At 41.1% G+C, this 288,358-nt stretch overlaps 1 protein-coding gene and 2 long non-coding RNA genes across 4 annotated transcripts in view; 2 read left to right on the forward strand and 1 right to left on the reverse strand.

The window, feature by feature from the left end:
* The first annotated feature begins 24,942 nt into the window (after positions 1-24,942).
* On the forward strand, positions 24,943-175,478 carry LOC145515355 (uncharacterized). 2 transcript variants are annotated; one of them, XR_014060856.1, is made up of 9 exons: positions 24,943-26,681; positions 27,082-27,199; positions 42,299-42,442; positions 143,141-143,230; positions 162,876-163,007; positions 167,124-167,197; positions 168,995-169,454; positions 170,464-170,568; positions 175,081-175,478. It is a non-coding gene; the product is annotated as an uncharacterized LOC145515355 (long non-coding RNA). The 2 variants fall into 2 exon arrangements; XR_014060858.1 differs by lacking the exons at positions 24,943-26,681; positions 27,082-27,199; positions 42,299-42,442; positions 170,464-170,568; positions 175,081-175,478 and adding exons at positions 77,395-78,546; positions 99,640-99,732 and having other exon boundaries at positions 168,995-170,116.
* On the reverse strand, positions 63,810-78,673 carry STC1 (stanniocalcin 1). Its single transcript, XM_081515559.1, has 4 exons — positions 78,318-78,673; positions 75,895-76,037; positions 74,691-74,902; positions 63,810-66,937 (listed from the first exon to the last, which is right to left on the reverse strand). The coding sequence occupies exons 1-4, from the start codon at positions 78,433-78,435 to the stop codon at positions 66,667-66,669; spliced, it is 744 nt and encodes a 247-aa protein (XP_081371685.1). The 5' UTR covers positions 78,436-78,673; the 3' UTR covers positions 63,810-66,666.
* A 9,962-nt stretch (positions 175,479-185,440) lies between the features above and the next one.
* Positions 185,441-288,358, forward strand: part of LOC145515365 (uncharacterized) — a 148,760-nt gene continuing 45,842 nt past the window's right edge. The window contains exons 1-2 of the long non-coding RNA XR_014060859.1: positions 185,441-185,466; positions 186,241-186,304. This is a non-coding gene — a long non-coding RNA (uncharacterized LOC145515365). The remainder of the gene's footprint in view (positions 185,467-186,240; positions 186,305-288,358) is intronic.

A 288,358-nucleotide genomic window follows, 5' to 3' on the forward strand; every position in this document is an offset into this window, starting at 1 on the left:
TCAGCCAGGTCCTCTGTAGAGTGATGAAATTAGAAGTTTGTTTCAGTGAACAAGCTGTGACTGTACCATTTGGAGGTTGTTAGCTTTATACCAACTTTCTGGGGTTCTAAGAGAAAGCTAAGGATTCATTCTTGTCCTTTTGATGTAACTGAGAAGAAATCAACATGCATGAAATGAGAGAAAAATAATACAAAGCTGTGTAAGTTAATATTGTGCTGGCTGAAAAATTCCTTTGGATTTTTCCATAAGATGTTCTGGAAAAACCCAAACGAACTTTTCAGCCAACCCAATATTATTCAAACTGTAGATGCTGTAGGAGCTCAAAGAAGAGAGCATCCAGGGAGCACAGGAGTGGCAGGACAAAACTTTTTGGAGAAGATGGACAGGAACTTCACCTTGAAGGATTTGGGAAGACACGGCAGACCCCAGAAGAATGTGCGTGTGCGTGCTAAGTTGCTTCAGTCATGTCTGACTGCTTGTGACCCCATGGACTGTAGCCCCCAGGCTCCTCTGTCCATGGGGATTGTCCAGGCAAGAATACTGGAGTGGGTTGCCTCATGCTTCTCCAGGGGATTTTCCCAACCCAGGGATCGAACCTGTGTCTTTTATGTCTCCTGCATTGGCAGATGAGTTCTTTACCACTCGAGCCACCTGGGAAGCCTGGAAGGACATGAAGAAGGCTCAGAGATGGGAACATGGGGCCCTGTGTGGGAATTAGTGGGGGCTCAGTCTGGGACCTTCGGGGAACAGGCTGAGGAATGCCCTGAGCGGCAAACAGAGAAGCTAAAAACAAAACAAAACAAACAGGAAATCAGGGCTAGTCGAATGTTTCTGAATAGGGGAAGTGACATGTTTGAAGAAAAGCTTTTGTGGTTTTATGGAAATGACTGTATGACCCAGGGTTTCATGACAGTACAAGAATTTAGCCACCACCTTGCTAGGCTCTGAGAAAGGAGCTGCGATTTGGCTCAGAGATGCTGCTGCTTCTTCTTAGGTTTCATCTTTCTAGTATATAAAGTGATGATGATGATGATGGTGGTGGTAGTGTGGTGATGATTTTTTGTTGCCCCTTCCATGTCCAGGCATTACCAATCAGAAAGAAAATGACCTTGTGTTGGAGCAGGTTCCTGAGTCCACCCTTAGGTCCAGGTGCTAACCCTTTACTTGCTGGACCATGGGAAGTGTGGGTGACTCTAGGGGAAAGTCAGAGAAGTGTTTTGTTTTTTTTCCCATTGACTTTCTGTTTTTCAATAGCTAGTACAGCTATGCTAGAGAGCACTGAATGGATATTGCTTCCCAAGAGATTTAGTTCTTGGTGATAAGTTTAACCTCATTTCATAACTAAAAGTAGGCAATATAAAGACTAAATGGTATGTTATTATTATTTTTTAAATTATTTATTTGTTTGGCTGTGCCACTTGAGGTACGCAGAACCTTTAGTTGTGGCAGGCAAACTCTTATTTGCAGCATGTGGGATCTAGTTCCTTGACCAGGGATTGAATCCTGGTCCCCTGTTTTGGGAGCTTGGAGTCTTAGCCATTGAACCATCAGGGAAGTCCCTAAAAGTATGTTCTATATCATACAGCAACAGGAAATAAAAGAAACAGTTCTGTATTAGATTTATCCCTTGGTCCATAGCTCCATTTTTTTTTTTAATTCAAGTGTTATTGATTTACTATATTGTGTTAGTTTCAGATGCACAGCATAGTGATTCAGTATTTTTGGAGACTATATTCCATTGGAGGTTATGACAAGATGTTGAACATAGTTCCCTGAGTTGTACAGTAAATCCTTGTTGCTTATCTGCTGTATGTATAATAGTTTATATCTGTTTATCCCATACTCCTAATTTGTCCCACCCCCTTAGTTAACCATAAGTTTGTTTTCTGTGTCTGTGAATCTGTTTCTGTTTTGTATATATGTTCATTTGTATTATTTTTTAGATTTCATGTATAAGTGATATCACATAATATTTGTCTTTCTCTGCCTGACTTATTTCACAAGTATAATATTCTTTAAGTCTATTCATGTTGCTGCAAATGGCAACATTTCATTCTCTTTATGACTGAGTAATATTCTGTTGTATATAAAAATATATATTAATATCACATCTTCTTAATCCAATTGCCTGTTGATGGGTACTTGGTTTGCTTCTTGACTGTTGTAAATAATGCTGCTATGAACACTGGGTACATGTATCTTTTTGAGTTAGTGTTTTCATTTTTTCTGGATATATACATATCCAGGAGTGGCATTATTGAATTATATGATAACTGTTTTTAGTTTTTGAGGAACCTCCATACCATTCTCCATAGTGACTGCACCAATTTACAGTCCCACCAACAGTGTAAGAGGGTTTCCTTTCTTCCACACCCTTCTCTAACATTTATTAGTTGTAGACTTTTGATAACAGCCATTCTGACAGATGTGAGGTCATACCTCATTGTGGTTTTGATGTGCATTTTCTAATAATTAGCAATACTGAGCACATTTTCATGTGCCTGTTGGCCATCTGTATGTCTGCTTTGGAAAAATATCTACTCAGGTCTTCTGCCCATTTTTGGATTTGGTTATTTGTTTTTTTTAATATTGAGTTGTATGAGCTGTTTGTATATTTTGGATATTAACTCCTAGTTGGTCAGATCATTTGCAAATATTTTTTCCTAGTCCATAAGTTGTCTTTTTGTTTTGTTACTGGTTTCCTTTGCTGTACAAATGCTTTTCATCTTAGTTAGGTCTCATTTAAAAATTTTTGCTTTTATTTCTTTTGCCTCATAGCTTCTGCTTTTATCATGGTAAAAGATTTTCTGAATTTGAAATCTTTTTCAGAAAAAATGGTTGAATGGAACAGGGGAGGGGAACAGAGCTGGATAAAAGAAAAGACTATTCTAGAGCAGTAGAGTATTCCCAATCCACAACTAATTGCAAAGTGGACAACTTCAGTCTGCCTGAAAGCCAGTCCCTTGGGAGATATTTGTGCTGGTGAAGAACTCTTTGACGGGTCTTGAGTCTAATCCTTGAGTGGATAGATGAATGATGAATGAGTGAGAAAAGCACAGGGAGCCTGAAGGGAGACTCAAAAGTTATAGCTGTAGTTCTACCATGTGGACCCCAGGGCAAATCTGCCTTTTTGGAACTAATTTCCTTGCTTCTAAAATGAGGATAAGGAGAACTTCCCTGGTGGTCCAGTGTTTGGGACTCCATGCTTCCAGTGCAGGCGGCATGGGTTTGATCCCTGGTCAGAGAACCAAGATCCCACATGCTGCATGATGTGGCCAAAGAAAGTAAAAAACCCCAAAACAAACCTGCTGAAAATAAAATGGAGATAAGTATTCCTTATCTCCAGGAAGGTTGTGAGATCTAATGAGGGGGTGCCTGTGTATGCGTCTTTATGAGTATTAAAACTTTGTGCAAAAGAAGCTTCTTGAGTCTTTCCACTCTAGCTTCCTTTGTAACTTTCTGTGTGGTTTCCAGGTAACCAATTAACTTTAACTCAGTGGAGTTGTCTGCTTTTCCTCCAGTGGGTCTTTCCCCAATGGCAGAGCAGTTGAAGTAGGTGTCTGTGCTCCTCTGCCAGCCCTGGGACTGTTTCCTAGTGGACCTATGTTGGGGAGGGGAGCTCCCATGCCTGTGGGGGCTTTTTGGACAGTTGTCAACAGTCAAATCCTGGTATCTGATGTCCCCTGGGGTCTCAGTGGCATGAACACCTAAGAAAACAGATTTGACCATGATAATCCTGTCACATCTGACCACTGACAAAGAGGCCTGAGTTTCTCCTGGTTAAGTGGTCCCCCAAACCTGGATGATCCAGGAGATGAGCTGGAAATTAGCTGGACCTCCCTCCCACCAGCACTGAGTCATGAGCAGCCAGAACATCCTCTTGTCCCAGGGTTAGATGTGACCTGGGGTCAGGATTTTCTTACTTCAGTTTCCTTTCCTCTCTTAATCATTTCCAGGCAGCCCTCTCCCTGACATGAGGAATATGGCCTCTGTTTATGGAACTTGTGGACAGGCTTAGATTTTCGGATCCCAGGCCACTCGTCATCAGGTTGATGACACCCAATCAAGGATCTACGTAAATGCCAAGCAAATTGCAGAGGAACTTGCATTTGCAGCTAGAATGTTGCAGTTCAAGTTGTTGCTGTCAGAGTACCTGTGAGTTCCTGTGGACATGGGGCAAGCCTGGCTGGCCACTCAGAACTTTGTGAGCTGCATGTTCTGGTCTTAGAATGAGGACAACAATCTTTGTCCACCTCCGCCCAGGGTTTGTCGGTAAAGATCAAATGAGATACTGGATGGTGTGAGGAAGCACTTTTAAAATGTCAAGAGTGATACAGAGCATGAGCTGAGCGCTCTGTGCTGTACAGCAAGTTCTCATTAGCTCTATATTTTACCTACGGTAGTATATTTATGGGGCTTCCCAGGTGGCTCAAGTGGTAAAGAACCTGCCTGCCAATGTAGGAGATATAAGAGATGTGGGTTCAATCCCTGGGTTGGGAAGCTAGCCTGGAGAAGCAAATGGCTACCCACTCCAGTATTCTTGCTTGGAGAATCCCATGGACAGAGGAACCTAGAGCGCTACAGTCCACGGGGTTGCAAACAGTCGGACATGACTGAAGCAATTTAGCAGTGTACAAATGTCAATCCCAATCTTCCAATTCATTTCACCCATCCCTTCTCGTCTGTGTCCACACGTCTGTTATCTATATCTGCATCTCGGTTCCTGCCCCGCAAATAGGTTCATCTGTATCATTTTTCTAGATTTCACATATATTCAATAATATATGATATTTGTTTTTCTCTTTCTGACTTACATATAGCTGACTCACTTCGTTGTACAGCAGAAACTAACACAATATTGTAAAGCAATTATATTCCAATAGAAACATACTCAAATGCTTAGAAAAACATCATATGGTTAACAGGGAAAAAGCTGGGGGGCTGGGAAGAAGCCATAAATTAGGACACTGGGATGCACATCTATACGCTCATAAATATAAAACAGATTATCAACAGGGGAATACTATATGGCATAGGGAACACTACTCAGCACACTGTAATAATTTACATGGGAAAATAATCCAATAAAGAATAAATACATGTATCTGTACAAATAAATAATGTTGCTATACACCTAAAACAAGCACAACATTGTAAATCAACTATGTCAACAACAGCTTTGTGCTCAGTTATGTCTGACTCTTTGCGACCCTTTAGACTGTAGCCAGCCAGGCTCCTCTGTCCATGAAATTTTCCAGGCAAGAATACTAGAGTGGGTAGCCATCCCCTTCTCTAGGGGACCTTCCCTGTCCAGGGATCGAACCCATGTCTTCTGCTTCTCCTGCATTGACAGGCAGATTCTTTACCACCGAGCCACCTGGGAAGCCCCATAACTATACTTCAGTATAAAATAAAAGTTTAATTAAAAAAAAGAGTGGTACAATGTAAAGTCTTTCCCTTCCTGCACCGTAAGAGGGATACTTGGGAAAAGAGAAGCATTGACACTCCTCAGATTCTACTGTTGTGAAATTTGGTGGATATTGTCAGGTTCCTAGGGTACATCTGGGTCACCTTGGCTGTCCCCCAAACCTCTGGGAGCTATACTCAACTTGATGGCAAGCAGCTAGTTGGGGAGACATAGAAGGAAGTGGCTTAAGCAACTTGGCTTTTAAACACACCTGGAAGTTATTCCTGTTGCTGGGCCAGGGGTGGGATTCCTGCTGCTTTTTTCTTTTCCTTTCCGGGCTGGTCTTTGGGTATACAAACGTTTCTTTAGGGGCCTGGAGGATGGGATGGTAAGAACCCAGCATGGAGGCAGCCCTGTGTCTGAGTTATTCATGTCCTAGTCTAGAGAGAACTGATAGCTTTTAAGGAAGGGGAGCTGGTTTGTGTGTTACCGGCCACTCCACATACCTGCCCTTAATCCTGTTTCCAGAAAAGGGATGATTTCTCTGCTTCCAGAAAGTGCCAGAGAGGCACCATCCCCTGGGTTGGCTCAGGGGTGTGTCTCAAAATAATGTCTTGGCATTATTTTATGTGCTGGGTTGGGCCAAAATCTACCAAGTTGCCTTTCCTTCATGTATTCAAAAGGATATGAAATCCATGTTTGAGGTTTATTAACACTCATTCATCATGGACCATTTGGCAAGAGTTTTTATCCAAGAATGATTTCCTGCCTGGGGATGAGGCCTATCCAAGGCAGTGGATTTTATCCCTTGTTCTGCTCATCTTGCTGGGTGACCTGAGCTAAACTACTTATTCTTTCTGTACCCATAACTTCAGCCTTGAAAGAGGATGTCCTTTTAATTTTAAAAACAAAAATGAAACAAAACCCCAAACTCTCTAATCTTCCAAAACAGAAAAAAAAAAGTGCCTTTTGAAAAGAGGAAATTACTTTTTATTAGGTGTAAAAACCAACAAAAAAGCTCCTAACATCCCCAAAGTCCTGGGAGTTGCCATGAACCGCTGACCCCATTCCGTTAGGTTGGCAAACAGTCTCCCCCGAGCCCGCCATCCAAGCAAAACGTTGAGCTTGTGCCATGAAACAGCCTCGCCTCCTGTCACATCCAGAGATGTTTCTATATCCTCCTCAGGGTGCTGGCATAGTCTTGTTTAAGGGACATTGTAGTCTTGTGTAAGAGACATTCATTGGCACATTGATAAAATATGCTGAAGTGGACTTTGAGGGACAATCATGTAATCATATCATTTGAGAAACGAGGAAACTACAGTTCAGAAAGGGAGTCATTTGCCAGTTCTTTGTGGGTTTGTTGGAAGATCTGAGGCTGGAACCTCATCCTTCAGAGCAGTATGGACTCTTCCCATGGAGTCCCTAGAGACTTAAGAAGGATATTCCCAGTGGCAGCTGTAGCCATTGCTTACCTAATATTAGGTGTGTTTCCCTATATCCCCCAGTAGTCAGCTTGGGGATTTGTGGATAGATCTGGCCAATGGGCTCTCGGCAGACCTCCACAAAATTTGACAAGAAGCAAACTTTTGTTGTGTTAAGCCACTGAGATTTCTGAGTCATCTTTGTTATCGCAGCAAAACCTAACTTATCCTGACCTACACACCTATCAACTTGGGAAAGTTGTCCCAGGAAAACTGACACTTTGAAAGCAGTATAATGTCTCATCCAAAGGGTGATGTCTTTTGTCACCTGGGAGGTGGTAGAGTAGACCAGTTTTGAGACAAACATTGCTTTTACAGGCTTGGGAATCTGGCTGCTAGAGTGTGTCTCTCAGATCCATCACTTGTTAGCTGTTTGACTTTTGAGCCATTTACCTAACCGTTGTTCCTCGGTTCCTCCTCTGTAAAGTGGAAATATTAACAATGACTCTATCATTGACTTGTTGGGAAGATTAGATGAGGTAGCATACGGGAAGCCCTTATCATAGTGCCTACCACTGAGTGAGCTTTCAATATGTTAGCTCATGTTATTTACTGAACATATGTACTCTGTAAAAATTACTGTACTGGAATTTTCATGCTATAGGAGTGAATTGACTGTCTTCAAGGTACTTGTCATGTATCCCAAGATAGTCAGTAAACAGCAGCTAGATGTGTATCTACATAAGACAAATCTTAGTTGAAAAGCATGGAAAATACAGGTTCTCTGGGTCTCATTCTTTTTTTAAAAAGATTAATTTAAATGGACTAATTGCTCTTTTAAAAATAATTTTATTTATTTATTTATTTTTGGCTGTGCTGGGTCTTCATTGCTCCCTGGGCTTTTCTCTAGTTGCAGGGAGTCGGGGGCTACTCTCTAGTTGCAGTTCGGGGGCTTCTCTTGTGGAGCACAAGCTCTAAGGTGCACGGTTTTCAGTAGTTATGGCTCCCCAGCTCGGTGGTTGCAGTTCCCGGGCTCTAGAGCAAGCACAGGCTCAATAGTTGTGGTGCCTGGGCTTAGTTGCTCCGTGGCATGTGGGATCTTCCCATATCAGGGATCCAACCTGTGTCTCCTGCATTGGCAGGCAGTTTCTTCACCACTGAGTCACCAGGGAAGCCCTGGGTCCCATTTTTGGGAGATCTGCACTAGGGGGTCCAAATAGCAACTTCTTTCGGTGACATCGTCACTCAGTATCTGAGGTCTCCAGGATGGTGCTGGAGGATCCGTCATAGTGTCAATTCCATGTCAGTGTTCACCAACCTTTGCTTTTACCAAAAGAATGGTATTTAAACTTGGGTTATGTGACAGCCAATATGAGAAGAAAATTTCAAAATACCTAAGGGCTGTGGTTGAAATTAATGAGTACTCTTCTCTGGGGGAAAAAAATTCTTACAAGGGAAAAATAATAAAACACTACATAAAACTTTGGTTCCAAATAAATGGATCACATACCCTGGCTCTACTAAATGCCTCCAGAAATATTTATTTATTAAAAAACATCAACTACTCTACTGCTGTGAGGCAGGGGTTTGTCTGGGAGCCAGGGCAGGAATGCAGGGGTTAGGACCGCCAGTTCAGTGTACCTTGCATGTTATTTGGGACAGCATGTGCTCTATTTTCTAGCACTCCCCCTGGCCAACATGCCCATCAGAATGACTCTTAGGAATCCTTACTCTTGGTTTTAGTTATTTTCTACAGAATGAAAAGGAAGGAAAAAACAAAACAACATCAGAAATACCCTGGGTCTTAGTTTCTGGAGTGGAGATTGCGACCTGCGGAAGATTTTCCTTTGTTTCTGTCATGTTCTGTCACAAACTTGAAATCACTCCGAAAGGAGAAATGGGTTTTCAGTTCCTCTTGTATGTAGGGTAATTTTTTTTTAAATAGGGAAAGCCCAGTTGTGACTAATGACCCACATGGGATTATTCCTCCCTACACTCCCCAGCAATATCCTCTGTCTTGTGAGCCAACTTGTCAGAAGTAGTCACAACCTGGGCGTTTCCATCAGATTAAAAACAGTCTTTATGAGATGGGCTTTGCATGTGTCTTCCTGCCTCAGTTTCTTTCTGAAAGGTTATTTTCTAACTACGTATGAAAAATGGCTACCCTTTGGGGGAGGTTGTTAGAAGATATATCTGAAATGGGAAAAGTGTCATAAAAATGAGAAAATAGTGCTTTCTGCATTCTAGAACATTTTCAATTTCATGGTATCATTTGATTTTGATAGCCTCTCTGTGAATTGAGGGGAATAGACATTTTATTCATTAATTTTTTTGAAATAGACATTTTAATTCTGATCTTTTGGACAAAAAAAGTGAAGCAGGGAGCACCTCAGGAACATAGGAAATCAATTGCAAAGAACCAAAACCTAATGCAATGTTCCCGAGTGATAATAGGGAACACATAGCTCTTTCTAGAATCTCAAGAGACTCGTGCTTAGTTCCTGATCTGCCACTAAATGCGAGTGTGACTTTTAACAGATCACTTAAAATTCTTGACCTGCCATTCTTTTCGTTTATGCAATGATAGGGTAGATGAATGCCCTGTAGAGTCCCAACCCTCCGTGTTTCTTTCCACCCTATAAAGTGGTTTTGAGAGGGTGTACATGTGGGGATTGAAGGCATTACTGGGGAGTAACACACAGCAACTCCCAGAAGAATGGAAAATCCAGTTATCATGCCTGGAAGAGGCTGGGATCTGCATTTTCTATCTTTCCAAGATGCTTGGCCTCTGAGAGATGCCCATCATGCTAGGTGTGGACAAGATGGTGTTGACCAAAAGCAGAAAGAGGAGTAATGCTTTTGTATCTTACCCATTTCCAATGGATGTACCAGAGCTGGAGAATGAAAGGTGCCATTAGAAGTAGGGATTGTTTATTTATTTGTTTTCATGTGTGTGGCATGAGCATTTATTACAATAGGAATTGACAAATCAAGAGTTCTAATAACAACTGTGTAAATAAACCAAATTGTTTGTTTGAGCCTAATTCCCCCAAAGTTATACTTGTAGGAGAAAGGGATTAACAGGTACAAACTATTATGTATACAGTAAGTTGCAAGGATATATTGTACAACATGAGGAATACAGCCAATATTTTATAATGACTGTAAATGGAGTATAACCTTTAAAAATTTTGAAACACTATATTGTACACGTGTAGCATATAATACTGTACATCAACTACACTTTAATAAAAAAAAGTTATACTTTTCAGAGGTAAGGTAAGGGTTTTGTTAAGCAATATGTACATGACTGTTTCTTCCATTTTAATGCAAATTAGTGACTATTTCAAAAGAGTGTATTGGCTTGGCTGGGAGACCAGAAAGGACCCTGCGTTTGGCAGGAGGAAATTCAGACTGCAAACAAGGGTTACTTCCATTGTGGGAACAGAATGGAAGCACTAAGGGACTTCATTTTCTTTCCCCCCTTGATAAATGCTAATATTTATCTTGTTGGCAGATGTTTATCTTCCCCTGGATCTCCTTGAGCCTTTGGGAAATACTGAAATGATATAACAAAGGACATGTCCTCCAAAGATAAGTGCCTGCTTTTTAATAAAGAACTGCTGTCAAGTAAAATGGTGGAATGAAAATAGCATGAAAGGGTCCAAAGAAAAATTTCTCTTTTGTTTTGGTTGGCACTATGAAGTTGGTGCTGAAGGATGGGGATCTTCTGTGTCCAGGGTGGGGCAGATGAGAGGCCAGAGAGCAGAGTCAAGGCTAGCTGGGCACTTGTCTTCATCTACTGTTTATGGCCTGATGGCTGTGTGAGCTTGGATAAGTCATTCTTCACACTAAGCCTCAGCACACTTAACCGTACAATGAAGAATCGGAGAAACGGTGTTCAATTTCCTACGAAGAAATATTGAATCCCCGTGTAGCTCATTGAAATTGCTGTGTTTTTTTTTTTTTTTTTTTTTTTTTTACCAAATACTCCTTTCTATCATCCCTCAATGATTCCCCTCCTGGGATAAGCTCATAACCTCTCAGAAAGGCTTCCCCAGGGGGGCTGGGTAATGCTGCCTGGACAGCTTTGAAAATGGGGTACATTTTCCTTCACCTCTGGCCTTTGAGTAGGTTCTGTTTTTAAAAAGTTATATTTCAAAATAATGTTTTTCTTTCTTTTTTGTTTTTTATTTTTATTTTTTGGCTGTGCCCCAGGGCATGCGAGACTGAGTGACTGGACTTTGCTTTTACTTCTAACCAGGGATGAAATTGTGCCCCCTGCAGTGGAAGCTTGGAGCCCTAACCAGTGAATCAGTGAGCCTCAGGGAATTCCCCATTGAGTAGGTTCTTGCTTGGAGCAGGGAGTGGTTGAAATCTCTGGTTGCGGATATCCAAGAGGGCTCAGAAGCATTTGAATGATCTCAGTCATTGGTTAACAAATTAAAACCAAAGAAAACTGACGCCCTGGTCCTCACCCTAGTTCCAGGGAATCCCTGGGAGTGGTGCTTGAAATCTGTATATTTAAAGAAGTTCTGCAGGTGGGGGCCAACTGCCATCTTAAATCATCTCTTAGGTTCTCTTCTGAGATACAAAATGTTTTTAACAGAGCTCCTGATGTTGAGGTGAAGAGGGACTAGCCAAAAAGTTGACCACCACCCCATCTTGCCAACTTACCTCACACTTTAAGCTGATTTCTCAGAGCCCCTCACCACACCAGCACTCACTCACCTGGACTCTGTGATCATGCCCCACATCAAATGTCATTTGCCCTCCTTTTGGACTTTTCAAGTTCACCCACTTTTTGTTGTTGTTTATATCAGCTCAAGACCTCTTCCTGCATAATACCATCTTAGTTCACCCAGCCCAAATTTAGTATCCTATTTTATACCCCCTCTGAAATCCATTCTCTGTTCCACTAACCAATATGGTAGCCAGAAGCCATATGTGGTTGTGGCTGAGCACATAAGATGTGCTTTGGTACATTCACACACTGTCTTTCACTGTATATGCTTTGGTGAGCTCAGTGAGGCTTGTAAGCCTGCCTTCTGGAGCGAGAGCTCATAGAGGACAAGTGTCCGGGGCAGATCTTTTTTCTGGCATCTTCCTTGGTGTTAAGCACAATACTATCACAAAGAGGAGCATCCTGTGGTCCTTTCTCCTGGGACCAGCTGACCCGTCTACAGGACCAGAAGTCAAAGTTGTAAGAAGGCTGTTGGTGGGTGAATGGAGACAGGCGTGACAGGTGGAGAGAGCTAGGGAGGTGAGACACTTGCTTTTATCGTGTCCAAAGACACATATGTTTAGTGCCTGAATGACGGCACAGGGCATGCCTCATTCTCTTCCTTGCAACTGCAACCCTTGCCCTTACCCTATACAGGCACATGACGACCCGCTTCCCCTGCAAGGATGATGTTGATGTTTGTTGTAATTTGGCTTCCCATGACTTAAAAGAAGGTGAAGGTCGATCCTAAATATTGTGATTTAGCACATGGTTAATTAAGTACGTCGGTTCTGATCTGCATTGTCTAGTATGGCAGCTGCTAGCAACAGGTGGCTATTGAAATTTAGGTGAATTAAAATGAAACAAAAATTTAAAATTTAGTCATCCAGGTGCACCAAGTACATCTCACATATGGCTTGTGGCTACCATATTGGATAGTGGAACACAGAACACTTCAAACATTGCAGAAATTTCTATTGGACAGTGCTGGTATAGACTGTCTGGGTTCAAACCTCCGCTCATATGCTATGTGATTTTGAATAAACTACCTAGTCGTTTGGTGTCTCAGTTCACTCATTTATAGGGTGGAGAAAATAATAGTACCAACGTCACACAATTGTTGAGGTTCAAATAAGATAATCCATATAAATGGTGTGGCAGAAACATAACACTCAAGATTAGCTGTTAAACAACAACATGGCTTCTCATGCTGGCTCTATTGTTTCTGAGGCTTCTCTCCCCACCACAAAGGATGACTTTGGTGCCAAACATTGGGAGCTTCTCAACACGTACTCATTATATGTACGAAGTGTTAACTCCTGTGAGAACAAAGGGCTCCGTGGACAGAGAGTTAGGAGGTTACTTGGCACAGCAAGTCCTGTTGAGTCAAGACTGAGTTTTCTCTGCCTACGTGCAGTAACTTGGATCTGCCTTTGAACCAGAGGACATTTGATGCTTTCACCTTTTCTGAAAGGACAGAAATTTCCCTGATTGTGGGCGTTCAGCCAAGGGTGAACATGTCTTGACCCTCTCCAGGTTCTTTCTCTCTCTTTTCCCCCCACACTGAAAGCATATTCCTTCTGAAGAGGAAGTTTGTTTTCTGTGTCCTGGAAATGTCAGGCTCCCCAGAGGGCTAAAGGGTGGACCTGTCTCAGTGAAATGTCTCTTCCTCTGATGCAGTGGGTGACCCCCTGCTTTCTTGAATGACATCAGCCGAGCGGTAATCAAAGTACTCACGCCTGACTCACCACGGACTGTGGAGAATTGACTTCCAGCATAGCGGGGTGGGGGTGCGGTGGAGGAAATGGCCCTTGGCATGTGAATGACTTCTTGACTTTTGACTCAGACATTTCAATTGTGCTCAGGCCTCGGCAGTCCCCTGCTTTCCCTGAGCATCTGTTTATTGCCTTGAAGCTTCTTGACTTAATTCTTTGCCTGGTTTACAGTAAGCCTACCCTGGGTTTAACAGGTCACCGAAGAAGAGCTGAGCAGTTTGCATCAGCGGGGAGCCAGAATGCCAGGGCGCTTTGCCCTGAGGCTGGTCTTTGCATTGTAAGTTCCCATCAATAAACAGGAGCTGGAGTCCATCAGCTGATGCATTTTGGCATTTGGTCATGACTTACGTGAGGGAGAAAAGGCAGTGTTTGAGACTTCAGGGGCTGATCTAGCATGAGGGAGCTAACCTTGACTTACTTTCAGAAGCACAGAGATATCAGCTATTTCCCAGCCTCTGAGCCGTCTAGTCTCCCTCGTAATTATAACTCATTGTTCCTCTGACTTTCTTTTCCATAGGACAGTGTCTGGGGTGGACTTGTCCCAGGGCAGGGCTTCCAGAAGCAGTCCTAGAGAGGGCTCAGACATGTGCCCTAAGATTTTCTCAGAGCTCCTTGAAGTCTGACTGATGAATTGTCTGAGAGCCAAACCGAGATGAGCAAAAGTGAAAATTCATTTACCGTTGGGCCTTTTTCTCTGCTGAAACCATGGAGTGCTCACCACCTCATCCATCATTGTAACGCAGCGCTCAAAATAATTTTCCTCTTGCTTTCTAGAGCGTAGCAAGATAGGCCTTTTCACTCTTGGGTACACTTCCTTCTAGATATTGTTTTTTTAGGGAAATTTGTCAAAGTTCTAGCAAAGTTGCAAGAATACACACCTTTTCTTACTGATTCATTCACTGTTGATAATTTCCCCCATTTTCTATTTTGCTCTATCATGTCTGCCTCTCTCCCCCTCTCTTTCCATCTTTATATTTCTGGGTTTTTTTTTTTCCCCTGAACTTTTGAAAGTAAATTAGAAACATTGTGCCTTTTTCCTCCTAAATACTTGTGTGTATTTTCTAAAAAAAAAAAGGATATTCTCTTACATAAGTATAGTGTAGTTACTAGAAAAGGCATGAAGTTTTAAAAGACAACAAATGTTCTCCATCCCTTTCTTAAAGAGTGTGTGCTTAGTTGCTCAGTCATGTCTGACTCTCTGCGACCCTATGGACTGTAGCCCGACAGGCTCCTTCATCCATGGGATTCTCCAGGCAAGGATACTGGAGTCGGTTGCCATGCCCTTCTCCAGGGCATCTTCCCAACTCGGGGATCGAACCCAAGTCTCTTGCATTGCAGGCAGATTGTTTACTGTCTGAGCCACCAGGGAAGCCCATACTTAAAGAGTGTATTACTGTAAACAAAACAAAACAAAGCTACCCACCTTCCCCGAATCTCCAGACACACGTGTATTAAGGCCATTCTGTGTATATGCCATGATGTTGGAAGTTGTAAATGGTATAAGGAAAGATTAGAAATAGTCCCTGTCTTAGCTGAGGAAATCGGAGAAGGCAATGGCAACCCACTCCAGTACTCTTGCCTGGAAAATCCCATGGACGGAGGAGCCTGGTAGGCTGCAGTCCATGGGGTCGCGAAGAGTCGGACACGACTGAGCGACTTTACTTTCACTTTTCACTTTCATGCATTGGAGAAGGAAATGGAAACCCACTCCAGTGTTCTTGCCTGGAGAATCCCAGGGACGGTGGAGCCTGGTGGGCTGCCATCTATGGGGTCGCACAGAATCGGACACGACTGAAGCGACTTAGCAGCAGCAGCAACAGTAGCTGAGGAAATAAGATGGATGAAAAGTTAAAAAATCAGTGAAAGATTTAAACAGAGCCTATTAATTGGCTAAATCCAATTTTTTTTGGGGGGGGGGATAATTCAAAATACCCTTGAAATCACCATGAAAAAATGGTAAGTGCAACATTAAAATCATTGTTTAAACTTTATTTTTAGGTGGTATAAATTCCTTAGCTAATAGCAAAATTGGAGAAGGATTTTGAGATAATTGACAGTAAAATTTTGATTGGATTGAATTTTCTCATACTTCAATCAAATTAGGGTATTGAGCAAAAAATTATTGTTTTAGTAGACAAAGTCTTCAATTGCAAAAGCAGAGGAAATCTGTACTAAAACTCATTTGTAATCTTTAAGTATTAAAGGATTATAGAAAGCTTGACTATGTCCTGTTTATTTTTGCAACACTTCTTAGCTCTGTACCAGGCACATGCAAGATAACTGATAGACTTTGTTTGATGAAAAGCAGTGGGGCAGGAGACATAGAACATGAATGCATATCCCAGGGGCAAGAGTCTTGGATTATTCATTTTTATCTCCAGAAGAGAAGATGCTGCCATAAGATTAGAATTCAGTGGAACTGTATATATCTTTTAGTTAAATTTTTCAACACATCTCCCTTGTTCGGTGAGAATGTGAACAGAAGATGTCCGGGACAGGTTTTGTACTCACTGAGACTCATATGCTGAGTGTCCTGACCCACCTGTAGGCCTGGGATAGGCAGTAGGAATGAATTATTATTATTATTTTTTGGCTGTGCCATGTGGGATCTTAGTTCCCTGACCAGGAATTGAACCCATGCTCCCTGCATTGGGAGTGTGGCGTTTTAACCACTGGACTCCCAGGGAAGTCCAGGAACGTGTTATATGAAGCTGAGACAGTTTCAGCCTCATAGACTGTAGCCCACCAGGCTCTTCTGTCTGTGGGATTTTCCAGGCAAAAATACTGGAGTGGGTTGCCATTTCCTCCTCCAGGGGATCTTCCTGACATGCCACAACAAAGATCAAAGATCCCACATGCCACAGGCACAGTGAAAATAAGTAAATATCTAAAGAAATGTAGATGGAGGAAAACATATAATTACACCGGATAGTCTCACTTTAAAACCATGACCTTGAATCTAAAGTGGACTTATGCCAAGAAGCAGTCTTATTCTTCACCCCTGGTTATCTCATTCCTCTCCCTTTTCCAGAATTTCTTCACAATCTGTCACAGTCTCATCCCACACACTCCCTCCCGTGCAACTTAATTTTTAATTGAATTTTATCAAAGTAAATCATGTACATAGTTTAAAAGTCAATAAATAATATTAGACATATAATGAAAACAACAGTTCTTTGCCAAAGTCGTGTTCTTATTCTCATATTCTTGAGGTGATACTTTCTTTTTTGTGGGGAGGCGGGCTGCACTTTGAGGCAGATGGAACTTCCCTGACCAGAGATGGAGCCCGTGCCCCCTGCAGTGGAAGTGCCAGGTCTTAACCACTGGACCACCAGTTCTTGTTTGTGTTCTTTCTTTCTCCCAGTGAAAGTCCATGATTATATTAGTATTTTTTGTTTTATCAATGACATATTGACTTTACACACATGCACACACATACACTTGTACATGCACACACATGTTTCTTCTCCCATCACTCCCTCTTTTCTCTAATATTGTTTTCTTAAAAGTTTTGGTTAAATCATTCCCCAGTGGTTACATTATTATTGCTGTGTAACTAGTATTCACAGCTGAGCTTCAACTATGCCAGGACACCGTTTCTTCTTTTTCAAAAAAAATGAATTTTTCTCTGAATTAATTCCAGGCTTTCTATTATTTTAATTTTTTCTCAACAGCCTGCTTCAGGGAACCTCCCTCCCCTGTTCCAGTCCAGCTGGTTTCTCTCTGGCCTCCTGCAGAATTGCCATCTGGGGCCACTCTTCATTACCATTTTGTGGGGTCCTTCATCTCTCTTATGTTAAAGCCCTGTTACTAAGTTCCCACATTTTCCTTTCTGGCCTAAGTCTTTTCTGTGAGGTAGTTTCCTAAGAAAGGTACCTGGGAAGACAATTTTGGGGGCAGACTGAAAACAAAAAGTATCTTTATTTTACCCACACACTTGATTGATAGTTTGGTTGAATTGTTGTTTAGTTGTTAAGTTGTGTCCGACTGTTTGCAACACTATGGACTATAGCCTGCCACCCTTCTCTGGGATTTCCCAGGCAGGAATACTGGAATGGGTTGCCGTTTCCTTCTCCAGGGGATCTTCCTGACCAAGGGATCCAACCCAAGTCTCCTGCCTTAGCAAATGGATTCTTTACCACTGAGTCACCAGGGAAGCCCATTGGCTGGATACTTAATTCTAAATTAGAATCAATTTTCTCTCCCATTTTGATGATACTGCTACACTGTTTTCTAGCTACTAGTGTTGCTAATGAGAATTTTAATGATGTTGATAGATGTCTTGTAAATGAACCTATTATATTACTCTCCACATAATTTTAGGTTCTTATTCTTGGTATTCAGAAAAGTGACATGATGAACATTTTCAGTCCTGGAAATTATTATTATTACAGTTGTTGTTGTTGTTCAGTCACTCAGTCGTGTCTGACTCTTTTTGACTCTTTGTTATTATTGTATAATTGCTGCTCTTTTCCTACTTTCTCTTTCTAGAACCCCTACTAGTTGGCCATTGTATGTCTGGATTGATCTCTGTTTTTCCTTATCTCACCAATTTTCTCTCTCTTTTTCTATTTGTTCTACTTCTTGGGATTATTTCCCTACATTTTTGCTGAATTAAATTTTCTTTTTTTTTTTTTTTGTTATTGTGCTTTTACTTCTCAAGAGTTCTTTCTTATATTTTGAATATTCTCCTTTTTACAGTATAATGTTCTTGTATCAGGGACCTAGGATTTCTTATTTTGTGGATGGTACCAGTCATAAAATACTCTCTCTTAGTCTTGAGTATGGCATGCAGAGAAATAAAAACAAATTTGCTGAAGAATACATGACTGCCCTTGTCCCTGGGGCTTTGATGTTCAGCACTGGGCATGAGGCGTAACTTAAACATTTGTTTTCATGACTAACTCCAGGGAAATATTTATTCATGTCTCCTGCCCGAAGTCTCAGGATTGAAGGGAATTGTCTTCAAATGCTGGGTGGTGTCATGAAGGATTTAGAGAAGGACATGGCTTAGGTGAACGAGGAGGATGTGAGTGATGGGAGCACTTACGTAAATGTAAAAACAATTTGTCAAATCCTTTTCTCAGATAGCATGAGTTCAATAGATTTTTGCCTGGTAAAGTATCATTTTCCAATAGCACCCAGTATTCATTTCTTGCTCGTCTTCAGGTTTAAATTGTGGTTTCAGAGTTATTCAAGGATTAGCATAATATTTGCCAACAGTTGTTCATAGCAGCTGAAGAACATTTTGCAATTTTAAACAAAAATACTCTGAAAGTTGTGTATATGTGGGTATAGACGTAACATTGTGAAATGCGATACCAATCATTCATTGGCAACTGGATGGATGTTGAATTGGAAATAGGTTTACTTTTATGAAATATGTCAGAGTTAGATATAATCATACTTTCAAAAAATAAATAAAACCTAGTTTACATAAACCAGTTTGATTTAAACTTTGGTATTTTTAAACTATAATAATTTGATTTTTTTGTCTTTAAATTGTATATATTTTTTCTTTTGTTCTTTTATTTCTTTTTGTCTTTAAATTTTAATAGATCATTTTGAGAGCTTTAGAAGAAATAACTTTTAAAATGCATTATGAACACAAAAGGGCTTCTCTGGTGGCTCAGACAATAAAGAATCCACCTGCATTGTGGGAGACAGGGGTTCGATCCCTGAGTCGAACATCGCTGGGTTGAAAGGTGCTTCCCAGGTGGTGCTAGTAGTAACGATGCCAATGCAGGAGATGTAAGAGACATAGGTTCAATCCCTGAGTCAGGAAGATCCCATGAAGGAGGACATGGCAACCCACTCCAGTATTCTTGCCTGGAGAATCCCATAAACAGAGGAGTCTGGCAGGCTACAGTCCTTGGGTTGCAAAGAGTCAAATGTGACTGAAGCAACTTCCCATGCATGCACGCATGAGCACAATAGCTTTTGACATTTACTTTATACTTTTATTGAGAATATACTAGAATTTTAGTTTTTGGTATAATTACTGTCAAGAGAATCTAAAACATGTAAAAATCGCAACTGGAAGAACAGTGGTTTTACTGACATGAAGGCAAGGAAAATAAATTTGTGGAATAAATAAGTAATAATTATGAATCATGTGTATATATATATATTTTACTGTTAATGGCTAGCCCAACAATAGAACACCACACAAGGACAGTAATTCAATCATTGTTGCTATTTTTCTGATTTTCAGTCATTTAAAGTCCTAGCTTTATACAGAGGTTTTTTTGGTTGTTGTTGTTATGAAGATATATTCATCAAGATAAGAGGAGAGAACATTTTATTTAGCCATTTGTTAGCTTGGTTAAAATTTTAAAATATTTAAACACATGATGCATGGGACTTCCTCTGTACTTCAGCCCCAGCCTTTTCATTTGAAGAGACTTAGAAAACAGGCATCACTTTGCCAACAGAGGTCCGTATAGTCAAAGCTATAGTTTTTCCAGTAGTCCTGCACAGATATGATTTGGACCATCGAGAAGGCTGAGCACTGAATAATTTATACTTTTGAATTGTGGTGCTGGAGAAGACTCTTGAGAGTCGCTTGGACAGCAAGGAGATGAAATCTCCTTTAAGTCAATCTTAAAGGAGATAAACTCTGAATATTCACTAGAAGAACCGATGCTGAAGCTGAAGCTTTGCTCACCTAATTTGAAGAACTGACACATTGGAAAAGACTCTGATGCTGGGGAAGATTGAAGGCAAAAGGAGAAGAGAGCAGCAGAGAATGAGATGGTTAGGTAGCATCACTGACTTAATGTACATGCGTTTGGGCAAACTCCAGGAGATAGTGAAGGACAGGGAAGTCTGGCGTGCTTCAGTTCATGGGGTCAGAGAGTCGGACACGACGTGGTGACTGAACAGCAACAGAGTTCTCATCTATTCTTGCCTGGAGAATCCCATGAACAGATGAGCCTGGCGGGGTCCCAAGGAATTCAACCCAACAGATGCGACTTGGCATGCACTCAGATTTCTCATTATTGTTGGGTTTAGGCTTAGAATTGAAGGCTATTGAGATTGTTACCTGGGCTCTTAGGTTCCCATCTTCCTTCCCCTGTTATATACTCCTCTCTTTTAAACTAGGATAGGAAGACAAAGACTATGAAAGTGTAAGATATGTTATGTTTTTTTTTTTTTTTTAAGAAGAAGAGTCCTTCCTAGGGCTATTTTTAAAAAAACTGTTTTATTTATTTATTTATTTTATTTGGCCACAGTGTACAGCATGTGGAATCTTAGTTGTCTGACCAGGGATTGAACCCGCATCCCCCATAACCACTGTCAGCCACTGGACCACCAGGAAAGTCCCTATAATCTATAACAATCTCTTGTTGAGGTAGAGAATATACACAAGACATTGTATATATATTCAGTTGCTTTTGGTGAGATGAAATGCTCTAGTATTTTGAGATGAGATCAATGAAAATGATTAGCTCCTTGGCAATAGAGGTTACATAGAACTAATCTTTCTCTTTGGGTACTGTGCAAATTATGGAGTGATTTTGGAAAAGATGAAATACTTGCAAGGCCTGGAGGATGGATAGGATTTCATCCACAGAATATTGGAGGTGTCTAGGATGGGAATGCCATTGTGAACAAGATACAAGGGTGTGTGTATGTGTACCTGTGTGTTATGTGTGTGTGTGTATGAGTGTGATGGAGTGGGGGTGGGAGAAAGACTGAGAAAGATTTTAGCTTGGGTGAACTGGATAGTGTGCTAGAGAAGAGTGGAGAATAAGATGGAGTAAAAGAGGGGCTCAGCTGATGCAAGACTTTGGGGAAAAAAACATCATTCTCAGGTTACATTATGAGCATGTGAAACAGGGAGGATGGTGGTGTCGTTAGAAAATGGTGATTTATGGATCACTGTGAATTATTGTAACTACTTTCAATCAAGCAAAACAAAAGAGAATGATTAAGACAGTGTCTATTTGCATGAAATTTGGTTTTAACATCTGGAAATCTCTAGAGAAAGCAGGAAGGAGTTACCCACTTCACAACCAGGCTCATTTTCTAAAGACAATTTTAAGAGCCAATTTTTTTGAGTGTCTTAGCTTAACTATAAAGAAAGCAAAGAGAAGCAGGAAGGGTGAGGGCCAGGAAAATTTGAGATGATTTTTCCCGTGTTATATAATGACATACAAAAAAAGTAGATAAGGGCATCAGTCAATCAATTTCTCTGATTTGAGGCCAAGTTGAAACCTCCTCTATTCTATTTGTTCATTTTAAAGAGCTTAATGTTAACAAACTCAAATCCATTCAGTTCTTCTTTTATGCTCATAAGAAAGTGCAACACCTATCAAAGAAGACCTTGTGATCAATTTTTGTTAAAATGAATACAGAAAGGAACTGGGGCAAATTAATCTCCAGCACTGCTTCCTAGCCCTTAGAAGGGTGTTGGGGAATGCTTAGGGGGAAGAATTAGTTCACAGCTCTCCTGTTTTTACAAAGCAACAAATATTACCCTCATAGTTTGGGAATTATCCTGTATGTGAATATCAGTGGAGTAACACAAGGCATTCCAGGACTGACCTTAATATTAATTGGCTGTATGACTTTACAAAACTCATTTTTTGAGGGACCCCATTTTCTTATCCAAAACAAGAAGGTGTCCTTTAGGAGAAAGAAATGGAAAGTCAGAGGAAAGTAGGAAAGTGTCATCAAAAGAGAGTCTGGATGCTAGGTGTGCTCATTACTACTGAGGTGTTGCTGCTTCTAAGACAAGTATATGTGGAATCTAGAAAAATAGTACAGATGAACTTATTTCCTGGGCAGGAATAGGGACGCAGACACAGAGAACAGACATGTGGACACAGTGTGGTTAGGGTTAGGGTGAGATGAATTGGGAGATTGGGATTGACATTCATACACTACCATGGGCAAAATTGATAACTAGTGGAACTTGCTGTTTAGCACAGGGAGCTCAGCTTGGTGCTCTGTGATGACCTAGAGGGGTGAGATGGGCGGTGGGAAGGAGATTCAGCTATATACGTATACATGTAGCTGAACACCACATATACATAGGGCCAATTCAATTCTTTTTACAGCAGAAACTAACACAGCACTGTAAAGCAACTATACTCCAACAAAAAGATGTCAGCTGACAAAGCAAGAAAATATATGTGTGTATACTAACCTGTTACTCACACGTATCTATGAATATAAACATTTGCATCTATATTAAGCTAAGGGTAAATTCACACTGATTTCTCCAACTCTAATCTATTTCCAGGTAGATCATTCTAGTTTCCTCCCCTTGATCATCTGTACCTTCCCACTCCGACAGTGAGAACCTGGTTCCCACCGTTTGTCTCCATTAATTTAATTGTTCAGTCCTAGTACACATTTATAGTGGTATCGAAATGGTTAATCTGCACCCCATGAAACAAGTTTATCACTCGGGTACAGTGCTTATATACAGTTTCTTTTGCCTTTGATCTTAGAGGCTGAATCTTCAAAGTCTGTAGTGTCAGCATCTTTTACCCCATCCCCTTCAATGAAATTGTTTCATATGTTTGTGATACAGTTACGTTGTTTTCATTATCTTATGTGTTCTATTCTGGTATCCCCAAAACTCCTAGATGATTTTTCAAGTTTGCATGCATCAATGTCCACCAGTATTTAAAGTTCTGTGAGTTTTCACAAATGCATGGTATCATGTATTCACCATTAAAATATCATACAGAATAATTTCACCACCCTAAAAAAATTCCCTGTGCTTCACCATTCAACCCTGTCTTCTTCCCTCTGTACCCTGGAAAACACTGGTATATTTACCATCTCCATAGTTTTACCTTTTCCAGATTATCAAATAATTGGGTCTTAACACACTGGCTTATTATACTTAGAAGTATCTATTTGAGATTTCTCTATATCTTTTTGCAACTTGATTGTTTCTTAAGTATTCCGTGTGTGGATATAGCGGGGTTTGTTTAACCTCTCATTTATTGAAGGAAATCTTAGTTGTTTGTTTACATTTTTGGGCAATTATGAATAAAGTTGCTATCAACATTCACTTGCAGGTTTGTGTCAACACTAAGTTTTCACATCAGCTTGGTGAAGACCTAGGAGCCCAATGGCTGTAACTCAGGGTAAAAAGTTGCCAAACTGTCTTTCAAAGTGGCTCTATCATTTTGCATTCCCATAACAATAAATTCAATAAATATATTACTTTTTCATTGATTGAAGAGAATTAAAAATGAAAAATTTTGACTTTACTTGAAAGTTAGTTCTTACGAGGGATAAAAGCCCAGTTCCAAGGAGTGTGTTCAATGTTTTGGACACTATGATAATGCTAAAAACACAAAGATGGTGCAGGCTTCAAACAACAGAGTGTCAATGGAAAACAGGAAGATGAAGAATGAATAAAACAGGATACCCAGCTGACTTTTAACAATATGGTTTGAACAGTGTGGGCCAATGGGTCCAATTATACTCAGATTTTTTTGATACATATGTAGTTGGTCTGTGAAATCTGCACCTGTTTAGGGCCAACTATAGGAAATGAGCATCAGCAGATTTTGATGTCTGTTGTGAGTCAGGGAACCAATCTCCCTCAGATGCCAAGGGAGGGACAGCATCAGTTTGTATTTTCTAGAGTTTTATATAAATGGAATTATAGATTATATATTCCTTTTTTGTCTACCTCCTTTCACTCAGAATAGTTATTTTGAGATTTTCCATGTTGTGAGATCAATAGTTCACTCATTTTGATAGCTGAGTAGTATTTCATTGCAGGAGTATACCATACTTTTTATTAGGGCTTCTCACTGCTTACCCTATCACCTGTCTGTTCTTGTGTAATATCTACTATATCCATTGAAACCCTTTGTTGTTGTTCAGTCACTAAGTCGTGTCTGACTCTTTGCAACTCCATGACTGCAGCATGCCAGGCTTCCCTGTCCTTCACCATCTGCTAGAGCTTGCTCAAATTCATGTCCTGTGAGTCAGTGATGCCATCCAACCATCTCATCCTCTGTCATCCCCTTCTCTCGCCTTCAATCTTTCCCAGCATCAGCGTCTTTTCTAATGAGTTGGCTCTTTGCATCAGGTGGCCAAAGTATTGGAACTTCAGCTTCAGCATCAGTCCTTCCAACGAATATTCAGGATTGATTTCCTTTAGGATTGACTGGTTTGATCTCCTTGCAATCCAAGGGACTCTCAGGAGTCTCTTCTCCAACACCACAGTTCAAAAGCATAAATTCTTCGGCACTCAGCCGAAGTAATGTTTACTTTATCCTTTGAAACCCTTAGCATATATTAATTATATTTGGTTTACATTCCAAGTCTGATATTCTAATATCCCTATCATTCTGGTCCTAATTCTTTCTCTGTCTTTTCAAGTTGTGTTTTATTTTTTTTGTCTTTTGTTATGGCTTTTTAATTTTTCTTGATAGTTGGACATGATGCATCAGGAAAATGGGACAAGTGTAAATAGGTCTTTGGTAATGTGCTGAGGTATTGGGGGAGGGGAAGCGTCCTATAGTCTTATGATCAGGTCTCAGTCTTTTAATGAGCCTATGCTTGTGACTGTGAACTTCACGTGTGTTTCTCAGTATTTTTCTCACCCTTAGACAGGAAGAGATGGCTTTAGTAGGTTGCAACTGGGTATTTCCCTTCTCCCACCTGGAAAGCTAGAGGTGACTGTGTTGGGTATTTCACTTCTCCCAGGTCAGTTAGGCTCTAATAATAAGCTAAAGAATCTGCCTACCAATGCAGGAGACATGGGTTCTATCCTTGGGTAGGGAAGGTTCCCTGGAGAAGAAAATAGCATCTCACTCCAGTATTCTTGCTTGGAAAATCCCATGGGACAGAGGAACGTGGTGGGCTATAGTCCTCAGCATCGCAAAGAGTTGGACACAACTGAGTGACTGGGTGCACACCCACAATAATCCAGCAGGTTAGGTTCTGATAACTAATTTCTCTGAGAACAGGCCTTATTAAGAAGAATGCTCTGGCATATTTAAAAATATTTCCTTCTCCCCTCACCTGCTGGAAGCTTGAGGAAATTTTTTTTCTGACACTCTGAGAACCCAGTAGAGCTTGGTATGGCCAGTATTAATTTTAGCGATTCTAGTGGGTGTTTAGTGGTATCTTACTGTGGTTTTAATTTGCATTTCCCTAATCATTAATTGCATTGGGCATGTTTTCATGTGATCATTTGTCTTCCATATATCTTCTTTGGTGAAGTGTCTATTTAAATCCTTTGCCCATTACTTTTTTTGATGATTCTTTTATTATTGAGTTAGGAGAGTTTTTAAGAATCTGTATTTATATTCTAAGTGCAAGTCCTTTGAGGGATGTTGCTGTTCAGTTGCTAAGTCATTTCCAACTCTTTTGCAACCCCATGGACTGTAGCCAGCAAGGCTCCTTTGTCCATGGAATTCTACAAGCAGGAATACTGGAGTGGGTCGCTATTTTCTTTTACAGGGGATCTTCCCAACCTAGGGATTGAACCCACGTCTCATGTATTGGCTGTATTGGCAGGCAGGTTCTTTACCACTAGTGCCATGAGGGAAGCCCTTCCTAGAAATATTCCATGTTAAATTGTATGGGAAACATTGTCAAGTGATAAAAGTTCCTAGGTATATTGTATGGGTAAATGTTACTAATATAAGTGTTCTAGAAAATTTCTGGAATTCGTAAAAATTTGGTATGCCCTGGTAAAATCAGTCGTAATTGTAGTTATTATTTTAAAATGTTGTGTGTCACAGCAGTAATCAGCTGCATTGTGATCAGGCCTTTAACCATGCCCTTTAAGTCTTGACATTCATAGATAGTTACCGTGTCACTCTGATGCCTTTACAAAAATGCTTCATTTTCAAGAAGTCTTATGGAAGCATCTTTTTTTACAAGTACAGGTTTGTTTGTTTGGTTTTTTTTTTGATAAACTTTAGATCATTCTGCTGACCTGGGTAAGAAACTGAGGAATATTAATGGAAAACCTGATGGTTTCATAAAATTGTTAACAAAAAAGATTAGTTACATAGGAATGAGTGAGCTGGTAAATATAGTTATAATTTTAAGTGTTTTTTTGGTTTGAAATATTATTGTCTTTTAATCTATATTCTCCAGATAGAAGAAAATCTTTCACCTTAATCTAATGGTGTCTATAGCATATTGGTAAATTATATCTTTGCAAGCAGAATTGAAACATTTAAACATTTATCTTTCTACTTGATCCCACCAGAAATCGAAAACTTAGGTTACCAGAAGTCTTATCAGATGAATAAGGAAGGTTACCACCTGACAGGTGCAGAAATCTCAAGATACATTGGGGACCTCGAGAAGAGAGAAATTCAGTCAAATTTCTGATATTGTGGGCAGAATCTGTGGTAAACCCTTGGGATGGCTTTCTGGGCCTTTAAGAAACCTTTTAAAAGTTTACTCTGAGATTCCTTACAAAAATTTACAGCAAAATCAATTTAAAAAAAGCCTGTATGATCAATTACACTTATGTAAGTAATCAGACCAGGTTTATTGAAACCAGACTGATTCTTTGAACAAATTAGTTATAATTTAACTGTATTTGATAGAAATGAGGGCAATTTTAGAGAGAAAAAATTATATTTTGATGGATATTAAGTTCTATTATAATTAATTATCTTTGAGGTTTGATATTTACTGCCTGAAACTCACTTCCCAGATAGCTCCTTGTTGCTATTTTACATTATTGTAAATTTTAATTGAATTATTAAAAGAACGCTCTAAGCTTGTTTCTGAAACTTATCACAGCAATCTATCTTTGGATGAAGATCAGATACTCCACCACCTGCAACCAGTAGATTATGTATACTGAAAAGAACATTATTTAAAGAACTGCCTCCAGCCTAGATGGAAAGACCTTTATCAGGTACTCTTAACTAGCTCATGAAAAGTGAAACTGAAAGGATTTGACTCTTAGATTCATATTTCCCACTTAGAAAAGGCCCCTACAATGGACTGGTTTACAGACAGGACTGCTGATTTCAAAGTCACCTTAAAATGACACTCAAACTGAGGAGAAAACCACACCCACACCAGATCAAGAAGATGTCCTCAGAAGTAGACAGCTACACCAAGATGCGGACGTGACCTGTGTGATTATTTATAGTGTTTTCTTAATTTCTTGGACTTTTGCATATGAATCAGTTATTTTTTATATCATAAGTGCAATCTAATGCAGAGTTTTAAAAGTCATTTAATTTGGGTTTGTGGTTAACTACCTATATCCAGTCTACTTCTCAGTTACTTCAGTGGCTTTCTCCTCTCTAAGGTTCTAACTGGATAGCCCTTAGGAAATTAATCTAGAAGAAAGAAGTTATAGTTGCCGTTGGGCCACTATTGATAATACTAGATGGGACTCTCCCACTTGGCCAATCAGGCATTCTTGCTCTAACCATGGCCATAAATTTGAATTTTCTTTTCAAGGTACTCAAGCTCAATCAGGGTAATAAACTAACTTTTAGTGAAAGACTTCCTCAGTTATGGATTTATGTAGATAATACCAGGTCATGATGGTTTAAATTTAAGGCTTCCCCATCATGTTGGGAACAATTAAAATATATTAAGGATAATCAGCCTAATAACACTAAGAAATTGAGCTGAGTGCCTTATGAACAATGCCAATATATCATTTCCCTTGAAGATAGAAATTGGTATGGAACAGACTAGGTCAGATGACCTGGAGATATATGGTGCTATACCTAATGGAAGCTCTTACTTTAAATTCTTACTTATGACCTTACTAATCCTACTTGGTATATTACTTGCATTCTGCCCATTTTGCAAGGTTGTTCTCCTTGTATTACCAAAATGTGTGACTGAGCCTATGACAAAATGAAGATTAGATGACTTGAAATAATTGACCAAATATGTAGTTCTACATGACTTCCAGGATAGTTAAGTTGGTAAAGAATCCGCCCACAATGCAGGAGACCCAGTTCGATTCCTGGGTTGGGAAGATCCGCTGGAGAAGGGATACGCTGCCCACTCCATTATTCTTGGGCTTCCGTTATGGCTCAGCTGGTAAAGAATCTGCTTACAATGTGGGAGACTTGGGTTCAATCCCTGGGTTGGGAAGATCCTACATGATAACAATGATAATAATGTACCTTTAGATATGTGAAGAAGCAACAAGAGAGAATCTTTTTCTGGACCATCACAGACTAGTCAGACAGGTGATCCAGAGACTTTTGGCTGTTAACAGGGCCTCGTCCAGTAATAACACATTGAATGGCTTATCAGTGAAATCCTGGTCTGACCTAGGAGTGAGCATTTGTAGGACTGTAGGACCAAGTAGTCATGAAATGACTCTCAAACCATGGTCAGTTTTATTATTATGATCACAGTCGTGTCTGACTCTTTGCGACCCTATAGACTGTAGCTCGCCGGGCTCCTCTGTCCATGGGATTCTCCAGGCAAGAATACCGGAGTGGGAGAAGTGGTTGCCATGGAGTGGAGAGAAGTGGAGAAGGGTTGCCATGCCCTTCTCAAGGGGATCTTCCCCAACCAGGGATCGAACTTGCGTCTCCTATCTTGGTAGGCGGGTTCTTTACCACTAGTGCCACCTGGGAAGGCCCTATGATCATGAGGGGACACTCATCTCTCGTTCTACAAGAATTAAATCATTAGCCACTATTGTTGTTGACCTTTAACACATCCTGAAAGGATTTCAGGGCAGAAATCAGGAATGAAGCATAGTGTACTCTGGGAAAACTTATAGAACAAGCCTTCAGATACTTAGATATTTTCAGAAGAAAAATTTATAAATCAAATTTCTTGCATTGTTTCATACTTACAAAAGCACTAAAAACATTAATTAAGACATCTGTTCCTTGCAGCTAGTGGCAGCTTTCTACTGATATGTGTACTTGGTTGCACGTCCCCTTTCACCAAAATCACATATCCGCTGGCCTCCCCCTTATCTCTTCAGAGAAGTTTCTTAGAGTTATCTGAGAAACCTTTCCTGGGATATAGTCCTCAGCAAGTTCCCAAATAAAACTGAAATTCATAGCTCTCACATGTATTTTTATTTCAGCCAACACTATCAGAGAACCAGCTTTTAGTGAAGTCAGTTTGGTGTAATGTTCTGTTTCACTGTCTTTGTCTTTGATCTTTATTAATTCTTTTGATTTCCCTGTTTTGCATTTATTTTGCTCTTCTGTTTCTAGTTCTTCTTGTGGAAACAGAGGCCATTGATTTGAGACTTTAAAAAACATATATATGTGTGTGGGTGTTTAGTGATAGGAATTTCCGTTTAAGAGTAATGTCATAGAAGATGAAGCAGGAAGCACTGGGAACCTTTGTCTCTGCCTGGACAACAATAATACTGGCAGAAACTGTCTGAAATAAATATTTTGAAATACAGAAGACACAAATAACCAAAATAAGAACTGAAACTGATAACATTACTACTGACCTGATAAAGATAAAAAGATTGTAAGAGTATACTATGAATAACTATATGCCAGCAAAATTAGATAGTCTAGAAGAAATGGACAATTCCTTAAGACACACAAATTAACTAAGCTGACTCAAGAAGAAACAACAAATCTTATCATATATATAAAATGCTAAAAAGATTGAATCAGTATCCATAAACCTCCCGAGAAAGAAAAGTCCTGGACTGGATGGCTTCACTACTGCATTCAAAAACCATTTAAAGGATTAATACCAATCTTTATCTAACTCTTCCAAAAAAAATTTGAGGAGGTGAGAACATTTCCCAACTCATTCTATGAGACTAGCATAACTCTGATTGCAAAGCCAGAAGACATCACAAGAAAAGAAAGTTACGGTTCCATATGCTTTATGAATATTGAAGTAAAAATCCTGAAAAAAATATTAGCAAATTGAATCCAAGAGCACATCAAAATGATTATTCACCATGACCAAATAGAGTTTATCCCAGGAATGCAAGTGTCACTCAATATAATTAAGAAAACACAGTTAATAGAATAAAGCAAAAAGTCTACATGATTATCTCGACTGATGTAGAAAAAACATTTGAGAAAGTGCAACATACCTTTAATGATAAAAGCTCTCAGGAAAGTAAGAATAGAAGAAAAATTCCTCAACACAGTAAACGGTATTAAAAAAGTTTAATGAAGTATTTGCGTTTAAAAAAACAAAGTTTGTGTTAGTTTCAGGTGTACAGCAAAGTGATTCAGTTAGACATATATTCGTTTCTTTTCAGATTTTTCTCATATAGGTTATTACAGTATATTGAGTAGTGTTGCCTGTGCTATGCAGTATGTCTATAAACAGTATTTATGAATAACCCAAATCTAACACAGATGAAGGTGCTTGCTTTCCCTGTTGTTATTCAATGTTGTACTGGAAATTCTAGCCAGAGTTTCTTATTGTTCACGTTAACTTTGATTATCTGATTGAGGTGGCCTCTGTCAGGTTCTCCAGTGGAAAGTGAAGGGACTCCTTTTAATAATGTGTGCTTTGAAAGAAAGTCATTATGTACAGTACACATTTTCGGAATGGGTAGTTACGTTCCATCCCCTTGAAAGCAGAGTGTTTGCATAAATTATTTAGAATTCTTCTGTGATTTGTCTATCGTGTGTGTGTGTTGCTCAGTCCTGTCCAGCTCTTTGCGACCCTATGGGCTGCATCTCGCAGGCTCCTCTGTCCACGGAATTCTCCAGGCAAGAATATGGGAATGGGTTGCCATTTCCTTCTCCAGGGGATCTTCCCAAACCCAAGTCTCCTGCATTGCAGGCAGATTTTTTTTTACCATCTGAGCCACCATTCTCTCCCATTTATTGATTGATCAATTGATTGTCATCCATGTGGCCCCATGGATATATTATACTTTGGATTATAACTCAGTGTTACTTTATTTTGTTGCTCAAAATAGCAGAAAAACAGTTTTGGTATTTTTTCAAAAATTTTGGTATTTTTTTCCAAAAACCAGCCATTACTTTTTCAGATATTTTTTTCTCCCTTTTCCTTCATTGAAGGAACAATATGCTTATTGAAGGTGAAAGTGAAGTCACTTGGTCATGTCTGACTCTTTTCGACCCCATGGACTGTAGTCTACCAGGCTCCTCTGTCCATGGGATTTTCCACGCAAGAGTACTAGAGTGGGTTGCCATTTCCTTCTCTAGGGAATCTTCCTGACCCAGGGATTGAACCCGGGTCTCCCACATTGCAGGCAGATCCTTTACTGTCTGAGCCACCAGGGAAGCCTAATATGCTTATTAGTCCAGTTTAATTTGTCCAGCTGATACTCTTTTCCCCTTTTTTTCTGCTCTCTGTGTTTCTTTTAGTATAGTTTTCATTGCTATGTCTTTTAAGTTCTATACTGTTTTATTCTGCCATATCTAATCTTCCATTAATTATATACAACATATTTTATAATCTCTGACATTGTACCTTTAATCTCTAAGCATTACACTTAGGTACTTCTTGTAGCTTCCATATCTCCACTTAACTGTTTGAATGTGTGGAATACTATTACCACCTTCATGGATCCTTGTCTATTCATTCTAACATCTGTGTTAGTTCTGGGTTGGTTTTTGTTGATTGGTTTTTTTCCTCATAAGGCATCATATTTTGGGTTCTTTGCATGCCTGGTAATTTTTTATTGGATTTCAGACATTATGAATTTTACCTTGTTGGATATTGGGTATCTTTTTATTCTTACATATGTTCTTTTTTTTTAAATTATTATTATATTCTTAACCTTTGTTCCAGGACACAGTTGATACACTTGAAAATATTTTGATTCACTTGTGTCCTACTTTTAAGATTTGCTAAGTGGTATAAGCGGAGAAGGCAATGGCACCCCACTCCAGTACTCTTGCCTGGAAAATCCCATGGACAGAGGAGACTGGTAGGCTGCAGTCCATGGGGTCGCTAAGAGTCGGACACGACTGAGCCTGGTGGGCTGCCGTCTATGGGGTCGCACAGAGTCGGACACGACTGAAGCGACTTAGCAGCAGCAGCAGCAAGTGGTATAAGAACAAAGTTTGTTCTAAGGCTAATTATTTCACACTACTGAGGTAAGGTCCTTTTGAGTATTCTACCCAGAACCCTGTGAATTATGAGGTTTTCCAGTTGGCTGTTGGAAATTGGCAGTATTCCTGGCCTTAATTGAGTCCTGGGCACATTTTCCCTCAATTTTTTAAGTTCCTTCCTTAGCCTCAGGTGGTCTTATCACAAGTATCAGTATTCTGTTGAATACTTAGGGTGGACTGTCTGCAGATATCTGAGGTTCTCTCCTTGTGCAACTCTCTGGTTTTTGATATTCTGTCCTGTGAATTATAACCAACTTATATCAATTTCCTAAATTCTAGGAGTCCTTTGGGCTCTGCTTAGGCTTCCCTCCCTCCATGTCATGACCTGGAAACTCTCTCAAGATGATATACTGGGGCGATGGTAGGGTTCACTTCATTTCCCTCTATCTTTCAGGATCATTGTCCTTTATTACATGATGTTCAGCTTTTTGAAAGGGGTTTTTCTTTCTTTTTCATGTGCTCTGTCTTTTTGTTTTGTTTGGTTTGATTGTTTCAGGCAGGATGTTGAATCTTTGCTACTTTATCTTGGATAGGAGTTGAATATAATTTTCTCATTTGTTAAATATTTGCACATAACAGAGAACTTAAAAAGACATGCTGCAAGCAAAAGAGAACATCTAAGCTTTCAGTTAGCCCTTAGGTCATCAGTTCATGATCTCTGAGGGAGAAGATCACAAGGACAGGCCAAAATCTCGTTATGAGAAAAATGAGAAACTTCCTTCACATGAAGCAAGTCGGTATGAGCTGGTTTAGCTGAGAATAAAAAGATATTCTATGTTTTCAAGAAGAATGGAATTGGTAGCTGATGTCACCATTTATGTTGCAAGGTTGGCCAAGATTATTATTGAATTAAAAATTTTTCTGTTTAGACGGAGACCAGAGGTTGTATGTGTATAAAATAGGGTTGCCAGGTTCAGCAAATAGAAATACAGAGCATGTCTATCTATGGAGAACAGTATGGAGTTTCCTTAAAAAAACTAAAAACAAAGCTACCATATAACTTTGCAACCCCACTCCAGGTGGGCATATGTCTGGAGAAAAACATGTTCCAAAAAGAATACATGCACCCCAATGTTCATTCAGCATTGTTTAAAATAGCCAAGACATGGAAGCAATCTAAATGTCCATCAATAGAGGGGTGTATAAAGAAGATGTGGCATATATACAATGGAATATTACTCAACCATTTAAAAGAATGAAATTATGCCATTTGCAGCAACATGGTGGACCTATAGATGTCATACTGAATGAAGTCAGACAGAAAGATAAATATCATATGGTAGCTCTTTTTTTTAAAATTAATTTATTTATTTTAGTTGGAGGCTAATCACTTTACAATATTGTAGTGGTTTTTGCCATACATTGATATGAATCAGCCATGGGTTTACATGTGTTCCCCATCCTGAACCCCCTTCCCACCTCCCTCCCCATCACATCCCTCTGGGTCATCCCAGTGCACCAGCCCTGAGCACTTGTTTCATGCATCAAACCTGAACTGATGATCTGATAATGATATGATAATATACATGTTTCAATGCTATTCTCTCATATGGTATCTCTTATATGTGCAATCTAAAAAGAAATGATACAAAGGAACTTATTTACAAAACAAAACAGACTTAGAAAAACAAAATTATTGTTACCAGGAGGGAAGGGATCAGTTTAGTTCAGTTCAGTCGCTCAGTCATGTCCGACTCTTTGCGACCCCATGAATCGTAGCACCCCAGGCCTCCCTGTCCATCACTAACTCTCGGAGTTTACCCAAACCCTTGTCCATCGAGTTAGTGATGCCATCCAACCATCTCATCCTCTGTCGTCCCCTTCTCCTCCTGCCCCCAATCCTTCCCAGCATCAGGGTCTTTTCCAATGAGTCAACTCTTCTCATGAGGTGGCCAAAGTATTGGAGTTTCAGCTTCAACATCAGTCCTTCCAATGAACACCCAGGACTGATCTCCTTTAGGATGGACTGGTTGGATCTCCTTGCAGTCCAAGGGACTCTCAAGAGTCTTCTCCAACACCACAGTTCAAAAGCATCAATTCTTCGGTGCTCAGCTTTCTTCATTGTCCAGCTCTCACATCCATACATGACCACTGGAAAACCCATAGCCTTGACTAGGCGGACCTTTGTTGGCAAAGTAATATCTCTGCTTTTAAATAAGCTATCTAGGTTGGTCATAACCTTCCTTCCAAGGAGTAAGTGTCTTTTAATTTCATGGCTGCAATCACCATCAGCAGTGATTTTGGAGCCCCCAAAAATGAAGTCTGACACTGTTTCCACTGTTTCCCCATCTATTTCCCATGAAGTGATGGGACCAGATGCCATGATCTTAGTTTTCTGAATGTTGAGCTTTAAGCCAACTTTTTCACTCTCCTCTTTCACTTTCATCAAGAGGCTCTTTAGTTCTTCTTCACTTTCTGCCATAAGGGTGGTGTCATCTGCATATCTGGGGTTATTGATATTTCTCCCAGCAATCTGGATTCCAGCTTGTGCTTCTTCCAGCCCAGAGTTTCTCATGATGTACTCTGCATATAAGTTAAATAAACAGGGTGACAATATACAGCCTTGACATACCCCTTTTCCTGTTTGGAACCAGTCTGTTGTTCCATGTCCAGTTCTAACTGTTGCTTCCTGACCTGCATACAGGTTTCTCAAGAGACAGATCAGATGGTCTAGTATTCCCATCTCTTTCAGAATTTTCCACAGTTTATTGTGATCCACACAGTCAAAGGCTTTGGCGTAGTCAATAAAGCAGAAATAGATGTTTTTCTGGCACTCTCTTGCTTTTTTGATGATCCAGCAGATGTTAGCAATTTGATCTCTGGTTCCTCTGCCTTTTCTAAAACCAGCTTGAACATCTGGAAGTTCACGGTTCACGTATTGCTGAAGCCTGGCTTGGAGAATTTTGAGCATTACTTTACTAGCATGTGAGATGAGTGGAAGGGATAGTTAAGGAATTTAAGGTGGACATGACACACTGCTATATTTAAAATTGATAATCAACAAGGACCTATTGTATAGCAGGCAACTCTGTTCAATATTATGTTGCAGCCCGGATGAAAGGGAAGTTTAGAGGAGAAGGGATACATGTGAATGTATGGCTGAGTCACTTTGCTATGCACCTGAAACTGTCATGATATTGTTAATTGGCTATACTCCAATATAAAATACAAAGTTTAAAAAATAAAAAATAAAATTGAGAGTTCAAAAAATGCAGAGCATGTTTAAATTTGAATTTAAAGTAACAAGAGATAAATCTTTACTAAGTATGTCCTATGTGTAATTTGGAACATAAACTAAAAAGTTATTAGATGTTTATCTTAAATTCAAATTTGACTGTATGCTCTGCATTTTTCCTGCCAACTCTAGATAAAACTACTCAGTGAAATTGGGAGAAGAACCCAAAGTAAGTCAGGGTGAGCTGAGTTAGGAATCAAAAATCCTGCTGTGACTATAATCATAAATGGGTTGTCATTGGCTTAGGTCTTGAGATTAGTCTGGTTTTGAAAGGAAGAACTGAAAACTAAGTAGCCCACAAAGCTCTCTTAATAATATGATCCCTTACATTTATATAACACATATACTTTTCCAAAGTACTCTCACAATGCATTCTCTCACTTTATCCTCCAAACCACCAGAAGTTCAGCTCATACTATCCATAGTTTGCAACCCAAAAACCCAAGGGCTAGAGAAAAGACTCAGTGGACATGAGTTTGAGCAAACTCTGGGAGACAGTGGAGGACAGGGAGGCCTGGTGTGGTGCGGTCCATGGGATCGCAAAGATTCATGACTGAACAACTGAGCAACAACAAGAGAACAGAGACTTTTCTGAAGTCCCCAAATGAGTTAGTATTAAATCAAGATCTAGGGTCTTTTTTTTTTTTTATGCTTGTAAAGGAGTTGACAGTCTTAAAGTAGAGGTGCCAAGGTTCAGACTCTGTGTGTGTGTGTGTGTGTGTGTGTGTGTTTGTGTGGATGTACATGGACAAATAGTTGTGACTGTGTGCCATTCCTAGCAAGGGAGGAAGAGGTTAATCTGCTTAATAGGTTCCTAATTCTGTGAGTTTAAGCCAAGCAACTCTTCCCATTCCCCATTTCATAGCTGAAATTTAATCAAAATCAGTGCTGGCCATCAGAGCTCAAGTGAGGCAGTTCTTTGGGTCATACTTGCTTGTATTTTGTTCTTGCTTCTCCTTCTGTTACTGCCTCTCTTTGCCTCTTAGCTTTTGGAGTTATCTCCCATATCTGGATCCACAAAGACAAATTTCAGGTTCTTGGGTTTCATTGCTTTCATCCTTAAGATACAATTTTCCTTGCTCTCATCCACTACAGCCATGGAATTAAAAGACACTCTTTGGAAGAAAAGCTATGACAAACCTAGACAGCATTTTCAAAAGCAGAGCCATCACTTTGCTGACAAAAGTCCATATAGTCAAAGCTATGATTTTTCCAGTAGTCTCGTGCAGATGTGAGAGTTGGACCATAAAGAAGGCTGAGAGCTAAAGAATTGATGCTTTCAAATTGTGGTGCTGAAGAAAATTCTTGAGTCCCTTGGACTGCACGGAAATCAAACCAGTCAGTCCTAAAGGAAATCAACTCAATATTCATTGGAAAGACTGATGCTAAAGCTTAAGCTCCAATACTTTGGCCACCTGATGTGAAGAGCTGACTAAAAGACCCTGATGATGGGAAAGACTGAGGGCATAAGGAGGAGGGGATGATAGAGGATAAGATGGTTGGATGGCATCACTGATTCAATGGATATGAGTTGGACCAGATTCCAAGAGTCTGGTAGGACTGAAGGACAGAGAAGTCTGGTGTGCTGCAATTCATGAGGTTGCCAAGAGTCGGACATGACTTAGTGATTAACAGCACCACCCTCTATTACTTCCTGGTCCTGCCATCTTGACTGAACTCCAGGTCTCTGAGACCTCAGCCTGCTGTTGACTTGATGAGCTGATATTTTAGCCAGGGTGGGGCTTTTGGAAGGAGAAGGTGAGAAGGAATCTTGAGTTGTGAGGGGGTGCTTTGGCAGTAGTCAATTAGCTAGAGATCTTCAGCAAACTCGTCTGTTGGTTGTTTCTGAGACGTGTGCTGTGCTGTTATATATTTACTTTTCAGCCTGGAGTGCTATGACACAGTCCATAGCTCTGGCAGAAACCCTCATGGTGACCGGCTGTAAGTGTTGACTTAACCCATGAACATAGGGCCTCGAAAGATCATTTACCTCTTAAGCTGCCAGCAAATGTTTATTTAACACTTTAATTAATCTGATTTCCATCTCTTTCTCTCTTGTTCTGCTTTTTGCCCTCTCTCCCACTGCTTTCTCCCTCTGCCTTCCACCCCCGCCTTTCTCTTTCCAATCTAGAACTATTTGAATTGAAGTAAGGAACATATTGCAATACAGAAGGCACAGATCATCCAGTAATATGTTTTACTCTTTTCCAGTTCATATCACTTGCGTCAAAAACCCATGACTAAGCCATACCTGAAACTATCCCCACTAACAAAGCCTTTTCATCAACTGCTTTGAGCTAAGGATGGAATAAACTGGCTTCTTGCATTGGAAATTTTCTATTGACCCTGATACTAAGAAAACATACAGCAATTAGGGGTCATGAAGTGATCATTTGCATATTAGTCAAAGAAGCCCTCTTTGTTGATCTCCAAACCTAAAAATTTTAGGAGAAAATGATACAAGAGAGCTCCAACTTTGTGTCTTAATATCATGCACTTTGTTTTTTTAAAAATAATTTTATTTATTTTTGGCTATGCTGGATCTTCATTGCTGTGTGGGCTTTTCTCTATGAAGTTGATGTTAGTGACTTCATCTTACAGATGGGGAAACTGAAGATTAGAGAGTTTAAAATACCTTGTTCAAGTTCAAACAGCATGGCAGAGCTGGGACTCGATGTGATTCTCAGGTGGCCTCAGCCTGCAATGGGTTGGAGCAGGGCTGGGTTCCCAGCCAGAGGCTGAGGCTGGGTTGTGGTTGTGAAAGCACTGGATCTGAGGCACTAGACCAGTGGTCAGTGAAAGGGCCCTGGCCTTCAGTTTTGCAGAAAAGAATTTCCACCAAGATGGAAAGTAGTAAGGTAAGTAAAGTATTTATTAGGAGGAAAAAAGTACAGTACTTGTGGATAAATACACAGGCAGACTCAAAGGGAGAGTCCCTGAGTTGTACCCATGTGGCAGTGTAAATTACTTACATGGGGCATTTCTTCTGGTTTTCCTTTGGCCAATCATTCTGATTTGCCTGGCTCACAGTCTGTATTTGGTATATCTCAGGATCCTCCCATGTGTGTACATGCATCTCTTAGTCAAGATGGATTCTACTGAAAAGCTGTCTGGGTAGAACATCCCGTATCATAACTCTCCTTTGGCCTCCAAGGAACCTTTCTGTACATGTGTGGTCAGGGAGTTCTCCTGACTTTGATAATAAGAAATATGGGGTCTGGGTGGGCCCAGCCTCTCGCCTTAATTGTCCTGCTGTTCTCATCTCGGAGTTTCGGTCAATAGCGAATGAATTTCCAATTGCTTTAATATGGGAGTGCCCATCTGCCTCCTGCCTCAAACTGTTTTGATTGCAAAGCCTATCTGTGGTGTTTCCCCTGCCCTAATACCATGGAGGCAGAATCCTGTCTGTTGTCTGGTCTGGGGTAACAGGAAGGGACTGGAAATGAAAGAGAAAAGTAAAAGCGTTAGATGTTAAGCAGTCAATGGAATGAAGCAGCCAGGAAAAAACTCAGCAAGGGCAAGGATAGAATTAGAAAGTAAGACAATCACAATGAGTGAAGCTGGAAAGCCTGATGCTTCTTATATTTTGACTTTGGGTCCTGTGGTTGATGGAGAGTGGTCTGGTGAGGGAGGCCACAGATTGGGGTGGGTCTTCCCAGTCACGCTTTGACTCTCACTCCTGGATCTGTTCTGCTGATAATGGCCACTTCACACATGACTTGGCTCCAGACCCCAGGACAACTCGCCAGCCTTGGTCAGCAGCTCCACAGGGCTCACCCCAGCCTGTATAGCAAGACCAGGCCAAGTGGAATAAAAGACTGCAAGCCTATGAACAGAGGTGACAGCCTGGGATTTTAGTTAGGCATTAGCAGGTTTGCGGAAAAGGCATCTTTTTCATTCAAGGAGTCCTTTTCACTATTTCGAACAACCTGCCCTGGTAGGCAGCTGTCTAGTTTGCATAAGCTTGAGTCTGGCCTCAGATAAAATTGTGCAGGTGATGTTAGCCCCACGGATGGATGCTCGTATTTAGGTTTTCTGACTTCCTCTGCAGTTCCTTTCTCAGGAGAAGGATATGCCTCTTCTTTCTCCCTCTCCCCCCATCGTATACTTCCTGGCTGAGACGTGAAATGGAGTCCACAGATGGCTTGGAGGAGCCCCAGTGGTCTTGAACTTGGCTCTCGAAGCTGGAACGGGAGGATTCCGGCTCTGCCCTGAATGGCTGACAAATCTCAGCTCTGCTTGTAGGGCTCAGGGTTGCGTTGTTCTCTGCTTCTGGGCTTTAGGCAGTGTCTTGAGAACCGTGTGGCTGCAAGAGAGGAAACAGGTGGACACCACGTGGGCTGGAGGAAGCGCAGGGTCACCAACTCCCTCTGGGGCCCTGGAGGCAATTGCTCCCTTTGGAGAATGGTGTGTTAAATCATCAAAATCACTGAAATGTCAGGCTGCAGAGAGGAAAGTTAGACTGGGGATAGCTAGGTTTGTGATGAGGAACCAATTTAGCACCGGTTAGGGTCACTTTTCAGTTCTCAGTGATAAGTTAGATGTTGGAAGAAAAGCACTGTAATTGAACACTGCAATTGACACCAGGCAGATTACACTGCCCTCTCTGTCTTAGTAGTGCTTTTCTAGAGCCATGTTACTGGATAGCTGGAAAAGACCACCTGGTTTCTTGTCTGGTGCTGAAGGGGCTCTCTGTCAGTGTTTATTGAATCTCACTGGATTTTATGGGCAGAGTCCTGGATGGCTCAGTGGTAAGGTATCCGCCTACAATGCAGGAGACACAGGAGATGTGGGTTCAATCCCTGGGTCAGGAAGATCCCCTGGAGAAGGATTGTATGGAGGAGGGTAGTCACCTGCCCGAGCTTGTGCTGTATATTAGTACTGGAGGAGGTGGGTCCTAAGCAAGGATGCCTTCCCTATGGAGGAATGTTGAATTCTGCATCTACCTGGAAATCTGAATCTGTCATAAATATAATTGCCAGAATGAGCTGAGTGGATCAGTCAATTCAGTTCAGTCACTCAGCAGTGGACTGCAGTATGCTAGGCTTCCCTGTCCATCACCATCTCCCAGACTTTGCTCAAACTCATGTCCACTGAGTTGGTGATGCCATCCAACCATCTCATCCTCTGTCGTCCCCTTCTCCTCCTGCCTTCAGTCTTGCCCACCATCAGGGTCTTTCCCAATGAGTCAATTCTTCACATCAGGTGGCCAAAGTATTGGAGCTTCAGCTTCAGCATCAGTCCTTCCAATGAATATTCAGGACTGATTTCCTTTAGGACTGAAGGGTTTGATCTCCTTGCTGTCCAAGGAACTTGCAATAGTCTTCTCCAGCACCACAGTTCACAAGCATCAATCCTTTGTGCTCATCTTTCTTTATGGTCTAACTCTCACATCCATACATGACTACTGGAAAAGCCATAGCTTTGACTAGAGGAACATTTGTCAGCAAAGTAATCTCTTTGCTTTTTAATATGCTGTCTAGGTTGGTCATTGCTTTTCTTCCCAGGAGCAAGCATCTGTAAATAAGAATTTCACACATCACAAGTTATTTTCCTATGGATTTTTTATTTAGAGATAATCTATCTTATTTAAAACATCCTTCACAGTAATAAGCATGTGGATCTCTAAGCCCTTCTCCCTTAGCTTCTCTGCCAGGTTTTGGTTTTTGGTGTTTATTACTCTACAAACATTGCATATTCTATGGGATCTACGTATTTGTTGGGGAGGCAGGGTAGTTTAATAGAAAGAGAAAAGGATGAGGAACTGAGCAGTCCTGGGCTTCAAATCTTGTCTCCACTACTGATTAAAGATAACCTCTGGCTGGTTACTTAATTTCTCAGAATTTCTGTTTTCCTATCTGTGAAATGAGAGATAGTAAGGACAGTTTCCATGGGTAACTGTGAGGATTAAATGGGATAATACATGCTTAGCTTGGCATCTAGTGCCTAGCAAGTCCTCAATAAAGGTTTTGTGTGAGTGTGTGTTTGTGCTTAGTCTGTCTGACTCTTTACAACCCTATGGACTGTAGCCTGCCAAATGGACAAGCCCCTCTGTCCATGGGATTTGTCAGGCAAGAATACTGGAGTGGGTTGCCATTTCCTCCTCCAGGAGATCTTCCCAACCCGGAGATCAAACCTGTGTCTCCTGCATTGGAGGGCGGATTCTTTACCACTGAGCCACCTAGAAATCCAATAAATGTTATTGATATTTAAATCTTAATTTGAACAATGCTAGCATTAGTTTTCTTTCACTTGTTGGATATTCTGTTTTCAAAGTGAAACCTCCCTGCCCATTCCCCTCTACCGCTTTTAAAATAAATAACCAAATAGCCATTGCTTTGTAAAGTTGAATGTTCTTATATTGGCTGACATATGTGGAAATACACATCTGTATTTTAAATTAGATCACCTGGTGTTTATAGCCTCTCTGGGGTATACAGAGGACTTTTACATCAGTTTAGTTTTTTTTTTATAAGCTCATTAGTTTTCACAGCATTCTTATGAGACAGGGATTAGACATATTGTTCATGCATTAATGAAAGTACAGAGAGGTTTCGGCACTGGTCCAACATCACAGAAAAAACCCTGACAGCCAGGAACAGCGTGGCCATGTCCATGCTGGAAGCTCAGCACCATCTTGCTCTCAGCTGACTACATGCTCTGTGTTTATGCCTTTTCTCCTCTGCTTGTGTTGTGTGTATTTTAGGTCCTCTGTGGTACACATGGAATATGAAGGATGCACAGGGAGGCCCTACCAGACATGGACCACTGACCATTCCCACCACCCCTCCCTCATGCCACTTCCAACTAGATGAGAAGGAAGGGACCTGCTGGAGGAGCACTGCCAAAGGTAAATGATGTCTGTGAAACACCCAGCTTTCTTTGCTTGCACTTTCCATGCCCTTTTGCCTTCCATGATGTCTTTTTTTTTTTTTTTAACCCTTCTGAAGCCAAGTTCTTTTCTTCCTTTCACACTTGGTTTCTAGGAAAGGTGTTCTCTATTCCTTCCTCTCTGTTATAGCACCTTACATCTCATTCTGAACAAAAGACATTAAGTTCTATTCCATAACCAAAGGTATTTCGGCATTGATATGATGTGGTACATATTCTGGGGCCGGTGTGCCATTCCCTGTGTTTCTAAAATCAAGTTATAAAGGTGGGGACCTTTCCACCTCTGGGTGAGGAGTGCTGGTTGGAATCAGGGTGTCAGATTTAGGCTCCAGTTGCCTTGCTCAGGTGGACATAAGCCCCCACTGTGGCAGAAGAGGTCTGGTGTTCTTAGGCAGCCTTGACCTTAACTCTGGAATGACCACGTGACCAGCTGCTCCCATGTTTGGGCTCCCTGATCATGCTGGCCATCTCAGACCCTGGGGTTGGCTCACGAACTCTTCCTCCTCAATGTTTTCTGCAAAGATTTCCTGTCTTTTGTTGCCATGCCTGCTAACTGAGGACCTGGGAACAATCCTAAATCTCTTTTGGCGGCTTTCACTATGTTTTGTTTTCCTTCTTCCAGATTCTTGGCAGCCTAGCCTTGCACCAGTTCTGATTTGGGGCTTAAACACTTCCCTTGGTGTTGACTGTTTAGATTTTTTTAATTTTTAAAATTTTTATTTATTTATTGAATAAATTTTGGCTGTACTAGGTCTTTGTTCCTGTACGGGGGCTTTCTCTAGTTGCAGCGAATGAGAGCTACTTTTCATTATGGTGCACTGGTTTCTCATGGCAGTGGCTTCTCTTATTGTGGATCACAGGCTCTAGGGCACATGGGCTCAGTTTGAGTGACATTCTGAGAAGTAGAGAGAGCTAGGGAGGGGGCCTCAAGCAGGAGGAGCAAGAGTGAAACAGTGCAGCATGTGTCATATAAGAAAGCATGGCTTGGTGTTGGACAGAATTGGGTTCAAAGTGTTAGTGGGTGCTGGTACTTATGGAACATCTATGTGGGCTTTATGTATGTTTTAATTCAGTTCAGTTCAGTTCAGTCGCTCAGTCACGTCCAACTCTTTGCGACCCCGTGAATTGCAGCACGCTAGGCCTCTCTGTCCATCACCAACTCCTGGAGTCTACCCAAACCCATGTCCATCGAGTCAGTGATGCCATCCAACCATCTTATCCTCCGTCGTCTACTTCTCCTCCTGCCCCCAATCCTACCCAGCATTAGGGTCTTTTCCAATGAGTCAACTCTTCGCATGAGGTAGCCAAAGTATTGGAGTTTTAGCTTCAACATTAGTCCTTCCAATGAACACCCAGGATTGATCTCCTTTAGGATGGATTGATTGGATCTGCTTGCAGTCCAAGGGACCCTCAAGAGTCTTCTCCAACACCACAGTTCAAAAGCATCAATTCTGCGGCGCTCAGCTTTCTTCACCGTCCAACTCTCACATCCATACATGACCACTGGAAAAACCATAGCCTTGACTAGGCGGACTTTTGTTGGCAAAGTAACGTCTCTGCTTTTAAATATGCTATCCAGATTGGCCATAACCTTCCTTCCAAGGAGTAAGCGTCTTTTAATTTCATGGCTGCAATCACCATCAGCAGTGATTTTGGAGCCCAAAAAAATAAAGTCTGACACTGTTTCCACTGTTTCTCCATCTATTTCCCATGAAGTGATGGGACCAGATGCCATGATCTTAGTTTTCTGAACGTTGAGCTTTAAGCCAACTTTTTCACTCTCCTCTTTCACCTTCATCAAGAGGCTCTTTAGTTCTTCTTCACTTTCTGCCTTAAGGGTGGTGTCATCTGCATATCTGAGGTTCTTGATATTTCTCCTGGCAATCTGGATTCCAGCTTGTGTTTCTTCCAGCCCAGCGTTTCTCATGATGTACTCTGCATATAAGTTAAATAAGCAGGGTGACAATATACAGCCTTGACGTACTCCTTTTCCTATTTGGAACCAGTCTGTTGTTCCATGTCCAGTTCTAACTGTTGCTTCCTGACCTGCATACAGGTTTCGCAAGAGGCAGGTCTGGTGGTCTGGTATTCCCATCTCTTTCAGAATTTTCCACAGTTTATTGTGATCCACACAGTCAAAGGCTTTGGCATAGTTAATAAAGCAGAAATAGATGTTTTTCTGGAACTCTCTTGCTTTTTCGATGATCCAGCGGATATTGGCAATTTGATCTCTGGTTCCTCTGCCTTTTCTAAAACCAGCTTGAATATCTGGAAGTTCATGGTTCATGTATTGCTGAAGCCTGGCTTGGAGAATTTTGAGCATTACTTTACTAGCATGTGAGATGAGTGCAATTGTGCAGTAGTTTGAGCATTCAATTACAATGATTTTATTGCAGAGTTTTAGGGCTTCCCAGGTGGTACAGTAGTAAAGACTCTGTCTGCCAGTGTAGCAGACAAAGGAAACTCAAGTTTGATCACTGGGTTGTGAAGATCTCCTGGAGCAGGAAATGGCAACCTACTCCAGTATTCTTGCCTGGAAAATTCCATGGACAGAGGAGCCTGGCGAGTTACAGTCCATGGGGTTGCAAAGAGTCAGACACGACTGAAAACTGACACACACACACACACACACACACACACACACACACACACACACACACACACACACACACACACACACACACACACACACACACACACAAAGAATCCACAGGATGGGACTTTCCTAGTGGCCTAGTGGTTAGTACTCTGCCCTTCCAGTGCAAGGGGTGCGAGTTTGATCCCTAGTGTGGGAACTAAGATCTCACATGCTGTACAGCCAAAAATAAATTAAAATTAGCAAAAAAATAATCCACAGGAAACTCTTTTCTCTTCCCTCAAACTACATACAAAATTGATGGTGTGGTTGTGTATGCATGTATATGTGTGCACATATTGAGCTTCGAAAGCACCCTTTTTAATCATAAACATAGCAAAGTCTCCATAGAAGTTGTTTTCTAATATAAAAGAGGCAGCTTCTGAAAAATGTGACTAGTGCTCTGAGAGTGAGAAATTGTCAGAAAGTTTCTTGGGCAGATCCCTTAAATTCTCTGAACCTTGCTTTCTTATCTGTAACATGGGGATAATGTGACTTACTTATCAGTGTTGTTGGTACTATTAATAAATGAAAGTGAAAGTGATAGTTGCTCAATCGTGTCCGACTCTTTGTGATCCCATGGACTGTAGCCTGCCTGGCTCCTCTGTCCATGGAATTATCTAGGCAAGAATCCTGGAGTAGGTTGCCATTTGCTTCTCCATGGGATCTTTCTGACCCAGGGTTCAAACCTGGATCTCCTGCATTGCAGGCAGACATTTTACCATCTGAGCCACTAGGAAATAGTACGTATGAGAGCGACCTACAGAACCCACTGTAGGTTCTCAAAAATGTGGATTTTTCTGTCATTCCATGCCTTTTATGTCATCATGCTGCCTGAAATGTGGGTTTACTTAGGTAGGTTGGAGGAAGCCAGAGAGAGACCAAAGCTCCCATTTCTGCTCCAACCTCTTCCCTGGTCAATTGCACAACGCTGAACTCTGCTTCCTCTACAGATATGTGCCTGTCCCCCCTGGGCTCAGGGTTGAGTGTCTCAAGTGCTAGAACTTGCACACCAGGCTAATGACGAGTTTTCTTGCCCCTGATAAAACAGCCTGGGGATGTAAAGTGATGTCAGCCCCTTCCTCTCCAAGTGCCCTGTGTCCCTCCTCCTTTTTCCTTGTGATGATGAATTCCAATCATTGGTGGCCTTGTGCATTTAACATGAAGCATTGTTATGGAAACTCTTGATTTATACTGAGTATAAGGAGACCTGATGTTGGGTGTAGTTTGAGCTCTTAAGTAGTACTCATCCACTCTTGTTAATCAGATATGCTTGTGTGCTTATGAGGCTGTATCTTGTTCCAGCTCAAGAACCATGGTTCCTGTCCAAAGATCTTTGTTTTAGGATTTCCATCTTAGGACTTGAACCTCTGCTAACAAGATGCAATCATTGTCCCTGATCTTTGATTCCTATTTTCCCCCTTATGTTTGATGTAGATGCTTCATGAGGCTCCATCATTTTTCTTTAGTAACTCAAAGTGCTCCTGATCATTGTCCAGGTACCAATCCTGTGACCCTTTATATTGGATGGCCAGGATTCTTCAATTCTGTCTTTAGCTGAGTCCCTGGATCTAAGCCTTTTATAGGTCAAAATCTACCTAATCACTTGCCAGAAATGCCTGGGCCTGGAAGTATCTCCTGACTCCAAACTCTATAATTCTGACTCAGCAGAGACTTTGATTTAGAAGGTTGGCTAGAGAACTGTGATGCTGGAGAAGACTCAAGAGTCTCTTGCACAGCAAGGAGATCAAACCAGTCAATCCTAAAGGAAATCAACCCTGAATATTCATTAGAAGGACTGATGCTGAAGGGGAAGCTCTGATACTTTGGCCATGTGATGTGAAGAGTCTACTGATTAGAACAGACCCTGATGCTGGAAAGGGTTGAGGGCAAGAGGAGGAGGGAGCGACAGAGCATGAGATAGTTGGATGGCATCACTGACTCCATGGACATGAGTTTGAGCAAACTCTGGGAGATAGTGAAGGACAGGGAAACCTGACATGCTGCAGTCCATGGGATCGCAAACAGTCAGACATGACTGAGTGACTGAGCAAGAAGGGGCTGGGCTGATGGAGAGCTAAGGGGAAGTGAAGCCTAGACCTGCTGAAAATTCCAGGTGCTTCTGATACAGACGGTTGGTTCATGGATCATTTACTCTGAGAAACAGTGACTAACATTGAAGACATCTGATTTTCATATAAAGGGGAATGTTGTCGTGTTGGCTAACAGAGCTTTAAGCCGCAGGTAAGAAGGACTTGTTTTAGATCAGAGATTCTTTGGGGGACTGAAAACAGTTTAATTTCCTAAGTAAGCTAAACTTTCTTCCCATAAGTTTGTCTATCATAAGCATATTTCTTCAGAGGAGACTCAGAGGTGAATTTCAGGCCATGCTTTGTAAAATAACTTTAAAATTTGAATTTGTTCAGGGCTGTGTTTATGACCTGTGCCTGAGCTTACAAAGTATAAAGTGTATTCTCATTAGGTACCATTGTCCACTTTCCCCACCCCCTCCAATCCTTGCCCTTAATCTGCCCCATTCTCCTGCCAGCTCCCAGTAAACGTTAGTAATGTCTTTCCAGTAAGTGCTTCATGGGTGATCTTTCTCTAAGCCATATTTTTAGCAGAAGAGATGAAAGGAGACTGAAAAATTAAAATCAAGATAAGCAGTCTCTCTCTTGGAATGTTATTAAGAGGATATGGCCATTTAAAAGTACTTTCCCTTCTTCTTCTCTGGGTTTGACATCAGAAGTCATGGAAGATACTATCACACCTTGCTTTATTAACATTAACAGAGTCACCTGTTTCGAAAGGTCCAGAACATTAACCTTAAATGAAAAGAAATGGAACAAAAGGGAAGATAAAGGGAGACTGGGTTTTGGCAGCAATTGATGCAGGCTCTCAGCCAGGCCCCTTCAGCTACTCTGTTAAATGGCCCCATGAATTTATTTTACAGGGAGATCATTTCCACTATCTGAGTATACTGAGTCTGCTGTTGTTCAGACAAGATTCAGAAATCCCGTTAAGTTATATAATGTGTTGATCTTCCAGGAGAACAAGGGAGGGACATAGCAAGTTAGGGAATAGATAGTAAAGATGATCAGGAGTGGCTGTTGGAGCCCAACAGGACTTGTGGAGAAGGATCAGAGGGTTCAAGAGAAGTTGGACTGAGGATTAGACACACTGAAGGCCACCGAGCCTGAGGCCACCGGTGTGTGCTGGCAGAGCCCAGTTCTTGCAGGAAAGGCAAGGTGAAGCAGATCGGGGAAAGGTGGGTCTCACAGCAATTGGCAGAAGGCTTAGGGCAAGGCACTGTCGCTAATTCCATTTCTTTGCACTGAGTCCTGGGTTTATCAGATACAGCTTCCTTGGTGGCTCAGACAGTAAAGAATCTGCCTGCAATACGGGAGACCAAGGTTTGATCCCTGGGTTGGGAAGATCCCATGGAGAAGGAAGTGGTGACCTATTCCAGTAGTTTTGCCTGGGAAATCCCATAGACAGAGGAGCCTGGTGGGTTATAGTCCATGGGGTTTCAAAGAGTTGGACACGACTGAATGACTAACACTCACTCACTACTGGGCTTATCATCTTATTTCTTGTTGTTACAGGTTGAATGTTCCTGAAGGATGGTTGGTGTGGGGGAGAAGATAGGATGGTGATAAACTTATAGCCCAGATTTTGTAAGATATGCAGGTTCCTAGTGTCCTTCCCTGACTTCATAACCTGCTTGTCAAACCATGTGTCCTGATGTGAGGGGTAGAAGACCCTCATGCTTTAATTCTCTGATAGAAACCAAGAGGGGCTTTGGGTTTCTGTAAAACTTCACTTCCAGGTCTGTTTCATGCCCTGTGGAGTCTAATGAGACAAGTGGTTTAGTTCACTAGAATGTTAGAATAGCTTGTTCTTCTGTGGAATAACAAGGACTTGAAGAATGGGTTTGATCGAAAGTGCAACACGTGTTTTTGCTCTGATTTCTGAGCACAGACGGGCTTTGCTGATAGCTCAGTTGGTAAAGGGAGAAGGCAATGGCGCCCCACTCCAGTACTCTTGCCTGGAAAATCCCATGGACGGAGGAGCCTGGTGGGCTACAGTCCATGGGGTCGCACAGAGTCGGACACGACTGAAGCGACTTAGCAGCAGCAGCAGCAGCAGCAGTTGGTAAAGAATCTGCCTGCCATGTAGGAGACCCTGATTCGATTCCTGGGTTGGGAAGATACCCTGGAGAAGAGAAAGGCTACCCACTCCAGTATTCTGGCCTCCAATATTCTTGGGCTTCCCTTGTGGCTCAGCTGCTAAAGAATCCGCCTGCCATGCGGGAGACCTGGGTTTGATCCCTGGGTTGGGAAGATCCCCTGGAGAAGGGAAAGGCTACCATTCCAGTATTCTGGCCTGGAGAGGTCCATGGGGTCCCAAAGAGTCGGACATGACTGAGTGACTTTCACTTTCACTTTCTGAGCATAGAACTCCCCTACAGCAAGCTGTAAATGGTTCACCTCTGGTCACTGAACCAGAGAGTTAGGAGGGGACAAAGATCAAGTGTGAATCCATTTTCCCATTTGGGAAAACAGTTCAAAGTATGTGCCATCCTGATGGCTTCATCATTGGATGAAAGGGACAGCAAATTTTTACCCCAGTAGGAAGTGTTTTTCATTCATTTAAAACATAAGGAAAACAAAACAAAAGAAAAAACCCCTACTAACTTATTTTGTAGACGTGAAAGGTGTTGTAAGTCCTGGACTGTAATGAATACAGAGCCTGGCACTTAGTAGGAGCTGGATGATGATGTTGTGTGATGTATGAATTGCCTTGACTTTGAATTGCATGATTCAGCAGTTTTCTTGGAAAAGACAGCTATCTCTTAAATTAAAATTATTAGATGTATTTATGGGGAGCTAGTAATCACATGTGACAAGGGAGTTTTCTACTTAAAAGAGGACTTCTGTATAAATATCTATGGTGAGATATTGTATAAATATCTATGGTGAGAACGTGGTATCAATATATTAGACCTTTTAAATTTCACAGTAATAAGTGATTGTATAAGCTTAATTTTTTATTCTGGCTCCTTAAAAGTTTATTCTTATCCTACAGTAAAGATGTGTGTGCTCAGTCACTCAGTCATGTCTGACTCTTTATGAGCCCCCTGGACTGTAGTCAGCCAGGCTCCTCTGTATATGGAATTTTCCAGGCAAGAATACTGGGGTGGGTTGCCATTTCCTTCTCCAGGGGATCTTCCCAGACCTAGGGATTGAATATGTGTCTCTTGTGTCTCCTTCACTGGCAGGCACATTCTTTACCATTGCGCCCATTGAAAAAATACTAAAAATATAGAAAAACCTCCAAAAAACAAAGTCAAAATGGCAGTACTCTAAGAAACAAAAAAAAATCACAGTTAATATCTTATTATGTAAACTTCTAGTCTGATATATGCATATTTATGGCTACATACACACGTCTGTACATATTTTTATAAAAATAAGATCATATTGTACATGAATTTTTATAAGTTTTTTTCCTCTTATATATTTTGAGTCTTTTCCTATGTCTATAAATATGCTTTGTATCCTTTTTAACGACACTATTGTTTCATCACAATTTCTTTAATCAGTGTATTATTGTGTATATAAGTTATCTTTGTTTATTTGGTAACAGAAAAGATTTTGTGATAAATATCTACATAGTAAAATGTTGTATGTAGATATTTTCTTATAGTACATTTCCATACGTGGAATTTCTAGTTTAAAGCTTTTGTAAAACTTTAAGATCCTGGACAGTGATAGAATAGTCACCAAAAAGTCATTCTATCTTGCATTATTATCAGTGGTGTTTGAGAGTTTCACTTTCTTTGAACACTGATAAACATTGGGAATTATTATTTACAAAATCTTTGCAGTTTAGATAGGTGCAGACATACATATCTTGAACCTGTTTTACCTGAAATGGTCAATTATATTTGTTCTTTTGGAATTTGCATTCATTTCCTTTACCACTTTTCCTCCCAGAGTGTTTATGCTTACAGATGCTAAGAGCAATTTGTGTCTCACATTTGTCTAGCTGTTGCCCCAGAGCAAAACCTCCTGGAAAAAGAATGACCACCTTTTAATTAATTTAACTCTGCCACGTTCTTATTCAGTTAAAGTCAAGAAGCCTTTATTGAGTAGCTATAATGTGCCAAGCACTCTGCTTGACAATAGGCACACAATTTTGAAAAATGACACTGATTTGGTTCTCAAACAATGTCTAATCTAGTAAGGGAAGAAAAACAAGTAGATAGGCAATTTAAATTCTTTAGTAGAGAAACAGGGCTTCCCTGGTGGCACAGTGGTAAAGAATCTGCCTTCCAGTGCTGGAGATGCAGGTTCAGTCCCTGGGTTGGGAAGATCCCCTAGAGAAGAAAATGGCAACCCACTCCAGTATTCTTGCCTGGAGAATCCATGGTAAAGAATCTGCCTTCCAGTGCTGGAGATGCAGGTTCAGTCCCTGGGTTGGGAAGATCCCCTAGAGAAGAAAATGGCAACCCACTCCAGTATTCTTGCCTGGAGAATCCCATGGACAGAGGAGACTGGCAGGCTACAGTTCATGGAGTCACAAAGAGTCGGACACAACTGAGTAACTCAACAAAAACAATAGAGAAATAAGCACTAGAAGCTTTGGAAGCAGTAGAAAATCATAGAAGGCTTCTTGAAGGAAGGGATAGTTTCACTGAATCATAAACGATGAATAGCAATTATCCAGACACAGAAATGTGTGTGTTTCTGTGTGGGTGTGAGAGAGAATAATGCTAACGAAGTATTGTTATATTGTTTATTACTTGCTTGCTCAGTTGCTTCAATTGTGTCTAACTCTTTGAAACCCTATGGACTGTAGCCCACCAGGCTCTTCTGTCCATGGGATTCTCCAGGCTAGAATACTGGAGTAGTATGCCATGCCTCCCTTCAGGGGATCTTCCTAACCCAGGGATCAAACCCATTTATCCTGCATTGTGTGCAGATTCTTACCCACTGAGTCACCTGGGAAGCCCCAGAAATGTGTGTGTGTGTGTGTGTGTGTGTGTGTGTGTGAGAGAGAGAGAGAGACAGAGACAGAGACAGAGACAGAGAGACAGAGAGAGACAGAGAGAGAATAATACTAACAAAGTATTATTATATTGTTCATACCATACTGAATGGACATAAGTTTGAGCAAGCTCCGGGAGTTGGTGATGGACAGGGAGCCTGGCATGCTGCAGTCCATGGAGTCGCAAAGAGTCGGACATGGCTGAGCAACTGAATTGACCTGACTGATCATAGTATTAACAAAGGTCAAGGAGATCAAGGTAAATGTATGGAATTTCATATACAATATACTTGTTTGGAGCTCACAATGAGAGAAGAAGCAGAGGGGTTGAATTAGTTAGCAAGAGATGAGGTTGAAAAGCAAGACATGTCCAGGTTATATAGCATCTTACTCTGTGTGTGAAGCAGCATGCAACTTTTTCTGATATTTCAGAGTTACCATTGACAATTTTCAAGCCATGGAGTCATGGAGTCAGGTTTATTCTCTGGAGAGAGTCTTCTGGCTCTAAAATAGGAAGTGGATTTGGGGGTAAAGGCAGGGCATTACTGGGGTCTCCGAGAGAATTTAGGAGGCTTAAATTAAGATGGTAGCAATGTGAACATGGATAAGTGGACAAATTAGAGAGGTAATTGGGGAGAAAATCAGTGGTTAATATTTGCTGAGAAGGATGAGGAGAGAGGAGACAAAGATGGTACCTATATTTTGGGTGATTGAAATGCCATTCAATGAGTTTGGGGACACAGAAGCGGCACAAGTCTCTTTGAGGATGAAGGCGTTTGGAGAGTGCAGTTTTGGATCTGTTATCTTGTTGGTGGCTACCATACATCAAAGTAGAAGTATCTTTGGATATATGGATTTTAAGCTCAATAAAGTTTTCAAGGGAAATACAGAGTTTTGGAGTTATCAACAGATAAACAGGAACTGAATACGGGAATAGACAAAAGTTTCAAAACAAAAGCATATAGAAAGACCAGACAAGTGGGGTCAGGACAGAAAGCTGAGGAATTCCAATATTTAAGGAATGAAAAGGAGAGATGGAGCACTAAGAGAAGAAAAAGTGTCATGGAAGACATTTAAGGAGGATGGAACATTTGTCCATTTATCAGTGCCAAATGATGTTGATTAATCACATAAAACTTTTGGACTTAGCAGCAAGAGGTATTTTGACCTAGTTTAGAGTCATTTCAATCAGAGTAGTAGATACCAGATTCCAAAGAGTTTAAGAGTAATTGGGAGAGTTCCCTTTCCTCCACACCCTCTCCAGCATTCACTGTTTGTAGATTTTTTGATGATGGCCATTCTGACCTTGTGAGGTGATACTTCATTGTAGTCTTCATCTGTATTTCTCTAATAATTAGTGATGTTGAGCTTTTTTTCACGCGTCTCGGCCGTCTGTATGTCTTTTTTGCAGTAATGTCTATTTAGGTCTTCTGGCTGTTTTTTGGTTGGATTGTTTGTGTTTTGGTTTGGATGTGTGGACAGAGCTGGAGAGAGGGGGGAGGTGGGTGGGATGAATTGGGAAATTGGTACTGGCATATATACACTACTGTGTATAAAATAGAAGGCTAGTGGGAAGCTGCTGTATAGCGAAGGGAGCTCAGCCCGTTGCTCTGTGGTGACCCAGAGGGATGAGATTGGGCTGGGATGGAAGGGAGTCCCAAGAGGGAGGGGATACATGTATACCTATGGCTGATTCATTTAGTCATATAGCAGAAGCTAACACAACATTATAAGGCAACTATACCCCAATTTTACAAAAGGGTAAATGGGAGATGAGAAAATGAGGAAAATAAATGAAGATACCTCTTTTTAAGAGATTGATTGTAAAGGGATGAGAGAGCTGACAGATGCGATGGCTCTGAGAGGAAGCAGAGAGGGAGAGGCTGCTGTTGTAGAAGAGAGGGAGATTTGGAATGAGGGGATAACGGTTAGGATCTAGAACTCAGGACAATTCCTTTTTCTGAGACAGGAAGAGAGATTCTGCACCTTTTGTGATAGGAAAAGTAAATAAAGATAGGTATAGAAGGGTCAGGAGGAGAATAGGGAGAGGTTGGATGGCAACCAACCTCCTGACAGAGGACAAGATGGTTGGATGGCATCACCGACTCAATGCACATGAGTTTGAGCAAACTCAGGGAGATAGTGAAGGACAGGGAAGCCTGGTGTGCTGCCATTCATGGGATCGAAAAGAGTTGGACATGACTGAGTGACTGAACAATAACAACAACAATGGAAGAGTCTGGTGGTGGAAAATTGAGGGGTTTTCTATGTGATGGTTTCTATTTTGTCTGTGCAGTAGGAGGTACTAGATGTTAGAAGAGTTGTGTCTGGGTGGGAGGTTTGAAAAATTGGATGTTTTAATCATTGTTACGGAGAATAGAAAGGGATGCTGAACAGGGATGGATAGGAAGATGCCTAGGCAGTACTGAGGGTCCTGTTGAGCTTGAAACTGACAATTTTAAGTGACATCGTATCAGTGTACAGCTTTATAATTTTTTTCTCTTTTGCTGATAAGGCATACTTCAAGGTTAGGCTTTTTTCCAGTTGAGTGTGACAGAAGATTGATGAGGCAAGCTATTTGAGGGCAATGCAATTGCATGGTTGAAGTGAAATTAACCATGGGTTTAAGGCTGGGCAGAAAGAGGACCTTGATAGGAGGAAGGTTGAAAGATCAGGAGACTGTAGATGGATCAAGGTCCTGGAGTTTGGGGTAAAGTTAAAGAACTGGTATAGTACAAATAAATGAGTGGAGAGCTATAAGGGAACTGTTGCAGTCAGAAGGGGAGATTTTGGAATTTAGTTTTCAAAATTGTACCATTTTCAAAAAAGGGTAGTATTCAACATATTTTTAATCGGAGAATAAATGCTTTACAATGTTATGTTAATTTCTGCCATACAACAAAGTGAATTAGCTATATGTGTACATACATCCTGTCTCTCTTGAGCCTCCCTCCCACCCCACCCTAATGCCTCTCCTCTAGGTCATTGCAGCACAGAGCTGAGCTCCCTGTTCTATACAGCAGCTTCCCACTAGCTAGCTGTTTTACACGTGTTAGTGTATATATGTCAATGGTATTCTTTCAATTTGTCCCACACTCTCCTTCCCGCATTGTGTCCACAAATCCGTTCTCTTTGTCTGCATCTCTATTCCTGCCCCTAAGTAGGTTCATCTGTACCATTTTTCTAGATTCAATATATATATATATATAAATATATATTTGTTTTTCTCTTTCTGACTTACTTTACTCTGTATGACAGACTCTAGGTTCATCCACATCACTACAAATGAACTTTGTTCCTTCTTATGGCCAAGTAATATTTCATTGTGCATATGTATCACATCTTCTTTACCATTCACCTGTTGATGGACATTTAGGTTAGGTTAGTGTTCTTACATGGACAATGACCAATCAGAGTAAACCATACAGTCATACTGGTGTGTACTTTTGGATTCCAGAGTGTGGGTATGGGATGGAGTTGAGGAAGGATGATGAAGAGTGTGAGCTCTGGATGAAGAATTCCCATGAATATTGATTTTTCCAGACTGACAAAGTGACTTGAGGATGGAAAGGAAAATCATGACTCTGTTACCAATATTATCGAAAAATGAAGGAGGCAATTCTTGTCAGTATTATGCCAAGGTAATTTTGGGCTGGATAACCATGATAAAGAGAGGAGGAAAGTGACAGAGTCAGCTGGGGCTGCTGTAACAGAATACCATACACTTAGAAACAACAGAGAAGAAAACAAGAGAAGACTCTTGAGAGTCCCTTGGACAGCAATGAGATCAAACCCCTGGACAGCAGGGAGATCAAACATGTCAATCTTAAAGGAAATTAACCCTGAATATTCACTGGAGGGACTGATGCTGAAACTCCAATAACTTTGGCCACCTGATGCAAAGAGCCAACTCATTGAAAAATACCCTGATGGTGGGAAAGACTGAAGGCAAGAGGAGAAGGGGATGACAGAGGATGAGATGGCTGGATAGCATCACTGACTCAATGGGCATGAGTTTGAACAAACTCTGGGAGATGGTGAATGACAGGGAAGCCTGATGAGCTGCAGTCCATATGGTCAGAGTCGGACACAACTTAGCCGTTGAACAATGAACATGAACAACAGAAATTTACATCTCACAGTTTTGGAAGTTGGAAATCCAAGATAAGGCATTGGAGGATCTGATATCTGGTGAGAGTTGCTTCATAGTTCATAGATAAGCATCTTCTTACTGTGTTCTCACTTTTTGGAGGGGGAAAGAAGCTCTTTGAGGTCTCTTAAAGGGCATTACACTAATTCCATTCATGAAGGCTCCACCCTCATGACCTAAGCGTCTCTCAAAGATAGACCTCCTAATACCATTACCTTAGGGGTTAGGATTTCAGTGCATGGATTTTTTTTTTTGCAAGGGTGAGTGGGTGACATAAATGTTCACACCATGGCCGCCCAATCACCTGTTGGTCAGAAGTTTTAGAGGACAGTGACAGAGTTATTTCTTGAAGCAGTGTTGGAAGAAAGGCATATGGACCTCACTGTCCCACCTTGGGAATTTGGAAGAATAAGCAACCATTTGGGAAGCACACAGGGAACAGTGTTCTTTGAGGAACCAGGTTTCAGTACGACGAGAAACAGGAAAGTGTGAAAGTGTTGGTCGCTCAGTCATGTCTGACACTTTGCAACCCCATGGACCTTAGCCCACTAGGTTCCTCTGTCCATGGCATTCTCCAGGCAAGAATATTGATATGGGTAGCCATTCCCTGCTCCAGGGGATCTTTCCAACCCAGAGATCGACCCAAGTCTTTCATATTGAAGGCAGATTCTTTACTGTCTGAGTCACCAGGGAACCCCCAAGAAATAGGAGGGGATAAAAGAGAGGGTGAATATAAGTAGACTTTGTTTACCCTGGAACAGACAGAGTTTGGAAGGAGGAGAGCCATGGAAGTGGACTGAGGAAAGAAAGACATAAAACAATATGACACTATGAAGATAGAAGGATGCTAGATGTCAGGCTTAGATCTTGAGTACGGTCTTTGGATGACCAGGATATGAGGCATGAGGTGATTAGCAAGCTGCAAGCTTTCCGTATAATTAGTCCTAGCGGTCTCCTGATAGATGGAGACTGGGGAGGATAGGAGCTCAGGTCAGTGTGGAGTGAGGCCTGGCCTAGAATGACTGTGCTTCCAAGAAGTCCCAAGACAGGTGAACAGGCTGTCACCGGGATTGGTTCCAAGATTTTGACCAAATGTTGGAAACACTGACAGTCTCTTGTGGGACATATACTGTATCTGGTTTTCCTACAGCAGAGTACACCTGCAGTGTGACTTAATTGTGCTAGAGTTGAGAATAGCATTCTATCCTCAACTGGAAGCCACAAATCCCCGAGTGCAGAAGAGGGAGCAGAGATGCATTTAATTGGCAAGGAAGGATCTGAATTAGTGAGGACTCAGCTTAGCTTGCTGCATGCTGCCTCCAGGTACAGTATCAAATAGCATATAGGTCCTCAGATGGTACTTATTCAAGAATATGGCTTCAATTAGATATTTGCAAAATGAAGTGGTGTTCATTGCTCTGCAGATTTTATAATAGAGTGGTGGGGTGGGCTTGGTCAACATTACATTCTGGTCCTCAAGTTCTTCCTTGGGGTAAAAAATCAAAGGACCATGGGGGATACAGTTTATGGTAGAGCTTGAGGATAGATAAGAATTAGTGAACCAAGTTCAGTTCAATTCAGTCGCTCAGTTGTGTCCGATTCTTTGCGGCCCCATGGACTGCAGCACACCAGGCTTCTTTGTCCATCGCCAACTCCCAGAGCTTACTCAAACAAATGTCCATTGAATCAGTGATGCCATCTAACCATCTCATCCTCTGCCATCCCCTTCTCCTCCTGCCTTCAATCTTTCCCAGCATCAGGGTCTTTTCCAAGGAGTCAGTTCTTCGCATCAGGTGGCCAAAGTATTGGAGTTTCAGCTTTAGCATCAGTCTTTCCAATGCATGTTCAAGACTGATTTCCTTTAGGATTGACTGGTTGGATCTCCCTGCAGTCCAAGGGACTCTCAAGAGTCTTCTCCAACACCACAGTTCAAAAGTATCAATTCTTCAGTGCTCAGCTTTCTTTATAGTGCAACTCTCACATCCATACATGACTACTGGAAAAACCATAGCTTTGACTAGATGGACCTTTGCTGGCAAAGTAATGCCTCTGCTTTTTAATATGCTGCCTAGGTTGGTCATAGCTTTTCTTCCAAGGAGCAAGCATCTTTTAATTTCATGGCTGTGGTCACCATCTGCAGTGATTTTGGAGCCCCCCAAAATAAAGTCTCTCACTGTTTCCACTGTTTCCTCATCTATTTCCCATGAAGTGATGGGACCAGATGCCATAATCTTAGTTTTCTGAATGTTGAGCTTTAAGCCAACTTTTTCACTCTCCTCTTTCACTTTCATCAAGAGGCTCTTTAGTTCTTCTTTACTTTCTGCCATAAGGGTGGTGTCATCTGCATATCTGAGGTAATTGATATTCCTCCTGGCAATCTTGATTCCAGCTTGTGCTTCATCCAGCCTGGCATTTCACATGATGTGCTCTGCATAGAAGTTAAATAAGCAGGATGACAACTTACATACAGCCTTGAATTACTCCTTTCCCGATTTGGAACTAGTCTGTTGCTCCATGTCCAGTTCTAACTGTTGCTTCTTGACCTGCATACAGATTTCTCAGGAGGCAGGTCAGGTGGGCTGGTATTCCCATCTCTTTCAGAATTTTCCACAGTTTATTGTGATCCACACAGTCAAAGGCTTTGGCGTAGTCAATAAAGCAGAAGTAGATGTTTTTCTGGAACTCTCTTGCTTTTTTCAAGAGATGCTTTTTCAACATCTGACAGATGTTGGAAATTTGATCTCTGGTTCCTCTGCCTTTTCTAAAGCCAGCAAAGGGTATTATAAAAATAAGTACATGACAAAATAAGGATACAAGAAAACATAATGTAGCTTCACTTGCAGATAGTCTTATTCCTTCTGCGTTACAGCTCTCCAGTATGATGACTTGCATAGACTTAGTGAATATCTAAACATGCTTGCTGATGAATCTTTTGTTGCTCATGTTACTAGGAGAAAGTAACAGCAAATGTATACTTATATCAAGATCAGTGCTGGAAGGAAATATAGCTATGTGCTGTTGTTTCAAGCTGGCAGACTTAAGAATACCCAACTGGCACCTGGAATTAGTTTTTCACCATGGCAACACACTCTCCACTCCCAGCATACTCTGCTATTACTGCTAAGGTCCCCCACATCCTAGTGGAGAAAGAGTCATGGATTAGTTGATGGTGGTCAAAAGACTTCCTTCCTTCCTTCCTTTCTCCACTCACAAATGCTTCATGCATGCCAGCTTTGTGTTAAGCACCGGGAATACAAAGATGACGAAATACTCTCTCCTTGTAAGCAGGCTTGAGTGCGATTTGTTTCAAGTTTGGGTATGCTGGGAATGTTTCCCAGGTGATAAGGGCTTTGGAGAATGAAAAGGAGTTTGGGGAGAAGAATATTCATTAGCAGGAATAATAGGTGTGAAGGTAATCTGTAAAAGTAATAAGGCAGAAAAGGTCTTGGTGTCTTTGGGGCAAGAATGAGAAATTAGCATGAACAAAATCTGAGATGCATACTGGTAAGAAGGGCCCAGATATGAGGAACTTAAATTTGAAGTCAAGATACATGATTTTTGTCCTCTAAGCAGTGGGGAGCTACTAGAGCGAGGAAGTGAAATGATTGTACTTGCTCTTTAGCAAGGTCCTTGTAGTGGCTGTTTCTGGGGAGGTTTCTAGGATTGAGGAACCAGTTCAGTTAAGTCAGAGCAGTTGGGATCTTGCCACTCGAATTATGCTCTGTGGAGTATCAGCTTCCCTGTCAGCATCACCTGGAAGCATGCTAGAGATGCAGGTTCTTGGGCCTCACCCAGAGGTACTGAGTCATTTTAACAAGATTCCAAGGTAATATGTGTGTACAGTAAATCAGACGCTACGTTGATAGATAGCTCTTATGGCATTCATGTATGATCCCTGGGAGAGATGTCCCGAACTTTTTCCTTCCCTTATACCACAGATTCACAAACCATTCCATGATCTTTTTTATCTCCATTTTTAAAAGACTGATAGAAATTTCAAGAGTATATTTCAAAGAACAAAATAATGCCATTTTCAGCAACATGGGTGCAAGTAGAAATTATCATACTAAATGAAGTAAGTCAGATAAAGAAAGAAAAATGCCATGTGATATCACTTATAGGTAAAATCTAAAATGTGACACAAATGAACCAATCTACAAAATAGAAACAGACTCACAGACATAGACATCAGACTTGTGGTTGCCAAGGAAAAGCTGGGGAGGGAGAGGGATGGCCTGGGAGTTTGGGGTTGGTAGGGGCAAACTATTACCATTTAGAATGGATAAACATCAAGATCCTACTGTGTAGCATGGAAACTATCTTTGCTCTCCTGTGATAAACCATAATGGAAACGAATATAACAAAGAATGTATATATGTATATAACTGAGTCACTTTTCTGTATAGCAGATTGGTAAAATATTGTAAATGAAGTATATTTCAATTTTTAAAAAGTATATTTCAATAATCTGAGAAACTCAATTTTTTTAAGCTTTGGGTTTTTGAAACATTTTTGTCACAGGCTGTTAATGTATGAGTGGGTTCAGGGAGTCATGCAGAAAAGACTATTATATCTGTGCTATTTTAATTTCTTAAGCTTGGTGATGGAATGCAGGTATTCATATATTACAATTTGCCATTTTGGGTAAGTTGCAATATTTTATCATTCAGATTCATAAAATCTTGATTAAACAGTAATGTTTAGTGATCTACAAAGGGGAAAAGAGCAAGAAACCTCATCCAAAATGGTACCCCAAGACTCATGTTTGAGGTAGGAGAACATAAATGATATCAATAATATTTATGTAAATGGTAATAGTTACATTTGTCCAGTGCTTAATAGGTACTATTTTGGGGATACTCGTTATGTGCTAGACATTAAGTACTTTATGTATAACTCATTGAGTGTCATAACCACTCTAAATGGTAGGACCTATTATTTGTTTTGATTTCATAGGGAGTTAAAAAAGTTTACTGACACCTAGTTGACTTACAATGTTGTATTAATTTCTTCTGCACAGCAAAGTGATTCAGTTGTACCTATGTATATATTCTTTTTCAAGTTCTTTTTCACTGTGGTTTATCATAGGATATTGAATATAGTTCCCCGTGCTATACAGTAGAACCTTATTATATATCTGTTCTGTATATGATAGTTTGCATTGTTTAATCCCAAACTCCCAGTCCATCCCTCTCCAAGCCCCCATTCCCCCTGGCAACTCATGTTTATTCTCTATGTCTTTATGTGTGTTTCGTAGATAAGTTCATTTATGTTGTATTTTAGATTCCACATATAAGTGGTAATACTTTGGCCACCTGATGTGAAGAACTGACTCATTGGAAAAGACCCTGATGCTGGGAAAGATTGAAGGCAGGAGGAGAAGGGGATGACAGAGGATAAGATGGTTGGATGGCATTGCTGACTTGATGGACATGAGTTTGAGCAAGCTCTGGGAGTTGGTGATGGACAGGGAAGCCTGGCATGCTGCAGTCCATGAGGCTGCAAAGAGTTGGACACTACTGAGCGACTGAACTGAACTGATAAGTGGTACTATATGATATTTGCCTTTCTCTGACTTACTTCACTTAGTATGATAATCTCTAGGTCCACCCATGTTGCTGCAAATGGCATTATTTCATTTTTTTATGGCTGAGTAGTATTCCATTGCATATATGTACCACATCTTATTTATCCATTCATCTGTCGATGGACATTTAGGTTGTTTCCATGTCTTGGCTGTTGTAAAAAGTGCTGCTATGAACATAGGGGTGCATGTATCTTTTTGAATTATAGTTTTGTCTGGATATATGCACAGGAGTGGGGTTGCTGGATCATATGGCCACTCTATTTTTAGTTTTTTGAGGAACCTCCAGACTGCTTTCCACAATAGCTGCACCAATTTACATTCCCACTAACAGTGTAGAAGGGTTCTCACAGGGATATTTTCATAGATGAAAAAAAAGAAGATGTTAAGATGTCAGACATTTGGCCCAAGGCCACAAATGAGAATTTGAAATCAGTTCCTGGAAATCCCAGGTACAAGTTCTTAATCACTACACCACAGGATAGTATGCAAACGGACATAATGAAATAAATGTACTGTTTTTCTTTTGTCAGGCTAGAGAAAAGCGAATGCAAAACATATTTTGGCTTTGGAGAGACAATTCTTACGGTATTTGTTAGCTGTCTTTTGTATATCTGATCTTGGGAAAATGCAGTTTGGAGCTAGAAATGAGTGATATTGAGAAACATCCCATTTGAATTTCAGATATGGAGAAAATCCGCTAATTAAAAAAAATTAACTATATAAGACCACTCCTTAAAACAACTATACTATGCAAGTTCCGAGTTTCTGTGACTGAATTCTATGACTGAGCTTATAACTGTCCTTCAAGACTCAGGTAAATGTCATTCTGCTGGGAATCATTTCTGTTTGTTTGAGATGGGGTGCCTCCTCCTTTTGTTCACATCTCCTCTACTTGTGATGATAATAGCTGACCCTTACGACATCACAGTGCATTGAACATGTAAACACTTTACTTATCTTGTAACAGCTCTTTGGAAAATTATCACTATCCTCATATTATGGAGAAAGGAACTGATGCGTTTGGAGATTAAATAGTTTACCTGACATTGTGATCAGCCACTAAGTTGTGTCTGACTCTTTCATGACCCCATGGATAGCCCACCGGGATCCTTGGTCCGTGGGATTTCTCAGGCAAGAGTACTGGAGTGGGTTGCCATTTTCATCTCCAAGGAATCTTCCCGACCCAGGGATTGAACTCATGTCTCTCGTGTTAGCAGGCAGATTCTTTACCACTGAGCTACCAGGGAAGCCCTATCTGACGCCATGCAGTTAACAAATGGCAGAGCCAGAATTCAGATTTCAGAAGTCTGGTCTTGGAGCTGGATTCCTATCACCCTCGAGCTATCTGCCTCCCTTGCCCCACTGATTCAAGTGCCTTTTCCCCTCTTCTGATTTGTTCCAAATCATTCATTGAAAGTGTTGAGGGTATCCTATGAACTGAATGCTTTTCCAGTGCTGGGAACACACTGGAGAAGCAAAGGTGCTGCCTATCTAGGCAAAGGATGGAGGGAAACATCTAGAAAGTGAGAACAGCATAAATAAAGGCATGGAAAGGAGAGAGAACCCAGCCCATTCCCAAACCCGGTCATGGAGGGAGAATAGACTCCATTGAACAGAAGGTATATCTTGAGGCCGGAGAGCGAAGCAGCACCAGACTATAAAGCTTCCTCTAGGGTGGTGAGGAGTTTGGGTTGCAATTTTACTGTGCAGGTAATGGGAGCAACAAAATGGTTTTAAGGACGTTTGGAAAATGTTGATTTTAAACTATGTTCATTTACATATTGGCACTTCATCAGCAACTGTAAAGAAACTAATCAGCCATTCACCTCATGTTCAGAAAGTCTCATTCAAGAAATTTTTAAAGAATAACAATGAAAGACATAGGGGAAAAAAACCCAATAAAACGGAACACTTTATTATTATTATTTTTTATCTTAGAAGGAATTCACCAAAGGCTTCATATTATGCTATGGTATCTTTAATTATAAAAATAAGCAAATAAAATAACTTGTATCTGTCATTACCATGATATGTTTCATAACCTTTATATGCACATGGAGCTTAAAAATGTAATTTAACAATAAATAATGACATATACCAGATATGCTCACTGTTTATTCCAGTACTCAGCCAAAAACCTAAATATCATTTAAATTATAAATACATAATGCAAATATAATGGCACAAAAATGTCTAAAGTGCAACCAAATCACAAGAGAAGAATCATGCAAACTGGTCTAGGTCAGCCCCCCAAATCACTCTGTGCAGCAAACACAAGACAAAGCTTTGGAAATTGAAGGGGGAATTGGAGGGAGTAAGATGGAGGGAGAAGAGATGCAAAAAACTAGCAATATTGTGAGAACTGCTTCTTTCCTTATGTGTAGATATATGTATTATAGATACATATATAAATATTATTGTGGGGAGAAAAGGAGGGGGTACCACGGTTTGAAGAGGTCACAGCAAATCAAAGAGAATCCACTGGACTGAATAAGAGAGAATTTCGCTAGGAATACTCATAAACTATTTGTTGCATTGGGATCCTGGCTTAGTGCGAAATGGACATAACACACAAAACTCGAATAGCTTTTCTGGTTTGGAGAAGCCAGCCTTGCCTGGGGGCAGGGTTTGGGGTGGGGAGGAATGGAGTGGGGAGGGTGAGGGAGAATCAACTTAGAATATGATCTACCTGATTTCCAAGAGGCTAAGGCAGTGTCCATATGTTTGGGGACCTGGGGATGGGGCAGTTCTGGGTATAAAAATGCTCTTAACAATCTGATGTCAGCACGCTGAGAGGCTGTGTGGGGACAAAAGCAGCCACGCTTGTGCAGCTGCTAGGTCTGCTGCATCCACTCTTGGTCCTTGAGCAGCACGTTACTGGTTTTAAAGGCTTTGTGGTAAAGTTGTATTGCTTTTCGTTTTTCTGGAGATGTGCCCTCCCTCCTCCCACCAGGATCCCTACCACTCTGATTCGGACAGATAGGAAGTGCATCTGAGTGAGAGTCAAGCACCAGTGGTTTCTACCTAAGCGAGTTTGGAGTGGCCCTTACAGTCCTACCCCTCCTCCCTCTTCCTCTCTCGACATTGACCTTTGGTGGGCAGTGACGCTCCTAAGGGACTGTTGGGTTCAAGGACAGTGACCCTGAGAAACTACTGTTGTTCATAGCTAGGTTAATCATTTGGCTTTGGTGGTCGCCATCTTGTAAACATCATGGCAGAAAGGATCAAACCGCCAGCTCTGTTTTTCCCTCTTTTTTTTTTTCTTTTTTTTTTTTTTTTTTCTGTTTTTTTGCAATCCTATACAGAGATGGCCTGGCTGCCAGGACTACTTCGGCAAGGCAGCGTGCTACAGGACAAAAATGTCATAAGAGGAGTTTATTAAGGCTGGACAACCCAGGGTTACTTATACCCCCTCAGCCCCAAGTCCCCCGAACTAAAGACCCAAAGGCTGATTGACTCATTCCTGATGGAGTTCATGGAAAGCCTCCTACCCCATCATCATGTTGCCAGAGAATCAGGCACTGATGAAAGGTGACAAGTTAAGAACTGCCACTTCCCAAGGCATAGCAGGCCTTAGCACACTCTTAAGTGGCCCAAGCTCAAGGGGTTGCTCTTTCTGGCTCCTGTAATTCTCAGTTGGATGTGACAGAGCTGTTTCAGGATAGGTCTAAGTCAAGAGTAGCCTCTGGGTTGAGGTGGGCTGGGAGATTAACATCTTGCCTGGGGTCCTTCAGATAAACCTGTTGTTTTTTGTTTTTGTTTCTATCTCATACAGGCCCATCTTAAGTTTTGATGTTGAGTAAAACTACTTCTACCCCCTTAGTTATAAAAAAGGCCACAAGGAGCATTTATGTGGATATCTGGAAGTGAGATAGTTATTCCATTCCCAGGAAAAGAAAAATAAAGCTAAGTTACAAAACTAAATCTATATGCAATAAAGTTATTATATACTGCTTTGTTTAAGCAGAGTCCTCTGGAATTTATGTACAGTACATTAGTTTTCACCTATTTATATTCCACAGTTAGACCTTAAGATTCTCTGGTTTTAAGACAATTGTTAAAGATACTTTTAAAGCTCTGAGCAGTTACAGTACTTAGAGATGTTAGCTTTTTGTTTTTCATTCGATGCAAGAAGATGCAGGCTCCAAGTCTGGTTGGAGAGCCAGGCTCGAGCAATTTGGTAAATGTGTTGGGAAGGAAATTAGACACTGAGGATCAAGACCATAAGACACTAGCTCATGAGAGATCAAGAACTCAAATATGACATTCATATTCGTCCATGGCCAGCACAGATTCATAACACGAATTCCACTGAGCATCTTTATGAGCGTTTGTTTAAGACATGCATTTCAATTAAGTTTCTTCTTATTAGCTAACTCTACTGGGGCAACCATTCTAAGGGGCTCCGCATCTTCAAATGACAATGTCTGGGGAGTTATGTGAATGTTTTGTGTTTGAGAGTTGTTGGAGGGGAGCTGGGAAAAGACCGAGTGGAGGGAAGTGATAAAAGAGGCCACTTTCTCCCAAGGAGAGGCATAGAGATCACATATGTTCTATTGGTGGGAATGCCGCCATTGCAAAATGTTGAGAAATTGATTACAGAAGCCTAGTTTCATGCAATTTTTCTTTAAGGGGAGGGGGATAGAAAATAGGAACTACTTAAAAAAAAATCAAACCAGGCACAGTACACTCAAAGTTGGTGCATGAACACCCTTAAAACGATCGTAGTTTGCTGAGGCTGTGATTGCCTCTCCCCGGCTAGGCACTCTCCTGGGAGGTGCGTTTGATGTGGGAGGGAGAGGCCACCTCACCTCGGAGGTTCCTGAGGAGGACTTTCAGCTTCTGTGGCTCATTGGCACGCCTCCTGTTGAAGTCAGCTCGCTGGTGTGTATGGGCACAGTGATCCGTCTGCAGGATGTGGAAGAGGCTGGCCATGTTGGGGCCGATTTTCTCCATCAGGCTGTCTCTAATGGTGCTGACTGTGTCTTCGTCACATTCCAGTAGGCTTCGGACAAGTCTGTTATAGTATCTGCATTGGGAAAGAAGGGTCATTCGGTGAGAGCAAGGCAAGACCCTGGCTTTCATCTGGGCTGCAGCCAACACCCAGCCCAAATGGCCAGACCAAACACCCATGGGTAGTAGTGCATCAGTTGAAGGCGACTTTTGCCTCTAACCTTCATGCAGCATCTTCTTAGTGTGAGTGTATGCACTGCCTTGAGTTACCACCCAGAGTAAAGATGGTTCTTTGTTCATGTTTAGTGCTTAGGAGATTGAGATTGTACTTTGAATAGTGGGCTCATGGCAAGGTCTAAAATCTTTAGAAATAGAATCATGGAGCTAGATGGGGATTGTGAAGGTAATTTAACAATTATTTCATCATCTCTTTTTATGGAGAAGAAATTAAGGTAGGAGAGCTGAAGTGACTGTCCGAGGTCATCCAATGGGCTAATGTGTGATCAGTTAGTTGCTCAGTCATGTCAGACTCTTTGTGACCCCACAGACTGGAGCTCACCAGGCTTCTCTGTCCACGGAATTTTCTAGGCAAGAATACTGGAGTGGGTTGCCATTTCCTCCTCCAGAGGATCTTCCTGACCCTGGGATCAAACCTGCATCTCCTGCATTGGCAGGCAGATTCTTTACCACTGAACTACCAGAGAAGCCCTCCAGTGGGCTAGACGTAGAAGCAAAGGCTTGATCAAATGGATGATGTAACCCAGCACTCACACTTAGATTTTAATAGTCACTGCACACATATGAAATCATTTGTGGTTATTTTGGTGACTCTGCAATTTTTCTTTTTCTTGATGGTATGTGTGCATATTCTGACTAAATTTCTATTTTTTTTTTTTTCTGGTCACATTGAGTGGCATGTGGGATTTTAGTTCCCCAATCAGGAATGGAACCCATGTTCCTCAGTGGAAACATGGGACCCTAACCACTGGATTGCCAAGGAAATCCCTAAATTTCAATTTTTAAAGGAGAGCTCTGTCTTCAGTTATCTCATGCATTTTTCTACTCAGTCTGAGTTCCCTATCATCCCTTGGCTAGCCTCTCTGAAGGTTATTGTCTCAATCATTTTCAGTCTTCCTGCACAGGTATAGTGCAGTGAGAGGACCAAATGCCAGGCAATGAGTATATTTACATAGAAATGTTGGAAGTCCTTAATGGTTCTTGCTTCTATCATTTCAAGAAGTTTCTCACACCACTCAAGCTTTTGCTGGTCTCTTCTTTTTTGGGGGTGATGTTTTTATAGATATTTGGTGACCATCACGTGTTTACTGATGGTTCTGTTTTCCTGACTAGACTGTAAGCTTTACTGAAGACAGGATATGTGTCCTTATTCTCTGTGTTCCTCATGTGCCCAAGTCCTAGGGCTATATTGCCTTCTCACTGTCTATTTGTTGATTTATTTTGTGGCCATTGAGGAAATGAAGCTTTCAAAATAGAGTTCTCTCCAAAGTCATGGTTCCCTAAAGAAAAAATTATCTGTATGCCTTCTGGTAAGTTTCACAAAAAAATTGGTGTTTGTTATAAATTTCCTTCATCTTTGATGTGAATTCTTGAAGCGTCTGAAATACAGTGGCTAATTATTGTGGTTCAGAAAGGATTAAACTAACATATATATATATATATATATATATGTATATATACACATACATATATATTATATATATATTTTTTTTCATGAAGAATATGGTTTGATCATTTTAGTCATAGGACATTTTTCCATGAATAACATGGTAGTGCAGAAGATGTGAAAACAACTGTGTAAATGTTACACAGCAAATATTCTTAGGTAATATTCCCTTTGATGCAGGTTTTTGAAAAATCAGTACTGTGAGTTAGACAGCATGGAAACTACCAAAAAAGGAGTCTTTGATGACATCAAGAACACACTTGAACCTTGTCATTGACCTTTTGTCAGTAAACTGTCTAATATTTAATGCATATAAATTACTGGTCCTATTCTTTGGGAAGATAGTTTTGGTATTTTCCAATTTGAATTGGGATGCATCTGCTCCATTTTGAGGAGGCAGTTGTCAAACCCATCAGTTCTGTGCTCACTAATTAAGGACTCTCCTGATGATGGTGAGTACTAAGTTGCTTCAGTTGTGTCCAACTCTTTGCCACCCTATGGACTGTAGTCCACCATGTTCCTCTGTCCATGGGATTTCCCAGTCAAGAATACTGGAGTGGGTTGCTGTTTCTTTCTCCAGGGGATCTTCCCAACCCAGATATCGAACCCACATCTCTTGCGTCTCCTGCATTTGCATGCGGGTTCTTTACCACTAGCACCACCTGGGAAGCCTCCTGATGATAGTGGTCTGCAGTATTTACGTAGAGCGACCCTTTCCTCAGAGGAGCCTGAAGACTGCCGGGCCACAAGATCTTCCGTGAAAAGAAACCTGTTTATTTTTAACTCACCTCACAGAACACAGGATCAAACATCTTTCCAGAATAACAACCCTCCCCCCACCTCCAGAGGTCCTTTCAAGGATGTACAGTAAATAGAGTGGAATGTGGGCACTGAAGCAAAGCCATCACCCTTCTGTGAGGGAGCAGAATGAAGCTGGGGACACAGGGAGTAAAGTGTCTGGGTCTTGGATACAGTCCTGGCTCCACCTCTCCCATGAAGGAGGATTATATCCAGCTGTTGTTAAAATTGGGACTCCCTGGCACAGAGACACATTTTCCAACCCTTCGGAATTATAAAGCACATGAGTCAAAGCAGATCTCGCTTGGATGGGGAAATGGGGAGAGAAGTGGTTTTGGAAAAAGCGAGAATAGACTGCTTTGTATGAACAAAGTAGACATCTACACACCCACATAGATCCCCAGGCATCTCTTGGCCTCTGCTGGGATGTGGTTCCCTGGATCTCTTTGTCTATGTCACAGGGTGTTTTAGAGCCTAGAGAAGAAGGTTTTTGACCCTTCATCTTCCTGCCCACCTCTCCCTCCCTCACCCCCGCTCCCTGCAACATGGACTTTATAACTTAGAAGTTAATCTTTCCATTTCTAGAAAGAACTGTCCAGACTTAATGGTCTTCCAAATGGGCTGGAAAAGATAATCTTCCCTTAGGTCAACACTGAAGACTCTAGTCTGGATGAAAAGTCTAACACCAGTAAAGGAACTAAGCTTCTGTAACTAGCCTCACCTCTTTAAGGCCATACGTGTTCCTCTCGCCCCGTTTTTTCCAAACACCTGCTCTCCAACTCTGAAAACACCTACTTTTACTGTTGCTTTCTCTGCTAACCCCAATAGGCCACCTGTTCTTGGTGCTTCTTGAGGATGACCCTGGCCAGCCTGACTGCTCTTAGCAACTCCCCCTAAATCTACCCTTAGCCTCTCCCATGAGCTTGTTAACTAAACAAGGGTAGGCTAAGAGAGCTCCTTGGAATAGAAAATGTCCACGGCTCCAGCAGCAGCTTCTGCAAGTGTGGGAAACCTATGAGGCTGCCTTGATGTCGACACCATTTGCCTGAGGAAGCAAAAGGTTAACCCTCCACCTCTTCATTAAGGGCTGGAATATGGCATTGACCTCTGGGGTTGTGTGGGTGATTGAGACAGATCTTTCCTATCTCTAAGCCACCTCAGTGAGGTTACTGAAGAAATCGTGTCTCCAGAAAAGGTTGATTAGCAATTGTCATGTATTTCTGGATCACCATCTTGTATCAAATCTTGATGTTACTATAGCTATTGGTGAGATGTGCCTTCTCTTTGAGGAGAGAATGTACACAATTTTAATTGTTGATCACCAGGGGCTACATTTATTGTATTCTGTTTGGTATTCCATTTTCAGATTGTGGCTATCTCCTACAAGTTTTACCTGCTGCCATTTTTGAAGTGGAAATCAAAGAGCTTGGCTCGGGGCCATGTGAATTTTAGGCTCAACACTGTCATTCACTAGCTGTGTGACCTTCAGCAAGTCACCCCTTCTTTCGGTCTCTGTTCTTTAATTAGTAAAACGAGACAGTTAGCCTAGATAACCTTTATGGCCATTTCTAGCCATGACATTTTATGTTTCTGGGATTTGATATATACGTTCCTTCTCAATTTAACAAAAGCAACAAAAAAATAGTGCAGATCTGCTTAAGGACCATCCTTTGCAGGAAGAGTTAAAACAATTTAAGAAGATTCCTTTCGTCATCTTTATGGGGTGAGGCGGTGGGAGGTACTCCCAAGATTTGGTGGGTTAAATTCTGATCACCCAACCTGATGGGTGTGTGCTCAGTCGCTCAGTTGTATCCAGTGTTTTGCGACACCATGGACTGTAGCCTGCCAGGCTTCTTTGTCCCTGGGATTCTCCAGGCAAGAATACTGGAATGAGCTTCCATTTCCTCCTCCAGGGGATCTCCCTCATCCGGGGATCGAACCTGCGTCTCCGGTGGCTCCTGCATTGCCTGGGGGATTCTTTACCACTAAGCTACCTGGGAAGACCTCCCCCTTTCCCCCCAGCCTGGAAGTACCCTTTAAAGCATGTTTCTTGCTTCCGCTTTGAAAATTCCATCAGTGACTTTATTTTCTCGGTAAAGAATAAGATCAGATATTCTCCATAGCTACTGTTTCAGCCATGCTTACCCAAATACACACATACTGCCTAGGAACACTCTGTGTGAAGGTTTATAAATAGTCCTTTGTTTCCCTTGATCAATATTATTCTTCTGTTTCCTGTTCCCTATCCATGCCCTAGAGAGTTGGAAGCTTTGTCAGTTTTCCCACTCTGGATCTGGAATGGTCCAATTTCTTCTCAAGCCTCACAGCTGCCCAACCTGCCTGATCAATTTTGCTCACTTCCCTCCTTGTTGAAAATATAGTTTGCAATTCCAGGCAGGGGGACACTTCAGCTATTCTTTCTCTTCTAAGCGCATTTCTCTCATGGAAAAGTTCCCTGTTCTGGCTCCTGGTCCAGTCACAGGCTTTTGGATTCTCCCAGGCCCAAATCTCATGCTAGATAAGTCACAGGAAGGTGGAATGAACCTGTAACTACTTCCTTTCACAATTCTGTGCCAGTTGGCACAACTAACTGTGTATCTGTGCTGGGACAGAGGCTGGGAAAGCAGGATGTGTCAGGAGAGTGAGGAGCTTAAATAGAGCAAACCAAAGCCCAGCATGGAACCGGAAATCTCTAGTTCTGAGCAGGAATAATACTAGCCAGTTGAAGTCAAATAATTGGGGAAAGGTACAGTTGCATGGAAGATTCTAGTCTTCAAGAGACTGACTGTTTTCCCTAATAAAGGTGATTCTTCTAAGATAAGAGAGGATGATAACCAGATTCTGTGTGACCACTTTCTAAAAGTGAAAACAAGACATCTGTTGAAAAGAATAATGGCCTGCTTAAACATTCTTATTACTAGACTTCCCTGGTGGTCCTGTGGTTAAGACTCAGCTTCCACTGTAGCGATCGTGGGTTCCATCCCTGGTCAGGGAACTAAAATCCCACACATTGCACAGTGCGGCCAAAAAAGAAAAGAAACTAAATTAAAAAATTCCTATTTTGAGTTTCTTTTTAGATTCTTAGTATCACCAGTCCACAATCTGTATTCTCCTTTCTCTAAGAGCTCTGCCTTCATAATGGAAGACGCTACCTCAGTTGAATCAGAGACATGAGTAGTGTCTCAAAATTGGCCACGTGCCATATTATAGATTATGAACTGTCATTGGACTCTTTAAAGATTAAAACTGATAATGGCTGTGCTAACATATTCCTGACCCACAGTTACCACACAAACACATACTTGGTCCATAATGTTGTTATTGAGTCACTAAGTTGTGCCTGACTCTTTATGACCCCATGGACTGCAGCATGCCAGACTTCCGTGTCCTCCACTATCTCTTGGAGTTTGCTCAAGTTCATGTCCATTAGCCCCTTGGTCCCTAGCCCCTGTCAAACCTAGGAATCTTTATTTCTTTTCCTTAGCGTGAAGAATCTCCAAGTATCAGACTGCTTTTTTTTTTTTCTCCCTATCCAAATGTAATAAGAATCTTCCTAGGAGAATATTAAGACTAAGGTCAACATAAAGAGACAGGTCACTTGAGATAAATGATGAATTTGACTTTCCTGTTCTCAGAACATCAGTTAGGACCATAACAGGGTCACTTCCAAAGACTGAACACATGACTTTTACAAATTGACATGAGGTTCTGAAGTGCAGTGATCTGTAGTCAGGGTGAATCAGAAATTTACAAAGTTCAATGTCAGAGGCCTCAGCCTTTCCCTAAGGAGGAGCTACTTTTCCATTTTCCAGCATGTGTGGATGCTAAATCACTTCAGTCATATCTGACTCTGTGTGACCCTATGGAGAGTAGCCCACCAGGCTCCTCTGTACATGGGATTCTCTGGGCAAGAATACTGCAGTGGATTGTCATGCCCTCCTCCAGGGGATCTTCCTGACCCAGGAATCGAACTCATGTCTCTTACATCTCCTGCACTGGCAGGCAGGTTCTTTACCACTAGGGCTACCATGTATAAATGACTAACTTAATGATAAGCCCCAGAAGGACTAGGTTATTAAGGACTCTCTGAAGAAGGGAGGCAGCCTCTGGCTAGGAAATCAACCTGGTAAGGCTGTGTTAGCTGTCCTGTGGTCAGAGTAACCCATAAGGTCTGATCTTTGTGAATATGTGCAGATTTGACTGGAGAATTAGAGAATAATAGCCGTTCAGGGCTTCCCTGGTGGCTCAGACAGTAAAGCGTCTGCCTACAACACGGGAGACCTGGGTTCAATCCCTGGGTCGGGAAGATCCTCTGGAGAAGGAAATGGCAACCCACTCCAGTATTCTTGCCTGGAAAATCCCATGGATGGAGGAGCCTGGTAGGCTACAGTCCATGGGGTTGCAAAGAGTTGGACACGACTGAGCAACTAAACATAAACAAGCTGTTCAGGACTAGGAGTCAAATTTTAGGCTATGTGGTATCACAGGAGGCTGAACTTGACTGGTCTGCATTGTCCCTGCCATACTTCCATGCTGGCCCCATTAGCACCTCTCTGAACTTGATCACAGATGATGAAGCCCAGGTCTTGCCAGAAAGCTTTCTAGCCCATGGAATGAGCATGTCTGCCATCTCATGTCTTAGGTGTTCACTCCTGGCTGGTAAAGACAGTGAGTCAAGGATGCAGAAGGGCGTGATGCTCAGATATTACTAGCTCAGTGGCTTGGGCTCACTCTTAAATACTAAGATGAATGTGGGATCCAGGGAATCAGCAGAAAACCATTCCAGGAAAGCTTGGACTGAAGGAATGGGATGACAGACCTGGAAGGGGACATGGGAATCCTCTAGTCCAGCCATTTCACTTTTCCCAAAGGAAATTTGATTCCCGCCGAAGTGAGATGGCTTGCTCTGGGATACCCAGTGAAATATCTGAGTGGGCTTCGGACTGACTCAAAATACATGCAGTTTTAGAAGTCTGTTGATGACATTTGACCATTGTACTTTGCCTAGTCATGATTTCAGCCCAACTGGATGTCTCACAAGCTTGTTCCCATAAACTTCATAATTCCCTTCAGGCTTGTGGAAGGAAAGGGACAATGCACCCAGGGATGCTGTGGATGAAGTTTTCTATTAGATGCATGGAAGGACTTTCCTACAACAGTGAAAAAAAACCCAGGCTGCCTAAGCTGTCACAGACAATCACAAACATATTTTTTCCTGCAAAAGCTTGGAAGACTGCAAGCTAAAATAAGAGCACGACTGTGGCAATTTAACCCCTTCTGTATCTGGCTCTGCCAGTCAACCACTCCCTCCTTCCCTACAACTGCCAAAAAGTGGATTCATCTGTACCTGTTGGAGAAATGATTAGGGAGCTGGACGACTTCCGTGATGGCTTCCGGGTTCCGCTTGGCGACACTGCACACATTCAGCTTGCTGTAGCACTCCTCCTGGACCTCAGCAATCATCCTCTGGAAAGTGGAGCACCTCCGAATGGCCAGGAAGACCTTGGAGGTGACCCCATTGGCGATGCACTTTAAGCTCTCTTTGACAAATGCTTTTCCCTGCCAAGGAAGGAGTGGAGCAAGAGGACAAACTTTAGCTTGAGCTGAACAGAGAGGACAGTGCCTACAGTATGTGGAACTTAAGGGGGCATGCCTTGGCACTGTCTCTAACCCTAACCCTAACCCTAACCCTTAACCCCTAACTCTAACCCCAGACTGGATGGTAGATGGCCCTCTGTGTGCATGCATGCTCAGTCACTTCAGTCGTGTCCAACTCTTATGATTCCATGGACTGAAGCCTGCCAGGCTCCTCTGTCCATGAGATTCTCCAGGCAAGAATACTGGAGTGGGTTGCCATGCCCTCCTCCAGGGGATCTTCCTGACCCAGGGATTGAACCCACATCTCTTGCATCTTCTGCATCGCAGGCACATTCTTTACCACTGAGCCACCAGGGAAGCCGGCCCTCTACATGTCCTTGTAATAAGAGAATTGTAGGCTGCAGTCAAAATTAAAAAAAAAATCCCTATTCCCTTAGACAACCTTGAGAATTGAGCTCCATAGAAATGAAATGAGATGATAAAAAGAGATGAACCATACCAACCACTCTGCAGCCTAAAAATAGCCAGAGTATGGCTTTGTATTCTCTGGATTGAGATTTGATCACTCAAATCACAAGCTAGTAAACAAACAAACAAACAAGCTAGTATGCTGGCTTATACAGTGAGAAGAACTTCATTAGAAGAACATTTTTATTTCCTATTGAAGAAGCAAAGACTTTCTGCTCATCACCCCTCCCTTATAATACAGCTTCTGTCAGCGTGTTACAATTGTGCATTAGAGTGGGTGGAGAGTGGCTTATATAGAACCTATTTCTTGGCCCACAGTGTGTGTGTGTGTGTGTGTGTGTGTGTGTGTACACACGTTAGAGATGAGAATTTAGAGTAGGGAGGCTGAAGAGCTGGTTCCCTACAAGACTGGGTCCGAAGAACAATAGTGTTATACACTGTTAATGACACATAGCCAGTGGGAGCAGGGGTCAAGGTCTTATTACCTGAGTGTCAAATTTAGCAGCGCTGTACAAGAAGGATTTACAGATGTCGTACATCCCATCTGTGTCACAGGTGGAGTTTTCCAGGCATGCAAAAGCTCCACAGCCAACCTGCAGCGCGCTGTTGAGGCAGCGAACCACTTCAGCTGAAAGAGACAAATCCATCCAATCTGGGTCAAACGGTGAGGATGCTCTGGATGGATCACAGTGATGTGGTGGCAAAATTCAAAGACAAAGGGTGAGAAGAACTTCTCCTAGGAGTCTGTGATGGGGCCAGCAGAAAGACCCATTCAGAGCAGTGTAGGGGGTGAAGAAGAGAGGGGACAAGCTAAGAACCAGAGCACATGGAGGAGTGGGAATGAGTTTTCCCTTGGAGGCATACTCTTGATTTCACCATCCCATATAGTTTTGGTGGTTGGAGAAGTAAGGTTGGAAGATGAGGCATGCACAGTTCTTGAAGGAGCTCTGCAGAATCCAAGGTCATGTCCTAAAGGCTGAAAGCCTGGGAAGGCAGTGGTGGATGGGCAAGTTTAGGAGGAGGAAGGGCCAGGGAGTCCATCTGGCTTCCAAAAAAATACACTCCAGGGTAATAAGGATGGACATGCGTGTGTGTGTGTGTGTGCTCAATCGGGTCTGACTCTTTGTGACCCTCTGACTGTAGCCTGTCAGGCTGCTCTGTCCATGGGATTTTCCAGGCAAGAATACTGGAGTGGGTTGTCATTTACTCCTCCAGGGGATCTTCCCGAACCAGGGATTGAACCTGCGTTTCCTGCATTGGCAGGCAGATTCTTTACCATCTGTGCTACCAGGAAAACCCCAATAAGCATGGACGTTTGGTCTAAATGGCAGAGAAGAACTTGCTAGGAGTCCACTTGGAGACCCTTCTGATTTAGGGCTTTTAACTTACCTTCCTATTGGCAGAAAGAAATCTGATCCTTTCATGTTTCATCCCAACCCCCCACCATAGGACAGTGCTTAGAGGTATGTATAATCTCTCTCATATTAAAAGCCATTTTTTTTTTTAAGAGAGAAACACAGGTGTAGAATAACAAGGCCAAGGCACCCCCTTGTGCAAGACGGAAAGAAAACCGCAAAGAACTTGCATGAGGCTTTCTACATTGTGGATAAGATCTCTCATAAAAGTAATTTCTCTCCTACAGAAGGGGGGGTGTTCTGGCAGGCAGCTCAGCGAGAAATGATCTGCAGCCTTCATACCATTGGAGTCTCCTCTGAGATCAAAAGCACGATTCGGTTAGGCGGCCCCTCCCCCTCCCCCCGCCCCCCCCTCCGCCCCCCGCAGCCTCTGGGATGTTACAAGTCATTTCCCTAATTATATATTTCCACGGGTTCAAATTATAACTTTGCTTAAAGCAGTTTTAATATGCATTAGGGTTGCTATTGTTTTAGGCAAGCTGGAATTGTGAATCACGGCATCTCTATAGCAACTAAGTACAAAAGGAAGTGAACCAAAGCCCTCCTCTCGGCAGGGACCTGTGCTCTTTCGAAGGGAGCGGCGTCCAACACCTGCGAGCCCATCTTTGCTGACAGTCGGGGCGGCGCGGGGGGGCGCGCAGAGAGAGCGAGCGAGCCGGCATGGAAGGCAAGCAAGATGGACAAGCCAAGTCCAAAGGCAGAGGTGTCAAGGCCGGGTTCCTGAGGACTCTTCTTTAGAGGCTAAGATAACACACAATTGACTGCTCCGGGAGTCAAGACCAGAGCGAGACCCCCGCCCCCTTGGAGAAATAGCTGCTACCTTTCACAGATACTTTTTTTTACGGGGGGGCTCCCTGGCCACGGGGCTGCGTGAGGACTGAATGGAGCTCTGAGAGAGCAGGGACGGACAGAAGGAGCAGTGTCGGGCGGGGGGGGGGGGGATGTGTAGGGTTTTCTATAAATCTGCCCTGGATTTGTCAGACTGGAGGGCTATGGCTCGGTAAATCGCTCTGCAGAGGGAGCTTTCTGTATGTTCCCTGAAGGGCCAGGGAAGTCAAGTTATGGGGTCTTTAGGGTGAAGGAAGAAGGGCAGCATCAGACAAGTCACGTCTCACCTCAAGATCAGCTTCGGCTTCTGGAAAGTATAGAGAGCGCTTTGAAGCATGCCAACATTCAAGCCTCTCCCCCGCCCCCTCCCCCCGCCCCCCGCCCCCCCTACCAAGAGGGTACGTGCCAGATTTCAGGCAATCAGGCTAAGCTTATGCAATGAAATACCCTCAGCAGAGCGCCCCGCTTCTTCGTTAGTTGCATGCAATTTATTAAACAAAGGAGCCCCACTTCCTAAGGCTATTGGATTACACTGGCAGTTTATTGCCCTCAGGCATGCAGCACATTTATTATCAAGATCAGCCGTCACAGACACAGTTGCAAAAGCGAGAGGCAAATGAGGACAGCTCCTTGCGGGAGAAACCGGTCCTGGGTTTGCCGCTTACCTGAGTTCTGAGCTGCCACCCGGGATTTCCTGGGGCTCACAGAATCATTCTGCTCCGCCTCATGGGTTGCAGAAGCACTGATCACCAGCACCAGAAGCACTGCTGAGTTTTGGAGCATTCTCTGAGAAGTTTCCGCTAAGTTGTTGGGTTTTTTTTTTCCTCCCCCCCTTTCCTCTTTCCCTCTCCCGGCTTGAGTGAAGATGTGGATCTGGATACACTGAGAACCTAGGTGAGGATTTGATGAGGATTTTTCTGTTGTTGCTGCTGCTGATGTGGCTTCCGCTGGCGCTTTTTGCTGCTGCTGCTGTTGTTGCTGCTGCAGTCGCTGCTTCTTGCACCTCTGGCTTTTGCAAACTGGGGGCCCAAGAGCTGCACCCAGGGATTTTATAGCCGTTCTTATCGGTCCTCAGGATCAGGGACCAATCAGGTCCCTCAGCTGGTCTGGCCAGCCAATCGGAGGGCGTGCTCATTGGGCTAGAGCTGTTTGACTTCTTAGAAATATTTTCCAGCAAATTAAAAGTACCTGCTGCCAATGTTTTATATGTGTGTGTGACTGTGTGTGCAGAGATGTGTGAAAAAGCTATTTCACAGAATTCAGGCATGATTTTGTGTTGGTCGAATTAAAGGGAAATCGTATGATGAACTCAACCAGGTGCTTTGGGAAATCTAGCCATCTTTTAAAACTGTGCTATGGGGAGAAATGCAATCCAGGCAGGATGAATAGTGGGGTCTCTTTGGATTCTAATTTAAACTCATTATAGCAGTTTTACTATAATTTTCACGGTCTCAGTGTTGTAAGTTACGTAGATGGTACCTCCCCATCTTCTCAGTGTAAATGTGTTCACAGGTCTGTGAGGCATTTTGGCTGTATGTGGACATCCATCCTGAGTTTTCACATATATGAGCTCTTGGGAAGGGACATGTAGGAGGATAAGGGCCCTGATGGACTGGAACATGAGAGCTCTCAGCTGTCACCCCAGTTCCTCTATTGATCAGCTCTATGACCCTGGTCAAATCCTTTTACCCTGTTCTACCTATTTTCCAACCTGTCAAATGCCAAAGTTGGAGTCTAGCATTCCTGATATCTCTAAAACAATGTCTAGTAACACAAATTAACCTTGACTCCATCTTTTTTGTTACCAGCAAGACTGCAAACTCCAACAGTGTTAGTTACCATAGCTAGACACATGAACACCTACATATATTCTGCTCAACAGGGAGACATCGTGAATGCCTGGAAATTAATAAACTGTGTATTCAAGCCCAGCAACTTCATAATCACATTGAAACAATAAGCTGGCCAAAGCAAGAACAAACCTGTTGGGTAAACCAGTTCATTTCTTGTTGGGTGGGGGAAGAGGGATTAGGGGGTGGGCAAGACAGGGAAGAAGGGGTAAGAGACCAGCATGTGTTGGAGAAAGGACTAATAAGCTTGATATGTAATAAGAAAATTACTGTGGCATCACAACCATGCCTAGGATAGAAGTTCATATTTTCTTATAAGTGGGCTGTAGGCAATACTGAGGCTTGTCCCTAACTTGTGAAGGAGGCTAATGATCTTGCGGAGGACTTAGGATTGAAGGTGGTCATTAAGGGTTGGGTTGGAGTGAAAGGATTAAGCAAGACAACCTTTAAACATTTGGAGGAGGTAAATGAGAAAGGGCCATCAGGGATTCGTCCAGACGGGCAAGATGATCTTGTAAGGAAACAGAGCCAAAGACTTCCATGTAAATCGTCAAATCTTCAAACAAAGATTGAAGAAAGAGCTCTGACTGTTAACCACAAACCAAGAATCAACTCTACATGAGTGTGGGGAATGATTATAGGTTCCCTGGCAAGAAAAAAAAAAAAAAAAAAAAGGTTGTTTGGAAAGCGTGAAGTTTGCTAGAAGAAGGAATAGAGGAAATTAAGGGTAGAGGGAATATCTAGAGAAAAGAAAGGGAATTTTCAAATTTCTATTTACATTTTCAATTTAAATTAACTGACACTATTAGTATTTCTCAAGTACCTTCTAGGCTGGGAACTTAGGGGATACGTGGGGGAAGGTAAATGAGAAGAGAGAAGGAGGAAAAGTAATGATTCTCGTCACTGAGAAGCTTATAGTCAAGTTGGGAAGAAGGTCAACCCCAGTCATATTTCCTAAAGGTTCAGCGTGTCAGGAACTTACATGGTAAGAGAAGGCCATGGTCAACATTGGCTACAGATGTGGGCAAAGCTTCATGGAAGGGTCAGTGCAGGAAAGATGTGAATTGTTGTTGTTGCTTTTGAAGAATTTATGAAAAAGCCATGATATTTCATTATTTTTTAAATGTTTTTGTTCTGGAAATCTCAGAGGTTGTTTTTATTGCTTCAGGAAGGAGTGATAGGTGTCTGGCGTGACGGCACTGCAACACAGTATTAATAGTTGTGTGTTTTCTTCTAGAAGGAGAACAAGAAGACAGATGCATATTCTTCCTGAGGATTTGGATTTCTCCTCCTCTACATTCTCTACTTCCTTAGCCGTTTTTTTCTTGTTAAAGGCAGTGCTATTTCTCTTGTCAGACTTTCCTTGTTTCAGCCTATTGGCTTTGAAGGGTGATGACTTACTTTTCACCATTGACATTCTTTTCCCCACACTCTGGTGTTTCCACCAGAACAGATTGTTCCACCCTTATCAGGGTGTGTTTTGCATCTTTTGATGTTGGTTCATTGTTTCTCTGGATTTCACTAATTTACCGTCATCTGTCTGGAGGTTCCTAGCTGGGTGTGTGAAGTGTCTCACAGTGACTGGTAACATGAAGCAATCCAATGGTGGGCAGCCATATTGGTTTACATATAACTAGTGCGTCTGTGCATTTGAGAACATCAAAGGCAGAAGCTGAAGCCTACCTAGAAATCCCTAATGTAAACAGCATCTCTTCCCCAGAGTTCAAGGACATCTGAATGTCCCCAATCCTTGTGCTTGCATTGGACTTTGATATAAGAATGATAGAAGAGTTTGGGGAGCACTAGAGGTGATGTCCAGTTTCTTTGTAACTTCTCCTGGGATGGGGGAGTAAGGAAGAATATAAAAGAGCTTGAATATCAGATTTCAGACTTTGAATTTCATTGTGCAAGCAACAAGGAATCAAGGGTTCTTGAGTAGGAATTGCTAAATGTGTTGAAATTAGCATTGGGGGAAGGTTGTTTGATTGTACTTAGGATGACTTGGAGGAAGAAAAGAATGGAGGTTGTAAAGCTAGTTAGTAAGATCAATTTGTGTTGATGAAGTCCTGGACAACCAGGATAGCAGTAGGAAAGAAAGGGGGGAAATTAGGAGAGATGTTTGAAATAAGATGGAAATTATCAATTAATCTAAGAACTGTATTGGAAAAAAATCTTTCTCCTAGTTTAATGATAGTACATCAGGGTTTTTCCCTTCCGCATTCACTGGTTATGAATTTTAGTTGACAAGACTAGCATCTCTGGGGTTCTGTTAAGGTAGTAACTTAGCTAACAAAAAGATGTGATGTGCTTAAGGGAGATGAGGAATCTTCCCAAGCCCTGCTGCTGCTGTGCAAGTTGGAGGCACCCCCAGGTGCAGTAGGTGGGAGGGGAGGGGAGCCTTTGCCATGCCCCCAAGCTGGGAAAGTGCAAAGGAGTGGGTGGGAGAATCTGCCAACACCTAAGGCTGGGTGATGGTGCCCTGACTGCCCGTGCGAGGCTGGCATGAGTTCAGTGAGAAGATTACATCAAAGATCTCTGGGGCTGTGTTGGATTTGGCTAGCTTAAAACTGAGCGGTGAATGGCTCTGGGCTTTTTGGTGAGAGCAGCCCAGGAGTATGGTTTCTTGGTAAATGTTTCTTTTGTGGTTAACCGACTGCAAGACACATCAAGGTTGGTGTGACATGGTGACTAATGTTGGAGTGTCATTGCCATTCTTCTCTGGGAATCTTGAGGCCTGACTGCACTGTAGGACCATTCAGTCATGCCTTCCTAACCTCAAGAAAAAGAAGGAGAGGAAAAGAAGGAAGATGAGGGGCGGGTGTGTGGAAATCATTCTCTTCCTTCTATAAAGATACGTTTTCTGTGCAGACAGTCGCAAATTGTTTGCCTTGTAAATTGCCTCTGACTGCCTTAAACTCTGCTAAAGAAAGAAAAGGGGAACTATATTAAGAGGGCAAACTCCCCCTACCCCCACTGGCTTAGGGAGGGTTACTGAGTTCTTGGTATTAAGTCAAGTGTTGAGGGAAATGCCGAGAAATGTTTGACCTTTTCTTGTGCACCACGAACTCCCAAGCTACTTCTTAATGCACGTAGGTTGTATTTGATGAGGAAGAATATCTGTTTTCTGGAAATCTAATACGGCAAGTGGGTTGGAATAGAGTTTACAGGTTTAGATTCAATTAACATTTGCAGGGTGCCTATCTGCTCTACACCAGGCATTGGTGCTGCTGCTGCTGCTTCTTATCTGTGAGAAAAAAACCTCACTCTCTCCTCCCACAGAAAGAGCCTGAGACCAGAGAGGAATGACTTATGCATGGTCATAGGGTAGATGGTGGAGCTAGGTCACCTGAGATTTGCTTGTTCTCAAAGGAGTTCAGGTTTCTTCAGTCACGTGACCCCCGCAGTGGAGGAGGACCATGCATCCTTAGTGCACTGCCCCTTGGGATGGGGCAGGAAGAGGAAAAAGAATATACAAGATGATCTAACACGTTTAAACCAGGACAAGCAAGTTGAAATTAGCCTCTACTCTTGTGAACACTAGTGTCTCATCCCTTCAGGTCTAAGTTACAATGTCACTTTATATCCGGGAAGACAAGTTCACAGTCCCTGGGCAGTCTGTCAATCTTCTGTTTCACAGGAGCATACTGAAACAAGTACAAAGAAATGTGTGTCATTGAATCTGTCAGTATCACGCCCTTTGGAGACAGGAAGGGACAGTACTCTGTTGAGACACACGAGGGCGCCCGAACCAACAGCAAGGAGACGTGCCTTTTACATTGAAAAAAAAAAAGTGTGAATCCTGGCTAAGTTAGATTGACCATTGATTGTTTCAGGTCATCAGGATGCTTTTTTTTTTAAGGGGAGGACTCATATTTGTGGTCTAGGTCACACACCTGTGACTTAGCCTGTGAGCTTGCCGACGACTGGGACGGTTCTACATATTTTAGGAATTCTGTGGTAAAACCATTCTGTTTACCATCCTATTATTACCTAGCAGAGAACTATCAAGGGGTTGTAGGTTTATTAACTATTAACCACTCTGCCCTAGTGCTAAGCAGAGGATCTATTTACTAACTATTCTGTTTATTAACTAGTTAGGGTTTATTAACTACTTTATTTATTAACTAGTCTGCCCCAGTGCTAAGGGGAAGGCTCACATCCCTACCTAACCGTTCAGGGCAGATGAAGGGCTACATCAGATAACACAGGTGTTATTTTGAGCTCCTTGGTTTAAAAAAGCAATTCTATTTCAAAGTGATAGTGAACATTGCACCTTGCTAGTAAAGAAAATGACACTTCTTTGACCCATTTTTTTTCTTCTTGGCGTTCTTTCTTCCAGTGGTCTGCAGACAGAGGTCAAAGCTAAATAACTTTCTACTCAATTTGTGACACTTTTTTGCATCTATCCTATGGCTTGGAAATCTTCCAGAGGAGTGTTGGGAGGTCAGTGTGGAGGCAAATCTGAGCCTGAATGTTTTCCCTTGCTTCTTGGTCCTCCTCTCAGACACCTTTGTGATGAATCCATTTGTACTCCAAGTAGAGGCAGGAATGACTGAGGGATGGGGCCAACCTGTCATTCTGCCCATGACTGAGAAAGTCTTCCACCCAGTGCTCCATGCAAACCCTTCCTATTAGAGACCAAGGCTTAGTACTTGCAGTAGACCACTCCATCCATCCAGCTTCCTAGGTGGCTCAGTGGTAACGAACCTGCCTGCCATGCAGGAGATGCGAGTTCTATCCCTGGGTGGGGAAGATCCTCTGGAAAAGGAAATGGCAACCCACTCCAGTATTCTTGCTTGGGAAATCCCATGGACAGAGGAGCATGGCAGGCTACAGTCCATGGGGGTCACAAAGAATTGGACACGACTGAGTGCCTAAACAACAACAACACAACTCCGTTCATCCATAGTCCTTAAGCTTTCTGTACCTGGGATGGTGAAAATACATGCAGTGAAAATACAGACAGTGCAGTGTGGGGCAAGACACGGAGGCGTGGACCTGAATCCAAGGCATCAGATCCACAAGGTTCAGCTCTGAGCTATAATGAGTGAGACTGATGGGTGATGCCAATGAGTTTGTGAAATAGAAATTAAAAAAAAAAAAAAAGACAACTCAGGCTGAAGCATCATTCTGACATATGTAGCCTAAAGCCAGCTTGGCATTTGTGAAATGCTGTCCAAGTATAAAGAAGTGTCTTGCAGCCATTCCCGGGGTGCTAGACAAATCTATTATTCCGAATTTATTGGCTGAGAAAGGGGGATGTGGAGAGGGAGAAGCCTTTGTACAAAGTTACCCTGCAAGTCAGCAGAGGGGCCAGCCTAGGAGGTTATAGATTTCTTTACTTGAGGTTGGGAAAGCTTGCCAAGAAATTTATTAGGGCAATTCAAATGCATTTTATAATCAAGTTGCATTTAATATGCTTTAGGCTAAAGTGCAATTAAGATAAACCGGCTCCTTGTTCTGAATGGGTGTCATGGGAGTCTCAACATACTCTGATTACTATATCGTAGTAATAAAGTACAGAATTCAGTGTCAGAATTCATACTGTAAGGGTTTTATAATGGTAGCAAAAATGGTCACCGAGCACCATTCTCTTTGCTTTCACAGAACATGTTTTTTTGTCAGCTGTTTGAGAAATGGACTCTCTCAGCCCTTTAAAAAATTAATTGTAAGGAAATTTAGTGGAATAAATGGAAATCCAAGTGCAAAAGGAAACACACTCTGGCCTCAAGGCAAGCATTTTCTTGAACATGTCATCCTGCACTCTCCAGTGACAATAATAGGAAGGGGGAGGAAGAGAGAGAGAGAAAAAAAGTTACAGCTTTGGAGGAAGTGGTGAAGTCCTTAAGGACAAAAAACATCAGGGAGTCGCTGTGTGAAGACAGGGAAATTTAACTCGAGAAAGCATGGAGCAGAGGAATATTACTCTTTTCGTATAGCAAATTTTAATTATATTTTCAGTGCTCCTCATATTTGTACTTATAATATTTTCTTCACATAGTTGTGATTGATCGTCTTTACTGTTTTTCTTGCAATAACAAAGGAAGTGCAGTTTCCTCTGTGTGTGTGTGTGTGTGTGTGTGTGTTGGGGGGAGGTTACCCTTCACTTGTCATTTAAATCACTCACACCAGACTTTGGAATACGGAAAATAATGAGAAATGAACCACGCTGTTAAAGTCAAACATTAGAAGTGAGAAAAAGTATTTCCTAACATGATATTAAACAGACCTTCATTGGTATGAAGGGTGGGTCAGTGTTTGGAGCTTTTAAAGTCATAGCTTCTCTATTTTTTTCTCCAAAGAAGTAGATACACCAACGGATAGTTTTGCGTAATTCCATGAGTCCAGCTGTCTTTTTGATCAAGGGGAAAGGTGCAAGGATAAGGAGTCATCTCTCTTAGGACGTCAGGCATTGCCCACACATACAAGCATCTCATCTCAGTTGGGGCTGACCTTTAGCAGGACTCGAGGGAGCAGGATACATCCACAGTAACAAGACTGAGAATCTGTACCTTTCCTTATGTACCTTTCCTTTTCCATAAAATGAAAAATTTTAAAGCCTTAGAAACAGTGAGATTTCATTCAGCCCCGTTCAAAGCCCTTCCCCCACTCCCTCCTTAAAATGTTGCCTTATGCCATGAATTGGAAAGAACCACTGAAAGCCCAGAGCTGCATTCAGAAGCAATGAATGCAAAGCCATCAGCTGTAAAGTAGGTGCTGTGAATGGCTGTGCACAGGGAGGGGGAAGAAAGCTTTGCCTCACTGCAGCCTCTGTGCCTATTGCCAAAAAGGATTTGCTACATGGTTGAGAATTGAAACCTTGCTGAGTCCTTGGGTATGGCGGGCTTGAGGAAGGTGGGGAGGGGGAACTGACCTCACTATTAAGTGATTGAATTTGACTGCTGCTCTCTTGCCAGGGGCTTGGTTTATAATCTCGGTTCTTAATTGGTTAGAACTTCTCCAGCTCTGTGAATGTGTGTATGCGTGCCTTCTTTTACATGTTCATTCTTGTACATTACATGATTTAAAGGTATGGCCCTTATCAAGGTAACCAATGGCCTTTCTAAACTCTAGGCTCTTATTCTAATGGAGTTCTTGAATAGGGGGTGTGTTATGATCCTCGTATATTCCAAGGAAAGTACATTTTTATACAATTATATATGATGTGTTGAACAGCAGTTGACATAATGACATGATGCTACATTTTGTAGACATTTACTTAAGTATCTATTTCAAATTTTTGAAGTTTTCTTACTGTATTTTTTTCCTTTGGAACCAGCAAAATTTTCCCCAGTTCTTCATCATCTTTAAGCCCTTAAAGGACTTATAGACGATGGGTACCATCCTGTAATGTCTAAGAGATAAGTTGGTTCTGAACTTTAAAGAGTTATCAGATAACTCAGGGGCTCATTCATTCGTTCACTTATTTATTTTATATTTCTTATTTTTACTTTTTATTGAAGTATAACTTGCATTAAGAAAAATGCAAAGATCATAAAAAGTAGAGCTTGATAAATTTTCACAAAGTGAACATACTAGTGAAAACATCGTCTCTCCAGTCAGGGCTTCTTATGGGCCTAGCCCAACTAAAAGCCAGAGAGCAAAGAAATCCTATACAGATAATCCTCCCAGGGCAGGAGGTTTAATGGAGAAGGCTAGAGTATTGATTTAAAGGAACAAATAAAAGAAAGATGACAAAGAGTCTATTGGACTTGCAATGAGAAATTCAGTGGAGACTTCCATGTCTAGAAGGATGGAGGATTGAATAAGGTGAATTGTCCTCTAACTTAAAACAACAATATATGTTGACTAGAGAATTATTTCAACTTTTTAAATGCATCATTGATCTCTCAAGAAATTTCAGAATGCAGACGCCAACAACAAAGTAAAATTCAGAATCCCACGATTTGATTTGCCATATTTGTAGGCTTCACAGGGAGCTGAGGGAAAAAATCTAAGGCCAAGTCAAGGTAAGCAATTTTAACAACAGACCTACCTATAAAGAGGGTGGAAGACAGATCCTAGGGAAATATTGTTGGCAAAAGTCTTCTTTGGAAATCTGTAATTGGCAAATCTGTGTTACAGGCTATGAAGATGACGAAACTTAGTAACTTGGTAGCTAGTGTTTTCTCAAAGAGGATCTGCTAGATTCGTAATTCTCTGAGACTAGTTTGATTATCTTAGGGAAGTTTATTGTTGTGGGAGAGTCACTACTTCTAACTAAAGCTGATCTGTCGTCTTTTTAATCATAGAACAGGACATTCTTCTGCACAGGAATTCACAAGAATCATGCCTCTTTTTGGGGGAGTGAGTACCAAGGGAACAGAAATGTATATGTATATATTCTCCAGGCTTCATAACTATATGAAAGGATGCACGTAAAAGCTGAATCGTGGAAATACCAAGGATTATCCTTTTTTTTTTCTTTCACACTATTTTTAAACCAAGGACATCAATAAGGATAGGGAGAAAATATGTATTGTTAAATATTACTTAGGCATTTGACATGTTATGGGGGCAAAGTCCAACTGCATTCTTACATTCAATCTTTCATTAATATCGTTAGTTTGGCTAAGTGGAAGTTACAGGCTAACACAAACAGTCATCAATGTGCTGAGTGTTACAATTCAAAAATTCAAGACAATAATCAGATGAGGTGGTCAGAGAAAGTTTCCTAGAGGAGGAGGTATTTAAGCTGAAATAACAATAACCATGATGTAGTTCAGCAGCTGTAGGGGCAGGGCAGTTGGTTTGTACAATTCTAGGGATCACCGATCATAGCCTCTTAGTCTAGGTGTATGGTAACCTCTAGTTATTCAACTCTGATGTGGAAATGTATGCAGTGGCGGCAGGGGCTGAGGGGGAGGTTTCCAGTGAGAAGGACCAGCATGCATGGCATGGCCATCCTGAGATGCAGTATGGTGGATCTGAGGGACTGAAAGTGTGCAGCAGGTGAAATTTAGAAAGAGAAAGAGTGATATTAGATGAAACAAAAGGGTTTGAATCTAGCTAGACCAGACATGATTTTATAATCCATGTTAAGATTTCTCAACTCTTTCCTACAGGGGAATGAGAGATCATTAAAGAGGTTTAAGCTAGCAAGTACAGTTGGTAAGGTTTGTATTTAAAAATGTGTATTTCATAGGATGCATATATGTGGAATCTAGAAAAGTGGTATGAATTAACCTATTTGCAGGGCAGGAATAGAGACTCAAACATAGAGAATGGATGTGTGTACATGGGGGTGGGGTGGAAACTGGGATGAATTGGGAAAATAGGATTGACATATATACACTCCAGCTGTAAAATAGATAGCTAGTGGGAACATGCTCTATAGCACAGGGGACTAAGCATGGTGCTTTGTGATGACCTATAGGGGTGGGATGGGGAAGCGGGGTGGGAGGGAGATCCAAGGTGGGGGGTATGATATATGTATGCATATAATAGATTCACTTTGTTATACAGCAGAAACTAACACAACATTCTAAAGTGATTATACTCTAATAAAAATGTTTACTTCATGCTACAGTGTGAAGGAGGGATTGGTTGAGAACTAAGGTAGTGTAGGCACACTAATAAGAGATGAATGATAATGAATGATGCTTGGACTACAGTGTTAGTGGGGTTGGAGAAAGAAATGTATGGATCCAAGAGACATTTAGGGAATTATATCAATGGGATCAGGTGATTGGTATTTTGGAGTGGGATACAGTATGGACAGAGAGAAAGTATATTCAAAGATAATTTCTGGGTTTCTGTGTTGACCTGGATGGATGGGGTGACATTCACTAACACGTAAAACACTAGTGGGAGAGATTTTTTGTGTGTGTGAGTGCAAAGTCATGTCTTGGTTTTGGACTGAATTAAGATGCTAAGTTGTCTAATGGGAGATTTTGAAAGGTAGCTGGATATATGGATCTGGGGGTCAAGAGGGGGATCTGAGCTGTAATTACACAGTTACTGGTTGTCAGGGGTTTTGAAATCCTGGAAGTGTTTGAGATTATTTAGATAAAAGTGTAGGGTTAGAATCAAAGAAGGCCCCCCCCTCCCCTCTACCCCCCACCAAAAGAGGTTTCTGGAAGTCACATATTAAATGGCTGGATAGAGGAAAAGGAGGTTACAAAGGAGATGTACAAAGAGAGTTCAAAGAGATGAGAGCATGCAGTTATCAAAAGCAAGGGAAGAGGATATTTCATGAAGAAGGAAGTATTTACCTGTTCAATGCTGTTGAGGGATCAAGGGTGTAAGGTAGGACATCTTTAGCTGCAAGCAACAGGGAATCTGATTCAAACTTACATTAACAACCAGAATATGTATCAAATCTTCTAACTGGAATTTTAAAAAGATACAGTACAAGGCTTCAGCTTCACCTTATTCTAATGGCTCTGCTTTCACGACCCTAGATTCGGTTGGTTTTATCTTTAGATAATGATGATGACTGCTGTTATAAATTATGGTTGCTTCTGGCTTCATATCAATATGTCCTGGTGTCCAGAAGTGAGACCAGCAAGTCTCTTTCAACTTGCTCACCACTGAGAATGAGAAAATTTATTTTACAGCAGCCTTCGGCACACTCTTCTGACTTATAATTCATCTGTACTGAGTCATATGCTCATCCTGTGCCAAATCCTGACCAGAAGAATACTTTGCATTTAACAAGTTAAATGTGATTCCTGAAAATATTACTGCTATGGGTTGGGGTGGGGAAGGGGAGAGAGGCAAAAATAGACCAACAAGGCTAATCCCAGGAAATTGAAATAGAGTTATTTTCTCTTGAGCCACAAACGTGAAGTCCTTTTGGGAATGATGGGACAGAGTATGGATGAGTTGGGCAATCAACGATGTCCAGTATATTAACATAAGAAAGGGCTGAGGATTGTATTTTGGAATTTAAAAAATTTTATATGTATCTACTGAGGTATAATTGACATATGTAACACTCACATTTATAAAACTGTGCCATGAAACTGTGATCACAATCATGATAAAGAAGATATCCATAATCACGAAAGTTTCCTCATGACCCTTTGTAATAATTTTTTCCCCTTTCTCGCTGTCATACCCTTCCCTTCTTGTCCAGTCCTCAGGCAGTCATTGATTGTTTGTGTCTTCAAAGGAATTTATCTCTTTCATCAAAATTGTCTAATTTATTACTGTAAAGTTGTCTACAATATTCCCTATTCCTTTTAATATCTGTGGAATCTGTAATGATGTCATCTTTCTCACTGCTGTTATTAGTTACTTACCAGTACCAAAAGATAATTATTGCTTACTTACCAATTACCAAAAGGTAATTTCTGGGTTTCTGTCTTGAACTGGATGTTTTCTCTTTTGTTTTGCATCATTCTGGAGAAAAATTGTCCATTGGATTTCCTTTCTTGTCCTCCTCCTCCTGCCCTCCCCTTTCTTTTTCCTGTATGTTGTTAGAGAATGGAAATTAAAAACTGTATCAAGTTAAGACTCACTTAAAGCAAGTACCTCTCCATCACAGCCAGGTTTTAAAAATTCTTTTTAAAGTGTTAAGTTACTTTATGTAAGATAATTATTTTCACATTGTGAAAATTTGCAGTATGCAAGATCAGAAAATAAAACTGAAAAGTCCCATTTTGTTTCTCACCTGTCTCACCACACACTTTGACCTCCAGATGTGGTTATTCTTAACAGCTTGATGAATATTCTCCTAGATGCAATGTTATCATTGTTTTAAAATATAAATGGACTTACATTGTACATATTGCTCCATAATTTATTCTGTTTCCTTTAAGAACATTTTGTAGACACTTTCAGTTAAATAGACACAGATAGACAGTATTTTAAGAACTGTTTTGTTTTTTTTGGACATGCAGCATGTGATATCTTAATTCCTTGACCAGGAAAGGAAGCCGCATCCCCTGCATTGGAAGGTCAGTGTCTTAATCACTGGACAACCAGGGAAGTCCCTAAAATCGTCCTATAGAAAAAATGTGCAAAATACATAGTCAACCCCTTAGTAGGCATAGAGTGAAAACACAAAATTTTATAGAGGTTGAAAAAGCATCCTCTTTTGTACCATTTCTTTGAATAGTCCATAAGAATGACAATTTCGTCTAGACACTCACCAATGCTGAATAGCAACAATTAGAGAATATTAGGTGAAATTAAATTGTCATTTAGATTTTATTTGCTCGATTACTATTATGTCTTTCAAAGTGAATCCTTTCCTCTACTTTAAATTTATTTTCATTTTTTTTGCTTTATTTGAATTTTCTACTCTTTTTTTTGTGTATATATTCGCAAATTATGTTTTTTAAAGAAAAAAGTCATTCATCAATATTTTCATTATTTGGCATAAATTTCTTCATGGTATTCGCTTTGAATTTGTAAAATATTCTCTGTACCTGTAGTTAAGACCATTTGTTGGCTTTAAGATTTGTTTGTAGCTTCTTTCCATTTTTTGGTTAATCGGACTTAGTAAAGATTTGTTCATTATATTGTTTTCAAAGCATCATTTAAAAAAAGTCTTTTAGTTTCTTTTTCTAGATTATTAATTTCTATTTTATCTTTATTAATTTATTCTTTTTACTTAATTTATTTTTTGCTTACTTATTTTGCTTTAAGTTTCAAAGCCTTTTGGAGTAGGAGTTTAGTTACTTGAAGGAGGAGTTTTATTTTATGTGAAAAATTTCTTACTATGCAATGCTCTAAGTATGCATATTTCCCTGAAAGCTACTTGGTAACGCTGTAAAAATTTTATCATGTTTTTCTCAATAATTTATAATTTCATATTGAATTCTCTTTAAATATAAGTAATCATTTAGATAAATTTTAGTTTTCTGTTGGCACCACTAATATTTTAAAACATATTTGGAATCGTGTTTTTTCTAGTAATGACAAGTATTATATTTCCTCAAGAATATTGGCATGCAACTACTTTTGCTTTTTCCACTGTTACCAATTGCTATTGTCTATGATTTTAGATCCAGATTCATATTAATATTTCAAAGTTATGGTCAATACTTATTTAGCTTTAACTGCCATCTATGGGGTCGCACAGAGTTGGACACGACTGAAGCGACTTAGCAGCAGCAGCAGCAGTAGGCTTTATTGGGGGTTCCCTGGTGGCTCAGGTGGTTAAAAAAAACTCCTGCGAGGCAGGAGACTGGGGTCCAGCTCTGGGTCTGGAAGATCCCCTGGAGAAGGGAATGGCTACCCACTCCAATATTCTTGCCTGGAGAATTCCTTGGACAGGGGAGCCTGGTGCACTATAGTCTGTGGGGTCGCAAAGAGTTGGACACAACTGAACAATTAACACTGTACTGCACTGTGTAGGCTTTTTTGGGCTTCCCAGGTGGCTGAGTGGAATAGAATTCGCCTCATTGCAGGAGACATGGGGTATGATCCCTGGGTTGGGAAGTTCCCCTGGAGAAGGAAATGGCAACCCATTCCAGTAGTCTTGACTGGAAATTTTCATGGACAGAGGAGTCTGGCGAGCTGTAGTCCATGGAGTTGCAAAGAGTCGGACACGACTGAGCACACACGCAAACATTTAGGCTTTATTTGGTTCTCTAGTGGGACTTTCCTGGTGGCTCAGATGGTAAAGAATCTGTCTGCAATGCAGGAGACTCAGGTTCGAATCTTGGGTCAGGAAGAGCCCCTGGAGAAGGGAATAACTACCCACTCCAGTATTCTTGCCTGGTGAATTCCATGGACAGAGGAGCCTGGCAGGCTACAGTCCATGGGGTTCTCTAGTAAACACTGCTGCTGCTGCTGCTAAGTTGCTTCAGTTGTGTCCGACTCTGTGCGACCCCATAGATGGCAGCCCACCAGGCTCCCTTGTCCCTGGAATCCTCCAGGCAAGAGTACTGGAGTGGGTTGCCATTGCCTTCTCCAATGCATGAAAGTGAAAAGTGAAAGTGAAGTTGCTCAGTCGTGTCTGACTCTTTGAGACCCCAAGAACTGCAGCCTACCAGGCTCCTCTGTCCATGGGATTTTCCAGGCAAAGAGTACTGGAGTGGGGTGCCATCACCTTCTCCGCTAGTAAACACTATATATCCTGTATTTTCCCTTTTTAAGGCACATTTATTTTGTTTGTTTGTTTGTTTTGATGGAAGATTTCTTTAAATCAGAGGGGGGTGGTCTCTGATAAACTTTCTGAGTTCTTACACGTTAAGAATATCTTTATTTCTCCTTCTCACTTAATTATAGTTTGGTCAGATAGAGAACTACATTCAAAGTAACTTTCTCTTAGATCATGGAACTGTTTCTCCACTACTTTTTAACATTTTTTGCTGCAGGGAGAATTTTGATGCCTATTTGATTTTCATTTCACTGATGATAAGCTACTTTCTATTTTCTGAATGATTTTGGTTTATGTTTTATTTGGGTGGATATTTTCCAAGAGCCAATTAAGTCTTGGCAGTCACCTATAAGATGATGGATCTCAACTACCAAACTCTCTTCCGTAAAGATCTTGTCAAGGCTTGGTTTTAGGCATTGTTGGTACTAGGAAGGTCTAGAGTAGGTCTTACATGGGAGCTTTATCTTTACTCCTAAGGAAAGCTTTTTTGTGGTAATTCAGCCTGACATTTGGGTATTAATGAGGACTTTCCATTCTGGCAGGGTCAGAACTTCCTGGTACAGCTTTTAACTCAGGACAGCTCAACTTCCAGAACCTTGATTCCATTTGCAACTTTGAGCACTTTCTCTCTAGGAAGCCTTGAGTGGAGTTGTCTTGTGCAAATTTAGCCTAGCCTTCGTCATGGTGGTAACTCAACACAGATTTTTGGAAGCCCACCCCCCCCAGCTCTGCATATCTTCTTCCCTCTCTTGTGCCTTTCACTGAAGGATTCATCATTTCAGCTTCTCTGAACTCTAACTTCTGCCTCCTTAGCTCAGCAGAACTGCTAAGTTCTGTTCAGCTCCAGAGTTTCCCTTCTTCTAGAAATGGCAGACTCATCCTCCCTGTTTCTAAGTCCTTAAAAGAATTACTTCATATATGTCATCAGGCTTTATAGTTGTTTATGTTACAGTCAAATGCAGTACCAGTTATTCCACTATGGTCATGAGTATAGGTGAGTTGTATTTTTTTTTGTGACTTGTTTTAATGAAACATCTTTTTATTTTTTTTAAAAGTTATTTATTTATTTATTTTGGCCACACAGCATATGGGATCTTACTTCCCTGACCAAGGTTCGAGCCTGTGCCCTCTGCATTGGAAGTGCAAGCATCTTAACCACTGAATTGCCATTCAAGTCCCAAGACCTAAGGTTTTACCAATCTTATTTATGACCTCTCAGTTTTATGCTATATTTAGAAAAACTGTCTCCATTCTGAAATTACAGTACTCCTCCCATAGATTTTTTTCTAGTATTACTTATGGTTTAATCTTCAAAGATTTTAATCTCTGATAGAAGACTTATTTTGATAATGTATGCTACGAAATATGGAGCAAATTTAATTTTGCCCTCAAGAAGGTAGTTCCCAAACCATTTATTTAAAAAAAAAAACCAACTTTCAACCACTTAAGTGAAATGCCTCATATACTTTACTATATTTTCATCCTTATTTCAGTATAATTCTTGACTTTCCAGTCTGTTACGTTGGATATATTCACAAACTAGTACATCACGATTTAATTATAAACTTATGTAATTGTAACTTTATGATGCATTTTAATATATGATAAAGTTATTTTCTCATTAATCTTTTTCATAATTGTAATAGTTCTTCTTGCTTATCTATTTTTCCATGTCAACTTTAGAATAAACATGTATAGTTGAAAAAGTCCCATTGTTATTTATTTAGTTTATAAATTGATTTACTGAGAATTGTTATCTTTGTGATGTCATTTTAGTCAGGAATTCATGTTGCCATTTTATTTAGTCAAGTACTCTTTTGCATCCCCCAGTAGCACATTTCTTGTTAAATTCACTTCTAGGTGCATCTTTGATGATATTTTTCATCATCAAAGCATCTTTGGTGATATTTTTCACATAGGTTATTTTTCCACTGCACCTTCTAGTTATTTGTTGCTTGTGTATATGAAAGCCTTTGGCTGAATAATATTCCATTGCACGTGCATGTATGCCTGCTCAGTCACTCAGTCGTGTCCGGCTGTTTGCGACCCCATGGACTGTAGCCCACCAAACTCCTCTGGCCATGGAATTTTCCAGGCAAGCATCCTGGAGTGAGTTACCATGTCCTAACCTTCAGGGGATCTTCCTGACCCAGGGATCGAATCTGCATCTCCTATGTCTGCTGCATTGGCCGGCGATTCTTAACCAATGGACCACCAGGGAAGTCCTGAGACATTCTTGGAGAATGGGTTGGGAAGGTTTCCCAGAACGAGTGACAACTTGACAAATAAAGGAAGCTTTCTGAAAAGGAAGATCCAGAGTACCATAGAAAAGGACATGGCACTTTCATGGCATTTCAAATTTAGCCTGGTCTGAGTATGGATGGACGTGGTGACCAGGAAGTAGTGACTGATCAATTTGGGCAAATGTGAGCATGAAAGGGTTGCCTTCCAACCCTAACCTAGTTAGAGATTTCATTATTAATATGTATTTTTCTTCCTTATACTCCCTCTGAGATATTTATCAAGGTTATTCTTTTTCATATGATGTCATCTAAACTCATTGCATTCTCTTTTCCACTAACAGTAGGGCTTTTTTAGCTACTAAAGTTAAAACCAGTGGAATTCTGCCCTCAGTTTTTTCCACTGATAGTCTAAATTCTATTACTAGATTTCTAGATAATGTCATTCCTGAGCTTTTGAAATAAAACTTGCTTTACTAAAAAAGTGTTTTTCTGACAATTGGTGAATTCATTTATTACTACTCTATTACAGAGTTTTGTTTGTTTATTTTGTCAAAGAGATTGTTTTGAAGGTGTGTTTTTCAGTGGTCAGATATCAGAGGGGATAAGTATAACTTGATAAAATGAATCATCAAGTAACTTTCCATTGTTTTCTATGGTCTAGTGCATTTTAAACACTGTGTGTGCTTGAAAGTTGTTTCAGGCATGTCCGGCTCTGTGTGACCCCATGGATTGTAGCCCGCCAGGCTCCTCTGTCCATGGGATTCTCCAGGCAAGAACACTGGAGTGGGTTGCCATGCCCTCCTCAAGGGGATCTTTCCGACCCAGGGATTGAACCCATGTCTCTTATGTCTCCTGCATTGATAGGTGGGTTCTTTACCACTAGTACCATGGAATCAGTTCAGTTCAGTTCAGTTCAGTCCAGTCACTCAGTTGTGTCCGACTCTTTGCGACCCCATGAACCACAGCACGCCAGGCCTCCCTGTCCATCACTAACTCCCCAAGTCCACCCAAACCCATGTCCATTGAGTCGGTGATGCCATCCAGCCATCTCATCCTCTGTCGTCCCCTATCTTTCCCAAATTTCAAAAGCTTTATTATTTAGTAAGGAAATCTAATGAAATCTTTATGATTTTCAATATGTGAAATTATGTCATCTGCAAATAGAGATAATTTTACTTCTTCCTTTCAAATTGTGATATCTTTTATTTCTTTTTCTTACTGGATTACTCTGGCTAGGATTTCCAGTATTATGTTGAATAGGAGTGGTGAGAGTGGGCACCCTTGTCTTGTTTACTAATCTTAGAGGTAAAGATTTCATCCTTTTAACATTGAACGTGATGTTAATTTTGGGCTTATCATATACGGCCTTTATTATACTTAGCTATAGTTCTATACCTAATATGTTGAGAGTTTTTTTTTTTTTTTTTCATCATGGGCAGATGTTGCTGCTGCTACTGCTGCTAAGTCGCTTCAGTCGTGTCCGACTCTGTGCGACCCCATAGACGGCAGCCCACCAGGCTCCGCTGTCCCTGGGATTCTCCAGGCAAGAATACTGGAGTGGGCTGCCATTTCCTTCTCCAGTGCATGAAAAGGAAAAGGAAAAGTGAAGTCGCTCAGTTGTGTCCGACTCTTAGCGACCCCATGGACTGTAGCCTACCAGGCTCCTCCATCCATGGGATTTTCCAGGCAAGAGTACTGGAGTGGGGTGCCATTGCCTTCTCCGGGGCAGATGTTAAATGTTTTCAATTTCTTTGTTTGCATTTATTGAGAAGATCATATGATTTTCCCTTTCATTCTATTAATGGGATGTGTCATATTTATCAATTTGTGTATGTGTTGTTGTTTTTCAGTCACTAAGTCGTGTCCTACTCTTTGCAACCCCGTGTACTGCAGCATGCCAGGCTTCCCTGTCCTTCACAATCTCCTGGAATTTGCTCAGACTCATGTCCATTGAGTTGGCAATGCGATCTAACCATCTCATTCTCTATTTCCCCTTTCTTCTCCTGCCTTCAACCTTTCCTAGCATCAGGATCTTTTCCAGTGAGTCAACTCCACATCAGGTGGTCAAATATTGGAGCTTCAACTTAAGCATCAGTCCTTCCAATGAATATTCAGGGTTAACTTCCTTTAGGATTGACTGGTTTGATCGCCTTGCAGTCCAAAGGACTCTCAAGAATCTTCTTCAGCACCACAAATTGAAAACATCAGTTCTTCAGTGCTCAGCCTTCTTTGTGGTCCATACATGACTACCGCAAAAACCATAGCATTGATTATATGGACCTTTGTTGGCAAACTGATGTCTCTGTTTTTTCATGGGCTATCTAGGTTTGTCATAACTTTTCTTCCAAGGAGCAAGCATCTTTTAATTTCATGGCTGCAGTCACTGTTTTCAGTGATTTTGGAGCTGAAGAAAATAAAGTCTGTCACTGTTTCCATTTTTTCCCCATCTATTTGCCAAAATGAATTGTATCCTGCTACTAAATGATCAGAAACACTGAGGTTTTCTCAGCATCAGGGTAGAATTTTTTTTTAAGGAAATGGACATTTATGCACCTAGTAGGCCTTATTATTAGTGTAAAGGCAAGAAGTTAAAATATTTCACTGTTCAGCTTAATACCAAACATCTAGCAATTTATTTGCATATTCATTGTGAATACTACCCTTTAGCACTGTATTATTATCCTCTTTGGAATGTTCAATGCTTATGACTATAAATCCTAGTTTGTCTACCATCAATATAGCTATCTTTAGCTTAAAATGTGTTGCCTCTTACCTAGAAAAATCTTTGCTTGTTGTTTTGTTTTACAACTTTCTGGATCACTGTATTTTAGGTTCGTACACAGAACTGATAGAGGATAGGAAGCATGGCATTTCCCAGCATGCCCTGCTTGTAGGGTTTCTCTTGTCTCTCTTCAGCATACAGTGCTGTAAGCTCATTCCTGGGAGTCAGTGAACTGCTGCCTGCCTTCTTTCAGCCCACTTACTTCTGTAAGACCTCTTTTTCTATTTGTTTTGAAGAGTGAAGCCTGGTTTTGCCTGCCTTGAGAAGTCTTGATTGGGTCCACCTCTTTTCAGTGGAAATGACTAATAGAGCCTGATATGACACTGTTTCTCTCCAAGTCTTTTATGTTTTGGTGTAGTAAGATTTGTGTGTGTGTGTGTGTGTGTGTGTGTGTGTGTGTGTGTGTGTGTGTTTTAAAAAACAATATTGTTTTATTACTAACAGGAGTGGCCTGCCTGGGGTGGTGGGTGTGCCAGGCTCAGGGTATGTGGGGGCTGTGAAGAGTAGATGGTAACTGAGAGGCTGGAGGGAAAGGGAGTGGGTCTGGATGCCAGGCCCAAAGGCTCCTCCAATTTACTTCTGGCAAGAGGCAGACTTAACAAAGGATTCATGGCAAGCTATGGCCAGGCCACCAATAAGATTAAGAAATTCTTGGAAATCTAGCTGCCCATCAAAGTTGAGGTCCAATTTCTTCATCATGTGGTCAAGGATACCAGGGTCCTTTGGGTTCTTTGTGAAGGCACCCAGCTCTGTATTTATGAAGATTAGGGACTCGGCCTTGGAGAGTTTGCTGTTGTTACCATCCCTTACAGCATGCTTTTGGAAAACAGCAATCAGAGACTTGATGCACCGGTGGCTCAGATGGTAAAAGCATCTGCCTACAATGCGGGAGACCTGGGTTTGATCCCTGGGTCGGGAAGATCCTCTGGAGAAGGAAATGGCAACCCACTCCAGTACTCTTGCCTGGAAAATGCCATGGATGGAGGAGAGTGGTAGGCTACAGTCCATGGGGTCGCAAAGAGTTGGATACGACTGAGTGACTTCACTTCACTTCAGTCTCTGTAGGGTTGGATACTTTGCCATGTCGGAGAGGAGCAAGGTGCGTGGATGTGAGCGGGGAGCGGCATGGTGGGCACTGGTCCTGGTGTGGTAAGTTTTCATTCTTCTCTGTACCCTCAGTTTTAGTGTAAATTTGGTAGAGATGGGTACTATTTTACCCAAGAAGGTCTAAGAGTTGTTTTTCATTACTAATCCTTTCCCAGCAAGAAGGTGAGTTACCAGCTGCGGGTTAGTGCTTCTGACTTCAATCTTTTTTTTTGTTTGTTTGTTTTGTTCAGCCTGAATAATTTGAGTGAAAACAATTTTTTTGCTTAGTATTTTACTTTCTAGAAACATCAAGTACCTTATGACCATTACTTAGAAACAGTGTATAGTTTGTTTGGGTCTTGTGTGTTTGGTGTGTGTGTGTTTCCAAACAGATGTTGAGTAAAATCTTCAGGTCACGTGTGAGGCAAAATAATGTTTCCGAGACCAACCAACTTAAAACAGCTTGTTAAATCCATTGTTTATTAAAGTGAAACAATGGAAAAGAGGAAGTGGTGGAAAGCTGCTTGGTTAATATTAAATGAAAGTCATCCTTCTCTTCCACATAAGTTATGTCAAACCATAGTGAATTAGAAGCTGAATGAAGTTTTGAGATCTGATTCAGAAATCTCTGAAACAAACTAAAACAAAACATGGCTCTAATGGTGTGAGTTTCACGTCAAATGTTTTGCTAGGTTGTTCTATAGACCAGCAGTGAGACAAAAGGTCAGCCTTGGGACTACTCTGCCAAACTGCAGAAGAGATGTGACTGGTAGAAGCCTAAAGAAGAGTGGGTTTAGGAAATCAGAGAAGGTATTCTTGCTAAGACAGAAGATCTGGCTCCACGTTAGGTTGACTGAATGCTTGTTCTCAAATATTTCTTCAAGTAAGATCGAACATCCACTCCCAGCAGGCTGGGAACTCCTCAGGGAGCTGAGCCACCTAGCAGAGGAGAGAGGGTTGGAGGGATCAGAATAACCCCTAGTTTCCTCACTGTAATGGTTCATTTAATATGTCAACTTCACTACAGCCACAGTACCCAGATATTTCGTCAAACACCAGTCTAAGTGTCATTATGAAGGTATTTTTTTTAGAAGAGATTCATATTTAAATCAGTAGACCTTGAGTAAATTGAAAGCCTGAAAAAGGGTTGAGGGCTCCTGAACCAGAGGGAATTCTGTTCCCAGACTGCTTTTGGACTTGGGCTACAACATTAGCTCTTCTCTGGTTCTCTAGACTGATGTTTCGCCATATAGATTTCAGACTTGCCAACTCCCACAGTATTGATATGAGTCAATGCCTTAAAATAAATCTCTATCTATCTATATATCATCAGCATCTCCGAGCCATCTCTGTCCCATTGGTTGTGATTCTCTTGGAGAATACTGACTAGTATACTTACCAGAGTATAAAGAAGATATAAAAAAGCCTTCAAGACTGTAAGAAATAAATGTCTGTTGTTGCTCACCATGAATGGCTCTATAATTAATACCAGGACTTTTTTCAGTGTAAACTTTGGTGAATGGTGGTAAGAGAATTGGAGTGGAGCATCAAAATTCTGGGTATTTGATGAACTGGGTAAAACAGCACAGAAAAAGAATGCTGGAGGTTCCAATACAGCTTCATTCAGTCATGGTAGGAACTCCATGATGGCACTCTAAGATCACTGTGGGAGACATCTTAATACTCAGTATGCAAGTATGTGTTTACTTGCTTCAGTTACATCAATTTTCCTGCCTTCTCATGTTAAGTATTCAGCCCTCTATGTCTCATTTCCTATATAAATGGGAATTATAACTCAGGAATCAGTTATAGGGACTAGATGAGATTATGGATAGGAAAAATGACACAGCTCTTTGCACATGAAACAGATTAGTGTGTTATTGTGTATTTTTTCTGGTAACTAGTACCTGCCTGGCATATAATGGACGTATTTGTTGCATGTGGCCTACTGTACATATGTAGTGTGCACAACTTGTGGCCATGGTTGGGGTTCCTGCAAACCTGTTTCAGGAGTGCACCAGAAAAAGGGTTTGCAAGCAGAATACCTGAGTCACTTTTTCTTCCTCCCAGTGAGTATTGTATTCTCCACTTCTGAAGACCAGACCCAACCCAGCTGACCTCCTTTTTGCCCTTTCCCATGAGCGCACACATCTTATTTGTTAGAACCCTCTATTGTCACCTGTTGGATCCAGGAAACTTGGCAATTCTTTTGTTAAAGGCTCTGTGTCAGACAATGCAGACTAGAGTGGACTATGGCCAAGAAAGGCTTTTTGGAACACAGTCATCCAGTGAATATTTTCATCTGCCTTTGGGAACCGGTTGTATTGTGGCCTCTTACCCCAAAGGAGATCCCTCTGACTCAAGGATGTGACAGTTCTTATAGTTCCTTTCCCATCAGAAGTTGCTACACTACTCCTGAGCCCATTTATTTTTGAGAAACGGTCTCTCTTTTTCTGGGCTATGGGAAGAGGAAGGAGTTGAATTTAGGGATGAAGGGCTAGTGTTTATGGAAAACAGTGGATCTGAAAGAAGCTCTTTCTACACATGCCCTTTATCACCAAAGAAAAGATCCAACACTGAAGTTAGCTACTCAGTCTTGGAGGAGTGCCATTCTGCCCCACTTTCTGTTGTCTAGTGGTCACTCAGAGCCAGTATCTCCTGAATATGCCTCAGTATGGTAACTAGCAGGTCAACAGACTGTAGCTAGATAGTTATGCTAAGAAAATTTCTTCAAGAAGTTGTTGTTGTTGTTTAGTTGCTAAGTTCTGACTCTTTGCAGTCGCATGAACTTCAGCACACCAGGCTTCCCTGTTCTTCACTATCTCTTGGAGTTTGCTCAAATTCATGTCTGTTGAGTCAGTGATGCTATCCAACCATCTCATCTTCTGTTGCTCCCTTCTCTTCCTGCCCTCTCCTCCTGCCCTCTGTCTTTCCCAGCATCAGGGTCTTTTCCAATGAGTCAGCTCTTCACATCAGGAAGCCAAAGCATTGGAACTTCACTGTTAGCATCAATCCTTCCAATGAATATTCAGGGTTGATTTCCTTTAGGATTGATTGATTTAATCTCCTTGCATCCAAGGGACTCTCAAGAATCTTCTCTAGCACCACAAATCAAAAGCATTAATTCTTCGGTTCTCAGCCTTCTTTGTGGTCCAACATGTTCAACATCTGGAAATGACCACTGGGAAAACCATAGCTTTGACTATACCGACCTTTGTTGTATAGGAGAGGATCTTATAAAACAGAAATAGCACAGTGGCAGGTGTCAGAGTGTTTCGGATTTTGTTCTCTGAAACTGGACAACATATGAATGTGGTTGGTGCTCTGGTGTGATAGTTAATTTTATGTGTTTTTTATGTGTCAACTTCACTGGGCCATGAGGTGCCTAGATATTTGTTCACACATTATTCTGGGTATTCCTGTGAGGGTGTTTTTATGTGAGGTTAGCATTTAAATTGGCTTTCCAGGTGGCAAAAAACTTTACAGTGTTAAAGAACTTGCCTGCCAGTGCATGAGATGCAAGAGACACGGGTTCAATTCCTGGGTCAGGAAGATTCCTTGGAATAGAAATTGGCAACCCATTCCAGTATTCTTGCCTACAAAATTCCATGGACAAAGAAGGCTTGAGGGCTACAGTCCATGAGGTTGCAAAGAGTTGGACACAACTGAGTGACCAAATATACATTTAAATTGGAAATGTCCTGGTGTTCCAGTGGTTAAAACTCTATTCTTCCACTGCAGGGGGTTTGGGTTCAATCCCTGGTTGGAGAACTAGGATCCCACAGGCCACACAGCCAAAAAAAATCTGTTTGGGACTTCCTTTGTGGTCCAGTGGCTAAGACTCTGTGCTCTCAATTCAGGGGGTCCAGGCCTGATCCCTGGTCAGGGAACCAGATCCCACATGCCACAACTAAGACTGGGAGCAGCCAAATATACAAACAAAACAGTTAAATTGATGGTCTAAGTAAAGCAGATTTGTCTCCCTCATGTGGGTGGGCCTAATCCAATTAGTTGAAGGTTGGGCTCAGTATAGATGTGAGAGTTGGACTGTAAAGAAAGCTGAGCACCAAAGAATTGATGCTTTTGAACTGTGGTGTTGGAGAAGACTCTTGAGAGTCCCTTGGACTGCAAGGAGATCCAACCAGTCCATCCTGAAGGAGATCAGTCCTGAGTGTTCATTGGAACAACTGATGTTGAAGCTGAAACTCCAATACTTTGGCCACCTGATGCGAAGAGCTGACTCATTTGAAAAGACCCTGATGCTGGGGAAGATTGAAGGCAGGAGGAGAAGGGGATGACAGAGGATGAGATGGTTGGATGGCATCACCGACTCAATGCAGATGAGTTTGAGTAAACTCTGGGAGTTGGTGATGGGCAGGGAGGCCTGGCGTGGTGTGGTCCATGGGTTGTGAAGAGTCAGCCACGACTGAGTGACTGAACTGACTGACTGACTGGGCTCAGTCACTCAGTCATGTCTGACTCTTTGTGACCCCATGGACTGTAGCCTGCCAGGCTCTTCTGTAGATGGGATTTCCCAGGCAAGAATACTGGAGTGAGTTGCCATTTCTTATTCCAGGGGATCTTCCTGACCCATGGATCAAATCTGTGTCTTCTGCGTTGGCAGACGGATTCTTCACCACTGAGCCACCCGGGAAGCCCCCATACTACACTTGAACGTAGCCAAAAGGCTGAGAAGCAAAGGTTGAAGGTTGGCATCACACAAAAAAGGCTAACCCTTTCCTGACTAAGAGAGAATTCTGTTTGCCTGACTGCTTTCAAACTGGGATATCGGCTTTTTCTTGCCTTTGGACTTGACTGGAACATCAGCTCTCCTGAGGCCTGAACCTGCTGGGTTTCAGACTGAAACTTCACCATCAGCCCTTATTCTTAGGCCTTCCAAGTCATATTAGAACTAACCCATTTGCTCTCCTGGGTCTCCAGCTTACCAACTCACCCTGCAGTTACTGGGACTTACCAGTGTCCACAATGGCATGAGCCAATTCCTTATAATAAATCTCGCTGTATATACACCCATTGGTTCTGTGTCTCTGCAGAACCCTGACTAATATACCTGGTCTCTCTGCACAGACTTCAGCTCTGCTTAAGATCTGGTGACTGGCCAGCATAATTGATAAAGATATAAAGTTCAGAGAGAGGTTATACAGCCAGCTCATGTGGCCCTCTCTGGTGCCTGGTTACTAATTCCTGTCTTGTGTTTCCAGTTGGGCAGGATCAGGATTTCTGGGACTCAAGCATGGCCTGCCCCAGGGTCAGGTTTTGCTCTGTCCATGTCTTCCAGTAGGGGATTGTCTAGACCATGAGGGATTTGGGGCTTCTCTGACAAGCAGGAGACCTGGGTTTGATTCCTGGGTCAGGAAAATCTCCTGGAGAAGAAAATGGCAACCCACTCCAGTATTCTTGCCTGGGAAATCCTATGGACAGAGGAGCCTGGCAGGCAAGTCAGACAGGACTTAGCAACTAAACAACAGCAACGTGTCAGCTACATTTCAATAAACCTGTGGGGTGCGGAGGGCGGGGGAAGAAAATTTAAAAAAATGAATGCAAGAAAATGGTTCTCAAACCAGCAGCCCCCACATCACCTGGAAGCTAGTTAGAAATTTAGAATCTCATGCCCTGCCCCAGACCTACTGAATACAATCTACATCTTAACAAGATTTCCAGATGGTCTATTTACATATTAAAGTTTGACAAGCACTGGCATTTTGGACTGATTTAGAAACTTTTGTTTTCTTGGTCTGGAGAGTCCTATGTGATTTTGCACATGTTACTGAAGAAAATCTCTGAGCCTCAACTTCCCTATTTTAAATTGAGGGATAAAAATATCTGCCTACCAGGACTTCCATGGTGGTACAATGATTATGATTCTGAGCTTCCAGTGCAAGGAGCATGGGTTCAATCCTTGGTCAGAGAATTAAGATCCCACATGCCATGTGGTGTAACCAAAAAGTATGTAAAAAAAATCTACCTACCATGGAGTTGAAATGGTGGGTGAAAATACCATTTTCATGGAGACAAAAATAATTTAAAATGTTACATACATGTATTGAGTGATTTGTCTGTATCTGGGCCTATGCTGACCACTGCAGGGTAAAGAGATGAACTAGACACAACCCTGGTGTCCAGGAAATCCGCCTCTGATGCAATGGGAAAAAATGTATGAAAACACTTTGTCAATGCAAAAGGCTACGTAATGTTAGCTATTATTAGTATTAATGGAGATAATAATACTTGCCCTACTTATGCTGCATGGTTATTATTAAGCTCAAATGAGATAAAGCATGTCAAAGCCATTTGAAAAGCTGAAAAGTACTGACGTAAGAACTTATTATTAGTATGATTATTGCCATCACTGAGTGAATGATAATTGAGTCCGGTAGGGGGAAAAAAAACACCTTGATTTAATTACAGGTACTCAAGCCACAGAGGATCCTGGAGTTTAAATATGAAACTTGGGACTCTTTGTTGAATATGCAAAGGGGATTCTCACTTGTTTTTTGTTCCGTAGGGGAGCAGCATTGAAAATTAAGTCTGTTAATACTTCTGCTATTTCAGACTATCTGATCCTAGAAGCAAGGATTTCTTTTCAGTTTATTGGCAACTCAGTGAAATGCATCCACCTGTGAGGTGGAATGTTCTATCTGATGGGCAGCCTGATAATGGCACTACCCTACTGATTAGGATGTGGTCAGGTGGAAAAAATACAGGAGACCTATGTTCTGTGAGGTCCTCTCTCTGAGCACATGCTCAGGGGCAGTATTCCTGTCTCCAGAGCCCAAGGCATTCTGCTGAAACTCTGGGTGCTTGTGGTGGGCAAAGAAAGAAAGTTAGTCGCTCAGTCGTGTCTGACTGTTTGTGATCCCATGGACTGTAGCCTACCAGGCTCTTCTGTCCATGGAATTCTCCAGGCAAGAGTACTGGAGTGGGTTGCCATTTCCTTCTCCAGGGGATCTTCCCAATCCAGATATTGAACCCAGATCTCCTGCATTGCAGGGAGATTCTTTACCATTTGAGCCACCAGGGAAGCCCCTGGTGGGCAAAGGGATTGGGAATCATCCAGCCTATCGCCCAGGCTCCTTTAGGTGAAGTCACTGGCCTGCAGAGGCGACGTGTCATATGTACCCTGCTTCAGTTGTTGTTTAGTCACTAAGTCGTGTCCGACTCTGCAACCCCATGGACTGTAGCCCACCAGGTTCCTCTGTCTGCCATGCTCCAGACCACACTTCGCATTGATGGAAAAAGAACATGCAAACTCAGTTTTCCTAACTCCTCGTCCAGTGTGCTTATATTTCATCTTAATGCACTGGAACAGCGGTCCCTAACCATTTTGATACCAGAGATCGATTTCATGGAAGACGATATTTCTACAGACTGAGAATGGAGATGGTTTCAGGATGAGTTCAAGTGCATAACATTTATTGTGCACTTTATTTCTATTATTATTACATCAGTTCCACCTCAGATCATCAGGCATTAGATCCAGGAGGTTGGGGACCACTGCACTAGAGGATGTGTGTTTTTCCCTTTTTGCTCTGAATAACAAACATAGCAACAGGGAGATAGTTCTCACTGCAGTTGTTATTGGGATGTCTTGCATGTCTGTTGTTGTTTTTTAGTCACTCAGTTGTGTCTGGCTCTTTGCAACCCCATGACTGTACCCCACCAGGCTCCTCTGTCCATAGGATTCTCCAGGCAAGAATACTGGAATGGGTTACCAATTCCTCCTCCTGTGGATCTTCCCAACCCAGAGATCAAACCTACGTCTCCTGCACTGGCAGGCGCATTCTTTACCACTGAGCCACCTGGGAAGACCTTTCAATCTCCCATAGGATCATTTAACTCTGACAATTGATTCTTTTCCAGGGAGGCTGGGTCTGCTTCTTCAAGGACCCTTCACTATCATTCCTTTTGGTCTTTTGTTGTTGCTTTTCAGCTCTGATGCCTCTTATCCTTTCACTGCCAAACTTGCTTCCATTTTGTTTTGAAGGATGGTGATGATTCGTTTGGGAGGATAGTATCGTCTCTTTACCTATGCATGGAGGAATGCATGCTGAATTGAGAATAATTGGATGCCATTTGACTTGGGTCTCTGACCTGGACCTCAGATTGGTATCCATGGTGCATTTGGAGTCATATTTTCTCATCCTGAAGCTCACAGCGGGAAGTGAGCATCTCAAGGGACAGAATGCATCTCAAGGGCAGGCATGCCTGTACTGCTCGAGCTCTCTCAAAGCATCTTGAGTCTAGTAGGAAGTCAATACAGAGTGGCCTGATTCCTGCTGCTTGAACTTGATGTTCTTCCTTTAATTGGAAGATGTTTCTCTTAGCAGCAGCTATTAGAAGTCCTCTGAGAAAGTCTGAGCTCCTTCCCTAAGAAGGAAAATGCCTTCTTAGTTCACGTAGGGTAGGAATTGAGCCTCCAGGACCTCAATGAGCTGTTGGTGCTGAGGTTTCTGAAACAGAAAGATACTTTGCATTACAAGGGGGAAAATACTTTGGTGGAGAATGGGGAATTCAGGATGAAGGAGGTGAAGAATGGACAGAAAGAGAGAGAGAGAGGAGAGAGAGAAACTCAGTAGACAGGATGAGCATGTTGGAGGAATCCAGTGTCCTTGATGTGACCTCTACCCAGATCCCCCAGTTTGTAGAAGCTTGGAGTGACTGACTCTTCCGTGGACCCTGGTGAAAGGCTGGTTCCACCTGTAGGTAGATAGGAAGGCAGCTCTCACGACTTTGTAGCTCTGTGATTTCACAAAAATCTGTGGAGGAATAGGGATAGGAAACTGGACTCCTCCGGACCTTGGAAACTGACCTATGTTGTATGGTGTGTAGGAATTCAAGTAGTTTAAGTCTAGAATATGAGGGGCAGAAGGCTCTCAGTTGCCTGCTGGCTTATACTCACATTGAGCTGGGCACAAAGTCATGTATTGAAAATGGTATTCTGCCAGGATTTTTTGTTTCTGTAGAAAGGGATATGGCAAAACTTCAAGAGGATACTGTTAATACCACTTTGGGTCACCTCTTCCAGGAGTCTACATAAGTTCCCATGATGCCTGGTCATTAAGCAGACTTTAGGCACTTAAACCCTTGCCTTCCTCCCTCTTGCCCTCTATCTCAATATATACAGGTGTCGCTACCACTGGCTATAAGGCATTTGTGGAATTTTAGTCCTTTTTTTTTAAGTCTTCTACATTTATGCAACAATTTACTATTTCTTTTATTCATTCATTCATTCATTTATTTATTTGGCTGCGTTGAGTCTTAGTTGCATCATGTGGGTCTTGGGCGCACAGACTCGACTTGTGATGCTGACACATGGGCACAGTAGTTGCTGCAAGCTGGCTTAGTTGCTCCTCGGCATGTAGGATCTTGGTTCCCCAACTAGGGATCAAACCCAAGTCCCCTGCCTTGCAAGGTGGATTCTTAACCACTGGACCATCAAGGAAGTCCCTGGGGAACCCTAATCTTGCTGTGTCCTAAGAAACTCATTTGCTCTAAATACTACCACCTCCTCTTCCATTGATAGCTGTGGTGCTTGACTGGCAGTGGATCTTGCAAACCTGTAAAGGGGTCACTAGAGCTTAGGGTCGGAGAAGGCAATGGCACCCCACTCCAGTACTCTTGCCTGGAAAATCCCGTGGACAGAGGAGCCTGGTAGGCTATAGTCCATGGGGTCGCTAAGAGTCGGACACGACTGAGTGACTTCACTTTCACTTTTCCCTTTCATGCACTGGAGAAGGAAATGGCAACCCACTCCAGTATTCTTGCCTGGAGAATCCTAGGGACGGCGGAGCCTGGTGAGCTGCCGTCTGTGGGGTCACACAGAGTCGGACACGACTGAAGTGACTTAGCAGCAGCAGCAGAGCTTAGGGTACAGGCTCAATTTCCTCACCTGCATGATCCGAAAGAGGAGACAGCCAACCAAACCCATGTGCATAATTTAAGAATGAACAGATGAAGGTTTCTGAGTTTCTCAAATTATCTTTTCAAAGAGCACCTCAACAAGCTTTCCTGTGCCCTTGCAGCTGTGCACCTGGCAACAGTTGCTTACAGGGATACAAGAGTGTAAGAAGTGGATCAGTATTTTTTTTCAATGTGCCTTGCCCACAGCTGTTCATATATTTAGTTTCTTCTAATGCGCTTTCTCCCAGACTTAACCAGAGGAGTTTTGTGAACCATAAGGAAGTATACATTAAAATTAACAGTGAAAGTTTTCAATTTAAAAATGACCTTAAATAAATCTTGGATTAACAGAGAAATCAGAACTGCAATAATATACTACTTAGGAATGAACCAACAATGAGAATACTACATATGGAACTTATGCCAATGTTAATCTCAAGGGAAATGTCACTGTATTCAATGCTTTCAGAGATAAACAATACAAATGAAGAAGAATGAAACTGAAAATACATGAATTTAGAAAGTATACACCTGATGAAAGCAAGATGAAAAATTTGAAAGTTGACATTATTAAATTAGAATGCCTAAATGTAATATAACGGATTAATAAATCTAATAGATATTTGGATTAATAAATCTAATAGACATTTCTATAGTAACACAAAACAAACTCTGGCTAATGTAGATTACCAATGTCATGAAAATATAACTGTTTAATATGAGAAATAAGAAAAAAGAATATCCCCTAGAGAAAGAGGTGATTTAAAGAGTAAAAGAAATATTATGGACAATTTTGTTTTGGTAATTCTGAAAAATTTGCATAAATGAATGATTTTTTTATATCTATGAATCACCAAGTTGACTCTTGAAGAAGTACACAACCACAATAGAACAGTAGCCATAAGATAATTTCAAAAAAATGTTTAAAGAATTACTTCTTTAAAAGGTCATGCTTTGTATAGCTCTATTATATCCTTTAAAATATTTAAGGAAACCCATTTTTTAAATCATTAAAAAATGGACAGATTTGATTACATAAACTCTAAAAATTTATTATGGCACAAGATATAAATAAGGTTCAGAGTAAAATGATAAATGAAGAGAAAGGTTATCATCCTTTGTATGATAAGAACTCTTAGTCATTAAGAAGAAAAGTCACCTAATATGGGTAGAGCTTAAGAGCAAATGAAAGAAAAGGAGATACAATTTGTCAGTAATATGCAAAAATAGGTCTTCCCAAGTGGCCCAGTGGTAAAGAATCTGCCTGTTAATGCAGATGTGGGTTCAATCCCTGGGTCAGCAAGATCCTCTGAAGAAGGAAATGGCAACCCATACCAGTATTGCCTGGAAAATCCAATGGACAGAGGAGCCTGGTGGGCTAGAGTCCATGGAGTCATAAAGAGTCGGACATGACTGAGCAATTGAGCACACATACACACGTACAGAAAGAGACGTACTTTTATTAGGGGTTAGGAAAAAAATTAAACCATATTGAAATACTGTATTTTACCCATCAGACTGACAAAGGGAAAGGCATTTAAATAATTAAAATGTCCTTTACTAACAGGAAAGTGGGACATTCACGCATAGTTGGGGTTATAGATAATTATAACTCTTTAGAAAGTAATTGGCCATCTTTCTAAAAAATAGAAAATATGCTTACCTGTTGATCAAAAAGCCTAGTTCTAGGGACCTATTTCTCAGAAATAGTTACTAGTTTTTAAAAATAAATGGATAAGGGCATTTGTTGCCCTAAAATACCAAATGTTCTGGAAGTAATACAAATGCTCAACATAGGGGGATGATTTTATACATCACAAAGGTAGTAATACCCAATTAATTTCTCAAGCTCAAGTCTCTGGAACCATCCTTTATCTCAGTTTTCATGTGTGCCCCATATCCACTCCATCAGCAAATTCTGTTTTGTTTATTCTCTAAGTTGTGTCTGATTCTTTGTAACTCCATGGACTGTAGCCTGCCAGGTTCCTCTCTCCATGGGATTTCCCAGGCAAGAATACAGGAGTGGGTTGCCATTTCTTTCTCCAGGGAATCTTCCCTACCCAGGAATCGAATCCATGTCTCCTACGTTAGCAAGCGGGTTCTCTACTGCTGAGCCACCAGGGAAGCAAATTTCTGTTTGCTTTCCGTTATAAGTGATTCCAAATATGAATATGCCTCTCCTCTTCCATGGCTACTCCATGGTCCAAACTCCTATATTTCTAACCTAAGACTTAAAAGTCTTCCATGTGGTACTCCTGCTTCCACTTTGCCTACCTAGCCATCTTTCGTGTGTGCAGATGCCAGAGTGAGGAATTAAAAATGTAAAATAAGTGCCACCCTCTTGCTCAAAACTCTGTAGCATCTGTCTTCCCATTGCACTTACAAAGATATTTGCAATCTATCCACAGCTTAAAAATGTTCCTCGATCCTGTGCTTGGCCATTATTCAAACTTACCTCCTACTCTTCTTCCCCTTGCTCACTTCTCTGCCAACAATGACTTGTTGCTATTCCTTGAACATGTCTAAGGATCATTAAATTTGATGTTCCATCTGCTTGGAGGTCCTTCACCCTGAAGTTATTGTCATACTCTCTCCTTCATTTCCTTTGCATCTTTGTTTGATTTTGCCATGCCCCGATCATCCTATTAAAAACAGCAGCTCTTGGGATTTCCCAAGAGTTGGTCCTCTGAGCTTCCTCAGAGTTGGTCCTCTGTGCTGGGGGTGCAGATTAGATCCCTGGTTGGGGAACTAAGATCCCATATGCCAGGTAGTGTGGTCAAAAGAAATAAAGCCTGTAACTCTTCTCTGACCCTATTAACATTACATATTTTGAGAAAATACAAGTCCTAAATCACAGAAAGCATTAAAATACAGTATAGTTTATTTTTTATTGAAGTATATTTGATTTATAATATTATATTAGTTTCAAGTGTACAATATAGTGATTCAGTATTTTTACAGATTATACTCCATTCATAGCTATTAGAAGACAATGGCTATAATTTCTTGTGCTATATGATATATCCTTATTGCTTATCAATTTTAACATAATAGTTTGTATCTCTTAATCCCTATACCCCTAACTTGTCCCTCTCTCTTTCCCTCTTCTTACTAGTAACCATTGATTTGTTTTCTGTATCTGCAAGTATTATTTCTTTTTTAATATCTAGATTTGTTTGTTTTATTTTTTAGATTCCACATGTGATATCATACAGTATTTGTCTTTCATTATGTGACTTATTTCGCTAAGCACGATATTCTCTAGTCTCTGTCTGACTTATTTCACTAAATATAACTAAACATAATATTTATATATGTAAAAATCTTTATTCACTTGTCTGTTGATGGGCACTTGGGTTTCTTCCATGTCTTGGCTCTTGTGAATAGTGCTTCTATGAATATTGCAGTGCATGTATCTTTTTGAATTAGTGTCTTCATTTTTTTACAACAGGAGTGGAATGCTGGGTCATATGGGGATTCCCTTGTAGCTCAGTTGGTAAAGAATCTGCCTGCAATGCAGGAGACCTGGGTTCAACTCCTGGGTTGGGAAGATCCCCTGGAGAAAAAAAATGGCAGCCCATTCCCATATTCTTGCTTGGGAAATCCCATGGACAGAGAAGCCTGGCAGGCTACAGTCAATGGGGTCTCAAGAGTTGGTCATGACTCAGCGACTAAACTGCCACTACTGTGGCAGTTCTGTTTTTAGTTTTTTGAGGAACTTCCATGCTGTTTTCCATAGTGGCCACACAAATTTACATTCCCACCAACACATAAAGAGATATAATACTTATCTTTCATAAACTAATCTGAAAAACTTAAGGGATGAAACACTCCCAAATTCACTCTCCGAGACTATTACCCTGATACCAAAACCAAAAAAAAGATACTACAAAAAAAGAAAATTACAGGCCAATATCTTTAATGAATTACTATAGATGCAAAAATACTCAAAAAGTATTAGCAAACTGAAGCCAACCATATATAAAATGGATCATATGCCATGATCAAGGAGTATTTATTCCAGGGATGCAAGGATGGTTTAATATTTGCAATTCAATCAGTGTGATACACCACATTAACAAAAGGAAAGGTAAAAATCACATGATCATCCCAATAGATACAGAAAAAGCATTTGACAAAATTCAACATCCATACATGATAAAAACTCTCATCAAAGTGGGTGTGGAGGAAACATATCTCAACATAATAAAGGCTATTCATGACAGATCAACAGGCAACATCATACTCAATGGTGAAATGTAATTTCGGTCATTGCTAAATCCTCTCAAACAGTTCTCAAAGGGGAGTGACAGATGTATTTCCTACACCAATTTAAGTGCTTGACCATCAAATTCTTTGTACAAATTAGTCATTTAATTTTCACTGTGACTCTTTTTATTCGTATTTCTAATTTCAGTTCAGTTCAGTCGCTCAGTTGTCTCTGACTCTTTGCGACCCCTTGGACTGCAGCACACCAGGCTTCCCAGTCCATCACCATTCCCAGAGCTTACTCAAACTCATGTCCATTGAGTCGGTGATGCCATCCAACCATCTCATCCTCTGTTGTCCTCTTCTCCTGCCTTTAATCTTTACCAACATCAAAGTCTTTTCAAATGAATCAATTCTTCGCATCACGTGGCCAAAGTATTGGAGTTTCAGCTCCAGCATCAGTCCTGCCAATGAATATTCAGGACTGATTTCCTTCAGGATTGACTGGTTTATCTCTTTGAAGTCCAAGGGACTCTCAAGAGTCTTCTCCAACACCACAATTCCCAGGTGGCAAAGAAGTTGCCTGCCAATGCAAGAGGCATGAGATGCGGGTTTGATCTCTGGGTTGGGAAGATTCCCTGAAGCAGGGCATGGCAACTCACTCCAATATTTTTGCCTGGAGAATTCCATGGACAGAGGAGCCTCGTGGGCTACAGTCCATGGAGTCACAAAGAGTTGGACACAACCAAAGTGACTTAGGATGCACACACAATCCAAGGGTTAGTGAAGTTGAAAACTTGCTCCTGATTTCCTTCAGTGTAAGTGGGGGAGCCAGGATTTGAACCCTGGCAGTGGGACTTGTCACCAACAGGCTATACGACCTCATAGGGCACTAGGTGTTTCTTTCTTGCTTGCTTTTTGCACTGTCTCACAAAGCAAAGTCTTTAATCTCAAGTCTCACTCTTTCAAAATTTCACAAAACTTCTTCCCCAAACCCAGCCCACAATGGCTAGTGATGCTCCTACTATCTCCTCCCTTTGTTCTGGGTCTCTTCCTCCTGGCTGTGTTCTGTGTAAAGCTTCCCAAGCTCTGTATCACTAGCCACTTTATTTTCTTTTGCACACACACAAAACATCCCAAAGGGCAGCCTGGGCATGCCACTCCTTCCTACAGTGGGGCAGGATCGGGGGTTGGGGACTGGAGACATGATCTTCATGCCATCTGTTTTCAAGCTCTTAGAAGATGCCTCTGTAGTGCTTTGGTACTGAACATGCACTTGCTGAACCACTTTATGTGGAAATGACTTCATCTCTATTTCTTTCTTTTTTATTATTTAAAAAAAAATTTTTTTGATGGGGGCCATTTTTATAGTCTTTATTGAATTTGTTACAATACTGTTCTGTTTTATGGGTTTTTTTGGCCACAAAGCATGTGGGATCTCAGCTGTCCTACCAGAGATGGACCAGCACTCCCTGCATTGAAAAGTGAAGTCCAAACTACTAGACCTCCAGGGTAGTCCCTTCATCTCTGTTTCCACAGAACGTATTACTGATTCCATTCATTTCACCCCAGTATTTAACAACACAAAGTGATTGGTAGTTTGCTGTCTTGAGCAAGCTACTTTCCCATTGCATCTTAGTTTCTTCCTCTGTTAAATGAGGGAAATAATATATCTATTTTGAGTTCATTACAGGCATCAAATAACAAAATATACCTAGTAATACCTGATACATAAATGATGCTCATTAGACATGAGTTGCTTTTAAATCTGCATCTGATAGCAAAGTATCTATCTTTCCACATACTTGCAATGCCTTGTCGTATGTACTATATTCCTGAGGAAGTCACTGGAATAGAAGTCTAAATTTCACAGCAAAGGAAATGATTTGATCAGATTTCATGGCATATAAAAAACAAAAGAAGCAAACAAAGTATATGTAAGCATGCTTCTAACCCTCCCATGACTTCCAGGCTACATTTCTAAATGTAGTCTGTGGAGCCCTTTGAACACAGGATGCCAATGCATGGCATGAAGGATGTAGAAATGGACCAAGATAGGGGATCTGGGTTCTCATCCCACCTGCCTGTAACTCCTGGAGGGGGAAATGGCAACCCACTCCAGTATTCTTGCCTAGCAAATCCCATAGACAGATGAGCCTGGTGGGCTACAATCCATGGGGTGGCAAAGAATCAGACACAACTGAGCATGCATGCATGCCTCTAACTAGCTGTGTGATCCTACTCAAGACACTTACTCTTCTTAGGACTCAGGGTTTGTTGTTTTTTTTTTTGTCTCATATATGAGAAATACCCATAAAACAACCAATCAAATAACAACAGAAACCTCAGCTTGCTTCATAGGGTGGCTAGGTCAAGAAAGATAACTTATAGGAAAGTATTTTGTCTATCATAAAAGAGTATAAAATATGATAGATTGTTACAATAATTTTACAGTTTTCCTTTCAATTCAAAACAAGTACAACTGTAAGTAACCATTTCTACCAGGGTTGGCTTGACAGCAGCTTCCATGGCTTCTTTTGGGGGGTGCTGCTCTGTAGTAGCTGCATCAGCATCTGGGTTAGGAAGGGCATGGTCAACAACTGTATCTTGAACTCAGCTGACCTCCACTGGTCATTTGATTGCTCCTTCTGCCTCTGATAGGACTCAGCATATGGGCAGGCAGGGGGACAATGCCTGTTGACCATGGAGTGATCTCTGTCTCTCTCTCTTTCTCTCATATCTATCTATATATCTATTTTTTTTTTTTTTACTGTGGTAGAGCTTTTTGATTCAAATTCCTCATTTTGCTGCAAAAGCTAGATTTATTCATTGTCATAGGAATACTCCAGAACGGCCACTTGCCATACAAATAAAGACATAGATCTCTCTATTATATGTTTTCAGATCTTTCTTTCAATCTATCATTCCAATTTTTTGTTTAATCCATTCATTGCATCCTACGTGCTAGAGTTTACCCTTTATGCCTATCTTTGGGCCCAATCTGGCAGGAGAACTATGGCCTGCATCCAAGGAAGTTTCATTCAACTTGTTCTCAGACAAATGATGGTCTAAATTTGGAACCCCACAAGGTTTCGAGAATGTCACTCACCCTTAAGATGATTATCTGAACTAAGTCCAAACCTTCATGCTTGAAGACTCAGCTATTGTTAATTATAGCTCTTCTTCACTGCTGGTCAGTTACCTGGCTCTTTTCCTTTTGCTTGGGGAATGACCTTGTACCAATTTCCTGGATTGTTTAGAGTGAGCTTACATTGCAGACGCTGATGGATGATGGGTGAACCAAAGAAAGTTGATAGCATTCAGCCTGGCTTCCTCTGGCCCAGGGCCCAAAGCTTTGCATGAACTCAAACACAATTCACCTGAAGAACAGCTTTCTCTAATAATTGTTTACGGTACAGTTTAAACCACAAAAGCCGTATGAGAACTCTGGGCCAGAAAGTACAGGAATAGGCGTGGCCAGGAGAGCAGTGGGGATGGGATAGTTGATTATAGGTTACAACCCACCTCCCTCATCACTGATGGAGTTTTCGTCTGGCAGCTTGATTTTATTATCTCTACACTGAATTCTAGTTGGGGACTTGAGAAAGAGCTTTTATTTAATTCTTGGCTTAAAAAAATAATGGCAATATGTTCTTTTAAAAGAGAAAACAACAGAACAGGTTTTGCAAGGGCAGGATTTTCAATTCTGGAGTTTCCCACAGTATCAGGCCTTGGCAAGAGCAGCCCATGGCTATTTAGGGTGAAAAAGGTAAAAATAATATAGCTGAGTGAAGCTTAGAGTTTACATGTCTTTTCGACAATCATTGATTGCATACGTAATCTCCGCTAGGTGATGTGCTAGGTGACCAAAGAAAGCAAGGTCCTTCCTTTCAAGCGGCTTATAGCTTAGAAGAGAGAGACCAACCCCCATGTAAACAGATGTAATGACCCACTGTTTATGCTACATCTCTGCAGGGGAGAGGAGGGAGGAGAGAATTCTGGTGTGTTGAGGGTAGGACGAAAATATTGTAAGATATTCAAGCTTGAAGGGCTTTACATTTTATATAGTCTTACATATTGTTGTTGTTTTACTTACTAAGTTGTGTCCAACTCTTTCGACCCCATAGACTGTAGCCCACCAGGCTCCTCTGTCCGTGGGATTTCCCAAGCAAGAATACTGGAGTGGGTTGCCATTTCCTTCCTGACCCAGGGATTGAACCTGTGTCTCCTGCATCTCCTGCATTGGAAGTGGAATCTTTACCACTGAGCCACTGGGAAGCCGTGTAATCATACATACTCAATTTAGAAGAACTTCATCCCAGATGTGAAGTGACTGACCTGAGGTCCTGCAGCTAGGTGAGCAGTGCAGTGGATCTGGGGTGTTACTCTTTCATTTCTCAAGGCCGTAGTGTTCCTCCCCCCTCCCCCTCCCCCCCAACAGTAACTTGTATCCTCAGGAAGGGACTTAAGCACTCTGATGGGGTGCTGGACTGTGCTGGTGAAGACTCTGCTTCTCCCTTGTCCTGCACGCAGGGCTGTTTTAAGGTCAGCCCTGCCTCCAGCCCTTGCTCTCTGTCTTTGGCACTTTCCTTCAGTGATGACTAGTGCTTTGGTGCTCGGAGTCTCTCCAAGGATCAGATATTCTCACTTACTCTGCGGTGTTAATGATTTCATTTTGTAATCTCCCTCAGAGGGTAGCATCTTAGGAGGAAGTGTTAGAAGGAGCAGTTAAGACTTAACTTTCAGGCATTTAGCACAGATATATTTGGGGCAAGGAGGGGGGGACCCAGCCGTACTCTGCCAAGGACTACTCAGTAGCTATAGTTGTGGGGACAGTGGAATTGCTGGGGGAGACCTCAGCTCTGTTGTCAAAACCATTCCTTAGCTTCTAGAAGTGCACTGGGAGCCTGTACCATGGTTCACAGCTAAAACTAGGTAGAGGAGCTATTGGTGTTTCATAGGAGAAGAACCAGAGAATTGAAGGTCAAAGTCATAATGCTGATATGGGACGTTCATGCTCATATTACCTGATCAAGTCATGGCTTCCTTCTTACCAGCCTCTGGCTCAGGACAGATGCTCACAGGTGCTGTGAGAGGGGTGAGACCTGAGAACCAGAGCTAGAGGCAGAGGCTCTGTGCGACTGTGTATGTTCTTTACTCTCTGGGCTCCTGGTTCTGCCCCATCTTTCTGCCCCTAGTTGGTTTCAAGAAGAAATACAAAGTACTGTCTCTACTCCCGTATTTGACAAACACTTTATGTTGTGGGTCTTCCCCAGTGGCTCAGCGGTAAAGAATCTGCCTGCAATGCAGGAGATGTGGATTCGATCCCTGGGTTGGGAAGATCCTCTGGAGTAGGAAATGGCAACCCACTCCAGCATTTTTGCCTGGGAAATCCCATGGACAGAGAAGCCTGTGGGCTACAGTCCAAAAGGTCACAAAAAGTTGGACATGACTGAAGTGACTTAGCACGCTATTTTGTTACTTAATTCCCGGTTGCTTTTTTGGCTCTATGTGGAGAATATTAGTTCCTGAGACGTGTGTGTGTGTGTGTGTGTGTGTGTGTGTGTGTGAATCTCTATATCACACAGTATACAATAAAGTTCTGCGGTTTGATCCAGGCATCTAAGTTTGGTAGTATTTGAATTATGAAAGCCTGATTCCCAGAGTATTTTAGATTAAACATTTTTCAAGTTATTTAAAGTCATAGAATATTTTTGAAAAATTCTAGAACTGTGGCTGAGAATAATATCACTATGTCTATCTAGCTATCTATTTGTCCATCCATCTTTCTATCTATCTATATATCCATCTATCGATCTATCTATCTATATATCTGTCTACTTATCTATCCATCTAGCTATCTATCTATTGAATTGTCTATCTTTTTATCTATTGAATTATCTAGCTATCATCTGTCATCCTTATTAATATATCTATCTATATCTTTTAAAATATATCTGTATATTTTTTTTTTGCCATGGGTATAACAATTTAATTATTAACAATTAGATTAATAGTTAAATTGTTAATTATTTAATTATATATATTTTTAAATAAATTTATTTATTTTAGTTGGGGGCTAATTACTTTACAATATTGTAATAGTTTTTGCCATACATTGACATGAATCAGCCATGAGTTTACATGTGTTCCCCTTCCTGGACCCCTCACCCACCTCCCTCCCCATCCCATCCCTCTGGGTCATCCCATTGCCCCGGCCCCGAGCCTTTGTCTCATGCATCGAACATGGAATGATGTTCTGTTTCACATATGATAATATACATGTTTCAATGCTATTCTCCCAGAACGTCCCACCCTCACCGTCTCCCTCAGAGTCCATAAAATTGTTCTATGCATCTGTTAATTATTTAATTATAATTTTTATGTGTGTGTGTGTGTGCATGCTTAGTTGTGTCTGACTCTTTGCTATTCCATAGACTATAGTGTGTCAGGCTCCTCTGTCCATGGAATTTTCCAGACAAGAGTACGGGAGTAGGTTGCTATTTCCTTCTCCAGGGGATTTTCCCCACCCAGGGATTGAACTAAGGTCTCTTGCATCTCCTGCATTGGCAAGTGGATTCTTTACCACTGAATCACCTGGGATACCACTTGCCTCTCTATAATGATGGGAACAGTCATGTCAGAACTGGAGGTATTATGGAGTTTAATCTTTTTCTAAAGTTAATTAATTGATTAATTTGGTTCATAGGGTCTTATGTGCAGCACGTGGGATCTGTGTTGTGTCATGTGGGATCTTTCCTTGTGGCGCCCAGACTCTCTAGTTGTGGCACACGGGCTCCAGAGCCAGCTCAATAGCTGCAGCACATGGGCTTAGTTGCCCTGTGGCATGTGGAATCTTAGTTTCCCAACCAAGGATCGAAACTGTGTGTTCTGCGTTGTAAGGTAGATTCTTAATTACTGGATCACCAGGGAAGTTCCCTGGGGTTTAATCATTGTTTCTGATTTGGTTTCTTATTGGGTGATAGCAGGGTTTCCCAACGGGGCAACTTTGTCCCCCAGGGACTATTTGGCAATGTCTGGAGACATTTTTCATTGTCTCCATTTTGATTAGGGTGCAGGGTACTATTAGCAGCTTGTGGCTAGAGATGAGAGGTGCTGTTATAGTGTATGCAACAGCCCTCACACAATGAAAAACGGTGGAAAGCATTCTTAACATATGAATGACAAAACTTACACTGTTTGCCTTTTGCCATGGACTGACTGTTGAGTTTGGAGGTCAACATCTTGCTGCCAAGTACAATATAAACCTAGAAGAGGAAAATACATCCAGTCTCAGAAATGATGGTCCTTGGACACTTAAAGAAATATTAGGACACTGATCAAATCATTTTAAAATAATAGGAGATATCTAAGATAAAATATTTCTCAATCACATTACCTAATTAAATTGTCCCATACATAATTAAAATATTCAGTTATTCAAATTCTAAAGTTACTAATAAATATTTCCTGATTCTAGAAAATGGCTGTGTAACACTAGAGAACTGACAAAACATATTCTAGAACCTTTCTCACAAGCCTGTTATTAAATAGATTATCTGAAACTAAAAAATTGCATCCCTTGGTAGCTGGAGCTGCTATAATCTGATTTAACAGAAACGATAGAAATGGCAAGAAGAATAAATTGATGAAGGGGGTTGATGGTGAAAGAAATTCCCAGGGCATTTGCAGGAATTGCTATTAATTCCCTACCCACTGTAGGTACTGAAACAATCTGGTATCTGATATAAATGATCCTAGGGCTTGTGATTGCTTCAGTTTTCCTGGACAGAGTTACCCTGACTTTGCCAAGTTACCCTGACTTTGCCAAGGCAGGAAAGTAGATCCAGAAAAAAATTGCATCAGAACAAAGGATGGGGGAAGAAATGCTGTAAAAGTGTGTTTGGGGGGATTCCACATTAATTGGCTGGAAAAATTAATACCCCAGTTGCTCTATTAATAGGGTTTTGTTGTACAATGCCCTTGTAACATGAAAGATTGGAGGCTTGACAAGGATGCAATACGTGTACACTCGAGCACATACATTTTGTAGAGGTTAGAGGTTTCTGCATGAAGCTCAGGGAATTCATCCTCAGCAGAGCATCATGGGAGATATTAGACTCGGGGATTTTGGGTAATGTGCTCCTCTCCCAGAGCACATTGATATGGTGGCCAAGAAATTCTTCCTTTTGAAGACAAGGTCCATGAAGGTCATGGAAAGCCCCAAGCAGTAACTTGGTTTCTTTTTTATAAAAAATGTAAATTATTGATTTTTTTAAGAAATAAAAATCCACAGAAAATGAAAAGAAAAACCCTATAATGTTTTGAGAACTGTAATGAACACTATGTACTCATCACATAGGTTTTTCAGCTGCTAAACTCTTGCTAGTTCACCTCCATGTTGCTTTCTCTATATAAATGCACTGCCTGTGTGCCAAACCACTTAAAGGATTCATAGGTAGGCTGCAAACATCATGACACTTCCCTCCTCAGTACTTCAGCTTTCATCTTCCAGGAAAAAGAGAATTCTCATACACACTTCATTTCAGTTCAGTCGCTCAGTAGTGTCTGACTCTTTGCGACCCCATGAACCACAGCATGCCAGGCCTCCCTGTCCATCACTAACTCCCAGAGTCAACCCAAACACATGTCCATCGAGTCGGTGATGCCATCCAACCATCTCATCCTCTGTCGTCCCCTTCTCCTCCAGCCCTCAATCTTTCCCAGCATTAGGGTCTTTTCAAATGAGTCAGCTCTTCGCATGAGGTGGCCAAAGTATTGGAGTTTCAGCTTCAACATCAGTCCTTCCAATGAACACCCAGGACTAATCTCCTTTAGGATGGACTGGTTTTATCTCCTTGCAGTCCAAGGGACTCTCAAGAGTCTTCTCCAACACCACAGTTCAAAAGCTTCAATTCTTCGGTACCCAGCTTTCTTTATAGTCCAACTCTCACATCCATACATTACCACTGGAAAAACCATAGCCTTGACTAGATGGACCTTTGTTGGCAAAGTAATGTCTCTGCTTTTTAATATGCTGTCTAGATTGGTCATAACTTTCCTTCCAAGGAGTAAGCGTCTTTTAATTTCATGGCTGCAGTCACCATCTGCAGTGATTTTGGAGCCCAGAAAAATAAAGTCAGCCACTGTTTCCACGGTTTCCCCGTCTATTTGCATGAAGTGATGGGACCAGATGCCATGATCTTAGTTTTCTGAATGTTGAGCTTTAAGCCAACTTTTTCACTCTCCTCTTCAGATCATATAAATCTCATACACAGCCATACCATTAACACACCTAAGGAAATTAGCATGAATTTGATAAAATCATCCAACAAACAATCCCTACTCAAATATTCCCAATTGTCCCAACAATGACTTCTCTAATTTTTTTCCATGGCATTGCTTAATATGTCTTTTTGCTAAGTCACTTCAGTCATGTCTCTTTGCGACCTCATGGACTGTAGCCTGCTAGGCTCCTCTGTCCATGGGATTCCCCAGGCAAAAATACTGGAGTGGGTTGCCATGCCCTCCTCCATGGGATCTTCCTGACCCAGGGATCGAACCCACAGTTCCTATGTTTCCTGCATTGGCAGGTGGGTTCTTTACCACTAGAGCCACCTGGGAAGCCCCAGTATCTATTTTTAGTTTCTTCTAATTAAAAAAAAATCACCAAATATTTCTCTGTTCTCCACGACACTGAAGTTTTTGAAGGGTCTGAAATTGGTCTGAAAGTTTCCTAGTGATTAGCATCAGGTTGGACAAATAAGGCAAGAGCACCACACAAGTTGCGTGTGTGTACTCACTGGAAGCATAAAGTGTCAGCTGTCCCACTACTGGGGATGCTAAGCTTGATCATTTGGATTAGGACATGACCACCAAACTTCTCCATTGAAAAGAAAATCCCTTTTCTCCCCTGGCGAGCTCTATACCAAGGTTACAGGATAAAAATCTCTGGAACTGATCAAGCCCCATACAACTGTTGCCATGAGCCTCTGGCTCTAAACCAGCCAGTTCCCTGACTCCATATTAGGTAAAATACCTACCCTATTATCCACCCTATGGCATCCTAACCAGTCACCTAATGCCACCATTCCAGTAGAAATTTTCTCTGTCCTGAGGCTATAAAAATTGGCTGCAAGCCTGCGAAAGTTTTCAGCTCTCCTTTGAGCTGGCCCACTGTTCTAACAGTGTCTCCCACTCTGATAAACTTTATTCTCCTCTCACTCTGCCTCATGTCTGAAAATTCTTTTCTAACCCACACGTGGACCATGATGTCCCCCAAATAGTAAGTAATTTGTGGGGTGATACCTTGTTAGAAGGTATTGTTAGAAGTTAGAAGTTTTGTTTTCAACATATATGGATGATCTTTGCCTGAGTCAATTATTGCATTGGAAGGTTTTCTAATTTTACAGTTACTAGCAGGCATCTTTCTATAGAAAAAGATTTCCAATTTGTTCTTATTTCTCTCTACTCCTTTCTTCTCTTCCCCCATCCTATCCCTGCTCACCTTCTCTATTTTGCATGTATCAACTTTAACTTATGAATTTTTTCAATGTTGTAATTTACCACTATTGTTGTTCCACCAAATCTTGGACAAAGAGAGCCCCTCAAGACAGTGCCTGTGTTCTTTTCAACCTATATCCATCTGTCTTAGAGTGCTCGCCCCCTTTTCAGCTCAAGATGTGTTAGGTTCATCTTGTTCTTTCCTTGTCTAAGCCTGGAGTCAGTGTTTCTCAATGAATTCTGGTTCCTATTAGTGAGGTGTGGCATTTAGGCACACACACACACTTCCATATTTAAACATCTAATTCACATAAAACATCAACGAATTTTCCCTCAGCTTCTCTGATTCCATATTTATATCTCCCTCCCCTCACACTGAAAACCCTCTCTCCCTACAACATTAATTTATTTACAGACTTACTCTAGGTTACATAACTAACAAAATAGCTTTAAAATTGATACCGAGCAGGATGTGTTGGACTCCTGGGCACAAAAGCCTTTTTGTGTTCCCCATTTCTTGACTACAGGAAATAGGTTTCATTCAGCCTCCATGACCTTTCTTGAGTCCCAATGAGAAGGTTAAAACAGTTGCTAATTGAAGAAGGGAGGGTATGTGGAGACTTGGGAGGAACAGTCAAAGGAAACAATAATGCAGCCTTGGGTCATGGTCCTGGTTCCCCATCAAGGGATAAACATAGCAATGTCTTTGAATTGTTTTGCAGATACTGAAATCCCCACCAGGTGAGAGAAGTTAACATTTGGTGCCCACAGACCAATATGGGTCTGTGGCCTGGGGATTTGGGAACTCTTAGATTCATGTATAATATGCAAACTGCAAGTTACCTCTCTCCTCCTTTCCCCTGTACTCTCACTTTCGAGAACTATTAGAGCTCCTAGTTGGCTTGAAGCATTGTAAGTGAGCATCTCTGGGTACCAGTTTGGAAGTCCTGTAGGACCTGATCGGAGAAGGCAATGGCATCCCACTCCAGTACTCTTGCCTGGAAAATCCCATGGATGGAGGGGCCTGGTAGGCTGCAGTCCATGGGGTCGCGAAGAGTCGGACACAACTGAGCGACTTCACTTTCACTTTTCACTTTCATGCATTGGAGAAGGAAATGGCAACCCACTCCAGTATTCTTGCCTGGAGAATCCCAGGGACAGGGGAGCCTTGTGGGCTGCCGTCTATGGGGTCGCACAGAGTCAGACACGACTGAAGTGACTTAGCAGCAGCAGCAGCAGCAGCAGCAGTAGGACCTGATCCTCTGCTGTCCTGTGGTGCTTAGCATGTTTTTAGAGTGGTCCAAAGTAGTCCCAAGTTCCTTGTGTCTGCAGTAGTGGTTGCTCTTTCAGAAGCCTAGGTTTGCTATAAGAGGCAGGTTGCTCAATATGAGCAGAGAAAGGGAGGCATGGACCAGGCGGCAGGAAATTATGTATCTTATAAACAGTCGGGGGTCCACATGCAGATGAAGAGCAGGAATCTCTAGACAGATAGGAAACCTCACCTTTTGGGTGGTAAGTGTCCTGGAGGTAGACAAAGGAAAGTGGGGAAAGGTGGGAATCTACTGTGCTCATATGTAACCTGTTGCTCATTTTGCTCTCATTATAATAAAATTTGTTTTTGTTCAGTCACTAAGTCATGTCCAACTCTTTGGGACCCCGTGAACTGCAGCAGGTCAGGCTTTCCTGTTCTTCATTATTTCCTGGAGTTTGCTCAAACTCGTGTCTGTTGTGTCAGAGGATGCCATCTCATCCTCTGCCACCCCCTTCTCCTCTTTCCCAGCATCAGGGTCTTAGCTTTGTAGATAAAAAGTTCCCATCATGCATCAATGCCATGACGCTGCCAAAAGCTAAACAACGACAAAAACCCCTCCTCCACTTGGGAAGGTGGAGCTGGGTTGAAAATCAGCGAATACAACCTTCCAACCCCCTCCTCCCCACTGAAAATTCCACCCCTTCATTGGTATGCTCCTCGTAACTGACTTGTGGAAGAAACCCAGGGCAGCAGCTACTCACTTGTCCAACTGCTCTCACTCTGAGAGTGCATTTTTACTTAAGTAAATCCTCACTTTCCTTTCTTGACCTCCCTCTCTCATCTCTGAATTCTTTCTGTGATGAGATAAGAACCTTAAATTCAGCTGGAAACAGGCTGATCCTTAATTTTGACACAGCTTTCCATTACCTTGCGAATCCAGGACTCTCTTGTCTGGGGTGCTTCATGAGAGAAAGCTTTGGTAACATGAACCTCTCAGTTAAGATATTTTATGTACTGTGCTTTGTAGCATAGTGGTTGGGGAGAATAATATGCAGCATATTTCTCTTTGAACAATGTGTGGCTCCCAAGGGGACTTGTGATGGTTCATTTTATGAGTCAACTTAACTGGGCCAAGTGATGCCTGGATTAAATATTATTTTTGGATGTGTGAGCATGTCTCTGGATAAAACTAGCATTTGAATCGGTGAACTCAGTAGATGGCCTTCTGGATGTGGGTGGGCCTCATCCAATTCAGTGAGGGCATGAGTAGAACAAAATGCAGAGAGAAGAGGAATTTACCCTTTTCTGCTTCCTACCCATCTGATTGACCTGGGATTTTAGTCTTCTGCCCTTTCACTGGGATTTACACCGTTGGCTCCCTGGTTCTCAAGCCTTCAGACTCTTCAGGCTGGAACTATTAATGCATTAACAGCTTTCCTGGGCCTCCAGCCTATGGACAGTAGATTATGGGAATCAGTATCCATAACTGTATGAGCCAATTCCTCATAATCTATCATCTACCTATCTTATCTATCTATCTACCTATCTACATGTATATACTTATTGGTTCTGTTTCTTTGGAGGACCCTGACTAATACAGTACTGAAAGCTTATCTTTGGTTACAAATTTAACAGTTGGCTGAAATCACCACTAGGAATGCCTTGAATGATAGTTCCACTTCTGTTAGGAAGAGGCAGGCTGGGTAGATCCAGTTAGCTGGAAAATCCTTTAGAAATACAGAAAAGCAGATAGACTGAGTATTTTCAAATTTATAATCCTATGAAAAAAGAAAGTGTTAGTCACTCAGTTGTGTCTGACTCTTTGTGATCCAATGAACTGTAACCTGCCAGGCTCCTCTGTCCATGGGATTCTCCAGCAAGAATACTGGAATGGATAGCCATTCCCTTCTCCAGGGGATCTTCCTGACCCAGGGATAGAACCAGTGTTTCCTGCATTGCAGGCAGATTCTTTACCATCTGAGCCACTAGGGAAGCCCTATAACCCTATGTATTGCCTATAAAAGCAGCGTCCCGCTAATTCCTCTTTGCCCCAACTGTGTGAGGTATCTCAAGTTTCACTTGTTTTCTCCAAGCATAGAGAAATTATCAATGAGGCAATAAAACAAAAAGATCCTTTCCAGACCCTGAACACCATCACAGAAGAGGTGCCAGAGCTGGGGCAAGAGTGGCCTCCTCAGAGGAGAGTTCACTAATGCCTTGAAGAGAAGTCCAGGGTGAGAATGGCCCAGGAAGGGGCTGCTTTGTTAAGTTGGAAAACACTGCATGAAAGTATGACCCTTTCCCCCGAGGGGCTCTTGGAAAGAAAATCATAAACACAAAGCTTTGGAGCAGACTCCCCTGGAAAATCATTTATTGCTATAGTTTCTTGGGCTTGAAAATCCTGTCTCCAGCACACCCACTAGTTTGAATTTGTTCTGGCCCGCCCAAGCAATGGGGTCATGTCCCCATCAGGGTATCAGCCACAGATAACTTTTGGAGGCAAAGACAAGAAGGTATGAGTGCAAATCGCTCCTGGCATCCTATGCAGAGAATCCAGGTCCTTTTGCAATGCATCTGTATGTCTTCCTGAATTACCATATGCCTGTCTCAAAAATGTCCCATCTTGTTCAGCAGGGAGCCAGCTTAACTCTGGATCCCAGGCTAGCTGGGTCCTGCAATAAGATTATCAGGATGAAAACCAGAGAGGCTTCTGCCTGTAGCATGAATGTGTAGGCTGAAGCTCTTCTAGGGCTTTACTTTTATCATCTCCTTCTCCTTTAAAAAAAAAAAGCAGAATTATTTGATTAAGAAGAATAACACATAGGGAAAGGGTTTATCTTTTCTCAGGCTCCCTTATACAGAGGCTGGAGACGGTGACAAGAATTATTGTCTTCATTCTAGATTGGGGTGGATTAGTGTTCTCTAGACCAGTGGACATCAACCTTTTTGGCATCAAGGATGGGTTTCATGGAAGACAATTTTTCCGTGGACTGGGGGGATGTGAGTTATGGGGAGCAACTGTAAATATAGATGAAGTTCGCTTGCCCACCTGCTGTTCACCTCCTGCTTTGTGGCCCTATTCCTAACAGGCCACTGACCAGTATTGATTTGTGGCCTGGGGATTCAGGACCCCTGCTCTAGACCACACTCTGACCTTTTCCTAGATTTCTTTGACTTCCTCCATGCCCTGGAAAGTGGGAGTGAAACCGGAGGGAAGGGTGCAGGGCACAACCTTTGAAAGAATGACACCTCCCCAGGACAGGACATAAACTGATTAGAATCAAATGGGTCCAAGATGGCAGACAAGCTGACTAGATCTTGAGTCTCAGTATATTCCCATTGTAACACATCAGCAAGCTAAATGACACATCCACAGGCACCATGACAGTTCCAAGGCTGACCATAAAGGTCAAAAACTGGGTGGTGGACCAGTTTCTGGAAATCCTCACCCTTTCCCCCACAATAGCTGACATACTCCTTCCACTCATTAGCCTGTGAAATTACACAGCCCATAAAACCCGACAACCCTGTACACTGGTGATGCTCTCATCTTCTGAGATGGTCCACAATCTGTGGAGTGTATTTCTTTCTAAATAAATCTACTTCTTACCTATCACTTTGTCTTTCACTGAATTCTTTTGGAGCCATGAGACTGAGCTTCATTAAGCCCTGAGACCAAGTGTGATATCAGTTAAAAAACTCTGAGTTCAAGTCCCGGTCTGGGTTTTGGCTAGGTTGGAGTGTCAACATGTGGGTTCAAACCCCAATCTCAGTTACACGGTTTCAGGAGGGGGATTCAAAAAAGGAAGAGAGTGGGGGAAATAGGGAAAGGAGCTCAAACATGTTGAGTATCTTCTATGTTCCATACTATACTTTCTTTGTGAAAACCTAGCAATAATCCTGCACGTTAATTAATTCTTTCTTTGATGGCTCAGCAGTAAGAATCTGCTTGCAATGCAGGAGATGCAGGAGATGTGGGAGATGTGGGTTTGATCCCTGAGTTGGGAAGATTCCCTGGAGAAGGGCATGGTGGCCACCCACTCCAGTATTCTTGCCAGGAAAAGCCCATGGACAGAGGAGCCTGGTAGGCTACAGTCCATAGGATTGCAAAAGAGCCAGACACGACTGAAACAACGGAGCCTGTATTCTACAGAAGAGGCAACTGAATTTCACTCAAACTGAACCGCTTGCCTAGAGTCACATGAGTAGTGAGGGGTGGGGCCAGGATTTGAATCTAAGCTCACCAGCCCTTTTCAGTAAATCACGCTGTCTCCCTACAATGGAGTCAACTTAAAGGGTCCTGATAGGAGAAAAAACGTTGGGAAGAAATACAGCAATGCCAAGGCTGAGAGCTGGAGCAGTAAAAGATACACTCACCCTCTTCTTCTCTATTCACCTTCCATCACCACAGGATCGGGGGTGGAGAGTGGGTGGCAGAGGGCGGTACTTCTTTGGAGGTAAATGAAGGGAAAGCAAATCAAGGACTGGGAAGAAGGACACTCGAGAATCTGGGAAAGAAGGTCAAAAGGCAGTTATCTTTTTCTGTGTCTTCTGTTTTCTTTCATTGGTAAGACTTCAGGCCAGGGTGCATTCAGCTGAAAAGACACTATTGACTATTGATAGCCAAGAGTACTGGATTTCAAACTTTCTGTTCTCAGGGTCCTCTTACTTCATAAAAATTATTGAGGAATCTTAAGTGGTTTTGTTGATGCAGGTTATATTTATTGACATTTACAGAGGTAGAAATTTAAAATATTTATCAGCTATTCTATAGGAACAATAATATACCTATTATATGTTAACTTAAGAAACACATTTGCATAAAAAGGACTATATTTTCAAAGAATGTAATACATAAAGTGGCTTTTTTTCTTCTTTTTGCAAATCTCCTTCATGTGTGGATCAGACAGTGGCTTTCTCATATCTGTTCTTGGATTCGATGTGTTGCAATATGCTGTACTGGAAGTATATTTGGTAGGAGCTTCATACAGTTATGTTTTTGGAAAAAGGATTATTTTCACAGCTGTTTTGGATAACTGTTAATAATCTTTGATACTTCAACAAAGCTTAGCAAATGGTAGTTTCTTAAAGGTTAGTGCAATGTAGAATGGGAGGCCTTATCTATGCAATGTTCGTGTTTTGTGAAATTGAATTGATTGCTCTATCTTGCACTTTCAATATATCTTTATTCATGCATCATTTGGTAATTTTCCTACATTGGTTATTTGGAAGATAGAAGTTCACTAGTCAAGCAAATCTTCCAAATGTTGATTGATTTCATTTAAAAAATCACATTTATTAATCACTAACCTCATCAAAAATTCTCTAAGTACTGGAAAGCTCTCAGACTCTTAACAGCAGATACAAGTTTTTCAATATTCTTATTGTTTCTTGGAAGTTCCAATTTTACCATAGATGACAAATGCTAATGATTATTTCTCTGTATTTAAAAAAAAATTTTTTTTTAGATTTTTAATATGGACCATTTTTAAAGCCCTGTACTGAATTTGTTACAATATTCCTCCTGTTTTACGCTTTGGTTTTCTGGCTATGAAGCATGTGGGCTCTTAGCACCCCAACCAGTGACTGAACCCACACTCACTGTATTGGAAGGTGAAGTCTTAACCACTGGACTGCCAGGGAAGTCCCTGTTTCTCTTCATGACCCCGTGGACTGTAGCCCGCCAGGCTCCTCTGTCCATAGAATTCTCCAGGCAAGAATCCTGGAGTGGTTACCATTCCCTTCTCTGGGGGAATCTTTCCGACCCAGGGATTGAACCCCAGTTTCCTGCATTGCAGTCAGATTCTTTACCATCTGAACCACCAGGAAGGCCCCATTTTCAAGAAAATGTCTGCCGAACACACAAATATAAAGAATCATAGTATTATGGTTAGTCATTCTTTCAAGTAAAAATGGTGTTCCACAGAACAACCAGATAGTTCAGCTCTGGTTCAAATAATCACCCGGGGGCTTTTCCTTAAAATGACCAATGTCCTTCAGTTTGTACCAGAAGTGCTGTAAGCATATGGCCCATTTTGTCACACTGAATAGTAAAAGGTCTTGTACTCTGAGATCAGAATTTAACACTACTACTACTTCTTTCCTGTCCTTCATCAAGGGCAGTCTAAAGTTTCTCTTTAGTGAGAAATTGGTATCTTTTTTTTTCTCCCCCTGCAAGTATGTGGGGTTGAAGATTATGACTGCCAGGAGAGTTTGGTGCTCTTCCTAGATTTATGTTAGTCATCAGCAGTTTTATCCACCATTGCTACTGCATCCTCACTGCAAATGTCAACATAGTTGGTCTAGGATAAAACATTAGATATTAAAAATTATTTAACACTTCGACTATTTTGGTGTCACTTGTGCTTGCTGCCAAGCGCTCATGTAGAACATCTTTGATCATTAGTTAGTGATAATACCAGACAAATGCAAGCAAAATTACAACTCTAGCTATAGGTTTATCTGTAAGAAAACAAAAGTGCAATTCTGCACATGTGACACTAACTCATTTTTCATGTGTACGGCGAAATAATTTGTCAAGCTACTGTAGTCCTGGAAAGTGGCTGTGTCCTAATTTCTTTAACTTTTCATCCAACAGGTATTCAGCAAATGTCTAACATGGAAACTTTATTAAAGCCTCAATGGAAATTCCCTGATGGTCCAGTAGTTAAGACTTCACAGGCTTCCACTGCAAAGGATGTGGGTTTGATTCCTGGTCAGGGAACTAAGATTCCACAGGCTGGGTGGTGATACCAATAAATAAATAAATGCTATTATGTTCATTTCTCCAGCCAATGCCTGGGACATTAAATCTCAAATGATGCTACCTTTTAACTGACATTAAAGTGCCACTCACCAATGTTATGCTGCATAATACACAATAAGTTAGGTGGTAAATTATTATCATTTCTAAAACTGAATAAAAAATTTGTTGTTGAGTCACTGAGTCACGTTTGACTCTTTTTCAACCCCATGGATCTGTAACCCAGCAAGCTCCTCTGTCCATGGAATTCTCCAGGAAAGAATATTAGAGAGGGTTGCCATTTTCTTCTCCAGGGAATCTTCCTGGCCCAGGGACTGAACCTGCATCTCTGCAGGCATATTCTTTACTATTGAACCACCTGGAAGGCCTGAAGAAAAGATAGCTCCCATTATATTTTTGCTATTTGTTTACATCCCCGCCCCCAGTTTCTTCTCTTCCATGAATCAAAGAACTTTTTGATACGTCAGTTTTGTCTTTTTCAGCATTTTAGGAGTAGACAGTACAGCTGTGTAAGTAAGTCTTACTCCCCCTTTTTAAAGCCAACAATCTATCCAAAAATACATGGAAAACATTTAAAAATATTTTTCTTTGTTGTAGAATAAAATATTAGATTCCAAAATAATGTTTAGATAAAACATGGAGATTAAAAATTAAAATTTTTTTGCAGAAGAAGACAAACATTATGTTCATTTTTTCTTGTATTTCCGCATGCGTGTGAAAAAAAGTTTGAAATTTAAAAATAACAATTTGGACTTCCCTGGTGGCCCATGGTTAAGAATCTGCCTCCCAATACAAGGGACATAGATTTGATTCCTGGTTGGGAAAATAAGACTCCACATGCCATGGTTCACCTAAGCCTGTGCAACACAACTAGAGAAACCCTCACACTGCAATGAAGAGCCCATCTGCCAAAGACCCAGTGCAGCCAAAAAAAACCCCCCAAAACCAGTTTGTTTGAGGATGACAGAGGATGAGATGGATGAGATGGTTAGATAAAATCATGAACTCAATGGACATGAACATGTGCAAACTCCAGGAGATAGTGGAGGACAGAGAAGCCTGGTGTGCTGCCGTCCATGGGGTCAAAAGGGTTGGACATGACTTAGCGACTGTACAACCACAAAGGAGCTAACATGGCTTGTAGCTAGTATAACTGAAGATAACTAGGAAACTATCAGTAGAAGTCTTGAGAACTGAGCTGATCTCACATGCTTATATACTAAACTCAGAACTTACAAACATTCTGAAAACCCCAAGAATAAACAAACTAGCCATCAGAGCAATGGCAGCCTTCCACATCATATAGCTTGAGAAAAGTTTCTGTATGTATTTGTGAAACAATAAGACTGAAAAGGGTGAATAACATCTTAGTGATATGCTGCTGCTGCTGCTGCTGCTAAGTCACTTCAGTCGTGTCGGACTCTGTGCAACCTGACCCCATAGACGGCAGCCCACCAGGCTCCTCTGTCCATGGGATTCTCCAGGCAAGAATACTGGAGTGGCTTGCCATTTCCTTCTCCATTAGTGATATGAGGACAATAATTTTGACATCGGGAATTCCCTCGAAGAACTATTGGCTGTTTGAAAACTGCAAGATAAGAGAGAACTGAACTAATATCACAGGAAAGAAAGAAAAAACTTCACTATTCAGGGCTTTTTTTTTTTTTCCAATCTTTAAATGAGAAGGATAAGGGAGACTTGAGGCTTCTACTTGGTCAGCTGTAGCTTATCTGGGTAGGCAAGCAAAGAGGAATTGGGAGATAACTACTCCAGCCAGTAATAGAGGATAATTCAACTGGAGTGTATCTTGTTCTGTGATTCTAAGTTGACTCTTATAGAAGATGTTTGGCCTGGGTACCAATCTCATGGAGTGCTGTTGTTGTTGTTCAGTCACTAAGTCATGTCCAGTTCTTTGTGACCCCGTGGACTACAGCAAGCCATTATCTGTCTTTCACTATCTACCAGAGTTTGCTCAAACTCATGTCATTGAGTTAGTGATGCCATCCAACCATCTGATCCTCTGTCACCACTTCTCCTGCCCTCAATCTTTCCCAGCATCGGGGTCTTTTCCAGTGTGTCGGCTCTTTGCATCAGGTGGCCAAAGTATTGGAGCTTTAGCTTCAGCATCAGTCCTTCCAATGAATATTCAGGGTTGATTTCCTTTAGGATAGACTGATATCCTTCCAGTCCAAGGGACTCTCAAGAGTTTTTTGCCACACCACACTTTGAATACTTTTTGCCATGAAGAAGTTCATACTCTTGATAGAGAAATAAAGATCTGGGCAACCAGATGGAACAATGCTATAATCCCCCGCCCTCTCCCCACCACCCCCAGCCATGGCTCAGTGGTAAAGAATCTGCCTGCCAATGCAGGAGATACAGGTTCAATCCCTGGGTTGGAAATATCCCCTGGAGGCAGGCAGGACAACCCACTCCAGTATTCTTGCCTGGGAAATCCCATGGACAGAGGCGCCTGGCGGGCTACAGTCCATAGGATCGCAAAGAGTTGGACATGATTGATTGACTGAGCATGCGCATATTAATCTGAATAAAAGATGAAGGTGAAAGTGATTAACTCTGTTTTTTATGGTCACATTCCATTTTTCCAAATATGAATTCACCATTTTTGTAGTGTTTTGTGGGTACAGGTATGTTTGTCAGATAGAGGAAAGGATGACCTCTTAACTAAGAGTTTTACTTCTGGTTCTTGTAATCTGAGCACTATCTCATTACAGCTCATTAACATACTTCCAAACCACCTGCTCTACACTAGCAGCACCCCTGAATACTTGGACAACTTTACTTGCAGCAGCGGATAAACAGTCACTAATCAGTGTTCCTGGTGCATCTATCAGGCAGCCTGCAAACTATTGGGTGCTTTGGAAGATAACAAGTATGTCCTTGTCCTCAAATAGCTTAACATTTGAACAAGAAAAATGCATTTCAAATACTGCCCCCAGTAGAATAGAGTGTACATTAAATATCAGATGAATGGTATAGACATTAAGTACTAGGCCAGTTCAGAGGAGGGAAGGATGTTTTCCAGCTGGTGTGATCCAGCTGTTGTGATTATTCAGCAGGAAGATGCCCTGGGGGATGGTAGCTGGGACTGTTTTCTGGGGCCTTTACTGCTGACTTAGCCATTCCAAGAGGAAGAAAACCGATTCCAGCGAAAAAGCCCCAGTCTGACTTCCTCTTTTCTAGAGAAGTGTTGGCAAGTGGACCATCTATTGTAATTCAGTGACCAATAGCTTGACACAACTGTCACAGATTGTCCTGGGCTTTATTTATTTATTTATTTTTGACTTCTCCTGGATGTGAATGAGATTCTTTCATAAGCTGCAAAAATTCCTTAAGATCACAAAGTACCACGCTGCTGTCTAGCTCTGCACTTTTAGTTATGTACTTGGAAAAAGTTTGGATTCTCATAATTTATTTGTAATTCACGACAATGTGAAGTGAGATCTGCGTTTGAATTCCAGTTTTGTCATTTGCCAGATGTGTAATCTTGGAGAAGTCAATCTCTCTGGTTCTTCGTTTCACCCCTCCTCCCATCCCCTGCCCACCCCTCCATTGCTGCTTTTAATCCTGTGCATGTAAGAGTTAGGGGTCTTCCCTGGTGGCTCAGTGGTAGAGAATCTGCCTGCCAATGCAGGAAACATAAGAGACATGGATTCAATCCCTGGGTCAGAAAGATCACCTGCAGTAGGAAATGGCAACCCGCTCCAGTGTTCTTGCCTGGGAAATCCCATGGACAGAGAAGCCTGGTGGTTTACAGTCCATGGAGTGCCAAAGAGTTGCACATGACTGAGCACTCACACATGTTGTGTTAAATAAGATCACACATGATTGATTTATCCAATAATTACTATTCAGCTTAATAAGATCCAGGATCTCGACCTTTTTTTTTCTTTTTTTTAAAAATCAGATTATTCTTTCTGTTTCTAGTTTCCCTTTGGATACAGGTTTCATACTATTATCTCCAAAATAATTATCTCAAGAAGGGAGACAACCAAACCTTGACTAAGGGCACCTAAAATAAGAGCTGCACTTTTAAATACTCATAGGGAGACACCCTCCCTAAATTTAAAGTCTGTCATGGCTGTGCTACGGTATAGAGATGGCTTTGTGAAAGCTTATCCAATTGAAAATAACCATTTATTCCTTCTTTAACATTCTTCCTTTAATTATACAGATCTCAGTTTTGAATTATTTTCCTTCTTTGTGAAGAATTAAAAGAATACTTTATTTTTTAGAGCAGATTTAAGTCTATAACAAAATTGTGAGAAATGTACACAGATTTCCCATATATCCCCTGACCCTAGACAAGTATAGCATCCCCGTTGCCCACATCTTCCACCAGAGTGGCACATTTGTTACAACTGATGAACCTACACTGACATATCATTATTATACAAAGTCTTTAGTTAACATCAGGGTTTATTCTTGGTTTTGGACATTCTATGGGTTTTGTGCATGTTCAGCTGCTAAGTCGTGTCTGACTCTTTGGGACCCCGTGAACTGTAGCCCGCCAGGTTCTTCTGTCCATGGGATTTCCCAGGCAAGAATACTGGAGTGGGTCTCCATGTCCTTTTTCAGGGGATCTTCCCAACCCAGGGATCGAACCCACGTCTCCTGCGTTGGCAGGTGGATTCTTTACCACTGAGTCACCTGGGAAGTCCAGCTCCACTATGGGCTTTATACATTATACAATCCCATTATCTATGGGTTTAAACAACTGTATAATGACATGTGTCTATTATTATTGTAGTGTCATGCAGAATAGTTTCACTGCCTTAAGAATCCTTTATCCTCCACCTATTGATCCTTTTCCCAGTCTCCAACCCTTGATAACTACTGATCTTTTTACTGTCTCCATAGTCTTGTCTTTTTCAGAATGTTATATAGTTGGAATCATACAATATGTAACCTTTTCAAGTTGGCTTCTTTCACTTAGAAATATGCATTTAAAGTTTCTCCATGCCTTTTCATGGCTTGATAGCTCACTTCTTTTTAGCACTGAATAATATTCCATTGTCTGGATGTACCACACTTCCTCTGTTTACCTACTGAAGGACATCTTGGTTGCTTAGAGTTTTGGCAATCATGAATAAAGCTGCTATAGACATATGTGTGTGGGTTTTTGTGTGAACAAGTTTTCAGCTTCTTTGGATGAAAACCAAGTAGTGCAATTACTGGATTGTATGATAAAAGTATGTTTAATTTTGTAAGATACTGCCAGATTTTCTGTCAAAGAGTCTGTACCATTTTGCATTCCTGCCAGCAATGAATGAGAGTTCCTGTTTTCCACATCCTCACTAGCGTTTGGTGTTGTCAGTGTTCTATATTTTGGCCATTTCTAATAAGTCTGTCCTGGGATCTCATTGTAGTAAGTTGCAATTCTCTAGTGACATATGATGTGGAGAACTTCTTTTAATACTTCTTGCAGGATAGGTCTGCTAGCAATGGGTTTCCTCAGTTTTTGTTTACTAGAGAAAGTCTTTATTTTTCTTTCACTTTTAAAGGATAACTTTTATGGATACAGAATGTTCTTTTTTTTTCAGTCCTTGAATATTTCACCCCACCTTCTTGATTGCATGGTTTTTGATGATAAATCCATTGTAATCCTTATCCTTGTCCTTTTATAGGTAAAGTGTCTCCCCTCATCTTGTTTCTTTAAAGATTTTGTTTTTATCTTTGGCTTACTGTAGTTTGAATATAATATGCCTAGGTGTATATATATATAATATGGGCTTCCCAGGTGGCTCAGTGGGTAAAGAATCTGTTTGCAATGCAGGAAATGGAGTTCAATCCCTGGGTTGGGAAGATTCCCTGGAGAAGGGCATGGTAACCCTCTCCAGTATTCTTGCTGGAGAATCCCATGGACAGAGGAGCCTGGTGGGCTGCATTCCATAGGGTCACAAAAAGTCAGACACGACTGAAGTGACTGAGCACACACGTGTATATAAATAATTGATATTTATCCTGCTTAGTGTTCTCTGAGGATCACATGGGTTAATGTCTCATTGATGTTGGGAAACACTCAACTAACAACTACTTCAAGTATTTCTTCTACTTCAATTTCCCTGTCTTCTGGTATTCCCATTATATATTACATTTTAAAAATTGTCCCCTGATTTTTGGGTGTTCTGTTCTTATGTTTTTTGTTCTTTTTGTCTCTCAGAGAAAGAGTTTGAAAAGTTTCTATCTGACCTATCTTCAAGTTCTCTGACTGTTTCTTTGGCCATATTCAATCTACCAATGAGACTACAGAAAGCATTCTTCATTTCTGTCTAGCTATTTTTGATTTCTACCTTTTCCTTTAGATGCTTTCTTAGGGTTTCCACCTCTGTGTTTACATTATCCATCTATTCTTGTATTTTTTTCACTTTTGCCTTCAATCTTTTGACATATTAACAATAGCTATTTTAAATTCCCTGCCTGGTAACTCCAAAATTGTTGTAATATCTGAGTCTGATACTTATTCTGTGTCTACAAGCTTCTTTCTTGCTTTTTAGCATGACATAATTGTTTTGTTGAAAGCTGAACATGATGTATCAGGTAATAGAATTTGAAGTATATAGATCTTTGGTTTGAGATTCTCTGTTTCTATGTTAATCTGGCTAGGAGTTGGGCTATATTTAATACTGTGGCAGATGTAGGTTCTGGAGGCTTTTAACACCCCTCATTGTCCTTGTTTTCATCTCCCTTGTTGTCTTTGGGCTTTCCTAAGAACTCCTCTTCAGATAGTCTCCACCTGGAATTTTGTACAGCTGGAAAATTCTTAAAGAGATGGGAATACCAGACCACCTGACCTGCCTCTTGAGAAACCTGTATGCAGGTCAGGAAGCAACAGTTAGAACTGGACATGGAACAACAGACTGGTTCCAAATCAGGAAAGGAGTATGGTCAAGGCTGTATATTGTCACCATACTTATTTAACTTATATGCAGAGTACATCATGAGAAATGCTGGGCTGGATGAAGCACAAGCTGGAATCAAGATTGCCAGGAAAAATATCAATAACCTCAGATATGCAGATGACACCACCCTTATGGCTGAAAGCTAAGAAGAACTAAAGAGTCTCTTGATGAAAGTGAAAGAGGAGAGTGAAAAAGTTGGCTTAAAACTCAGCATTCAAAAAACTAAGATCATGGTATCCGGTCTCATCACTTCATGGCAAATAGATGGGGAAACAATGGAAACAGTGACAGACTTTATTTTCTTGGGCTCCAAAATCACTGCAGATGGTGACTGAAGCCATGATATTAAAAGATGCTTGCTCCTTGGAAGAGAAGCAATGAGAAACCTAGACAGCATATTAAAAAGCAGAGACATTACTTTGCCAACAAATGCCCAAATAGTCAAAGCTATGGTTTTTCCAGTAGTCATGTATGGATGTGAGAGTTGGACCATAAAGGAGGCTGCATGCCGAAGAATTGATGCCTTTAATCTGTGGTGTTGGAGAAGACTCTTGAGAGTCCCTTGGACTGCAAGGAGATCAAACCAGTCAATCCTAAAGGAAATCAACCCTGAATATTCATTGGAAGGACTGATGCTGAAGCTGAAGCTCCAATACTTTGGCCACCTGGTGTGATGAGCTGACTCATTAGAAAATTGCTGGATAAGATTGAGGGCAGGAGGAGAAGGGGATAACAGAGGATGAGATGGTTGGATGGCATCACGGACTCGATGGATGGGAGTTTGAGCAAGCTCTGGGAGTTGGTGATGGACAGGAAAGCCTGGCGTGCTGCAATCCATGGAGTCACAAAGAGTTGGACACAACCGAGCAACTGAGCAACTGAACAACAAAAACAACAAGAATCCACTGTTGTTATAGTAGAGTCCTATTAGAGTCCTATTGGTATGATGCTAAGTTTTGAGGGAGGAGAAGCATTCAAAATCTTATGATTAAATCTGAGTCTTTTAGTGGATTTGTGAGCTGTACATTTAGTGGAGTGTGTTTCTGAGCTGTGACCTTTGAAAGTGTTTCTTAGCCCCCACCCCCTGCACTTTTGTTTTTTCTCTTCACTTTTTAGGTGAGACAGAGGGCTGAATTTGAGAAATGCAGTCTCCCCAGGTGGGATAAAGCTCTGAAAAAGATTTTCCTCCAGAGAACAGGCCTTTGTTATAAAGATGGCTCAGGGTACATTTCATAATGGTTACTTTTCCTCTCCTTTTGCTGCAGCCAGAAAGGGGTGTTTCTTGGCTCTTCAGTGTAAGAAACTGGTGGAATCCCTGGAGGTAAAAACTGATGAAAGCATACAGGTCCTTCTAAGACTGTGTTCCCAGGAGTTTATCACTCAAGCTAGTGCACACTCAGCCTTGGGCAATTCATCCAAATTACCATTTAAGTGTTGCTACCAGTTTTGGCTCCAGTAGGTTCAGCTCCAGGATCTTGGCAATGAGGATCTGAATTTCCCTGTTTCTCCAGATTTCAGGCACTGAAGACTTACACTTTGACTTTTGTATTTAAATAGACTCTCCAAGTTAGCTGGATTTTGCATGTGTCCTTCTCACATGCAAATTAACCTTGGCTCTAAAATTACATTTGGTTTTCAAGCTTTTTGTTTAGGTTTCTTTTAGGGAGGCACAGGGTACAGAAGGAAAAATGAGCTTTGCTTTATATTTTGTATCTAATGAATTCTTCAGCTTCTATTTCTTGGGCTTATAGAAACAAGGTTTTTTTTTATCATTACAGAGGAGCACTCTGAAAAATATAATAATAATTCCTTAGTTTAATAAATATAATTCCTTAGTTTATGTAATTCTTAGTCTATGTTTGAGATTGAAAAAAAAAACAGGAAGAAAGCTTTTGTGGCTTCAGACTTTTTTTTCCCCAATAGGAAATCAGAGCATTTGGTGTTAAAAGCTCTCCATTTATTCTGCTATTTTCCTCTCTTTTCTTTCATGGAATGGACTTATTTGAGAGTGTGTAAGTGACTAGAAAGTGAAAAGTGGAAGAGTTATTTGCTCATTTGTGTCTGACTCTTTGCGACCCCATGGACTTTAGCTCACCAGTCTCCTCTGTCCATGGAATTCTCCAGGCAAGAATGCTGGAGGGGATTGCCATATCCTCCTCCAGGGGATCTTTCTGACGCAGGTCTTGAACTCGTGTCTCCAGCACTGCAGGCAGATTCTTTACCTGTCTGAGCCACCAGGGAAGCCCATGTAAGTGACTGGACTTATTACCTAATCTGGATAGAAGGAAGAGAATTGGCCTTCTCTGCTCAGGTCAGTGCTGGCTCATGAGACCTGGAAGATTTCACGTCTCTTCCCTCAGGCCATGAGGACATGTGTGTTGCAGCTGCATTTGTTAACCTGTATGGTCGTCCTTCAGGAAATAGCCACACATCTACCACCATTGTGTATGGTATAGCTTAGAAAGTGAATTGTTTAAGAACACTTTAAAGATATAAATAATATTTTTGCTTCTTTATATTACAAAAACTGGAAAATAGAGATAAATAACAAGTCATTTTATTTCACAATTAATTTCCCCCTTTATGTGTTTCCTTCCTTTTTTTTTTTCTTATACATGTTTTTCATATAACTACAGTCACAGTTAATGTAACTACACAATGTAGTTAATGTGACTATAGAATAGTAAACTTTTAGTCCTTCTGATATGTGGGGTTTTTCCACCCACAACACCAAGAAATTCTTCAACACCAGCTGGGTGGTCAATTCTGACACTGTCTACCCTGAGATAGCATCAGATTCCACAGGTTAAGGGCTCAGTCCCACAAGACTGCCCTCCGCTTTGGATGCCAATCACAAGTTCAGGCTGTTACCTGTGTTTCTGACAGACTGGCTATAGATCAGAGGTTCCCATGACCCCCTCCTTGGGTTCAATTGATTTGCCAGAGCAGCTCACAGAACTCAGGAGGATAGTTTACTCACTGTTAGGGGAAACATATTGACTGAAATCACCCACTCTGGCTAGGCACTATTTGTGTGAGTTATTTTATGACAGGAAGTCCTGGTAAGGAACATGGAACTAAAAAGCTACCAACTGGAGAATTCAGAAAAGGTTAAAAGGAGATGCCACGGGTCCTACCACCTCCCAGTATCCTTGCTGGCATCCATCGTGACTGAGCAATGTGTGGGCCAAGCCAGAAAGGGCCTTGAGTCAGAATGATTGGCCAGAGACCACCTGGAAATGAATCCCATCACCATAAAACCCATGACTGCAAGCCACAGGGCAGAGCAATCCTCCTGGGTTCCCTCTGCTGCTCTCTGCCCAGGCGCCCCTTCCCAATAAAGTCTCTTGCTTTGTCAGCACATGCATCTCCTTGGATAATTCATTTCTAAGTGTTAGACAAAAACCCACACTCAGGCTGTGGAAGGGGTCTCCCTTTCTGCACCACCACTAGATTACCAGTTTATGACAAAAGATATTAAAGGATAAGAATCAACAGCCAGATAAAGAGACACTTATGAAGATCCTGGAACAAAGGAGCTTCTGTCTTTCCCCATGGGGTTTGGGGACGCAACATGGTGGCGTTTGAACATACTCACGTTCACCAACCTGGAAACTCTTTGTACCGTCTTTTTAGGTTTTTAATGGAGGCCTCATTACACAGACTTGATTGATTAAAATCACTGGCGATTGATTCAAACTCCAGCCCCTCTGCCCTGCCTGGAGCTCAGAGGATGGGATTGAAATTCCCAAGCCTGTATTCATGGTTGGTTCCCCTGGCAACCAGTCATCCAAACCCCTTCTTTAGGGGACTTCTTTTTTTCTTTAAATTTTTGATGTGGACCATATTTAAAGTTTTTATTGAATTTGTTACAATATTGCTTCTGTTTTATGATTCTAGATTTTTTTCTTTTGTTGACTCCTCCTCGACCAGGGATTGAACCAGCACCCCCTGCATTGGAAGGGGAAGTTGTAATCACTGGACCACCAGGTAAGTCCCTGAGGGATTTCTAAAAGTCATCTCATTAACATAAGCTCAGCTGTGGTTGAAAAGTACTTGCTATGAATAACAAGACACATTATTTCAGGAAGCCACTTGAACTGAGGACAAAAGACCAAATATTATAATAAAAGATGCCCCTTCACTCTTTCATTTTTAAAATTGAACTGTAGTAGATTTTACAATGTTGTGTTAGTTTCAAGTGTACAGCGAAGTGATTTACTGATACACACACACACACGCACACATATATATATATATATCTCCACTTTTTCCAGATTCTTTCCCCTTACAGATTATCAAAAAATATTGGATATAATTCCAAGTGTTTTAGGAACTGTGAGCTAGGAACCATGTACAAAGACAAAAATATGTATTTATAACTTATATAATATTGTATATCAGCTAAGTTCAGTTCAGTCGCTCAGTCGTGTTCGACTCTTGGTGACCCCATGAACCGCAGCACGCCAGGCCTCCCTGTCCATCACTAACTCCCAGAGTCCACCCAAACCCATGTCCATTGAGTCAGTGATGCCATCCAACCATCTCATCCTCTGTCGTCCCCTTCTCCTCCTGCCCTCAATCTTTCCCAGCATCATGGTCTTTTAAATGAGTCAGCTCTTTGCATCAGGTGGCCAAAGTATTGGGGTTTCAGCTTCAATATCAGTCCTTCCAATGAATACCCAGGACTGATCTCCTTTAGGATGGACTGGTTGCATCTCCTTGCAGTCCAAGGGACTCTCAAGAGTCTTCTCCAACACCACAGTTCAAAAGCTTCAATTCTTTGGTGCTCACCTTTCTTTATAGTCCAACTCTCACATCCATACATGACCACTGGAAAAACCATAGCCTTGACTAGACAGACCTTTGTTGGCAAAGTAATGTCTCTGCTTTTTAATATGCTGTCTAGGTTGGTCATAACTTTCCTTCCAAGGAGTAAGTGTCTTTTAATTTCATGGCTGCAATCACCATCTGCAGTGATTCTGGAGCCCAGAAAAATAAAGTCAGCCACTGTTTCCCCATCTATTTGCCATGAAGTGGTGGGACTGGATGCCATGATCCTAGTTTTCTGAATGTTGAGCTTTAAGCCAACTTTTTCACTCTCCTCTTTCACTTTCATCAAGAGGCTCTTTAGTTCTTTGCTTTCTGCCAAAAGGATGGTGTCATCTGTACATCTAAGGTTATTGATATTTCTGCCGGCAATCTTGATTCCAGCTTGTGCTTCATCCAGCCCAGCATTTCTCATGATGTACTCTGCATATAAGCTAAATAAGCAGGGTGACAATATACAGCCTTGACCATACTCCTTTCCTGATTTGGAACCAGTCTGTTGTTCCATGTCCAGTTCTAACTGTTGCTTTCTGACCTGCATACACGTTTCTCAAGAGGCAGGTCAGGTGATCTGGTATTCCCATCTCTTTCAGAATTTTCCATAGTTTATTGTGATCCATACAGTCAAAGGCTTTGGCATAGTCAATAAAGCAGAAATAGATGTTTTTCTGGAACTCTCTTGCTTTTTCGATGACCCAGCAGATGTTGGCAATTTGATCTCTGGTTCCTCTACCTTTTCTAAAACCAGCTTGAACATCTGGAAGTTCACGGTTCACGTATTGCTGAAGCCTGGCTTGGAGAATTTTGAGCATTACTTTACTAGCATGTGAGATGAGTGCAATTGTTTTAAACTTAGAATTATATTCCTAGTTTATATTTTATAAACTTTTATTTAAAAATTAAATTAAAAAAGTAAAATAGGAACTTTCCTGGAGGTCCAGTGGTTAGGACTTGGCCTTCCGATGCAGGGGTTTCAGTTTCAAACCCTGCTAGGGGAGCTAAGATTCCACATGCCCTGTGGCCAAAAAAACCAAAACATAAAGCAGAAGCAGAATTCAATAAAGACTTCAAAAATGGTCCATATTAAACAATAAAATAAAAAAGTAAATTTACAACCTCTTAAAATATATTTATTATAAATTGCAATATCACATACACACATAGTTAATGTTAAGAAGTTCAGTTCAGTTCAATCACTCAGTTGTGTCTGACTCTTTGCGATCCCATGAACTGCAGCACGCCAGGCCTCCCTGTCCATCACTAACTTCCTAAGTCCACCCAAACCCATGTCCATTGAGTCAGTGATGCCATCCAGCCACCTCATCCTCTGTCGTCCCCTTCTCCTCCTGCCCTCAATCTTTCCCAGCATCAGGGTCTTTTCAAATGAGTCAGCTCTTCACATCAGGTGGCCAAAGTATTGGAGTTTCAGCCTCAACATCAGTCCTTCCAATGAACAACCAGGACTGATCTCCTTTAGGATGGACTGGTTGGATCTCCTTGCAGTCCAAGGGACTCTCAAGAGTCTTCTCCAACACCACAGTTCAAAAGCATCCAGTCTTTTGTGCTCAGCTTTCTTTATAATCCAACTCTCACATCAATACATGACCACTGTTTGAAAAACCATAGCCTTGACTAGATAGACCTTTGTTGGGAAAGTAATGTCTTTGCTTTTTAATATGCTATCTAGGTTGGTCATAACTTTCCTTCCAAGGAGTAAGCGTCTTTTAATTTCATGGCTGCAGTCACCATCTGCAGTGATTTTGGAGCCCAGAAAAATAAAGTCAGCCACTGTTTCCATTGTTTAAGCAGGGTACAATTTGTCATGGCAGGCAAGAAGGTACTGGGCAACTATCTGACCTCCACTCTCAATATGTGTACTCACAGTGGGGCCAGAGGGTTCAGGGGATTTGACTCAAAGGTATTTGTTTGTTTCAAAGTCATATTTTCTGATGGCAGTTAGGGGAGATGAGATTAGAAAGGGTTAACAGATGGTTTGCAGTTAGTGCCTTCAGGAACCTTGCTGACTTTTGTACAGTAAAATAATACAGTTCTAATTTGGGAGAGAATTTTGCTACTGTGACACTAATACAGCCCCAGGCTATTAGAGGATTAGATGAGCCCAAAGTTTTATGAGCCGTCAGCTGTGGCACTGGAGGGTGATTCAGCATGTCGGTTGCTGGGAGCAGAGCTGTTAATTGGAATGGGAGAGAGAGGAGCCCTGGTTTGGCAGATCAGGTTTAAATGGGTGGATTGTATGACAGGAGAGTTTTTCTGTTCTCTTTTGGCTTTGGTTCAGTGCTTATAACCAGACTGTCCTGCTTCCAGCTGGACATTACTTGTCTTGAAATGCCATTTTTTTTTTGGTCAGTTTGTAGCTCCAGATTTCATAAGGGCTTGGGTAAGTGTGAGGGGCAATATAGCTGACTTTCACTATCTGACTCTGATTTCTCTGGAATTGTATTTTACTTTCCAGCTCATTTCATTCTGCTATCAGCATTGTCCTATGCTCCTTCCATCCTAACAATAGAGCAGGCATTGCGGCAAGTTTATTTTCAGTACAGTTCAATTCAGCAAGTGTTTATTCGGTTCCTAATTACGTGATAGGGCTTCCCTGGTGGCTCAGATGGTAAAGAATCTGCCTGCAATGTGGGAGACCTGGGTTCAATCCCTGGGTTGGGAAAATCCTCTGGAGGAGGGCATGTCAACCCATTCCAGTATTCATGCCTGGAGAAACCCCATGGACAAAGGAGCATGGCGAGTTACAGTCCGTAGGGTCACAAAGAGTCAGACATGACTGAGTGACTAATACTAACTAAATAATTAGGTGGTAGGAACAGAGATATGGTGGCCGAAGACCTGAATTTAGGAACTACTTTTACTACTTAGGTAACTTGTAAGTTTGATTAGGTTCTATTTGTTTATTTTTACTTTTATTTCTACAGCCTTGAGAGACTGACCTAAGAAAACATTGCTATGATTTATGTCAGAGAATATTTTACATATGTTCTCTTCTAGGAGTTTTATGGTGTCATTTTTTTTTTTTTTGTCATGTAGCATGTGGGATCTTAGTTGCCCACCTAGGGATAGAACCTGTACTCCCTGCCTTGGAAGCACAGAGTCTTAACCACTGGAATGCCAGGGAAGTCCCAGTATCATGTCTTATGTTTAAGGTTTTAAGCCATTTTAAGTTTATTTTTATGTGTGGTATGAGGGTGTTTTCTAACTTCATTGACTTACATGCAGCTGGCCAGCTTCCCTAACACCACTTGCTTCAGAGACTTTGCATATTCTTGCTTCAGAGACTTTGCATATTCTTGCTTCCTTTGTCAAAGATTAATTGATTGTAGGCATGTAGGTTTATTTCTGGGCTCTCTAGCCTGTTCCATTGATTCATATGTCTGTTTTGTGTCAGTATCATGCTGTTTTGGGCTTCCTTTGTGGCTCAGATGATAAAGAATCTGCCTGTAATGGAGGAGACCTGGGTTCAATCCCTGGGTTGGGAAGATTCCCTGGAGAAAGGAAAGGCTACCCACTCCAGTGTTCTGGCCTAGAGAATCCCATGGACTGTATAGTCTATGGGGTCGCAAAGAGTGGGACACACCTGAGCAAATTTCACATCACATCACATCATCATCTGTTTTGATTACTGTAGCTTTGTAGTATTGTAAAGTCCAGGAGGATTATGCCTCCAGTTTTGCTCTTTTTCCTCATGATTGCTTTATCAATTCTGGATCTTTTGTGGTTCCATATAAATTTCAGCATTATTTTTTCTATTTCTTTGAAAAATGTCATGGGTAAATTGATAGGAATTGCATTAAATCTCTAGATTGCTTTGGGTAGTATGGCCATTTTAGCACATTAATTCTTCCAATCCAAGAACATGGGATATTTTTTCATTTTTTTTTGAGTAATCTTCGATTTCCTTGATCAATGTTCTATAGTTTTCAGCATACAACTCTTTCATCTCCTTGGTCAGGTTTATTTCTGAGTATTTTATTTTTTGATGCAATTTTAAAAGGATTTTTAAAAACTTTCTGATATTTGACTGTTAGTTTTGAGAAATACAACAGATTTCTATATGTAATAACTCATTTTTCTGATGGCTAATTCTTACATTTGTTACTGTTGCTGATTTTTCCATTTTTGACAAAATCTATTGACTTCTTATAAACTTAGGACTTCCCTGGTGACTCAGATGGTAGACAATCTGCCTATAATGCCAGAGGCCTGGGTTCAATCCCTGACTTGGGAAGATCCTCTGGAGAAGGGCATGGCAACCCACTCTAGTGTTCTTGTCTGAAGAGTTCCATGGACAGATGAGCTTGGCAGGCTGTAATCCATGGGCCTGCAAAGAGTCAGACACACACACACACACACACACACACACACACACACACACACACACACACACACACACACACACACATACATACTGCTCCATCAGGACTGAAAACCTGATGCACAGCAGCTACAAGGCACAGGCCTATTTCAGTAGAAAACAATATTACAGGAAGTTTACTAAGTATTTGTCCTACTGCAATGAAGAGGTCTTATGATGTAAGCACTCCCAGGAGCCCCCTTTGGTTCCAGTGTACACACTCATTCAGGACAACACACTGTGGACAGGTCCTCAGCCAATTATGTGCTGCCCATCATGTCCTTCCTGACTTGCTTTTAGGACCCAGATGACCCTCTCATCCCCCATGAAGCCTTCCTGACTTGCAGTTCACATTCCATTTCTCTTTCTGGTTCTAACTAACCAGGGTGCTGATCCCTGGGCTTCCCTGAAATATTCTCTCACCTTTCTGTCTAGTGTGATGTATTCACCGTTTCTATGTTTAGCACTTTTGCCCTACACTAATGGTGGGTACTTTTGGGTGATGGTGGAGCTGAATTCCATTTGTTTATATCCTCTATTCTGTCCAGAGTGTCTTCTTACACATACAGACACACACTCACAAAAACCCTCCCATTACCTCAACCAGCAGTTATCAGATTATGAACAAATAATGACTGAGGGGAATATTAATATCATATGTATATAGTTCTTTGTAAAAAAAAAAAAAGCATTTTCACATGACTTGTGCATCAATTTTCATGACAACTGCGGAGGAGGATGTGTTTTACCTTTCTTTGTTTAAAAAAGATTTTGGTTTTAATAGGGACCGTTTTTAAAGTCTTTGTTGAGTTTGTTACAATATTGCTCATGTTTTTGCTTTTTGGCCGTGAAGCAGGTACGATCTTAGCTCCCTGACCAGGGATAGACCCTGCATCCTCTGCACTGGAAGGTGATGTCTTAACCACTGGCCTACCAGGGAAGTCCCTGCTTTACCGTTTTGATAACTGAAAATGTGGAGGTTCAGAGAGGTGAGATATCATACAGGACTGGCAGCCAGACTTTTCTTTTTGACAGTCAGATACTCTTTATTTTGGACACAAATATTCATAGCAGTTTTATCTGTAATAGGCCCAAACTGGAAACAACCAAGATATCTAACCTTCTGAAGATGAGTGGATAAGCAAACGGTGGTAATCCATACAATAGAGTAGTACCCTGCTATGAAAAGAAGCAAATGGCTGGTGCACACAACATGGATAAATCTCAAAATAATTATACAGAACACAAAAAATCAGACAAAAATAGAGTGCATCCTGTAGGGTTCTACTTCTGTAAAACTCTAGGAAATGCATAAAGAATTCACCTGTCAATGCAGGAGATGCAGGTTTGAACCCTGGGTCGTTGGAAAGATACTCCAGAGAAGGGAATGGCAACACACTCCAGTATTCTTGCCTGGGAAACCCATGGACAGAGGAGGTTGGTGGGCTACCATCCATGAGGTGGCAAGAGTGAGAAACAACTTAGTGACTAAACCACTACCACACCGCTACCTAGGAAATGCAAATGAACGTATAGTAACAGCAGATCCTGTGGCTGCTTGGGGATGGAAGTGAGAGTCAGACACTTTTTGCCATACGCTACAGCCCACTCTCTCACGAAAGGAGGGCTGGCAGACCCTCATCTCCATCAGCTCACAGAGGGGTGGCTCACCCCTGGCAACACACAAGTAGGTAAGCAGAGCTGTGACCTGACAAAGCTGGCAGAGCCCAGGTGTCCAGTCTCCCAGGCTCCTTAGACCCCACTTCCTCTCAGACGAATGCCGGATTGTTTTGTCATAAAAATACAAGTGCAGCCATAAAACATGTCTTTGTGGGGAGAAAAGTTCCCAGGCCTAGGAATGTGTGTGTGTAAATGTGAGACAAGCTAAGACAGGTGTTCCTAACCCTCCCCCAAACCCGGGGGCCAGGGTGGCCAGGTGTGAGCTCACACTAACCTATGACATGAGGGGAACCCTGAAAGGCCGGTGGCATTTGATACCCTCCATATCGGGCATAGAACAGTTTCCCAAAAGCTTTGCATTCCCTGAGTCAAGAGCTCTATTTTTTTTTTTCCCCAAAAACATGTGTATTTCAGCAGAAATTTAATCCCTAGGGTTCCAACTCCTTCACACTTACATCAGTTAAAATGCCTTTCTGACGAGACATGCGATCCTTCAGGAGCCTTAGGAGACTAAGCTCAGCTTGGTAGCCCTTCTTGTTTCTTGACCTTAAACCAAAAAAGAGGAAGTCACGTTTCACTTTCCAGATGATCTTGACAAAGTCTTCCCTTCAGATTGTCCTGGATTGAATCCCTTGCTCTCATGGATTCTTTTGGCCACGTTGTCCTATTGCTTTGCCTGATGGAAGCAGCTCTCAGACCCTGGGCTGTGGCTGGCAGGCTGTGTCCCTGAGTTCCAGCCCCCAGTGTGAGGAGGGACAAGAACCCAAGGCTCTCAACACCTGTCCTCTAATGTCTTTCTTGATTTTGACCTCCAGAATATCTGTTTATTTTTTGTTGAAGTATAGTTACCTTACCATGCTGTGTTAGTTTCTGTTGTACAACAAAGTGAATCAGCTATACGTTTACATATAAATTCTCTTTTTAGGATTTCCTTCCCATTTAGATCACCAACCTTCAGAATATTTTATATAACTACAGTGTGCTAAGTTGCTTCAGTCATGTCTGACTGCATCCCTATGGTCTGTAACTTGCCAGGCTCCTCTGTCCATGGGATTCTCCAGGCAAGAATACTGGAATGGGTTGCCATGCCCTCCTCCAGAGGATCTTCCTGACCCAGGGATCCAACCGGTGTCTCTTATGTCTCCTGCACTGGCAGGCGAATTCTTTACCACTAGCGCCACCTAGGAAGCCCATGTAACCTCTAGACTTCAGTATATATGTCTGGTTCCTAAAAAGTTGAATCTGTTTTTGCCTATTTTGGTGTTCTGAGAACTAATACCAAGTGATGCTGTTGATTTAGCTTCCGATGCAGTTGCTTTCTTTCTAACCCAGTCTAACCTCTCCATATCTCTTCTGTTTGTATTAATAACCTCCATCTCTTGTTGGTATCCAGTTCTCCATTCCTTTTAGAAAGTTTCAAGAAAGGATCTACACTTGGTCATTGGTCACTCAGTGTGAGCTTCAGCCAATCAGGACCTCCGATTGGGGCATTTGTGGTGTTTGTCTTATCTCTGAAGGTGGAATGGAGAGACTTCAAGGAAGAAGGATAAAAGCAAGGAAACTCCACTCACTGGGATGTTATTTTGTGCCATATATTGTGCTAGATTCTATTACATAACTTTACTTATAAAATACTTCTCTTCCTCCTTCCCCTTTTTACATATAAGGACACTAAAGCTTAGAGATGTTAAATAATTTGTCCCCAGTCCTCAAGTCCTGACTTTTATCTGCAGGATTCTTTCCACTGTACCATCAGCTAGAAGGGGAGGATTTTGAGGGTGATCAGGTCAGGAGGGAGGCGCTTCTCTGTGTCCTTGGATCAGTTGTGAGACGCTGACCTCTACTGGAGCACAAAGCATTTGAACACGAAAAGGGAGAAATTATTTTCTTAGCCGCAAGCAATCTTTTCTCACATTTTGGAGAGGAGTCTATTTAACACAGGTATGCCAGATGCCTTCTGCTTATGAAATACTGGCCTAAATGGAAAGGTAAAGCAAATATAAATCAATGGGCATGTGTAAGTAACAGTAGGAACACAATGTAAGTGTCCTACATTGGATGTGGCCAGCTTCACCAGGGGCCTATTTCCAAATAGCAAAAGACAACATTCTCTTCCCGAGAGACTGGAGGACTTTGGTCTAAACAAGGAACAGCCCTTCTTTAGGTATATCCTGCTCATATCATGCTCCGTGTTTTATAATATGCACATCTCCATTCTGTGTCATTATTTTTGTCCCCTTGTTCACTTTTTTTTTTCATGCAACATTGGTTCTTTAAATAACCACATTCTCTGAGAGTCACATAAAATGGGTTTGAGACACAGAGAGCTAACTCTTATGAATGTTTTATTTACTTATCTGTCATTCTTATCAGTGGCCTTCTCCCCTGTCTCTGGTTACCTTTTTCACTTAGCTGGCCAACTGAAAATTAGATGAAGGATGGAAATAAATTGGCAGATTGCCTTTAGCTGGTAGACAAGGGTTCTTTCTTTCTGTGGCTTAGTTTCACAAAGGGTTTTGTAGGCATTAGAAGTTTTTATACCAAGCAACATGGTCTAAAGATTATAACCCGGGAGGATAAATGAAGAAGTCAGGGGTGTTGGCTTCATGCTGCCAATTTTGATGTGATGAAGTCACATGTATCTTTTTAAAAAAATTGATGTATAGTTGATTTATAATATGTTAGTTTCAGGTATATGGCAAAGTGATTCAGTTATCTATTTTTTCAGCTTCTCTTCCATTATAGGTTTTTACAAGATATTAAATATGATTCTCTGTGCTATACAGTAGGTCCTTGTTGTTCATTTGTATATGGCAGTGTGTATCTGTTAATCCTAAACTCCTAATTTATCCCTTTCCTCTCTTTCCCTTTTGGTAACCATAAATTTGTTTTTTATGTCTGTGAGTCTGTAGACACTTATACCTCTTGTTGTCCCTTTCCTGCACTTGAAAAAATTATTTTGAATTATAATTGATGATGATGATTATTTTGCTTTTTATTTGGAAATAAGTACAGGCTAACCAAGAATGTTCCTCCTGCAGTTGTATGGCACACAGCCTGGATGGCATCATTTAGCAGCTCATGATTTTGCACAAAATCACTCTGCATACAAAAGAAGCACTTCTCTATTATGTCTAATGTTTGTTGTGCTTGTCTTATTACAAAAGTATTTCTTGCAGTAAATTTGAAAAGTACAGATAAGCAACAAATCTATTCTTGTTGTTTAGTCACTAAGTTATGTTCTACTCTTTTGCACCCTCATGGACTGTAGCCCACCAGGCTCCTCTGTCCATGGGATTTTCAGGGCAAGAATACTGGAGTGGGCTGCCATTTCCTTCTCCAGGGCATCATCCCAAGTCAGGAATCTATCCCTAGTCTCCTGTGTCAGCAGAGGAGCCACCAGGGAAGCCTCTAAGCAACAAATGTTGTTCAGTAGCTCAGTTGTGTCCAGCTCTTTGCAACCCCACGGACTGCAGCACACCAGTCTTCCCTGTCGTTCACTATCTCCCGGAGTTTGCTCAAATTCATGTCGTTGAGTCGATGATGCTATCTAACCACCTCATCTTCTGCCACCCTCTTCTTTTGTCTTCAATCTTTCTCTGCATCAGGGTCTTTTCCAATGGGTTGGCTGTTTGCAACAGGTGGCCAAAGTATTGGATCTTCAGCTTCAGCATCAGTCCTTCCCATGAATATTCAGGGTTGATTTCCTTTAGGATTGACTGATTTGATCTCCTTGCAGTCCAAGAGACTCTCAAGAGTCTTCTCCAGCACTTCTTTTTTTTCTTAAATAAATGCATAAAAATCACTTGAATCTTGGCAACCAAAGATATCCACTAATAACATTTTATATTATTCTTTATCCTTTTAAAGTGTATCTTTTAACATAAGCAATATTATGCTATTCACAATATTCTTTGAATTCCCTTTTCTTTCAGCAATATATAAGATTATCTTTCCATGTCACAAAAATCTTCTAGAATATTGTATTTAATGGTTCTACAGTATGTGGTTCATATAGATATAATTTATTTAACTGTTTTTAGACATTTAATTTATATCCAGCATTTTGTAATTTTAAACACTTGTGCTTTAAACATCTCTGTTGCTATGTCTTTGTGAACATTTGTACTCTATTCTTTAGATAAAAATCTAAGAGTATAAAAAACTTAAGGGTTTTGATATTTTCCTACCTGATTCCAAGAAAGTTATGTCGGTGTATACTTTTACCCATCAAATCATACTTGGGAAAATAGTAGGTGATGGATTATTTTAAAATTTTGCCAATTTGGTAGATTAAAAGTGGGTCACATATGTATGTAAATATCTTTGATTATTACTGACATTGAGTTGTTTTAGGATTTTTATAATATACTTACTGATTTTTTAACCTATAAAAGCTTTTTATTTTAATTTGTGTATATTTACATTAAGAAATATATAAAGCATGGTTCTGAAGATAAACTGATTGAGGCCCAACCAAGCTCTGCCTTTGCTGGTCATGCTTAGAAAGACCTACATCCAATATTCTGTTAATATTAATTATTGTTGTTCAGTTGCTCAGTTGTGTCCAAGTCTTTGTGACCCTGTGGACTGCAGCATGCCAGGCTTCCCTGTTGTTCACCATCTCCCAGAGTTTGCTCAAACTCATATCCATTGAGTTGGTGATGCCATCCAACCATCTCATCTTCTGTTGACCACTTCTTCCCCTGCCTTCAGTCCTTCCCAGAATCAGGGTCTTTCCAGTGAGCCAGCTCTTCTCATCAGATGGCCAAAGTATTGGAGTTTCAGCTTCAGCGTCAGTCCTTCCAATGAGTATTCAGGGTTGATTTCCTTTAGGATTGACTGGTTTGATCTCCTTGCAGTCCAAGGGAATCTCAAGAGTCTTCTCCAGCACCACAGTTCAAAAGCATCAATTCTTCAGTGCTCAGCTTTCTTTATAGTCCAACTCTCACATCTGTACATGACTATGTGTATGTATCTCTATCTACATCACAATTTCTAAAAGAAATGAAATGCTTGGGGGAAGTAGCTCTGAAAACTCTGGGGAGAGCTTCCAGAAGATTGGAAGGGAAGTCCTAAACAGAGTTTCCTAAAGTGTTGCGTGGGAAGCGATCTTGGAAAAAACATTCTCTGGCCAAATTAATTTGAAGTGATGTGCTCCAGCCTCTTCTTGGAAAGTCATGCCCATTAAAGCCTCTGGAACTTTCTGCAGGAAAAATGAAACAAAACAAAACTCAACATTCTGTCTCAATTCTTTTAACTCAGAATTTCAAAACATATCTGACTTGAGACTACTTTTTTGTGTCTTAACATTCCAGCAAACCAATATTTTTTGAAACCCACTTTAGGGCACCCCTAAGAGAGTTACACAAAAACTCTTTGGAAGCCTGTGGGTCTCAGAAAAAGCCTTCTGGAGCCTGAAACAGCCAAACCATGATGTTTCTTCTTTCTTCTGTTGGTGTTCAGGTGAACATCAACTAAAGTGAATATTAGAGCTTGCCTTGAAGAGGAAAAGAAGTCCAAAACCCACACAACTTTGGGTAGGAGGAGGAATACCTTAATGAGGAAAGGTCAGACTTAAAGCCTGTTAGCAAGAGTTGTTGTTTAGTCTCTCAGTCTTGTCCAACTCTGCAGTCCCCATGGACTATATAGACCACCAGGCTCCACTGTCTATGGGATTCTCCAGGCAAGAATACTGGAGTGGGTTGCCATTTCCTTCTCCAGGGGATCTTCCCAACCTAGGGAATGAACCTGCATCACCTGCATTGGTAGAGGTTCCTCTGCATTAATATAGCAGGAAGGGTCTTCCTTCTCCTTGGCTGAGGAGACTTCCTTAGTCATAGCCCAGGAGCCTGACTGCAGTTGCTTACCTAGCCAGGAGGGGGCGCCTCTCTCTTCTGCAGGAAGCCCCAAGGAGGTGGCATCTGCATGTACTGGGTCCATCCTGAGTGTACAGCACCGTTCTAGGTTCCCCGGGGTGACCCCAAGGAGACAGCCTCACTCTTACCTTACAAAGTTAACAATCTAAATTGAGGAAATGAGCGTATGGGTATAAGGTGTCAGAAAAAAGAAGATGAAGATATTGTACTTTGTCCTGGGATATAGATTTTAAGATATTTAAGATATTTAGAGAAATGAGCTTGGGGTGTTTAGGAAAGACTCTCTTAGGATGTGGCAAGTAGAGCCAGAGGAATGAATAGAATATAAAGAGAAAAACAAATATTATATATTAACTTGCATATATGCTGCTGCTGCTAAGTCGCTTCAGTCGTGTCCAACTCTGTGCGACCCCATAGATGGCAGCCCACCAGGCTACCCTATCCCTGGGATTCTCCAGGCAAGAACACTGGAGTGGGTTGCCATTTCCTTCTCCAATGCATGAAAGGGAAAAGGGAAAGTGAAGTCGCTCAGTCGTGTTCGACTCTTAGCGACCTCATGGACTGCACCCTACCAGATTCCTCCGTCCATGGGATTTTCCAGGCAAGAGTACTGGAGTGGGTTGCCAGTGCCTTCTCCAAACGTGTATATACAGAATTTAGAAAAATGGTGCTGATGAACCTATTTGTAGGGCAGGAATAAAGATGCAGACGTAGAGAATGGGCTTGTGGGCACAGGGTGGGAAGGAGAGGGTGGAATGAATTGAGAGAGTAGCATTGACATATGTACACTACCATGTGTAAAATAGATAGGTAGTGTGAAGCTGCTGTATGGCACAGGCAGCTGAGCATTGCTGCTTTGTGATGACCTTGGGGGTGGGATGGGGGAATTTTAGGGGAACAGAGGGGTGGAAGGGAGGCTCAAGAGAGAAAGGATATATGTATGCATATGGCTAGTAAAGTAATGCTAAAAATTCTCCGAGCCAGGCTTCAGCAATATGTGAACTGTGAACTTCCAGATGTTTAAGCTGGTTTTAGTAAAGGCAGAGGAACCAGAGATCAAATTGCCAACATCCGCTGGATCATCAAAAAAGCAAGAGAGTTCCAGAAAAACATCTATTTCTGCTTTATTGACTATGCCAAAGCCTTTGACAGTGTGGGTCACAATAAACTGTGGAAAATTCTGAAAGAGATGGGAATACCAGACCACCTGACCTGCCTCTTGAGAAACGTGTATGCAGGTCAGGAAGCAACAGTTAGAACTGGACATGGAACAACAGACTGGTTCCAAATAGGAAAAGGAGTACGTCAAGGCTGTACATTGTCACCCTGCTTATTTAACTTATGTGCAGAGTACATCATGAGAAATGCTGGGCTGGATGAAGCACAAGCTGGAATCAAGATTGCCAGGAGAAATACCAATAACCTCAGATATGCAGATGACACCACCTCATGGCAGAAAGTGAAGAAGAACTAAAGAGCCTCTTGATGAAAGTGAATGAGGAGAGTGAAAAAGCTGGCTTAAAGCTCAACATTCAGAAAACTAAGATCATGGCATCCGGTCCCATCACTTCATGGCAAATAGATGGGGAAACAGTGGCTGAGTTAATTTTTGGGGGGCTCCAAAATCACTGCAGGTGGTGATTGCAGCCATGAAATTAAAAGACGCTTACTCCTTGGAAGGAAAGTTATGACCAACCTAGACAGCATATTAAAAAGCAGAGACATTACTTTGCCAACAAAGGTCTGTCTAGTCAAGGCTATGGTTTTTCCAGTAGTCATGTATGGATGTGAGAGTTGGAGTATAAAGAAAGCTGAGCACCAAAGAATTGATGCTTTTGAGCTGTGGTGTTGGAGAAGACTCTTGAGAGTCCCTTGGACTGCAAGGAGATCCAACCAGTCCATCCTAAAGGAGATCAGTCCTGGGTGTTCATTGGAAGGACTGATGTTGAAGCTGAAACTCCAATACTTTAGCCACTTGATGCGAAGAGCTGATTCATTTGAAAAGACCCTGATGCTGGGAAAGATTGAGTGCAGGAGGAGAAGGGGATGACAGAGGATGAGATGGTTGGATGGCATCACCGACACAATGGACACGAGTTTGGGTAGCTCCGGGAGTTGTTGATGGACAGGGAGGCCTGGCGTGCTGCAGTTCGTAGAGTTGCAAAGAGTCGGAGACGACTGAGTGACAACTGAACTGAACTGATGGCTGATTCACTTTGTTGTATATCAGAAACTAACCCAGTGTAAAGCAATTAGGTTGTTGCTGTTCAGTTGCTAAGTTGATTCCAACTCTTTGCAAACCCGTGGACTGCGGCATGCCAGGCTTCCCTGTGCTTTTCTATCTCCAGAATTTGCTCAGATTTATGTCCATTGAGTTGGTGATGTTCTTTAACCATCTCATCCTCTGCCACCCTCTTCTTCTGCCTTCATCTTTCTAAGCATCAGGGTCTTTTCCTAAGAATTTGAAAAGATGGAGATGAGAGGGGAAGACAATCATGCAGGGGAAAGGACTGGAAGAAGCATGTGATTGGGGCAGGATTATGAAGTCCCGAAGGGAAGCCCCAGGCAACTCTGAAAGATGCTACAGTTTTTCAGTTAGGTTCTAGAAGTGGCTCGAGGTCTGAGCACCTCCTTCATGCCTTCTTCCCTGGCCACCCTAGTCTCTTCTCTGCTGAGGCAGTTGAGGTTGAGTAGCTGGTCTGATGTTCATGCTTCTGAGCTTGCTTTTATGTCCTGTGAGTGTATCTTGTTTCCTCATTAGTCCCATGAGCTCTTTGAAGGCACAAGCACAATGGTCTTATTCTTTGCTTCCCCTTTTCCCTCCTACCCCTCAGTCCAAAGCATGCCACACAACGCTCAGGATAGATCATGCAGTCAGTAAGTGTCTGTGGATGGATCTGTTGGATTCTGAATAAAACCCGTTGCTTACATGCACATCTTTGAGTTCATTACATCATCACTGAGAGCATCCATTGCATTGTGGAATGGACTGGGGAAGGAGGAGCTTCCCACACTCCAAGGTGGTTAGAGAACCTTATCTAAAATCTCTCTTTTGAGGCCAGAGAGGCTTTTGCTGGTTCAATTCAGTGTAACTGTAAGTATTTGCTGAAAGAAAAGGAAGTGAAAGTGAAGTTGCTCAGTCATGTCCGACTCTTTGTGACCCCATGGACTGTAGCCTACCGGGCTCTTCCATCCATGGGATTTTCCAGGCAAGAATACTGGAGTGGGTTGACATTTCCTTCTCCAGGAGATTTTCCCAACCCAGGGATTGAACCCGGGTCTCCCGCATTATAGGCAGATGCTTTACCATCTGAGCCACCAGGGAAGTCCAGTATTTGCTGAGTCCTAGCCAAAGCATCCAAAACAACTGAGCAACTAAGCACAGCACAGCCTCAGTCTAATTTGGTGTCTTTGTGTGTGTTTGTGTAGTGGTGGGAATGGAAAGGGAAGAAGAAGGTCCAAAGATGATGAGGATGTCAACCTACCCTCAAGAGGCTTACACTCTGGTAAGAAGAACCAGGGAGCACCATCATCTAGGAAGGACTTGCCAGCCAGGCTTTAGGGGTGTAGGGTAAGAGGGGCTCATGCAGTTACATGTGAATTGTTACTTATTGTTCAAGAAAGATGAGTCGGGGGTCTCTTCTGTTGCTTTCTGCAGAGCCTCTTTTTCTCATTGATGCTGACTGGACTGCCAGCCTCCAGGCCTCATACCTCTCCCTGCCAACCACCCCCTGCCCCACCCAAGCCCTGGGGCAGTGACAGGTGGGTGCTGCAGCTGCTTGTCAATTTCAGAGTAACCCCTGTACCTCTAGGCACAGTCCACCAGAGGGTGCAAAACAAATTAAACACCCGTCATCAACGTGGTCTGTTCAGCTGATCCAACCCCAAATTGGACAGCTGAGGACTTTGCTTCTGGAAATTTTCCACTTCTGAGTTCAGCCAGAAGGGTGTAAAAATGAGATCTGAATAGAAACTTTGGAGTAGATTTAGGGATTAAAAACGTGCTTGCGTGCCCTCTTGTGTTTGTGTGTGTATGTAAAGAGGTCTTCTCTATAGGCAGAAAGGGAGTACTTGCCAACCTGTGGAATCTGGGAGACCTGCCCTCACTCCCAAAATTCTTCCACCTCATGGCTCCAGGTTAATGTTTCATGCCACAGAATCCTAAAGATGTTCAGGCATTAATACTCTAGGGAGTAGTAACAATTCCTTATATTTATTTAGAGCCTTGCATGCTTCCCTGATGGCTCAAGTGGTAAAGAATCCACATGCCAATGTAGGAGACACAAAAGACATGGATTTGAACCCTGGGTCGGGAAGATCCTCTGGAAGAGAAAATGACAACCCACTCCAGTATTCTTGCCTGGAAAATCCCATGGACAGTGGAACCTGGTGGGTTACAGTCCATGGGGATGCAAAGATTTGGACACAACTGAGCACACATACAGGCACATGTATTTTCATGCCTATGATTTCATTAGACCTTTTCAACAACCCCGTAAAGCTGGTGATGTTGGTATAGTTGTTTTGTGGATAAGGAAACCGAGAATAGAGTCCTGAGGTTATACACTTTGTCAATGATAGAGCTGCTGGATCAAATAGACATCTTCAAGGGCAGAACCTCTTACTCTTTTTCATTCCACTGGCCTGAATTCTCTCTTTAAATGATTCAAATTCAATTTTTTAAAAACATAGGTGGTTTGATGGAGAAAGAAGAGCAGAGTGGAGGGAGGTGAGCTCTTGACAGAGGAGAGACAGGGCAGTGTAAGGGAAGTTTGGGGACCCAGAGACAAGAAGTGCTTCTTGGGCCAATTGTGTGTGTGTGTGTGTGTGTGTGTGTGTGTGTGTGTGTGTGTGTGAGAAAGAGAGAGAGAGCACCATGTTCACTTGTATATATATGAACCCAGAGTAAGCATCACCTCATAGAGAACCCTTTTTAGTCAACTTGGTTGCCCTGAACTTCTACTGCTGCTGTGAAATAGATGAGAAAATAAAGTTCTAAACAAAAGATAATAGACAACAAGGAGATCAAATCAGTTAATCCTAAAGGAAATCAACCCTGACTATTCATTGGAAGGACTGATACTGAAGCTGAAGCTCTTAATACTTTGGCCACCTGATGTGAAGAACTGACTCATTAGAAAAGATTGGGATGCTGGGAAAGACTGAGGGCAAGAGGAGAAGGAGGTGACAGGGGGTGAGATAGTTGGATGGCATCATTGACTCAATGGACATGAGTTTAAGCGAACTCCAAGAGATAGTGAAGGACAGGGAAGCCTGGCATGCTGCAGTCCAAGGAGTCACAAAGAGTCGGACGCAGCTGAGTGGCTGAAAAACAAAACTATTTCCCTGTAAAATCAAGTTTGCACCAATACCCCAATACAGCAGTCCATGCCAGGCTGATATGGTTTTCTTTCCTGTCCTCCTCTCTGAACTTCCCATGCACGTCCTCTTCTGGGGTTCACTAGGCAGCCTGCTGAGCCTGCATCATCACATTTCCACCTCTCATTCTTGCCTTCCTCACTCCCCTGACAGAACCTGTGAGACTGTGGTGTGCATGATCCTGAGGAGTCTTGTGGAACTTGAAGACCTGAAGGCTTGAAGACCTGACCCACAGCAGTGCCTAAAACCTTCATATTGCTGTCTTTTAAATTGTGAATAACACTTTGAATAAAATAGAATCTTAACTTCTGTGTTGCTTAGAAGAAGCAGACCATTATATCATTAGCATTCACTAATGTATTTAGTGGACTTCTCTGTGGCTCAGTAATAAAGAATCCACCTGCTACAGCAGAAGATGCAGGAGACACGAGTTCCCTAGGCCAGGAAGACCCCGTGGAGGAGGACATGGCAACCCACTCCAGCATTCTTGCCTGGAGAAGCCCATGGATAGAGGAACCTGGCGGGCTACAGTCCATAGGGTCTCAGAGTCAGACACGACTGGGGCAGCTGAGCATGAGCACAGATGTATTTAGCACAGATGATTCTCAAGGATCTGTGGTCACTTGACAGGCTCTGAGGGCTGTGACCGTCTCACCAGACTGTCAGCCCATAGAGTCAGCTTTGGGGCCTTCCCTTAGAAATGTTTTCTTTTAGGTGGTCGTATCTAACCACACAATGTCATTCCTGTCTTCTCTCTTCTTTACAACTCATGTCCTTGGTCTAGTGAAGATTTCCAGGGCATCTAACTAGATTATTATAATAATCTTATTGCTCATTTCACCTCCAGCTTCCTTATACTTGGGACTTCCCTAGTAACTCAGATGGTAAAGCATCTTCCTGCAATGCAGGAGACCGGGTTTCAATCCCTGGTTAGGGAAGACCCCCTGGAGAAGGAAATGGCAACCCACTCCAGTACTCTTGCCTGGAAATTCCCATGGATGGAGGAGCCTGGTAGGCTACAGTCCATGGGGTCTCAAAGTGTCGGACACAACCCAGTGACTTCACCTTCACTTTCCTTGTACTTTGATCCTAGAGGGGGCTGCTGGAAGATGCTTATAAAACTCAGGTGGATTGCTTTACTTTTCTTTTTGAAAATCTTAAATAGCTCCACTGTTTCTTTCTTTTTTTTTTTAAACAATGTTGTTTTTTTTAAAATATAATTCACATACTATAAAATTCGCCTACTGTAACCGCATGATTCAATGCAATTAACTGCATGACTCAGTAGTTTTTAGTATATTCACAGACTTGTGCAGCCGTCACCACTATTTGGACTGAATCGTGTGCCCGTAAAACTCATGTGTTGAAATGCTAACCCCAGTACCTCAGAATGTGACTGTATTTGGAGATATGGCCTTTAAAAGTTAAGTAGGATAAAAAGAGTTTGTATGGATGAGTCCTAATCCAATATGGCTTGTGTCTTTATAAGAGGAGGAAATGGAAACACCGACAACTCACAGACTGAGGGGCTAACACATGAGGACTCAGAAGTCGAAGAGGAAGGCTTCAGAAGAAACCAGACCTGCTGACACCTTGATCTTGGACTTCTAGCCTCTAGACTGTGAGAAAATAATTTTCTATTGTTCAAGCCACCCTGTCTGTGTGTTTTGCTTTTGTCTGTTTTCTCTGTGTGCTTCCCCGGTGGCTCAGATGGTAAAGAATCTGCCTGCAATGCGAGAGACCTGGTTCAATCCCTCAGTCAGGAAGATCCCCTGGAAGAGGGCATGGCAACCCACTCCAGTATTCTTGCCTGGAGAATCCCATGGACAGAGAAGCCTAGTGGGCTACAGTCCATGGGGTCGGGAGTCGGAGATGACTAAAAGACCAACACACACATTTTCTCTATAATTTTTCTATTCTCTACGTCATTTGTTTTCACTCTTACATGATTTCTTTTTGCTTTGAGGATAGTTTACCCCTATTTTCTCATTTCTTATGACAAAGGTTAAACTAATGAGTGTAACTCTTTCTTTTAAATAATACATGTATTTACAAAAATTTTCTTCTAAGTACTGCTTTAGTTATATCCCTGAAGTTTGAGATGTTGTTTTTGTTTTCATTTGTCTCAGAGTATTTTGTTTCCCTGTGATTTTTCCCTTAACTCATTTAAGAGTGTGTTATTTAATAACCACATATTCGTACAATTCCAAAATTCCCTGTTACTTTTTTCTCATTTCATTCCATTGTGGTCAGAGAACATGCTTTGTATGATTTCGATAGTTTTAAGTTTGTTGCAGCTTGTTTTATAACCTATCCTATGTTCTATTCCGGAGAATATTCTGTATGTGCTTGAGAAGAATGTGTATTCTGCCACTGTTGGGTGGTGTGTTCTAAAGTTGTCTTTTAAGTCTAGTCAGTTTATAGTGTGTCCACATTTCCTACACTCTTGTTAATCTTCTGTGCAGTTGTTTTAACTATTATGCAAAGTAGGATATTGAAGTCTCTAGTTGTTATTGTTGAATTGCATACATCTCCCTTAATTCTATTTTTGCTTCATGTATTTTTAGGACTGTTGTTAGACGCACATATATTTATAATTATAACATCTTTCTGGTAGCTCGAGTCTTTTAAAATTGTACAATAGCCCTCTTCATTTCTAGTAACTTTTTCGTTTTGAAGTCCATTTTGTCTCTGAGGTGCTATGTCTTAGAGACACAGTATAGGCAATCTAGCTTTCTTAGAGTTGCAATTTGCATGGTATATTTTTTCTATCCCTTTTCTTCAAACTATATATATATTTGAATCTAAAATGTGTCTCCTCTAAACAGTATATAGCTGGCTCTTGTCTTCTTACCCATTCTACCAATATTTGCCTTTTAATTGTATTAGTTTATTCATGCTTAATGTTCTTATTGACATAATTTGATTTATGTTTGCTGTTTTGCTTTTGTTTCCAATATCTGTGTATTTGCATTGAATGGATATTTTCCAGTGTAATTTTGTAATAATATTAATAATTTTTAAAACTGTATTTTTGATCTATTTTCCTAGTGGCTACTCTAGGGCTTACAGTATATATGTTAATTTAACATAAAATACATGCTTACAGGTAAGAATCAGATTTAGTCTATCATAATTACAATGAAATAGAGAAAATTTACTCATATGTGCTCTATTTCCCCTTCTCACATTTTAGCTATTATTTTTATACATATCACATATATATGTTATAAACCCAACTATATACCTTATTGATAGTATTACTTTGCATATTTTAGTCTATGAGCTTAGAGAGAAGAGTAAATACACATTTATAGTTTTTTCTTTACATTTACCATCTTATTTACCGTTTTTGGCTTTAAAAATTTCTTCTTGCAGATTTGAGTTGGCCCCTTATGTCATTTCCTCACTTGAGTATAGCTTTATGTAAATATTTGTCAAATATGTTACATTTCTATATTTGGTAGGCTCAACAATAAATTATATACATATATATATGGGTATGTATACATATAGTTTTATGCAATAGCTTTTACAATCAGCTCTGAGGAGAAATAAAGGAAACATTCCTGTCTTTTGTAATTAAGTATATGATAACCTATGCTGACACCCTTTGTTCCTGTGGTTTTAAATCTGTTTGGTGTCACTTCTTTTCTGCTGAAAGACCTCTCTTTGTATTTTTTGAAAGATTGATCTACTAACAATGAATTCTCTGTTTTTAATATCTTGGAATGTCTTTATTTTGCCTTAATTTTTTAAAAATAGTTTTGCAGTGTGTAGTATTTTGATTGACTTTTTTAAACCAGCACTTTGCACATGTCATCCCACTGACTTGTGGCCTCCTTTGTTATTTTATGAGAAGTCAACTGCAAATCTTACTGAGATTTCTTTCTGTATATTATATTGAATCACTATTGTATTGGTCCTTTCAAGATCGTCTCTGTCTTTCAACATTTGGTTATGATGTGTTTTGGTACAGATCTCATTGCATCTGTTCTATGTTGAGGTTTTGAGCTTCTTGGATGTGTAGATTAATATTCTTCATCAAATTTATAAAATTTGCACCAATTATTGCTTTAATTTTTTATTGTTTATTTATTTTTGGCTGTGCTGGGTCTTTTGTTTCTATGTGTGGGCTTTCTCTAGTTGTGGCGTGTGGGCGAGCTTCTCATCAGGGTGGCTTCTCTTGTTGTGGAGCACAGGCTATAGGCAATGGGCTTCAATAGTTGCAGTGTGTGAGCTCTAGGGTGCTCAGGCTTCAGTAGTTTCAGCTCACATTTTCTAGAGTGCAGGGTCATTAGTTGTGGCGCATGGGCTTAGTTGCTCCATGGCATGTGGAATCTTTCCAAACTAGGGGTCAAACCTATGTTCCTTGCATTGGGGGGCAGATTCTTTATCCACTCTGTCACCAGGGAAGTCTGCTTTAGATTTTTTTTTTATGCTCCCCTCCCGCTCTCCCCTCCCTTTCTAATACTTCCATTTAGTGTGTGTTTGAGTGCTTAACTACTGTCTAGTATTTGTCAGAGGTCTTCATTTTACTTTATTCTTTTCTCTTTCAGTTTTCAGATTGCATGATCTCCATTAATCTATTTTAAAGACATCTGATTCTTCCTTCTACCAGCTTGTATCTACTGTATAGCTTCTCTAGTAAAATTTTCATTTCTATTATTGTACTTTTCAACTCTAGAGTTTCCACTGAGTTATTTTAAAAAAAATAACCTTTATCTCATTTTGATATTCTCTATCATTTTTCCTTTCTTTGATTCTTTAGATATGGCTTTCCTTTGTTCTTTGAACACATTTATAATAACTGCTTTGAAGTACAATTGACCTTTGAACAATGTAGGTGTTAGGGGTACTGACCTGCTCCATAGTCAAAATTCTGTGGATAACTTTTACTCCACCAAACCTTAACAATTATTAGTTGAATAACTTACTGTTAAATGGAAGTCTTACTGAAACATGATCAGTTAACATATGTTTTTATGTTATATGTATAAAATATATTTTATACAGTTATGACATACCTAAGGAGAAGGCAATGGCACCCCACTCCAGTACTCTTGCCTGGAAAATCCCATGGATGGAGGAGCCTGGTAGGCTACAGTCCATGGGGTCGCTAAGAGTCGGACACGACTGAGCAACTTCACTTTCACTTTTCCCTTTCATGCATTGGAGAAGGAAATGGCAACCCACTCCAGTATTCTTGCCTGGAGAATCCCAGGGGTGGCGGAGCCTGGTGGGCTGCCGTCTATGGGGTTGCACAGAGTCAGACACGACTGAAGTGACTTAGCAGCAGCAGCAGCAGCAGCAGCAGCATGATATACCTAACTTTCTCTTAATTTTTTTGGTATTTCTAGGTTATGTGGTTCTTCTGTGAGTTTTTTCAAATTTTTGCAAATCTCAAAATTTGTCTACTACATCTATTGTGAAAAAATTCCATATAAGTTGACCTGTGTAGTTTCTACCTGTGTTACTTAAGGGTCAACTCTACTGTCTGTTAAATCAGATATTCAGGCCCTGTCCTAAGTATTTTCTGTGTTTGCTTTTTTGTGCATGTATGGATCATACCTTCCTGTTTCTTTGCATGTCTCATAAGTTTTTATTTGCAGTTGAAAATTTCTATAATATATTGTAGCATTTTTGGATACTGATCTCTTCTCCTGAAATGTAAAAAATGAGTAGTAAAATGAATATACTGTTAGATCTGACTTCTGAGCCTATTTCTTTATCTCAGTTTTCTCAGACGTGGAAGGCATACTGAAGAAAGAGAAGTAGAGATGTATCCAGGAAAGAAAAGAACAAGAAGAGGTATAAACATTCTTCTTCTAGAGAATGATAGATATCTCTTTCCTACTTCCCTGGTTGAGTATCATGGGATGTATGGAGTGAGAGGACAGCAGGAAGGAGAGCCAAAGCAAAGAGAAAAAACTTCTCTATATTCTCTTTTTGAGAGTAGTAATATGATTTTACACTGAACTACTTAAAAAAAAAAAGGCTTATGAACTGTGTGCTTTTGGGAAAAAAAGTGAGAGTAAGACAAAGTCCAAAGGAGAATAAAGGAGAGATGTTTATTTAGCATTGTCTTTGACAATGAGAAATGAGCCCTTCGAGTTTTCTGTCTAAATCAAGTAGTGTCGAAGGCTAGAAGAGTAACTAAGGGATTTTCTTTTTAAGGAGCTAAGTCCCTACTAATTCGGGGGAGTTTGAATTTGACTGGATTGTGTCCTTGTGTTGTCTCGGTCTGCCAACATCTTTTTCTTCATTTTCTAACATCACCTCCTTTAATTTGAGGGTGGGAAGCTTCTCTTCCTCCATTTCTCATGTTCAAGAAGAGCAGTTAATCCCAGTCCTTACCCCCATCCTTCAGTTCTCCGTGCACCTTCTGTGAACTTTACTGAATTCATGTGATAAACATCTTTTTCCCTTTCTTAGGTCAGTCAAAGTTTGTTTCTGTTGATTGCCATAAAATCCCTCGACACCCAGACCCACGTGCTAGATGTCCCTGAAGAATTTTATAGTAGTTGATGAAATCCCCTAACACGTGATAATATTACTAGCCAAACAACACTGATAATAAAGCAAACATCTATTTCACATTCAAAAACAGTGGAAAAAAAGAGAGAGAGAATGACTATAAAATGAAGAATTTGTTTAAGAGCTTGATACTACTGATCCTTGAATGCTAGTCCAGAGGAAATTTTGAAAGGGTAACTGGATGCCAGAATGACTCAATTCAGATTTCGAACAGGGGACTGGAAGAAAAGGGGAAAGAGGTCAAGCTATTCCTTTAAACTATTTTAAAGATGCAAACAAAGAGCTAACTATAACACAGAAACTAGTATGAGAAAATCCTGCACACACTGCCAAAGCAAAGTTCTGTGTCCTGACTGTTTTGTCCTTAAGTCCTAACCCTCTGGGACTTTTGTACAATGAGCTGCCCTCTAGCACTTCCTGCTGGAGGGGCTGCTGCTGCAAGTGCAGCAGTGTTGACAGGTTCCCCTAGTGCTCCCCCTCCCTGCAGGGTCATCTGTCACCCATGTTCCTTGCCGAGCTTCCACCTCCCTGCTGCTTTTCTCCTCTGTGCTCTGTGGCCAGGCTCTCTGCTGATCTCATGCCAGGGCTTTTATATCACTGTCCCCTGTCTGTTTTGCCCCTGCTCTCATCTCTTCCAGCTAAGGCAAGACTGTCTTCCCTTCTGGCAGAAAGAGTAAATTCTTCAACACCTCATTCCACGATGCTCCCTCCAGACAAAAACAAACGCACTGATCCTGGCTCACAAACATGAGTTCTGTTGGTTAGCTGTCAGTGCTTTTCAGGACTCAGGAAGCAGAGGGTCTCGGGGTCAACAGGAGGTTCCAATTCTATAAAAATCAGGCCCTCACCTTGCTCTTTCTCCAGGGTGAGAAGGGCAAACAGTGGTCTGACCCTTGAGGCAGAAGCACTGGGTGCAGTCCTGTACCTTCCTTGACCCCCAGGTTTCTGTATGGGGGACTACAATCAGCTTCCTGCTTTTATGCCTATAGCTCTATGAGGTCCCATCACAGTTAGTGTATGTGCACTTTTTCATGCTATTCCCATTCATTTTATCCCTCTGTCTGTTTTCAGGAGAAAAATCCTCCTTACTCTGTTGGAGAGCTTGTTTTATGACTCTGAGTGTCCTGCCTCTCCCCGCTTCTCCCTACCGGACACCTGCAGTTACCCGAAGTCACATCCTCATGGACCATCTCGTTAGGAGCAATTCTAGACTGTCAGGTTTTCAACTGAGAATATATTTTGGGGAATTTTGATGCTGGAAAAGATTGAGGACAGGAGGAGAAGAGGGTGACAGAGGATGAGATGGTTGGATGGCATCATCGACTCAATGGACATAAGTTCAAGCAAACTCCAGGAGACAGTGAAGGACAGGAAAGCCTGGTGTGCTGCAGTCCATGGGGTGACAAAGAGTCAGACACGACTGAGCAACTGAACAATGCAGAGATGTATGGATATTTTTTTGTGCAGACAAAGTTGACACATTGCCAACAAATAAATCTATTCATCTCAGCATACTCCTTCAGCTCCAAAGGTAGGTGCATGTGCCAGTGTGTGGGCGAATCATATTACCCCTCCTCTGGACCATCTAATGTTTGAGTGTTGGGGAACAGTAAGTGTTTTAAAAACTTTTTATTTTATATTGGAGTATAGCCAATTAACAACCTTATGATAGTTTCAGATGGACAGCAAAGGGACTCAGCCATACATATACATGAATCCATTCTCCCCCAGACCCTTCTCCCATCCAGGCTGCCATATGACATGGAGCAGAGTTCCCTGAGCTTTACAGTAGGTCCTTATTGTTTATCCATTTTAAGTATAGCAGTGTGTACTTGTCCATCCCATACTCACTAATTATCCCTTCTGTCCACGGAGAATAGTAAATTTTACTTCTCTTTTTCAGAGACATTCACTGACTTGCACGTGATGGTCTGTGTACTTTACCAATTCTTTAGAGAAAAGGAGAGGAAAGAAAGGTCACACAAGTATGAGAGAATTGAGAGAGGCATGAATTCTTTTTTTTTTTCTTTACTTTTAAACAAAGATTAAATTAAGAAAATGGGGGCAAAGACAACAATGGAAGATAGACAAAATATGGCAGGTTTTAGCAAAGCATTTTTAACACTCTAAGGCTAAATAAAAGTCCAAAGGAAAAAGTACATTTTTGATAGTGTGAGAAAGATTAAAAGAAAACAACCTTGAGAAAGCAGCATGTTTTTTAAATATTTATAAATATATATATATACACACATATGTAGATATAAAATTATGACTGATTTGCATTGTTGATGGTAAAAACATGTTTTTTAGAATTAAAAAACTCTAAATTTTTAGAATTCTTGTCAGAATTAATGACACATGATCTCACATAAAACAAATCCTGGTTGGAAAGATTCAGAATACTTCAGATTGAGGTTCAGTGGGTAGTTATTGAAAGCTTATTACACAAAAAGATTTATATCTGAGGCTTTCATGTATGTGATCTCATTGAACACCTAAAGTAATCTTATAAAATTGTCATCATTATTCCCATTTTACAGATGAGAAAACTAAAGATTGAGCCAATTAAGTTATTTGAGTCAAAGTGAGAGATGAAACTGTTCCCTCCTACCTCCTCCCCAGCTTTATTGAGGTATAATTGACAGGTATAACTGTAAGATATTTAATGTGTAAATGTGATGATCTGATGTACATATGCATTGTGAATGATTCCCCCATCAAGTTATTTAACACATCACACCTCACATATTTACGTTATTATTATTATTATTTTTGGTGAGAACAGTTAAGTTCTACTCTGTTAGTAAATTTCAGTTATAAATACAAAAATGTTATAAATACAATGCAATGTTTTCCACTATAGTCCCATTAGATCCTCAGATCATATTCATCTTATAAGTGAAACTTGTACCTTTTCATCAGTTCCTCCCTATTTCTCCCAGCTCCCAGCCCGTCACCATCGCTTTTCCACACTCTGTTTCTATGAGTTGCACTTTTTTTTAGATTCCACATATAAATGATACCATCTTCCTAATGTTCTTGAACTGTTGCAAAACCAGTACAATTAGTGAGACCCAACAGAAGCCAAAGGAAATGACTGACAATGAGAAATGAGCAGAACTCTCTCTCCAGGCAGGAGAACTTACAGGCAGGCAATTAGCCAGTTGCCTAGGGGAAAACAGAAACTTTCTCCAAGGATGGTGCAGAGCCCTTGACTGCCAAAGCCCCGGGGTTTTGGAGGGGCTCCTCATCCAGGCTTGAGCTCATCAAGATCCATCAGGCAGAAGTGAGAGCCCTGGGAGAAGGGCACATACCCTCCACCTCGCAGAGCACATTTCACAACTGTTGGAAATGTGACATGTCTATGAAAAACTCAGTCTCCTAAATTGTCATGAATCTTTTGGGGGACTGTAAAAGGAGCAAGTTTTTCATCATGATGGGGAATGAAATTGGCAGAATACAACTATGAACACTTGTAGGACTTGTCCTTTGATTGCAGGAGGGTTCAACCCACCCACAGCCCAAGGTGATGTGCTCAGCTCACCTTGACTGGCTTGCAGGGGTCTTACTCCTTTTAAAGGACCTTTCCTACCTAATAAACCTACCTAGTGGAGAGACCCCCATGCCTACTCCTGACCACATTAAACTACTCTGAGAGAAATCCTGCCCTGACCAAACATTTTATTCATGCTCTGCTCATGCTTTTCTTAGACATCTGTGGGGCTGAATCTCTTTATTTCAAAATGAGGGGCACTGCTTCAAAAGTCATTGTCTTGCAGAATGCAGGCAGTGTAAATGCTCAGGTAAGAGTGAGAATAACTGATGCTCAAGCTTATTTGAGGGGCAGGTTTGGGTAGAGCCAAGGAAGGATTCATGGGCTTCCCTGGTGGCTTAACAGTAAAGAATCTATCTGCCAATGCAGGAGACATGGGTTCGATCTCTGGGTTGGGAAGATCTCCTGGAGAAGGAAATGGCAGCTCACTCCAGTTTTCTTGCTAGGATAATCCCATAGACAGAGGAGCCTGATGAGCTACAGTCCATGGTGTCGCAAAGAGTCAGACACGATTGAGCAACAATAAAAGAAGGATCATGGTGGTGATTTAGTGTAAGAGAACTCTAACAGCCTTGGAGTCCGAAGCCCAAGATGCCAGGTTTGGCATTCAGCATTAAGGGGTGGTTTTATTTTTTATTAAAGAATTTTTTTTGCATTCACATATGAATTTTTTGAAAAATACTTATTTATTTGGCTGCTTCAGGTCTTCGTTGCAGCAGTTGGGGTCTTCATTGTGTCATACGGGACCTTTTGCTGTGGGGCACAGATTCTCTAGTTGCGATGTGAGGGGTTATAGTTGCTCTGAGGCATGTGGGATCTTAGTTCCCCAATCAGGGATTGAACCTGCATCCCTTGCATTGTGAGGCAGATTCTTAACCACTGGACCACCAAGGAAGTCCTCTAAAATACTTTTATTGAAGTATAGCTGCTGTGTAATGTTATATGAGTTACAGGGTACAATATAGTGATTCAAAAATTTTAAAGGTTAAGCTTCATTTATAATAATTACAAAATATTGGCTATATTCCCTATGTTGTATCCTTGGAGCTTATTTGATATGTAATAATCTGTACTTTTTAATCCCCTACCCTTATCTTGCTCCTCCCCTCCTTCCTTCTCTCCACTGGTAACCTCTAGTTTGTTCTCTATATCTGGGTCTGTTTCTGTTTTGTTATATTCATGACGTTTCTGTATTTTTTAGATTCCATACATAAATGATGTCATACAGTATTTGTCTTTTTCTCTCTGACATTTCACTTAGTGTAATACCCTCCAAGTCCATCTATGTTGCTGCAAATGGCAAGATTTCATTCCTTTTTGTGGCTGAATAGTATTCCATTGTGTGTGTCTATATATTTCACATATTCTTTATCCATTCATCTGTTGATAGACACTGAGTCTGCTTCCATGTCTTGGTAATTGTAAATAATGCTGCTAAGAACATTGGGGTGCATGTTATCTTTTCAAATTAGTGGATTTTTATTGGATATATACCTAGAAGTGGCTTGTATGGTAGTTCTATTTTAGTTTTTTGTTGTTGTTGTTGTTTAATATTTATTTATTTGGCTACACGGGGTCTTAATTATGGCACACAGGATCTTAGATCTTCATTGCAGAATGTGGAATCTTTAATTGGAAACATGGGAATCTAGTTTCCTGACCAGGGATTGGACCCAGGTCCCCTGTATTGGGAGGGTGGAGTCTTAGCCACTGGACCACCAGGAAAGTTCTTATTTTTGTTTTTTGAGAAACCTCCATACTATTTCCCACAGTGGTTGCACCATTTTACATTCCCATCAACAATGTGCGAGAATTCTAAGGGATTAATTTAAATGAGAGGTTTCTATAAAGTAGACATATATAGTAGTATTTAATGAGGAGATAGGTAAGATAAAGTGTCTGAAAACATTAGGTATGGGACCTGGAATATAAAGACCCAAAGGCAGTGATGAACTGAAGATGGGTTTGGAAGTGGCAGAAAGGGAGAAACAGGCTAAAGGGAAGCTAGTTACTTGAAGACCCATTCCCCTACTTGGGCTTTCCTGGTGGCTCAGATGATAAAGAATCTGCCTGCAATGCACGAGATCTGGGTTCAGTCCCTGGGTCGTGAAAATCCCCTGGAGGAGGAAATGACAACCTACTCCAGTATACTTGCCTGGAAAATCCCGTGAACAGAGGAGCCTGGTGGGCTACAGTCCATGGAATTGCAAAGAGTTGAACATGACTGATTAACGTTCACTTTCTTTTTTTCCCTCCACTTTCAAGGGTCAACTCTAGGGGGCTCAGAGGCAGAGGTTCCCAATATGGGCTAGTTTCCCTTCCTGTTCTCTCTCAGTAGAGTGGATCTGAGGGCTGTGTATGATATTGCTTGCTCCAGTGACAGAAATGCTTCAGTTTTTCCAAGTGAAAAACAGGTTAAAAACTGATTCTGTACCAAAGTCCACCTGAGAATGAAAGAGGACTGTTGTTTTCTATTTGACTGTGTGGGGTTTCCCCCAGGCCCCTGGAATCCTGCAGAGTACACTAGCCTTGACTGCCACAAAAAAAGACTTAGGAAAATGAAGTCACTCTTGAGATTGCCAGAGTGGAATTTTGAACATCTGGGGGCATCAGGTCAATAACTGTCTTTGGCTCAACTGCCACTTTTCCTTCTTTGGGATGATCCAGAGGAAGAGAGTTGAGCAGTAGAGAAAGGGAATTGCTCAATTGCAAATTCCTTTGATATCATGCTGGTGGGCAGAGTCTAAGAGAAGGAAAGGCTTTTTCTGACCCTTATGACATTGTTCTGAAAACTTTAGACTGCTGAGACAATGCACAATTGACTTTTGAGATGGTGATTGATTTGATGATTACAGGTAAGCTCTTAGACTTGAACGTTGGCTGGGCAAGAGGGCACCAGAAGAGGCAGTATTGACTCTAGAAATTCTACATTAGTAGCAATCTATTTGTAAGCATGGGTTGGAATAGGACAGCATGTGTTGGGGTGGGTCAGGGGTTTGTTGGGTGTGGTAGGTACACTGCTTTTAGAGAATATATGGCACAGAGGCAGGAGGGAGATCATGCTGTTTCGTTTTTCTTTCAGAAAGTTTCTTTTTTAAATTAATATAAATTAAGCACTGTCTACAGTCTAAAGAAATGATGTTGTGTTGTTATTTTAGTCACGCCTGACTTTGTGTCCTCGTGGACTGTAGCCCGCCAGGCTCCTCTGTCTATGGAATTTCCTAGGGAAGTGGGAAATACTGAAGTGGGTTGCCGTTTCCTTCTCCAGGGTATCTTCCCAACCCAGGGATCAAGCCCATGTCTCCTGCATTAGCAGGCAGATTCTGTACCACCGAGCCACCAGGGAAGCCCAGGTATTAGCTTAGTTATGTTTAAAATGAGGGGAGTCATCTAGATCAGCACAGTCATGTAGAAATATAATGTGAGAAATATATACAATTAAAACTTTCTAGCAGCCGTGTTTTACAAAGTCCAAAGAAACAACCCAAATGACAATATTCTATTTAACTTCATATAGCCATATTATTACCATTTCAACAGGTAATCCATGTAAGATTTACAAATGAGATATTTTACATACTTTTTTTTTGTATTAACTCTTCAGAGTCCAGTGTGTAGTTGAGTGTCATGGCACATCTCAACCAGACCAACACATTTGAAGTACTCAGTGGCTCCACATGGTCGGCAGCTGCCGTATTGGACAGCGTGAATCAAGATGAGGTCTGAAGGCACATCCAGCTATGACATTCTATGATTCCATGACAGGCCACCCCTGGACTGCTTTGCCCTTTTTGTTAGTTATCCTTCTTCTTCTGGGCCATCAATTTTCAAGGACTCCTGTGTCAACCTGAGCCCAGGAAGAAATAACAAATGACTAGACCCTCCTGTCCCGGGTAGGCTGCAGACCTCCCAGGAACAAAGCAATTAACTTACCTTGGGAAATTGCTTTGCAATCCCGTGTGAAAGGAGATGATACATACAAATGCAAAGTAATTAGTCTGTGAGCATGTCTTCTTTCACAGTCATCGACGTAAGCGCACTCTGTGATGCATATTCCTGCCCGAAGCCTCAGGAAACCTAATTAACTATCTCCTGTAAAGTGCAAGAGATGTTCCAGATGAAAGGTGGCCAGTGGGAGCCAAGCATCATCCCGAGAAACATTTGATTGTGCCCGTCCCCAGGCTGTACCATTACAAGCCCGGACTGACGTCAATCACTTTCTGCAGGTAACAGCTCACCTGCCTGGGGAAAGATAATGGGAGGGTTAAGGCCCTACTAGGTGACCCATTAAAAGAAAAAAAAAGAAAAAGAAACACCCCTAGACTTTTGCTCTGGGACCTTGCTTGGTCGTAGGTTCCAAGAGGCAGATCCCATTTCCCCTAAATTGCACATGTTGCCTAATTGAGCCCTGTTCTCCTAAAGCTGAAGTCACTTCAGGTAAATGTAAGTGAGTCAGAAACAGCCATGTGGTTTCCTTTGCTTTGAATGCAGTTTTCTGTCTCTTAACTTGAATCTTCAAGACAAATGTGAAGAAAGTGGGGTTTATCTCCAGCACATGTCTATTTCCTCTTTCCAAGGCTGCTTGCTCTTCCCAAGGACTCAACTATCTAGCAGTCTCCCCAAACCCTTGCTTCTGTCCCTCATCCCCTCCTGTCCTACGGTCTCCAAAGTGGGTCATGGCCTCATTTACTCCCCTCTCATCTTTTTAAAGTCTTTATTGAGTTTGTTGCAATATTGTTTTCTGTTTTCTGTTTTGGTTTTGTGGGGCTTCCTTGGTGTCTCAGATGGTAAAAAATCTGTCTGCAATTTAGGAGAGTTGGGTTGGATCCCTCAGTTCAGTTCAGTTCAGTCGCTCAGTCGTATCTGACTCTTTGCAACCCCATGAATCCCTAGGTCAGGAAGATTCCCTGGAAGAGGGCATGGCAACCCACTCCAGTATTCTTGCCTGGAGAATTCCATGGACAGAGGAGCCTGGGGGGCTATAGTTTATGGAATAGCAAATAGTTGAACACAACTGAGTGACTAACACACTTTGTGGTCTCGAGGCATGTGGGATCTTAGCTGCCTGGCCAGGGATCCAGTTCACCAGATCCAGATCTTCCCCCGTATTGGAAGGTGAAATTCCAACCACAGGACCACCATGGAAATCTGACCCTCTCATCTTTATATCTGCTTTCTCACCATCTCATAGCAATTTCACCACATTCATTCTCCCAGATGTGAAGCTGCAGTGGTTTGTCTCATTTGCTCCTTCCTGCCTTGATCCATTCCTTAACTCAGCATCTGTGTGTATCAGTTGGTTTGCTTGGTAGGTGATGAACCAGGCTTCAGAGGTGAGATGCTTATCTTTCAATGATTCATTTGTTCTGCCTGTCCTATGCATGCTGATGTTCCCGGAGTTTCCAGATTCCTTATTCATTCACCAAATAGTCTTCTCATTTCACACATTTCCCTGAGGCCTGCTGCCCTTAGTACTGAAGGCTGTGAACTGTGCAACTCCATAGACTACCATAATGGAGCTCAATTTTACAACAGTTGGTGCTGCTTTCCCTTCGAGGTCTCAGCTCTGCCAAGGACTCCTACATCTGTATCTCCATACCTCTCCCTACTCTTGAATCCTAGGGATAGATTTAGTTTTCTCCCTCCCCACTGCTTTTTTTTTTTTTCTCTTTAATTGAGTTAACACATACCTACCCAAAGTGTGAAGAGGGTGCTATCTTAGATTAAGAAACTGTAACAAAAAGCCCACAGACTGGGTGGTTTAAACAAGAGACATTTTCTTCTCACAGTTCTAGAAGCTGTGAAGCCCAAGAGCAAGGTGCTGGCCAATTTGGTTGTTGATGAGGACCCTTTTCCTGGTTTGCAGATGGTTTTCTTTGGATCCTCACATGGTGGAGAGGGAGGGAGAGAGAGAGAGACACTTAGTATAAGAGCATTAATCCCATCATGATGCCTCCACCCTCATGACCTAATCACCCCCAAAGACCCCACCTCCAAATATAATCACACTGAGGATTAGTGTTTTAACGTAAGAATTTTGAGGGGGCACAACCATTCAGTCCTTAACAGGTGCTAATCTTAAGTGCACAGTTGCTATGTTTCCACATATGTGTGTTCTCTATCCAGTTCAAAATATAGAACCTGATCAGCTTTCTAGAAGGTCCCTTCATGCTTCTCTTCAGCCAAGCTGGACCATCCTCTGGAAGCAAACATTTTTAAAACTTTTTAACCACTGATCAGTTTTGCTTGTCCTTGAACTTTGGATACATAGACTAGAGTCTATATTCTTCTTTGTGCAGGCTTCTTTCATTTAGCCTTGTTGTTCCTTATATGACCATTCAGGTCTGTATTTCTAGTAGGATAGTCTTCTGCCAGATATCCACAACCAAATACACTATTTCTATATTTTAAAATCTGATTGAGGGTCACTATCATCAAAAGAATTAATACTGGCCTAAAATAATCATTAACATCTCAAAGAGATAAAATGTCCATTCAATACTTCGTGTGATTTTCAGGTGCCTGTCTGTGCAAGTGCTCAGTTATGTCTGACTGTTCATGACCTCATTGACTGTAGCCCATCAGGCCCCTCTGTCCATGGGATTATCCCAGCAAGAATACTGGAGTGGGTTGCCATTTCCTTTTCCAGGGGATCTTCCTGCCTCAGGGATTGAACCCGTGTCTCCTGCATTGATGAGCGAATTCTTTACCACTGAGCCACCTGGGAAGCCTATGGTTAAAGTCAAAAAAGTTACTCAGAATTGAGGGAGGCGTGCCATCCTATTGGCGCACATTAATCTTAGCCGTTTACTTTCTGTTTGTGGAAGGTGGGCTTTGAGGTCATGTTTTTATCTTCAATAAAATTTTAGTCTTTAATAAGAATAAATAGAATGATTTTTTTGCTCTGGGAATTTAGCAATACATTGGAGTCTACTGATTTGTACATTTGAAAGGGATTTAATTGCTTAGGATCTACCGTTAGGTTTGAGAGTGACTTAACTGACTCTCCAGTGTAAGAAAAACAATCTAGATATTTTGTCACCGTTAAGTATAGAATGACACTTTTAATCACAGAGAGACTCTTAATACATAAAAATCAATATAAAATAGTCACACACTTATAGGCAGTCTCCATTCCACGTAAACATTGCAGTAAATGTCAGACTTAATCTCCTGCTAGAGTGGTGAGTTTATTCACTTTGCATAACCTGAAGCTTTAGACATACTGTGAGTCTATGGTCCTTACTGACATTCTACCAAACATTATAAATATCAAGACAAAGGAAAGAAGGAAACAAAATTCCAATTCTGGGAATTTGGAGTTGAGAATCAGGGAATCTCCCACCATGAGAACAAATACTAGGATCTGGGAAAGCGGATGAACTGCAGATGTCCGGAGTCAGGAAAGAGTTGTTGGAAGTTACTAGAAATTCTACAAAGGAAAAGTTAAGTGCTGAACAGGATTCAGTTTCACAAGTCTCTGATGCTATAGTTTTAGTCATTGCAGTCTCCTACTGTAATTCACACTTAACATACCATATCTTTGGCAAAATTCTAACCCCTTTCACACTAAACATCATCAGTTTAGCCTAATGTGAAACTTTGATTGTCATAACACACTTTATTTTTGTTAAGTTTTTATTGGAGTATAGTTGATTTACAATGTTGTGTTAGTTTCAGATGTTCAGCCAAGTGAATCTGTTATACACATACATATATCTGCTCTTTTTTAGATTCTTTCCCCCATGTTTAGTTGCTCAGTTGTGTTTGACTCTTGCAACCCCATAGACTGTAGCCCATCAGGCTCCTCTGTCCAAGGGATTTTCTAGGCAAGAGTACTGGAGTGGGTTGCCATTTCCTTCTCCAGGTGATTTTTCTGACCCAGGGATCAAACTTACATCTCCTGCATTAGCAGGTGGATTCTTTACCACTGAGCCACCTGGGAAGCTCTCTTTTCCTCATAGCACACTTGAAAAATAGAAACAATAGGGAAACAATATTTACTTTACACAGATATACTTCCCAGCTCATGCTGTTTTCACAGATTTATTCTATAATATAATGGATGCTTCAATGGAAGGAAAACATTTATCATTTTTTCCCCCAAAGTCCCTTACTTCTCACTCTCTTCTTTTTGTGTAAGTGCAGTAAAGAGAATATAGGCACAGCGTTATGTTGGAAAAATGGAGCATCTTCTGAAGGCCAAGTGCATCTATTGACTATTAAGATTTAGGAGTAGCTAGGGTAGCCACAGTAGGGGGAGGTAGGGCTCCATCTGAGCAGAGACTGTGAGGACCCTCAGATCCAAGAGACAGAGCCTCCTCCCAGCATTGCAGTGACAAAGTGTGGGGTTAGCAATTGCCCTAACCGCTCTGTCCCTTGGTTCTCATCTCTGAGTTGACAATACTAATGGTGTTCATTGAATATTTGTTATACTGACTATTATAGGATGTTGTGTTAGGTAGAGAGCAGCACAGATATGAGAAACACATGGCAACTCCTGCATTCCTGCTATTCCTTCTTTAATAATAGAAAGACTACCTATTTTGTGAAAAGAGCTGTTGGCTTGGAGATGGGAAAACCAGACGTAAGAACTTCGGGTCATGGCTTTGAGGGCAAAGTTCAAGGAGGAAGAATGTGTGACAGGAGAAACACAGCATGGTGTAATCCTAGAAGTGTGGCTAGTAAATCACAGTTGAAATCTCACTTCTCTGCCTTCGTTGTGTGTGACCATCGATAGGTTACTCTACTCTCGGAGCTTCCTTTGTAGAATGGAGAGGATGAGACCTAGGACTGTCTTAGGACTGAGGTGAAGATCAATGAAGTGACATATGGGCAAGGTGAAGGAAAGGACTGAAAGTGCTAACAATGATTCTTCATCCATTTATAAAGCACCTTTTGTTGCAGGAAGGGAGACCCCTTCCTGGGCCAGAGAGTGGGCTCTTGTCTAATACTCAGAAATGAATTATCCAAGGAGACACACGTGCTGACAAAGAAAGAGACTTTATTGGGAAGGGGCGCCTGGAGGGAGAGCAGCAGGGTAAGGGAACCCAGGAGGACTGCTCTACCACGTGACTTGAAGTCTTGGGTTTTATGGTGATGGGATTAGTTTCCACATTGTCTTTGGCCAATCACTCTGGCTCAGGGTCCTTCCTGGTGGTGCACACATTGCTCAGCCAAGACGAATGCCAGTGAGAAGGATTTTGAGAGGTAGTAGGACATGTGGCATCTCCTTTTGACCTTTCCCAAATTCTTCTGGTTGGTGGTGGCTTGTTAGTTCCATGTTTATTACCGAGACCTCCTGCTGTAAAATAATTCATGCAAATGTTTACTATGGTGCCTGGCCAGTGTGGATGGTTTCAGTTGGTGTGTCTCCCCTAACAATTACTTTTTTTCATTTACCATGTGCTAGGATCCAGTGACTTAGCAGAGAACAGCACAGCTCTTACAGCGTAGAGGTCAAGTCCACTGCAGCACACATTAGGGTGAAACACAGCTGTCCTAGGGCTTGGAATACAGCTTGGGACCAGATCTGTGTTTGATGGCAGGTTAAGAAACAAGGACCAGATTAAGAATTAGCTTCCCTTGATTCACGTACGTTGGCTTATGTATTTCATCACATATTTTTCATTATCATGAAGAGTATTCTCAGGGCAGGGTACTTCTCTGGTGGTCCAGTGGTTAAAACTCCAGGCTTCCAATGCACGGGGCACAGATTTTATCCCTGGTTGGGGAACTAATATCCCACCTGCCTCTCAACAGCAGAAGGGCCAAATAAATAAATAAGAGTTTAAGAGCATTCTCGGGGTGAGTGGTATAAAACAGAGATTGAGGGGAAAACTCATATGTTAGTTTGTGTGTTTGTGTGTGTGTGTGTGTACTCAGTAGTGTCCAGCTGTTTTTGATTCCATGGACTGTAGTCCACCAAGCTCCTCTGTTCATGGAATTTTTCAGGCAAGAATACTGGAGTGGGTTGCCTTTTCCTAGTCCAGGGGATCTTGGTGAGCCAGGGATCAAAACTGAGTCTTTTGTGTCTCCTGCATTGGCAGGCAGATTCTTTACTACTGTGCCACCTGGGAAGCCCATGTCAGTTTGTGGATATCTAGATTGACATTAACCTTCAGGGAAGTTCATCTCTGAATTAAACTTCCGGTGTGCCGAGGTCTTATTTTGCATAGCAATTGGTTTCCTAAGAAAAAACATGTAAACAAAAAAAAGAGAGAGAGAGAGCCTTATTAAACCCACTAGGACAATTGTGGCTTATATACTTGTGTGTGCATGTGTGCACAGTTGCTTTAGTCACATCCGACTCTTTGCGACTGTAGCCTGCCAGGCTCCTCTGTCCATGGGATTCTCTAGGCAAGAATACTGGAGTGGGTTGCCGTGCCCCTCTCCAAGGAATCTTCCCAACCCAGGGGTAGAGCCAGAATCTCTTATGTCTTTTGCATTGGCATAGTGAGTTCTTTACCCACTAGCACCACATGGGAAGGGTAGTTCTAAACATAGATGTCACCAATGTCTGATTTTATTCATCTTGTAAGGTGCTATGATCGAGTCTTGGATTTTCTCAAAGTGAGAGATAGCCTTGTATTTAGTAACAAAAATGAACAGTCACCACATGAGCTTGCTGGGGGTGACTGAGAGCAGGTTATTCAGTTCCCGCTTTAGATAAACAGTGGATAAGAATGTCAGCTCTCTAAGCATCCCTCCCCACCGCCTTTCCGGCTCCCCACACTCTCCCCTCACCCAGCTCTCCCAGATGTTTCAGATTCCAAGAATGCTTGCATTGATTAAACATTCTATTTTTTACTTATTTCCCCATCCCAGACCTTGAAAATGTTATCTTTACTTTTATTGCTTGAGATCAGGGCTATTTCTGGATGGTGGGGTGGCGGGGGGGGGGCGGTTCAGGGAAAAACTGTATTTTGTGCTCTTCTCTCTCCTGCTTTTTTAAAAAATTCTTCTGTTCAGGTGGGAGCTCACATGGCTTCAAGGGCAGCTCTCATAGGAGAACGAACTGTCCAGAGTCCATGCTTGCAGGATTCGGGGGACATGTCCCTGAGCAATGGATGAAGGAATGTCCCGGGGTTTGTTGCATATCAATAGTCCTGCCATCTTTTTTAGAAGCCCTCAGTCTTTGCTTAGCAGTTTGAGTCTGGAGAGATTGTCTGTGTAGAGGCTGGGTTGGGTTATACGAGGGAGGTGGTGGCTGATCACCTCCCTGTATCCTGGGGAAGGAAGTCAAGGGCAACAGGGCTGAGCAGTCCCACTTTGGAAAATAAGTCACAGCCTCTGGGGTTGGCCTGTCAGTCATCCAGCAGTCTAATTTTAACTCTAATTCACTTCAGTGATTTGGTACCTAGGTCACTGCCTTCAAGCTATGCCCAGGTCAGTGTTCAGAGGTAGCCATGGGATACAATACAACACACTGGGGACTTCAAATCAGAAGACTTGGGATAAAACTGGATGCTGCCCCTTCCCAGCATGATAGCCTTGGGCAAGTCAGTGAACCCCTCTGAACCTCAGTATCTTTTTTTCCCATTCTTTTATTATAATAAAATACACATGAAAGTTACCATCTTAATTGTCAAGTGTACACCATCAATAATATTAAGTACATTCTTATTGTGGTGCAAACGTCACCACCATCTATCTCCACAGCTCTTTTTCTACCTTTTTTTGATCATGCTGTGCTCAGTTGCTTCAGTTGTATCCAATTCTGCAACCCCATGGACTGTAGCCCACCAACTTCTCTGTCCATGGGATTTTCCAGGCAAGAATAATGGAATGGGTAGCCAGTACCTTCTCCAGGGGCTCTTCATGACCCAGGGATCGAACCTTGGTCTCCTGCACTGCAGGTGGATTCTTTACCATCTGAGCCACCAGGGAAACACCTGTACACATGATGGAAGACTTAGAAAATGTACTCTGACTGTGGATTGGGCCGGTGGGAACTTTTTTTCCCACTCCAATCATCTTTTACAGCCTAAATCGCGTGTTTGCTGGCAGGATCAGAAACAGGAGTGAATTAACTTATTGCATTTCCTGAATTTAACTCTGTCTTTGTATCACTCAGCCCACAGGATCAGGGATGTGTTTTCTTCCCAGTGACGTGTCTGTGGTTCCTCCTCTTAGCTCCCACACAGACATCCTTCAAGAAGGGGAAGAGAGTTTTCAGACCAAGCACAAGGAGGTTTCAGACAATTCAGCAGGCTGTGGTAGAGTTCCTGGAATGGAGCGGAAAGCCCAAAATAGATATCCGGGAAAAAAGAGGAAATGGTGACAAAGAACTTCCTTTAAAATGGCAAAACCCTCCTTTTATTGCCACAACTGAGTCATGTGACTTTTTGGTCCCTTCCATGGAGAGGGGCATTCCCATGGATTGATTCATGTGCTTTGTTTCCTCCTTGAAGAGAGAGAAGAAAAAAAATGATGATGTGAGTAATTCTAGCCATCAAAGTAGTAAGAACTCATTGATCTCAAGTTCACACCGAAATCTCAGTGAAATAAGGCAAGGCTTAGACATTCTGTTCCTGTGAAAATTCATTCACTCAACAAATATTGATTGTCTGCTCTAGACCAAATGCTGGGATATAGAAACTAATACAATATTGCTTATGCCACTAAGGACCTCTTTTTCTGTGAGAGAAGACACAAAGTAGATGAAGAACACTATGAAAAATGAACCTAAAGGACCAATCTGTTTTTCTCTGTGGCCCTTCACAGGGCTACTGCCCATGGAAATCCCACAAAAAGAAGAGTTTCACAGGTTAGTTGCTGTAGTGGGTTGTATGGTGTCCTCTCAAAATTCATGTCCACCTAAATCTCAGAATATGACATTATTGGGAAATAGGGTCTTTGCAGATGGAATTAAGATGAGGTCCTATCAGATTAGGGCAGATCCTAAGTCATCAGTGATTGGTGTCCCTGTGAAAAGAGTGGAGGGCACACAGAAGCACACAGGGAGAAAGGCCATGTGAAGATGGATGCAGAGTTTGGCATGATGTTGCCAGTAACCATAAGAGAGCCTTGGAACAGACTGTCTCCCCACTCCCCAGAAGAACCAACCCTACCAAAATCTTAAATTCAGACTCTGCTCTCCAGAACTCTGAGAGGATTCATTTCTGTTCTTTCAAGCTACCCAGTTTCTTGTGATTTGCCATGGCAGTGCAACAGTGCACAAGTTTCCATAGTTACTGGCTTCTTTGCCTTCTGCTTTGGTGCATTTTCCAATCAGGTTCTGCCTGGTTCTTAGTCTCTCCATGCTGGTAATTACCTTGGCTATGGTTGTCTTCCTTTCCATCTTTACCTGCTGCCCTCCTCCACTTGTGTTATTTCCAACATCCTTTTTAGAGAAGACTTTGATCCTTATAACATTCTCTTGTATATATTCACATGGAACTGCTAACTCATGGTCCAGTTGTGATTCCTTGGCCTCACCTCTTTGGCAAATATTAGTAAGAAGGTAATGACTGTGTGAATAAGCCAGAATTTTATCCGCATGTACTTCTAGTTGTACTTATAAGAATGTTAATGCAAGGAGAGGCAAACCTAATACATTTTTCTATTGTATTGACACAAAAGTTGAGGGGAGTGCTGGTTTTCTAATATCTCAAGTCGGTCAGCATCAGAGTTGAGACTGAATCAAGGATCCTTCCATCTAGCTCCCTGCCGGCTGTGTTAGGCAGGAATGGCATGGTCATTATTCCCCAGATGCTAGCAACATAGATGCTGGAGATAAAGTTTTCTCTATCAGGTTGGTGTGTCTGGGAAAATTTTAAAAATTTTCTCCTTTTCCTCTAGACTCATTTATTTAGCAGATTGCCAGATGGTGAATTTCAGATTATATTTCAGTTTCTCTGTTCACTCAGAAATTTTATGACCTTGGTTTCATATCCAATCCGCAGGGGGAAAAACATTTCTAATGAATCTTGAAAATTATTGGGAGGGTTGAATGTCTCCCCAGTCATCCCTGGGGATATATCTAGAGGTAAACGTACTTTTTTAATCTATTCATTTTTTTTTTTTTTTGTCTGTGAGGGCTACTGGATATATAATTTGGAAAGAAAAAGTAGGTTAATGTAGCAGAGAAACGGCTTGAATGATTCCTGCTCTCTCCTTTTGCTATTCCCAAAGATGATTGGTTATGAAACTTGTTCTAGAAGAGAACTCAGGATTGTTACCGGGCTGGCCACCACCCATATTTCTGTTTTACAAAATTTCCACACAGATTACTCTACCTAGGTAAGGAATAAGCCAGTGTTTAAGTGTTCATCTTTCAGTCTTGTCCATCTCTTTGCAACCCTGTAAACTATATAGCCCACCAGTCTCCCCTGTCCCTGGAATTCTCCAGGCAAGAATACTGGAGTGGGTAGCCATTCCCTTCTCCAGGGAATCTTCCTGATCCTCCTGCATTGCGGGTGGATTCTTTACCATCTGATCCACCAGGAAAACCAGGTCTCAAATATTCACATCAGTCATAAGCATTCATTCCCCCTTCCAAGTATGTACCTGAGTGAAAGGACCGGTTTCTGAGTGGCACTAGTACTCAGTCAGAGGTGTCACTTTGGGAAAGTTACTTCACCTCCCTGGGCTCAGTTTCCTCATCTGTAAAAGGATGATCACGCTACCCACTTCTCAGGATTCCTATGAAGATTAGAGATATGGTACCTAAAGCAGTGCTTGGCAGAGAGTAAGCTAAGATAAGAAGTACACTTATCATTTTTAAAAAGGAATGCAATCATCTTTGTATCTTTACACACAGGCTTGATCACAATGAATTGTCCATGGGAGGAAACTTCTTTTAGGCTGATTCATTTATTTAAGAGGTAAGACATCTTTGAGTCACCTTCAGTCACATTTCAGCTGCAGTTCTTTTGTTTGTTAATGCATTTGGATTTTCTTGAGACTCCTAGGAAACTGGCCAGCTGAAGATATCATGGCCTCTTCCCAGCCTCAGGTGTCCAAGATACAGGGACTGGGTGGGGGGCATTGGGAAGAGGCAGCAAGGGGCATTCTTCCCCAAGGCTGAGCACACTTCCCCAGCATACTTGGCTGAGTTTCTCCAGCCCCCAAGGACTTGTGCCTTAAAGGGGACATCTCAGAGATTTCAGAGAGGAGCTGTTCATATTAAAATAATGGAGACATTTCATTGCACTGTCTGATCCCTCCTGGATAGACAGATGCTCTGTCCTGCAACAGTTACATCAATTCTTTCTGTAGCCCTTTTTAGATGCAGTTTGATCTCTCCTCCATTTTCTTGCATATTTCTGACAAGATAGGGCACTATTTCTGTTATCACCTGAGAGGAATTATAGTTTGTAGTTCTCGTTGCTTAAAGGGAAGATTATGGCTGATGTGTTATTAAGTTTGCTAAATGATCTGAATCTAAGATTTTAAAAAACACCTACCTAATATCTTCCTTAAAAGTCAAAAGACTTACATGATCTGAAGAGAAACCAGAGTATCCTTATATCTTCTTTAAGGCATCAATTTGGACAAAACATTAGACATCCAAATCTCCAAAACTGGGAACAATGGGGAAGATGGAGGGAGTTATAAACAAATGAACAATTAGAAACAAAATGGGTCACATTCTGTGTTGTTGTTGTTCAGTCACTAAGTCATGCCCAACTCCTTGTGACCCCATGGACTGCAGCACGCCAGGCTTCCCTGTCCTTCTCTATCTCTCAGAGTTTGCTCAAACTCATGTCCATTGAGTCAGTGATGCCCTCCAACCATCTCATCCTCTGTTGCCTCCTTCTCCTCTTGCCCTCAATCTTTCCCAACATCCGGGTCTTTTCCAATGAGTCAGCTCTTCGCATCAGGTGGCCAAAGTGTACATTATGTATAAGCATGCGTTTCAGACTGAACCTCTGGGCAACAGTGCTAGGCTGCCAAGAGCATTGCATTTGAAATCAGAAAATTTGTGTTGTGTTTCAGCTCTGCTTTATATCCATGCTTTTATATCAGGCAAGACTTTCGTTTTAGTGTCCTGGTCCATAAATAGGGATAAAGACTCCTTCCTACCTGACAGCCTGATCGTGTTGATGACATGGGCTTAATGTCTGTGAAAGTGTCCTGTAAATTACAAAATACCCTAAAAATATTATTATCTGGTTATGCTCAATAAAAAGAGGTCCACATCTGTTTTTATGTACTCAGTGCAGAGCTGATCTTTATAGCCAACGATATTGAGATCAGCTAGCGATTTCAGATGGAAACCTAAAGGGAGGCGTCTGCACCACCTACATCACCGTCTATGGCAGCTTCTTGTCCTTTCCAAATGAATCCAGGAAGAATTCAGCAGCTGAAGCAGTTTCGCTGCTTCATTTGCTTTCAAAACCTCAAGTCATCTGGAAAATTACAGGGTTGGTGTGGTTAAGAATGTAAAGCCACTGAGGAAGGCATTTCTGGAAGGCTCAATGGCCCGGTGCTGCTGAACTGGGCTACACGCATCCTGGAGAAGTCAGCTGTTTTCAAGAGAGAGGGGGTTGGAGAAACTAAATTAAGTGGGAGAGGTTTTCTGTGTTCAGTCCCAAAGGCCTGAGGAGGAAGTTAATTTGCTTAGGCTTTGCTCAGGACCTTTCTTGGTGTAGTGGGGCAAAGACAAAAGTAAAAAGAGAAAATCCTTCAAGAATAGGAGGATGTGGAAAGTTCTGGAGTCCTTGTCTGAATTGCTGGAGCAAGAAGGATCCAGCATAGGACATGGGGAAGCCAATGTGTTCCTCCCTTGACTCTGTACCCTGATCTTTTTCCTGGAATGGTATGCAGAATTTGTCTTGCTATTAGAGCTCTAGAAAGATTTCAGCCAGCAAGTGAGCTCATGTAGGAATCACATTCAAGTGGTTTTCCTTCACGACGTGATACTGGTGGATTTATGTTAAGACCATAAGATGTGTCTTTCATAGGATGCTCAGTTGAGGGATTAATGCCAACATCAGCTTTAAAAAATTTTTTATTTATTTATCCATTTATTTATTTATTAATGACTGCACTGGATCTTTGTTGTTATGTGTGGGCTTTCTCTAGTTGTAGCAGGTGGGGGCTACTCTTTATTGTTATGCTCAGGCTTTACATTGCAGTGGTTTCTCTCATTGTGGAGCATAGGCTCTTGGTGCACGAGCTTCAGTAGTTGCAGCTCCTGGGCCTAGCTGCTCCACGACATGTAGAATCCTCCTGGACCAGCAATCGAACCTGTGTTTTCTGCATTGGCAGGTGAATTCCTATTCACTGCACCACCAAGGAAGTCCTAACATCAGTTTTTAAGTTCATAATGGTTCCCATCTCGGGGTCTTGGTGTTAGAGAGCTGGAAATGTTCCCAGTCCCTAAAATTCTTTAGGGTTATATCCACTTCTAGTGGTGGGGTTGGGAAGGGAGATTACTGTTTTCATGGTTAATAAGTAACATGCCCCAAATACTAATAGCTTCATTTTTCTACTGAGTTCTATGCTTTACTCACTGTGTTTTCCGTGTATTTATTCTCATCTAATCATCAAAATAGATTTATGAGGAAGGTAATAATACCCTATTTTTCAGAGGAGAAAACTAGTGCTGACAGAGGTTGCATAACTAGCTTATAGTCATAGAATACTTAATGTCAGAATGGAGATTTGAACTCGGGTCTGTCTATTGTTGACTGTAGCATCTCAACTAAACAAAGAAGTATTGATAATCCCTTGAAGAATTAACAATTTATTGAATGCTTGAAGATGCTGTGTTATTTTATACTATGCCTTCAATGGGTTTTCCATCACACAGAATAAGCAAAGAGCACAAATACCCAATATGGTAGATGTCTGAAGGATGGGTTAAATTCATTAGACTATAACAGTAAGTAATTGACCAATCAGAAAAGATTCTGGCATGAAACAGTTGGTCTTGCAGTACCAGTGGGTACAAACTGACTAGCAGTCCCAGTATTGGATAAATTGGAGAAGGAAACGGCAACCCACTCCATTAATCTTGCCTGGAGAATCCCGTGAACAGAGGAGTACATGGGGTTGCAAAGAATTGGACATGATTGAAGTAACTTAGCACACAATGGATAAATGATTTGAAATCCTTATTTACTATGCAGAACAGTTTCTGTTAGATACTGGACAATAGGCAGTGCAAGAGTGTGATCCCTAAGAGAAGGGAAGCAAACAGGCTTAGCCTTACAATCAACCTGAGTTTTACTTGGAAGCATTTTCTAGATCATGATGCAGGGAGAGAAAAACCCAAGGAGAATATGGTAGTCTCACTGGATTGAGGGGATAGACTGGAGTTTGGAGGAACCTGAGGAGGCTGGAATTTGTGGCACAGAGTAGTAGAGAAAAGAGTGTTATCTAACAAAAAAACTAGTACAAATATGAATAGGGTCCCCATGAATTAATTGTTGAACACTATATTATGCACTTCTGAAATACTCATGAAGTCCAAATAAAAACAATAAGGAAACTGTAGATTAAACAATTTTCAGAGATAACATTGGGTGGAGACATCTGAATTCCCATCGTCCATAATGGAGAGAACTTGCTGAATTTCTGAGACATTCATAGAGACTCCAGAGGATCACAGATTAACAGTATGGCTAAACAAGCCCTAGCATAAAGATTACTCTAGACCTATCTTTAAAATGTTTAAAGACAAGTCTCAAAAGGATCCAGCTGAACTTCAAGCAACTAAACTTGCAGTAACTTAGTTGTTTTTTGTTATTTTGTTCATTTTGGCCTTTAGCAAATAAATTTAATTTCTTTAAATTAGTATTTAAATAAATTGTTATTGTTTTTGGAGAAGGCAATGGCACCCCACTGCAGTACTCTTGCCTGGAAAATCCCATGGACGGAAGAGCCTGGTAGGCTGCAGTCCATGGGGTCGCTAAGAGTCGGACACGACTGAGCGACTTCACTTTCACTTTTCCCTTTCATGCATTGGAGAAGGAAATGGCAACCCACTCCAGTATTCTTGCCTGGAGAATCCCAGGGACGGCGGAGCCTGGTGGGCTGCCGTCTATGGGGTCGCCCAGAGTCGGACACGACTGAAGCGACTTAGCAGCAGTAGCAGTTATTGTTTTAGTCTCTGTTTTAGAAAAAAAAAAAAGAAATCCCTATTTACTATTAACAGTCAAGGAGGGATAAGGTGAATCATGGTCATGAGCCTACATCTAGAACATAATTAACCTTTTGTAACAAGTTATAATTCAACAAACACTCATGGCATTGTTGTGGGAAGTTAGCTCTTCCCGTATGTCCCAATCTTACCCAAATGTCCCCCAGTTACTTCTGAGAGTTTGTCCCATTGTTGGTGTAATATTCCATGAAGTCTTTACCTGTGGACTCCTGGTCTGCTAGGCATAGCCATTTAGAAATAATTTCCCCTAGATTTATTAGAGTAATGGTGTGTTGGTTTGTGGTTCCATCCCATCTCCTTTTTTTAAAAAAAAATTATTTTATTGAAGTACAGTTGATTTATAATATTATGTTAATTTCCGCTGTACAGAATAGTGATTCAGTTATACATATAATGCATATATATATATAATTTTTCATGTTTCTTTCCCTTATGGTTTTTTATAGGATATTGAATATAGTTCCTTGTGCTAAACAGTAGGACCTTGTTGTTTATCCATTCTATGTATAATAGTTTCCATGTACTAATCCCAAATTCCCAATCCATTCCTCCCCACCTTGGCAACCACAGGTCTGTTCTCCGTATCATAGCCATGTCTTGGTGACTACCCTCATGACCCCTTCCGTGGACTCCACAGGAGTGCTGCTGCTCCTTTTCCCTGTGATGAGATCAAGTGTAGTATGAAGGCTTCCCAAGTAGCGCTGTGGTGAAGAATCCACCTGCCAATGCAGGAGATGCAAGAGACACAGTTTTGATCCCTGGGTTGGGAAGATCCCCTGGAGGAGGAAACGGCAATCCATTCCAGTATTCTTGCCTGGAAACTTCCATGGACAGAGGAGCCTGGTGGACTCCAGTCCATGGTGTCACAGAGTGTCAGACACAACTGAGTGAGCACACACACACACACACGTACACAGATTTGTCATCTTAGGGATATGTCTGCTCACAAACCATTTTGCTGCTTAGATTCTGTTTTATTCAATTCTCAGGAATTTCTATTTTTCCTTAACTGTCTGGGAGAATGCTAGCAACATGGTTTAACTCTGGCACCATTCTCTTTAACCAATTTTATATAGCTGGATACATATGAAGAAACATGTATCCCTCAGCTCCTAAATCACAGAATACACATTAAGCTCTCATTGTTTATCCTGCTAGGTGCCCTGTCAGAGACAAAAAGAGACAGCACATTTTAACTCTTGAAGAGAATGAAAGTCACTCAGTTGTGTCCAGCTCTTTGTGACCCATGGAATAGTCCATGGAATTCTCAAGGCCAGAATACTTGAGTGGGCAGCCTTTCCCTTCTATAGGGGATCTTCACAACCCAGGGGTTGAACCCAGGTCTTCTGCATTGAAGGCAGATTCTTTACCAACTGAGCCACCAGGAAAGCCCAAGAATACTGGAGTGGATAGTGTATCCCTTCTCCAGCGGATCTTCCCCCATCCAGGAATCAAACTGGGGTCTCCTGCATTGCAGGCAGATTCTTTACCAACTGAGCTGTCAGAAAAGAAACTTAGAATACATATTAAGCTCTCATTGTTTACCATGCTAGGTGCCCTGTCAGAAACTAAAAGAGACAGCATATTTTAACTCCTGAAGGGAAATTTTTTACCTTCCCTGAGAAACAAACCATCCATGAGGTCACAAATAGTTGGACACGACTTAGCGCTGAATGAACAACAACAAAAAGACAAACAAGATCAATGGACACAGGTGCTCTGATGGGGACAGAGCATTAGAGAAGGAGCTTAGAGATCAGCTCTGCCCTTTGATTCTGATGTGACCTCATATCCAGTCTTCATGATCCCATCTGAAAGTAAAAGAATTTGCTTTGGTATTTCATTGCTGTTCCAGATCATTTTTTCCCTTCTAATTCTGCTAAACACAAGGCAGCAATGCTAAATGGTTATAACCTACTGTGAGGATAAGACATGTACTGCATGTGTCAGAAGAAAGGGAAGAATCGTGATTGGGAAGACCTGATGGATGAGAGGGGATCATTTGGGTACTGAAGAGTAACGAGGTTTGCATTAGCAGTAGATAGGAAGAATTTGGTTCATTTCTATCCCTGGTATTAATGAACTGGGTTAGGGAAGTTACTATCTGAAGTGAAATTTTGGTTAGTAGAGGTCGTTTGTGAGAGGGGGACATAGATGAAGTGTGCACCTTTGATGAATCAGTTGTATTCTATCCCCAATTTATTTTCCTAAAACCCAATTCCATTTCTTCCTGACCCAGGGATCGAATCTGGCTCGCCTGCATTTCAGGCAGATTCTTTACCATCTGAGCCACCAGGGAAGCCCAGACTCACAGAATCATGATCAAAGAAAAGTAGTTGTTTAAGTCACTAAATTTTGGGAGGCAGAGTTTAAGATGCAGTGGATAACAAAAGTAAGTACCACAAAGCCACAATATTATACCAGAACTGTTTGCTGTGGGAGCTTGGGGTATACAAAAAATGGCAGTGGGTTGCAAGACTGGAAAGAGAATTCAGGCCAGAATGTATTATTCTAAGACACTTTGTTTTTTTCCATTACTGATGGAAAACTATTAAAGTTTTTGATTAGGAGAATGACCTATTTGAATAAAAAAAATTGCCTAGAAATCTGGCTGGTGCATCAGAGAGGAAAAAAACAGAGCCGGAGAAATCAGTTAGGAAACCAGCAAAGACTAAGGAGGGTGAAAAGTAGGAAAATGGCAGTGGAGATGGAGAGAGGGGACTGGGCAAAGGGTGTTGACAAGATTATCATAAACAAGTTGACAACCAACTAGACTGGGGGTGCAAGGAAGTACAGAGGAGAGTCCAAGAGAAACCTGAGTTTGTAAGCCCTGGTGATTTGAAAAGATCAGCCATTAATAGAACCAGGGTATTTCAGAGGAGGAGTTAGTTGGGAAATGAAGGAAGGGATGCAGGAGGACAGATGATAATTAATTAAAAAAAAATAGTTTATTGGTGTATAGTTGCTTTATAATGTTATGTTAATTTTTGCTATGCAGCAAAGTGAATCATAGGGCTTCCCTGGTAGCTCAGATGGTAAAGTGTCTGCCTGCAATGCAGGAGACCTGGGTTTGATCCCTGGGTCAGGAAGATCCCTTGGATAAGGAAATGGCAATCCACTCCAGTACTCTTGCCTGGAAAATTCCATGAATGGAGGAACCTGGTAGGCTACAGTCCATGGGATTGCAAGGAGTTGGACACGAGCCCTATGAGACTGGCTGAGGGGAAAACTGGGTCTTTTTCTGATGGGTAGGGCCATGGTCAGCAAATGTTTAATCCAATTTTCTGTTGATGACTGAAGTTGTGTTCCCTCTCTGCTATTTATCTGGGGCCAAACTATGGGGAAGGTAATGAAGATAATGGTGACCTCCTTCAAAAGATCTCATGCATGTACTGCTACACTGAGTGCCCCCAACCCTGCAGCAGGTCACCACTGACCCACGTCTCTGCTGGGTCCTGGTGCGTACAAGGTTTGTTTGAGCCCTCTGAGCGTCTCTGGCAGGAACGGGTTTGTTTCTAAACGCGAATTTGCCCCTCCTACCGTCTTGCTGGGGCTTCTCCTTTGCCCTTGAATGTGGGGTATCTCCTCAAAGCCGCTCCAGCCCCTACTGTGTTACTAGGGTTTCTCTGACCTTGGACGTGGAGTATCTCCTCATGGTTGATCCAGTGAAGCGCAGCCGCCGCTCCTGACCTTGGACGTAGGGTATAAAGTAATGCTCAAAATTTCTCCAAGCCAGTCTTCAACAATACCTGAACCATGAACTTCCAGATGTTCAAACTGGTTTTAGAAAAGGCAGAGGAACCAGAGATCAAATTGCCAACATCTGCTGGATCATAGAAAAAGCAAGAGAGTTGCAGAAAAACATCTATTTCTGCTTTATTGACTATGCCAAAACCTTTGACTGTGTGGATCAAAATAAACTGCGGAGAATTCTGAAAGGGATGGGACTACCAGACCACCTGACCTGCCTCTTGAGAAACGTGTATGCAGGTCAGGAAGCAACAGTTAGAACTGGACATGGAACAACAGACTGGTTCCAAATAGGAAAAGGAGTACGTCAAGGCTCTATACTGTCACCCTGCTTATGTAACTTTTATGCAGAGTACATCATGAGAAACACTGGGCTAGATGAAGCACAAGCTGGTATCAAGATTGCCAGGAGAAATATCAATAACCTCAGTTATGCAGATGACACCACCCTTATGGCAGAAAGTGAAGAAGAACTAAAGAGCCTCTTGAAAGTGAAAGAGGATAGTGAAAAAGTTGGCTTAAAGCTCAACATTCAGGAAACTAAGATCATGGCATCCGGTCCCATCACTTCATGTGTAATTGATGGGAAAACAGTGAAAACAGTGGCTGACTTAATATTTGGGGGCTCCAAAATCACTGAAGATGGTGATTGCAGCCATGAAATTAAAAGATGCTTACTCCTTGAAAGAAAAGCTGTGACAAACCTAGACAGCTTATTAAAAAGCAGAGACATTACTTTGCCAACAAAAGTCCGCCTAGTCAAGGCTATGGTTTTTCCAGTAGTCATGTATGGATGTGAGAGTTGGGCCATAAAGAAAGCTGAGTGACAAAGAATTGATGCTTTTGAACTGTGGTATTGGAGAAGACTTTTGAGAGTCCCTTGGACTGCAAGGAGATCCAACCAGCCCATCCTAAAGGAAATCAGTCCTGAATATTCATTGGAAGGACTGATGTTGAAGCTGAAACTCCAATATATTGGCCACCTTATGGGAAGAGCTGACTCATTTGAAAAACCCCTGATGATGAGGAAGACTGAAGGCGAGAGAAGAAGAGGAAGACAGAGGATGAGATGGTTGGATGGCATCAGCGACTCAACAGACATAAGTTTGAGCAAGCTCTGGGAGTTGGTGATAGACAGGGATACCTGGCATGCTGCAGTCCATGGGGTTGCAAAGAGTCGGACATGACTGAGCGACTAAACTAACTAACTAAAGTGAATCATCTGTGTGTATACATATATCCCCTCCTTTTTAAATTTCCTTCCCATTTAGGTCACCACAGAGCGCTGAGTAGAGTTCTCTGTGGTAAACATTTGCTGTTTAGTCGCTAAGTTTTGTTGGACTCTTTTGCAACCCCTTGGACTGTAACCCACCAGGCTCCTGTGTCCATGGAATTCTCCAGGCAAGAATACTGAAGTGGAAGTGGATTGCCATTCCCTTCTCCAGTGGAACTTCCTGACACAGGGATTGAACCTGGGTCTCCTGCATTCCAGGCAGATTCTTTACTGTCTGAGCCCCGCAGGGCAGATACAAGTTTTAGCTGCTGAGAGTCTATCTAGATGATGATGGTCAGTGGCCCTTAGGAAATGTTCATATGGAATTCAAGACTGAGGTTAGAGTGCAAATCAAGGATTGATGAGTTCTTTCCTGGTTTATTTTAGAATTGCATTTTGAGTATCTTCAGTGCACCAGACAATCTGCTGAGTTGGGGAAAGACAGGGTGAATAAAACAAACAAGGTGCCTATCCTGCTTACAGCCTAGAGAAAACTTCAGTTAAGTCAACAAGAAATCAAAATTCAGTTCAGTTCAGTCACTCAGTCGTGTCCGACTCTTTGCGACCCCGTGAATTGCAGCACGCCAGGCCTCTCGGTCCATCACCAACTCCCGGAGTTGACCCAAACCCGTGTCCATCGAGTCAGTGATGCCATTCAACCATCTCATCTTCTGTCGTTCCCTTCTCCTCCTGCCCCCAATCCTACCCAGCTTTAGGGTCTTTTCCAACGAGTCGACTCTTCACATGAAGTGGCCAAAGTATTTGAGTTTCAGCTTCAACATCAGTCCTTCCAATGAACACCCAGGATCGATCTCCTTTAGGATGGATTGATTGGATCCCCTTGCAGTCCAAGGGACTCTCAAGAGTCTTCTCCAACACCACAGTTCAAAAGCATCAATTCTGCGGCACTCAGCTTTCTTCACCGTCCAAATCTCACATCCATACATGACCACTGGAAAAACCATAGCCTTGACTAGACGGAGAAATCAAAATTAGAAAATCATAATACCCCCTAGGAAATGAGGAGTTGGGGGCAGGTTTCAGATGAGATTCAGAGGATGTGTAAGCATTAACTGGATGAAAATGAGGTTAAAAGAGAGACGTAGAGGCCAACTGTAGGGATAATGCAGAAGTCAGGAAGAAGGGTTGCTCCCGGGGAGACTGGAACAAGGCTCTTGTTTCCAACCAGGCTACTCATCAACAGAATCTGGCCCATGGACTTACTTTATCTGGCCTGAATTCCACTTTTTTTTTTTTCCTTAAAAAAATGAAATGGTTGTCAGTGTTTAAAAGTCCTGGATTTTGATCTTCTCCAGAAACTTGCATTCTAATGTGGCACATCCTGCTGGTGCTGAGATGGGCTGCTGTCCTCCAAAGGTGTTCACTCCTGTTTACCACTCTCCCTGCCACACTCAGTTAACACGAGAACCCTCATTGCTACTTGCTGTCTCATTTACACCATCCCATTGGTCTGCTTTGTTGAGTCACACTCTGCCTTGCTCTTGTTGGCCTGTCAGTTTACAATCCTAGATTTGACAAGAGATACTTAAATCAACAAAAATGATAGCAGATGTGGGTTTGGAAGACAAATGATCCCACAGAAGAGGGATTTGAGAGGGCATGGCAGAAAGATCTGAAAGGGGAGGGAGGCTTGGCAACAGCGGGCAGAGGAGAAGAAGCATGTGGCCATATTAAGATGAAGTGCTGGAGAGAACAGTGTTTGGGTTTATAATCAGTTTTGTGGGACAATGTGAGTGTAGGGGGTGGGGGGACAATCTCTTCCACCGAATAAGTCTGAGCAGTTCTCTGAAAGATGATGAAAGTATTTTGTTGACTAAGAAGTTTGTTCGGATTTTTCCATAACCTCATATGGAAAAATCAGAAGGAACCTTTTCACCAATCCAGTAAGCATACCCAGTGGTTGCTGAGCATCTTATATGCCACGCCCTCTTCTGAGTGCTTCGTATAACTGAGCCCAGTTTACTCTCACAACAGCTCTATGAGAAGATACTAGGATGGTATCTTTTTTGCAATGGTGAAACTAAGGCAGAAGTGAATGATGCTAGTACAGTTTGCCAGGAGCAGGACAAGATTTTACTCCTGGCTATGGGACTCTAGAGTCTGAGCTCTCAGCTCCCAAACTGTGGGAGAGGAAATTTGAATGTAGCTTCAGGATGAGCCGATTAAGACCTGTATGAGCTGTATTACTGTATTTATGAGGGATTTCTCTTCTCTGGTGGATGCAGAGAAGCCAGTCTCTGAAAGGAGGTTAACTTCATGCTGGGTTAACTGTGTATTCTCAGTTTCAGTTTATTTACTATTTTTTAATATTAACTTTTATTGGAGTATAGTTGATTTATCATGTTGTATTAGTTTTTGCTGTACAGCAAAATGAACCAGCTATATGTATACATATATCCCCTCTTCTTTAGAGTTCCTTCCCATTTAGGTCAGCATAGAGTACTGAGAAGAGTTCCCTGTACTATCCAGTAAATTCTAGTTTTAGTTTATTTTTTATTTTGGGGCAGGCTCCAAGGAGAAGCTGTCTATCTGGAGGCTGCTGGCAACAGATTCCTAAGATGTGAAGAAGGGGACTGATCTTGTGTGCAAAGGCAGTCTCAGATGGTACCTTGGTGGTCAGATGTCTGGTTTCTCAAGGCTGACCTAAGTGCATGAACCAATCCAAGGTTTCTACAAATCCATGTTATTAGTCACAAGCCCTTCGCAGTGGTGGGTCTAGCCTTGAGCTTGGTCTGTTGGAATCTTGTGGAGTCAAACATGGCTCAGGATACGCAGCCACCAGAGGGCTGCCAGTGGGCTGCAGCTAAGTCTCAGGAGCTTCTCTGGCCTCACCAACATAACTGGAAACACTCAGTCCTTACAGCCTACCATTCTTAACTTCCAGTTCTTAGTGATAACTTCACTCTAGAATGGGAATCTCGAAATTATGATGGTGAAAGCTTCCTCTTTCTTAGACCAGATTTCTCAGAGAGGGTATAATCAAATTCACAGATGCAGACACCTTTAACTGGAAACATAGTTTATCAATATGGATGTATGTATGTATATGTCCTGTGTTGTGTCTGATTCTTTGCCACCCCATGGACTATAGCCTGCCAGGCTCCTCTGTCCATGAAATTTCCCAACCAAGAATAGTGGAGTGGGTTGCCCTTTCCTCCTCCAGAGGATCTTCCTGACCCAGGGATCGAACTCATATCTTTTGCATCTCCTGCAGTGGCAGGCAGATTCTTTACCACTAACGCCATCTGGGAAGCACAATATGGATCTTGGCAATATAGTTTGGTTTCTCTCTTGGCCCTTCCTGAATCCTGGGGACCCTCTGAAGAAAAAACAGGAACCGTTCTGGCTTCTGATTTGGGTATTTACCCTTAGAAGTAGTTGCCAAGATTTCTTCCTAGCTGTATGGTGTCAATTTTTTTTCTCGTTTCTCCTTCTTTTGCAGAATCAGAAAAAGCCTCAGCCCAGTAACCTTCTCTATTGCAATATTTGCCCAACATATGCATCTCAGACTGACAGCAGTGTTGCTGCGGCAGTTAGGACTTCCTAGAAGTAATTTTTTTCACAGTTGGAGACATGCTTAAATAATCAAACTAGGCTGTCCTTCCTGGGTTAAGGGTGAAGGAGCTATTTATAGATGAACCAAAAAAAATCTCCATGTGATAACTCACGTTATTGTACAAGGACAATGGAAAATTCCCCAGGAGACAGATAGCATAAAAGGGTTAAAGTTAAACTTGTCACATTTTATTCATCAAGACCTTAAGTGGACTTTTTTTATGAAGGCCATGTGATTTTGATTGCTTTTAGTTCCTTTAAAAAAAAAATAGCAAGCCATTTAAATAATTACGTCAGGTCACAGACTGTGGTCCTATGAGCCTGTTTTTCCTGGAGACCTATCTGTTTTGCTCACTAAGTATTTTGCACAATTTCAGTTGAAGTCCTGAGGCTGGATTCAGGCTCTCAAGTTTAATATTGTCTACACTACTCTTGGGGCTTCCCAGGTGGCTCAGTGATAAAGAATCCACCTGCCGATACAGGAGATGTAGGTTTGGTCCCTGGGTCAGGAAGACTGCCTGGAGAAGGAAACAGCAACCAACTCCAATATTCTTGCCCGGGAAATGCAATGGACAGAGGAGCCTGGCAGGCTACAGTCCATGAGGTTGCAAAAGAGTCGGACACAACTGAGCGACTACAACAACACTACTCTTGACTGTAGTGCTTGTGGGAATCCAAGTGTGTGATTCCTTCTCTGAGTCGCCCTATGCTCTTTGCAGACCAGGTACACTCTAAGCCTTATGACTTTGTCTTGCACACTGCAGCCCCAACTAACCTATCTTCCTTACCCCTTTCTTCCAATCCAAATCTTATGTATCTCATACACTGCCTCCAAGAAGTCTTCTCAGGTTATTTTGGTCCATGGTGATCTCTCCCCTTCCTCTCTTCCCAACACATGTAATTCCCAAGTACTAGGGGGGAAACAGAGGAAATGTGATCATTAAAAGATGTTATAACAATGTTATGACAAGCTTTAAGATCCCTGATGGCAGGTATCATGGCATTTAATTGAAGATGTGAAGCTCATTGCCAGGCATAGACCTTATACCTGGGGGTTCACGGGGCTGCCTTATATTTCAGATTTACTTGACTCATTTGCTTTAAAACATCAAATAATGAACAACTCAGAGGAGAGCTAGACAGATAGATAGATAGCTAGAGAGGGACTGATTGAGAGAAGGAAAGAGGGAGGAGAAAAGAAAGAGAAAGAACATAAAGAGAAGGAGAAGGAACGAAGGAATTTGGAGTAATAGAATTCTTAAAGAATCACCAAGATTAAAATTTGATCAGACCTTAAAGAATGTCTAGTGATCAATCTTCCCTTATTTTAGTGCAGGAACTTGACATGGCTCATTCAAGGTCAAACTGCTAGTTATTGAAAGAGTAGAGCTAGTAACCTTGCCTGTAAAGTCCTGTTACACTGTCATTTCTCTCTCTCTCTCTCCCCCTCCATTACTAAAGCCTCTTTCTCCTAAAGCCTGAGTAGGTAAGGGTGTGCATGTGTGTGTACAAGCATGTGCACCGCGGTATACATAAAAGGCGCTTTGGAAACCTCTTTGTAACATGTATGGATGTGGGAGCAGGACCATAAAGAAGGTGAACACCAAAGAATTGATCCTTTTGAACTGTGGTCCTGGAGAAGACTCTTGAGAGTCCCTTGGACTGCAAGAAGATCAAACCAGTCTCCTTAAAGGAAATCAACTCTGAATATTCATTGGAAAGACTGATGCTGAAGCTAAAGCTCCAATACTCTGGCTACCTTATGTGAAGAGCTGACTCATTGGAAAAGACCCTGATACTAGGAAAGATTGACAGCAGGAGAAGAAGTGGTCAACAGCCGATGAGGTAGTTGGATGGCATCACTGACTCAATGGACATGAGTGAACTGTGGGAAACAGTGGAGGACAGAGGAACCTGGTGTGCTGCAGTCCATGGGGTTACAAAGAGTCAGACACGACTTATAGACTGAACAAGAACTGTAACAAAAGTACACTGATACATTGTAAATCTATTCATGCTAGTGGATACTGGATGAATCCAAGGTGTGACATTAGGAACATTTGGTTAATTTGAATTAAGAAAGGGTATCCAGGGATACCTTTTAAAAAAGTTTTCCTCTGTAATGATTAAACAAAAGTTGGTGCTTCAAGGTGTCAAAACCCTTCAGCTAACTAGAATGCTTGACTGTCCCAACTGGCTTCTGCCCCAGAGTTTACAGATGGTTAAGCTTTTACTGCATTTCTATGAGTTAGCAAATGTGATGCCTCAGCCTGTCTGAATATGAGGAGCCACAGAGGGAGGCTCCAGGTGGAAGGCGTGCCCTTGAGGGCAGCTTCTCTCGCCTTCCTGTTCAGGATTGGTATGCAGCTGTTGTCCAGATGCTGGCTTCCCCAGAAACAGCTGTGTCTCAGCAGGGGCCCCTTCTATCAATGTGACAACCTGCTGAGGGCTTTGGAACTCTTCCAGATGTAAGGCAGACTGAGGCTATAAAACATAATCATTAGCATTATCTCCATTTTCGTTTTAGAGTCTCAGCTGTTCAAGTTTCTTGTACAGATTTAGGGCTTAATTGTTCTCATTTTTCTTCGTAGGTAGCTTCTTTTAGACAGCATGGGCTCTTTCCTTGGAGCTGCTTTCGGAAAAAGATAGAAAGAACAGCTTATGAAGAATGTTCCTGACTTCTGGCAGGCTGAGAAGGCTGAGATCAGAGAGCAGTCTTTTCCCAGCTGCAGTTATATGTGTGTCTGTGAGCTAAACAAAATCAGTTATTGCTTTCTTTTGCTGAATCATGGGGCTTTCTTTTGCTGAATTCACTCAAAATCAATTTCTTCTTCTTTTTTTCTCTTCTCCCTCCCCACCCTTTGTCAACACAGCCCCTAGCTTACATATTGCCTGGAGACAATCGCTTGTTACTTCATTTTTCTTGGGGTGTATGCTTTACTCAAGAGTGAGGAATGTATATTTGGGGGAGGGGATTGCTACTTGAAGGTTAAAAAGCTAATGTTTCTTTGCAAGAGTACAAAAAGGCATCTCATAGTGAAGGTGGAGAAAATTGGAAACAAAGAGTTTGAAGGTCTGTGGAAACATTAACCAAAGATACAGATGAAATAATGACCTTGAATACATTTGCCGACAGAAATTCATCTTGTTGGTTTATGCTGTAGCCGTTTTGTCTTAGAAATCAAATTTCTCAGGGCACAGTCTCAGAATCACACTGAGTTTTGATGACAGGATTAGAAATACTTGCAGAAATCCATGCTGATCTTCACAGGCAGGCTATTATGGCATCAGTGACAGGCGTCTAATGCCAGGAACTGTTGAGAAGCATTTGTTCACACAGGGAGCTCAGTAATTGGACAGAAGACAGAGACTTATGCATACTGATGTCTCAATTTCCTGTGATGGTTTACAGGTCTTGAATTTGACATTCAAAATGTTCCTGTCAGTTTCTCAGACAGTTTATAAGATGCTAGACAGGGTTCAGCTACAGACTGTGCCTGAGGCTGGGTCCAGGGCTAGGTGTAGGTGACCTTGAGATTAAGTGCAAGCATGGTTTCTCCACGAGGCAGATTCTTTGCAAAGAAAGACTTATTGGCTGGACAGTGGGTGCTGAGCTTCAAGTCAGAAATGCCTTATTTCACCTAAGAACATAAAACAATATGCATAGACATAGGAAGATCTCATTTTTAAGAAAAGTACATATACATCTATCTGGGACATGCCAGGTGGTGCAGTGGTAAAGAATCCACCTGAGAGGCAGTCCTAAGATGGCAGAGGAATAGGACAGGGTGACCACTTTCTCCCCCACAAATTCATCGAAAGAACATTTGAACTCTGAGCAAATTCCACAAAACAACTTCTGAATGCTGGCAGAGGACATCAGGCACCCAGAAAGGCAGCCCATTGTCTTCGAAAGGGGGTAGACAAAAGATAAAAAGAGAGAAAAAACAGGTAGGGATGGAGATCCGTCCTGGGAAGGGAATCTTAAAAGAGGAGAAGTTTCCAAACACCAGGAAACACTCTCACCGGTGGGTCTGTGGGGAGTTTTGGAATCTCAGAGGGCAACATAACTGGGAGGAAAAATAAATAAATAAATAAATAAACCCCACAGATGCCTAATGGCAACTCCCAGTGCTCGCAGCCGCCACCAGCAAGCGGGGGCTGAACAGGGAGGCGTGGGCTGCATTGCTTAGGGTAAGGCCTGGACCCGAATGCCCTGAGGGCAATCTGAGGGAACTAATGTGAGATAACAACCCAAACTGTGGGATAGCCAGAGAGAGGAAAAAAAAAGACGGAGATAGAGAGAAATATCCTGGGAAAAGCCCTAACCTAAGGCATTGCCAGGCCCGCTCACAGAACAAAGGACTGAGTGAATACCAGAGGAGAGGTGGCTGGCTGCAGACCAGCCCATCCCCCGCCGGAGACAGGCAGGCAGGGGGCAGCCAGAGCCGGAAAGGGGCAATCTCAGCCCCAGAGAAGCATCCTCTACCAAACTGCAAGCAGGCTCCATTGCTAACCAAGACTTCTTGGGATTCTGGACAGTTGACATCCACTGGGAGGGTCGCAGCCAGAGATCAGCTTCCCAAAAGACACACATGGCATACCTGAGAAGGTGCACCCGCTGCACACCCAGAAAACCGAGTGGCTGGGATGAGGGAGGTGATAAGATGCACCCTCCACCTGAGGGAGACTGTGCTCGCCAAGCACCTAGTTGCCTGAGCTGCTCAGACCTGTAAAGGGCACAAAACGCAGGCCCAACTGAGTCTGTGCCTTTGTGGAGTACCCGAGAACCTGAACCTGAGTGGCTTAGATCTGGGAAGTGCACGCAACCCAGGGCCCACCTCAGACAGTTCCCCGGCAGAACAACCTAGAGCCTGAGAAGTGTAGACCATGAAAGCACACATGCTGTGAGCGAGGGCAAACCCAATGTGGCCGAGATACTGTGAGCACTCCCCACACACGCCAGTGATATTTGTTTGCAGTGTTCCTCCCTCCCCATAGCACGACTGAAAAAGTGAGCCTAAATAAGTGACAACTCTCACCCCCTTGTGTCAGGGTGGAAATTAGACACTGAAGAGACCAGCAAACAGAAGAAGCTAAAATAAACAGAGGGAACCACTTTGGAAGTGACAGGTGCAACAGATTAAAACCCTGTAGTTAGCACCAACTACATTGGAAGGGGCCTATAGATCTTGAGAAGTATAAGCCAGATCAAGGAACTGTCTGAAACTGAACTGACTCGACACTGTCTGCAACAGCTCCAGAAAAATTCCTAGATATATTTTTACTATTATCATTTTTTAAATTTTTTTGAATATATTTTTATTTTTAAGTCCTCTATTATTCCTTTAATTTTCATTTTTATAACCTACTATTACCTTGCAAAAAAAAGACCCTATTTTTACAGAAAACTTCATATATATATTTTATAATTTTTGTGACTTTATTTTGTTTTTTTAATATTGTATTTTTGAGAGTCTAACCTCTACTCTAGATTTTTAATCATTGCTTTTTGGTATTTGTTATCAAATTTTGTACCTTTAAGAACCCAGTCTTCAGTACCCATTTTTACTTGGGAGTGTGATTACTGGCTTGATTGCTCTCTCTCCCTTTGACTCTCTCCCCCTTTTGACTCTCCTTTTTCTCCATCAGGTCGCCTCTATCTCCTCCCTCCCCCTTCTCTTTTCTACCCAACTCTGTGAATCTCTTTGTGTGTTCTGGGCTGTGGAGAACACTTAGGGAACTGATTACTGGCTGGATCTGTCTCTCTCCTTTTGATTCCCCCTTTTCTCTTCCTGGTCACCTCTGTCTCCTTCCTCCCTCTTCTCTTCTCTGTGTAACTCCGTGAACATCTCTGAGGGGTCCAGACTGTGGAGAGCACATAAGGAATTGATTACTGGCTAGCTTGCTCTCTCCCCTTTTGATTTCCCTTCTTTTCCTCCTGTCACCTCTATCTACCCCCCTCTCTTCTCTTCTCCATGTAACTCTGTGAACCTCTCTGGGTGTCCCTCACTGTGGAGAAACTTTTCATCATTAACCTAGATATTTCATCATCAGTGCTGTATAGATGGAGAAGTCTTGAGGCTACTGTAAGAATAAGACTGAAAACCAGAGGCAGGAGGCTTAAGTCCAAAACCTGAGAACACCAGAGAACTCCTGACTCCAGGGAATATTAATTGATAAGAGCTCATCCAAAAGCCTCCATACCTACACTGAAACCAAGCACCACACAAGAGCCAGCAAGGTCCAGAGCAAGACATACCATGCAAATTCTCCAGCAGGAAAATAGCTCTGAGCTTCAATATACAGGCTGCCCAAAGTCACACCAAACCCATAGACATCTCAAAACTCACTACTGGGCACTTCATTGCACTCCAGAGAGAAGAAATCCAGCTCCACCCACCAGAACACCGACACAAGCTTCCCTAACCAGGAAACCTTGACAAGCCACCCATCCAACCCCACCCACAGTGAGGAACCTTCACAATAAAGAGGAACCAGACTGCCAGGATATGGAAAGGCCACCCCAAACACAGAAATCTAAACAAAATGAAAAGGCATAGAAATACTCAGCAGGTAAAGGAACATGATAAATGCCCACCAAACCAAACAAAAGAGGAGGAGATAGGGAGTCTACCTGAAAAAGAATTCATAATAATGATAGTAAAAATGATCCAAAATCTTGAAAACAAAATGGAGTTACAGATAAATAGTCTGGAGACAAGGATTGAGAAGATGCAAGAAATGTTTAACAAGGACCTAGAAGAAATAGTCAATATATAATGAATAATGCAATAAATGAGATCAAAAACACTCTGGAGGGAACCAACAGTAGAATAATGGAGGCAGAAGATAGGATAAGTGAGGTAGAAGATAAAATGGTAGAAATAAATGAAGCAGAGAGGAAAAAAGAAAAAAAATTAAAAGAAATGAGGACAACCTCAGAGACCTCTGAGACAATGTTAAACACCCCAACATTCAAATCATAGAAGTCCCAGAAGAAGAAGACAAAAATAAAGACCATGAGAAAATACTTGAGGAGATAATAGTCGAAAACTTCCCTAAAATGGGGAAGGAAATAGTCACCCAAGTCCAAGAAACCCAGAGAGCCCCAAACAGAATAAACCCAAGGTGAAACACCCCAAGACACATTAATCAAGTTAACAAAGATCAAATACAAAGAACAAATATTAAAAGCAGCAAGGGAAAAACAACAAATAACACACAAGGGGATTCCCATAAGGATAACACCTGATCTTTCAATAGAAACTCTTTAGGCCAGAAGGAAATGGCAGGACATACTTAAAGTGATGAAAGAGAAAAACCTACAACCCAGATTACTGTACCCAGCAAGGATCTCATTCAAATATGAAGGAGAAATCAAAAGCTTTACAGACAAGCAAAACCTGAGAGAATTCAGCACCACCAAACCAGCTCTCCAATAAATGCTAAATGATCTTCTCTAGACAGGAAATAAAGAAAGGGTGTATAAACTCGAACCCAAAACAACAAAGTAAATGGCAACGGGATCATACTTATCAATAATTACATTAAATGTAAATGGGTTGAATGCCCCAACCAAAAGACAAAGACTGGCTGAATGGATACAAAAACAAGACCCCTATATATGTTGTCTAAGAGAGACCCACCTCAAAACAAAGGACACATACAAACTGAAAGTGAAGGGCTGGAAAAAGATATTTCACGCAAATGGAGACCAAAAGAAAGCAGGAGTAGCAATACTCATATCAGATAAAATAGACTTTAAAACAAAGGCGGTGAAAAGAGACAAAGATGGACACTACATGATGATCAAAGGATCAATCCAAGAAGAAGATAAAACAATTATAAATATATATGCACCCAACATAGGAGCACTGCAATACGTAAGGCAAATGATAACAAGTATGAAAGAGGAAATTAACAATGACACAATAATAGTGGGAGACTTTAATACCCCACTCACACCTATGGATAAATCAACTAAACAGAAAATTAACAAGGAAACACAACTTTAAATGATACAATGGACCAGTTAGACCTAATTGATATCTATAGGAAACTTCACCCCAAAACAATGAATTTCTCCTTTTTCTCAAGTGCACATGGAACCTTCTCCAGGATAGATCACATCCTGGGCCATAAATCTAGCCTTGGTAAATTAAAAAAAATTGAAATCATTCCAAGCATCTTTTTTGACCACAATGCAGTAAGATTAGATGTCAATTACAGGAGAAAAACTATTAAAAATGCCAACATATGGAGGCTGAACAACATGCTGCTGAATAACCAACAAATCACAGAAAAAATAAAAAAAGAAACCAAAATATGCCTAGAAATGAATGAAAATGAAAACACAACAACCCAGAATCTATGGGACACTGTAAAAGCAGTGCTAAGGGGAAGGTTCATAGCAATACAGACTTACCTCAAGAAACAAGAAAAAAGTCAAATAAATAACCTAACTCTACACCTAAAGCAACTTGAAAAGGAAGAAATGAAGAACCCCAGGGTTAGTAGAAGGAAAGAAATCTTAAAAATTAGGGCAGAAATAAATGCAAAAGAAACAAAAGAGACCAAAAGTCAACAAAGCTAAAAGCTGGTTCTTTGAGAAGATAAATAAAATTGACAAACCGTTAGCCAGACTCATCATGAAACAAAGGGAGAAGAATCAAATCAACAAAATTAGAAATGAAAATGGAGAAATCACAACAGACAACACAGAAATACAAAGCATCATAAGAGACTACTATCAGCAACTATATGCCAATAAAATAGACAATTTGGAAAGAATGGAAAAATTCTTAGAAAAGTACAGCTTTCCAAAACTGAACCAGGAAGAAATATAAAATATTAACAGATCCATCACAAGCACAGAAATCGAAACTGTAATCAGAAATCTTCCAGCAAACAAAAGCCCAGGACCAGACGGCTTCACAGCTGAATTCTACCAAAAATTTAGAGAAGAGCTAACATCTATCCTACTCAAACTCTTCCAGAAAATTGCAGAGGAAGGTAAACTTCCAAACTCATTCTATGAGGCCACCATTACCCTGATACCAAAACAAGACAAAGATGCCACAAAAAAAGAAAACTACAGGCCAATATCACTGACAAACATAGATGCAAAAATCCTTAACAAAATTCTAGCAAACAGAATCCAACAACATATTAAAAAGATCATATATCATGACCAAGTGGGCTTTATCCCAGGTATGCAAGGATTCTTCAATATCCACAAATCAGTCAATGTAATACACCACATTAATAAATTGAAAGGTAAAAACCATATGATTATCTCAATAGATGCAGAGAAAGCCTTTGACAAAATTCAACATCTATTTATGATAAAAACCCTCCAGAAAGCAGGCATAGAAGGAACATACCTCAACATAATAAAAGCTATATATGACAAACCCACAGCAAACATTACCCTCAATGGTGAAAAACTGAAAGCATTTCCCCTAGAGTCAGGAACAAGACAAGGATGCCCACTCTCACCACTACTATTCAACACAGTTTTGGAAGTTTTGGCCACATCAATCAGAGCAGAAAAAGAAATAAAAGGAACCCAGGTTGGAAAAGGGGAAATAAAACTCTCACTGTTTGCAGATGACATGATCCTCTACATAGAAAGCCCTAAAGACTCCACCAGAAAATTACTAGAGCTAATCAATGAATGCAGTAAAGTTGCAGGATATAAAATTAACACACAGAAATCCTTTGCATTCCTATACACTAACAATGAGAAAACAGAAAGAGAAATTAAGGAAACAGTTCCATTCACCATTGCAACGAAAAGAATAAAATACTTAGGAATATATCTACCTAAAGAAACAAAAGACCTTTATATAGAAAACTATAAAACACTGATGAAAGAAATCAAAGAGGACACAAATAGATGGAGAAATATACCGTGTTCATGGATTGGAAGAATCAATATAGTGAAAATGAGTATACTACCCAAAGTAATCTATAGATTCAATGCAATCCCTATCAAGCTACCAACGATATTTTTCACAGAACTAGAACAAATCATTTCACAATTTGTATGGAAATACAAAAAACCTCGAATAGCCAAAGCAATCTTGAGAAAGAAGAATGAAACTGGAGGAAGCAACCTGCCTGACTTCAGACTATACTACAAAGCAACAGTCATCAAGACAGTATGGTACTGGCACAAAGACAGAAATACAGATCAATGGAACAAAATAGAAAGCCCAAAGATAAATCCATGCACCTATGGACACCTTATCTTTGACAAAGGAGGCAAGAATATACAATGGAGAAAAGACAATCTCTATAACAAGTGGTGCTCAGAAAACTGGTCAACTACTTGTAAAACAATGAAACTAGAACACTTTCTAACACTGTACACAAAAATAAACTCAAAATGGATTAAAGATCTAAACGTAAGACCAGAAACTATAAAACTCCTAGAGGAAAACATAGGCAAAACACTCTCCGACATAAATCACAGCAGGGTCCTCTATGACCCACCTCAGAATAATGGAAATAAAAGCAAAAATAAACAAATGGGACCTAATTAAACTTAAAAGCTTTTGCACAATGAAGGAAACTATAAGCAACTTGAAAAGACAGCCTTCAGAATGGGGGGAAATAATAGCAAACGAAGCAACTGACAAATAATTAATCTCAAAAATATACAAGCAACTCCTGCAGCTCAATTCCAGAAAAATAAGCGACCCAATCAAAAAATGGGCCGAAGAACTAAACAGACATTCTCCAAAGAAGACATACAGATGGCTAACAAACACATGAAAAGATGCTCAACATCACTCATTATCAAAAGAAATGCAAATCAAAACCACAATGAGGTACCATTTCACGCAGGTCAGAATGGCTGCTACCCAAAAGTCTACAAACAATAAATGCTGGAGAGGGTGTGGAGCAAAGGGAACCCTCTTACTCTGTTGGTGGGAATGCAAACTAGTACAGCCCCTATGGAGAACAATGTGGAGATTCGTTAAAAAACTGGAAATAGAACTGCCATACAACCCAGCAATCCCACTGCTGGGCATACACACCAAGGAAACCAGAATTGAAAGAGACACGTGTACCCCAATGTTCATTGCAGCACTGTTTACAATAGCCAGGACATGGAAGCAACCGAGATGTCCATCAGCAGATGAATAGATGAGAAAGCTGTGGTACATATACACAATGGAATATTACTCAGCCATTGAAAAGAATACATTCGAATCAGTTCTAATGAAGTGGATGAAGCTGAAGCCTATTATACAGAGTGAAGTAAGCCAGAAAGAAAAACACCAATACAGTGTACTAATGCATATATATGGAATTTAGAAAGATGGTAATGATAACCCTATATGCTATACAGCAAAAGAGACACAGATGTATAGAACAGTCTTTCAGACTCTGTGGGAGAAGGCGAGGGTGGGACGATTTGAGAGAATAGCACTGAAACATGTATATTATCATATGTGAAACAGATCGCCAGTCCAGGTTCTATGCATGAGAGAGGGTGCTCAGTGCTGGTGCACTGGGATGACGCAGAGGGATGGGATGAGGAGGGAGGTGGCGGGGGGCTCAGGATGGGGAACACATGTACACCCATGGCTGATTCATGTCAATGTATGGCAAAACCACTACAATATTGTAAAGTAATTAGCCTCCAATTAAAATAAATAAAATTAAAAAAAAAAAAAGAAGAATCTACCTGAATATGCAATAGACATGGATTCAATCCCTGGGTCAGGAAGATTCCCTGGAGAAGGAAATGACAACCCACTCCAGTATTCTTGCCTGGGAAATCCCATAGACAGAGGAGCCTAGCGGGCTACAGTCCATGGGGTCGCAAAGAGTCAGACATGACTGAGCAACTGAGCACATACGCACATGCACATATATATATCTATCTGTAAAATGTTTATTTTAAAGAAGATTGTAAGACACAAAGCTCATATTGAATTTGACTGGGTGCTAGGATTATGGTTAATTTTTTTTTTTTTTGCATTACAAAGAGGTAAATTTTTGAATTTATAAAATAGTTCTTTGTAGTTTACTTTTAAAAGGATTTTCTGATTTTTTTAAAAAAATCAATGTAAGTTACCTTTATAATCAGAAAATATCTACAGATGTGTACAAATTTACTAGATGTTTGAACCCCAAATTAGCATCAGATTTGGACAGAATCAGTGTTGAGAGTCTTTTCTCTACAAATCTACTCGAATCTCATTAACTCAGGAAACCCATTCTGAGTGTCATAAAAGCTAGTTCAGGCGGAAGCTGTGTCACAACTCAGTGGACTATTTTGTCATCAGTGCTGCTGATGGATTTCTATCATACTCATGGTGTGCATCACTTTTCAGCTGGTTATGTGGTGAATTCACTTGTCAAAACTCTAAACACTCTTATGATCTGTGCATTTTATTGTTTTTTAATTATATACCAATAAAAAGAAATAGAAATTCAAAGTCAATGTAAGGAAGAATGTGCTTTCTCCAGATCTTTGTAATGTCTATGAGATTATGCCACAAACTGAATGATCTGGTCAGGAAAAAAAAAGCCTGATGGGAACAGAGTATTAGTCTGTTATTTATGTAGTGCCAGAACCAAAGCATAAAATGTGGTTCATTTCCCTAGGTTGGAAAATAGAATAAATATCACCAACTCAATGGGCATGAGTTTGAGCAAACTCCAGGAGATAGTGAAGGACAGGGGAGACTGGTGTGCTGCAGTCAATGGGGTCGTAAGGAGTCAGGCACGACTAGGAGTCAGGCACGACAGCAGCAAATAATAAAAGCAATTAGACCATCTCTTCCCTAAGAAACAGAAGCTTGAGACATGCTGTCTCCCAATGGAGGGCATCAGCATGGGGGAAGAAAGTCCCCAGCAAAATCCTTTAGGTGTAGTATTGGGAGGCTGACACATGAGAACAGAATAAGAGACTGAGTGATATGAACATGTTTGAAGGTTACAAAGCATCATCTGAAATTAAAACTCTAAGGAGGATACAAAACAAGATGGCTTACAGGGGATACCTTAAATTTTATAAGTAATAAGATAACCTTCAAATTGAGATTTTCCTCCCTTGGTGTTTGATGTGAAAGATACTCAGGGTATTTGGGGCATTTCTTTCTTTTATAACTTTATTTATTTATTTTTGTTTGCATTGGGTCTTTGTTGTTTCACAGGCTCCTCTCTAGTTGTGGTGAGCTGGGGCTACTCTCTAGTTGTGGTGTGCGGGCTTCTCATTGGGTGGCTTCTCTTGTTGTGGAGCGCAGGCTCTAGGGTGTGTGGGCTTCAGTAACTGTGGCACATGGGTTGCAGCTCCCGAGCTCTAGAGCAGAGGCTCAGAAGTTGTAGCACATAGGCTTAGTTGCTCTGTGGCATGTGGGATCTTCCTGGATCAGGTATCGAACCTGTGTCTCCTGCATTGGCAGGTGGATTCTTTACCAGTGAGCTACTAGGGAAGCCATGGGGCATTTCAGTAATGAGTAACTGGCCTTAAACATCTTATAAGGCCAAGAGCTTATTTCTTAGGATTTCTTTTAAATTTCAGTGTTGGAAGGTGAATTGGATGGTTAATCAACTATGTTTTGTTATTTGGCTAATGAGGGCAACATAACTAATGGTAAATATTTAGCTAATGAGGTAAAATTAGAAAAAATTCAGTGTCTCTTCAACCTTAAGTTATATGCATAGAAACAATATTATATGAATAACAATATTTTAAGTTAATAGTGCCTTATAGTTTGTAATGGTTCCCTGGTGGTTCTGATGGTAAAGAATCTGCCTTCTATGCAGAAGACCTGGGTTTGATCCCTGGGTCGGGATGATCCCCTGGAGAAGGGAATAGCAACTCACTCTGGTATAATTGCCTGAAGAATTCCATGGACAGAGGAGCCTGGTGGGCTATAGTCCATGAGGTCACAAAGAGTTGGACACGACTGAGCGACTATCACTGCATAGTTTGTAATGCATTTTCACATACATGATTTCAGTATTTACCCTGACAACTTTCAAATAAATCAGACTAGGAATTGCTATTTTTAAAAAAAAATTCAAGAAAATGAAAGCTCAGTGAGATTACATGACTTTCCCAATTCCACTCCTAGAGATTGAATTTGACCCTCACTTCAGCTTCTGAACTCCCTGATTTAAAAAGGACCCATGTTACTTATTTCCATTTTTGAAAAACCCACTTACTAGAATACATTATATTAATGGTCTCAGATGCTCCATATAAGTGAGCCTCCTGGACCTTCTACTTAATCAGTCTGCATCAGCCTCAAGCTTCTCACACTCTCACTGATCTATGGACTCAAATGAGGTGAAAGCAATCATTCAAATTCCTCCAGATCAGGATAACTCCTTGTACAAGGTAGGAACTTCAACCCTCAGTTCCCTACTACCCACCCTGTTATTTCCTCCTGGGCATGTTCTGTGAGTTCTCATGAATGATCTCATTTCATCCCACTCGGGACCCATGTGCTTGATGGTACTTGGGGGGCAGCCCCAGGCTACTGTTACTACCACCATGCCCTCCTGGGATGCTGTGTCTGATGAGAGGGTCTTTGCTCTGGCCCCGCTTTACCAACCTGGCAGGTACCAGCATAGCAAAGGTGGGGAGTCTCTGGTACTAATGATTGAACTTGGAGATTCAGACAGGAGTCAGCCTGACTCTGTAAATCATCAATATAAACTGGTAGCAAAGAGCTTAGCCCACCTGCAATTGAAGGGGGAATGCAATTAAAAAAAAAAAGTTCTGGCTGGGCTGGGTCTTTATTGTGGCTGAGGGCTTTTTATTGTATCACATGGGCTCAGTTGCACTGCAGCGTGTGGAATGTTAGTTCCTTAACTAGGGATCGAACTGTGTGTCTGGCATTAGAAGGTGGATTCTTCCACTGGACCACCCTGAAATTTTTTTTTTAATTTTTTTTTATTTTAATGGACTCCAAATCTGCTTTTGGTAGCCATATGAAAGTGAAAGTGTTAGTTGCTGAGTCGTGTCTGACTCTTTGTGACCCCATGAACTGAAGCCTGCCAGGCTCCTCTGTCCATGGAATTCTCTAGGTAAGAATACTGGAGTGGGTAGTCATTCCCTTCTCCAGGGAATCTTCTTGACCCAGGGATCGAACCTGAGTCTCCTGTACTGCAGGGAGATTTTTTACCTTCTGAGCCACCAGAGAAGCTCGTTGGTAGCCCTGCTGCTGCTACTGCTGCTAAGTCGTTTCAGTCATGTCCGACTCTGTGCGACCCCATAGATGGAAGCCCACCAGGCTCCTCCGTCCCTGGGATTCTCCAGGCAAGAATACTGGAGTGCGTTGCCATTTCCTTCTCCAGTGCATGAAAGTGAAAAGTGAAAGTGAAGTCGCTCAGTCGTGTCCGACTCTTAGCAACCACATGGACTGCAGCCTACCAGGCTTCTCCTTCCATGGGATTTTCTAGGCAAGAGTACTGGAGTGGGGTGCCATTGCCTTCTCCGGTTGGTAGCCCTAACCCTCCCTAAACCCGCCTGATAGGCTGAAACCTCCAGATGCAGGCAGTATGCTTCTTTTTATCAAATGGGCTTCTTTGTCATATTGAACACTTCTCTTTATCATGTACTTCTCTTTATCATATGGGCATGAAATCATTACAAACAAAGCTAGTGGAGGTGATGGAATTCCAGCTGAGCTACTTCAAATCATAAAAGATGATGCTGTTAAAATGCTGCACTCAGTATGCCAGCAAATTTGGAAACTCAGCAGTGGCCAGAGAACTGGAAAAGGTCAGTTTTCATTATAATCCCAAAGAAAGGCAATGCCAAAGAATGTTCAAACTACTTCACAATTGCACTTATTTCACACCCTAGGAAAGTAATGCTCAAAATTCTCCAAGAAATGCTTCAACAGTACATAAACCGAGAACTTCCAGGTGTTCAAGCTGGATTTAGAAAGGGCAGAGGAATCAGAGATAAAATTGCCAACATATGTTGGATCATAGAAAAAGCAAGAGAATTCCAGAAAAAAAATCTGCTTCGCTGGCTACACTAAAGCCTTTGACTGTGTGGATCACAACAAATTGTGGAAAATTCTTCAAGAGATGGGAATACCAGACCACCTTACCTGCCTCCTGAGAAACCTGTATGCAGGTCAAGAAGCAACAGTTAGAACTCTACATGGAACAACGGACTGGTTCCAAATGGGAAAGGAGTACGTCAAGGCTGTATATTGTCACTCTGCTTATTTAACTTCCATGCAGAGTACATCATGTGAAATGCCAGGCTGGATAAAGAACAAGCTGGAATCAAGATTGCTGGGAGAAATATCAATAACCTTAGATATATAGATGACACCACCCTTACGGCAGAAAGTGAAGAGGAACTGAGGAGCCTCTTGATGAAAATGAAAGAGGAAAGTGAAAAAGCTGACTTAAAATTCAGTATTCAAAAAACGAAGGTCATGGTGTCTGGTTCCATCACTTCATAGTGAATAGATGGAGAAACAATGGAAACACTGAGTGACTTTATTTTCTTGGGCTCCAAAATCACTGTAGATGGTGACTGAAGCCATGAATTTAAAAGATGCTTGCTCCTTGGAAGAAAAGTTTTGACAAAGCTAGACAACATATTAAAAATCAGAGACATTACTTTGCCAACAAAGGTCCATCTAGTCAAAGCTATGGTTTTTCCAGTAGTCATGTATGGAAGTGAGTGTTGGACCTTAATGAAGGCTGAGCACTGAAGAACTGATGCTTTTGAACTGTGGTGTTGGAGAAGACTCTTGAGAGTCCCTTGGACTACAAAGAGATCAAACCAGTCAATCTTAAAGGAAATCAACCCTGAATATTCATTGGAAGGTATGATGCTGAAGCTGAAGCTCCAATACTTTGGCCACCTAATGTGAAGGGCTGACTCACTGGAAAGGACCCTGATGTTGGGAAAGATTGAGGGCAGGAGGAGAAGGGGATGACAGAGGACTAGATGGTTGGATGGCATCATAAACTCAATGGATATGAGTTTGAGCAAGCTCTGGGAGATGTTGAGGGACAGGGAAGTCTGGTATGCTGCAGTCCATGGGGTCGCAAAGAGTCAGACAGGATTGCGTGACTAAACAACAACAAATCAAAGCATGAGAGCTTTGCTCCCTTTCCTCAAGAAAATAAAAATCCCTCAGCTTTGCTAGCACATCTCCTCTCTGTTGGGCTCAGACTTGAACTCTCAGGTTGAGCAAGGAATTTGATATCTGAAGTCAGACACTTGGCTCTCTCCAGCCCCTGGTCTTGCTCTCCTGAATCTTGAGATGCACACACCCACATGCTCAAAATTTTCAGCAGCGACCTCCTATGCAGGTAAAGTAAGGTAACTGCAACTATGAGTCGTCACACAGGCTAGACTGCTCAGACTTAGCCATATCCCACTTCTGGCTCAAGCTGAACCTCTGCCTCCTCATCCAGCTGGAGCAGCAAGACTAATGCTTGGGAAGAGATTAGCACAGGATCCAAAGTGAAGTGAAAGTGAAAGTCTCTCAGTCGTGTCCAACTCTTTGTGACCCCATGGACTATACAGTCCATGAAATTCTCCAGGCCAGAATACTGGAGTGGGTAGCCTTTCCCTTCTCCAGGGGATCTTTCCAACCCAGGTATCGAACCCAGGTCTCCCTCAGTGCATGATCCAAGATAGAGTGTAGTCAGATGGTAGACAAAATATATGTCCTTTAAGTTCTATAGCGTTTGAGGGCCAGAAAAGGTCCCTATTGGCTAGTGTCCTTAATAAAGACCACCTGTGAGGACAGCAGTATGTGGAGACCTTAAGCAATGAAGGGGTTTTGATAGGAGGGACCCTGTGTCATTAATTTTACTTGAAGAATATTGAACATGCAATCCCAAAGATAGGCAATGCCAAAGAATGCTCAAACTACCGCCCAATTGCACTCATCTCACATGCTAGTAAAGTAATGCTCAAAATTCTCCAAGCCAGGCTTCAGCAATATATGAACTGTGAACTTCCAGATGTTCAAGCTGGTTTTAGAAAAGGCAGAGGAACCAGAGATCAAATTGCCAACATCCGCTGGATCATCAAAAAAGCAAGAGAGTTCCAGAATAACATCTATTTCTGCTTTATTGACTATGCCAAAGCCTTTGACTGTGTGATCACAACAAACTGTGGAAAACTCTGAAAGAGATGGGAGTACCAGACCACCTGACCTGCCTCTTGAGAAACCTGTATGCAGGTCAGGAAGCAACAGTTAGAACTGGACATGGAACAACAGACTGGTTCCAAATAGGAAAAGGAGTACGTCAAGGCTGTATATTGTCACCCTGCTTATTTAACTTATATGCAGAGTACATCATGAGAAACGCTGGGCTGGAAGAAACACAAGTTGGAATCAATATTGCCGGGAGAAATATCCATAACCTCAGATATGCAGATGACACCACACTTATGGCAGAAAGTGAAGAAGAACTAAAGAGCCTCTTGATGAAAGTGAAAGAGGAGAGTGAACAAGTTGGCTTAAAGCTCAACATTCAGAAAACTAAGATCATGGCATCTGGTCCCATCACTTCATGGGAAATAGATGGAGAAACAGTGGACACAGTGTCAGACTTTATTTTTGGGGGGGCTCCAAAATCACTGCAGATGGTGATTGCAGCCATGAAATTAAAAGACGCTTACTCCTTGGAAGGAAAGTTATGACCAACCTAGATAGCATATTTAAAAGCAGAGACATTACTTTGCCAACAAAGATCCGTCTAGTCAAGGCTATGGTTTTTCCAGTGGTCATGTATGGATGTGAGAGTTGGAGTATAAAGAAAGCTGAGTGCCGAAGAATTGATGCTTTTGAACTGTGGTGTTGGAGAAGACTCTTGAGAGTCCCTTGGACTGCAAGGAAATCCAACCAGTCCATCCTAAAGGAGATCAGTCCTGGGTGTTCATTGGAAGGACTGATGTTGAAGCTGAAACTCCAATACTTTGGCCACCTCATGTGAAGACTTGACTCATTGGAAAGACCCTGATGCTGGGAAGGATTGGGGGAGGGAGGAGAAGGGAATGACAGAGGATGAGATGGCTGGATGGCATCACCGACTCGATAGACATGAGTTTGGGTAAACTCTGGGAGTTGGTGATGGACAGGGAGGCCTGGCGTGTTACAGTTCATGGGGTTGCAAAGAGTTGGACACGACTGAGCTACTGAACTGAACTGAACTGAACATGCATATCCTTAAACTTTGGCCACCTGATGTGAAGAGCTGACTCATTGGAAAAGACCCCTATGCTGGGGAAGGTTGAAGGCAAGAGGAGAAGAGGACGACAAAGGATAAGATGGTTGGATGGCATCACCGACTCGATGGACATCAGTTTCAGCAAGCTTGGGAGTTGGTATTGGACATGGAATCCTGGTGTGCTGCTATGGAGTGGCAAAGAGTTGGACACAACTGAGTGACTGAACTGAACTGACTGATCCTTTTAGAGGTTTCATGAGTTTTCTAATTTCAGGGTTTTAATTGAAATCAAATCGCTGGCCTACTTTTGCCCCTGTCTTCTGGCACTAGAGAGATAAGTGTTTGAGCTCCAATTCCATGCTTCAATGCACTGAAGTGATCAGGCAAGAGATGTAGTTCCTTAGATCAAAGTAGAAGCCGCAAAAACTGAACGAAGTTACTGGATTCTAGTATTTGCTGATGGATTGGATGTGAAGGTGAGAAAAAAGACAGGAGTTAAAAATGATTGCAAGAATTTTGGTCTGATGAATTGGGAGGATGTAGGTCCCACCAGCTGCAGATTGAAGATATGTTGAGGGGAGAAGATTAGGAGTCTGGTTCTGAATGTATTCCATTTGGTATCCACATGGGCTTCCCTAGTGTCTCCGCAGTAAAGAATCTACCTCCTAATGCAGAAGATGCGGGTTTGATCCCTGGATTGGATCGGGCAGATCCTCTGGAGAAGGAAATGATAACCCACTCCAGTATTATCTGGAAAATTCCATAGACAGAGGAACCTGGAGGGGTCACAAAGAGTCGGACACAACTGAGCGACTGAGTACACACAGTGCACATCCACATGGAGATATCTAGCAGCTGGTTAGATATCTGAGTCTGGAGGACAGTAGAAAGGTTTGGAATGGAGATATGAAACTGAAGTTATTGGCATTGAGATAGACTTAAAAAACCATCTAAAAATGGGAGGAGATGGAAAAGAAGCAAGATCCTAGATTTGAGCCCTGAGCTAAGGAGGCAATCCAAATCTCAATAATTAATTTCTATTCTGGGCCCTTGGACTTCTGTTCCCTGAAAGTTACTTCCAGTCCAGCCTCTGGAGTCAATGAGCTGCCATGTGGTATCTGCTGGGCACTGACCATTTTTCTTCTGCCTTGCACAACATTCACAGACCCCACTACCTGGATCAGGCACCAGTGCCATCTGCTGGGCACTCATGGGTACAGCTGCACCCTGGGGATGCCACAGTGCTGTCTCTCACAGAGCTGTTTTTGTTCTGGGTGAATGAGAGGTCCCAGAAGTGGGTGGGATAGTGGTGGCATGTACGTAGAGGCATACAGGTTTACTGAAGCAGTATGGCTTATGGCCCCAAATTTAATAGCTGAAAGCTTCAAATTGTCCCTCCTGCAGCAATTTACCACCACCACATCCATAGGCCTCGAGTCTAGTGGCAAACACCACGCTGACAGGAGGACTGTCCCTTCTTTGACCCCACTGGCCGTGCTTATCTGTTTGACCTTCTCTTCCCTTGGAATGAATTCTCCCCTGGGAGGTTTCTTCATCCTTCATTCAAATAGACATTTGGCAAGTGTAGCGCATCGGTTTGCCAGACATGCCTAGATATGTATCAATCCTAACAGTGGGGCTTTTAGGCAATTATAGGGCCCAAGTTCAGACCTTTTCTCTTTCATATGAGAATGCATCTCTCATATTAGATACCTGGAAGTCTATTGGTTTAGGGTGCCACATATCTAATTCATAGTAACTTGCAAAAAGCTGGCATCTGCTGATGGATTGGTATGCTTTCTGAAACCTGTTTGATCATTAGTCTGAAGGAAACAAACTTTCAGTTGGCATCAGCTAAGACAAGGAATTTATATGGCAGTTGCTAGCCATTTGCTACTTAGCTGGTTTAGAGGTGAAAGTATAAAGAAGTCTTGTGGACAGTTGTTATGCTTTTATATGGTGAACAATGCTTTAAAGTATGAGAACATATCATATAACAAAGGGAACTCTACTTAATGCACAGTGGTGACCTGACTGGGAAGTCCAAAAGGGAGGGGATATATGTATGGCTGCTTCATTATAAAACAACTATACTTCAGTGAAATTAATTTTAAAAAATGTATGTGGAAATGTGACGATTAAACTGACATTTTTATTCATCTATTTAACTTTTATCATTCTTTGAAACATTTTTGTTTCGATTTAAAAAGTTATATTACCATTAGGTGTCTATGTGTGTGTGCTCAGTCACTTCAGTTGTGTCTGACTTTTTCTGACACCATGGGCCATAGCCCTCTGTCCATGGGATTCCTTAACAAATGCTTGTTTTTGAAGGGGGCAGCTCACACAGAAGACTTTGCCCAAGTTTTTCTGGTTATACGTACCATGTATATAGTAAATATACATAGTGTACTGGTTATACACCACTATGCTATCTGTAGATTTGCTGAAACAAGGATGACATTCTGCCAGTCGGTGTTTTTTCCCACTGCTAGGAAGAATCCCTGCTAACACCACATGAGTCAATAAATATTTTGAGTATCATCCCTGGTTTTTGATAGAGCTGTTAACCAGTTGATTTAGTAATTTGCATTTACAGGATGATTTTACATACTTATCACATTGGAAAATTATAACAACCTTATGAGTTAGGTGGGGGAGATGCAATATTCATTATTTTCATTTGAGAGATAAAAAAAACTCAAAGGCACAGTGATTATGCCCCAAGTTTTGTTGTTGTTGTTCAGTTGCTAAGTCCTGTCCCACTCTTTGCAACCCCATGGACTAGAGTACACCAGGCCTCCCTATCTCTCACCATCTCCTGGAATTCACCCAAGTTCCTATCCGTTGAATCAGTGATGCTATCGAACCATCTCAGCCTCTGCCACCCTCTTCTCCTTTTGCCTTCAGTCTTTCTCAGCATCAGGGTCTTTTCCAAGTTATACCATAAGAAAATATCCATGTCGTCTTTAGAACTCAGGACTTCTAACTCCCCGGAAAATGCTCTATTCATTAGGGAACTGGAGAAGGCAATGGCACCCCACTCCAGTACTCTTGCCTGGAAAATCCCATGGACAGAAGAGCCTGGTAGGCTGCAGTCCATGGGGTTGCGAAGAGTCGGACATGACTGAGCGACTTCACTCACTTTTCACTTTCATGCATTGGAGAAAGAAATGGCAACCCACTCCAGTGTTCTTGCCTGGAGAATCCCAGGGACGGGAGAGCCTGGTGGGCTTCCGTCTATGGGGTCGCACAGAGTCGGACACGACTGAAGCGACTTAGCAGCAGCAGCAGCATTAGGGAACTCTCCTTTCTCAAAGTTCTTCTGTCCTCTCTGTCATTATCCGCATGCACTCTGGTTTCTCTTCAGAGTTATTGTGAAAGGAGAAGTGGTAGAAACCTTTTCTTGGACGTATTTCCCACAATTCTTTTTTTTTTTTTTAAGTGACATCTCCTCCTCATTCTGGGTTTGCATGTTTGGGAAGAGTGTCCAATCTACATGGAAAAATTAGGATCTGAATTTATAGACTGATGTATAGGCTAGAGAAGAGGAGTGTTTGGTTGGTGATGACAGGTGCGTGAAGGATGTGAGGTTGTGAGCAGGTGTGTGAGAGGGTGTGATGGAGCACAGCGATGTCAGGTTGAGTAACATTTCCTCTCTACAGGGTAATTTACTATGGGACACTTGACACAGCAGGAAATGGGGGAGTAGATGGCGTAAGAACAGCTGGAACACCTGGAGAAACTTTATCCGTGAACGGAACTGTGGATTCAACGTCTTCGTTTCATTTGCTACCTGGTATTGTTTGTTATCTTTCTTTGGATGTGTTAGTTCCTCCTAACCCCCACCCCCAGCAACTGTGTGCCAAGCTTCCAGGTAGAAGGAATGATATTTTGCCTCATTTTCTCCCTTGTGATGTCTGGCCAGCGCTAGAAACATTGCATGTATTTGGAACCCATTGTTAATTGGTTGATTCCTGCCATTCCCAGTGGTCCTATAACTTATTGCTCTGCAAGCTGTAGTTAAAAAACCCCATAAGCCCCAATAAGGGAAATCAGTTAACAGTTGCTGCTTCCATTAACTCTTAAAAGTCCTAGCCCAGTAATGCTGTCATTTTGGTCAGTAAATAGAAATTTTAGGCAAAAGTTTAACAACAGCAAAAAGAAACTGAGTAAACATTTTGAAAAATTTGGCCAAAATAGTTCCCTCAAGGTTTTGTTTACCTAATTTTAATTCTATTTGTTGTTCAGTTGCTAAGTCATGTATGTCTCTTTGTGACCCCACGGATTGTGGCACATCAAGCTTCCCTGTCTTTTACTATCTCCTGGAGTTTGCGCAAACTCATGTCCACAGAGTCAGTGCTGCCATCCAACCATCTCATTCTCTGCCACCCGCTTCTTATCCTGCCCTCAATCTTTCCCAATATCAGGGTCTTTTTCAATGAGTTGGTTCTTCACATCAGGTGGCCAAAATATTGGAGCTTCAGCTTCAGCATTAGCCCTTCTAATGAATATTTAAGGTTTATTTCCTTTAGGATTGACTGGCTTGATCTCCTTGCAGTCCAAGGGACTCTCAAGAGTCTTCTCCAGCACAATTTGAAAGCATCAGTTCTTTGGTGCTCAGCCTTCTTTATGGTCCAACTCTCATATCCATACATGATTACTAGAAAAACCATAGCTGTGATTGTATGGACATTTGTTGGCAAAGTGATGTCTCTGTTTTTTAATATGCTGTCTAGGCTTGTCATAGCTTTCTTTCCAAGGAGCAAGTGTTTTTTTTTTAATTTCATGGCTGCAGTCACCATTCACAGTGATTTTGGACCCCGAGAAAATAAAATCTGTCACTGCTTCCACTTTTTCTCCTGTTTGTCATGAAGTGGTGGGACTGGATGCCATGATCTTTGTTTTTTAAACGTTGAGTTTTAAGCAAGCTTTTTCACTCTCCTCTTTCATCTTCATCGAGAGGCTCTTTAGTTTCTCTTCACTTTATGCTATTAGAATTGTGCATGTACAATGATGTCTATCCTATATTTAGTTTAGGAGATGGTGACTAAAATTCAGGGTTTGTTTGTTTCCAACAATTAGGGGCCAGAGAGTGGGGGCAACATAGAAAATCCAGTGTCTTGCTTCCCTCCAAGCCATCCACTACATTCTCTTAAAGTCACACCATTTGTGGAGGCAAAGTTGAGATAGAAAAGAATCAGGGCTGATCAAAGTCAATGTATCCTTTAGGTTTGAGTAATCTATATCTGTCTTAGCAAAACTAAGGAAAACAGCGGCAATGTGGAAATGTAGAAGTTTCCCTAGACGCTGGCCAAGATCCATGTCCTTAAATGTTTCATTTGGGTCAGAAACAACTGAAATGTATCTCCAAAGCATAAGGTTCCAAGGAATGGCCTTGGTGTGCTATACAGTCAGTCAGTGAACAGCATGAGGGCTGAGGGTACAACCCTCTGCCCAGTGAAAATCTGAGTATTAATTATAGCTGTTCCCTCCCTATAGTGGTTTCCCCATATTTGAGGTTCCGCCGCTGTAGATTCAATAGTCCCCATCTCCTAATTAGGGAGTTTGGGATGGACATGTACACTCTGCTATGTTTAAAATGTATAGTCAACAAGGACCTACTGCATAGCACATGGAACTCGGCTCAGTGTTATGTGACAGCCTGGATGGGAGAGGAGTTTGGGGGAGAATGAATACATGTGTATGTATGGCTGAGTCCCTTTGCTGTCCACTTAAGCCATCACAACATTGTTAATGGGCTACAGTGAAAGAGAAAGTCACTCAGTCATGTCCAACTCTTTGCCACCCCATGAACTATAGAGCCCATGGAATTCTCCAGGCCAGAATACTGGAGTGGGTATCCATTCCCTTCTCCAGGGGATCTTCCCAACCCAGGGATCACACCCAGGTTCCTACATTGCAGATGGATTTTTTTTTTTTTACCAGCTGAGCCACCAGTTAATGGGATATACTCCAATATAAAATAAAATGCTTTAGAAAAAGACAAATACCATATATCATTTATATGTCGTGTTTAAAATATGACACTGAACTTATCTACAAGATAGAAACAGACTCATAGACATAGAGAACAGACTTGTAATTGTGAGCAGGGTGGGGAGGGTAAGGATGGATTGGGAGTTTGGGGTTAGCAGATGCAAACTATTTTATACAGGATGGATAAACAACAAGGTCCTATGCTATTGCACAGGGAACTATATTCAATACCCTGTGATAAGCCATGATGGCAAAGAGTATGAAAAAGGATGTGTATAAATGATAGCTTTATCACTTTGCTGTATAGCAGAAATGAACCCAACATTGTAAATCAACTATACTTCAATAATTTTTTTGTATTAAAAACAAACAAAAACAACCCCCATGTCCATCATACAGAACTGTAGTATTTACCGCTGAAAAATAATGATACATTTAGTACTGCCAACAAGGGAGAAAGAGGAGAATTCCAGGACAAGTTAGGAAAGATGAGGCTTTCAACAGGTTAAAATGTGGCTTAAAAAAATTATTTGGTTGTGCCAGGTCTTAGTTGCAGTGTGTGGTTCAGAATGTGGGAGCTAGTTCCCCGAGCAGGGATCAAACCTGGGCTCCCTGCATTGGGAGTACTGAGTCTTAACCACTGGACCACCATTTAAAGAAGTCCCTAAAATGTGGCATTTTAAAAGAATGAAGCCTGAAAAAGGGAGTAAGGGTGGTTAGAAGGTTATTGCCCCATGGAAGGACAATAGATTTCAGTAGCAGCTGGGAGGTAAAAGCCAGATTTTGGGGAATCAGGAAGTGAGGGAGGAAGGAAGCAGGACTTGTAGTGAAACAGAAGGCAGCACATGGTAACCATGTGTGCACAGCTCTTTTGGCTATTCCAGGAGACTGAAAGATGGGATGGTAGAAGAGGAGAAAACACCAAAGGAAACCTTTTTGTATTTTCTGAGATGATTTTTAAGATACGAAAGTTCAGAACATGTTTCAAAATGGAAAGAAACCCAAAAAGAAAGGGTCAACAAAAGAAAAAAAATTAAAATAAGGGAGACATATTTAGTTATATTAATAATATATATATATATAATATTATGTCAAAGTGCTTCAAAGCACTTAATTTCACAGGTATTTCCTGTTATAAATACAGTTATATGAAATACAGTCTGCTTTTTTATCCCCCCCTTTGGCTGCAACATGCAGCATGTGGGATCTTAGTTCCCTGACTAGGGATTGAACTCACGCCCCCTGCAGTGGAAGCAGTCTTAGCTACTGGATTACAGGGGAAATCCCACACTTACATTATATACAGATTTGTAGTTCTTTGCCTCTGTTCAGCAAGCCAAACACTTTTACATTTTAGGTTCTTATCAAAATAAAAAAAAATACACATTTTATTTTCTTCTCTTTTCTTTCTCTTTTTCCCGTAATGCATTCTTGTATTACAGTTCCTGGGCTTCCCTGAAGGCTCAGCAGATAAAGAATCTGCCTGAAATGCAGGAGACACAGGATCCATGGGTTCAATCTCTGGGTGGGGAAGATCCCCTGGAGAAGAGAGGTGGCAACCCACTCGAGTATTCTTGCCTGAAAAATCCTATGGATGGAGAAGCCTGGCGGGTGACAGTCCATGGGGTCGAAAAGAGTCTGACACAACCGAGTGACTGAGCATGCCACACGTTACAGTTCCTATTGCACACAGGCTTGTTTGTTTCAGCATCTGTCCTGCCAGAGATCATGAACATTATTCCCATGACTCTGTTGGTCGTCTCTTTTCAATACAGCTCCACAAAGTTCTAGCCTAAAACATTGCTCTGTTACTCCAAATTTTTTTCACTGTCAAAATTTTATAGTTCATGTCTTCTCTACAAGAGGACTTTAGGCAGGGATTTTTGGTCCTCTGGAGAATGATACAAGTTCTTACCAGCCACCTGATACCTACTACTCACACCAGCCAGCCTTTCACTATGCTGATCATCATGTGAGACAGGCTGACCTGACTCTCAGTGGAGTATTTTTTCCTATTACTAGGATGTCTCAGTTTTACATGGTGAGGGTTTTGTAGGTCCTGGTGGCCTTTTTCATGTGTGCCAGGGTTTTTTGCAAACAGGAGGCTAACTTTCTTTCTGCAAGTGCCCATGGAAACAGACCTTTCTCAGCATCTCTCTGCATTTGCTTCTTCTCATCCACTCCCCTGGACGTGCACTAGGCATGTCTTTTTTTTGGAGGCTAACAGAATGTGTAGCATAGGAAATTTCTCATAAGAGAATAGTACTATTGCACAAAATCAGAAGATCACCTCAATGCTACATTCCGGAAATTTCCTGGCCCTGAGAAATCAGGGAGCTGGTGGTTTGCTGTCAATACTCCCAACATCTCTTTCTGAGATTCTGTTGTGCTTATTTCCACTTCTCTCCCCAAAAAGCTCTTGCTGGTGAAACAGAGACATTTATGATAGGTGTCAGTAACTTTAGGGAGAAGGCAGTCCTCTCTAGGAAACTCTCCTGTCAATTTCTTAGACACCATGAAACTCAGAGGAAGAGATATGGGTGGGTGTGGGCAGGGTTTCCCGAATGTTCTCCAGGTGCTTACACTCTCACTGTCTCTGCTTGCTCATAAGATGGCTTAGATGGTAATTTTTAGTACTTATGCAAAGTCTTGAGCCTGCCTTTTATTTAATTTTTTAAAAATAAAAAACATTATTTATTTCTTTTTGGCTGTACTGGGTCTTAGTTGCTTTTCTCTAATTGCGGCAGCAGGGGCTACTCTCTAGTTAAGGTGCAGAGGCTTCTCATTGTGGTGGCTCCTTTTGTTGAGGAGCACAGGCTCTAGGTCACAGGGGCTCAGTAACTACAGCTCCAGGACTCTAGAACACAGGTTCAGTAGTTGTGATGCAAGGGCTTATTTGCACTCTGAGGCATGTGGGATCTCCCCGGACCAGGGATTGAACCTGTGTCTCCTGCCTTGGCAAACAGATTCTTTTGCCACTGAGCCATCAGGGAAGACCTAGAGGTTGCATGTTAGCAAGAGCATCAGCTCACCCCCATCACTATCTGGAAGCTCCATCCCCCTCTGCTGTGTAGGCCAACTGCACAAAAATTGTTGCATCTTTCCTGTCTGTTCTGTCTCTGGCAACTTTGGTGTTCAACTTCCCTGAACTGGAAGAGGAGGAAAGAAGAACTCAAAGAAAAAAAAAATCCTCCTGGTTGAGAATTCATTCCAGGACAATTACCCAGCACCGAGAGGTGCCACCCCCGCACAGCCTGTAGCTCCCAGCACCCTATCTTCCCAGCCTGGCCCCTGTGTCAGCTCTGATAAGAGCCCGGGTGTAATCTGTGCAGCCGCAGTTCCCTGACTCTGATTTTCCCCTTGTGGCTTCTTCATTCCTGTTGATAATTAAAGGAAGCTTTTCTTACCATGCTGAAGGCTATATAAAATAAGCTAATAAGTAATAAAAGAGCTGGCTGGGAGCCAGGAACTTGCTGCTTCTGGGGTCTATCCCATCCTTGTGGTGTGGCTTGGCTCTCAGACTCAGCTTTTGGAATCGGATAGCTGGGAGAGAAAACTCGGCTTGGCACCCTGCTGAAAATGTAAGATGCATAGAGAACATTCTGTGATAGTGTTTGTATGGGCCTTGTCCTTTGAAGGAGGTGAACCAGTGGTCTTCTTTCTCATCTTCCCATCTAGTATTTTCTTCCTTTAAATCCTAGATTTCTTAATTCTCTTGTCATATGGGTCATTCTGGGGCTCACTCCTATTTTGTGTGTGTGTGCTAAGTCACTTCAGTCGTGTCCGACTCTTTGCGACCCCATGGTGGTGGCCTGTAGCCCACCACGCTCCTCTGTCCACGGAATACTCCATACAAGAATACTGGTGTGGGTTGATAAGTTTAAAATAAATGCAGTAGAGACTTGATCTCCGAAGAGTATGTGTACTCAACCATCAATTCCTTCTCTGTCTTTTCAAACTTTTATATGAACCCAGCTTTAAAGATGAGTGCCTAGAGAGAGTGCTGTTTATTTAGGGGTTACTGTGTGTCCACTTATGCTTTCTTGAAATAGCCATGGGTCATTTTCCTCTTCCTGGAGGCCTGGAGTAAACCCTCTGTGATGAGGTTTAGGCTCCATCACAGCCAAGGAAACTCCAGTTAAGTGTTTGGTGGAGGAGTTGGGGTGTGGGGAACCTGTTTTGATTAGTCACAGATGCTTTTCTAGCATCCAGTCTGCCTTTGGCACAAAGGGAGAGAATAGTTGAGGTCCTTCTTCAGGTCATTTGGGTTAAAAACAAAAAAACAAAAAAACGTATTCAACTTCTCTGTCAAAAAGAAGGTGATATGGGATGCAAATGAGCCAAGATGTCTGTTTCAATGAATGAGTGTAATTGATGTTCAAGGCATGTATTGCTTTTATCAGTTGCCCACATTGTTCCCTGGCATCAAAAAGGCACCACACTATAAAGGCAGGACAGTTCCAGGAGTGCCTCACTGCAAAGCCCCTTTTGATACAGAGTGAAGTAAGTCAGGAGGGCTTCCTAGGTGGCACTAGTGGTAAAGAACATGCCTGCCAGTGCAGGAGACATAAGAGATGTGGGTTCGATCCCTGGGTTGGAAAGATCCCCCAGAGGAGGGCATGGTAATCTACTCCAGGATTCTTGCCTGGAAAATTCCATGGACAAAGGAGCCTGGCAAGGGCTACAGTCCATAGGGTCGCAAAGAGTGGGACATGACTGAATGGGCTTAGCACGAAGTAAGTCAGAAAAAGAAAAAGAAGCATCGTACAATAATGCATATATATGGAATCCAGAAAAATAGTACTGATGAACCTATTTATAGGGAAGAAATAGAGACACATATGTAGAGAAGAAGTATGTGGATACCATGAGGGAAGGAGAGGGAAGGACAAATTGAGAAAGTAGCATGACATATATGCACTATCATGTGTAAAATAGATATCTAGTGGGAACTAGGTGGAATCAGTTATATACATATAACTGATTCACATTTTGTATGGCAGAAACCAACACACTGTAAAGCAATTATCCTCCAAAAAAAGAAAAAATAAACAGACCCCCTCCTCACAATCCCCAGCCCACTATATTCCAAGTACAGCACTAGCAAAATTAATTCTTGCATTCCTAACTCGACCCCCAACTCTAAAATCTATTCTGGAATTACCTGCAGTTCATCTCTGGTTTCTGTGTTTGCTGTTCAGCTTCTGGTTTCATATATTTCTCCCCACTCATTCCCTGTACTGACTTCATAGTTGTGTTCAAAACCTTAACACTAACTCCCTTTCCTTCCTGAATGCTGATGCATCATTTTGTATTTGCTTCACATATACTGTCCCAGAGTTAGTCTTGATTGACTCAGGATTTCCCCCTTGATTTTCTACCCTAAGTTGGCTCCTGACTCCAGCTCTCTTTGAGGTTATTCACTGTGAAACTTGCCTTCAGGGCAGGTGATGGAACAGTTACTACTGCACATTTATTTTCTGACTCACCCTGGTATCCTGAAGGTATAGTTATGATAACGTCCACTGAAATTAATCAACCACATTCTAAGACCAGAGTGGCCACAACACACAGCTGTGGGGGACTCAATTAACAGAGAGTGAATAAGGATGGTGCTTCCCAGAGTTGTGCTGTGTGTAGACAAAAAATGTGTCCACGTAAACCAACCTATCTTCAAATTCAGTGTGCAAAACCATACTTTAGAAAAGTCTTAAAACTGACATGTTCAGTGATTGCAAAAATTTTAAAATCAGATTTGCTATGTAGTTAACTTATTTATTATTGTGTTCTGTGTCTACACTCTAGGTATAGGTAAAATAACCACATTCAAGTTGGTCATGCACCCTACTATAAAAACAAGTAGAACATATATATCTACATTACTCTCTTTCCCAGCATTCTGACACACTTAAGCAGCTTTATCCCTAGTTTTCTCAACTGCTTTCAACCTGGAATATTTCCTACTATTCAAGATGCTTTATTCTATTGCACTTTGGGTTAGCTAATTTTCCTAACACATACTGAATCCTGACTTCCCTCCTGTTTTTGCTTCAAACACATTTTCTAGAAAGATTTGTTAATGGGCTTTGGCAATTTTGTTTGCCAATTTTGTTTGTCAGTTGTAGTTTCTCATGCAAATTCTTTGGAATTTTTGTTGGAAAGTGGGGAGTGACAGGTTCTTTTGTAACCAGGAGGAGCAGGGATTGGACTAAGCTATAGGCTTAGCTTTTCTGCATAGATATACAAGTATGACTTTGGTGAGTGCTTTGTATCCCTTTATTTATTCACTGTTATTGTAAGATGATTGGACAATATAGCTCCAGTGATGTCAATGATTATTGAATGTGTTACATATGATGAGTTAGAACTTTTTGAGTGTCTACTACATGCAAAGTTCTGTGCTAGAACTATAGTATCAAATGGGCTTCCCAGGTGGCTCAGATGGTAAAGAATCTGCCCGAAAAGTAGGAGATGTGAGTTTGATCCCTGAGTCAGGAAGATCCCCTGGAGAAGGGAATGGCAGTCACTCCAGTATTCTTGCCTAGGAAATCCCATAGAGAGAGAAGCCTGGCAGGCTACAGTTCATGGGGTTGCAAACAGTCAGACATGACTTAGTGACTGAACAAAAAAGTAGTAGCAAATAATAAAAGCATAGATCTGATGTTATATCAATAGAGACAAATATTTCATGATTCAGTTCAGTTCAGTCGCTCAGTCATGTCCAACTCTTTGAGACCCCATCAACCGCAGCATGCCGGGCCTCCCTGTCCATCACCAACTCCCTGAGTCCACCCAAACCCATGTCCATTGAGCCGGTGATGCCATCCAGCCATCTCATCCTCTGTCATCCCCTTCTCCTACTGCCCTCAATCTTTCCCAGCATCAGGGTCTTTTCAAATGAGTCAGCTCTTTGCATCAGGTGGCCAAAGTACTGGAGTTTCAGCTTCAACATCAGTCCTTCCAATGAACATCCAGGACTGATCTCTTTTAGGATAGACTGGTTGGATCTCCTTGCAGTCCAAGGGACTCTCAAGAGTCTTCTCCAACACCGCAGTTCAAAAGCATCAATTCTTCGGCACTCAGCTTTCTTTATAGTCCAACTCTCACATCGATACATGACCACTGGAAAAACCATAGCCTTGACTAGACGCATCTTTGTTGGCAAAGTAATGTCTCTGCTTTTTAATATGCTGTCTAGGTTGGTCATAACTTTCCTTCCAAGGAGTAAGCGTCTTTTAATTTCATTGCTGCAATCACCATCTGCAGTGTTACAGAAAATTTCATTATAATTCCTTTAAAGTGCCTTGAGAGAGAAGTATAGTAGGCTGCAAGAGCTAATGAAAGGGCAACTAACTAGTCTTGGGGGCAAGGAAAGACTTCTTTAAGCTGGAGTAGAAGTTTGAATACAGAGTAAGAATTGATAAGCAAAGAAGTGAAATGACAGCGGAAAAAAAAAAAAGGCAGTACAGGTGAGTTGGGATTAAATGGGTATGTAGGGTCTAAGGCACATGAAGATTCAGAGGCAAGAAGAAAAATGCCATATTTAAGGAGCTGAAAGAAGGCTAGGGTGGCAGGAGCATAGAGAACTTGGAGAAGCATATTATAGGTGTCAGCAGAGGTGAGATGCTGTATGATCTTCTAGATTGTGTCAAGGAAATTATCACAAGTCAGACTTCTCAAGAGGTAGACTCTGAGATGCAGATTAACATGTAAGAATTTTATTGGTCAGTACCCTAGGGATCAATACCTATGGGCAGGTGAAGAAAGTAAGACTGGGGAGAGAGATAAGTTCAACTATAATACAATCTATAATAATATTATATATTATTATATATATTCAATATTTATCTATATTAATATTACATATTAATTTCACATTCCAGGATGTCTGGCTTTAGGTGAGTGATCATACCATCGTGATTATCTGGGTCGTGAAGATCTTTTTTGTATAGTTCTTCTGTGTATTCTTGCCTCCTTTTCTTAATATCTTCTGCTTCTGTTAGGTCCATACCATTTCTTTCCTTTATTGTGCCCATCTTTGCATGAAAATTTCCCTTGGTATCTCTAATTTTCTTGAAGAGATCTCTAGTCTTTCCCATTCTATTGTTTTCCTCTATTTCTTTGCACTGATCACTGAGGAAGGCTTTCTTATCTCTCCTTGCTATTTGAAACTCTGCATTCAAATGGGTATATCTTTCCTTTTCTCCTTTGCTTTTCACTTCTCTTCCTTTCATAGCTGTTTGTAAGGCCTCGTCGGACAACATTTTGCCTTTTTGCATTTCTTTTTCTTGGGGATGGTCTTGATCCTTGCCTCTTATACAATGTCACAAACCTCCATCCATAGTTCTTCAGGCACTCTGTCTATCAGATCTAATCCCTTGAATCTATTTGTCACTTCCACTGTATAATCGTTAGGGATTAAATTTAGGTCATACCTGAATGGTCTAGTGGTTTTCCCTACTTTCTTCAACTTAAATCTGAATTTGGCAATAAGGAGTTTATGATCTGAGCCACAGTTAGCTCCCAGTCTTGTTTCTGCTGACTGTATAGAGCTTCTCCATCTTTGGCTGCAAAGAATATAATCAATCTGATTTCGGTGTTGACCATCTGGTGATGTCCACGTGTAGAGTCTTCTCTTGTGTTGTTTGAAGAAGGTGTTTGCTATGACCAGTGCATTCTCTTGGCAAAACTCTATTAGCCTTTGCCCTGATTCATTCTGTACTCCAAGGTCAAATTTGCCTGTTATTCCAGGTATCTCTTGACTTTCTACTTTTGCATTCCAGTCCCCTATAATGAAAAGGACACCTTTTTTGTGTGTGTTAGTTCTGAAAGGTCTTGTAGGTCTTCATAGAACCATTCAACTTCAGCTTCTTCAGCATTATTGGTCAGGACATAGACTTGGATTACTGTGATATTGAATGATTTGCCTTGGAAATGAACAGAGATCATTCAGTCATTTTTGAGATTAAATCCAAGTACTGCATTTTAGACTTTTTTGTTGACTATGATGGCTAGTCCATTTCTTCTGAGGGATTCCTACCCATAGTAGTAGATATAATGGTCATCTGGGTTAAAGTCACCCATTCCAGTCCATTTTATTTAGATGATTCCTAAAATGTCGATGCTCACTCTTGCCATCTCTTGTTTGACCACTTCCAATTTGCATTGATTCATGGACCTAATATTCCAGATTTCTATGCAATATTGCTCTTCACAGCATCAGACTTTACTTTCATCACCAGTTACATCCACAGCTGGGTGTTGTTTTTGCTTTGGTTCCGTCTCTTCATTCTTTCTGAAGTTAATTCTCCACTGATCTCCAGTAGCATATTCGCCACCTACCGACCAGGGGAGTTCACCTTTCAGTGTCCTATCTCTTTGCCTTTTCATACTGTTCATGGGGTTCTCAAGACAAGAATACTGAAGTAGTTTGCCATTCCCTTCTCCAGTGGGCCACGTTTTGTCAGAACTCTCCAACATGACCTGTCCATCTTGGGAGCCCTTACACAGCATGGTTCATTAGAAGCAATGGTTAGAACTAGACATGGAACAACAGACTGGTTCCAAATAGGGAAAGGAGTACATCAAGGCTGCATATTGTCACCCTGCTTATTTAACTTATATGCAGAGTACATCATGAGAAACGCTGGACTGGAGGAAGTGCAGGCTGGAATCAAGATTGCCGGGAGAAATATCAATAACCTCATATATGCAGATGACACCACCCTTATGGCAGAAAGTGAAGAACTATAGAGCCTCTTGATGAGGGTGAAAGAGGAGAGTTAAAAAGTTGGCTTAAAGCTCAACATTCAGAAAACTAAGATCATGGCATCCAGTCTCATCACTTCATGGCAAATAGATGGGGAAACAGGGAGAGACTTTCTTTTTTGGGGCTCCAAAATCACTGCAGATGGTGACTGCAGCCATGAAATTAAAAGACACTTGCTCCTTGGAAGAAAAGTTATGACCAACCTAGACAGCGTATTAAAAAGCAGAGACATTATTTTGCCAACAAAGATCCCTCAGCAAAGGTCTGTTGACTAACGCTATGGTCTCTCCAGTAGTCATGGATGGATGTGAGAGTTGGACTATAAAGAAAGCTGAGCGCCAAAGAATTGATGCTTTTGAACTGTGGTGTTGGAGAAGACTCTTGAGAGTTCCTTGGACTGCAAGGAGATCCAACCAATCCATCCTAAAGGAGATAAGTCCTGAATATTCATTGGAAGGACTGATGTTGAAGCTGAAACTCCAATACTTTGGCCACCTGATGCGAAGAGTTGACTCATTTGAAAAGCCCATGGAGCTGGGAAGGATTAGGGGCTGAGATGGTTGGATGGCATCACCGACTCAATGGACATGAGTTTGAGTAAACTCTGGGAGTTGGTGATGGACAGGAAGGCCTGTCATGCTGCAGTCCATGGGGTCTCAGAGTTGGACATGACTGAGTGACTGAACTGAACTTTCACTCTCCTCTTTCACCTTCATCAAGAGGCTCTTTAGTTCTTCTTCGCTTTCTGAGGTACTAAGGCATATCTAATGAAGTAGCAGGTCTTATTTCTTCAAGTAGGTTTTAAGCTTTTTGAGAGCACAGACCTGACCTTGGCCTCAATGCATCCAGTAGCAATTATCTGAGAGCTGGATTAGAGTAAATATTCAGTAGACCCTCACCAGTTATCTTTTCTATGTGATACAGAGAAAAAGAAATGTTCCCTTTTTGCATCTGGGTAAAGTATGGCTTTCTGCCATATGGTAAGGATGGTAAAATAACTGGTGAGGATCTACTGAATATCCACTCTATTCCAGTTCTCAGCTAAGTGCTATTGGATGCATGGAAGCCAAGGACAGGTCTGTGCTCTCAAGAAGCTTGAAACCTACTTGAAGAAATAAGACTTGTTACTTCATTAGATATGCCTTAGTACCCCCAATAAATGATGTTACAGGAGATAAGGGTGAAAATTTTAAGGTGGGGCGGTCAGGACAGCTTAGGTAGGGATATTGAAGTTTTCACTTGGCTCTGAAGCGTGGGTAGGGTCTGGGTGGTAGGGAAGACTTCAAGTGAAGGTTAGGACTTATGAAAAGGGGAAGAGAATGAAATAAGCAATATACATTTAAGAGATTTTAATAATGGAAAAATGTGTAAATGTGATGATGTTGAATGCTGTTTAAAATAACTATCATATTCCAAATTCTTATCTAGTCAAGTTGCCTTTGAATATCCTGATATTCAGTTCAAAATATTTTTTGATGTTTTGAAATTTTCTGGTGAAATATTTTGTTTGCTTTTTTTTTTTTTGAATTTTGATTGGTGTGTGCCTTGCTTTGTGGTTTTAAATTTCAGATTGGCTAATTTAGCCTTCAAGCCCAGAATGTTTCCCTCTGAAATGCAAGCCAGTGACTCACACATTGTACTGTATTCTTTTATTCCTACTTCACCAAGGAGATCATAGCATGAGCTTTTACTAATGAATTATAGATAACAGTTTTGGTGATGTTTTAATATCCGGAATGAGTAATTGTTTGAAGCATCTAAAATCTTTGCTTGCATACTTTTTTCTGCTTTTGTTTAGAATTGATAGACTATAGAAAAGGGAAAATATGATCAGCTCATATATGTTGAAATAATCAGTAGACACAGATCCGCAGCATTATGATAATTAAACTTATTTATTTATTTAGTAGCAGATCGCTATCTGGCTTTTCCCCAAATGTATGATACTGAATATCATTTTGTAGGCTTGTAACCTTCAACCTGAAGCTGCTAGAAGTTTATCTCTTCACACTTACTATAATTGCTACCAGCTCCAAAACCGAACAGCTCCAGAAGGCATCACCGACATCCTGCTTGATGTAAAGTTCATCTTCTATCTCCATTACTAGTGCAGTGCACAGTCTGTGCCATTTATAGTGACTCTGCTTGAGAATGATATAAGTAGATAGAAACTATGCCCTTAGCTGCAGGAGGAAGTGATAAGCCAACTATCTAACCCTAGATGTCATAGGCACAAACTAACCTTTACCTACTCCAACACCTGATTGATAGTTTGGTTGAATAAAGAATTCTTGGTTGAAACTGATTTTCCCTAAGAATTTTAAAGTCTGTGTTCCGTTTTCTTCTAGCATGCAGGATTGCTCTTTAAAAAACTGATATATTTTGATTCTTGGTATACATTTTAACTGTTTAGATAGTTTTAGGGTCTTTGTTCCTGATGCTATGAAAATTTCTAGATTCTGAGTTATCCTCTCTCCTGGGTTACTCCTTTATTCTGGCAGACAGCTTTACTCAGTAGCTTGGGAGGTAAATTAACCAACACTTTTCATGTATGAAATTATCTTTATTTCAGTATTACTTTAGTTTTTTGGCTACATATAGAATTCTAGGTAGACATTATTTTCTCTCAGAATTTTTGAAAGAATTGATCCATGACCTCATAATTTCCAGATATGCCATTAAGAAGTCCATTACCATTCTAATTTGTGTGAATTGCATTTTCTCTTGGAAAATGTTTTGATCTTTTTATCCTGAAAGTCTTGGAGTTTCATAATGAGATGCTAAGGTGTGAATGTTTTAACAGATATTTATTATGTTGGTAGGTCCTTTCAGTACAGAAACTCATGATCAGAAGTTCTGTAAATCTTTTATATCATCAATAAATCAATTCTTCTTTCTGGGTACCAACATATTCAGATATTGAACATTCTGCTTCTTCAACTTTTGCTTCTGTTTTTTAATCTCTTTGTTTTCATTTTACTCTTTAAAGTATTTTATCTTTTCTTCCAGTTTCCTTATTTTGAGTGTTGTACTTGTGCTCTTATTTTTAATTTCCAAGAATTTTTCTAGTTCTTGGAATGTTCCTTGTTAAAAATAGCATCATGTTCTGTTTCACAGATTCAATATCTTCTCTTATCTCTATAAGAACATTAATCATATTAAAAAAATTTTTTTTCTTCCCTTTCCTTTAGGACTTTTTGTTTGTTTTGGTCTCTGTCCATCATGTTTCAGGCTTTCTTCAAATATCTGATGATCCATGACAATATTTAATATTTGGGAGTGACATTTTAAAAGGTAACCTTTGTGCAAGACTTGTCAACTGGTGGGTTTGCTATAGGATGACAGGGGCAGGCTGTTTCACTGGGCTGATGGGTTTCACCAGAAAAGAGTCTTTTAATCTTCTGTTGGGGGTTTATAAGCTGGCTGCTTTTATTCTAGGAGTCAAATAACGGATGGAGCAGTGAGTCTCATTGTTCAATATGTTTATTTTTCCTGTAATCCCTATTCAGGACTCTGGTCCTGGAGTTCCTTAAGCCTTTCTTACTCCACTGCCTAAGAAACATCCAGTCTTCTGTTTTTTGTTTGTTTGTTTTTGAGGGGATGGGGAGGAAAAATATATATTTCTTTTGTTTTGTCTTTATAGATTTATGCCTTAAAAAAACTGTTTTCCTTGTTTTAGTAGATATTTGAAAGGCATTGAAAGATGATCTTTGTTTTTAATCTCCTCTTTTTAACCTGTGGCCAGTGGCATCCTCTTTGGAGCCCAGGGCCTCCTGTTCCTTTAGATACATTCTTGGACCAATGCAGGAGAAGCAGGCGATGTGGATTTGACCCCTGGGTCAGGAAGATCCCCTGGAGGAGGAAATGGTAACCCACTCCAGTCTTCTTACCTGGAGAAACCCATGGACAGATGGACCTGGGGGGCTACAGTCCATGGGGTCGCAAAGTGTTGGACATGACTGAGTGGCTAACACACAGACACACAACCATAAGTTTGTTTTCTACATCTGTGACTCTACTTCTGTTTTGTAAATAAGTTTATTTTTTTGAGTTTATAATTCACTTAATTATTTTTAAGTGGTATTGACATATGATAAAGAAATGCCTTCAAGTAAAATGCTTGGCTTGTGTCAGCATACTATTAAAGTTCATATTCTTAATTTTATTAAAATACGTCTTTACACTGAATTCTCTAACCAAGAAAGAGAAAAATGGAAATTTATATATATAATAGGGATTATTCATTATTACCTATATCTATTTAAATGTTTTATCATATGCACATTTTAATTTTTCCCACTTAAGAAGTGGAACATACTTTTAATTTTACTGCAAATTAAAGCATGCTTTTTTAGAAACTAGACTGAAATTTATTTTTATATTGGTTCATCAAGAAAGAACTTTATGGTCTAATGTTCGGGATTATTTCACTTTCCATTTTAACTAAAACCTAGCTCTCCTCCTGGACTTCCCTGGTGGCTCAGCATTAAAGAACCTGCCTGCAATGCAGGAGACTTGGGTTGGATCCCTGGCTGTGAGTTTGATCCCTGAGTTAGGAAGATCTCTTGGAGAAGGGCACAGCAACCCACTCCATTATTCTAGCCAGGAGAATTCCATGGATAGAGGATCCTGGTGGGGTACAGTCCATGCAGTTGCCAAAAGTTGGCCATGACTGAGTGACTAAAACACACACAACTTAAGAGGAATTGGTCAAGGGATAGTGCTAGTCCTAGTTGGTTTTGTAGGAAGATTTCTGAGCAATAAATAGCCCAACATTGTTCTTCTCCCTTTGGTTTCCTACCAGAGCCTCCCATAGGCCAACTACAACCAGAAGCCAATGGACAAAAGATTCCTTATTATAACTGAGTCCTTAGAGATCAGTATCTTATAACACAGAGTAGGAGGGAGAAGGATAAAAAGTGGACCTAGATGGGACAAACAAGAGATAGAATTAGTGTATGGACTAATTTTTTTCCTGGAACATCTTTATTCTAATTTTCATTGGAATGCTAATTTTAAAGGAGATGTGTCCTTTAAAATTTTAATTGTCACTATTTGATTTCTAGGTGGTAGAATAAATTTCAGAAAACATCATACAGAAAAGCATTATAGCAATATAGCATTATGATTGCTATAATTTTTTGTTCCATCATTCTAAGTGTCCATTTACTATGTGTCTAGAATATAGTAGGTGCCAAATCGATGATTGATTGCATTTGTTTTAGCTTCACTACACATCATTGTCTATTTGCTTCAATTGCTGTTGCCTTGGTAACTTTCAAAGGCTTCATTCTAATAAAAAAAAAAAAGGAGGGGTGAGAGAAAAGCAAAAAAAAAAAAAAAAGCTTAAAGTTTTTTCTCTCCCAAGTATCACAAAGTAAGACACAAAACCAAACAAAACATGGAGCCATGTTACATACAGTGGAGAATTTTTTAATTTTAAGGTAAGGAAGTGGGTTTCCCCACCATGACTGTCTTTAACTAAGCCATGGTGCATTATGATCAGACTGTACATGGCCAGGGCGGGCCCAAGGGAGGCTCCTCTTTCAGAACTGTCTGACCCCACACCTGCACAAACAGCCTTTAAGAAAGGGGCAGTTGTACTTGGCAGCCAGTCCCCATGGCTCTTTCATCAGGGCTTTCTCTTGCTTTTCTCCATTTATCCAACATGGATCTTGGCGAGCATGTTCCTGCCATGGATCTGTCTGTGGTTTTCCTGGGAGCACAGTGTTGAGGAGGATGGGTGTTGACTTCCTGGGGTTGATTCCAGAGTGTCCCCTTGCTCAGAAACAATGAAGCCCCCGAGTCTCCCTTGGGCCTGCCTGAAGGTTTGCACAGCTGTCTTATGCTGAGGAGAGGGTGCATCGCCACCAATTATTTTGTCATCAAAATAATTGTCCTGAAATAGTAACACTTCGCCACATGGGTGGATAAAGAAAACATAGGAATACACCGGTGGCTGTGGCCTGGGGAAAGGGTGACATGCAAATCTAAGTTTTATCTTGAAATCAGGCAAATCATTAGGAAAACTGCATTATTTTTCTGAAGAAATCTGAATCATTTGCGCTTACTTTTCAGACTCTAATTCCCTTTCAATTTTCTATTTCTTTTTTTAAAAATAATTTTACTTATTTATTTTTGGTGCACAGGATCTTTGTTGCTGAGAGGGCTTTTCTCTAGTTGTGATGTGCAGTCTTCTTATTGCGGTGGCATCTCTGGTTGCGGAGCATGGGTTCTAGGGTCACAGGCTTCAGTAGTTGTGGTTCCGGGCTCTAGAGCTCGGGTTCAGTAGTTGTGGCACACAGACTTAGTTGCTCCATGGCACGTGAGGTCTTCCCAGATCAGAGATTGAACCCATGACTCCTGAATTGGCAGGTAGGTTCTTTACCAGTGAGCCATCAGGAAAGCCCTTCTATTTCTTTTTATTATTCTACTCAAAAAACATCTCCTACCAACAGGTGTGAAATAAGACAGGTACAAGTCTCTTCATCATCCTCTGATACCTGGACATCTGTTCCAGTCAGTAGGCTAAGCAGGTTTCAAATGTGCAGGCAATATTGCAGAAGCTTTTCACTGGTACAAGAAATTACAGCTACACTTTGGTTATACACCACCAGAGGAACAGTAGACTTGGAACCAGGATAAACGCACTGACTGAAAAGTTTTAAAAGGCAGGGATATTATTCTTAATTGTTGTTCAGTCACTAAGTCGTGTCTGACTCTTTGCAACCCCATGAGCTGTAGCATTCCAGGCTTCCCTGTCCTTCATTCACTATTTCACAGTGTTTGCTCAAACTCAGGTCCATTGAGTCAGTCATGCCATCCAACTATCTCATCCTCTATCACCCCCTTCAATAATCTCAATCATTTCCTATAATTAAAAATCTCATATTGTATATACACTTGAATTAAGACAAGACGACTTTCAAATAAGGTTTGATTCCTTCCTATTACTTTATAGTCATCTTCCCCTATGTTCATTCTCTTCACAAATATTTACTGAGGGCCTTTTATTTTTTATTATTTTTTGTTTTGATTTGGTTTTGGTTTTTGGTTTTCTTTTATTTTCTTGAAGTATAGTTGATGAACAATATTATATAAGTTACAGGTATACATTATAATGATTAAAAATTTTAAAGTTTAGACTTCACATATAGTTATTATAAAATATTGGCTATATTTCCCAAATTGTACAAGATATCCTGTGGCTTATTTTCAACTTAATAGTTTGTACCTCTTAATTCCTTACCCCTGAATGGCCCCCACCTCATAACCACTAGTTTTTTTCTCTATAGCTGTGAATCTACTTCTTTTTTTGTTATATTTACTAGTTTGTTGTATTTTTTGGAGTCCACATTTAAGTGGTGTCATGCAGTATTTGTCTTTCTCTGTCTGATATTTCACTTCAAGTTCATTCATGTTGCTGTAAATCACAAAAATTTCCTTGTTTTTTATGGTTTGGTAGTATTCCATTCCATATATATATATATATATATATATATATGGATAAGTAAATAAAGAAGATGCTATATATATATATAAATATATATATTAAATATATTATATATTATATATAAATATTACATACTATTATATATTAAATATATTATTATATATTATATAGTAATATATTAATATTTATATATAAATAAAGAAGATACTGTATATATATATCTTTATCTTCTTTATCCATTCATCTGTTAATGAGCACTTAGATTGCTTTCATATATTGGCAATTATAAATAATGCTGTTGTAAACATTGGTGTGTACTCATCTTTTTGAATCAGTGTTTCTGTTTTATAGGGTAGATAAATGTGTGAAAGCGGTAGTCGTTCAGTCATGCTCAACTCTGTGAATATGTGGACTGTAGCCTGCCAGACTCCTCTGTCCATAGAATTCTCCAGGCAAGGATACTGGAGTGAGTTGCTGTTTTCTTCTCCAGGGCCTCTTCCTGACCCAGGGATCGAACCCAAGTCTCCTGCATTGCAGCCGGACACTTTACCACTGAGCCACCAGGGAGAGTACCTCATGCGAAATCCATGATGTCTATCATCTATGTATCTCTTTATCTTATCTATCTATCTATCTAAAGTATATTGCTATACTTTTTTGAGTTTCTGCCTGTTTGAATGCTTGATGAGATGGATGGCCATTCAACTCAGATGATGATGTAAGTATTTTTATAGGACTTATTGAATCATCCTCCACACAGCCAGGAATGATCAGAAAGAGGAACTAGCAACTGTGAAGCTTCAGCAGTCAAGGAATAGGAGAACCGTACTTACTGAGCCTGAGCTAGAGTGGTATAAAGGGCTATGGTAGTCAAGCTCCATGGGTCAGCAGTGCTCAGGGCTTTCTTGGCAGCAAAATGTTTTTCACAATAGGCTTAGGCTTGTGAATCTTTGACAGGCCCTGCACTTGAATGGTTGGCAGTCTGTATTAACTCTGAGAGATGCACTCAATAATAGAGGTGGGGAGGTGAGGGCGTATCTGGAGGTGTCAGTAGACCTGATCGACTGGAACAGAGATTTTCAAGAGAAGAGTGGGATAAAGCTTTAGGAATGAAGGTTAAATTATGGAAAGCCTTGAACAAAGCTTTAAGCAAGCCTTACAGATAATTAAGCCTTGGTTATCTCATCTCTAAAATGAGGATAACAATACACATCTCATGAGGTAAAAATGAAATGACTCAATACATATAAAATGTCTAGCATTTTTGGACCATGTATTAAGTGCTTAATAAAGAATAAATGCTACTATGGTAATGAAAATGATATTTAAGTACATCATGAGAAACTCTGGGCTGGAAGAAACACAAGCTGGAATCAAGATTACCGGGAGAAATATCAATAACCTCAGATATGCAGACGACACCATCCTTATGGCAGAAAGCAAAGAAGAACTAAAGAGCCTCTTGATGAAAGTGAAAGAGGAGAGTGAAAAAGTTGGCTTAAAGCTCAACATGCAGAAAACTAAGATCATGGCATCTGGTCCCATCACTTCATGGGAAATAGATGGGGAAACAGTGGAAACAGTGTCAGACTTTATTTTGGGGGGCTCCAAAATCACTGCAGACGGTGATTGCAGCCATGAAATTAAAAGACGCTTACTCCTTGGAAGGAAGGTTATGACCAACCTAGATAGCATATTTAAAAGCAGAGACATTACTTTGCCAACAAAGGTCCATCTAGTCAAGGCTATGGTTTTTCCAGTGGTCATGTATGGATGTGAGAGTTGGACGGTGAAGAAAGCTGAGCGCCGAAGAATTGATGCTTTTGAACTGTGGTGTTGGAGAAGACTCTTGAGAGTCCCTTGGACTGCTAGAAGATCCAACCAGTACATCCTAAAGGAGATCAGTCGTGGGTGTTCATTGGAAGGACTGATGTTGAAGCTGAAACTCCAATACTTTGGCCACCTCATGCGAAGAGTTGACTCATTGGAAAAGACCCTAATGCTGGGAAGGATTGGGGACAGGAGGAGAAGGGGATGACAGAGGATGAGATGGCTGGATGGCATCACTGACTCGATGGACATGGGTTTGGGTAAACTCTGGGAGTTGGTGATGGACAGGGAGGCCTGGCGTGCTGCGATTCATGGGGTTGCAAAGAGTCGGACACGACTGAGCAACTGAACTGAACTGAACTGAACTGAATGTGTGTAGGATTAGTTGGAGGAGGGAAATAGTGGAACAGAGAACTTGGTTACAAAGTTGTTTGAAAAGTCGAGGCATGAATGTCGTGCTAACGAGTCTGGGAAAGAACAGATCCCAGAGAAATCACATGAAAGAAGAATTAAGAGGCCTTAGATACTCCTTGGAATTATGACACAAGGAAGATGGAAAACTTAAAGATAATTGGGATCTGGGCCTGGGTTGTAGGGAGAATGATGAGCAAGTCAGAGTATGGACCTGGTATTGAGTAGGATAGTTAAATGACAGTCTACCTAGAAGGGGTGGGCTAGGAGAGAGTTTGTGCTAGAACAATTGTCACATTGGAGAAAGGAGGATGCGGGGTCAAGTGAAAGTTGAAGGATGAAAACAGACCAGCCCAGAGCAGAACTGTCTGATGGCAAGGCCTGATGATCAGACAGAGAGCAAACAGTGCCAAGGATGAACAGCCTAATCAAAGTGTTAGCTGAGGAGAGTCCAGGAGCTAAATCAGATTCCTTTCTTCTTCTATTCCTTCTTTCCTTCCTTCCCTCATTCCTTTACTTCTTCCTCAGTTAAAGATTGGACTACATCCTATGCCTCCTGCTGGGTGTATGCTCATGTGTGGGTTAAGTCGCTTCAGTCATGTTTGACTCTGTAGCCCCATGGACTGTAGCCCGCCAGGCTCCTCTGTCTATGGCATTCTCCAGGTAAGAATACTGGAGTGGGTTGCCATGCCCTCCTCCAGGGGATCTTCCTCACCAAGAGATCTAACATGCGTCTCTTACATCTCCTGAATTTAGCAGGCGGGTTTTTTACCACTAACCATCTGGGAAGCCCTAGTGGGTGTATAATGTTAAATAAATGAGATCCTTGCTGTCAAGAAACTCACTTCAAAATGAAGTTTTTAAAAAAAGACTGAGTACAAATATGAGAAATAGTTCAATAAATCAGATCTGCTTATATTGAATTGGAAGAAAAAGAGTTAACCAACAATGTAGAGTTATTTTCTTTTCTTCCTGGACATCCAGGAAGTATTAGATAAGAAGATTTTGGTGAATTTGTTTGTTTTATTGCTTAGTTTATAGGTGATATGAGTGTATTTTCATCTGTAGGTAATATGAATTGGTTTTCATCTATAAGTGATATGAGTGAATTTTGCTCCAACCCTTCTCTTTGCAGTGAGTCTCTAGGCTTTATATAGAATCAGAAAAACGAGTACACATGCTTGGTTTAGCCTCACCACCTGGTCACGTGACAGTATTTGATCCTGTTGATTAATGCTGCCTTTTTGAAACTTCCCCTCTCTTAGCTTCCTAGACCTCTGCTCTCTGTCCTCAGTGAACTTCTTTTCCTGTTCTCTTTTCCCACCCCTGACTCTTTCTCTGTTCTCTCTGGGTGATTTCAGCCACATCCAAGGCATGAACTATAGTATGTTCCCTACATATCAGTGAATTCCATTCCAAGAGCATGTTCTTAAGTCCAATTTATTCGTAAGTCCAACAAAGTTACCCTAGATACCCGACTAACACAATTGGCCATATAGTACTGTGCTCTTGCAGGTTTACAATGCTTTTCAGACAAATAATACATTAACAACAAACACAAAAAATAAAGAAAACATTTTTAATTTTACAATGAGTGTGTGAGCAATAGTTGCTCATTCATGTCTGACTCTTTGAGACCCCTTGGACTGTAGCCCGCCAGGCTCCTCTGTCCATGGAATTCTCCAGGCAAGAATACTGGAGTGGGTTGTCATTTCCTTTTCCAAATCTTACAGTACAGTTCCTTGAAAAATACAGTAGTCCAGTACCTGCCTGCAATGCAGGAGACCTGGGTTTGATTCCTGGATTGGGAAGATCCTCTGGAGAAGGAAATGGCAGTCCACTCCAGTATTCTTGCTTGGAGAATCCCATGGACAGAGGATCCTGTCAGGCTATAGTCCATGGGATCGCAAGAGTTGGACATGACTTAGCCACCACACCAGTACAACAGCTGGCATACAGGGACTGGCATTGAGTGAACAGGCAAGAACAGTTACTGACTAGAGAAGGGAGAGGGGGTGAGAGATGATAGAGCTGAAGGAGTGTCAGCAATAGGAGATGGAGGGCAAGCTGCAATTTCACTCACGCCTGATGATGGAACATATGTTCACGTTGTTGAAAGGTTCCAACTTGAAGATTTGTATGTAGAGGAATTACTGTAGTATTTCTGAGGGGATTTTTCTCAAACATATCTCTCAAGCATAGGTCTTCACCAGAGCACCCAATCCTTATTTCTAGCAGTCCTCTGAAATCTCCACCTGGACATCTCACTGGTACCTTAAACTTAACCTGTCTGAAACAAGCTCCGCAGTTTTTTCTGTCCTTCAGAACACTTCCTCCCAACTTCTCCATTTTTTTTTTTTTGGCTGCACCAAGTGGCATGTGGGATCTTAGTTCCTTGACCGGGGATCAAACCCACACCCCCTGCAGTGGAAGTACCGAGTCTTACTTAACCACTGGACCACCAGAAGTCCTTCAACTTCTCCATTTCTGCTTAGGGTGCCACACTTGAAATACCAGAATCCTCTCTAATGCACAGGTTCAAGGTGAAGGCAGGATTAAGGCAATGCCAGCACTGAGAATGCTCCCCACCTGATTCCCTCTTAAGTTATGCCCCTTGTTGGCACACGCCAATCTTTCCAGTTTAACTCTTCACTGACTTTCATCTAGGCTACAATGGTAGGCTCCTGCCTACTTTTCTCTCTGTGTGCGACTCAAGGATACTGTGAAAAATCGCCATTAGCTTTTCTTTCTCATTTTCAAATGTCTAAGTTATTATTAAATACGTGGAGGAAGTTATCTTGCTCTGCAGTTGTATAATAAAGCTTTTGGTGGCAGCTTGTTCAGCGTGGGCTTGAGAGAATAAACAAATGGAGGTCATTTTGCCTTCTGGGGGGTTATTTTTAATATCCAAGATTTTTAGTTCCTGCTCATTTCCCCTGCTTCTTGCTGCAGAAGCGCCTCACAGCTAAATCCATTGATGGCTTCTACAAAACATAAATCCTAGAAAAGAGTGCATGATTTATTCATAGAGGAGACCCTCAGACCTTCAATCTAAACATAGGTGATAATGTATTAGACACATTCTAATGTGCGTTATTACCTGAATTCGCACACCACATGGAAGGAGAAAATTAGATTTCTGAAAGAAGAGAGAACTGCTTATAATGCCAGGATTTGCTGACATTAGGAGTGACCTTTCAAAACAAGCAAGGGAAAGAAAGGAAATGAATCAATATTTTTAAAAGTATTTTCCTTTCATTGTTCAGTTAACCCTGACAACATCTCTTATTTAATAGATGTGGAAACTGAGACTCAGAAATGTTAAGTAACTCACTCAAGTTGGTATTTCTGTGAGAACTAGACTTCTAACCTGAGTATCTTGGACTCCCAAAGCCAATTTTCTCCTTATTATACCAGCATTTTCCAAAATGATTCCATGGCATATGAGTTCATTGGAATGGTGGCAGATATTCTAGGTAAAAGTTTGATCAAGTTACAGGACAGTCTCAACAGTGCTATTTTATAGTCAACTTCTTTTCCTACCCAACCTCTGGCAAACATCGATCTCTTCTTCATTCCTATATCTTTGGCTTTTCCAGATGTCATATAAAAGGGATCATGCAGTAAGAGAATAAGACTACAATCATGTAGTCTTAAGTAGTCTTTTGGTTTATCCTTCCTCCTTTCATTTAGAAAAATGCATATGAAATTTATCATGTTGTATCAACAGTTTGTTTCTTTTTATTGTGAAATAGTCCTCCATTGTTTGAGTGTTGTAAAACATCAAGGTTGTTTCTAGGCTTGTGCAATTGTGAGTAAAGTTGCTATAAACAATCTCATATAGCTATGGGAGTAAACATAAGTTTCTGTTTCCGTTGGGTGGGATTGCTGGACAGAGAAGAATTTGGAAATTAATGTGAGTCTCCTTATATCTTCAGTCCCCAATGATTCTATATTTTCTTAATAGCTCACCCTTGACCTTAACATTAACAACTTTGAATTTTTTTAAATCATGTCTGACTACATCTGCTCTAGGTAAGCATGGCTGCAATTCTTTCTCTCCTTGCAAATTCCTTTCAAGTGCTTGCCTTTCTTTAGATTTCTTTTTATTTGTTGCCCTAGAACCTTAGCTTTATGATGGACTTATGAAGTTACGGATTTACAGTTTGCTTGTTTTTTTGTTTTTGTTTTTTGTTTCTTGGCTATCATTGTTGTAAGGGTGAAAGCAATTATATCTCAAACTGAAACTAATCCCAGGCTAGAATTCTATTTGTTCATTTTTTTAAAAAACCCAATACAAGCAATTATTTTGAATAGATCTAAGAGATTCCAAAAAGTGGTGCAGTTTACTTTCAACACAGTCAACAGATGACTTTATGTGCTTGTGAAAAATTTCTTCAAATATAAATTTCTCATTTGTAATTATGAAGGGTTAATTTTCATGGACTGAAAATTCTTAGGTGTTTCTAATATTATCTGCTTGTATGTCCTATAAGAAGAGGCTTGGCATCTTTTAGCAATAGGACTCCCTAGCTGATTGCAGTCCAAAGTAAGGTTTCTTATTAATCTTAAATTAGTCTCACCTGTGTCTGTGTGTACGTGAATGTCTTTGAGAGAGATATTTATATATACATATATTTATAAATATATATCAATTCAGTTCAGCTGAGTCGCTCAGTCGTGTCTGACTCTTTGTGACCCCATGAACCACAGCGTGCCAGGCTTCCCTGTCCATCACCAACTCCCTGAGTCCACCCAAACCCATGTCCATCGAGTCAATGATGCCATCCAGCCATCTCATCCTCTGTCGTCCCCTTCTCCTTCTGCCTTCAATCTTTCCCAGCATCAGGGTCTTTTCCAATAAGTCAGCTCTTCGCATGAGGTGGCCAAAGTATTGGAGTTTCAGCTTCAACATCAGCCCTTCCAATGAACACTCAGGACTGATCTCCTTTAGGATGGACTGTTTGGATCTCCTTGCAGTCCAAGGGACTGTCAAGAGTCTTCTCCAACACCGCAGTTCAAAAGCATCAATTCTTCGGTGCTCAGCTTTCTTTATAGTCCAACTGTCACATCCGTACACGACTACTGGAAAAACCATAGCCTTGACTACACGGACCTCTGTTGACAAAGTAATGTCCCTGCTTTTTAATATGCTGTCTAGATTGGTCATACCTTTCCTTCCAAGGAGAAAGCGTCTTTTAATTTCATGGCTGCAGTCACCATCTACAGTGATTTTGGAGCCCAGAAAAATAAAGTCAGCCACTGTTTCCACTGTTTCCCCATCTATCTGCCATGAAGTGATGAGACTGGATGCCATGATCTTAGTTTTCTGAATGTTGAGCTTTAAGCCAACTTTTTCACTCTTTTCTTTCACTTTCATCAAGAGGCTCTTTAGTCTTCTTCACTTTCCGCCATAAGGGTGGTGTCATTTGCTTATCTGAGGTTATTGATATTTCTCCCAGCAATCTTGATTCCAGCTTATGCTTCCTCCAGCCCAGCGTTTCTCATGATGTACTCTGCATGTAAGTTAAATAAACAGGGTGACAATATTCGCCATGCTGTGCTCCTTTTCCTATTTGGAACCAGTCTGTTGTTCCATGTCCAGTTCTAACTGTTGCTTCCTGACCTGCATACGTGTTTCTCAGGAGACAGGTCAGATGGTCTGGTATTCCCATCTCTTTCAGAATTTTCCACAGATTATTGTGATCCACACAGTCAAAGTCTTTGGCATAGTCAATAAAGCAGAAATAGATGTTTTTCTGGTACTCTCTTGCTTTTTCAATGATCCATCAGATGTTGGTAATTTGATCTCTGGTTCCTCTGCCTTTTCTAAAACCAGCTTGAACATCTGGAAGTTCACAGTTCACATATTGCTGAAGCCTGGCTTGGAGAATTTTGAGCATTACTTTACTAGCGTGTGAGATGAGTGCAATTGTGCGGTAGTTTGAGCATTCTTTGGCATTGCCTTTCTTTGGGATTGTAATGAAAACTGACCTTTTTCAGTCCTGCAGCCACTGCTGAGTTTTCCAAATTCGCTGGCATATTGAGTGCAGCACTTTCACAGCATCATCTTTCAGGATTTGAAATAGCTCAACTGGAATTCTATCACCTCCACTAGCTTTGTTCGTAGTGATGCTTCCTAAGGACCATTTGACTTCGCGTTGCAAGACTATTTATTCTACAGTTAAATTCAGAGTATATCCCAATAGTCCAAACCCCTCTTTAAAAATTTCAGACTACTGTCCAGCTGCTTGTTCAGCTGATGACCTCATTGCTTATAGCCATCAGGTGGGATTTGTGACTAATTTTTTTCATGCTGCACAGTGTATTTTTGTGCATTCATCCTAATCTCCACTTTTTGTTTCTGTTAATAACATTTTCTCTTCCAATCTAAGGTTAATCTTTTCCTCAAAACCCAGCTATTTCCATCTAAAATTTTGGATCAGCTGTCAACTTTGACAAAATACCCATTGAAATTTTGGATGGAAATCATTGAATCTATAGTGAGATTCACATTAGTCATTCAAATAATAATTTTTGACATATATAGTAATTTTTCTTGCCTTAAGGTTACTTTTTCTGATATCAATGTAGTCATTGTAGCTTTCTTTTTTTATTAGTATTTACCTCCTTGTTCTCTCCTTTTCTTTTTAATCTGTGTTTTTATATTTAAAGTGAGGTTCTTCTAGACAACATATGGTTGGATTTGCCTTTTTTATCTGATCTGAAAATCACTGTATTTAAATCAAAATGTTTAAAATATTTACAGTAACATAATTATTGATACGGTTTGGTTTCTATTTAGCACCTTACTGTTTGTTTTCTGTTTGTTTCATCTGTTCTTGGCTCCATTTTTTTTTCTCCCATCTTTTGAACTAATTCAGTATTGAATATACTTTCATTTTATCTCCAATATTGATATCTCTTTTTTCTTTTAATTCATTTTTTTTAATTGAAGGATAATTGCTTTATAGTATTTTGTTGTTTTCTGTCAAACTTCAGCATAATTCCAGCCATAGATATACATATACCCCTCCCTTTTGAACCTCCTTCCCATCTCCCGCCCCATTCCATCCCTCTAGATTGATACCGAGCCCCTGTTTGAGTTTCCTGAGCCCTACAGTAAATTCCCGTTGGCTTTCTGTTTTACATATGGTAATGTAAGTTTCCATGTTACTCTTTCCATATATCTCACCCTCTCCTCCCCTCTCCCCATGTCCATATGTTTATTCTCTATGCCTGTTTCTCCATTGCTGCCCTGTGAAGAAATTCTTCAGTATCATTTTTCTAGATTCTGTATATATGTGTTAGAATACGATATTTATCTTCCTTTTTCTGACTCACTTCAGTCTGTATAATTGGTTCTAGGTCTATCTACCTCATCAGAACTGACTTAAATGCATTCCTTTTTATGGCTGAGTAATATTTCATTGTGTATATGTACCCAACTTCTTTATCCATTCATCTGTTGATGGACAGCTAGGTTGCTTCCATGTCCTAGGTATTGTAAATAGTGCTGCAATGAGCAATGGGATACATGTGTGTTTTTCAATTTTGGTTTCCTCAGGGTTTGTTTTATTTTTTGAACATTGTTCTTGAGTTTACAATATGAATCTTTAACTTTTCACAGATGACCATTTCACGGATGATTCAAGACTCTTACAACATAAATTTTCATATCCTATATTCTGTCCTTTGCCTTGTACAAACGTTTAAATCAAAATTTGTTTCTTGGGTCAGAGTCATTGCCACCATCACTCCATTTAGAACAGCATACTCTGATTGGTTCCCAGGTGGCTCAGTGGTAAAGAATCCACCTGCCAAAGCAGGAGACGCAGGCAATGTGGTCCCTGGGTCAGGAAGATTCCCTGGAAAAGCAAATGGCTACCCACTCCTGTATTCTTGCCTGGGAAATCCCATGGACACAGAAGCCTGGTGGGCGACAGTCCACATGGTCACGATGAGTCAGGCACGACTTAGTGACTAAAACAGCAACAGGCAAGCTACCTTAAAAATTGTGCTTGGGGCAATGTAATGAATAGTCTATCATGAAAACGCTAAAACATAATAAAACACAACTGTGATGGATGCCAGGGATATTAAGACATGAATCTCATCCACAAGATGCTTACTTGAGAACATGGAACATACTGAAATGAAAAGTGATTACAAGAGAGCAAAGAAATATGTGTGGTAAACGTCTAATGGCTGGATCAAATACCAGCACAAAATGAACTAAGGAGAGGTTAGCATGGATTGAAGTGACTAAGAAAGACTCCACAAAGAGAATGGGACTCAAAAGAAGGATTTAAAACAGTTATTAACTAAACAAGGATAAATAAGATGGCAATTCTGGCATTTGGTAGAAGTAGTTTGGTGAAAATAAGCTTGTCTAGAATGAGAAATTCAAGTTGCAAATGGTAGCATATAATTTCAGAGAGGTTGGCATAACACTTTTGTGACATTAAGCACAATGTTTTTGTAGAGCAGTGTCTCATTATTTTATAAATTATATTTTTGCAGCTTGTCCCTTTATGCTATTCCATCCCACTCCTTTAGGTAGCAGTGATTTGTTACACAGCTTTCCAAAAGCAGCTCTACTTTCATAAACCTTGTGTCTAATAATTGTTAATGAATTACTGGAGTGAGGAAAGCAGAGCTGGGAGGCAGAGAATTTAATGAGTTTGGAGAAAGTAATAATGAGTCTAGTGGAGAATATCACTTTTAGACTTGAAAAAAATTTGCTTGAAAAACAATAATTATTTCTTTTTTAAAGTTGAACTATAGTTGATTTACAAAGTTGTGTTAATTTCTGCAGTAAAGTGACTCAGTTTTATATATATATATATATATATTCTTTTCTTATATAGTTTATCTTTGGATATTGAATATAGTTTTCTGTGCTATACAGTAGGATTTTGTTTTTTTTAATCCATTCTGTATATTAATATAAAAGCTTACACCTGCTACCCCCAATCTCCCACTCCATCCTTTCCCCAACCCCCTCCCCCTTGGCAACCACTCATCTCTTCTCTATGTCTGTGATTCTCTGTTTCATAGATAGGTTCATTTGTGTCTTAGATTCCACATATAAGTGGAATGATATGGTATTTGTATCATATACCACACATATTATATGATATTTGCCTTTCTCCTTCTGACTTACTTTGCTTAGTATGATAGTCTCTAGCTGCATCTTTTTGCTGCAAATGGCATTATTTCAAAGGAAAAATATTTCTTAGTTCCACACTCTCTTGTTTCAGTCCTTCTGCTCTATTGTATATTAGATTTCTCTCTCTTTTTAAGTATACTTCTAATTCATCCCTCATGTCACAACTTGTGCTGCTTTTGAAGCCTTAATTAATATTCCCCTGACCTGCCCAGTGATCTCACTCCATAGTTCTTGCCTGAAACTCTATGTAGAAGTGGTCTAACACCTCTCTGATGGAATCATCTGAGTGGTTGTGAAGGTATTCTCCTCTTCCTTCACTATTTCATGGCATTTCTTAAGGAGAACATTTTATCAAAGGATAATTCTCATTGATATATAGAGACTATTCTTTATTCAGTAGTATATTGCTTCTATATAGTCAATGATATGTAAGCCAGATGCTAACATGGCTTTATGACACTTTCTTCCTCTGTCACCACCTCTAGCCATGCACAACCATTGCCGCCACCAACACTACTTCTGTTTCCATTACTGCTCACACTCTTGTCTGTTATGTTCACCACTGTGCTAAGCATCGTCTCTAGCTTTTTTCCAAGTATCAGACTCCTACATTGCTGTCCTCCTACTAGGAGAGTACACTAATCCTCACAAAGATTAGATAATGTGTTTAAAGTTGCTGCTGCTGCTAAGTCGCTTCAGTCGTATCCGACTCTGTGCGACCCGATAGACGGCAGCCCACCATGCTCCGCCGTCCCTGGGATTCTCCAGGCAAGAACACTGGAGTGGGTTGCCATTTCCTCCAATGTATGAAAGTGAAAAGTGAAAGTGAAGTCGCACAGTCATGTCCGACTCTTCGCCGACTCTTCGTGACTCCATCGACTGCAGCCCATCAGGCTCCTCCATCATGGGATTCTCCAGGCAAGAGTACTGGGTTGCCATTAAGTTTAGGGTTTCCCTGGTGGCTCAGTGGTAAAGAATCTAACCAATACAGGAGAAGGAGGAGACACAGGTTCCAGCCCTAGGTCAGAAAGATCCCCTGGAGGAGAGCATGGCAACCCACTCTAGTATTCTTGCCTGGAAAATCCCAGGGACAGTGGAGCCTAGCGGGTTACAGTCCATAGAGTCTCAAAGAGTCAGACACGACTAAAGCGGATGAGCACACACAAGCTCAAGTTTGCCTGATTCCAAACCTAAAGTTCTTTTAACTATTGTGAACAGCCCATCAAAAAACCTCTGTTAGTTTAATGATTCACTTTCCAAAGCCTACCTTGGATGCCTACGGTGCCTATGAGGATAAACTTATTGTTAACATGTTCACAAATGTCTTTCTGACTATCTTTGTTGTCATCCTTCAGTTGCTTAATTGTATCTGATTCTGCGACCCCACAAACTGCAGCACGCCAGGCTTCCCTGTCCATTACCAACTCCCGGACCTTGCTCAAACTCACATCCATTGAATAGGTGATGCCATCCAACCATCTCGTCCTCTGTCATCCCCTTCTCCTCCTGCCGTCTATCTTTCCTAGCATCAGGGTCTTTTCTAATGATTTTGCTCTTAGCATCAAGTAGCCAAAGTATTGGAGCTTCAGGTTCAGCATCAGTCTTTCCAATGAATATTCAAGATTGATTTCTTTTACTATGGACTGGTTTGATCTCTTTGCAGTCCAAGGGACTCTCAAGAGTCTTCTCCAACAACAACAGTTGAAAAGCATCAATTCTTCTGACTATCTTAAAATTTTAAAAATGCTTTTCTTTTTCTTTCTTTTCTGTTCCAAGTTAAATGTCTAATCCATGGTTTGGTGCCTCTGTGGCAGTGAATGTCAATTTTTATTTTAAAAATGCTGTTTAAGTGCTGTTTAGCACCTTTTCCATGTGAGGTCATCTTATAATAATAAAAAATTAGCACTTAGGTATCTTAATGTTCTTATAAGTGATGGCTTATGCTAAATCTAGCCTGAATCTTTTTTTTGTGGGGAAGAAGGAAGTGTGATGGTGCATGAAAGTGCAGGTTGTTAACTTATTTAAATACAGTCACATGGTAACATTTACACACTAATAAAATTGCCAATAATATCTGGTCTCAGGTTTTCCCATATCTGTGTTTCTTATATAACTTTAAAAAACTGCTACAGCTGCTGGTTTTAATTATTCCACACTTTGCCATGTTAGCTCCTATTCCATACTTCACATCATAGTCATTTCCTGTGATTCCTGACCTCTTAGATTTTCATCCTGTCTTGCTCTTTGGAATTTTTATCCTTCATCAAATGATGTGATGGTATTTAGTTGCTAATTCATGTCCGGCTCTTTTGCGACCCCATGGACTATAGCCTGCCAGGCGCCACTGTCCATGGGATTTTCCAGGTGAGAATACTGGAGTGGGTTGCTACTTCCTTCTCCAAGTGTTCTTCCCAGCCCAGGGATTGAACCCACTTCTCCTGCATTGGCACTGGGTCACTGTTAATTCTGTGAGGTGTAATTATGGCATGGTGTCCTTATTAGATTGCACGCTAATCTATGGGGGAAATGACATGCTTGAAAAATGACATGTTTGCTGCAAAGTACTCAGGCAAAGCTGCAGGATGGCAAGAAGGTATGTCAAATGAGAAGATATTTTTGGTTATTCTTCTTCCTTTGAGTGCAAGCAGAGGTGTAAACTTGGCTTTATCTCCACAAGGAGGAAATGGATCTTGATGGGTGTTAACCATTGTCCTTGACTGTGAATGATTTTAGCATTGACATTTAAGGTAGTTTTGGCAAGTGAGATGTGAGAGAAGGTCTATTGAATGAAGGGTTTTTTGGGAAAGCTTTTTCTTACTGGTAAATACTGACAATAGAGGAACTATTTTTCTTTTCTTCTATCTCTCAACACTTTTGTGACTCCTACAATGCGTAGAACTGCAGCAGCTAACTTGTGACAATGAGAAACAAGCACATAGCTGAAAGAAAACAGATCAAAGATGCAAAACCAGAAGATAGGAAGAAGCCATGTCCCTGGAAACGTTTTTTGAACTGAGTTAATAAATTCTGCTGAAATTTAATACTTATGTGAGAAAAAAATCAGGTGTGAACTTTGTTGGTGTTAATAAGCTTTTCAAACTTTGAGAAGTGCTCGTTTTTTTTTCCTCTCTTTTTCCTTTTCCATTGCAGCACTTGTCAGAGGTTGAAAACCCAACGGACATGTGAAGAAGAAGCTCATTAAATGGGAGGAGGTAGAAAAATTATTTTATAATTCTTAGGGTATAAATATCAGCTATCATTCACACTACCTTGAGTTTATAATGCATGCATTACTATTAAATGTGATCTAATTATTCTGGTCTTATAATTCACATGCATATAGAAACCTTTAGAAAAGAAACATGGTGATAAAATTTTCTGCTGAACTCAGACTCTTCCATAAAATGTTTTAGACTTCCAGCCACATCAATTCTGCTCTGTCTGCTTTTTCAGAGGAGGTTGCTGAAAGAGGAACGGTTGGCTTACATGAATGTTTGTGACATTCAGACTTAAGCTTTTTAGGTAATAATTAACAGGAATGTCATATATAAGACTCATGGACTTACAGAATTTTAAGAAATAAACTGTTTGCCAAGTCCTGCAGTCATGCAGGTGACTTGGGTCTCCTGCTTCACAGGCAGATTCTTTACTGTCTGAGCCACCAGGGAAGGCCTGATGCTAAATCATAATAATAGCTAAATAATTAACTAAAATAATTAGTGCGTGCTAAATCACTTCAGTCATGTCTGACTCTTTGCAACCCCATGGACTGTAGCCCACCAAGCTCCTCTGTCCATGGGGATTCTCCAGGCAAGAATACTGGAGTGGGTTGCCATGCCCTCTTTTAGGGGTCCTTTGCAACCCAGGATTGAACCCATGTCTCTTATGTGTCCTGCACTGGCAGGTGGGTTCTTTACCCCTAGCACCACCTGGGAAGCCCAAAATGAGTAGGTGTGTTTTATTCCTTCTGCATGAAACATTCTAGCCTATTTTCTTATTCTCCTCTGTTACTATCTTCAGTAGGATCTAACTTTTCTGAGAACCTCAAGTCTATATCTTCTTCCTTTCTTTGCAACCATATTTATTCTAATTTCTTATTCTGTCAAATACTAGAATTTGCTGACAAATTGACAGTAATCTGATAAAATACAAGATCATCTTAATGGGAGTGAGAAGACCTGGATTTTAGATTCAGGGCCCTCATAGACTAATTGCATAACTGTGACCTGTTAAGTAAAATTTGCTTTATCTGTTTTTCAAGTGACATAATCCAAAGCCAAATTGAATTGATTTTTGGATAAGCACAGCATGCTCTGGTTGTTATGAATCATTGGAGTTGACTATAGACTCTAACTTGTCTTGTTTATCATATTATGCAAACTCAGTACAATTTTCTCATGGAAGATTGTGAAGCCCCTGACTTTTAATGCTAATAATACATAGACGTAGCTGGTCAAGATACAGTCTGGATCTCTGGGCCCAAGTAGAGCTCTTTGTCTCACATGGACACTTTCCATGGTACTTGTTATCCCTAAATCTCCACCAGCTGTGTTTATTGGCCTTGGTGCATATCAACTTGTTATGGATATCCAGGCCAGAAACTACTGAGATGGGTACAAGATACTGAACAAATGCACAAACACCATTCATGGAACTCAATGATAGTGAGCTATAGAGCTGATAACATGCTGCTTGTCAGTCTAGGCTGAATTCTGACTTTGAAGATGCCATCAGATCTAAGCTGCTCACCTATTTCTCCATAGCTGATTTGTTTGTTGTTTGCTGTTCAGTCACTCAGTTGTGTCTGACTCTTTGAGACTCCATGGACTGCAGCATGCCAGGCTTCCTTGTCCTTCACTGTCTCCTGGAGTTTGCTCAAACTCATGTCCATTGACTTGGTGATGCCATCCAACCATCTCATCCTCTGTTGCCCTTTTCTCCTCCTGCACTCAATCTTTCCTAACACTGGGGTCTTTTCCAATGAGTCGGCTCTTTGCATCAGGTGGCCAAATTATTGGAGCTTCAGCTTTGGCATCAGTCTTATAAATTCTTGTCAAGTGATAATTTGATGAGATTAAATCTATGTTTTGTCAAGAGATAAGCCTCCATTGCTCACACTTGAGACATTTTTAGGTCACACCTGCATTCTGGATACTTCCAATTTGCATGTGCTGAACTTTTTATTATTTACTGCCAAGACCTCTGTTGATCCTCTTCAGACAGCTCACAAATGAGAGTTCTGTGTCATGTTCAGACCACCACACAATAGAATGCATAAAGCAAACCTGCTTGTGTATCAAGAAGGGAAGAATTTGGAAAACCAAGGAGGAGAGAGAACAATGATGGATGGGGGGTGGGCAGAGATGATATAACCACTGAGAAAATTTGTCTTGCGTAAAGTGATAGGAAGCAATTTTCTTTTTTTCTTTTTTTTTTTTTGCAATTTTCTTTTTAAGAGTTAGCAGATAATAGTGTTTTACACTTTTTTGCTGCTTCTTATTTATTCTGATCCTACTGTTAGGTTTGCAGGGCTACATAACTTCATGTGCTGAATTCAAGTATCTCAAGGTCAAGGAAACACTAAAATATTAAAGTTTTAAAGAGTCAGAATGCAGCATTTTCTTGTTGTTAGTTTTGCACCTGTGTTTGAGGCTCTATTCCTGGAGATTCTATTATAGCTTAGAAATGCTGTAAAAATGAAGTGAAGTGATAGGTGTGGAGAGAAGACATTGTTCTTATTGTTGTTCAAGGCAGTTCGTGCGTGACAGTTTTAATGGGCAAAGCTTTATAGAGAGGATGTAATTAGAGATGTTTTCACTGAACTATAGCATGACAAAGCAGAAGTGTGGGCCTTGGTGCTTCAGTCTGTCCTCATTTTGTAAAAAGGACAATTGAGGATGAAAAAGAGAGATTGTTTAGGACCATGCAAAAAGTTAGTGTCAGAGCCACTAGTATGTTCAGTTCAGTTCAGTTTAGATCAGTTGCTCAGTCATGTCTGACTCTTTGTGACCCCATGGACTGCAGCATGCCAGGCCTTCCTATCCATCACCAACTCCCAGAGCTTGCTCAAACTTATGTCCATCGCGTTGGTGATGCCATTCAACCATCTCATCCTCTGTCATCCCCTTCTCCTCCTGCCTTCAATCTTTCCCAGCATCAGGGTCTTTTTCAATGAGTCAGTTCTTCGCATCAGGTGGCCAAAATATTGGAGTTTCAGCTTCAGCATCAGTCCTTCCAATTACTATTCAGGACTGATTTCTTTAGGATGGGCTGGTTGGATCTCCTTGCAGTCCATGGGACTCTCAAGAGTCTTCTCCAATACCACAGTTCAAAAGTATCGATTCTTCAGTGCTCAGCTTTCTTTATAGTCCAGCTCTCACATCCATACATGACTACTGGAAAAACCATAGCTTTGACTAGATGGATTTTGTTGGCAAAGTAATGTGTTTGCTTTTTAATATGCTGTCTAGGTGGTCATAACTTTTCTTCCAAGGAGCAAGTGTCTTTTAATTTAATGGCTGCAGTCATCATCTGCAGTGATTTTGGAACCCCCCAAAATAAAGTCTCTCACTATTTCCATTACTTCCTCATCTATTTGCCATGAAGTGATGGGACTGGAAGCCATGATCTTCGTGTTTTTATTGTTGAGTATGTTAGGGATGCCAAACATAGTAGTATGTTGAATATGTTAGGGATACTAGTATGTTGAGTATGTTAGGGATAACTAGTATGTTAAAATACCAAAGTATAGGTATTTTAGAACTGGACTCTTTAGTTCTGCAACCCATTAGCTATATATTCTTAAGTCATTTGCCTGATCTTCTGGAACTCATCTTCATCATATATAACATGGAGATACTGCCTTCTCTAAGGGTTTGCTTTACCTGCCCTATAAAGTGATTACATATGATAATATATGTAAAATTATCAATATATGCGAAGTAACTATATTCTTGAGCAATACCTGATATGTCTTCAGTAAGTGTTAGCTACTACTAGCTATTGTTACACCAAGTAGCATTTCACTGGTGTACGTTTATGTGCACACTCAGTCACTTCAGTCATGTAGGACTCTTTGCAACTCTAGCGACTGTAGTCCGCCAGACTCCTCTGTCCATGGGATTCTCCAGGAAAGAATGCTGGAGTGGGTTGCCATACCCTCCTCCAGGGGATATTTGCTACCCAGGGATCAAACCCTCATCTCCTGTGTCCTGCCTTACTGGTGGATTCTTTACCCACTGAACCACCTAGGAAGCCCCACATTTTTGCACATATTTACTCAAATGTTGATAGCAATAAAGATGATTCAAGGTCATAAAGAACAAGTGACATCATTTCTGATTGTAAGAAGCTTAGGTCTGATTCAAGAGCCAAAGAATGATGCCTGAATAGCTAAATAACAGGGAAAGGTAGCAGTATAAGCTAATTGTCCATAACAGTTGGCTTTCAAGCTTAGGCTAATGGGGGGCATGTGGGATAGAACAGCGATAGAAGTGCAAGCGGCCTCTCAAGGAATTTTGAGGCAAAGTTGGAGTCTTTAGCAAAAGGTCCTAGGAACAACTCTCTATTGAGTAAAAACCCTGGAGGGAGGGTATCACGAAAAACCCAAACTTGGAAGCTTCACAGAAAAAAAGACTCAGATTTATCTATCTGTTGGCCAGAAGGTGTCTTATGATGATACGAGTCAAATAAGATTTTTTTTCTTTTTAATTTATTGTTTTATTGAAGGATAATTGCTTTACAGAATTTTGTTGTTTTCTGTCAAACTTCAGCATGATTCCAGCCATAGGTATACATATACCCCTCCCTTTTGAACCTCCCTCTTCCACTCTATCCCATCCCTCTAGATTGATACAGAGCCCCCTTTTGAGTTTCCTGAGCCATACAGCAAATTCCCGTTGGCTATCTGTTTTACATATGGTAATGTAAGTTTTCATGTTACTCTTTACATAACATCTCACCCTCTCCTCCCCTCTCCCCGTGTCCATATGTCTATTCTTTATGCCTCCATTGCTGCCCTGTGAATAAATTCTTCAGTATCATTTTTCTAGATTCCGTATATATGCATTAGAATATGATATTTATCTTTCTCTTTCTGACTCACTTCAGTCTGTATAATAGGTTCTAGGTTCATCTATCTCATCAGAACTGACTTAAATGCATTCCTTTTTATGGCTGAGTAATATTCCATTGTGTGTATGTACCCAACTTCTTTATCCATTCATCTGTTGATGGACAGTTAGGTTGCTTCCATGTTCTAGGTATTGTAAATAGTGCTGCAATGAGCAGTGGGATACATGTGTCTTTTTCAATTTTGGTTTTCTCAAGGTATATGCCTAGGAGTGGGATTGCTGGGTCATATGGTGGTTTTATTTCTAGATTTTTAAGGAATCTCCATACCGTCTTCCATAGTGGCTGTATCAGTTTACATTCCCATCAACAGTGCAAGAGTGTTCCCTTTTCTCCACACCCTCTCCAAGCATTTATTGTTTGTAGATTTTTTGATGATGACCATTCTGACCGGTGTGAGGTGATATCTCATTGTAGTTTTGATTTGCATTTCTCTAATAATGAGCGATGTTGAACATCTTTTCATGTGTTTGTCTTCTTTGGAGAAGTGTATGTTTAGGTCTTTTCCCCAATTTTTGGTTGGGTTGTTTGTTTTTCTGGTATTGAGTTGTATGAGCTTCTTGTATATTTTGAAAATTAATCCTGTGTCAAGTTGTTTCATTTTCTATTATTTTCTCCCATTCTGAGGGCTGTCTTTTCACCTTGCTTATAGTTTCCTTTTCTGTGCAAAAGCTTTTAAGTTTAATTAGGTCCCACTTGTTTACTTTTGTTTTTATTTCCATTATTCTAGGAGGTGAGTCATAGAGGATCTTGCTTTGATTTATGTCATCGAGTTTTCAGCCTATGTTTTCCTCTAAGAGTTTTATAGTTTCTGGTCTTACATTCAGGTCTTTAACCCATTTGAGTTTATCTTTTTGTATGGTGTTAGGAAGTGTTCTAATTTCATTATTTTACATGTAGCTGTCCAGTTTTCCCAGCACCATTTATTGAAGAGATTGTCTTTGCCCCAATGTATATTCTTGCCTCCTTTGTTAAAAATAAGATACCCATAGGTGCATGCATTTAGTTCTGGGCTTCTAGCTTGTTCCATTGGTCTATATTTCTGTTTTTGTGCCAGTACCATACTGTCTTGATGACTGTAGCTTTGTAGTATAATCTGAAGTCAGGAAGATTGATTCCTCCAGTTCCATTTCTTCTTTCTCAAGACTGCTTTGGCTATTCGAGGTCTTTTGTGTTTCCATATGAATTGTGAAAGTTTTTGTTCTAGTTCTGTGAAAAATGCCATTGGTAATTTGATAGGGATCACACTGAATCTGTAGATTCCATTTGGTAGTAATAGTCATTTTCACAATATTGATTCTTCCTACCCAGGAACATGGAATATCTCTCCATCTGTTTATGTCATCTTTGGTTTCTTTCATTAGTATCTTATATTCTTCTGTGTACAGTTCTTTTGTTTCCTTAGGTAAGTTTGTTCCTATATATTTAACTGTTTTTGTTGCGATGGTGAATGTGATTGATTCCTTAATTTCTCTTTCTGATTTTTCATTGTTAGTATATAGAAATGCAAGTGATTTCTGTGTATTGATTTTGTATCCTGCAACTTTTCTAAATTCACTGATTAGCTCTAGTAATTTTCTGATACTATCTTTAAGGTTTTCTATGTACAGTATCATGTCATCTGCAAACAGTGAGAACTTGACTTCTTCTTTTCCAATCTGGATTCCTTTTAATTCTTTTTCTTCTCTGATTGCTGTAGCTAGGACTTCCAGAACTATGTTGAATAGTAGTGGTGAAAGTGGACACCCTAGTCTTGTTCCTGATCTTAGGGGGGATGCTTTCAGTTTTTCACTATTGAGAATAATGTTTCCTGTGGGCTTATCATATATGGCCTTAACTGTGTTGAAGTAGATTCCTTCTATGCCCATTTTTTGAAGAGTTTTAATCATAAATGGGTGCTGAATTTTGTCAAAGGCTTTTTGTCTTCCTCTTGGATTGATCATTATGTAGTGTCCTTCCTTATCTCTTGTAATCTTTATTTTAAGGTCTGTTTTGTCACCTCAGATATGCAGATGACACCACCCTTATGGCAGAAAGTGAAGAACTAAAGAGCCTCTTGATGAAAGTGAAAGAGGAGAGTGAAAAAGTTGGCTTAAAGCTCAACATTCAGAAAACTAAGATCATGGCATCTGGTCCCATCACTTCATGGGAAATAGATGGGGAAACAGTGAAACAGTGTCAGACTTTATTTTGGGGGGCTCCAAAATCACTGCAGATGGTGATTGCAGCCATGAAATTAAAAGATGCTTACTCCTTGGAAGGAAGGTTATGACCAACCTAGATAGCATATTGAAAAGCAGAGACATTACTTTGCCAACAAAGATGCGTCTAGTCAAGGCTATGGTTTTTCCAGTAGTCATGTATGGATGTGAGAGTTGGACTGTGAAGAAAGCTGAATGCCAAAGAATTGATGCTTTTGAACTGTGGTATTGGAGAAGACTCTTGAGAGTCCCTTGGACTGCAAGGAGATCCAACCAGTCCATCCTAAAGGAAGTCAGTCCTGGGTGTTCATTGGAAGGACTGATGTTGAAGCTGAAACTCTAATACTTTGGCCACCTCATGCAAAGAGTTGAGTCATTGGAAAAGACTCTGATGCTGGGAAGGATTGAGGGCAGGAAGAGAAGGCAACGACAGAGGATGAGATGGCTGGATGGCATCACCAACTTGATGGACATGAGTTTGGGTAAACTCCGGGAGTTGGTGATGGACAGGGAGGCCTGGCTTCCTGCGATTCATGGGGTCGCAAAGAGTCAGACACAACTGAACTGAACTGAACTGATTTTGTCTGATATGAGGATTGTTACTCCAGCTTTCTTTTGCTTCTTATTTGCGTGGAATATATTTTTCTATCCTCTCACTTTCAGTCTATATGTATCTTTAGGTCTGAAGTGGATTTCTTGTAGACAGCATATATACGGGTCTTGTTTTTGTATCCATTCAGCCAGTCTGTGTCTTTTGGTTGGAGCACTTAATCCATTTATATTTAAAGTAATGATTGATATATATGTTCCTATTGCCATTTTCTTAATTGTTTGGGGTTGATTTTATAGATCTTTCTTCTTCTCTTGTATTTTTTAACTATATGAGCCCCTTTAACATTTGTTGTAAAGCTGGTTTGATGGTACTGAATTCTCTTAACTTTTGCTTGTCTGAAAAGCTTATTATTTCTCTGTCAATTTTGAATGGGATCCTTGCTGAGTACAGTAATCTTGGTTGTAGATTTTTCCCTTTCAGTACTTAAAATATATCCTGCCACTCCCTTCTGGCCTGAAGAATTTCTGCTGAAAAATCAGCTGTTAAGTGTATGGGGTTTCCCTTGTATGTTACTTGTTGCTCCTCCCTTGGTGCTTTTAATATTCTTTCTTTGGGTTTAGTCTTTATTAGTTTGATTAGTATTTGTCTTGGTGTGTTTCTCCTTGGTGGATTTATCCTGTATGGGACTCTTTGTGCCTCTTGGACTTGATTGACTATTTCCTTTTCCATGTTGAGGAGATTTTCAACTATAATCTCTTCAAAAATTTTCTCATACCCTTTCTTTTTCTCTTCTTCTTCTGGAACTCCTATAATTCTAACATTGGTGCATTTGATATTGTCCCAGAGGTCTCTGAGACTATCCTCAGTTCTTTTCAATCTTTTTACTTTATTCTGCTCTTGAGAAGTTTTTTCCACCATTTTATCTTCCAGCTAATTGATTCATTCTTCTGCTTTAGATATTCTGCTATTTATTCCTTCTAGAGTATTTTTAATTTCAGTAATTGTGTTGTTTGCATGTTTACTCTTTAATTCTTCTAGGCCTTTGTTGATTGATTCTTGCATTTTCTCCATTTTGTTTTCAAGGTTTTTGTTCATCTTCACTATCATTATTCTAAATTCTTTTTCAGGTAGTTTGCCTATTGCCTCTTCATTTATTTGGACTTCTGGGTTTTTAGTTTGTTCCTTCACTGTGTAGTATTTTCTGCCTTTTCGTTATTATTTTTTTTAACTTATTGTGTTTGAGGTCTCCTTTTCCCAGGCTTCAAGGTTGAATTCTTTCTTCCTTTTGGTTTCTGCCCTCCTGAGTTTGGTCCAATGGTTTGTGTAAGCTTTGTATAGGATAAGATTTGTGCTGAGTTTTTGCTTGTTTTTCCACTAAAGCGCAAGGCTGAGTGAGGTGGTAATCCTGTCTGCTAATGATTGTGTTTGTATTTTTGTTTTGTTTGTTGTTTAGATGAGGCATCCTGCACAGAATGCTACTGGTGGTTGGGTGATGCCATGTGTTTTCCTTTGTGTGAGTTCTCACTATTTGATACTCTCTAAGGTTAGTTCTCTGGGTAGTCTAGGTAGTCTAGTGGGAGCTAGTGCTCCCACTCCAAAGGCTCAGGGCTTGATCTCTTGACAGACTGTTCTCAATGGATTTCTCTTCTTTGTGAGCTTCAAAGAAACTTCAGGCCACAACAGGTAGAAACTGAGGAGAAAAAGCCTCTCTTCTCTAACACTTGGTCATGAAAATCCTGATTCATTCTTGCAAAAATTGTACTGGATCAACACTCACATCTACAGGATGGCAACCAGAACAGTGGGTCTTCTGAACTTCACATAAGGAACAACGGAAGTACCTGGGGAATATTCAGCCCTCCAAGATCTTGGCAGCTGAGAAGTAAAAGGCAGAGGGAGGGAGCACAGAGCAAGAACAGTGCCTGGGCATGTACCCACGGGGGTGGCTGCCTGAGGTTCTCAGTAGCACAGGGCAAAATGTCCCATGACTGGACAGAACAGAGCAGGGACTACAACTCTCCAAGTAAGATTGTTTTTGTTCACATTATTTCTTTTCTCTTCCTTTCCTGAAACCTCAGAAGAGGGAATCAGAATTAGTAGTTTGTGTGTAAGGGCTGGAAATGAGGAAGAAAGAGAAAAGTTACTTGCAATTCTTTCCTAGTGGTGTATGCCCTGACTTCAGTAAGCTTAGCTTAGGAAATGTATTGGGAGAAGTCCTACTTTGATCAGTATAGATTATTAAACTGGATCATTTTGATTACTGAATTGAGAGAGTGTTTGTGACTCAAACTAATAATAGCTCTCTTTTTTTTATTTCCATAAAGGATCTAGAGGAGCTAACTGAATTTTCACCTAATGGCAGAAAAAAACAAAAACAAACTCATAACATTACTAGATACCATCCAATGGCAGATAACAAACAAACTCATAGCATTACTAGTGGTAGAAAAAATAGTTACTTTATGATTATCTTCATAAATCTTCTGTTTTTGAAAAATCATGTAACATTTTGGCTCAAGTTTGCTATCAGCTGCCAAATTATTCTGGCCAATTTTTTCAGTGGAAGCCATCATGATAAAATAGCTGTTATTCTTTTAAATCATTTTTAGAACAAAGAAAGGAAAGTATACCTACTTATTTATTTACAGACATGCACACATATGTAGGTACATATTTACATGGGCTTCTCAGGTGGCTCAGTGGTGAGGAAATACCTGCCAACAGGAGACATGGGTTCAATCCCTGAGTCGGAAAGATCCCCTGGAGAAGGAAATGGCAATCCAATTCAGTATTGTTGGCTGGGAAATCCCGTGGGCAGAGGAGACTGTCAGGCTACAGCCCTTGGGGTTGCAAAGAGTTGGACATGACTTAGCAGCTAAACCACCACCACCACATATTTACATACATATTCAAAGCAGTTTCCTAGGCCTTTTTAATACTTGACTTTTCAGTGACCCTTTACAATGTATAGCATTTGTTAGGAATGCATTTTGGGTGAAAGAAACAGCACAGAGAGAAAATCTGCCTTAGTTGGCCAAACAGTACAACAAGACAGAAGTTTTTAACAGTTGAAAGAGAAATGAACTAGAGTGAACATCTGGAATGGCAAAGTAAATATGTCAGTGAATTTTGCTCTTTGTGTAAAACAACACAATTATGGGAAAAAAACTAAAATCAATAATCTAAAATCAAGTGCACAAATTTGGCAAGAATCAAAGCCGTAGGATAAACTGAAATTCATCCATCAAAGAGAAACTGTTGAAACTCAGTGAGATGATGGGGTCTGTGACATTTTAACTTGTAGCTCTTTCCTTTTCTTCACCTTCCCCAGTTCAATAGTATGGTAGCCAAAATCTGTTAGCATTGCAGATAATGAAAAGACCTGACTGCTTTTTGAGATTTGCTAAATGCGCCATCCACAGAGCACAGTCAACATTTTGTTCAAAGATGAACTGTGGGAAACCTCTATTCTCAGACTGTAGTGATTATTTGATTGGAGAATTCAACTCAGTGTGTGTGTGTGTGTGTGTGTGTGTGTGTGTGTGTCTGTGTGTCTGTGTGTAGGGAGAAGCCTACCTCAGGCCTTTACTATAGCAAACTGCTGGCAAAATGTCAGTTGCCTTAGGTTGTCATTTCAGTTGGGCAAACAAGAGCCTGACTTAGGAATTTAAAAGGAAATCCTGCAGAATTTGACAGTCACAGCAAACTTTAAAAAGCTAAGACATATTCTTGGAAATCTAAAAAGCTGTACATTTGCTAATGCCAGGAAAGACCTGGGAAGAGAGAAGGATACCATTCATTCACCTTTGGATGATCTTGAGGCCCTAGGTAAGTAGGACATAAAAGCTAAGACTGTTTTATAAGCTGACTGAAGTTTTAAGGCTAGACTTTTCACACAGATCCCCTTGGAAAGGGGTAGAAGTTTTAAAGGTAAAATATCTAATAAAATTTTCTGACCAACTATTTGTTAACCACTAAATTATAATGAACCAGGTGTGTGATGCCTAGGAAGTCAGGCTGAAAAATAAAAACAAGAACTTAGTAAAGAATCTAGTGAAAAACTCAGAGGCAACACACTTCAGGGTATACAGAATCTAGAAATGTTGCTAAAAAATAATCAGAAATGATAAAAGAGTAACAACAAGAAAATTTGGGGGTGGCTGAGTAAAGAACACTGATACCACAGTTGTTATAATATATTTTTTAGGAAATTTATTAATCATTTAAAAAAGGATAAAGTGCTTGTCTAATAAGTCCCTAAGGAAACCAGCTATTGGACTTACTAGACAAAGACTGTATCAGCTTTTTAAAATATGCTCAAAGAAATCTATGCCTCAAAAATTAAAGGAAAAGATGAACATAGTGTCACATTGAATAAAAGGTATTACTAAAGAGTTAAACATTATAAAAAATAGTCAAATAGGAGTCCTGATATTGAAAATACAATAACAAAAACAAAAATTTAATCTAGGGGGAGAGCAGATTTGAGCTGACAGAAGAAAGAAGGAATGAACTTCAAAAAATGCTAATAGACATTATCTGGTTTGAGGAATAGAAAGAAAAATGAATAAGTAAAAATAAGATCTCTGGGAAACCATAAGCATACACACAATGGAAATTCCAAAAGGATAAGAGAACAAGATGGCAAAAATATATATATTATTAAATAGATGAAGAAATAATGAACAAATACTTCTCAAACTTGAAATACTAATTTACACATCCAAGAAAGTCAATAAACTTAAGGATATCTATCTACACATAGACATATGAATCATAGTCAAATTGATGAAAGAGATCAAAGATTTTCAGCCAAGAATCCTGAATTTGCATAATCTCTTCTTTCAAAATTAAGAAAAATCAAGATATTTTTCAAAGATACTTCACCATTTCAAAACAACGGTGAAAGATAGAGTCCTTTTTTCCTAAGAGCAAGGCTTCCCTCATAGCCTAGTTGGTAAAGAATCTGCCTGCAATGCAGGAGACCCCAGTTCTATCCCTGGGTTGGGAAGACCCCTGGAGAAGGGAAAGGCTACCCACTCCAGTATTCTGGCCTGGAGAATTCTGTGGACTGTATAGTCCATGGGGTCACAAAGAGTCAGACATGACTGAGCGAATTTAACTTTCACTTTTCAAGATCAAGAATGAGACAAAGATGTTGCCTTTGCCATGTCTATTAAAACTTATGCTGGAAGTTCTAGCCAGGGCAATTAGTCAAGAAACAGAAATAAAAGGTATTCACTTTGGAAAGGAAGAAATATAATAATCTCTATTCCCAGATGATCTTGTATATATTTTCATACATATAGATTCATAAGGAATCCGCTAAAAATATTTGAACAAATAAGTTCAGCAATGCAGCAGGATACAGGGTCAATATATAAGAAGTAATTGTGTTTCTATAAACTGATGTGGAACAATTAAAAATAAAATTCAAAAACAATTCCATTTACAATAGCATCAAAAGAGGAACTATTTAGAAATGTTTAACAAAAGAGGTGCAAGACTTGTACAATGAAAAGTACATTGCTAGAAATAATTAAGGGAGATCTAAATAAAAAAGGAATGATCTAAATAAAACACTGGGTGGTTTAGAGATAGCCTTTGATATCTATCACACAGCATGCTAATAAAATGAGAAATTGATATAATTATAAATCAAATCTGCTTAAAAAGAATGTATTCATTTTCCCCACCTATATGACTTAGATTATCTTAGCACCACATTCTTTTCCACATGTTAATGAGAATTTGATTCAAACATTTTTTAAGATGTTTAGGGTTTCCCTGGTGGTCTAGTGGTAAAGAATCCGGCTGCCAATGCAGGGGACATGGGTTCCATCCCTGATCCAAGAAGATCCCACATGCCACGGAGCAACTAAGCCGGTGCATCACAGCTACTGAAGCCTGTGCACACTAAGAGCCTGTGCTCTATGACAAGAGAAGCCATCGCAATGAGAAGCAAGTGCACTGCAACTAGAGACTAGCGCCTGCTTGCCACAACTAGAGAAAAGCCTGTGCAGCAATGAAGACCCAGCACAGACCAAAATAAATAAATAAAATTATTAAAAAAAGAAATTTAAGATGTTTAAAAGACTATATAATAAAGATTCTCCAGAAGATGGATGTTTGTGAGAATGTGCACATATATGAGGTGTGAAACAGGTTTATATCTGTTTCGACTCCTGTGACATTCAGGAGAGTGTTATATACATGGGGAACCATCCACAACCCCTCTTGCTTATACAGTCAAGACCACTTTTGATGGCCTAGTGTTTTAGGCTTTCAATTAGTTCATCAGCCATTTCATCCATATCTCCTATAATCATCTCTTCATATAGCACATGTTATAGCTAAACTACCCATAGATGATTCCTTGGTCACTGCTTGAGCTTAAAAGGTTATGACCAGGACACAGTCTTGAGAAATGTCCCTACAAAGATGGGGACACAGTGAAGAAGACAGAGAAATAGCCTCAGAGGCAGGAGTTTCTCATAGCCAGTCTACAGATAACTTTTTGAATACTTGCAATGTGATCACCTTTGCTGTGTAATCAAAAAGAAAAACATCAGGTAAACAGGAATAGGCATGTGATTTAATATGGAAAGATACTTCAATTTGGAAATTATTGGGTGGCTTCCTCATCAGAAGAGGTGAGAAAAATAGACTAATTGTGATGGATTGTGAGCACTGGAGACAATGAGTATATGAATTTGACTGTGGAAGGAAATAAATTTACAAGTATAAGAAGGACAAAATATTTTGTGAGGGGCTTTTCAGGCTAGAAATACAAAGTGGGTTTAAGCCAAATGAAAGGAAGAAATAAAAAGATAAGGATTGCAGATTTTGATTGCAACCCATTTGAAGGATACTTTAACAAAGCCAAGGGTTCAGATGCCATTCAGTCCAGTTAGCCTTCCATAATGAATACTTTGTTGTTTGTTTGTTTGTTTGTTTTTTGGATACAGCCGCTTCCCTGACCTTGGGCTACCAATTGACTATCACATAACTTTTGACACAAGGCAAATCAGGCAGGCTAGAGCTGTGAATGTTTTGATATGGACCCATCTCAATGCCTGAAAAGGAAAGTTGGATCTATATAAAATTTGTAATAGTAAAGTACAGTAAAAATTCTACTAGACTTAGATTTGGAAAATTTGAATTGCAATCTCTCTCTGTATTGTTCGCTTAAAGCTCTCGAACATTTCAGAATGTTTCAGTGCTTTGGTTGCCTGACATGGCTGGAAGTAGCATAAAAGTCTTCATTAATACAATCTTGTTGTTGTTCAATTGCTAAGTCGTGTCTGACTCTTTGTGACTCCAGGGACTGCAGCTCGCCGGGTTCCTCTGTCCTTCACTATCTCCCGGAGTTTGTTCAGATTCATGTCTCTTGAGTTGGTGATGCCATCTAACCATCTCATCCCCTGCTCCTGCTTCTCTTACTGCCCTCAATCTTTCCCAGTATCAGGGTCTTTTCCAGTGAGTCAGCTCTTTGCATTAGGTGGCCAAAGTATTGGAGCTTCAGCTTTAGCATCAGTTTTTCCAATGAATATTCAGGGTTGATTTCCTTTAGGATAGACTAGCTTGATCTCCTTTTAGTCCAAGGGACTCTCAAGAGTCTTCTTCAGCACCACAATTCCAAAGTATCAATTCTTCAGCTCTCAGCCTTTTTTATGGTCTGACTTTCACATCTGTACATGACTACTGGAAAAACCATAGCTTTAACTGTATAGACCTTTGTCAGAACTCCATGAACAATATGAAAAGGCAAAAAGACAGTCTACAAGCCTTTTAATAAAAATATAGCTACTTTACAATCATGGCATGACAAGGAAGAAGTAGAATATTGGTTCAATCATTTGTTTATTCATTCAACAAATATTTATTGAGTATCTATTAACCTGTCTGACATAGGACAAACTAAGGGCACACAGTAGTTGAGAAGATAAAGTCTCAGGAAAACAAATAGAAAACAAGTAAACAAAAAAGCAAACAAACAAGACTTTAGTAATTATGATGTGTTTTATGAAAGAAACAATGTAGGTAATAAATTTGAGTAATTTATTACTCTCTATAGCGAGAGTGGCCACGAAAGTCCTCTTTCTTTGTTTGGTTACTCCAGAAACAGACTCTGAGATAAGAATTTGAGCACAAGTAGTTTATTTGGGAGGTCATCCCAAGAATCACTGGAAGGACAGTGGATGAGGCAAAGAGGAAAAAGAGCCAATTGAGGATACTTTACCCATCATGTTATCACTTGGGCAACTGCAACTGAATCTCCCTGGGAACTTTTAGAAATGGTATTGAACATGGTCTCTGAACTACCCCATTCCAGGGGAGCAAGAGTTGGGATATTTACAAAATAACTATTTTCAGTTATTGGTTGAGAGTGGCTGTGGGTGAAGGGCACCAAAGAGGGCATTCCCTGGCTTTTCCATCATACTGCACATATGGCCAGGTGAAAGCCCTCAGCTAAAGAAGTGCACGTGCAAGCAGTTGGAAGTCAGGCTTGCAAGGTAAAGATAAGAGGATATGGGTGAGGATGATGAAGTCTGCCACAGTTTCTGGAAGATTGTATTTGAGTAGACACATAAAGAATAAAAATGAAGCCACCATTTGAAGAGCTAGAAGAGATGCATTCTTGGCAGAGGAAATTGGAGAGACCAAGAAGTAGGAAAGGACTGATGTGTTTGGATTGAATGACAGGTCAATGTAGCTATGGATTGAGAGTCAGGGGAATGTTGTATATGATGACATAGATAGGTGGGAGAATCCAGATTAGGTGGAGTCTTAACAAAGAAACAGCGTTCAGCAGCTATTCCAAGACAAAGGGAACCAATGAAAGAATATTAGGCAAGGTAATGCCATTTAAAAAGTCACTGTAAGGAATCTCCACACTGTTCTCCATAGTGGCTGTACTAGTTTGCATTCCCACCAACAGTGTAAGAGGGTTCCCTTTTCTCCACACCCTCTCCAGCATTTATTGCTTGTAGACTTTTGGATAGCAGCCATTCTGACTGGTGTGAAATGGTACCTCATTGTGGTTTTGATTTGCATTTCTCTAATAATGAGTGATGTTGAGCATCTTTTCATGTGTTTGTTAGCCATCTGTATGTCTTCTTTGGAGAAATGTCTGTTTAGTTCTTTGGCCCATTTTTTGATTGGGTCGTTTATTTTTCTGAAATTCAGCTGCAGGAGTTGCTTGTGTATTTTTGAGATTAACTGTTTGTCTGTTGCTTCGTTTGCTATTATTTTCTCCCATTCTGAAGGCTGTCTTTTCACCTTGCTTATAGTTTCCTTTGTTGTGCAAAAGCTTTTAATTTTAATTGGGTCCCATTTGTTTATTTTTGCTTTTATTTCCAATATTCTGGGAGGTGGGTCATGGAGGATCCTGCTGTGATTTATGTCGGAGAGTGTTTTGCCTATGTTTTCCTCTAGGAGTTTTATAGTTTCTGGTCTTACGTTTAGATCTGTAATCCATTTTGAGTTTATTTTGGTGTATGGTGATAGGGAGTGTTCTAGTTTCATTCTTTTACAAGTGGTTAACCAGTTTTTCCAGCACCACTTGTTAAAGAGATTGTCTTTTCTGCCATATGACCCAGCAATCCCACTGCTGGGCATACACACCGAGGAAACCAGAATTGAAAGAGACACATGTACCCCAATGTTCATCGCAGCACTGTTTACAATAGCCAGGACATGGAAGCAACCTAGATGTCCATCAGCAGACGAATGGATAAGGAAGCTGTGGTACATATACACAATGGAATATTACTCAGCCATTAAAAAAATACATTTGAATCGGTTCTATTGAGATGGATGAAACTGGAGCCCATAATACAGAGTGAAGTAAGCCAGAAAGAAAAACACCAATACAGTATACTAATGCATATATATGGAATTTGAAAAATGGCAACGATAACCCTATATGTGAGACAGAATAAGAGACACAGATGCATAGAACAGTCTTATGGACTCTGAGGGAGAAGGTGAGGGTAGAACGTTTTGGGAAAATAGCACTGAAACATGTATATTATCACATGTGAAACAGAACACCATTCCATGTTCGATGCATGAGACAAATGCTCAGGGCTGGGGCAATGGGATGACCCAGAGGGATGGGATGGGGAGGGAGGTGGGAGAGGGGTCCAGGATGGGGAACACATGTAAACCCATGGCTGATTCATGTCAATGTATGGCAAAAACTACTACAATATTGTAAAGTAAAAAAAAAAAAAAGTCACTATAGCTCCTGTGGGCTGAATGAATTAGAAGAGGGGCAAGAGTGCTAGTTTCTACTGTACAGCAAATGGATCAGCCATATAAACATATATAGTTGTTGTTTAGTTGCTAAATCATGTCCAACTCTTGGACCTCATGGACTGCAGCCTGCCAGGCTCCTCTGTCCATGGGATTTCCCAGGCAAGAGTACTGAAGTGGGTTGCCATTTCCTTCTCCATTTACTCTCATTAAAGTAGTACTAATAATTTTATTAATAATGATATATTTAATGAGGCTAAGGTTATTGAATATTGTGTTTGGAATTAAATTGAGTTTTTTGGGTCCTGAAAGTAGTGTTTTATGGGTCCAACTCTTCTCTTTTTTAGCCTTTGATAGCCCAGGCTAGTCCTGGAACATGTTTAACTTGGCTTTAGCTAAACTTCACCTTGAAGCCATAATCAATTATTCCTGAAAGTGCAAAGCAGATTGGCTCAAAGCAGAAAAGTGGCAAATTGGGGTATGGGAGTTTTAATTCCAAGTTTCTGATTTTATTTGACCCATATCTTTGTTATTGTACCATTTTCCATTGCCAAAGTCAGAAGAATCCCCTCATTAACAAATGCCATACAGTATGTTGAGGCCATTTGAGGTAAAATGTGTTGCTTTCCCACTTTTCCAGCTTTTATTGAGGCTATAATTACAGAGGTAAAGTTAGGAGCCTTTAGGATCACTTTCCTCTCTTCGTTTTTTTTTCAAACATAGATACTAACAAAAGATTGATAAAATGAGATCAGAATAACTGATGACTTTTTCTATTTTTTAATCATTAACTGTGCTCAGTTCAGTTCAGTCGCTCAGTCATGTCTGACACTTTGGGACCCCATGGACTGCAGCATGCCGCACTTCCCTGTCCATCACCAACACCTGGAATTTACTCAAACTCATGTCCATTGAGTCGGTGATGCCATCCAACCATCTCATCCTCTGTCGTTCCCTTCTCCTCCTGCCTTCAATTTTTCCCAGCATCAGGGTCTTTGCCAATGAGTTGGTTCTTTGCATCAGGTGGCCAAAGTATTGGAGTTTCAGCTTCAGCATCAGTACTTCCAATGAATATTCAGGACTGATTTCCGTTAGGATGGACTGGTTTGGTCTCCTTGCAATCCAAGGGACTCTCAAGAGTCTTCTCAACACCACAATTCAAAAGTATCAGTTCTTCGGTGCTCAGCTTTCTTTATAGTCCAACTCTCACATCCATACATGACTACTGGAAAAACCATAGCCTTGACTAGATGGACCTTTGTTGGCAAAGTAATGTCTCTGCTTCTTAATATGCTGTCTAGTTTGGCCATAGCTTTTCTTCCAAGGAGCAAGTATCTTTTAATTTCATGGCTGTAGTCACCATCTGCAGTGATTTTGGAACCCCCCAAAATAAAGTCTCATTGTTTCCACTGTTTCCCCATCTATTTGCCATGAAGTGATGGGACCAGATATCAAGATCTTAGTTTTCTGAATGTTGAGTTTTAAGCCAAATTTTTCACTCTCTTCTTTCACTTTCATCAAGAGACTCTTTAGTTCTTCTTTGCTTTCTACCATAAGGATGGTGTCACTTGCGTATCTGAAGTTATTGATATTTCTCCCGGCAATCTGCATTCCAGCTTTTGCTTCATCCAGCCCAGCATTTCACAATGTACTCTGCAAATAAATTAAACAAGCAGAGTGACAATATACAGCCTTGACGTACTCCTTTCCCTATTTAGAACCATTCTGTTTTTTCCATGCCCAGTTCTAACTGTTGCTTCTTGACCTGCATTCAGACTTCTCAGGAGGCAGGTAAGGTGGTCTGGTATTCCCATCTTTTTAAGAATTTTCCGCAGTTTGTTGTGATCCACATAGTCAAAGACATTTGTGTAGTCAATAAAGCAAAAGTAGATGTTTTTCTGGAACTCTCTTGCTTTTTTGATGATCCAGCAGATGTTGGCAATTCGATCTCTGGTTCCTCTGCCTTTTCTAGAACCAGCTTGCACGTCTGGAAGTTCATGGTTCATGTACTGTTGAAGGCTGGCTTGGAGAATTTTGAGCATTACTTTGCTAGCATGTGAGATGAGTGCAATTGTGTGATAGTTTGAACATTCTTTGGCATTGCCTTTCTTTGGGATTGGAATGAAAACTGACCTTTTCCAGTCCTGTGGCCACTGCTGAGTTTTCCAAATTTGCTGGCATATTGAGTGCAGCACTTTCACGCATCATCTTTTAGGATTTGAAATAGCTCAACTGGAATTCCATCACCTCCACTAGCTTTGTTCATAGTGATGCTTCCTAAGGCTCACTTGATTTTGCATTCCAGGATGTCTGGCTCTAGGTGAGTGATCACACCATTGTGGTTATCTGGGTCATGAATATCTTTTTTGTACAGTTCTTCTGTGTATTCTTGCCACCTCTTCTTAATATCTTTTGCTTCTGTTAGGTCCATACCATTTCTATCCTTTATTGTGCTCATCTATGCATGAAATATTCCCTTTGTGTCTCTGATTTTCTTGAAGAGATCTCTAGTTTTCCCATTCTATTGTTTTCCTCTGTTTCTTTGCACTGATCGCTGAGGAAGGCTCTCTTATCTCTGCTTGCTATTCTTTGGAACTCTGCATTCAAATGGGTATATCTTTCCTGTTCTCCTTTGCCTTTAGCTTCTCTTCTTTTCCCAGCTGTTTGTAAGGCCTCCTCAGACAGCCATTTTGCTTTTTTGCATTCCTTTTTTTTTTTTTTCCATTTTTAAGCTTTAAAAAAAATTTTTTTTTAAATAAATTTATTTATTTTAGTTGGGGGCTAATTACTTTGCAATATTGTAGTGGTTTTTGCCATACATTGACATCAATCAGCCATGAGTTCACATGTGTTCCCCATCCTGAACCCCCCTCCCATCTCCCTCCCTATGCCATCCCTCTGGGTCATCCCATTGCCCCAGCCCTGAGCATTTGTCTCATGCATCAAACCTGGAATGGTGCTTTTTTGCATTTCTTTTTCTTGGAAATGATCTTGATCACTGCCTCCTGTACAATATCACAAACCTCCATTCATAGTTCTTCAGGCACTCTATTAGGTCTAATCCCTTGAATCTATTTGTCACTTCCACTGTATAATCGTAAGGGATGAGTTGTGCTAGATTGACCTAATTAGAGCCTGAAGAGAACATTCCAGGCTTACCTACATACCAGATTGCCTACATTCTATCTGCATCTTTAGTTAAAGACATACTATGAAGGCATGACTATGAATGAATTCATCCCTTTGCTTTTTCACAATAAACCAACATATCATCCCACTGTGTTGAGTCTCCTTCAAAGGGGACCTCTTCAAACACAACATGTTTATATCAGTAATGCTGTCACTGCATAGGATGATTTTTACAAATTCTATTTTTTAATTGTCCTTAGCGTTCATCACTAGCCACTCAGAGAAACTAGAAGCTAGCATATCAAAAGTCCATTTAATTTTTAACTGAGTTTGACTGCATACAATATTAGAAAACTCAGCTATGAGTGGATTTAGACTGTTTCTGAAAATCTTGAAAATATAAGAACATATGACAAATTCTGAGCACTGTTCCAAATGAAACAACTAAGTATACTTTGGAAATGAAATGTAAGAGTTAGGGGGAAAGGGTTTGAGTCATTTTCAGGGCTAAATAGTTATATGCCAGCCAATCCTAACAGACTCTGGTGATTATTAGGTACTTAATAAATGCTATGTTGTGATGGTGACAAAGTAAGGTCACATTTATTTCTTTTCCTTTTCCCATCCCTCCCTACTGTCATGCCACTCCCCAGAAGCTTCTATGTACTTTTTGTTCTGTTATTCATGTTGCCCTCTTTCCACCAGACTCTGGCCACTGGAGATGCTTAGTGTTCCTGCCATCCAGAGAGTCCAAAGAATTTAATGTTAAGTTAAATTTAACTAAATTTAATTTAATTTAACTACCTAAAATTTAATGTCACCCCAGGTGGCCGTATGTAGGGATTGTGAAATCCCAGCTTATTTTCCTCCCTCTGACTCGAGTCATGCTCAGTGGGGACTTGGCCTGAAACCATCCATATACTGCTTCCCTCTTTCTCTAGTTGGTTTCTTCATAAAGGCATTTCTTCAATGAATTACTTGTAATTGAACCCTCTCCTTTGAGGATCTGGGTTTTTATTATTATTACTTGGCTGCATCATGGGCTTGTGAGATCTTAGGCTCTTGACCAGAGAATGATATCTGGGCCCCTGGCAGTGGAAGCAAGGAGTCCTAACCGCTGGACTGCCAGAGAATTCCTCAGGATCTGTTTTTGCACATACCGTTCTTTTGGTCTTACATTTTTATTTACAACAGTGAAAGTGAAAGTCACTCAGTTGTGCCCAATTCTTTGTGACCCCATAGACTATACAGTCCATGGAATTCTCCAGGCCACAATACTGGAGCCGGTAGCTTTTCCCTTCTCCAGGGGATCTTCCCAACCCAGGGATTGAACCCAGGCCTCCCGCATTGCAGGAGGATTCCTTACCAGTTGAGCCACAAGGCATGTCTAATTATTACTGCCATATAAATTTTCACTTCAGAGATAACTAGTATGCTAAGCTTTATTTCCTTTTTAGGTTTTAATTTTTTTCATAGAGTTCCTTTTTTATTATGTCATATTGCATAATCATAACCTCAACATTTTTCAAATGCATCATTTTGTTGGTCATACTAATGAAGCATCCCATCCCATCTAAGATACTCCCATCCCAGAGCCCTTCATCCTCCTTAATCTGACATGCTATAGGTTTTTGCACTTGTTCCCTCTTGCTTAAATACTCTTTGTCCAGATTTTTACTTTTTATTTTTGAGATTTCAGCTAAGTACAAGTTCCTCAGAGAGGTACCATCATAGGTAAGTTCCTCAGAGAGGTACCATTATAGCAAAGGAGCTGAGCCACTTCTAAACCTCCTCCATTATTTCTCTGTCATTTTGTTTTCTTTTTTTATTATAGGAGTATAATTGCTTTGCAATGTTGTGTTAGTTTCTGTTGTACAACAAAGTGAATCAGCTGTATATATACATATATCATCTCCCTCTTGAGCCTCTCTTTACACTCTCCCATCCCTCCCCACCCCCACTAGGTCATCACAGATCACTGAGCTGGGCTCTCTGTGCTATATAACAGATTCCTACTAGCTATCTATTTTACACATGGTAGTGTGTATATGTCATTGCCACTCTCCCAATTTGTCCCACCTTGTCCTTCTCTGCCGTGTCCACATTTTTTCTTTTCTTTAGAGCACTTATCCCAATTTGAAACCACCTCACTTGACTACTGTTTTGTTTGTTTATTTACTTATATCCAGCCCCACCTCTGCCAGTGGAATATAAGCTCTGTGAGTGATTGTTTTGCCTTTTTTTTAAAAAAATCATTCTTTCTCAAATATGTGAACAATGGCTAGTGAGGAGAATGTACTCAAGGCATATTGGTTAAGTGAATGAATGAACTGAAATGTAATGAAATGTGAAAAGGCCGGGCAGGAAATAGCTCCAAGCAGTATAAGGACACTGGAAAAGAATAAGCAAACCAAAATGAAAATACCCAATGTTATTGCAAAACAAATCATACAACACAAATTGTTCTCTGCCTAATGCCCTTTGCTGGCTTTTCTTACTCTGAAGTCCAAACAGCTTCATATAGGTGGTTCCTGCCCACTTCTCCTGCGTGATAACCAGCCACTCTACTCTCCAAACTCCAGCTATTCCAGTCATCTGTCAGCAACCCAGATGAACCCTCATCATCCTTGCTCAATGAGGCTTTACACATGCAGGCCCTGTGTCCTACCCACTCTCTCCTCTCTTTCTGTCAAGCTTTCTTCCTAAGAGCAATTCAACCCTCAGGGAGGGGCTTCTGAGGGCTACCATCAGCGCCCCCAAACCCTGCAGTCATGTGCTGTGTGTTCACACACTTAGTCGTGTTCGACTCTGCGACCCCAGGAGCTGTAGCCTGCCAGGTTCCTCTGTCCATAGGATTCTCCCAGCAAGAAGACTGGAGTGAGTAGCCATTCCTTCCTCCAGGGGATCTTTCCAACCCAAGGACTGAACCTGAGTATCTTAAGTCTCCTGCATTGGCAGGTGAATTCTTTACCGCTAGCATCACCTGGGAAGCCCCCTCCTGTCACAAGCTCCCAAAACACTTGTATTTCCTTGGTCATCAGTACTCTTGTGTCTCCTTTTCTTTCTGGTGTTTATTAAGGAAACTCTGAAGACAGCACTGATCAAGATCATTTGTGATTTTTACTAAAAAAACATATAGACCTCAAACTCCACCTTCAAAATTACTGTATTAAGATCTGAAGATGAAATCGATTTTTTTTTTTTTTTTGATGGGTCCTGGCTTATGGGTTCTGGTAATACTATCTCTGCCCTGAGTCCCTCTGATCCTAAAGGTGGTAACAATTTTGCCTGGATTATAATATCTGGGCTGTGTCACCATCTCTCCTATGGCTTTTCAACTCTTCCATTTTAAAAGTCTGTGTTGCCCAATGACATTCTCCAAAGCTTAGAAGATTCCCCTTTGTGTAGTAGGCCCGTAATGAATATTTGATGACTCCATGAAAGAATTAGAAATTCTGTCCATAGAAATTAGTATTGATCTAATGTCACTTTATTAAAATTCAGTAAACGACTCACTGTTTCTTTTATTATAGCTTTTAAATGTCCAAAATTCATAGCTAAAAGGTATATATATATATATAGACTGCACAGCACAGGATGTAGGACCTTAGTTCCCCACTGAGGGACTGAACCTGTGCCCCTGCATGGGAAGTACAGAGTCGTAACCACTAAATGGTGAATTTTAAATAAAAAGGCTCAGACCACAGGCCCCAAATTGTGGAACCCATGCTTGTACCTGGTTGTGCACTGGTCCCCAATATCCCTTCCATTACTGTGGCTTTAAGATCTAGAGAAAGAGGGAAACGATGACATTGTTTTCCCACCAGCTCATCCTGTGTTCCCCATCTGTATCTCCCCACATAGCCAGCCCTCCAGGTCTAACCTCTGTAATCTGTTTCTACCTCTCTGTCCTCTTGTGCCAGAGAAAATAGTTCTTTTTCATCTAAACCTTAGAATATGACTTCTACATGAGATATCCCTGTGAAAATGTTTTCCCAACCCGGTGTAGCTTCCTGCCCTTTGTTTGAAAAGAGTGAAACAACACGGACTTTACTTTTTGACCTTTGAGCATTCATGAGGGAGACAGAGGAGCAGGCAGCAAGGAGGCTTGGGAGAACGCATGCCCATAAACCGCTGTCATCATTTGAGCCTCTAAAAGGGCAAGCTTGTTGCTAAGGAAACTGCTGCTCTGGGAGGGCTAAATACACAGTGAAATCGCAGGGAGAGAAAGGCACAAACAAGTCAGATGCTTGGGGGGAGGGGTGGCACGAAGCAGCCTGAGAACTTCTAAACCTTTATCGCTAGGAAACATCAAAGGCTGGGGTGAGGGGTGGGGGTGAGGGTAGGAGGGTCCGAGCACCCCTGCCCCTTCTCACAAGATGACTAGCTGGGATTTAAAGGGATCCTAGACTTTTCTGTGAATTTAATTTTGCCCAGTGCGCAAATGGGAAGACAAAGTGGCTGCTAATTTTCCGTTAATCTTCAGGAAGTTTACAGCAGTTTTTCAATTTTAATCACCTTCATTTGTAATAGCTCTTTAGAACAGATTTACAAGGCTCAATAGCATCTTTTTTACTTATTTTGCACTTGATGCTTAATATTAATGGGGTAACATAAATAGAGATACTGTCATTTTTGGAAATTGTGTGGTGTGCTTTTTAAAAAATTGCATAACTCCCCACTTTTCTTAAAATAAAAATGATGCCCTTAGAGAAGGATGTTTGACACTATTTCTGTTATTCATTTGTAACCAAAGGAGTCTTGAGTTGCTTAAGTGAAGAAATCAGCTGAATTAAGAAATATTGGAAATATTACTTTTAACTTTCTACTTAAAAATTGAGGAATATAACTTAAAAAGTATTATCTATTATAAAATAGACCCCCTTTTTACATCAGTGAAAAGTTGCATTTTTAATGAATTGAGTTCACACAGCATCTGATATAGATAATCTTTGGTCTTTCCATTGCCCTGAATTGTAAAAAGATATGCTTACATCAATAAACACTTCCTTCCTTCCCATCTTTTCCTCTCCCAGAATAAAATATCAGTTTGCAGCTCTCTTATCTAGATTTGTACAATATCGAAGCTAGATTGTTGCTTAAAGATCATGTAATCCAAGTTTTTCCGTTAACATGTGATGATGTCTAAATGCAACTTTTGTTTCTTCTTTCTGGGGTTATTTCCAAATGCATTTATGAATAGCTATCTATAAAACTCTAAGATTAAATTCATGTGGTTACCACCAATGTACCTAAAATGTTGGCTTTGAAAATCCCCACCTCTTTGTTAACATCAGCAGCATCCAGAAAGATTTTTTATGTCAAGGGATATTTTACCAAAGTAAACACGTGCAGTAGAGCCATATGGATTTAAAAATAAGGATAATTCTTTATAAGTAGCATAAAGTTAAGTTGAGCTATAACAGCATTAAATGAGAAGGCAGCAGAGAAGTCAAGAAGCTTTCACCCACCTTGTGCCCAGTATCATATGTATAGATACACAAAGTCAAGTATGTGTGTCTGTCCAGGTATGTGTGGGTGTGGGGAGAAGAATGAAAGAAAATCAAAGATATAAGCCTAGTTTCATTGGAAGCCAGAATCCAAGCAGGTTATTTGAAGGAAGCCAGCTCATCACTAATAAGTGTTTTGGTTTAATAGGTATTTACTTCAAGAGATATTCAAGTGAATATCAAGTGTGTACTTGGATGATCTCAACATGCTGTTAAACAAATGCAAGTTTGTGTGCCTGACACACAGTGAGACCAAACAAACCAAAATTTTGGAGTTCGGAGCAGAGAAAGAGTTATTGCAGGGCATTGCAAAAGTCCCAAACTTCTAGAAGGGTTTCGGGAAGGCATCTTTAAAGGCAAGGTGAGGAAAGGATGTGATTAGTTGTTGCAAACTTCTTGGTGTTGGAATCATTTGTTCTAGTAGCTGTCCAGGTATGTCAGGTCATGATGTTCCTATAAATCTCTAGTAAGACAAAGGTTACTCTCTGTTCTGCTACTTATCTCTTTATGAATGGACTCCTAAAGGTCAGAGCCCTGAGAATAGGCTATCCTGTATGTTTCAGTCTATAGGCCACATTCTTTTACAAAACATGCAGCCCCAGAATGACTAAGCACAGGCAACAAAGCACAAAGGTTAAAGTAGAAGGAACAGATCTGATATGGAGTCAAATTCATTCTTACCTATTATAATACCAGGCCCTAAACCCCTATGCAAACTAGACTTACCAATTTCATTGTTCATAAGGTCAGTGTTTGACTTCATAACATAGATGGAGGATGCGTGGGTGCATGCTGTCTCTTCAGTCATGTCCGACTCTTTGTAACCCCATGACTGTAGCCTGCCAGGCTCCTCTGTCCATGGGATTCTTTCTCCAGGCAAGAATACTGGAGTGGGTTGCCATGCCCTACTCCTGGGGATCTTCCCGACCCAGGGATTGAACCCTCATCTCCTGATAAAGATTGACTTAAACAAGTAGACCCTTGCTGCGCTATACCACAGGATATATAAGGCTACGGAGAAGGCAATGGCACCCCACTCCAGTACTCTTGCCTGGAAAACCCCATGGACGGAGGAGCCTGGTAGGCTGCAGTCCATGGGGTCGCGAAGAGTCGGACATGACTGAGCGACTTCACTTTCACTTTTCACTTTCATGCATTGGAGAGGAAAATGGCAACCCACTCCAGTGTTCTTGCCTGGAGAATCCCAGGGACGGGAGAGCTTGGTGGGCTGCCGTCTATGGGGTCGCACAGAGTTGGACACGACTGAAGCGACTTAGCAGCAGCAGCAGCATATAAGACTAGATAGTCTGGGGCTGGTGGTTGAAATCCAGGTTGCTGTCCACTTTTTCTGTTCTATCACTTTTAGCACAAGGAGTGTTGTTTCATGCTAATTTATGGTTACAGATGACAGCTGTAGTTTCCTATCCTGGGTTCATACTTCAGGCAGTAGAAAAGGAAACATAAGAGGTAACACCAGCAAAAGTTTGTGTACATTTCATTAGCCAGAATTGTGAATTGTGTCTCATGTACACAGAAAGGCTGGAAATGGAGCCTTAGTTTTTATAGTCTCTATAGTAGACAAAGACAGGGAGGAAATAAGCTAGAAGTGAAAGATGGATAGCTCAATATATACAGATGCTAAATTTAGGAAAGACTAGCTGTGGTGGATTGCCAAATCTTTACTAGTTGCCTTTAATAATTAACTGTTCATTGGTCCTATTATATCTAGTTTCCTCCAACCTTGGGTATTCACCTGCTCCACACTTATTGCTCCCTCTTGTGGCAGAATTCTTAAGTTTTTATGTCCTTGCCTCTCATCTCACCAGGCTAGCTGAGGGAAACCTTTTGTTTTCCAGAAAGCAATGCTATAACTTCAATTTGTGGTTCCTCCCTTGTCCACAGACCTGGTCTGTTTTTCTGAAAGCACTTTGTTACAGAGGCTCACACTCACTGCTGCACAAGGGGTGGGGGTGCCCAAGCAGTCAGCTGCAGAGTGGGAGGAGGTTTAGGTTTAGTACTTGGAGTACTGGGGGTGTTTGCAGACCTGGTGTGGGGGGTTTCCTCAGGTGAGGTTCTCCCAGAGATGTGTGGGTAGAATTCCTGCTCGAGTCCCAAGACATGCAGCAAGAACTGCATCACTTTAATGCCTTTTGGTCTTCTCATCTGCCTCTTTCCCAATATCTTCCTCCCCTCAAGTCATGGAGCTCCCATTGTGGATGCTGCTGGAGGAAAACAGTTTTCTCCAGCAGTGTCTTGGACAGGTGCGTTAGCTGAGCACTAACTTTCCCCCTCAGGAGGAGTTGCTGCTGGCTAATTCAGCCACGTACTTTGTCACCCTGGGGAGAAGCAGTGCTGGCAAACTTCCACTCAGCCTCTTCAAAACCTCATATGTTGGAATAGTCCCTCCAGAAGGATGGACGTCTATAAAATCTCTATCATCAGTAAGTATCTCCGTAAGTCAGGACTCTTCAAAATTGCCCTGACCAGGGTGAGTAGGGTTGGGGTGGGTTTGCTGGTTCCATAGCCTGCATGGAGGTCTGTCTGCCTACTGCAGAATGCACAGGTGGGTGAGATCCCTCCCTGGTCTTTTGTCTTATGGTGCTGGATCCCACAACTCACAGAGAGGCACTTCTGTTCATGAATGGATGCTTAATTAGTTGTTTAAAACTGGGACAAAGAGCATATTGGATGAAATTAAAAAAATCCTAATGACTTTTCTGGAATCCATTAGGGATTTGCAGGGAAAACCACCACCTTAAAATCTTATACCACTGTGATGCTGACATCACTGAGAACCTAATCATTAGTTTAAACACATATTTTTTAGATCAATTAACAGTAAGAAAAATAAAAGTTGTTTTTCCTCATTTTTTCTTTCTCTAATGCTTTTCCTTTCTTTATATGGACCCTCATAGCTCAGTTGGTAGAGAATCCACCTGCAATGCAAGAGACCCCAGTTTGATTCCTGGGTTGGGAATATCTGCTGGAGAAAGGATAGACTACCCACTCCAGTATTCTTGGGCTTCCCTTGTGGCTCGGCTGGTAAAGAATCCTCCTGCAATGCGGGAGACCTGGGTTTGATAAATGGGTTGGGAAGATCCCCTGGAGAAGGGAAAGGTTACCCACTCCAGTATTCTGGCCTGGAGAATTCCATGGACTATACAGTCCATGAGGTCTCAAAGAGTCAGACACAACTGAGCAGCTTTCACTTCACTTTCAGTATTTAACACATATCAGTTTCCTTCTGTCCTCAACACTTGTTTTAACATTATTTTTTTCCAGGACAGATGTAACAACAATGAATGACCTGAACAAGTCTTTATTTTTCCTTTGCTTTTGATAGGTATTTTAACTGGATATAGATGTGTAGGTTGCTTTTCTTTTAAAAATATTTAAAATAGTCCATCTCATTCTCTTCTGGCTTGCATGATTTTTGATGAGAAGTCCACTGTAGTTCCTGTCCCATTTCCTCTAGAAGTCAATTTCCCCTCCACCCTCAACTTCTTTAAATATTTTCCTTTGTCTTTGTTTTCCTGTAGTTTGAATACAATTTGCCTACATATAGATATTTTTGGTGTCTATTCTATTTAATGTTCTCTAAGTTTCCTGGATCTGTGGTTTGATGTCTGTCATTAGTTTTGGGAAATTCTAAGCCATTATTCTTCCCCTCTGTGACTGCAGAATTCCCAATCTAATTCCTTGAAGCCTTGTGGCATGTTAACTTTAGTTTTCCACTTACGTGAGATAGGAAGGCTAAAGGGTGCCAGAGCAGGATGAATGCTCAATAGCCCATCTGGGATAATGCTCTGGAAAGGTATCTTACCTGGAGAGTAGGGCTCTGTTATGGAGAAGGGTCTGGGCATCTTTTGTTGTTGTTCAGTCACTCGTATCCGACTCTTTGTAACCCCATGGACTGCTTCCCTGTTCTTTACTATCTCCCAGAGTTTTCTCAGACTCCTGTCCATTGAATTGGTGATGCTATCCAACCATCTCATCCTCTGTTGCTCCCTCCTCCTGCCCTCAATCTTTCCCAGCATCAGGGTCTTTTCCAGTGAGTCAGTTCTTTGCATCAGGTGGCCAAAGTATTGGAGTTTCAGCTTTAGCATCAGTCCTTACAATGAATGCTCAGGGTTAATTGACTTTAGGATTGACTGGTTTAATCTCCTTGCAGTCTAAGGAACTCTCAAGAGTCTTCTCCAGCACCACAATTTGAAAGCATCAATTCTTTGGTGTTCAGCCTTCCTTGGTCCAACTCTCACAACCATACATGTTTTACAATGACTATTTTCCCCTTCTCTCATCAGAACCACAAGGTGGTGGTGTTCTTTGTAGTAAAACCCATGAAAATTGTGTGTGTGTGTGTGTGTGTATGTGTGTGTGTGTGTGTGGAGGGGGGGTCGTCCCCTGATACTGCTTTCCCTAGCAGTTTTCTTACTCTTACACCAGCTCACATTCAGGCTCCAACAACTCATCAAAATCAGCACTTAAGGATTCCTACCAGGTTATGGTTCTAGCATCTTCTGATGCAGATAAACCTATTTTAGATATGATTCTCTGAATGTAATTCTCTTTCAGTTTGAGGTGATCATTTTCCCTGCAACTTTCAATCCCTTAATGGGTTCAAGAAAAATTATTAGGACTTTTGTTTTGCCTAACAAGCTCTTATTCTAAGGGCAGGAGTGATGACTTTTAAGGTCTTTACCTGCTGATATTAAACCATTGACACACACCTTTGAGCCAATGATTCTGCTACTTGACATAGATGAGGAGGGGGAAGAGGGACTCCTCTTTCTTGAATGACTCAAACATTTTCATCTTTATCCTTTCCTGTTAGTTCTATGAGAATCTCAGGTTTTTCTCTTTATTCATAAATACAGTTTCCATAATAATTAATCAGCTTTCAATTGTCCCAATTATATTTTCAAAATTAAATATTCTTAGTTTTTGTTAAATTTCCAGAAACTGTATTTGTTAATCTAATTATTTTTCATTTCAATGAATGTTTCCATCTGCTTAAGAATTTTTATATTTCCTTAAATTTTATTAAAAATAAAAAATTAAAGATGTTTAACAAGTTCTCTTTTTAAAGCTACTATTTAACAAAATAAATACTAGTTTTAATTGACTAGCAATGTCTAAGTATAAATCTTTGTCTTTGGGATAAATTATTTCTTTAATGGGTTTGTGAGGGTAACCTTCTTTAAATGCCAGGACTGTTCTTGTTATGACATAGCCATCCAACCCCCTGACATATTTAGCAAGCAACCTGTCCACACCAAGGGTAAGGGAGAAATAATCCCTGGAATAGGAAGTTTGATTTGTCAAAACTGTAGTCTCTCTGATAAGTCTTTAAGACCTTAGAAATACTAGCATTTGCCCTAAACAGCTACCGCATAAACATATCACTGTAAATTTAGGATAGCAAAGACTGGTGGTTTGTTCCATCTGTTTCCCAGTGAAGGTTTGGCCCTCTTCTTTGATTAATATGAAATTGGCCAACTGTCCATCTCTGCTTTTATTTGGTGTATAGTCCTCTCATTTTCTGAAATCATACAGATTT

Source organism: Giraffa tippelskirchi, chromosome 1, assembly GCF_054371585.1.
Source record: "Giraffa tippelskirchi isolate mGirTip1 chromosome 1, T2T-mGirTip1v1.2.pri, whole genome shotgun sequence".
NCBI classification, from domain to species: domain Eukaryota; kingdom Metazoa; phylum Chordata; class Mammalia; order Artiodactyla; family Giraffidae; genus Giraffa; species Giraffa tippelskirchi.

Bases quoted from the DNA above. Each gene is read 5' to 3' on its own strand.
- STC1 (XM_081515559.1), bottom strand. From the start codon at position 78,435: ATGCTCCAAAACTCAGCAGTGCTTCTGGTGCTGGTGATCAGTGCTTCT. The intron at 76,038-78,317 runs GTAAGCGGCAAA...TGTCTCTTTCAG, and splicing joins GGTGGCAGCTCAGAACTCAG to CTGAAGTGGTTCGCTGCCTC. The intron at 74,903-75,894 runs GTAATAAGACCT...CTTCCTTGGCAG, and splicing joins CTGCTAAATTTGACACTCAG to GGAAAAGCATTTGTCAAAGA.